General features: G+C 42.4%; 1 protein-coding gene across 1 annotated transcript; it reads left to right on the top strand.

The window, feature by feature from the left end:
* Positions 1 to 1,487: 1,487 nt before the first annotated feature.
* Positions 1,488 to 243,117, top strand: ITPR2 (inositol 1,4,5-trisphosphate receptor type 2). The gene is made up of 57 exons (XM_058805787.1): positions 1,488 to 1,696; positions 30,302 to 30,372; positions 37,424 to 37,539; positions 38,639 to 38,725; positions 39,400 to 39,558; positions 43,430 to 43,528; positions 44,670 to 44,753; positions 45,630 to 45,776; positions 47,000 to 47,095; positions 58,808 to 58,852; positions 67,607 to 67,761; positions 69,141 to 69,240; positions 69,361 to 69,521; positions 71,680 to 71,821; positions 72,569 to 72,727; positions 73,600 to 73,772; positions 75,914 to 76,033; positions 76,128 to 76,313; positions 76,903 to 77,154; positions 77,993 to 78,137; positions 79,065 to 79,215; positions 93,238 to 93,431; positions 95,731 to 95,863; positions 96,798 to 96,855; positions 98,353 to 98,518; positions 100,491 to 100,664; positions 105,226 to 105,315; positions 105,481 to 105,606; positions 106,699 to 106,821; positions 108,330 to 108,530; positions 111,933 to 112,184; positions 113,637 to 113,762; positions 118,682 to 118,810; positions 119,393 to 119,513; positions 129,200 to 129,390; positions 130,645 to 130,787; positions 132,349 to 132,457; positions 167,300 to 167,408; positions 168,965 to 169,152; positions 170,260 to 170,443; positions 171,037 to 171,293; positions 172,210 to 172,410; positions 174,362 to 174,472; positions 179,208 to 179,303; positions 180,458 to 180,577; positions 198,789 to 198,896; positions 200,416 to 200,608; positions 203,611 to 203,736; positions 207,122 to 207,297; positions 208,602 to 208,766; positions 210,816 to 211,011; positions 213,139 to 213,231; positions 217,680 to 217,807; positions 219,152 to 219,317; positions 220,538 to 220,698; positions 241,030 to 241,191; positions 242,421 to 243,117. The coding sequence occupies exons 1-57, from the start codon at positions 1,605 to 1,607 to the stop codon at positions 242,505 to 242,507; spliced, it is 8,103 nt and encodes a 2,700-aa protein (XP_058661770.1). The 5' UTR covers positions 1,488 to 1,604; the 3' UTR covers positions 242,508 to 243,117.
* Positions 243,118 to 243,793: the final 676 nt, after the last annotated feature.

Genomic DNA, 243,793 nt, shown 5'->3' with positions numbered 1-243,793 from the left:
TGTTACTCATTACTAGCAGTCTGCACACTCCTGTGACTAGATTGATATTCTTATAATTTAAGAGTTAGTACTTCATCAGGCCCTTTTTAATTTTTTTAATTCCAAACAGTATTTTTTAAACTGCAGTGGTTAACAAATACTATTACTGAGTTTGCTTGTAATTTGGAGAGCCCTCTCAGGTGAATTCCACCTGAAAAATTATAAAAAGTATATAGTTTGATTCTTAGAACCATTAATGAAAATCACATGTCTGCATAAAGTATGCACAGTAATTTTAAGAATAAGATTCTCCTGCTGGGGATAGCCTCACGTAGGAACTGAACACTTCCACCCCATACTGAATGTGTGGTTTGGTGGGCTGGTCCTTGGTTTTGGGCAGTGAATTGAAGCAGGGTGGGTTTGTGCAGCCCCCCTGAGTCCCTCTGGCCACCAAGGCATGGCCTGAAGCCTCTCCAGACATCGTGCCCTTTTCTAGCTGGGCATGCTGGGGGAGCCCCGGCAGGGCCCAGGCTCTGCTCCAGGGCCCAGCAATGGCACCAGAGGAACGGGCAGGGACTGAGCCCAGGAGGTTCCACCTGGGCACGAGGCAGAACTTCTGTCCTGGGCAGTGACCGAGCACTGAACAGATTGAACAGAGAGGGTGTGGAGTCTCCTCACTGGGGATATTCCAGAACCATGTGGACACAATCCTGTGCCCTGTGCTCTGGAATGGCCCTGCTGGCACATGGAGATGGCACCAGCTGATCGACCCACTGTGGCCCCTTCAGCCTGAGCCATCCTGTGATTCACTGCAGCACACTCTGCTTCTCACTAAAAGCAGTAACTACAGGACTTGTGGTTCCTGATGTTTGCAAGCCACCAAACAGAGGGTGACACTTTGGGCGACCACACCAAGCACACTCTCTCGGCTGTGGGGAAGGGTCGCCGTCCCCTCACGCCCCCCTGTGTGGGCTCCCTCAGCCGCTGCCCCCGCGGGTTCCAGCCCCGGGGAGCGGCCCGCGGGGAATCACAGCCCGGGGGGCTCGGCAGCCCCTCTCCGGGCCGGCGGGGGTGCCGGGGCCGCCTGCCCGGAGGCTCGGTCCCCGGCCCGCAGGCTCGGTGCCCCGCCGGGGCTCGGTCCCCAGCGGAAGCCCGGTCCCCTGCCCGGAGCTCGGTCCCCAGCGGAGATTCGGGCCCCCGCCGAGCCTCGGTCCCCTGCCTGCAGGCCCGGTCCCCTGCCGTGGCCTCGGTCCCCCGGGGAGCCTCGGTCCCCTCCCTGCAGGCCCGGTCCCCTGCCGTGGCCTCGGACCCCCGCCGAGCCTCGGTCCCCTGCCTGCAGGCCCGGTCCCCGGGGCTCGCTCTCCGGCCCGGGGCGGGGCAGGGGCGGGCGGGGGCGGAGGCGCGGGGGGCGGGCGGGGGCCGGGCCGTGCCGAGCCGCGCACCGCGCTCCTGTCAGCCCTCTCGGCACCTCCGGGGCCGCGCTCAGCCCTCCGCCCGCTCGCCTCAGCCCCCGGCTTCCCCAAGGATCGCTGCCATTTGCTTTGATTTTATTTTAATTTTTATTTTAATTTTTTTTTTCACCTCGAAGGGGAGGAGCGCGGAACCCAGCTGGAAAATGAACCAGAATGTCTGAGAAAATGTCCAGCTTTCTGTACATCGGGGACATCGTGTCCCTGTACGCGGAGGGCTCCGTCAATGGGTTCATCAGCACGCTGGGGTGAGTGGGGCCGGGCGCGGAGCCGAGCGCGCTGCGCGGAGCCGGCCCGCGGGCAGCGCCGGCGGCGGCGGCACAGGAAGGGGCGGCAGCGCTGCTCGGCGGAGCGGGGAAAGTAGGAAGTGATGGGGAGCGGCAGGGGACGAGAGAAGTTCCCGAGCGGGGCGCGGGCGGCCGCGGAGCCGGCGGCGGTGCCGGGATCCCCGCTCGGCTCCTGCCGGGGCTGCGCCCCCGCGGCGGCCCCGAGCGCAGCGCCAGAGCCCGCTCTGTGCCCTGCCCGAACGCCTTCCCACCGTCTTCATCTACAGCTGACCTTCTAATTAATTAAATAATTAATTATGTTTAATTGCCCGTCCGAGAATTTTTGACAAAGACGTGAAAGGCAAACCGTTTGCTTTCTTGCTCATTGTCCTAATCGGTTCATTAAATGTGTATCCCTTTACTTCAGGTTTGTGTCCAGCACAATCTGGTTGACAGTGATGAGACATTTCTAATCAGATGTTTAACTTCATTGGGATGCTTTTCCCGTGAGCTCTTTCTCTTTGCGAGGTGAAACGATGTATTTTACTTCACTGAACCGCTGCTTGTTCCAGGTTTTTATTAACAGTGACCGCTGCAAATCACTCTTTTGGAATCCAGGAGGGAAAGCTTCAGAGCAGAATGACAATTACACTGATACATTTCTTGACGTTGATACATTTTTTAAAACAATCCTGTAGTTCGGTTGCAGCGACCTGTCCGGAGGGCGCGGTGGTTCCCTCTGATGTTGTAGGAGAGCTGCGGGAGCTTCAGTGACTTTGTGGCATGTCCTGAAACCTTTATCGCTGGAAACAGCTCCTGTGCTGCGTGGTTGTAAGTGCATGATCGGCAAGGCAGGTCAAAATCTTGTAAATATCTGCTTAAACATTCGTGGTACCCTCGGAGTAGCAGTGAAACTTGCTAGGGCAAGTTAATGTGCGTTAAAGGAATCGCTCCCGTGTCTGTGTTAGGCTCCTTGTGTTCTGACATCCGTGCGATGGGGGGACTGTTGGTGTGAAAGTGTGAGCAATGAATGTCTAGATTAACTTGGTGTGCTGCTATTACTGGAAAAGAGCTGGTGTTCAAGGTCTTTTATATTTTTGATACCTTATTATTGCGTCCAATCCTTGCTGTTCACTCTTTTGATCTGTTGACAAGTGTTTTTCCACGGTGTGTTCCTCTATTTGTTAATTTGGCGCCTGGTCTCTCCGTGACTCCCCATGTTGTCTCACATCTTTTGTTTTGCTGACTCCTACAACTTTAAATTCCGTCTGAAAATTTTTGCTTTCTCTAGATGTTAATTGCTGGATATTGCTTCTTATTCTTGTTCTCCCCAGCACTTCCTTTTTGCTGGCACAGTTTGTTGCTGGTTGGTGGTGTTGTTGCGTCTCATTGCTGGGTTCTCTTATCCGGAGGAAGCTGTGTGTGCCGTGCTTGTGCTTTTCATTGTGTTTCTCCTTTCTGAGAACACCTGTTCATGGCATGGATGTTCCTGCTGTGACTGGTGCCTGGACAGCTCTCACTTGAATACGTGTTGGCATCACCCTGACACAGTATTCAGACTGCTGATCCTCCCCTGATCCCTTGGAGTTAAGGCAGGACATTTACTCCCAGTTTTATAGAGGAGCAGCCAAGATCCAGGCTTGCCTAGGGCACATGGATCTTTACTAGAAGAAACAAGTGAGCTCAAGCCAACATGTTCTATCCAGGCTCTCTTTTAGTCAGGAAACTCAGCTCAAAAAAACTACCTGGGATGAGACAGGAGTTCAAGAATGCTGGTATCTCTTTTGGCTTTTCAGCACAGCCCTTTTGTGCTCTGCTCCCTGGCACGGTAAAGGCAGCTGCAGAACCAGGAGACTGGAGTGGAGCAGCTCTGGGAAGCTTGAAGTCACCAGTGGAAAACTCCCATGGCTACTCAATGGGAATGCTGACCCCTCTGCTGGTGGTACAAGAGCTTGGACTGAAATTTAAAATTGTGATGCCAATTATCTGTGCCAGCTATTGCACTTGCTGCCTTTGGACTGGCTGCAGCAACACAGGAGGCAGAAAAACCTCTTATGTTCAGGGAAAAAGCTTAGCCAGCTGCACTTTTGGTGTGCAACCATTGCTGAATTCCTGCACCTTCTGCATTCCTGCAGGTTCTCCGCAGATCTCTGAAAAGAGGAGGAGGCCTCACCTTCCAAAGGTGCCTCCACTTGGTGAGGACAAAGTGGGGTAGGATTGGGAATGATTGCTTGCTTCATTTGACTGATGGGAATCCTTGTTTGATTACTCTTGCTTGGGTTGCTCAGGCTGCTGTTCTGAAAGGTTAGCTTGCCCAGCACCTCTTTTGGTCAGGAAACCCAGCTTGCCCAGCACCTCTCTTACACTACTGAGCCCACTGGGGAGTCTCATGCTGTTTCAACAACTTGAAATCCAGCTCAGGGCTAGTGACTGTTCAGCAGAAAGAAAGTCCTCTTTATTTTAAGCTGTCAAAGGCTAATTGTTTCTTAAATGAAGCATGAGCAAGGCCATTCTATAAATAAGGTAAAAAAGGCACAACACCTCTCCAAGCAGGGCAGGTCTGTCACATCGGTGGACATCACTCCTTGAAGGGTTGATCCAGCTCAACACATGAGTTTTGAGGGAGATTTCAAAGCATAGGCTGTTCCTTGAATTTTGGAGTATTTTTTCCTCCCTTGCCACGTGCTCAGTGTCCAGATTGTGTGTTGGGCCAGGTTGGTATCTGCTGTAACCTGAGTGTGAAAATCTTGCTCTGGTGTAGCTCAGGAGGTGTAAACCATCTCTTTATAGGAGACAGAGAATCCGTGGCCCTGTGTCCAGGTGAGCATGCTGAGAGGTGCTAGGTGAGGGCAGGGCTGCCTTTCCACACCTCCCTCTACAAAGAGGGTTGAGAATTGCTGAAACTACATTCTGTCAGTGGGTCCCAAAGGCTTGGAACACTTCTTGGAGCTGGAAGAAGCCTGTGTCCTTGCCCTTGCCCTCCTTCTCTCTGAGTGGTTTCAGTGCTGTAAACAGCTGTTGGATGTGAGCATGAAGGCTCTGCTTTGAGCTTTGATCCCTCTTAGTCAGAAGAGGAAACTGAACCACTCTTGTGCATCTGGGGCTAGTGCTGTAGGGTGGGATGGGAGCAGGGAAGCTGGGCACTGCTGCTCCAATTCTTGCTCCTCAGTCTATATTTTAAAAGACAGCAGTTTTGCTCAGTTCTGGAAGAAGGGGTTTAACCATTTGTCTCTAGCAGAATGTTCCAGGCTGTGGATCCCACAAGGAGAGGGGCACCTCTGGATCATAGTAAAGGAGAGGGTTTCAGGCCTCAGCATTCTCTCTAGGCAACTGCTGACCTTTGGATTCTTGAGGTACTGAGAGCCCAAGAAATTCCCTGCTCTTTTTTTCTGCTTGGCTTTGGGCTTCCTCTGGGTTTGGATGCTGCTTTGAGGTGCTGATGATGTGTAGTCTGGCTTTTCCAACCTCAAGGCTCTCTGAGTTTCCTCGCTTGCCCTCCTTCCTTTTAAAAAATGAGAGTGCTTTTGGTAGCTGATAGTTGAGGAAATGTTTGGGAAAAGCAATTTGCATCCATTGGTAGCATTCTGTCATTGCAAGATAGGTTTGATACTGGATTATTGAACTGTGCTAATTCTGTAGGACTTTCCCTTTTTTCTTTACCTTTTAGTGTGTTTGGCTTCTGCCCAGTTGGAGGCCTTATATCCCACAGGAGATGTGTGGCAGGGCCAGACAATGAATCCAGTGATCTCACACTGCCCTAGTCTGGTGTTGAGACCACCTTTCCCAATATTTTGGCTGTGAGTGCTCTCAGATGATGCATGGTGGCAATTAAAAGTGCATTAATCACCTATCAGTACAATGAGGGGAAAAAAATATTCTTCACTGGAGAGGTGGAAAAAAAAAAAGTAATGACAATGGCCAGGATCAGCTGTAGGAAAGTTTGACGATGGGCCTGTTAGTCACCATGGGGAGCTGCATTCCTGTCTCACCTCCATAAATGTGCAGTCAGAGATATCCTGGAACATAATTAATGGAGCATGCAGCAGGAGCTGCCTGCTCTGTGATAGATGGCCCTGGATGACGAGGAGTGCTGAGACTTCTAAAAAGCAGCAAAAATTGTGTTGCAAAATACTTTGGACTCATTTCCTTGCATGTAATGTTGATTTTTCTTTAACAACTTCTCTTAATTTGTGGGAGTGCTTGCTGGAACATTCTTATTCAAAACATCCCAGATTTATTCAGGTTTCTTCTCTGGGGTTTTGTGAATTAGTTTTCTTGTTGAATTTGGGCTTCACAGAGAGGTTGAGTCAATCCTACTCTGAAGAGACAAGATTAAGTAGAAAGTACTTAAGAAGCAGCATAAATCAAAATGTTGCAAGTATAGCAAAGGCTGAAATATGTCATCTTGGTGGCTTCAGGAATGGTGCTAAGACAAAAGGTGTAGTGACTGATGATGCTTCCAAGACACCCATGTAGTGTTTTCATCAGTGCACTCATTTTTTCCACCTTTCTCTCCTGCTGTCTGTATGTGTAAGCTATGGTTAAGGAATAGAGTATCCATCCTTTAATTAATAGTGAACTTTGCTTTCATGTGCCAGGTGGACAAGGCAATTAGTCAGGAAAGAATAAAAAGCCTGAAGAAAGTGAGAGTGGCATAACTGTAATTAATCATAATTTGACTCTAACACGTAGAGAATCAAATAATACCTACAAGAGAGATGGGAGTATGAATTTCAGCTTTTCTGTGGGAAAAAGTACTTGTGTGTTTTGTTTCCTAGGTACTTTATCCTCTAGACTGATAGAACCAATGAAATTTGACAGTTTTGATTGTGTGATTCTGATTTTTTTTTTAAATACTATGTAGGATTGGCATTTTCAGGAATATTTTCTCTTGGTTGTCTTTCTAATGCAGCAGCCCTGGTGTGAATTCTGCAGCTGCTTTGAGTATATGGTGATGTACACTTTTCAGCTGCACAGTGTATTTCTCTTCTGTGATAACTAATAAGCTAATAATGCATTATTAACTACTTTCATTGATCTTACAATAAATGCCATGTAAGTGGAGATGTAGGCATATAAATACACCTCTGCATCTCACATACCTTGCTATTCAATCCATATATCAAAGCTCATATCCTCTGTAATTATCCACTCTCACCAGCAATTAGGCACCGCTCCAGCTTTTCTAACAACCTTATTTTGATGCTTGTTTCAAATACTGTAACAGCAGTGCCATCTTTGAATAAACAATGAGACAAAGCTTTCCACAAAGCAGCCTCAGGGGAATGCAGCAGGACATGAGCCCCAGGGGAAGCTGGTTTGTTTCAGAAGTTTTACTTGTTCACAGAGCACAGCCTCAGTGTGAGGGAACATAACATTAGACTTAATTACAGCAGTATGATTTATGAGGCTGCATGCTTAAATGTAATATCCTTGTTTCAAAGGGCTCATTCTCAAAAAGGGTTGGAGAGAAAATGGGGATTAGGGAAAGAACTGATTGATTGGTGTGGAAGTGAGCTTACCTGCTGTGTGGTGGTAACTGGAAACAGGAGAGGACTTGGATTTTGAACTGAGACAGGTCATACAACTTCTGTAGTTCTCAGCTGGGCTGTGGGTGATGTGGGGAGAAGTCAGGAAAGAGAGGGGAGATTGTTTGGTCTGAGTGACCTGAAGTCTTTTCCACCTTGCTTTTACATTAATGATGGGATTGAACTGGACCACCCGTGCGTGGTTCATGGTGTCACTAGAAACCACAGTTACCCTGTATTTTAAAAGTACTGCCGAGGAAGAAGTCAGTCAATCTCTGACTTCCCCAGCCTGGAAGATTGTTTCCCAAGGGGCCCTTGGCTCAGCTGGGTGTTTCACAGCACAGTGAGGTCTTTGGAGCCCTCCCCTGCCCATGCTGCTCGGCTGGAGCCTGAGCCTGTTTGCTGGGCAGCAGCTCAAAGCCATGTCCTCTGCACCTGAAAGTCTGGTGTCTGCTTGCTTTCAAAGGTCTGCTACTTCTTGTAGCAAAAAAGGGATGTGGGTGAAGCTCCATCACTTTGATACACTTGGTATCAAAAAGAAAAGAAGATGAACAGTATTCAATGTTTACTTTTTACCTTGCCTGTGCTGTGTTTTGTCACTTGATCAGAGATGCATATTTTAATTCTGTTAAGGACATGATCCCCTTTATGACTGATTCCTTTAAACCTTCAAATTCTAAAAATTTCTTACTTGTAAATCAGATTCCATCTAATTACATGAACCAGCAGTTCCACCACTATGTAGATGTGTAGGCACTTCCTGAGACAGGTCCTGGTTTCAGCTGTTCATGGTGCTAAACTTTGATGTTCGAGACCCAGGGTAGATGCCTGGAGCTGAATGATTTGCTGTAGAAAGTTTCAAGTAAAATGGCTTTTCTGAGAATAAGATTAACCAAAAAGCCCCAAACCACCACCAAACCTAACAAAAAAAGCACGTTATCCCCATCTTTCAAAAAACCCAAGAGTCTTGCAAATGTCTGTCAAGAGTCTTCCTGAGGGCAGGGCTCTCTCCAGCACCACTTGTCCAGCATGGAGGGCTTGTCTTTCTCTGCCCCTGTGGAGTTTTGCCCAGGCTTAGCAGGTGTAAGTTGTGGAAGGATTTTACCCTAAGACTTTGTGGGCTGTCCTGACCTGCCTCTTGCTGGGGGGCAGCAGTTTTACCTGTCAGGGGCAGCTTCCCTCTGCTGACACTGGGCACCAAGAGCCCTCACCTTGACCTGCATCTGTGTGGGAGGTGAATCCCAATTCCCAGGATTTCCAGGTTTTTTTCCTGGGAGGCCTCAGGAGAGCTTCAGTTGTTCAGCTGCTTTGTGTTCTCTATCTCTGGAGAAGAAAAAATAATTTCTGCTTTTAGTGTCCCAGTTCACTTCAAATAAGAAACAAGCTGAGAAATTACATTCTTGCAAAGTAAGGTTTTGGAAACAGAGTTAAACAAGAAAACCACAGGGTTAAAATGTACTTATTCATGTCTGATATTAAGTACTGCTTGAGGTTTTGAGGGGCTGTTTTGGCTGTGGTAGCCAAAAGGTTGTGTCAGGAATGGTCTTGTTGCTGTTGCTGCTGGTATTGTGACTCTGTGCCTCCGTCTCTACCTACTTCTCATCCTCATTCGTTTGCATGTTTTGATTCCCGTTGAGTAGAAATGAAGTGTTTTCCAAAGTATGTGATTTAAAAACAACTCTTATTCACTGCTTAGTAACAAAGGAAAGAGGACCCTGAAGAGTGGGCTATAGAGTGCAGAAAAGAATGTGAGGAAAACAGCCTCCCCTGTCCTTCCAGTGCTCCCTTGCTGGATGATGAAAATGAGGAAGAGAGGTGTGTTGGTGAATTCAGGATGAGAAATGGGCAGAGCAAGTGCTAGAAGGGAAGTGGGGCTGAAGAGGAGCAGGAGCTGCAGTTCCAAGAGCAGCAGGGGCTGAGAGAAAATAGCTCTGAGAAGCTACTGAGAGAGAAAATAGCTCTGAAAGCTACTGACAAACTGTTCTTTTCCAAGGGAAGAAGTCAGCTTGCCTTTGCCACTGTTTACTTTGCTATTTCAAATGTTTGAGGCCTGTGCTAAGGCTGCTGAGGTTTCAAATACTTGAATATTTGTTTGTTTTTTGTTCTGAAGGTTTTTAACTTTGTCCAGGAAAATGAATGTTTTATATCACCTTCTCCAAGAGAATGTCTGAGGTAAAATGCAAGTTCCTCAGAAATAAATTGCAGTTTTAAGATTGCCTGTGATAGTTTTTGTAACAACCAAAGTTAGATATAGCAAATTGTGGTACTTGGTAATCTTCTATAAGTTTGGAAAACTAATTTGAAATGTCCCTCTAGGTCATTGCTGCTGCATGAATGAAGGTACTGGGTTGAAATTTGTATGAAATTCTTGGCAGGAGAAGGCTGGAAGAGCATATCCAAATGTGGTGGTTATCACTGTGGGTCCTTTCCAGCTCAGATTGCTCTGTGGTTCTGTGATTTGACACCAAGTTAAGCTTCCTCCAGCTCTTTTCTGTAAAATATTAAAACAGTAGTCAAGTTTTTGTTCTTTGACCTCTGACAGATAAAAATCAATGTCATTTAAAAGGAATATCAACAAACAGACCCTGAAGCGAGGCTCTTTATATGCAACTCAAAATACAGAAACTTCTTGTGATTCAATGCTTGAGCTTCTTATCTTGATTCTCTCTTGGAGGCTTGTTTGAATTTCAAACAGCTTTTTTATTCCCTGCACTTGACACACACAAGTTAATCAGTGCTGCAGGGGCAGTTGAAAGCACAGAGAATTAGGGAAACAACTGCTTAAACTCTTAGTAAGCCCCAGATTTTTTATACCTGCTTTCTGCAGTTAAAGGACAGCAATCCAGTTCTTAAGAGTAGATTTTGGGTAGTTGTGTCACGTTGAGCACTGTGATGTGGAAAATTTAACTTGGCAGCTTTAGAGGGCAGCAAAGTTGGATGTGAGCAGTATAATTTTGTCCTGAATCTCGCAATACCTGACTTGATTTGTAAAATCCCAGCTCCTACAGCTCTCTTACTTGTGGATATCTTCAGCTTCTCCCGCATGTGCTTTGCTAAAATATTCTCAGTCACCTTTTCAGTTTGGCATATATTTTTTTAACGTTCAGAAACTATAAATAAAGAGAGGAAGCAAAACCAATATATTAGGAAAGACTGGATATCACTTTTGAAAACACTGAGAGCAGATCTTTGTTCAGTTGTGAATGCTGAAAAATGTTCAAATGAATCACTAAGCAAGTTCCATTCTTCTGATCAAAGAATAAAAGTTTAAAGCCTTCCTAGAAAGTTGGGCTTTTTAAAAAATCCTTTATTAATAAGAAAAAAAGGAAAGCAAACCAACAAACTGTGTGGACTGAAAAAAGTTAACTGCCTGTTAATAATGTTTTCTTTGATGTTTTGGACAATTTTTTAGATTATCAGTTTTTGCTAAGGTGGTCTCAGTTTCAGCAGAATGCATTGTCCTTGCTTTGCTGCCTGGCACCAGTGAGGGTGCCAATCCATAAACTCCTGTTCCAAATCTGACAGGGCTCTGTGAGCGTGGCTCTTTACAGAGAGCAGAAAAGTCAGGGTTTCGTGGAGAGTTTTGTGGAATTTCAGTGGAGTAAAATGAGGTTTTCCATCAGGCTTGCTGATATAAAAATCAGGAAGGGCAACATCTACGCTGCCTTCCAGGATGGAGACAGAACTTAGTAAGTCAAACTTTACTGTCAAAGAGGTTTCCTAAGTCCTGGACTGATGTATAAGTACTTTGGATTTTAATGTTGCTGTGAGAACTGTAAAGCTGATGACTTCACTAAATACAGGAAGTCCAAGTTTCAAATTATATTTTCAGATATCTCTGCAGATATCCTTATGTACCATTGTAGCATGTTATTTATAAAGAATAACCTTGCCTTTAAATAATAAAAATACAGAATAAGATATAGAAAAATTAATGATAATTTTGGTGGTGAGGAGGTAACAACTTACGTGTGACAGGCTGGCCAAGCGGATTAAAGGGATGGAGCACCTCCCTTGTGAGGAAAGGCTTGGAGAAGTGGGATTGTTCAGCCTGAAGGGAGCCCACAGGAAAGATGGAGAGAGACTCTTGACAAGGGCCTGGAGTGACAGGACAAGGGGCAATGGCTTCACACTGACAGAGGGGAGGTTTAGACTGGATATGAGGAATAAATTGTTCCCTGTGAGGGTGGTGAGGCCCTGGCACAGGTTGCCCAGAGCATCTGTGGCTGCTCCATCACTGGCAGTGTCCAAGGCCAGGCTGGATGGGGCTCTGAGTAAGCTGGGATAGTGGAAGGTGTCCCTGCCCATGGCAGGGGTATGGAATGAGATGATTTTAAAGGACCCTTCCAGTCTAGGCCATTCTATGATATTATATATTATTTTCCTCAAAAAAAAGTAATTTACAAAAATCCTTGCAAAGCTTCATGACATTATTTCCTGTATAAGTGATTTAAGATGTAGGTCCTACACATGCAAATTTGTGGACTTGAACTGAAAAGATGTCATAAGACAATTTTTTAAAAGAACCCGTTGAATAGGATACAAATTCAGATTTTTTACTTCCCTGGCTTGATTGTCATGAGTATTAAAAGGTAAATTAGGATTTGATCAAGAAACCCCCTCAGAGGCTGTTCAGAGAGGGCACTGCTGTGGCTCCTGGGCAGCTGCAGGTCTGGCTTAGAGTTTGCTCAGGTTGTGTTAGCAGTGGCTTCTCTTGCAGAAACAAAACAAGGTCAGGACCTGGCAGGCAATTAAGTCTTGTCTGTATTAACTTTTGTAGTTGAACAGGTTTTTCTGTCACTGAAGGCAAAGACCAATGAATGTCCCACACCCCCTCTCCCTGTAGTATCTGGGATACAGTAAAACCATGGAATGTAAAGTTTGGTTATAACAGCTCATTTGAGGCCGTGCTGTGCACGGGGCTGGTGGAATCAAACTCTGGGTTTCATCTGATCCATTTCCTTTCTGTGCTGGATTAAACTGTCCCTGTGATTAGGCTGCTCCTAATGGAACTGTTTTCCCTGAGCACAGCTGGAAATGGGACAGTGCTGGTTTGAGTTTTTAAGCATGGATCTAAAGAATGTTTGAAGGGAAACAGTGGATTAAGGGGTAGGACACGAGTAGAGGAGCCGCTTGTGCAAGGTTGTTGACAAATTGTGGATATGACCAAAGACTCCAAGTTCTGGGCCAGTGCTCTTTTATAAGCATTGATCTGGTGAGCTGTTCAATGCATAAATTCTTTTATATTGGTTTATCTCACAGTAACTGGGCTTATGCCAGTAGTGACAAAGCTAGTTAGTTCATTAAGGCTCCCCGCTCAAAAGGTGTGTTGCTTTATTTTAAGTCCGTGTCTAAAGATTTTATCAGAATTTATCACTTAGAGAAAACTGTGTGCTGAAGAGAGTCTTACACTTGCTGGCATTATTGTTATGCTCATCCATTGAGGGGAACCTCGTTGACTGATAAGTATAGTTAATGTTCTTCATTTGTAATGGAGGTGAGAAAGAAAATCCTTTATGCAACCTGATAAGTGGGGCAATAGAAGTCACCTCCCAAAGCACTTACACTTGGTAAAGCTGCATAAAATCTGGGCTGTGTTACCCAAGAAACTTAGAATTTCTTCTAAGAAAACCCAAGAATTTCTTTCTTAGAAAGAAATTCAGCATCATCAGGGCAAAGTGTACAGGCCTGAATGAGTACAGAGAACACAAGAGAAAAACATCAGTCATAGACAAGAAAATCTGCTGACCCAAAAGCAATAAAGTGAATGTGCCACTGAGCCCTCTTCTCTCTGAAAACTGCTATCAAAGAAACTCCTGATGTTTGATATGTCCTGAGTTCAGGAAAACAAGAATTCACAAGTTCTTGGACTCATTGGACTCAACGATCTTAGAGGTATTTTCCAACCTAAATGATTCTATGATTATATACAACTATTTCCAAATAACTAATGAAAAAAATACCTGACATCATCTCAAACTTTTCTTTATGGCAGAAACAGTCCTTAAGTCTCCAGAATTGACACAATTGCTTCTGACTAACAATAATCTGGTATCATGGGATGGATCGAACTTCCAAAGTGTAAATTTGTATTCGTGTGGATCCAGGGTGCAAGAAGCAATCACAGAAAAGAAAAGAGACCAGAGAGAATTGATATTATTTCTAATACAAGAACTGGAAGCTTTGGGGGTACAATTAAAACAATAATAAAAATGCCATCTGGAAAAAGAGATGCATGGGTGCATCAGTAGGAGTCAAAGCAGAGAGGTTTCCTAGTGACACTTTGATTTGCAGATGAAAGTGAAACATTTTATGGGCAGCAATTAAAAACTGTTCAGGCAAGTTAGGGAAATGAATGTCAAATAAAGCCACTCTCAAACAGCAGGGCGGGGTCACTGAGTTGGTCAAAAATATATTTGCTGTGGTTCTGATCTATTTTTCCACAAAATATAGGTGAGGGGTGCTTTGGATTGCTTTGTGTTTGAGCCTCAGCAGAGACTTTTTAGGAATGACCTTGCAGATCAGTTACTCATCTGTGGAAGCACAGGTGTGAGAAGGCAAGGGGCAGCTTAGAAGGTGACAAAGTAGGACAGAAATTTTTGACCTCTTTGGAGAGAACTCCTCTTGGTGCTTAAAATTTCAGATGTTTTCATTTTAATTTATCTGAGGAAGAAGTACATGGTCAGTACTGTGCTGAGGCATCTTGAGAACAGCTGGCACATTTGCTGAAGGAATTCATAGGAATTAAATGTACTTTCATGGGTGCTCACAGATCTAGGAGCAATGGGGTCACCTTGATGCCTCACCCAAATTAACTCTTTGCAGATATGTCCTTAGGCAGGAGATCAAGGAACTATTTCAAGGAATGACTGCTGAAAATGGCATTGCTTTTTCTTTCCTTCTCATAATTTGCAAAACCTTCTGAATAAGGTGCAAAACCTGCAGAATCACACACCTGATGAATGTATTGCTCCTGGAACAGATTGCAGATCAGCCAAAAGCTTTCACAGACCATTTGGGCTCTCATGATCATCTGAAAGCGTAGCATCCCCTCAAAGTGGCAAGATCAAGGTCTTCTGATCTCATCAGGCAAATTTGGAATTTAGAAATGAGGTGGTACACAGGTGGTTATATTCATTCAGAAATTGTATAGTGGCTTTGAAACTGGGGGTGCTGGAAGAGTCATGGCTGATTTGCAAAATGTGTGATTTGGTGGCATGTAAGCAGGAAGTGGGAAATGGTGCAGGAAATGTGACGTTGGCAAGACAGATAAAAGAGAGAGAGCCCAGCTCAACAGTGTCTTATGGGGGCATCTCTGGAGTGTGTGGCTGAGGAGCTGAGGGGTTTTTCTGCCAGAGAACTGGTAGTTATGGCTGTCCACTGAGACAGTTGTGATTTATTTCACAAAATCACTCAGTGCTTGTGAAGTCAGGCACCAAAGGGCTCTGCAAATAGGAGAAACTTGGCTGAATGACTTTTGTAGATACAGAAACAAAGAGTAAACCATCTATGGATCAAAGGAGAATTTGGAATTCCAAGTAGTTTGCTAAGTCCTTGAGACAGCAGGCTTTCAGAAAAGACACCCTATCTCAATGTGCCCACAGGCTGATGGGTGTGGGTAGAAAGGGTCATTATGGACTTCTACCTTCAACTCTCTCACTTTGTAGATTCAAGGAAATGAGGGCACTGTGTCCCACTGCTTTTGAGGAATTTAAAACAGGAGTGGATGTGAATATGAATTATACTCCAGAAGCTATTTTATTTCAATATAAAGCAAATTCCTACATCATTAAGAACTTTTGGGGTGATGTGGACTGTGTAGAAGATCAAACACTAGGCTGGAAAAGCTTGTTCCAGCCTGTTTGGTAACATGGACATCTCTTGGATGGAATTTTACAGGAGAGCTTATGAAGTCCAGGGATTGACTGGATGGGAATGAGACATAATGAATCAAGGAGAATTCAGTTCTAATTGCCCTTTGTGTCTCCTTTTCCTATGTAGTTGAAATATGTGTTGAAATAGTCAACCCTTGCAGTGACAAGTGCATAGACTAAGAAGACCAAGTTCATGTCCAGATCAAGAATAAAGATTTCCAACAAGCTGAGGTGAAAGCATTTTGTTCAGTAGCTGCTTTTCATCTATTATCTCAGTTTAGCAGAGGTCATAGAAGAACTAAAAGAATTTTATCCCTTTAGACTGAAAGGACTGAAAATATCTTGTCAGCTCTTCTTTTCAATTACTGCAGTCCTCTGAGGATAACGAAGACATTGCATTCACAGGCTTGTCTGGGTGATGAAATGTCTTCAAGTATCTTCAAATGCTGTCAGAGTGGTCTCTACACCTTGGTTGTGGGTATCTGTTGTTGGTGGATGATGTTAGCCATTGAAGGAGCTTTAGAATTTCTGTTTTGGCTGGGTTTTGGTTGTTTTTGTGTACTGGTAGCTTGAGGGATCCAATCTGAGTACTTGTTTTCTAAGGATTGTTGAAGGCACTTATTGTTTGTGTTAAAAAACTGGTGCAGGTTTTTTCTCCCTGACTTTTGCAGCCATAAGAAATATGGGTCTGTTTTGCAGGGTGGACCTTAAATACCTTCTGTAAGTTCTCAGTCCTTCTCCATATAAAATGGGAATTGTTGTGAATGCAATGAGGTGTAGGTTATTTAATCTAGTTGAAGAGAAGAGGGAGGAGGATTTTCCTGTGCATTGTGAATATTGGTAGCTCTTTCCATGTGGTTTGGTCCTAGTCTGGGGATGGGGGATTTTGGGAGATTTTCCCTCTGGAGGCTGCTCTTCCCAGCTTAAACTGGCACCTAGGTGTCCAGATGAAATTCTGTGTGTCTGGATTTATGGTTCATATCAGCCCTAATGTGGCAGCAGCTGCTTTCAAATGGGTCTTGCTTAGAGGGGATTACAGGGAGTGCTGTGAAGTCTCATTTTACTTCCTCCACCTTGGCTACAGTGTGCTGAGAGAAGGGGAAGTTGGATATTTGTGCCATCCCTTGTAGATACAGAACTGAGCACTTGCTGGTCAGCACTTTTCTGGGCACTTTGTTGCCAGAGCAAGTCAGCAGAATATCTGATTTAAATACCATTGAAAGTCTGCTCCACAGCTATGACAGGATCTCTTCAAAGTTAGTTGGCAGGAACTTAGCAGAACTTTGGTGAGGTAAGTGCTGAGATACTTTTTTCTAATTTCAGGATGACAAGTTAGAGACAAGCTTTTCTGTTGTATAAACACAAAGCTTTAAACACAAACAAATAGTTATTTTTGGTGCTCTTTTCCTATGACAAAAATTAAACTTGAAAGGTAAAAATAAACATAAACATGTTCTAAAACATTTTCAGATTAAACGTTAGAAAAAAGAAAGATCAAAGGCTCAAGCTCATTTCCAACTCACATAATTGCTGACACAAAGCTGCAGTCCAGCCAGATGAACAGCACTTTGTGAGGTACAGGAATAATTTGTAGTTTTTTTAAGTAACCAGAGTAGCAAGCAGCATATATATATGGAATAAAGTGGAATAAAGCCTTGTCTCTGTTTCAGTTTTTCTAGGAAATATGATAATATTTAAGTTTAACTAATATCTGTTTGTATCTTAATGAATCACAAGAGAGCAGTTAACTTCTGATGTCTTATTTAGGAAGAATTTATATGTGAGTGAACTGTGGTGTCAGAGATGATTGTGTCTTTTGCCTTGGTGAATAATTTTTCAAACCACCAAGGCTGTGGATGTACACTTACTCTGCAAGCTGTTTTTTATCAGTGGTTTCACATTACTGCTCCCCATCAAAACAGTTTATGTGAGTGTTCTCAGCCCTCTCTAAGCAATATGAGCTCATATACTTAAGCAATTTAGTAGATGATTTGTGCCAACGGGGTTGACTGTTGCTTAGAGACCCTCAGGCTCTGAAAGGTTGTAATGTGAAATGAATGACCCAGATTAATGTTTACTTTTGCCCTTGCCTGCATTTGGGTCAACTTAGTTCTGTTATTGAATGTGGTGATCTGTGGGTCTGGTAACTCAGAGGAGTGTCAGGTTGTGGGCACACAGTTTGTGGTGGTTGGGAGTGGGGCTATGGCTGAGCCTCATCCCCAGTGGCTACAGCTGGGCAGGACAGGGAACAGCATTGAAGGCACTGAGCCATGGAGTGCCAGGTGTGCTGACCAGTCACCAAAGGGAACAGAGGGCACACAGGTGCAGTGCATGAACGTGAGGGGTGTGAAAGGTTGGGCTAAAGAGCAAGAAGGGAGGATGCTTGCAGCCCTCTGAAGTGACATGGCGTTACTCTGTATGGGTTGAAGCTTTCTGAAACTGTGTGATAACACTCTGTGTATTGTGGCTGTCTCAACGTGACATGTGCTGCAACATCAGCTATGCTGTTTTATTTCCATCTGTCAAATCAGAAAATAGTGGAGAATTCTGCTCCAGAGAGGTGCTTGGGGCGAGGCTGGGATTTCTAGTCAGGGAGGAAGCTTGGGAAAAGCATGTCTGTTTTAGCAGGAGGCCAGACCTTCTTCCACTTAGGCTGAAGCGTCTCAATGTCCTCTTAAACGGAAGTGTTAATCAAAATATAGCAGACTAATTGTTTATGTGAGTGGATGAGATTATCCCAGACAATGTGGTGCTGTTTGACTTGGAGAAGGAACTGTGTAACTGTATGCAAAGCTGCAGCACTCTGATAGACGATTGGCTTTTTGATTAGGTCATAAAATCTGGGGAGGTGATAAAAATGGAGCTGATTTTTGGGTGGGGTGCTCTGCTATCTTTTCAGATCAGCTTATAGCTGTGGAGTATTATTTACTATGCACAAGTGAATGGGGACTAGTAGCTGAGGCAGTGGGCAGGTTTTTAATCTTAATGTGCCAGGCAGCAGGTTAAGCTCTTGTGATAATGTGTCCGAGAGCTTTGTGGAGTGATAAGGAAAAGGTTAGAATAGTTTTACTGTGCTAAATATTATTGCACCGTGTTAGATTAGAACTCTTTAAATGAGGGTTGTTTGTACCAATTAGTTTAACTTGAAAGTAGATGTGAGCTTTGGTGTGCTTGTTTTTGTGTCCAGGTTCCCTTTGCAGGGAGAGTGTGCAGTAGTGGTTGCTCCTACAAAGTCTCTATGGGAACAGGGGTGTAATGAAAATAAATCTCAGGATGTCAGGCTTGCCTGTAATTGCATTTACGACCTTGCACTGACACAAGGAGATGGAATACACAAAACACCCTGAAAAGCACAATGCCTTCTTCCTGAGAAGAGCTGCTGAAATGTATCCCATTTACTCTGCTCTGGCCAGAGAGAGCTGACATCTCTAAAAAGGGAATCAGGTGGCTTTCAATTGCATTTCTGCATGGTCCCCACCATCCTGGTTGAGAGCTGGTCATGCAGGAGTAAGGAATAGTGGCTACTTAGTCCATCACCCATCACATTCTTGCTCCAGTTCCTTGTGGGAGCTGCATGGTTCTCTTCAAGCTGGGTAATTTATTTTCTCCTGTCATCCCTCATACTGTTTCTGTCCCCCTCACTCTGGCCTTGGAGCCCTGTGCCATCTCATTGCCAGCCTTTCCCACACCCCCTGTTGCTCGAGGGCACCAAGAACTCCTTGCAGGACAAGCTAAAGCCCCGCATGCTCAGCCAGGGCTCTGCTGTGTGTGCAGAGGAGCTGATCCCAAGGCTGTCCCTCTGCCATGCCTCCTGCCCAGCCCTCCAAGCAGTTGCTTGCCCAGTGCTCTGACAGGTCCTGCCGGTGAGCGGAGAAGGGGAAATGTTATTTTTTCTCATGTATACAATGAAAGGAAGCGCTGTAATAAATGGAGTGAGGTAAAAAGGCTTTCCCGGCACATTACCTTCTAACACTTCTTCATCCTGTTTCTCTGCTCCAGGTCCCACTCTGCTGTGGGCAGCAGGACTGAATTCCCCACAGCTGGCTCCTGCCTGCCCCCAGGGCCTGGCTTCCTCAGGCAGGGAAAGCCCTGCTTTGTCCTGTCAAGGGGATGAAGGATGTCTCTCCCTTGGAGCTGGGCAGAGGAGGGTCTCTTGCACCTCAGTGCACTGGAGCTGGTGTAGGGAAGTGCTATTTCATTGCTAATATAGCAAAAGGAATAACAAAGTCTCCAGAAATTATGTAAAAGACAAGAGAGGTGGGTGGGAGGGTGGAGAGAGGAAACACTTGGAGATGTCTGCAGTGCTTCCTGTTTGCTTCTGAAAATTATGAGTCAGATCCCCCAGAAACAAAAGAGAGGGGTTTGAAAAATGGTGAGATTTAAAAAAAAAGTAATCATGCGTGCATCTGTTCTCTTGGTCTTCTGGTTTTTGAGCTTTCAGAGCTGGAGACCATTTTTCACATTTTTCAGGGCAGTGGTGACAGCAAGGAACACACATTCTTTTCCAGTGAAAGTAGATGGATTTTAATATCTCTCAATGCAGCATCAGGAAGGAGACCAATAGAAAAGACACCAAAGATTGCATGGTCTGGAATAAAATTTGTGATAGCATCACAGTTCTTCTAGAGTTGATTGCATTGGCTTGGAGAGGTGTAACCCTGGTTTGGCTTTGGCTTGGTTAGATGTAACCCTGGAGCTGGTTTGCCTTTGCTTTCTGAGGTGTATATACTTTGGCACAGAAGGGAGAAGGTGCATTGTGTGTGCCCAGATTGTGTTTGATACTGATCCAGAGGGAAGAACCATGCTCCTTTTTCCCAGGTCAAACACAGTCTGCATCCTTAAAAGCCATGGATGCTGTGGGATTTGTAGCATGAGTGCTGATAAGTGTATGTGTGTACAGCAGGATTGCACTTAAAAAGGAAAAATAAAGTGAATATCATTGTTCCACTTATCGTATCACCAAGTGCAGGCTTTTCTAGAAAACCTGATTTCTTTGTTTCGCTGCCAGTTAATTCCCAGTAAATATATGTAAGTGATAAAAGACTCCAGTTTTCCCAGTAGAAAGTGATTATTTGCAGGTGCTTTTCCTCCATTAAGGTGTCAGGATAAACTGTGTGAGGAGACCTGGAAGCATTTCCTTCAGCTGAAAAGAATGCTGCTGAACTGGAGGGCCTGAAGGTAGAAGGCCAAATTAATTTCTTTGTAACAGAGCTTGTTAAGACACACCTTAGAAGGTGATCTGACTGACAGGTGACAGCACAGCCAGAGTCAGAGCTCCTTGGTGCTCAGCAGAGTTATTACTGAGAGCTCAGGTGGACCCCAAAAAAGTTTGTATTAATAAATAAACACCTGGTCTTGTGTGCTCTGGGTGCTGAATGCAATAGCCTGTACTGCTGTAAGTGTTTTCTGGAGTCATTGTTGCCATTATGCTGTCCCCAAACCCTGTGCAGAGATGGGCCTGGAGGGGTCCTGGAAGTGCTCAGCCACCCTGGTTAGAATGCTGAGCTCTGCTGAGCAGATGTGAGGCTTTCTGTGCCTCAGAGCTGGGAGAGTCCTTGGGCATGTGAGATGGGCTGTTGTGAGTGTAGCCTCCTGGTGGGAGATGCCAGCCTGCCTCGTGGTTGGTTTGAGAAAGGTCTGAAACAGTTTTGAGATGTGAACCTGCTTGTGATGTCATTTTCCTGCTTTAAAATGATGGTCATGAAAAGTTCCCACAAGTAGAACAGGCTCACACCTGTCCCCTTGCACAGCGGTAACCGTTTTGCCACCCTGCTTGTGGCTGCTGTTTCGTGACTCTCCTACTTCCCAGCTCCTTCCACTGTGGCCAGAGCATTCCCCAGCATTTCCTCTCCAGGGTTCTGCTCTGAGCTCTATGTGGGACTCGCTCAAGCGAGTGTGTACAGGTCGGGGTAGGTGTGGCAAAGGGCCCCCAGAGCAGCTCCCAGCAACTGGGAAAGCAGCTCTGAGACAATCTGGAACAGCTCCCAAAATGATCTCTCCCCGTAGGAAACTGGCTCTTCTCAGTTTTAAAACAAGTAAATAAAGTCACTGTGATTTCTCACTGTTTTCTTTTTTTTTTTTTGTTTTCAGTAATTTTTTTTAACTTGCTGCTGAAGAAAGAGAAGAGCAAAGAAAATGCAAAAATACCTGGGCAAGCTGCAAAAATTTGTAAACATTTATTGTTGCAAAGTGAAAATAAAAATCATACAATCCTTTGTTGAGAGAGTTGGAGCACGTGTTGATGTGGAGGAGTTTCCTGTGCACAATTCTCATTGCCACCGGTGAGAGCTGGACACATCAAAGGGCGAGCAGACCTTGTTCAGGGAATTCCTGCCAGCCAAAGTCATTGTCCCCAGGGGCAGAAGGAAAGGCTGAAACCAGCAGCAGGATTTTGGGAGCTGGATTGCGTGCTGGCTACAAGCTTGTTGGTGGTTATGCTGCTCAACCTGAGAGCTGTCTCCTTTTATCTGACGGCAAAACAGGCAGCATTGTAATTCCAGAGCAAGGGGGTGGTCAGAAAAGGTTCATGTTCCCAGTGTAAAGCCCAGGTTTGCACCCAGTGCCAGGATATGGCACATCTCATGGAAAGGGGCTGTGGCTGGGGGAGCTCAGGATGTGTTGTATGAGTGTGCTTGGACAGTTTCTGTGGCTGCTGAAGAAAGGTGCACTAAAGGAGGGGTATAAAAAACACTGGGTCACGTACTGAGTTGCTGCAGAAAAGGGCTGTCTGACTAGTTTCAGTGGAATTGTATGTGTTCACACTAGCCTGGGACTTGTCCCCATTGTTCAGCTCTGAAATGAGGCGAGCCCTTTCTTTGTTTGGTACCCTGACATGTAACAGTGTTTGTAACAGGGAGGGTTTTGTTATCTGTATTGTCTGAAAAATTGGGTTTTTTTAATTAAGAAAAAAATAAGGCATGTATAATTTGCCTCTCCTGTGTAAAATAAGCACCTCAGAATGTGTAAAATGTCAGCACTTTGGTTGAGCAATGTTTTCCACTCACATTTTTACATAGTGTGACATGGGTTGGTCTGCTGGATTATTGTTGTTTGTGTTACAGAATGGAGAAAGAACTTGGATAGTTTTCCAGGATTTACATTCCAACCTGTGTTTGCTGGATTGATAGTTTTTTCATGTATATATTTTTGTATGCATTTGTTTGCCTGCATATATGTTGTCATTCTGGATGCTGAGGTTCATTATAGGCCCTACAGTAGCGTCTGGGGCTGGTTTGTTTGCTTAAACAACAATATTTTTACATTGTGCTATTTCAGCAAAGTTTCCTCATTTTCTTCCTTTGCTTATGCTTCCTTTCTACACTAAGTGTTGCCATTTTGATGAGTAGGTGTGACTGCCTTCATTACAGGGATGAAGTCACTTTTTGATCACTGGACAGATATTGGCATTTCTCAACTGTGTTTTTCTGGGTAAATCTCTCCATTTTCATTTAGTGCTGTTAGCAGTGAACAATCCAGCCTTTCTGACTCCTTTTATTAGCACATAGTTCTTCAAAGCAGTCCTTTCAAGTGGCCATTCACAAATACGGGCAAAGGTGAGAAAAAAACCTCATATTCTTCTGTTGTAAACTAGATGTGGAATTTCTTTTGATTTGGATTATTTTCCCTATGCTGCTGGCTTAGCTTTGTTGTCTGTGGCTGAATAGGTAACTCTGCAATGAGTTCTGCTTGGTTTTGGGAGCAGTGATGCTGTTACTAGGATCTCTTTTCTGAAGTCACTGTTTACCATGGAAAATTAAACTGCTCAGTCTGATAGGGACCAGTTAGTGAGCTGCATGCCTAAAAATTCACATAAAGATGCAAGGTTGCTTCTGACACCCTCATTTTTAGTTTACAGTGGTCCCAGTGTCAGTGTTTCTAATGTGTGTTAGGTTGATATACCTAATAATTCTACTTTATCTGTGCTTTCTTACATTGAGACAGCTGAGTTGCAGACCTGTTATGGGTGGTTGTAAAGTGTGAGCAAGCAGAGTTAAAGTCATGTGTGTAATCTTGATTTACATCTAAGTTTGGGCCAAATCCTGGGCTTGTTACAGTGCTTGCATTCCATATGTAGTTAGGTGGATTAAGTGGAAATGCTGCAGAGATTAGATTGCAATTAAATCTTTGATGAATGACCATCAGTGTGAGGTGCTGACACTGCTGGTTCTTTAAACTTCATCCCTCAGTGCAGTTCTGGGAAGCTGGGATGATGGGGGTGAAGTCCTGGCCTCAGAGACATCAGTGGAAATCTTGTCCATTCGAAGACAGCCAAGATTTCACCTAAAAGGAAAATGTTAGTTGTGAAAAAATTGTTCAGTCCTCCAGGTGATGTGCATTATTATTGGGTATGTGTTCTGCAAGCCACTAAAGAAAGCCTTCAGAAAGCTTTCCTAATACTTATTTTATAATTTCAGTTTTTTTAGCTTTAATACAAATATCACCCAAAAGGGGGGTTGCCTGTGGAAGGGTTTTCCAGTTAAATGCCTTTGGGCTGTCGTAACATCCTTGTATGATAGACTCTTACTTTTCATATAAAAAAAAATTCAAAAAGAAACAAAGGAAGAAATCAACCATTTCCTTGGGTTTATGGGAATGTAATTTGTTTATCAAAGGCACTGAGACAGACTGAAGCCAAAACCTGCCTGGGAGCAGAGTGCCACTGTTGTAAGAGAAGTACAGCAGGACTGGGTGTGCCTGGGGAGGGAGCTGGGTGGGATAGGCTGGCACACCTCCTCCCATGGCCAGTTCCCCATGGAATCACAGAATATCCTGAGCTGGAAGGACCCACAAGGATCATTGAGTCCAACTCCTGGCCTTGCACAGCCTCAAGAATCACACCCTGTGCCTTAGAGCATTGTCCAAACACTTTTTGAGCTCTCTCAGCCTTCTGACTGTGACCAATTCCCAGTCCCTTTTTGACAGCAGAATATAAGTGTGCTTGGCACCACTGAGACTTACTTGATTTATGTTGTTTTGATGTGAGGATCTTGAAATTCTGTGCAAATGCTCATTTGCTTGGCAAAAATCAGTATGTCCAAGTGTACGTCTGTACCATTTTCTTGGTGCATTAATGGCTTACCTATTACACAGGCCAAGAAAATTGCAAAACTGAGACTAAAATCTAAGGACCATGCTTTCTCCCTTCCTCTGCAACCTCCAAATAACATTTTATTCCTTTATTTATAACTTATTTTAGCTCTGTTCTTATAATTTAATGCGAATTGCACAATGTTTTAAATGTAAATATAGCTATAAAAAGGGATAAACAAGTTCTACCGAACAGAAGCTTTTGCAATCTAAAAGCATGATTGGATATAACACAATACAATAGAATAACAAAATGACATTTGGGATTTATAGCTGGATTACTTAATTGAGCAGAAAAACTTCTGCTTTTACTCCCTCCCCCTTGACATGCAAGCCTGCAGGTACAGTTACAAGAATATATGAATGCACTATCAGATAAGGGAAAAAACTTTAGGGCTAATTATTTATGCAGTTATTAGTGCAAACATGGAGCCGCCTGCTTGTTTGGTGGTGTTTTTGTTTTCCACTGTGGTGTTTTTGTTTCCCACTCTGTGCTTGGGATTGTGCTCTCTGCCCTTGTGTCTCCACACCGTTTGCTAATACAAAGTGACCCCACAAGCATTTTTGGGATGGTGGGAATGGCTGAATGTTCCTGCTCTGTGTAGCTCAGATAAAATGCATCCACACCTTGGTTTCACGCTAAAGGTTGTTAATGGTGAAATTTGTGTGCTGTTTCAGGCACCTTCAGGAGTTTGGAATGTTTTAGATGCATAGAATTTTGCTTTCCCAGTGTAAGGGTATTAATTAAACATCTCCTTTCAACCTGTTTTATGCTTTGTGTTTGTGGCAATTAAAATTTGTTCAGGAAGGAAAGTATAAAGTTCCTAAAGTTTGAGGCAGGCAGGAGCCAGAGTTTCTTGTGTCTGTGCTGCTGTACCTGACTGGTATGAAGTGAAGTTCTTAAAATATTGTGTTCTGCTGTCCTTCCATTTGTTGGAAAAGCTTTTTAGCATGGAATCTTCCTAAGTTGTACAGAGGTTTAATAGCCCTTCTATAAGTGCAAGGAAGAGCCTTTTTATTTTCTGAGCTGGGATTTATGTAGGGGACCCTAAAAAATTTGAAAATATGATGGTGAAAAATTTGGTGTTGGAAAGAAACAGGAAAAAGGACACATTTCATGCAGGGTAGCTAAACATAGAGTTGTAAATAATTTGAAGCAGGACTGGTAGTCAGAAAGGAGTATGAACTCACATTTTTGGAAGGGTGAGGTAGAATGACTGTAAATTTTTGGCAGGAGACCACTTGAAGCACACAAGAAGTGGGCTGACCTAGATGCCTGATAAGAGGCTCAATGAAATGAAAAGTGGGTGGACTTGGAGAAGAACTGGGTGGATCTGATTGTTTTGGCACTTCGGTATTTGATGTTTGATTTCCAGGGCAGAAAAATTTTAATCACCTATTGTTCGTTATTGGTTGGTTTCTTGGTCGTATGACTCTCATCTCCCTTCCCGAGTGGGTGCTGGGATGTGTGGAGCTCAGGAGAGGCTTTGTGCTGCAGTTTGGGAGGAAAGAAGTGTCCTTCTTGGCAGGTGCTCTGGAGGAACAATTCTGTGGAGGAGGTTGTGTGAAGGGAAATCTGAGGAGCAAAGCGAGGGAGGCTTTGTGGGCCGCTCCTTTGTTCACGAGGGGATGTTGAGGTTATGTGGTTTTGGGATGGAACCTCAGCATTCTTTGTGAGCAAATGCGGTGCTGGGCTCCACTGGCAGTTAAAATGTCCAGCTTCTCTTGCTGATGCCTGTTACCAACTTTGCCCCTCTTCCTGCTGCTGCCCAGGCCTTGTGCTGCTCAAAAAGGCAGTGAAATTGTAATACCATTAAGAGAATAAAAGCTGAGCAATTTGAGTGTCTTGCATTGAAGACATTGCCTCTAAATTAGGTTTTTCAGCTTTTTGAGGAGTAAAACACTCCATAGATGTTTAAATAGTACCAAATGTATAATAGACATCAGCAGCTGGGTCTTGTATTTTTAAACAAGTTATGCACACGTGCACTTCCACCTATGGGAGAGTCTGTGCTCATGTGTTTATTCGCGTATTGTTGTACTTAATAATATTGGCTATGATTACTGGGTGGAAATCTCTGTTGGTAAGAGGAGACAAAATACATTTCAGGTGGTATTTTTGAAACTGAAGGTATAAAGCTAAGAAATAATATGTGGCTGCTTTCTTTGACAATCTAAAAAGCATCTTATGTTATGAAAGAGACCTAAAATTAATGAAACCCACCATAATTCCTTTCCCACTGTTTTCTTACATTGGTGTTTGTTCTTTGAGAATTCAACTGTATCTCAGTAGTAAATCTAAAATAACTCATCACTGGGAACAGTCCTTCTAGGATTACAGCTGTACAACTATTCCTTGACTCTTGCACTACATCTTCAAGTTCCTAGAAACCTTTTGTGTATTTACCTTTAGCCTGTGTTAGGTAATCAGGGGAGCTTGCAGGACACAGAGACTTACGGAGCATATATGATTCCTATCTATGAACTCAGGCACCATTAGACATTTCTGCCAACATACTTTGCTTATCAGTTATATTTCTGTTGCTCAGTCCTGCTCCTCCTCTGTGTTCTTCCTCCCATTTCAGCAGGGAAGAGGCAGCTTCAACTCCACCAGATGATGGGAGGAGAGGAAAAGAGGTGCAGAACTCTACAGGGTCATGCTCTGATGTCTTGACACCAAGCAGAGCTTTCTTCCTGTGCAGTGACCAAGCCCTGAACAGATTGGCCAGAGAGGGTGTGGAGTGTCCTCACTGGAGATCTTCCAGAGCTGCCTGGGCACAATCCTGTGCTCTGGAGTGGCCTTGCTGGAGCAGGGAGGTGGGACCAGCTGCCCCACTGTGGCTCCTTCCACCCTGACCCATCCTGGGTGATTTTGTGATGATAGCAGAGAGTTTAAACTGCCTTTACTTCCTCCCTGCCTCTGTGGAGAGGCACACCTTATCTGCTAGGCATTGCTTCAGGTAGCTCCAATTCTTGTTTAATGAGCCTTTGTACACTGTAGCTGTGTACACTTTTGTACATGTGAGGCCTTAATGGCTTAAACACCTGCTGGTCTGTGAGGTTGGCTGCCTGTGGCACAATGATGAGGAACTGCTCTTGCTTGCCCTGCAGTGAGTGGAAAAACTTCCACTGACTTCAGTGGGAGAATGCCTGGGCATCTGTGACAAGCAATCCCATGAGCATTGTTGCTTTCAGCCCCTAATTCTGCAATTACTGAATACAAAGGGCCATGTGTAAAGTCCAGGGCTGTAATTTCTGTTTTGGCTTTCCTGATGATTTATCTTAGGCACTGCCAAGGAACTGTAAAGCTTAATTACAGCAGTTACTTGGAGGGATTGTGCAAGCCCCAGGTATTTATTGTGTTCAGCGGAGAACTGGCTCAGCTAGAGATCATTTCATACATGTGCAGGGATCTCCTTTGTCATTTATGTACTGCCAACGTATGGAAAGCTGAAATACAGTTGTGTTGTATGTGTCAGGTGCTGAATGACAGCAGAGAGCACAAAGCAGTATTGTCTGTAGTCCAGCTGAAGAATTAAACCCCTTGAAGTTTGTTAAAGCTTCTCTGATAGTACCATGGTTAAGTGGCTTGAATATATGCACCATAATTTGGATCAGTGTTTACATAGCTTGCACATTTTATGGTATAATACAATAAATACAATACAATAAATTCTGCCTTTATCTGAAAAGCCTGGTCTGGTGCACTTTGGCCTCCTATTTAAACCTACTAGCAAGTGATCTTAAAACCTGCTGTGGTGTGGTCTGGCAGTCACTGCAGGTGCCCAGGACCTTTTGCAGCCAAGCCTGTTGTTTGGTTTCACTCATCTCAAATGGATTTGTTAGCAGGTTACAAAGGTTTTGAGTTGCTGCTTGTTTAAGGCAGCCACCTCGCAGGTGTCAGTAACAAACCAGCAGCTGCTTTTGGCTCGCTATAAAAGCGGGATTTGAATATTTTAAATTGTGTGTCAGAGGAAGTGGTCTGTGTTTGAAGAGCCTCTTGTGTTCCCCTCCACAGGGCGGGCTGAAGTCTTGCATCATGTGGAATGTGCAGCTCAGCTCTCCCTGTGGTACCGCAACAAGCACCTCCAGAGTAAACAAGGAGCTGTTAGCCTCCCTGAAGGTCATGCAGTTGGAATACAGGATGAATGGCATCATGGGCAAATGCTGGGGATTAAATTGTTCATTTAGTAACTGCTAAATAAACAAAGCAATACTTTCGTCAGATTTTTGTGCTGTGTTATAAGAAACAAAGATGTGAGAAGCTGGGGTGCTGAGCAGGGGCTTAGGAGGTGATGTTCCTGCTCTGTCATGCCACTGCCGTGGCACATGTCAATCAATCTTTCTGTGCTCTGATTTTGTGTCCATAGGATGAGAGCAGCACCAGCTCCTTTTTCCTTTGTCTTCTCTGATCTCTTTGGTTCCTGAATGCTTCCAAACTCATTTATGGTCCTTATCTTTGTGCCTTTAGAGAATGGTGAGCAGCAAGTGATTGCTATTAGTTGTTGGATGTCTGTTCTCTGCAAGGCCAGTGTGTTTGAGCACTGCAGCTGGCTGGCTCAGAGAATCTGCAGGATGTAATTTGTTTAGCTCAGCACCAACTCCTTGTTTTCTATCTGGCTTTTGCTACAGTGAAAGTTTTGCCGTGGTGAAAGTTTTGCATTTCACCCACAGTTGTTGTCATGAGGGTGTACAAGTTGTCACCAGGGAACACAGGAGATTCCTTGTGAGTTATGGTTGACTTTTCAATATGCCTCCATCCTGACAGTGCTTAAGGTCAAATCTTATGGGTTCTTCCTTAAAAACCTTCCAGGGATTTTGTTGAGAGTGACTGTTGGCATGAAAACCCTTTGGCAAAGCTCCTGTTTAAGGTAATCCTTTCCAGTCAGCTCTCAGTGACTCCAGGTTTTAGGTGCTGTTTACAGGAAGATTTGGCCTATTAGAACATGGGCAGAATGCAGGATGCCTGCAAGACTCTTCCTGAGTCCTGCTTTCCAAACTTCACTCTGTTCTTGTTAAGCCTGGCCTAACCTAGACTGTGAAGAACACAACTCCCTGAGGCCCCCTGCTCGCTCCTGAAGCTGTTTCTTCAATTCCCCTTCCTCACTGAGACCATGTTTGCATCCAAGTCTGTAATGAGATTGGAACTGCTGACTTCCAAATTCTTTGTCATTTTTGCCTCTGGGAGCTGCAGCTACAGTGGAGACTTTGTCATCTTGCTAGAGGTAGAAAACTCGTGGGTGTGCTGGGGTATTGGCCCTGCTGTGCTTGTGGCTGGAGGCAAAGCTTTCCCCAGCTTGAGTCAAAGCTGAATGCATCCATTGTGAAACTTGGCTGAAGCCAATTTGTGCTTTTTATTTCATTTTCCAACAAAAATGCTGCTAAGAATGTTGCTGTGAAGTGGCAGGGCAGTAGTGTGTCCTTAAACATGATTTTCCTGAATAATTGTTTGAAATGGGCAAATTATTTACAGGATGCTTCCTGAAAGGAAGCTGAATTTATGTCTAGGAAGTTCTGAGATAAGTTTAACAATTCATATTTTAAATTTTATTGTTTATTTAACTTCTAAAATATTACAAGAAAAATATTAGATTTGTCAACTAGATTTTCTGCTGTGGACTAAAGAAATGCTTATTCATTTTAGCACAGGAAAATGTGGTCTTGGGAGTTTTGATCAGAGCCAAACCTTAATTCCACATGCCTCCTCAGAGGAAAAAAATGGGAAATGGTGAAGAAGAAAATCTGACAGCTGCAGAGAAAAAAAACTGTTTCTGATTGAGGGTTAATGGCTCAGATGAAGGAAAACACAAATTTTACATGGAACATCAAAGTATTTGGTTTGACAAAAGGGATTTAAATGAAGTGGGATCTGAAACACAGACCATAATTTAGTGCTGTAGAAGAAATCTCTTTCTGGAAGAAAAATGTAGACTTTCTTGGTTATGCTTAGTAACTGAATAACAGAGTTTCTAAGGTATTTTTTGTATTACACTGGAGAAATGTGGAAGCTTTTGGCTCTGTGGTGTGGCAGGCGTGTCTGTGCATTTATAAACGTTGATGGCATGTTTTAGTGAGTGTGGTAACTTCTGTTTTCCTAGGTTGGTGGATGACCGGTGCGTGGTCCAGCCAGAGGCCGGTGACCTTGCCAATCCTCCAAAGAAGTTCCGAGGTCAGTAACTGGGGATCATTTCTCTTTCATGACCAACTGGTGCTGTTCTGCCTCCTTGGGCACTTTTACTCTGGGACTTCCCAAAAGGTTTGTGGACCCAGGGACTGAGTTTCAAACTGGAACATGAATGGCAGATTTTGAGAACCAATTACAAAATTTGCAAAGGCACCAGAGGCAGGTGGAAAATGTGGGGGAAGGAGCTGAATTTTCCTGTAGTCCAAGAGTTACTTGCTTTGTGCTGCACATTGAACAATGATCCCCTGCCCTGTGACAAACTCTTAGCTCCAGCCCTGCTCTCGCTGTAAATGGGAAAGAAACTTGTGAGGTCCAAAGCTACTTGAGCTGATGAATTGTTTATTTTCTTTTCAAGATAAGATACCATTTTAAGGAGTACCCCCAAATATTTTGTCAGCTTTTTGTTTTGCTTTTGCTTAAAACAGTATGATTTTTTTCAGTTTGACCTTGTAGATTTGGATAATTCTGCTCTTTTGCTTATTGGAAAAAAATAAGAGTGTGCTGACAACTTGTAGTTTTTACTTCATGACTGCTAAAAAATACTCATAGCTGTGCCAGAGCAGAGCCTGATCCAGGCCTCTTTTGGTTTAAAAGGGCTTGGATTCACACTGGTTTTGAGATAAAGAGAGTATGATGTGCCTGATTTAGAGCAAGGGAAATTTCATGCCTGTTTGTATCTATTTTCAATGATCTTTAAGGTCCCTTCCAACCCAAACCATTCTATGATTGTCAGGGCTTCCACTGACATCTTACCCTTAGTATTTTATTTGCAGTGTTTATGTATATGCTACTATTGCAAAAAATAAAGCACTTAAAAACGTCAGGAGAGTGAAGTTCTACTTTCCCAGAGAGCTCAAGACTTTTTTTTCCATTATATATTCAGGAAACATCAGCAGTTGGTTCCAGTTCCAGCTGTGAGTGTTCAGCGCTCTGGCTGAAAGTGAGGATGCATACTTAGAAACTAACAAACAGTAATAAATTTCAGTCCCTGGTGTGACTGAATAACTTTAAAGCAGAGCTGAGGGTAGCATCCAGTGTGGCTTTCAGGATGCATAACTGTGATTTCACCCCCTCACTGCCTGCAAGTGACTCACAGTTTCCAGGTTGCACAAAATATCAGGTAGGGATTCTTTGGATGATATTTCTGTCACTGAACCATCCTGATGTGTTTCTGAAGTTGACCATATCCAGGTTTCTAGATGAGACCAAGGTCACTGAGGAAGATTTGTGATAGGATAATTGAATACCATTGAATACAACTAAGGATCTCAAAAAGACAACCATAATTCTTTCACTGTCTAGTGTTTGAAGGGGGCTTGATTTTATAACTTCAGTACATTAGAGTTATTTTCTTGCAGCTCTGTGTTGTTCATTTCTAACTTCAAAAGGCAAAGAAAGAAAAGTTGTTAGGTTTCTGTGTTGGTGATTTGGGCACTTTGATGCAGGGTGGAAGCTGACTGAGCTCCCAGCACTAATGATTTGCCATCAGTGGTGGCAGCACATGTGAAGCAGATGTCAGAGGGATACACTGACAAATGTACAGCTGTTTTCTGCTGCTGGGGAAGCTGAGGTCCTTTCTCATGAGTTACGTCCCAGCTTCTGTAGGGGAGTGGTTTCCATTAGTTGTGGAGAGTTTTGGCTCTGTCCCTTATTGTAACCTCTGTCTGTTGCTTGCATAACACATCCCTTTATCTCCGGTTGCCTCTGCTCCCTCTTCTCCACAGCATCAAACCTTTCCTTCTCTCTAACTCAGATCCTCCTCTTTTTGCAGATTCCATCCTTTCCCTCTCCCTCCCTGCCCCAAAACTTTTTATTAGCTACTCTCCTCCTGCCTGCTGCTGCTTAGCTCCTTTTGCAGTCTTTCTTCCAGTCACTCATTAGCTCTCTCTTCTTTATAGTGCTCCATAGCTTAATTTTGGGACTGCTGACATGGTGGTAGCAAGCAAATGTGGATGAGCTGCAACACAGAATGATTTGGATTGGAAGGCACCTTAAAGCCCCTCTTATTCCAACCTCCTGCCATGAGCAAGAACACCTTGCACTATCCCAGGTTGTTCAGAGCCCTATCCAGCCTGGCCTTGGACACTGCCAGGGGTGGGGCAGCCACAGCTTCTCTGGACACCCTGTGCCAGGGCCTCACCACCCTCACAGGGCACAATTTCTTCCTTATATTCAATCTAAATGTAGCCTTTTTCAGTTTGAAACCATTCCCCCTTGTCCTGTCACTCCAGGTCCTTTTAAAAAGTCATTCTCCATCCTGCTTTCTTGTAAGCCCCCTGAAGGTACTGATCGGTGCTATAAGGTCTCTAACACCTGTAGGAAGGAGAAACTATATTAGTGAAAATATAATTGTCACATTAATTTATGCAACCCACCTTTCTATAAAAGCATGGCTATACTGTTAGGGGCATTGAATATCATACCAGTTTAAGTGTCCATAAGCAATGTGTGTTCAGGAGGATGGCTGCAGGAAAGATAAGCCTATCATCTGGATGTTTTCTCCTTCATCCTTTACGTCAAATTCCAAGTGTGAGATCAGCAGGAGCTTTGCTGAGAGCCCAGCAGAAACTTGCTGTCTAATTGACATTTAGTGCCTTGAACCTCAGAGGTGTCTCTGCCATGAGAGCAGCCAAAAGCACATCTCTGCTATGCTTTGCTAAATTTCTTAGCTCTGCTCAGAGCCCTGAGGCAAAAGAGTTTCTAAATATTGTTCTTATAATCAAGAATCTAAGCAAAATCCATATTTTTCTTCCCAAGAATCTTCTGGGAAATAGCTTTCAATTAAAGCAGTAAAGTTAACAAACCAAACAAAAACTGCTTTAAGTAGGTTCTTAACATGAAAGGAAGACTCAGGCATGAATGATTAATTGTATGATTAGACATAAGCAGCTGAAAATAACATCTAAGAACAGGATGAGTAGGGCCTCTTCACTAATAGGAACTGCTGTCTGCATGGTTTACAGTGTTTTTATCACTGATAGCTGAACTGGCGTTGATTTGAGGTTAGAGCACGACCTGGGAGTCAAAGAAGTATGAGAAAAACATGTTTCTAACAAGATGTTTAGATTTCAAGGGCTGACTCTGAAAATTAATATCAGAGAGGACTATGTTTGCTCTTTTTTGGTAATATTTTATCAACTCTTTCCCCAGTGGGAGGGACAAAAAAGAAAGATTGTGGTTTTGACTTGTATCTCCCCTACGGGGTTCACTCAGAGATCAAATCAAGGTACTGAGCTGTTGGCCTGAACTGAAAGCCTATGTAAAGAGATGTCCCAAAATAGCAGTTTCATTTTTGCTATATGTTTACTTTCTTTTTTTTTTTTTGAGTGGGTGGTTGCTATTCTGGTTGTTTCAGAACATCCTGCAGCGTGGAGGGTTGTTAAGCTCAGGGAAGATGCGGTTGCTTCTCATTTTGTGTCCATATGAAGAAGCTGTGCTCCCCATTCCTGTCCCAGTCACGCTGGGATGAGCCTGGAGTGGCTCTGTGTTCACCAGGGTGCACATCCAGATTTGCATCATAGCAAAGGGTGGTGGAATTTGGGCCCACACGTTCCTGAAGCCTGGTGAAAAACCCCACAGAGCATTCACTGTATTGCATTGAAGGGACTGATCAAACCAGGTGCTTCATGTCTTAATTCTAGCTGAAGCTGGTGAGATCCAAAGCACTGAGTGTGGAGATGGAAACACAACCCAGCTGCAGGGCTGGGTTCAAAGAGACTGGCAAGAACAGTGCCAGGAGTTGTGTGCCTCTGCAGAAAAGCCACATCATGAGCCACACAACTGCAGGTTTCCTTAGGCTGAGACCCCAAACACTCCAGCTTCATGCTCCTATCTCCAGTAGGAAACACTTTTGGCTTCCAAGGTGTAAAATAGCACAGATGAGACCTGCTTGTTGATCAAGGAAAAGGAGCATGAGTCTCATTCCTATTTTAATGTAAAATTACTTAAGTTTTTAACTGGTCTAAACTTTCTTATTCCTAACTTGTATTACTTTGATTTCTTGAGGCTTCTGCAGTGAAAGTGATGCTGGTTCCCAAATACCTTCCTTTGCCTTTCAGGTTTTAGTCTGATCTAAGATTTTCCTGGCATTGTTCTTTTTTCTTCTCTCCCTTCCATTACCTTTCTCTGCACTCTCTCCTTTCTTCCTCCCACCCTTTCCTCTTCCATCTGCCATTTTTCTTTTTATTTGCCCTCTACATAATTTTGGTTTATCCTTTTATTTTCTTGCTTCTTCCATTTCCATAATTGCTTAAATTTCCTTCTCTTTCTTGTTGTACTGCCTAGGAAACTTCATTGCCTCACTCCTTGCTCCTCCACATTTTTCTCTTTTCATTTTCACACTAGTATTTTTTTACCTTTTTGTCCATTTTTTTCCCCCCAAAGCAAGTAGATTTGTACACACTGTGATTTTATAGCCCTGTCACTTCCACTTACCCATTTCTCTGGTTTTAGTGAAGCCATGTGATAATTTCTCTAGTTCTGCAAACCAAAGAAATATTCCATGATGGGCAAGCGTTGAATTTCTAACACTTAAAAAAAAAAAAAAACAAGCCCAAGAGAGGGCAGGGAGAGAAAGCATTGACAAATATTGTTCTAAACCATCTTTATCCAATATCAAGAAATATTTAAAGGACATAATAGGAGTTATTTTCTTTTTCAGACTTCCTGAGTGAAGGTGCCATTTGCTTACCTTTGATATTCCCTCCTTAAATGTTTCTCTTCCTGAGGACTAATTATGTAAAACTCCATAAAGTAATGGATTGGGAACTAGGACTACCTGGGAATGTCTGGAGAAGTCAGAAGAGACATTCTGTCTCATGAGTGGGTTGCTAGACTGACCTCCAGGAGGGAATGGCTTTTTGATCTGCTTGTGGTGGAAAGTTGCTTTATAATCTTATGCCTCAGTTTCTCTTTTTTTTCCCTGTTTATTTGAACTGTAGCATCTCTAGGGCAGGCACTGTTCCACCTCCTCACAATGTTTAGGATCATGAAGCTTGAATTTACATAGTTTTGTTACTCTAATAAAAAAAAAAGGAAAAAAAACTCAGAGAAAAATAATGAGATGGCCTGGTTTCAATGCATCTGTATCCTAAAAAGTAAAATAAAATAGGAAAAAAAGCTTGTTTGGGAACAAATAATATGATTTTTAGTCTATAAATTGAGGGAAATACAATTGAAGTAATACTGATTTGGAAAAGTGGTAGCACCATGCTCTGAGACTCTGCAGGATGGGAAGCACAGTGTTTACTCCAAGTAGCAGGATGTGTGGGGAGTAACTGAGAAATGAAGACTGGTGCTATTAAAAGAAGGTATTGTTACTTCAGAGAAATAAATGTTTCATGAAGCCTTCTGAAAAGGCATGTTAATTATAGATTGTGACAGAAAATAATAGCAGACTTGTATCTTATGAGCTGAAATCCTGATACTTCAGTTAAAGTATATCCTACAATATGCAGTACAATTTAATGGCACACAACACTTTGGGGTTTTTTCACCTTGATTTCCAGAATATTGTAAAAGTTACCTGGAGTTCTGTACTTTAGATTCTGTGATATCATTCCCATTATAAATGTTAAATGAGAGCAAACACCTTTGCAGAGTGGCTGGGTTTGCTTTGATAAGGATCTGTGGGACTTTTTCCTTGGAACAGCAACTCAGGGCTGTGAGGGAGGGTAAGTCCATGAGCACTTTGGGTCAGTGCCAAGGAAGGTTCTGCCACCGGGGGCAATTTTGTATGGGCAAACTTTGCTGCTTGAATAGGGGCTGGGTCAGTCCTCCAGTGCTTGGCCATCTGTGCCAGTGAAATCTGGAGGGCTCATAGTTGGGGACAGTCCTTCCTTTGACATCCACAGATTGCAGCCCATGTTGGGGAAGAGTTTCACCCTACAACACCCAGTCCTGAGTGTCCTTACTGCTTCCACAGCAGGACTCTTCCCTCTTCTTGCCTGTTAATAAATGTGTGTGTGAGAGGACAATTACCAGTGTTTGCTATGTGAAATGTCTGTCAAGTCTCGCTGCTTTTAGAGCAGCTGATGATTGTGACTGTGCAAGACTAGATGTTGTTTATCATTCTAAAAGTAATTGGCTTTAGATGAATCATGAGCTCTATTTCCAGTTTATAGGACTGCCGCTGGACAAAATCCCTTGAGTCAGGGAATTTTACAAAATTCAGTTTCTTGCCAATTAACATTAACTTTCAGTTATTGATTGCAGTTTTGGGAAATAAAGATGAGCAATTGAACAAGCATTTAGGGAAGAACCCCTTGGCTTCGTTCCAGACATCTCTCCCCTTCTTTGATATGCAGCCCCCTCACTCCACATGGGGAGGTGGTGAGGATGGGATGAGGGTTGGTGCATTGATATTCTCTTTCCTTTGCTGCTCCTTTCTTATTTGGCATCTCAGCATTGGCTGCAGTCTTCTCCTTCTCCTCATCCTTTCCTCTCATTTGCGCAGCCACCCTGCTCAGGTGGCTCCTCTCTCCTCACCTGCTTTTTTCCTGCTCTGTTGGACAGTGGTGATGTTCAGCTTGTGTCACTTGGATTAAAAAACCCTGACAGTAAAAACAACTCAGTGAAGGCAGAGAGACCCAAACTCTGTGTGGACCTGCTTGGTGGCTGGCTGCTGAATGCCCCAGCCACCCTTGGATTCAGCAGTGCCAGGAGGAGCTGGGCAAGCCAGGTGTGTGGCATACAGACAGCAGGACCACTCTTCCAAGGTTTCACGTGCCTTCAAACAGTGCATCTGTGATGTTGGGGTGCTAATAAAGCAGCAGGCAGATATGGCAGGATCACAGCCTGGGGCTCTTACAGAGATTGCACAAAGTGGGAACCTGTGAGGCTTTGAGGGCTTTGGGTTCAACTCTAATGTTGTGCCACCCTGTTTTGGGTATCACTGCCGCCAAGCTGACCTGGTAGCTGTGCTTAAACACTGGTATCTGGACATTTCTGGACTAAAAACCCAAACCAACACATACTTACAAATGAAGGAAACATCTTTCAACATGACTCAGGAGTATTTCTTTCAATCTTTCCCCAGACTGCCTTTTCAAGGTGTGTCCTATGAACAGATATTCAGCCCAGAAGCAGTACTGGAAAGCCAAGCAAGCCAAACAAGGAAACCATACTGAAGCAGCACTGCTGAAGAAACTTCAAGTAAGAGACATCTGTATTTGTAATCTTATCTCAATCTGCAGGCTGTAGAATTACAATAGCACCAGAAAGAATAATAACAAGTGCCTTGGGAACCACTGTGATGGGCATTATTATGCCACCATAGCAACTTTATATTCTCCTTGGCTCTCCTGCCTCCTGACTGGCATTTATAGCCCATGACCTGGTATTTATCTTACTTTGGGCTGGGGGTTTTGCCTTTGCTGTAAGCAAGGTAGTGCTTTCAGAAATTTTATGATGTAAAAATGGAGTTGTTAAAATCAGGATGGAGCCCCCAGTTTAAGTAATACTGGAAATCCTTACCAGGAATTAGGCAAAGAGTGGACAAAGAGATGTCCTCAATGCTTTAGCCAGGGAATTCCTCAAAATTGTGTTTGTCCTTGCCTTCAGTCTATGTGTTCTTTTGTGAACCTTTTTGCAGTCTTTATTTTGTCTCCAATACAGTGTGGATGGAACAACTCACCTGTATCTGAAAAACAGCTGGCCTGATGTTGTAACTGAATGCATGAGATTAAGTGAAAACAAGGTCCTGTCAAACCTGGATGACAGTTTTTGGGCAGTGGGAAAGTCACCAGTGCTTCCAGTTAAAAACAGCAAGGAAGGCACGTGGTGTGTGGCCAGAGTTACACAGCAATTAGTGCTGGGAGTAGAGAGTTTGCTCTGTGGCTGTGCTTGACCCAGTCTATTGTGTTTAATTTTAATGTTGCCTATTGTGAGCTAATGTTTTTGTTTTGTTGTAAAGTCTATGTACAATTAAACACCAAAAAGTAAAAGCAGTGGTGACAGGGAGAAGCTAATCATAGGCATCTTTTTATCCTCTATAGGAAGAAATAAAGCCCTTGGAATTACTTTTTGGGCTTGAAAAATTTTAAAATAGCATGCATCTCAGATGTGACCAATAAATTGTGACAGAGTCCCTATTTTGGGTAATTAAAATCACCATCAGGATTTAGGTGCAAATATTTTCAATGCAGTAATGCTTGTAGGTTGCAGGATTTAAATATGGTGCCATTTCCTTTCTGCACTGTGTGTTTCAGATACTTCTTTTTTATAGTCTAAAGAAATAGTCATTCTCTTGCAGCATGCAGCAGAATTGGAACAAAAGCAGAATGAAATCGAGAACAGAAAGCTGTTGGGTGAAATTGTAAAATACAGCAACGTCATCCAGGTAAACCTATTGAAATCCATCTGCCTTCTCAGTGTTGGAAAGGAAGCAGTTGTTTCATGTCAAGGTTACAGTGAAAATTAACTGTCTACCCGTTGTAATCTGGATTGTCAAGGGTCAGGTAAACAGAACTTGGTGAAGTTTACAATATTGTGCTTTTCTGCTTGTTTCAAAGCCTAACAGAAGTGCTGCATATTCCTGTTTAAATAATTTGTCATAATAAAAAATCTATGTGTATTTCTTGGTGCTGCAGTTTAGAATCTGAACATAAACATGTCTTTTATTTTCAAGAGTTATTTCAAAATCATGCTATAGAGGTGCTGTGCAGCTCCTTTTAAATCATTGAAGTAATCTGTATTTCATGACATATAAATGAGACAGGAGCTAAGTTCTTAAGTGCAGTACAACTTTTCTGTAATGGATGTAATTCCTGAAGGGAGAACTGCAATGGACACTTGCCCTGCTGTAAAATTGATCCCTGACACATTTCTCACAATCTGAGATAGATAATCTGTTTTCCTAAACTGTAGCATACTTTGATAACTGCCTTCTAGTTATATTTATATTTATATTTGAAAATCTCTGCAGTGTGAAAACCTCTTTTGACTGGAGGGAGAAAAAGCAACTAAAAACTGTTGTGTTTTTTTTTTTTTTTAAAATTTCTTTTTTGTTCCCAGCTACTGCACATAAAAAGCAACAAATACCTCACAGTCAACAAGAGATTGCCAGCTCTGCTAGAGAAGAATGCTATGCGAGTGTCCCTGGATGCTGCAGGGAATGAGGGCTCCTGGTTTTATATCCAGCCCTTCTGGAAACTGAGGAGTGAAGGTGACAATGTAAGTGGAAATACTGAATGTGTTAAGAAGGAAAAGGGAGAGGAATTCCAGGAGGAATAACTTCTTCACTGCTTCACTGCTGGCCTGTTTCATAATGGATTCAGTTCAGGAAAGAAGGAATTAGAAGAGTAATTGGGACTTTTACCTTCCATGTGTAACTGGAAAGTGTTACTTAATTATATGGTCTGGAATCTCTTGTGTTGCCACATTTAACTGAGCCTTTCTGTTGGGGCATCTTTGCTAAGTCTACCTTTGGAGTGCAGACTTACAAAGCTGACAAGATATCATAGTTTATGCTGGACTCTTATTTTTTTTTAAGAGTTTTTTAAAAAATTTTGTGGCAACTTTTTTTTCAAGGGGTCAATAGAGAATGTCTCTAGGAAATACATCAGCTTTCTTTAAATCTGTATTCCCTTCTGATGTGAAAATGGCATCTATGATTGGAGCTGGGTAGAATAGTCTGGGAAGCCTTTTCTGAGTAAGTTTCTGCAAGACTCAGCTGGAGTCTTGCATATTGATGAGAGGGAAGAATGCACAGGAGAGCTCTTTGCTGCAGATCTGAGAGCTGTGCCATGAGATCACAACTCCCTTCTTCATTCTGTGGCTTGGTTAAGTGCCTGATGTGGAGAATTCAGATCTGCCTCTGGGAAGGCCACACGATGATGAGCTTGTGTGGTTTTTCCCAGACCTGGCTGGGAATGTTTGGCAGTTTTCCTCTGTGCATAATCAGTGAAAGCCTTCTTAGGGTTGTAGAAGGGAATGGCTTCTTTTTGTGTATTTTCTCTCCTTAATTTTGTGGTTACCCAGCCCTTGGGATGCTCTCCAGGATAATGAGTGTGGTTGCTTGCAACTCCTTTTGCAATCTGTTGTGGAGAGGAGAAGGATTGCATTCCCAGCTCCTGGTCAAATATCCCTAGAGTCAGAGTCTTTCCCTGCTTCATGTTGTGATCAAAAGGGTATTTGAGAATCCTCCTTTTTCCCAAAGCCTGTTGCAGAGAAATAGAGCAAATATATCCCTCAGGGAAGGCTTCTGCATGGCTTTTCAGCTGAGGAGAACAAACGTGGCTCAAACATTAGCCTGGTATTTCTTTCCCTTCTTTGGAGAAAAAATGGTGACTTCTTGTTTTGGCTTAATTTCTTGCAATAACATCAGTTCAGCATCTTATTAAATTTCTCATGCCTGGAAAATAAGTATGTATGTCATGCTCTCCAGAGGGAGGACCTGGCATTCCTACCTGTCATCTGCAAAGCCACGGTGGGCCCTTAGAGCTGAGAGCAGCAGAACCATCCTTGGCCTTCAAAGTCATCCTCAGCACTACAGAGGTTTTGGTTCCATTTTCCACTGTTGTGCACACATGAGGCTTTGGAAGCAGACTTGCTGATCTACAAGGATTGCAGATCAGTGCAGTGATGGCAGTGCCATCCCATGCCACGGACCCCTTTCCCAGTCCCTTCCCGTGGGGATTTATCTGACAGGCTCTGAGCCGTGAGGGCCATGTGGCAAACTGGTTTATTCCTTACTCAATGGACTCATTCTTTGGAATGGCCTGCTGCTCATTTTCTGTTTCCAGGTTGCCTTTCAGAGATGGCAACTTCCCTTTGTAATTTATAGAGGGAATTTACAAAGGGAAGTTGTTTCTTGTTTCTACTAGGCCCAAAAGGATTTGACAATTTTCAAATTTCCAGCAATAAACATTAGTGCTCTGGTAGCTCTCTCTGCTTTTGTTCATTTCTACCTCTTCAACAGCTACACAAACCAGGCAGCTGTTTCACAGAGGACAGGAGTAGCCAGTGATGGGGGAAGTCCTCATTTTTCTCACACAGATGGAGGGAGGCTTCAGCCTTGTACCCACTGCTTCCTTTCCAGTTACTCCCAGTCATAGGAACATTTAAATTCATGGAGTTAGCTTGGTATATCAGGCTCCTACTCTGTTTAGAAACTTTGGGATTTTTAAAATTATATTCCTGTGCTATAATGAGGAAATTCCCTAGAAAGCATGTTTTAGAAAGTCTTTTAAGCAAGAGAAGTGAGTATTGAATTACTGCTTGCATGGCTGCTACTGTGCCAGGTAATGTAGGCAAGGTATGCCATGTGTCCTAAAAGAAAAGGAATCTGGGAATCTGATACAGAAGGTCATGTGTGTGACTCTTCTGGTAAGTGATCAGAGATTTTTAGCCTTGTGAAATATTTTAGAACTTTGTTTTCTAAAAGAAGATTAGCTTAGTTTCACTAGCAACTGATTAATTTTGCAAGTCAATGAAAGTAATTAAAGAATATGACTGAAAATTTACAGTAATTGACATAACTACAGTATTTTATGCGGACTTTTATTAAGTCTTCATCATTTTTGAAGCTGCTCTTCAATGGAAGATAGGACTGATTAAGGCTAGAGCTGGTTCCAGATGAACTGAATAACAAAATACTCCCCAACAGCCGGATTGGTGCTGTGTGGATTGGACTGCAGTTATTTGCCATTTTAGTGGGTTTTTTTTCTTTTTAAATAAGATGCTTAATGATGTGCTGTCTTACTGATTTAGTTGTGATAGTCCTGGTGTACATGCAACAATTTTGAAGTCCTGATTCCACTTTGCAGGATGCAAACCTGGTGGTATTTTGGTTAATGAATTGTCTGGTCATAACTTCTTAAAACAGGCTGTAAGTAATGTCTGTGTGAAGCATGGCATGCAGGAATGTATTGCATAAGGAATGTGTCTTATAGGCATCTTGTCATTATTTTGATTCCGTTAGTGAACTTGTTCCCATGCCTTGGATCAAGGAGGATTTCTGTGTGTGGTCTGAGCATGGTGACACTGTCTTATGCTACTGTTTATTTTGGCTGTGTTGGTAAAGAACAGGCAAACCTTCCTTTTCACCTCTGCAATGAGGGGGCCAAATTCACCTGCATTGAAGTTGCACAAGGCTGAACTGGACTCAGCTTTTTCATAGGAAATGTGCTGATCAATGCAGAAAGTATTTTTATTTATTTGTCTTCCAAGAGAAAGCATGGCTTGTGCAGCATTTCATGTAGAAAAAAAATCACATATAGCCACTTGTCTTCATGTCTGTGTGTGCTCAAAATTGCTGTGAAGAACATAAGCAAATCAGGACCCAGTGCCAACCAATCTATGTGGATTGGTGTTTTTTTTATTATTTATTTTCCCCCCTTCCAGGCATGAATTGAATTCTCCATATGCATGTCCCAAGCAGTTTTTAGGTCAAATAATTTTTTTATATTGATTTGTACATTGTAAAGAATTGCAAGGGCATGGGAATTTGCTTGCAGGGAGCCAGCCAGGAATTCCTGTTGTGGAGAGAAGGTCTCTCAGCTGTTGTACCTGCTGCCTGTGCTGAGCTCAAACATCATTTAGGGAACAACAGCAGAGGGGATGGAGTGTGTTCACCTCTTTCTGAATTTCCAGTGATTTCTGTGTCTTTCTAGGTTGCATTCAAGCAGTCTGAATCAGAGAACTACTGAGCTTGTCAGGACATTTGCCAGCAGATGGTCCACAGAGCTGGGGGCTCATGATTGCTTTCTAAGCTTTCTCTGGGATAAAGAGAACTTAGTGTAACTTTTGGATGAACTGAGCTGCTCCTGGACTTTGTAGATTCATATCTATTTAATGGTCTGGAGTTTCTGCTGAACCAGGGGACATGCTTATTGGGAATGCAAGGGTTCATTAGTTGGAAATCTTGAACCCAAGTGATTGCAGATCGTGGGGGAATACAACTGCTGTGTGAATTGTCTGCAAATAAATTCACTGGGTGCCACTACTAGAGCATGCATTTGAGTCATTTTCTAAATATGGTACATTACTTTATTTTATTGGATAACTACTTAGATCTAAATTGCATTTTATTTCTGACTTCCAGGTTGTGGTGGGAGATAAAGTTGTTCTCATGCCAGTCAATGCAGGACAGCCTCTGCATGCCAGCAACATTGAGCTTCTAGACAACCCTGGCTGCAAAGAGGTGAGTTCAGGAGGGCAGGAGGGTAGCTGCTGATCTGACATGGTTATAGAAAGGCTGAGGGAATTGGAATTGGTCTGCCTGGAGGAGAGTAGGCTTTGGAGTGACCTCACTGTAGCCTTGAGAGCCCACAGGAAAGATGGAGAGAGACTCTGGACAAGGGCCTGGAGTGACAGGACAAGGGGGAATGGCTTCACACTGACAGAGGGCACGTTCAGATTGGATATGAGGAAGAAATTGTGTCCTGTGAGGGTGGTGATGCCCTGGCACAGTGTTGTGGGCACACAGTTTGTGGTAATTGGAAATGGGGCTGTGGCCAAGCCTCATCCCCAATGGGCTACAGCTGTGCAGGGCAGGGGTGCAGTATTGAAGGTAATGAACCATGGGGTGCCCAGGTGTGCTGACCAGTCACCCAAAGGAACAGAGGACACACAGGTGCAATGCAGGTAAGGTGAAGAGTGTGAAAGGTAAAACATTAAAGGGCTGTGGATGCTTGAAGCCACCTTTGGTGTCCCTTGTGCCTCCACCATCCTCTCGACAGCACAGGGTGCCCAGAGAAGCTGTGGCTGCCCCTGGGTCCCTGGCAGTGTCCAAGGCCAGGCTGGATGGAGCTCTGAGCAAGCTGGGATAGTGGCAGGTGTCCCTGCCCATGGCAGTGGCTTGGAATGAGATGAACTTTACATCCCTTCCTACCCAGGCCATTCTGTGGTATGTTGTGCTTTACTGGTAACCAGAACCCACCATGAGCCCACAATGGACTCAAAGCCAGCCTTAAAAACTGGTTCCAGCTTAGCCTCAAAAACCCAAAATGAAATATTTCCTGCAGTGATAACTCTATGAGGTTTCCTTGAATATCTCAAACTCTGACTGAGGTAAGAGGAAATCCTCACTCAGTATCCCTTTGGGGTGTTCTTGGTAGGCTGTCAGCAAACAGAGCAGCATTTCCCCACTCAATCTTCTCCAGCATTACAATCATTAACATTTGAGAGCTTCAGGACCAGTGTTAAGAACTGTACAGATATGTAGCTAAGCCATGTCCCCTGCCATCCTAGATGTGGTGTGATTCTTTCAGAAGAATGGAATGTCTCAAAAAAAACCCCCATCCCCAACATACTGTAATTCGAATTATTTTTTTCCTCTAAAGGTAAATGCTGTCAACTGTAACACAAGCTGGAAAATAACTTTGTTCATGAAATTCAGTAGTTACCGAGATGACGTACTGAAAGGAGTAAGTATGATTTTTAAATTGTTTTTTGAATCAAGAAAGTATTTTACTTTATCTTAGTATCTTACTGTATTAGAAAGACTTATAAATCTTACTGTGTAGAGAAATATTACCTGGTGAATAAAAGAAGAAATAAGGACTTTATGGAGATGTTCCAAGTAACTGTAACAATAACTGTAACAAGACAATGTAGCTTTACATGCTGAGGTATTACATAGTTTCATGCCTGTAGATTAATCTGAGATAATTTACATTTTCATTTTAGAGATTAGCTTAATTTGTCCTCACATGTACCTTAATAAATCATTATCAATGGCTATTTTTTCAATAGGTGTCAAGGTACCAGCAGTTTTTGAGGAAGAATTTGAAAGGGAAAACGGTATCTTTGTGTAGACCCATTTAAGGATAGTGTTTCAAATCTTGGGGAGAGGCAGGAGGAAACAAAAATGATTCCAGCAGAAGAAATAGAGAGGGGGTGTTGGTGTTGATTGCAGAGTAGAAGTGATAAGATAATACAATGTTAGAAAAATCTCTTCACTTCCCTTAAGTAATAAGAGAGATTAGAAACAAAAAAACCACCAACTTAGTAAAGTTAACTAGAATTTAAAATGACCTTTAGGTTAATTTTTGCCCACTGTTCATTGTTGTGCTTTCTCAAAAGGCCATGGGTCTCCTGCAGGACTGAATTATCCCATCTGATTTCCAGACTTGGTGCTAAAATTGAGTACTCTTCACTTGGTACCTGCTCCAGCAATAGGAAGCTCAGAAGTATTTTCTTCTTATCAGCTCTGCTGGCATCACTGGAGCTGTTACAAATAGAAAGTTACTCTGGAGGCTTTGCCTACCACTTAACAATGCTTCTTTTCCCTATTTCTGTAGGGAGATGTTGTGAGGCTGTTTCATGCAGAGCAAGAGAAGTTTCTGACCTGTGATGAATATGAGAAGAAACAACACATTTTCCTCCGCACCACGTTACGTCAGTCAGCCACGTCTGCAACAAGTTCTAAAGCACTGTGGGAGATAGAGGTATTTTTTATTTCTCTTTATAAATATTTTAGGACCTGAAGGCCAGGGCTCAGTAAAAAAACTTCAGCACAACATGAGTCATTCATGGGCTCCTGATATCATCACACACCTCCCTGTAACTATTATTATTTCATGAAGCGGTTTGTGTAGGATGAACCATGACGAGCTGCTTTATTCTCTGTGTGTCTGGAGACAGGAGGCTTTCTTACTATATTTGCCTACACTGAAATGAGGGAGAGTCAAATTTCAAATTCAGACTTGACGTAAATGGTGTGATTTTACCAAAGCCAATCAAAGGACACTCCCCTCTCCTGAGTTTTGAGTGTTTACGTTTAGCTTCATGTGCAGTATAAAAAATGGAGAACCATGGCTGACAGGAGATCTCCCAAACATCACACAACACATCAACATTTGTTTAAAGTAAACCTGAATAAAGGTGGTCTTGTGAATGGGGGTGGTTTTGAGAAGGGAACTAGCAAACATTTTTGTTCAACTAAGAAACATTGGAAATTGGTATGTCTCAAATCCTTGCTATTACAATAATGTAACTCCTATATACCCAAAAGTTCTTGTGTGATGGATAAACTTTGGGTATTTAGAATGGAGTCTTCAGAAAAATGGTTGATTTTTGTCTGGGTAAGTATTGTCTGGAGTAGAGTGTATTGAACCTGCACTTATTGGAGATTCCTCTTTAAAGGAGACAGACACTGCTAGATTTGAAGAAAGCAAATGACCTACAGTTCAAGGGATAAAAGAAATAACCTGTGATAAGATGATATGAGGATATATCACTTGAATGAAAATTTTCCAGAAGCCCCTAGTATTGACAAAAACAGAGCTGGTATAATTGGTAAAATAATGTAAGATGGTTTGAGTTTTGCTTTTAAGTAGTGCCTAGTAGTGTAGAGCAGCTCTCCTTACTTTCTTGAGCTGCAGAGTCACAACATGTCACTAAAAAGCAAAATTTGGCTCATCATGTTTGCAGGGAATAAATTACTGAAAGCATGGAAAGTAATAGAAGGAGTACTTCCTCGCACTTGGCAAAAAATAAATGTAAATAGTTGTTATCTATCTGTGAGCTTCATGTAAGCACAGAATTCCTCTCTTTGGCATGCTGCAATGATGTTGTTTGCATATTTTTATTAGGAGTGAGCTGCAGGAAATGTCAGTGGCCTGAAGTATGATCTTGAGGAGCCGGATTAAAATCCAAATTCCTCTTTTAGGTTGTCCACCATGACCCTTGCCGGGGAGGGGCAGGACAGTGGAACAGCTTGTTTAGATTCAAGCATTTGGCAACTGGAAACTACTTGGCTGCAGAGGTAAGAATGCCAGTTAAACAAGTGTTTGTGTGCTGCCTGACCAAGTCCTGCTGGTTCAGAACAGCTGTAGCAGGTGGGTCTGCAGTGTAGATCTTCACAGAGATCCCACACTGGGCCCCTGCTGGGTCATACTGTACTGCTGCACCCAGGGCTTGCAGGGCCAACAGCACTGCTAAATATCCACCATGGTTGTACTGAAAACCCTTGGGCTCATTTATCTCTCTGCTCCTTTGATTTTTGGAGTGGTGTTGTGACTGTGGATTGGTGTCATGCAAGTTCATTGTGATTATATAGGCTGTAGGGTTCTGCTATTGCACTCTTGCCTTTTGACAAAAATTTGAATTAAAAAAGTTCTGAGGAAGTCTCTACCCCTTTCGATGGAGTGGAAGGTCCCAGAGGAGAAAGAAGATATTGCAACTTGTCTTGTACTTTGTATTAAAGCAAAAGAGTATTGCGACTCCCCAAAAGAGCAGCTTAATATATTTTAAGACTCCTTAAAAATAAAATATGGTTCTTGACAAGCTGGAATACAGCAGATAATACTAAGTGTATGAAGTGGTACAGTCTTGGATATTTTAATAACCATTAAAATATCACAGCAAGAAGCTGTGAACTTTTTTCATATCTAATCCATATTAACACAGGTCTGTGTATACAAGTTTTATCAATGGAGTTTAAAGTAGGGTTTCTTTCCACTGATTTAGTTAGGATTGCTTATTTTAACCTATGCTTTGAAGTATGAGTGCAGAAATTTACTGCAAGAAGAAAGTTATAAATCACTATATGTAAGGGAACCCCTGAAAAAAGACTTGCTGTGGCTGGCTTGAGTTAGATTTACAGCAGTGCAACTTCTGCATGCAGACAACTCTTTAGTATTCCCAGGGTGCTGCTTTTGTGTTCCAGCTCCTGTAACAGCCTGCACTGAATTCAGAGGAAGGACAAACAGGAGCTATCAAACTTTCATTTATTTCTAATTATGTCAAGGCCACTATCAAAACATAAACAGTGGACTGCTAATAATAGCTAATAATAGCTAATTTTCAAGAGGAATCAGTACTCCCACCTGAGAATGGGAGTATTTTCCTTTCTGTTTATAGTGAGGGATGCTCCCAGTAGGAAGATTTTGCTGGCTGAGCTGATGGAGAGTCAGGAAAAGCATTGAGCATACTGGTGGGCTTCCTTCTTCCCCAGGGGATCTGTCTGGGGGATTTTTAGGTGAAAAATCTTCAGGTAAAGATGTGCCATGCTGCACTGAGTGTCAGATGTGAGCTTAGGTCCTTCCTACCTCTGGAAAGGAAGTCCCCATCAGGCAGACTTGTAATATGGAGAATATAACTGGCAACAGTGGAGTGAGAGCTGGAAGAGGTTTTGGGTTGAACAGAGGTGATCTGCTGGGGCTGGAGAGCTGCATTAGTGACTGGAGAGCTGCACTGGTGACTGTGTCTGTGAGGTGTAAAATACCTCTGGTGGAGATATTAAAGGTACCGCTGTAATAAAACCCTGTGAACTGTATTTTGCACAGTTCATGTGTCAGGCACAACACACCAGCCAGCCAGACACGTCAAAGATTTATGAACAGGCAGTCAGACACCTCGTGTGCGTGAGCAAACTTTAAATCAATTGGGCAAAGCCTGCTGAGCACTTATCTGTGCTCTGGCAGCACAGGGAGATTACTCATGGTGTGGATTATCAAAGGCATCACACATTACCATGACCTGATTTTGTTTAAGCCTCCTTGATAAAGGTATCTAGAGTGGAATAAAAAGTAAAAAACACAAGAAGAAAATTCACAAATCTTTTAAGCATTCTGTTGTTGGCTAATGGTGCAATTTCTGTCACAGTTTGAGCTGTTGTAAATCAGGATTCATCACTGTTTATAACTGTCTTTTTTCGTACTTCATCCTCCCTTAAATCAGCTTGATGTGTGCCATGGAGGCTTCTGCAGGGCAGTCTTGCATGGGTTAACTCTCAGACAAGGAGGAGAAGTGTCCTTCAGCTGGGTGCCTCCCTTTTCTCCTCTCGTACCTTGTGTGAGCAGCCTGTGCCTTCTCTTTTCCTTGGAGTCATCCTGTGCCAGATGTGACTGGTCAGTCTGGTCTGGGACTGGTGGGTCACTACTGAGCCTCGCTGTGAAGGGGTGTCCCTGCAGCTTGTTAAGGTCAGGGGATAATCTGGGGACTAAGAAAGGTGAAGATGCTTGCCTCAGAGAACTAAGGAAATTAAAGCAGATAAAGGTGTTCCAATACTACAGTAAGCAAACTAAAAAAAAAAAAGTGAGGCAATACCATTGTTCAGTAAAAAAACCATAGGTGAGTACTTGTAAATATAAATGTTATAAACTTGAGAGAGGATGAAGTCAGGATATGTAAATCTAAATTCCATGTTCCTTAGAAGTACAAGAAGTCGTCCAACTTTTGTTGCCTTTCAAAGACCTCTGATATCTCTGACTTCTGACACAATCTCAAGTAGCAGTATTTCCTTTAATCCTCTTTCCACTTGGCATTATTTAGCCTAATTTTAATTACTGTGCTTCAAAGTTCTTTAAGACCTACTAATACCTTAAAGCAACCTGGATCCTCCTCCCAGACTTTGGGCTGAAGGTGAGCCACCCTGAAAGGCCCACTGCTGGAGGAATCACAGTGGGAGACTCTTGGTGATTCCCCACACCTGCATTGCCTTTGCTCTGCTGCTCTGCACACCCTGGGTCACTCACAGTGTCTGTGTGCTCTCACACAAGTACTTAAGACAGGAGAAATATACTGAAGAAAGGGTTTGATGTTTGGTGATAAGATTTGGGGCATTGGAAATCTGGGTACTTGGTAATGATGTCTGACATTAGGAAACCTTAAGCCACAGGCTTAGACATTCCCAAAGAAGTGGAACCAAATACTCAGCTGAAAAATTGGAAAGAGAAATTGTCTTCTTTAGAGACAGCAGGAGTTCTGCTGTTAGTGTCATAAGGGCTTGTTTTCACCCAAAAGAGCTGAGCCAGATCTTCAGCAGGAGATTTAGGCACTAAGCCACCAGCTAAGATCCAGGCTGCTGAGTTTCATTCTCAGAACAGAGTTTTATTCTCATCTTCACAGAGTCAGCAGTCTTTCAGAAAAAAAAGTTCTGCTGAAGATCCTTTTTATAGCCCTGGTTACAGGAAAATGACCCAAGTTATTTTGAATCTGTACATTTACAAAGAGAGGCTGTAAGGTTAGGTGAAAATTGGAGGCTTCAAAGTAACAAAGATTTCTCCAAAAGTCTTTTCAGTGAATGTAGCCATGTAGAAAGCACCCAAAGCCGTCTGTGTGTGTGTGTGGGAGTGAGCTGCAGTTTGCTTGAATAGCTTTGCAGATGCTGCAGGTTGGGACCACACAGCTGTGCCTTTCTCATGAACACATATAACCTTTTAAATATTTTAAATTGTCAAGATAAAAGTCTCTTTGAACTGAATATCAGCTTATCAATTGTGCCAAACCAAAACATGCACTTTTAATATTGTTCTCCACATTTAGAGCAGCTCTGGTTCTGTGATTTCTAAACTGGGCAATTCATACTGAAACCATTAACACTTGTTTTATGAGGCTGTTAAACTGATATGTGTGCCCACACACAAGAAGGGCAGGATAAGTCTGTCATTTCATATTCAATTTCTCAGGTGTGGCTAAAATAATTACAAAACGTATCTGCATCTATCAGATCATGTGCTGATCTCAGATATTGCAGTAGACCATAGATAAGCCACAGTATGTTCCTAATGAAACCTCATGAGCCTGTACATAATCACTGTGCAGAATTTGTAAGGAAAAAAATCAGTGATAATTATGTTTTACCTAGCTGAATAGATTAGTTACTAGATACCTGGGTCAAAATACGGCAGTAAATCCAGTGAGGTCTTTAACACCAAATTACCTCAACTAAACTCAATGAATTAAGATAAGGCAGGTAAAATGGCAGCCTGAATGTTCACATTCTGTGCTTCTCCAGAACTGTGGCCATAAACAATTACTGCTGTGGAAAACTTCTCTGGCTTTCTCATAGAGTTCTCCTTCCTCTCTCTGTAAGAGTGAAAGGGCAGGGTTTAAGCTGTAATCAATTACAGTAATTAAGTTGGATCAACTCTGATCAGAGTTTTGTTCTAAACTCTGTTCTTAAAATCCTGCATGAAACACCCTTCCAGCTTTAGGATTATTTTAGTGCTAAATACTCTTTTGAAGGTGGGAATGATTGAATTTAGTTGGGCTGAGCAGCACAGGGTTACACACACATGAGATGAAATGACAATTAGATGAATATTAATTGAACAGGAAGTCCAGTCCAGCTTGCAAAGCGGTGGTGGTGGAGCACTGCAGTGGCAATACAGGATTCAGAAATGTCCTTTTTCCTCAGGTATTGCATTGTGCAGACACAAGGTGCTGTCCCTGAGGTGATGTAGGCTTGGTGAAGAGGGACTAGTCTGTGCTGGAACAGGGTCACTGAGCTAAGGCACCCCAGATCATGAGTGTTTTGGGTGGGACTGCTGAAGCTTTGCAGGACTGTCAGCTGATTTTCACCACACTGTGGTGTAAACCACTTGATGAGAACTCTTGGACCAATGGCCAGTAGAAGTCACTCATATTTCTCTTGTCTTTCTTGAATAATTTCTTTCCGTATTACCTGACTCTACTTTTTGGTCAAAAATGCCCCAAGCTGTCCCTTTCTTTTCAGAGAAGCTTATGTACATCATTCACTTTAGATTGAGAATTGATGTTAAATTTTGCTTTTACAGTCCATGATGGGGGGTTGGCACTAGAGGATTTTTAAGGTCCCTTCTAACCCAAATAATTCTATGATTCTGTGATTAAAAATATTAGCCTTCCATGTTATAGATTTGTTATGGTATGCATTTATTCAGATGGACAGGGCCATGCCCTTCATAGTAAATTTAGGCCTGTTGTAATAATCACTTGATTGGGATCATGGTGGAGATAGCTGAGTACATACTCAAGCTAATATTGAGAGAAAATAATCCTCTCCTGCTTCTGAATAGTAAAGATTGTCACAAGAATCCCACAAGAATGGAAAACAAAGCATTTAATGAGATTTTAAGAAAGATTACATAATTGTATGGGTAATAGTATACTCAGCATTAGCTAAGATAAAAGAAATGTAAAAGGCAAATCAGTTCTTAAACTTGAGGCTCTAAACCAGGATTAAACTCCTGGTGCCCTGAAAAAACTGTCTCTATAGTTTTATGGACTTTTCTTCCACTTCCTTAAACTGTTGGAAAATGGAGTCCTGCATAGGATGTTTTATTAAGGCATTTGAGATTGATTATTTGAAGTCCATAAATTAGGTCTTTTGTTATCCACTTGTTGAAAATTGGACTACTGATAGTGATGTTTTTTATTTAGGAAGCAACAACAGAACCACAGCTTGCCAGTGTAATTTTATTTTCTTTTCTGTTTCACATTGAAACAAACCTTTGCAGAAGGCCTTGTTCATGTCCTGGTCATGCAGAGAAGGTGAACACAGTGTTAAATGCTCTGTGGTTTCTTCTGCCTTCAGAAGAAAGAGGCAAGTAACAAATAAAATAAAATAAAAATGGCCTTGTTCAACTGAGATGTGAGCTACCTTTTGCTCAGGAACAGTTTGTAAGCCAGAGAAGATGCCAGGAGATGGCAGCATCTACCAAGGCCTTCACACATCTCCTCACAGATTTCATTCTTTGGTACTGTGGGACCTCCTCACCTGGAGATTGCATCAAAATCTTCCTTTGGGGTTGATTTTTCCCAGTGTCTCTTCATTAAATTTTAGCACAGCATTTTGATTATTTTCTGTCTGGCTCTGTGATTAAAGGTTCTCATAAGAAAAAGGATTTGCCAAGGTGACAGGGTGAACTCAGCACTGGAAGCCTTATTTCAGTTTTTCTGTCTCATAGGAGTGTGGGTTTGTTTTAAAGCTCTATAAGGAGTGAAGGATAATTTACAACTATGCATGAAGAGATGGAAGAGATCCAGAGGAGGAGGATGGATTACTGATTTACAGAGCCAGCCTGACCTGTTCTGCAGACTTGGATATGGCTTTTTAAAGTGACAGATCTAGATGTCCATTTAGCAAAACCCAGAACTAGATTTCTCCAAGGTATTTAAGAATCTTGAGAATGTGGCTAAATTTCTTGACCTGACTTGTCTTGACTTTGGTGGAATCTGTCAGTGTGCAAATACCTTTATAAATCTGGATCTCAGAGGAAAGTCTTTTCCCCCAGCCAGCTCATTTGCAATTGTGATCTGTGAGAGTGTTCAGCTCTTTCGATCCTGCCTGAAGCTGGCTGCGTTGGGACCATGTTTGTACGTATACAAGATTTAGGAGTGAGGAGGTACAAATATATTAATGCAGTATTTATTGTCATTTAGTCATTACAAGGCCTAATTATGTTATTAAAAATACATCTTGCATTTTCATGTCTTCCAAAACAGCAAATGTAGACATGTGGTCTGTCTTTAAGTGCATTATTTTTGTTCATTTTTTCAAGATCACTTGAGAAGCTTTTATTCACTTGTATTTGTGCCTCTTTGTGATGCTTGATGGACGTTTCCAAGACTTCCCTCCTTTGTTTTTTATTGTTTTGGGAGAGTTTTTTTGTGACTGTGGTTTTTGGGTTTTTTTTTTTTTTTTTTTTTTTTTAACAGTAGAAACATCAGTCATGTCTAATTCAATCATCCCTGGTTACTCCTGTGAGGACCACTGAAAGGCATAATTAATTAATATTTAGAACATCACTCTTGAAGACATGAGGATGCTTTCTTTTATATAGCACAGGTTGACACAGAACTGCTGAAGCTCAGACTAAGGTTATGGCCCAGCATCCAAGTTACTCTTAAGGATCTCTTAGACATTTTCCTTTCTTTTGACTTCCTCTGCAGAATGGGATATGGCTGAGTGGGGCTGAGCACTGGTTTCAAGTTCTCTGCCCTTGATCCCTGTAGAAGAAATGAAATTTCCCAGTTACCACTCATAACATGGAGCTACTCCAGCTTCTGCTGCTTGTGTGAGACCTTTAAATCTGTGCTGATTTAGGCATGGCAAAATGCTGGCCTGCCATTGCTTACACAGCAGCTGGAAATGCCATCAAGATGATCTTTCTTCTAGTAATGAGGGTGAAAAATCAGGACAGGAAGGTGTTAGGGCTCTTCTCATTCCTGTTTTTGACTTGCAGGGGGGCCTGAAGCAAACAAAAAGGTTCTGCTTTCCCAGTGCTCCCTGGAAACTTGTCTGATCTGCTAAGACATGGCTCATGAGGAAAAGACAATCCTGAAAGAAAAGGCCTTTTAAGATTGTTAAACTTTCCTTGCATGATGATTATCAGGAGCTCTGTGCTGATGCTGAGGAGGGGTTGAATGGAGTTTATCAAGGTAGAGCTGTAGCCAGGCTTTGTCTGGCAAGTTAATAAGATGGCAAAAGTCCTTTGAATGCCACTGAAAGTCTTTGAAATTGTGCAAAAGTCCTTTGGATTTATCGAAAGCTAATCAGTATGACATTAACAAAGAACAAAGCGAGCCTAATGAAGATGAAAGATTTGAAAAGTGGATTATTTTTCTTTTGTCCTGGCTTTTCTTCCCCGAAACACTTGCCCTTGTTGGCTGGGTAACAGGCTGTGTGTTAACAGGCTGGTTATCAAATGAAATGGGGAATGTTTGAGTGTGTTGAATTAGATCCTTTTATGCTTTGTCTGTCAGGGTTTCCTTCATAAATGCAGGTTTTAACCAAGTCATTAAAATGCTCATTTAGCTGAAATTTGGCAATCTAATTCTTCCCTTGACAAGATGCTTTAAATATCCTTTACCTAGTCAACAAAATTTGATTAAAATCAGCATGGGTGTTTCTTTTTCCAAACTCCTCTCTCTCCTTCTTAATTTGAGCGTCCAAAAATAACCTGTTTGGGTACTTTCCGTGCATTCCTCCAAGAAAACAACGTTCAGTAGAAATGTGGAGTTTCAAACTTCTTGAATTGTAAAGGATATCTAGCTATGTGAAGATGCAAAAGTAAAATTAAAGCCAGGAATAACCTGTGAGATGATCTGGACAATAGTAGAACCCCAGGAAATGATGCACTGTAGACTTGTGAAGTTTGGAAACATTAAGGTACAACTTTGAGTAGCTTTAATCAGTGGAAATGACAGAGCCTGGAACTTCTGGTGCTCAATCTAGTGGAATCCCTCTCAGGGTTAGCAGGTCACTGGCATTCTCTGAGCACCAACTACCAGAAGCAGCACACAAACACACAGAGATGAAAGTTGCCTTCCTGCTATGCAGACTTTACAGATTTTGTAAAGTTACTAAGTGAAAATTCAGCAATGAGATTTCTTGCCTGTTCATGTTGTTCTATCAAGAAATACTTTGTCTATACCTGTTTTCCATGTGTAAAGGTTACTTCCATTATGAGTTTGTCATATATACTTTCTCCTGGGGCCTTCTGCTGCTCCCACAGGGTGAGGATGCTGATATATGTATGCATTCAGACATCTCATCTTTTCACATAGCACTGTGTACCAAGGCTGAGCCTGAAATCTGTCCAAGAGGCACCAATTTTTATACTCAGGAGGACCACCTGCAGCACTGGCTCCTGAGCCTGAGCACCTTCAGGCTCTCTCAGATACCCTCTGTGGATCACAATTTGGGAATTTGGCTTCTTGCAGAGGGGTGCAACTAAATTCTATTTAAATGTAGATTTAAAAGAAGGTATTGCCTTCTCTGTAGTTGCAAATCTGTCTCTAAACTCCAGAATGAGAAGTGTAAATGAGAAACTCTTTTTGTGGTACCTTTTTCTTTCCCATTCATGGAAGGGTAAAAATTACTGTGCCTGAGTTTGTTGAAAAACAAGCAGCAGAGGATTATGATTTCTGGATTATTCTTTACTGCAAAAGAAGCTGATGAAGATATACTAAAAAAAAAGCCCAAACCCAAAACAACATATAATGAAACTATTAGAATAATAATTTATACAATTACACTTGCTTAAGCTCTGCAGTTTGTAATTCTTCTTGTTCTTGGTGCATATTGGCTGCATGCACCTTCCAGTGGCATTTTACAGCAATATTCAGTGCTGTATTTCAGGTACAATTCAGTAAATTGAAATTTCAAGACATCCAATGACACAAAAAAGCTTGAAAAGTGTTGAGCTTTATTAAGGCCTATTTTAGCATAGCATTCTTTCTTTCTAAACACCTGCAGAAAATTTTACTTGATTTCATTAGTAGCAAGATAAAAATACTAATGTTGTTCTTTTCAAGGCTTCTTTTGTTTTGGCAATTTATTGAAGAATGTGGAAGTGATCTTACATAAATCAGAAAAAGCAATAGGTTTTGGAGTGCTGAGACTCTCACTGTGTCCTTAGGTCATTCTGGGCTGGGATATTGAAAGGGACTCAGAACAGGTGTAATATGACACACAACACTAGATGATTTATGCCCCTTCTATCTGGAGAATGAAGCATGGGACAATAGCTGCTGGTCTGTTTTGTAGAAACCCTCAGCACCAACAATCTCAGTTGAAATGAAAATGAAAGTGGCAGCTGCTGACCAGAGCTGAAAATGGGGCCATGGATGTCAGCCTGAAAACTGAGTTCCATTATGTTTATGGTTTAATGTCTGCATCTCAAAACTTTCTCTAAACAATGTCTTTTTGGGTTTATTATTTCTGTAACAGCAGGGCAAGAAAAAGCATCATCAAGGATGTACTTGATTTCTCACCTGAGCCTTCTGTCTCCATCACCCTCAGTCCACAAGTGACCTGTTTTGGAAATTTGAAGGCAGTCTGTTCAGTCATTTTTTGAGAAGGCAGGAAGTGTCAATCAGAGTCTCCTAATTTCTCCTGTTACTGTTATAAATATCTATATATATATTTAATCACCATTATGTTGAAAGCAAGCAGCTGAAGGATGTCAGAATTCAGTTCATATTGGGTAGGTAACTCTATTCACTTGAGTCCTTCAATGAAAACCTGTAGGATCAAATCCTCAGTGCCAAGTTCTCTGTGCTGGCTCTAGTGGCAAACCTGAGATGACCCAGACTTTCTTGCTTGCTTGCAACCAGCAATATCTGAAGGTAGCATAGAAATTCAGCCTTCCTGTACCTTCTCTGCACCTTTGCTGGAAGGCCACAGTGCGTGGCTGGGACTGAGGAGCGCTGCCTGCTGATTTTGTCTCTTCTTGATGAGGGACCAAAGGCAGAGAACTCAGCTTGGCTGCTAAAATTGGGACACCAGGATTATTTTAAGGTGTCAGGTGAACAAATGTCATGCTGAAAGAAATGTGGAAACTTAAGAAGGAACCAAAACTTTGTGAAGATAGTTACATATGTGTAGAAGTTCTGGTTTTTTGGTGTTCATCTGTCATTCCTGTTGCTGTATAGCAGTAGCAAGAGGCACTTGGAGTTGGGAGACTGTGACAATGTCAGGGAGGAGCAAAATGGACTATTTGAGGCAGGTGTCAGCACAGGGAAGGAAGTAAGGTTTCTGAATTAAGTTTGTAATGGTAACACAGTGGCTAATGCAAAAAACGATATGGAGACAGAATAAACCCTTGGTCATTTCTGTGTTAGCACATCACGTTGTGAGATGTAGGGAAGGTATTTTCAGCCATTTGACAAAGATTTGAAAGTTTTCCTCCTTTCTTCAGGCTTCTGTTGTGGAGAGGAGTGGGCATTTTGAGGGGTTAAAGAGATACAAATTATTAATTTTTAATAAAAGTGTTATCAATGTAACAGAATCTCTTCACAACAGTTGTCTGTTTAATGTTAGATGTATGATAATGTGATACTGAAAAGTTCCCCTGGGACTCATCATCTGTAAGATGTATACACACTGTAATTGCCTAAGAAGAAAATTGTTATTATATATAACTTATAATCTTACTTCAGCATTTTCAGCATATCCTGTGTCAGGGAATATTGCTAAATATTGACACAAAATTGTTTCTTTGTGTAAATCAAATCTTGAAAGGTTTCATGTGCAGTTAGTGAGTGGGTGTGTGTGTTTTTGTTTATTTGTGAATATGTCTGCCTACATAATCCCTCATCTTATAGGCTACATATTTCTCTTGTCAAAAGTATGATATTTAACAGCTTTTAAATAGTAATACTTTAAAGTTATTATTGTATGGCATCTTTCATCCAAACTTCTCCTAGTACTAATTAATGCTTGATAATCCTGATAGACATAGAAAATTTTATCCCCATTAATAATAGCTAAAGAGAACTACAGTGTAATGAAATAATTTTCTCTAGTGGCATTGTCACTCCTGTTTCAAAGATGAGTTAGTTCTGAGTTCACTGTCTTCTCCTGTAAAATCTCAGTAGACATAGAGACTGTTATTTTTTATCTCAGTCTATCTGCTCCGGGTCAATCCTGGAACTGATTGCATGTGCGTCTGTGTGGGTGACTGTAACTGGCTGCATTTAGAATAGTAACTGTGCTTTCTTCATCATCCCTTTTGGGTTTGGTTGGTTGAGATTCCTCTTGAGTTAACAAGCTTGATTGCAAGATGCTCTTTCTAGAGGTGAGGACATAACCAGCTAAGTCAGTCAGAAATTGAAGCAGTAAGTCTTTTACTCTCACACTGCTTCTAAAACTTCACTCTCCTTTTGCAGGGTGGAAACATAACAGAGAACTGAACCAAACCCTCTCCCCCAGTTATGAAATGTCTGAAAGCTATTGAGATAGTATTTGACTTCTTTTCTTTTCCAGCTTAACCCACACTACCCAGAAGGTAATAATGAAGGAAAAGCTTTGGTAAGTGGAATTTATGTTGCATATAATCTGGGGAATGCTGTATCCTTAACCCAGCACATCCTGACATATGGAAGCTCTTCATAGCTTTCCTTTTCCTTATGTGTTCCAGCTGCTGGGATTGTTTTCCATATCCTGTGTAAGGTAGGATGTATCTCGGAACTGGCAATTCAGAAAGTTTTCCCTCACTCTGAGGCAAATGATAAGAAACTTATTCAAATTCTGCATCAAAGTGGCATTAGTTGAAGCTGTTCTGCTTGTTGTCTGACTGCAGATATGAAATGTGTTGGTTCTTAGCTCAGATGTGTTATTTCCTGGCAACAGCCTTTGCCTGATACAGCTTCAACAGTATTTTAGCTAATTCTGACTAATGAGGCCAGACATGGAGATTATAGTGTGTGAAGGAAGTGGAGTTGGGGGAAGTCTCCTTGAGGGAGTCTTATTGTTACTAAGTCAACAAATATTCCCAAAAAGAATAATTCCTTCATCAAATTCATGAGATTGCCTTGGAAAAGCCGAGATCTTCTTCAAAAAATTCAATTTAATTTCTCTCTGCTTGCCTTCCGGCTTTTGTTCTTTAAGAGGACACATTTTCAAGTTTTTCTCTGCACAGAGAAGGAATTTTTGATTTTTCATGACAAGAAACCCAAGATTCTTACATAATTACATGCCTTGAGGACTGCAATTTTAATAAAAATGAAGCCTTTCATAGGAGTTGGCTACATTGGTTTTCCATCTTCCCTGATATTTGGCATTAGTGGTGATATTGCAATAAGAGCTAAGCTGTCTAGAGAAATGAGAATTCTCTCCTATGAAAGTACAGAAGTTCCACCAGTTGTTTCTCTTTTGTATTGAAATGAAACTTGAGGCCTTTGAAGCTTTGGAATGGAAATCAAGATCAGTTCTAGAATTCTCCAGTGAGTAGGTGTTAGGCCCTTGTCACTGAGGAGCCAATCCTATGGTACCACACCATACTTATTTATGGTGTAAGTTTTCCCTCTGTAGCCATTCCAGTTCATCTAAATAGTTAAATATTCCCTGGACTGGATAATGACAAAGGCACAAATGTAATTTAAGCATGAATGTTAAAGGTGGTTTCACTATCAGTTTGGCTTATTCCTCCTCGATATTGGTTTCAGCTAAAACCCCAGACCAGATAAAGCACATTAGAGGAATGCTTCCAATAAAAAAGTAATCAAAGCTGATTGATGATTAAAGCTGATATCTCTGTGGACATTTTAATTTATGCAGTCAGCACTTTCCTATGAAAGATGTTTTGTGGAAGAACTTCTAGCAATTTTTGGTGACACCTCCATGTAAATCCAAGGCTACAGGCTCTATTAGTGTGGTAAAAATCCTTTTGGATCCTTCACTCCTTTATAATCTTGTTGGAAATGCCATGAGTCAGCAATGGCTATTTAAGCCTTCATTTAGCCCTGGAGCAACCCAATGTAGAAACTTTATATCCCTGTGCAGGAATTTCTTTGATGTTACAATGATGCAGTGCATTGAATTGTCCCTCAAAAGTAAAAGAATCTTGTAATATTTGGAGTTCTTGGAGGGTCAGCTATGTCACTCTTGTATCCAATAGCACATAACCTGGAGCACACAGGCTTTCCTTGCTCTGGTTATCATCTGTAGTGTTTCCTCTGTCTGGTCTCTGCCTAACGGGCTCACAGCAAAGGCACCTTCTTTTCCATCCTTTGAAGCAATTAATTTTGAAATATTGCCCATGAAGTAAATATGTAGTGGAGAGGTTGAAGTGGACCTACCCCAGCAAAATTTGAAGTCTGAGTAGCAGGGAAATAGGAGATGAGTAAACGAATCCTCGTGACTGAAGGGCTGAACCTGTAGCCTGTGCCCTTGAGGCCAAGAAGGCCAATGGAATCCTGGGGTGCACTGGGAAGAGCAGTGCCAGCAGCTCAGGGAGTGATCCTGCCCCTCTGCCCAGCCCTGTGTGGCACATCTGCAGTGCTGTGTCCAGTCCTGGGCTCCTCAGCACAGCAGGGACAGGGAGCTCCTGGATTGGGGCCAGTGGAGGCTGCAGAGATGATTCAGGGCCTGGAGCATCTGTGGCAGGGAAAGGCTGAGGGAGCTGGGGCTGTCCAGCCTGGAGAGGAGCCCCAGCTGAGAGGGGCCCTCAGCCCTGGGTGTCCCTGTGTGCAGGGAGGGCTCCGAGCAGGGCCCAGGCTCTGCCCCAGGGCCCAGCAATGGCACCAGAGGAACGGGCAGGGACTGAGCCCAGGAGGTTCCACCTGGGCAGGAGGCAGAACTTCTGTCCTGGGCAGTGATTGAGCACTGAACAGATTGTCCAGAGAGAGTGTGGAGTCTCCTCGCTGGGGATATTCCAGAACCATCTGGACACAACCCTGTGCCCTGTGCTCTGGCATGGCCCTGTTGGAGCAGGGAGGGAGGTGGCACTGACCCACTGTGGTCCCTTCAGCCTGAGCCATTCTGGGACTCTCTTTTCTCTACTGGACTGTTGGATGAAACAGTAGTAGTTCCTTCTCTGTTGTCTGCGTTTTAAAGGCAGCACAGCCATCTGTGCATTCTGTGCCAGCCCTGAACCCCTCAGCATGTGCTGGGGCTGCTTGTGCATGTTCATGTCCTGGTTTACAAGGCCTGATCCCAGTGGCTCAGGCAACTGAATTTTGGGAAGCAGCAATGGAGAATGGTTTTCCATGATGCAGCAGTGGGCACGGACACCAGGGTTCTGCCTAAGCACATCTTTTCTGCCTTGCCTTAAGTGACTCCAGAGTCACTTAAGGGTTAAAAGAGTTTTGGCTCCAGAGAGCATAAATATTACTGGAAGTCACTGGGACTTCTGTTCCCAAGCATTAAATGTATGTTTGGACTGAGGTTCATTGCTTGTTTATGAGCTGCTTCTTGACAATCCAGCCAAATTGTCTTGTGAAGCACTGCTTTTAATTCTGGTAAAATTTGGCCTTGCAATGAGTTATTGATATTCCCACATCTAACTTCCAGAATATTTTTTTTAAGTGGGAAGACCTTTTTGAGATTTAAGGGTCTTATCAAATGAGGGCTCCTTCATCTCTTAAAGTCCAGGAGATTGTAGTGTCTCATGTATCAAAATGCAGTGCTCTGTGTTACAGCTCCCACTAACCCCAAAATTGGTGTTTTTTATGCTGCAAATTACTATGCTTGTTCTAAGGAGAGAAATGTACAGCATCAAGAAGAATGCTACCAACAACAGGGAAATGTCAGGAGCAGCTGGGAACCTGGCATTTGTTAGTGCCTTTGTGTTAAAGGCTGACTTTGGATGGGTACCTTATCTCCATTTGTCTGCATTTTCATGAGAGGGCTAATTCTAACCAGTTCCCATCTGTCTTTTATTGTTGAGATTTTTGTTAGGGTGGAGACTGGTATGTACTCACTTATCTTGTAAAGAAGTTGGGCAGTTCTACTGTGGGCTGCCAGGTACAATTTGATGTATCTCCTTTGACTTCTGTTTATATATCTTTATGAATTCCCAACATTCTGCAATTCTAACTTTTCCTTTTTGCTGTCAACCCAGGAGATTTTTTTTCCTGATAAAAACTGTAAATTAATTTGTTTTTATTAAAAAATATTTTATTTTACCTTCCAGGAATGACCTATATTGAATTACATATTTTATGTGGGTGATGCTGTTTAAACAAGTAGAATAGAGAATCTGAAAAACACTGAAAAGAAAAGAGAAAAGAAAAATCATCAGCTTAAAAATGGCAGCTTATATAAAGCCAGCAGTCAGACCACCGGGGAGGCTGGGGGAGAAGGGGAGACACGGATGCCGGTGCATTATTATTATTCTGCTGTTGCACACGGGTCTGAATCAGCTCTGGAAATGCATACATTGTTTCTTACAGAATGTCTCTGGCTCCTAACAACAGGATTGCAACGTGATGTCTCTGCTAAAAACGCGATGACTCACAAATGAGTCAACAGTGAAGGTGTTACAGGAGGCTAACTGCTGTGCTGTCTGCCAGGGCTCCTAGCAGGCAGGAGCAAGGCTGGCCATTCATTTACTCCATTTTCTTCTCATAAAGAATTTTAAAAATAATCTAACCTATGGAGTTCTGCTCACGTTACTGCTCTGTGAAAATGCTGGTTTTGTAAGAGCCTCCTAAACTGGGTTAACGTATTGAGATACCACATTGCTCTGGATTTAACAGGCATTTTCAGAACTCTGGCTGCTATTAAATTTAATTTCTGCTGAAATCTGTAGTGCAGCTTAATGTATTCATTCAGGAGCAGGGCATTATCCTTGTCTGTCTCTATGCCACAAGAGGTGTCTTCACCAATTGGAATTGTAGATTTGGTTTCTAAAAGAAAAGGTATTTTAGGTCTGTCGTGTTTTTGGATTGCTTTTTGCAGTTGAAATGAAGGCCCTCCTGTAAGCAAAACTCCATGTAGGTCTCTTGAATTTTAGGTATGATGCCCAGTTGACTTAAATAAGGAAGTTTTGGGATAGTAGCAATTACTAGCAAATTCTGTTAAGAGCTGTGAAAAGTGTTATCTGCTGAGCTCTAAGTCTCAAGGAGGACAAATCTCATTGGACCTGATTATTTTGTCACTGATTCCAGCATGGGATTTGTCTCTCCTTACATTTGCCTTCCACATGGCAAGCAGTATGTTTGTGCTTTTTTTTTTTTGTCTTTAAGCTTCTTTTTAAATCATGGTGCAGTGTAAATCAGTAGTGGTAGCCCAGGAGCTAAAGACTTTGCGGTGGGCCTGGATCAGTATTTCCCCTTCTCACCAAAATGGAGGTTTTTCTCACCACCCAGGACTCTTTTTATGAATGTTCAGCTTTTGCTTTCTTAGGTGAGTCCCACCCTGGCTGGGCCATGGGGGTTTACTCAGTTCCCCTTCCTGGATGTGATTATTGAGCTTTGCTGCTGCAGAATAAGGATGGGGGCTCATAGCTCTCTATGCCAGTGCACACTGAGGTTTTCTCAGGCTGAAGGAGCTGACTCTGCTCTTTGTACCTCTGATACTTACACTGGGTTGTTTGGAAGGGGTGGATCCAACTCCTGACAGGCAGAAGCAGAACTCAATGTGTGACCTCCTTGATCCTTGTGAGTGATTTAACCAGTGCACAAGAATGAAGTGATTGCACCTTCCTCACCTTGGGTATGTGTCTGATGTGACTTGTGACAGCCTGTGGCTAGTTTGTTGTAGTTTGGGACAATCAAAACTATATACATTTTCCTTTCAGGAATGTACTATTTGGTAATATTGTTTTACCCACAGTTCTCTATGCTCCTGGCATGTAATCCACCTGGTTTTGTTTATTTTTTATTAAATCCTGGAAGTGTTTTCCTTGGCTGTCACTGACCATATTGCCAACATCTCTGAAACTGTTCGATTGGCTTTCTCTTCACACTGCTTTAAGTTGAATTTTCTTCTCTCTGCATTTGAGTTCCTTTGCAGTTCTTTTCTTCTTTTCTCTTAATTGAATCCAGTTTTGCTGGCTGCATCTGCTCATATGCCAGTTTCTACCTGAGCAAATGTCACCTTGTTTTCATCTGCTTAGGAATGCAGTACTTCTCCTAAGCTATTGTCTAATTAATTTAAACTAGCCTAGTACTTTCACTTCTTTCCACATCCTCACATGGACTCACCTGCTGATTCAATAATGGCTGGGTTAAGTGCAGATTCTGATGGCTGCTTACTAAATTTAATTTATCGTGAGAGGCTTTCTGTATGCAAGTGTCTGTGCATTCTCTCTCTCCCACACAGGCATGTGCACGTGCACTGGGACATAAAATGAGGCACAAATACACATTCATGTTTGGTCCTATGTAATGACAGCATTGCTGTCTCTCATGTACCCCTTGTATAAAATTTGTTTCCAGAGCTCTCAGGTTGGGGATCACTTCTTGGATTTTTTTTCTCATGAGTAGTGCTTAACTCCCATAACCTAGGTTGGGTTGTGAGATTCAGATTCTAAATTATTGCTGTAAGGAGAGTTCTGAGGTTTGTGGGGGAGTTCAGCCTGGAACTGCTGTACAGCTCTCATGCAGGTCTGATTTTGCTCACCTAAGCTTGGCATTGCAGTTAGCTGTGTTGCAGGCACTGTCTTGCCCTCTGTTGAAGTAGAATTTCTTCTTAGGCTAAAAACCAGATCTTGTTCCAATGTCTGCCAGGTACTAAGCTTAGTACCTGGCAGACATTGATGGGTTGATGGGATTTAGGGCTGGTGAACTCATTGCTCAGCTGGATCTATCCTACTTCTGGGGTCACCGGGTAATGAGCAGGGTTAGCCCCAAACTGCTGGGTGAACTTGTCCACAGAGCTAATGGTTGTGTGCTCCTAAAGCACAGGGGACCTGACTTTGCCTCCTGCCAGCTCACCCACTTTATACACTGGTCATGGTGTTCTGTGGTGGGGAATATCCCTTTGCCCAGTCTGGGTCAGGTGTCCTGTCCATGTTCCCTCCCAGTATGGTTTCATGTTTTGGTCTGTATTTTACTCAGAGCCCCAGGATAAAAAGAAAACCATACAATTATGAAGTGTCCTGCCTTTTTGTATAACAGTCATTTCAGTTTGGAAATTACAGTGAAGTGGGTAGTTTCTGGGAAACCCTAATTAGATTTCACTGTAAGTTGTGGAAAATATCAAAAAGTTTGGATGCTGTCCTAAACTATCATGTGCTACTCACTCCTTTACAGATCTCTTGAATTTTAAACTGGATTTCCAGTTTTCTGTTTTGCTATGAAGTGTAGGAAGTAGTTTTTCATTTAATATTAGACTCTGACTCACACCTGTTAAGCTCTCAGAAGGATGTTTTTATTGTTTCTATGCCTTTTCAGTTTGTGTTTCATCACGAGTACGTACAACAAAATATGTATGGAAATCACAAAAGCAATTTGCTGTTTTCTCAATCCTTGCATATAGGTTAAATTTTTTTGTGCATTTTCAGTAGTATTTTTGAGCATAAGATACAAGAGGATGTGGGGACTGTCAGATGAGTTTACTCTTGTGCAAGTCACAGGAGATGGTTGCTCTTTGTCTTAGCAAGCCTTCCTCTCAAACACTTGTGGCAGTACCCTAATGACTAGAGGAGCCTAGGAAAAATGTATTTCTGTATTTTTTTCTGCTCTCTCCATCCTTGATAGAAGTAATGGGATGGAGAGCTGGCATTTTGTAAGCTTGATAATGAAAAAATTGATGTTTTGGAAGGCTTCAAAAAGTGCCTTGAAATGAGTTGATAACTAACCCTTTCTTCCACAATTTCACCCATCCTCGATTTTGTTGTTTAATTTCAATTGGCAATATGGATAATCAAAGCTTTGCCCTTGATTATCCCTTAAAGTTTGGTTTTAATCAAGTTACTAATGCAAACCAAGTAGAGCCTGGCCTTTTATGTTGTACAGCTCTTCCTTAGTGGTGTATTGTAAATCATCATAATAGCATTTCATGCTTCCTGGGTTGGATTTTTTTCTCTTTTGGCTTTCCTCATTCCTCTTCTCCTCTCCCTCTGTGATGTATTCTGTGTACATGAATGGCCCTGGGCTGCCAGTCTCTTAATTGGTTATCAGTCTTTTGTTGGATGTGTAACTCGGCACCCCAGAGGAGCAGCTTTTACTCACACCAGTAATTCTCTTGGTTGCTGTGTGGATAGCTCTGAGTGACTCCATCAAGCCAAGAAATGTTCTCAGGGAAGGTGGCATCTGGAGTCTGTAGGCAAAGCTGTGGAGGTGACTAAAGATATGAGGATGGTGCTGCGGGGTCACAAAATTCCCCTGGGCTCTCAGCAGGTGGTGAGAGGCTGATCCCACCTTAGCTCATGGCTTTGGCTGAGTAACTCTGTCCCTCAAAAGGACAGCTCCTGCCCTTGCAGGGGGTAAAATCAGACCTGTGTTGGACCCAGTCTCGGTGTGTTATCAGCCTGTGCTGAGATTTGTAATGCAATCCAGCTGGGGCTTTGCCTGCCCCCCTTGCCATGTCAAGCTGGTCCTGATGGAGCGGATGTTCTGCCTCCTGCTCTTTGGAGAGTGTGCACAGGATAAGAGGAAATGGCCTCAAGCTGCTCCACAGGAGCTTCAGGTTGGTCATCAGGAATAATTTCTTCTTGGAAAGGTCTGACAAACATTGGAAGGGGTTGCCCAGGGAGGTGATGGAGTCCCCATCCCTGGAGGTATTCAGGAAACAACTGGACATGGCTTGAGTTTAGTTGACAAGGTGGTGAGTTTAGTGACAAGGTGGTCAAAGGGTGGACTTGGTAATCTTGGAGATCTTTTCCAACCTAAATGATTCTGTGATTCTCTGAAAGCGTGCTGCTCTGATTCTGCAATCTGAGAGGAAAAAGCCATCAAACTTACATAAAACAACAATAGATTGAAGCAAATTGCTTAGTTTTTAAATCCCCTACTTGTCTTAAACCCAGACAACTAATTTTCATTCATTCTCTTGTTTCAAATGTGGCCCTTTCCAGATCGGCACTGTGTAGTTGCATCAGGTGGGAGTGAGGGGTCTGCAGCTACTGCAGGTTTTTGAGGTTGTAGGTGTCCAAAAAAGCATAACCAGTGCTGCAATGCCTCTATAGCTTGTGGCCTGCTGTTGTTCTAATGACTGCCTGAGACCCCATGAAGCAAAGTGCATCCTTTGTGTTACTCCAAAGCCAGTCGTGGTAGATTCTTGCTCGAAGGTAAAAAAAAAAAAAAAAAAAAATTCAGACATATTACTTGTCTGCAAGGTAATTGAAGAATTTCTAATGGGCCCTGATGCAAGCAAATAACCCTTGTGCCTAATCAGCAGAGAGAAGGCGACCTTCCTGCTTCAAAGAAGAAACGCCAGGCAGGGGAGAAGATTATGTATACTTTGGTCTCTGTGCCACATGGAAATGACATTGCATCTCTCTTTGAACTGGATGCCACCACCCTTCAGAGAGCTGATTGCCTGGTTCCAAGGTAAAATAAAAAAAAAAAAAGGAAATGAAAAAAGGGCAGAAAATAGTGCTGTATTGACAGGGTTTCTTCCTGGCATTATGCTGGTGAGTAAAGCAGAAAAAAAGCAAACATGAGCAAGTATTATCCTTCTGTTAAAATTTGAGGAGTGTTCATGGATAAATAAGGGATGTATAAAACATGATACTGCTGCTGTGACTGGGTAAAATAATTACAAGGATAAAACAAGTGACACTTAGAGAGAGAGAAAAAATAATGGTCTAAATATTGCACAGATCTGTGCCAGGATAGAATTGAGCTCTGTGCACTGTTTGAAAAAAATGTACTTTTAATAGATTTAACTGAGTTGTTCCCAACAAAATAATGTGTGGGGTGAGCTGGGCTTGTATTTCCCTGACAGATCATGATGCCACTGAGCACATTTGTTATTCAAATGTATTCAGCAAGTGGCTTCTGGGTTTTAATTGTCAATATTTGAAATTTTAGCTGTGTAGCATAGCTGAGATTGGTTAGATAAGTCACACGGTGTTGGTTGTGACTGAATGGGCTTGCAGACACTTGGGGCTGGTTGTTATGAGGGTGGATTTTAAAGCTGGGTACCCACAAATACTGATGTATGTGACTTTGAAGTGTGTTTGCTATGCTAAGTTCTGCCAGATAATTTGCTTACTTGAATACTCAAAAGCCCATCATCGTGAAAGGGAGAGCGTGAATGGAGACCACAGTGAATATATTTCAAAAGTAAAATTCAGAGTTAAAATTGTAATTGATTTCTCAGCTCTGCTTTTTGATAATACCACAGATTATCATATGGAAAGAATTTAGAAGGATCTCATATCTGCTCTTTGTTCACTTGATTTTCAGTTGAGAACTGGTACTGTAAATGCTTGCTCTGGAACAAGGGTTTGCAGATCATAATGATGAAGCTGTGAAACCACGGTCAGCTTTACTTTCTGGCTTTTGTGCTGTGACAGCTTAAAAGGATTCGTTATTCTGCAGGAAAAAAATAATAAAAGAATTGGGTTTATTCATGAAATGTATTTCTGTTCAGATGGGATTTTATAACATCTTCCTTTTAGTTTTTTTTTTTCCTTTAAAGAATATTTTACTCCTAGACTTACATAAATACTTAAACCCTGCATTCTGCATAATCCCAAGATGCTGGCTGTTCTTGTTGCAGCTCTGGTCTGGGTGAGAAAGAAGGAGTCAAGGGAAGGAGTACTGCAGTGTCTTTTAGGTCCACCTCCCTTTTTTATTGCAGCAGCTGGTGTGGCTGCTGCTCTCCAGCCTCATGCCACAGGCAGGTGTTGCAGGGCATCCCATTTGCCCACGTGGGCTCAGGACTGATCCATCTCAGCTGCTGTTTGCTCTGTCCCCTGTAGGAACTCCTACGTCCGACTGAGGCACTTGTGCACCAACACTTGGGTCACCAGCACCAGCATCCCCATAGACACTGAGGAGGAGAGGCCTGTGATGTTAAAGGTAAACAAAACCCCAAACTCGTTCCTGATGCTGGCTCACTTCTAACCTATGAAGTGTGCATAATAATTAGGATAAAGGTAAGAGGATTTCTCACCCACTTTAAACCAAAAATCATTGCAGATTGGGACGTGCCAAACCAAAGAAGACAAGGAAGCTTTTGCCATTGTATCAGTTCCTCTCTCTGAGGTCAGAGACTTGGACTTTGCCAATGATGCCAACAAGGTTCTAGCATCAACTGTTAAAAAGCTGGAGAACGGAACAATAACCCAGAATGAAAGGAGGTTAGTGAGTTTTATTTTTTCCCCTGCTAAATTGATGTTTGGTTACTCATGGTAACACAGTCATGGGTAGGTGATATCCACATGGACAGAGGCAACTGGGAGAGGACACTTCAGTTCTGAGAGTGCCAGCCTGGGGTTAGATGCCCCCTCTATTGGAGCATACTTGCTGTTCCTCAGGCTGGTGTGTGTATTCCTGTGTAAAAGGGGGGTAAACAGCACTTCCCCACCTCACTGGCCACATAAATAAATGGGTGGTTCCCTGGGCAAATGTCTTTATCTGGATTTCTTTTGATAATCTGCTTCTGCGCTGTAATGTGAAGGTGCATTGCATCTGATTCTCATGTACATGAAAGCAGCACTGCAGGGCTCTGGACCTGTGTGAAGTTCACCACACTGCAAAATCTGCAAAAGCCTTGAAGGAGGTCTCAGTGTGACTGAGAAGCTGCTCCATTTGCTTTTTCATACCTGTTTTCCCCTCTTCTCTTTCTCTATTTTACATCAATTTGGTGTTTACCCCTTGTATTCATTCCCATTTTGTTTGTGGCACTATTGGAATGTCTGCTCCTCACACTCTCCCCTGAATCAAGGGATTTTGTAGTATATTTGTTGTACATTGTAGCCAGATATATTCCACTGCCAGTGATGGAGTTCACTATTTGTCTTCAGATGCCTGTGGTTAAACTGAATATAAGACAGCATCTCTGGTAGTGTGAATTCATAACTGTAATATGTCATATACAGCTATTTTTTTTTTCTGAAGTGTGTCTTTTTGGTGATGAAACTGAATTTTTGCAGTCAGTTTCCAGTAGAAATTACACCAGATGATTTAATACCCTAACATGCAGATTTTTAATGCCTGGCTGTTGGGACTCAGACTTGAAAAGCTGTGGGGGCCATTTCATGATTGAGTTGACTCAGAGAGGGATACGACAGTGTCCAGGTGGAACATCCCTGTCACTGTCAGTATTGTCAGGTCTTGATGCTGACAGATTGATACAACAAATGTGTAAAACAATTCAGAGATGTTTCACACCAGTGCCATTATTCATTAGTTCTTGTGATTTCCTTTGGAAAAAACCCCAAATCATCTTTTTCCTGTCTTATCACCTTCTAGCATAGGGAAGTAGGTGTCCCAACAGTTTATTCCTTGTTGCTCCATCCTACAGCTGCCTTTTCTACTTTATTTTGTGGGGGTGACACACCCCTTCACTCAGAGGGTTTAGGTGAGCAGCCCAGCTCACTTGTGGATAATGGGAACTTTGTGTCTGGCTCCTAAAAATGACTGAAATTTTCTTGGGAATTTGCCTGCCTCTTTCATAGCTGGCAGATTTGTTAGTTATAGACTAGCAAATACCATTGACCAAATTGAGATGATGCTGAGTTTTTCATGTAAAAGATTGCTGGCCTGGTGCTGTTAAGGGATATTCTTTGAAGTCTGTGGACATCTGTGTTTCTCACTGCATGTCTGGCAAGGTGTTAGTAACAAGGAGGCAGCAATGACTTTGTTTTCTTTTTTTTCCATTTATATTCTGTCTTTTTGCATTTTCTGAAGGTGGGAGAGAAGGAATTACTACTGCCTCTGTTGTTTTTAGCACTTGCTTCTGACAAATATTTGTTTAGCAAAGAGTGAAACAAATGCAGTTTCTTGGGTCAGTATATATAGGAAAACAGTTATATGTGAATATATTTATGAAAAAATGTATATATGAAACAGTTTCATGGGTCAGTAGGGAAATTAGCTAGTGGCAGAATGTTTTTATTCCTCTGGTGAGTCCATCATCTTGTTTCATGGACCCATGATAAAGCATAAAAATCCTTGCTAGGCTGTGTAAGTTTCTTTTTACTGCTCCTGGGCCTTGAGGCCACCAGGTATAGATTTTGGGTCTCTGAATACTCTGTATCAATCCAGCAGCCTGTATTTTTCTCTTGTTTTCCCTTTGGTTGTTGTTTAATGCCTTGGCAGACAGCCCTGTGATTGATTTAAGCTTTTGCTGAACCAAGGCTTGGAATCCTTAATGTACATGTCAAACTTAACTTTGCAGTGGTGGAAGTTCCATTGTGCCAGGTAAAGCTTAGCATAAATGTGATTCTCATTCTTAATGAATCCTAGCAAGTGTTGGGTGACTGTTTATAGTAATGATTTGTCTATTCATTCTAGGTTTGTAACCAAGCTACTGGAAGATCTCATTTTCTTTGTTGCTGATGTGCCCAATAATGGGCAAGAAGTTTTGGATGTGATCATTACCAAGCCAAACCGGGAACGACAGAAATTAATGAGGGAGCAAAATATATTGGCTCAGGTATGTCCTACTGTGTTAATAACTTAATTGTATTTGCAAACAGATTGCAGGAGAGAATGATGTGAGAAAAAGTTATTTTTGGGTAAGTTGGCTTATGCCAGGTTGGGTTTGTGTCTCTCTGGATTGGGTAGAAATTACACTACTCGGTCAAAGCTCATCTCTTGGTCCCTAAATCAGAGTCTAGCACAAGGGGCTGCAGAAGGCTCTTAATTTCCTGTGATTCTGATAAGATTCAAGATCATGTTTGAGAGCAAATTGTTCTGAAAATTTGAGACAAACATGGAATGTTGTCCCAATCCTGCAAGTGTTCCCCACATAGTCCCCCTGTGGAACTCTTTGTTTGCACGAGGGCAAACTTGCAAGTAAATAAAATTAATGTCCTTTTTGAGAAGTCAACTGAAAGAAATTTTAAAGGGAAAAGGATGAGACTGGACAGAAGCTAGTGTTGTCCTCCTTTTTGATCGTTAAATTATCCAAAGTTAGGACATATAACTAAAACTGTTTAAATTTGGGGATAGTAAAGAAAAAGCACTATCAATCAGGTTGGTGGGAAATGTAAAGCTAACCCCAAATGCATAAAGCTGTGATGTCTCAGATTGTGTTCCCACTTGTATTTAGTCAAGGCTGTTGTGCTGATCCTGTCAGAGCACATTTCCATTGTCTTTGATTTCTGCTGAACTTCCATTATGTAAGCTCAGCAAAAATCTGCGTCTGGTTTTCACTCTCAGTGATTTTGATTTTGAACAGATATTTGGCATCCTCAAAGCTCCTTTTAAGGACAAAGGTGAAGGATCAATGCTGAGACTTGAAGACCTGGGCGACCAGAGATATGCTCCCTACAAATACATGTTAAGATTATGTTACAGAGTTCTGAGACACTCCCAACAGGACTATAGGAAGAACCAGGTCAGTGGTGTTAAAGATAATTTTCCTCCTGATTTCTATAATTATATGTCCTGGGTTTGACATGGTGCTCTACCCTTACAAGTGGGATTCTGTGGTAATGGGGAAAGGCCTTTCTTTGTGTGTGTATAGCTTAGTAGTGTGTGAATTGAAAGTTCAACAATGAATATCACAAGCTCACTTTGTACTTTTGCAGACTGAGACTGGGGCTCACTGCTTCATTCATGAGCTTTCTGTTATTAAAAATATGTTCTTGGAGCCTGGATTGCAAAGTGGGAAATCTGCAAAGCTGTCTGTTTCTTTTGCTTAAATATTTGTAGAGGGATGGCAGTGAGTCAGAGCAGAGGTTGTTATATCAGGTAGCCTGATTTCCCACTGCTGGAGACTCCCTGTGAGCAGGAGGTATTTCAGAACATGGACTAAAGGGACTGGAGATAAAAGCCTGAACCGCTGTGTGGCTTCTTTGTTTTCTTTCCAGTGTTTTACAGAAATATTTCTGTCCTGAAGGGAGAGAAAAGGAGGAGGGAAGACTCAGGAAAAAAGCTTCTTAAACACTATAAAAACCTTTCAGTTTTCCCTTTTTTAAAAAAAAAAAAAAAAAAAAAAGAGGTTGCCATTTCTTGAATTTTATATATATTTTCATGGATTCATTCCTTTGGTTTATGAAAGAATAAGAAGAGTTAGTCATCCGTAATATGGAATCTTTTTCTCAGGGTACATATTTGAGGTATTCAGAAGTTCTTTTGTTCAGGCCAGTTCAGAGAGGAAAGTTTTGAGTGTTAGTTTGATTGCTAACTAAGCTGGATGCCCCTTGTTTGTAAAAGAGAAAGCACTGCTGCTCATCAGGTCATCGTGGGAATTCTTCCTTTTTTCAGGAGTATATTGCTAAGAACTTCTGCGTCATGCAGTCCCAGATTGGTTATGATATCCTGGCAGAAGACACCATCACAGCTTTGTTGCACAACAACAGAAAACTGCTAGAGAAACACATCACGGCTAAAGAAATAGAGACGTTTGTGAATTTACTCAGGAGAAATCGAGAGCCAAGGTTTGAAGTGGTCCATGGGGCATTTTTGCAGGAGCTGTGAATTGCATGCTATTCATTGCTTTGATGTCTCTTTCTCCCTGTTTTGACCTGGCAAATGAAAACCCCACCTGTACAGGAAATATTAGAACTACCTGTAATTCTTGGAATTTAACCATATCCACATTTTAAAACTAGAGGTTACTGAAAAGAGGGCTTATACTTTACAGGACAACCTTGAAAATTTGGTCTCAGTTCTGACTGGGGCAAAGAGAAATTAAGAAAAAGTTTAATTTCTCCCAGCTCTGCAGCTCCTCTGTGAAACTGCCACTTTTGTTGGTTCCCCTGCTAATAATCCTGGTGTAAATTATACACACATGTCAATTTTTCTAAGCTTTTAATAATATCAGTTTTCCTGCAGGTTCTGATTCCAGGTCAGACCTGAAAAGGGCCTAGGACAGTGTAGATCGCATAAACTTGAGTCCTAGAATGGATTTTGTTCCAAATTAAAATTTCTGGCATTGAACTTCACTCAGCTGATTTTTTTTTTAATAAGCTTCAGGTCAGAATATAAAAGAATTTGATTTCTTTATTTTTAAATGGAAAAATCTCTTTACAATTGGATTTTCACTTGTAAAATGAGCAAAGTAATACAAGTATAAGAAATGAATGTACTGAAGGCCAAATATTGTCCTCTGTAATTGTGACTACCATTTTCCAGGTAGCCTTTAAGGATATTGCTCAAGGCCTTGGTGCTTCACTGCCTCAATTATTTTCTATATGCCTCTTTGGCCTCACTCTGTAATCTCATTGCTTCTCCCCTGCTCAGCTGTGTTTGGTTTGGTCAAAATGAAGAGGAAATCACAGGATCAGCTCTGTCTCTGAAGGGTCTGTGTTTATTGAAAATCGCACATTGCATTTTCTTGTGGTGGAGGATGTAATGGAATTTGTGCCATAACCATATCATGCAACTGCTGTGTATCCATCTCTTTGAGGAGTTCAGGAGCAATAAATGTTTCAAAATTGCTCCTTGCCAGAATGGTGTAATCTGAACAGTAAAGACTTGATCCTGATACTGATTTTTATGGAGAGTCTTGTAGATTTTTGCAGCACTGTTGGGGTGAGTGAGAATTGTGGCATTCTGCTCTAGAACACATGAGTTACAAAATAAAAACCCCTCCTGAGTTTTGGCTCCAACCAGGTGACTTCCCCAGAATTCCATGTAATTATGTGCTGTTTGCTTAATTTTATCTTTGTGATTGCTATGCAGTTTTAATTACCAGTTGCCACAAAGCTTCGTTTCAGTTATGTGGGTGGATTTTTTCCTACGTCTACCTTAAAAATGCTGTCTGTACTCACCCACTACAGTTCCCAGACTTTAGTGGGGACTGTGGTCTGTGCTTAGAGGTTCAAACTGTTGGATCCTTGGATGGCTGATAGGAGATGGTCAGAGTTTGTATGTAGATTTCTAAGGAAGTGGAATATATGATCTGTGTGTGTGCTCGTTCACATCTGCTCCCCTACCAGCTCTTGAGCACCTTGCTCAGTTTTAGCCACATTTGCTAGAGGAGTGGTGGGCTCAGAGATACTTAATTCCTATAATGGAAAGTGGAAACTACATAGAAGGAAGAGACCCTTTTTATACTGCAGTGTGTCAAAGGCTGAAAAATGGATTACTGTTACTGCACACGCAGGAATCCCTGAAAAGAGACAAACCCTCGTACCTAATGAATGTCCCAGCTGTGAGGAAAGCCTCAGCCTGAGCCCTGTTAAACATCAGAAGACCTAAATTTGAGAGATAAATTAATAGGAAGATGATTTCTCTGCAAAGCTTTGTTCTTTCTGCTTTACATGGAATGACCTCTTTGAATGCAGACTCCTATCTGCAGGTCCTGACAGATCTGCACTCTTCTCTGGTAGCCCCAGCATTCCCTGGCAGTGTTCAAGGCCAGGTTGGATGGGGCTTGGAGTAACCTGATCTAGTGGAAGGTGTTGTGAGTTGCAAGAGTATGAACTGGCAGAGATCATATGTTGATAAATATCATGATACAGAGTCCCTGTAGTCTACCCATCCTCTAGTGCTGAGTGCTAGAGATTTCTACTGCAGTTCCCCAGTAGTAGTTTAAGTCTCATGTTCTGCTGCATCTGTGGTTTTTTGACTGCAGATTCTTGGATTATCTGTCAGACCTGTGTGTATCTAACACCACAGCAATACCAGTAACTCAGGAACTCATCTGCAAGTTTATGCTGAGCCCAGGGAATGCTGACATTCTCATCCAGACCAAGTGAGTATCTGTAATCAGATACTTTTTGTTGTCTGCTGTCTTAAATTCCCAGCACTTTGCTCGTGGCTCCATTGTGAGTGCTTTGTGTTTGCAGGCTGGTTTCAACCCAAATGGACAATCCCCTGGAATGCCCAGTCATCTCAGATGACATTGATGAAGAGGAGGTGTGGCTTTACTGGATCGACAGCAACAAGGAGCCTCACGGCAAAGCCATCAGGCATCTGGCTCAGGAGGCAAAGGAGGGCACAAAAGCTGATTTAGAAGTTCTTACCTACTACAGGTAAAACTGCTTGTTTAAAGGGAAGAAAATGTAAACTCTCTGAAGACCCCCCGTGCTGTTCTTATCCAGTTCATTTGGCAATATCAAAAAAGGAAACCAGAATCGTGAAAGAAAAAACATGAAATCAGTTTCATGCCAGAAACTGAGACTAAGAGTTCATTTCAAGTTTTTCTTGTGGGAGTTATCACAGTCTTTGCTGCCTACTCCAGGCCAATCTTGAGTTTCCTTTGCTCATCGCATCTCTTTGTGTGTCTTTTATTTTGCCTCTAACCTTTTATTTATTGAGCTTAATTTTAGGTTGTGCTGCCCTGGAAGCAAGGCATGATCTGATAAGCAAGTGTCCTGAGTGTCTTGAGGATTAGAAAAGAAATGGGATCGTGGAATAATGTTTTACAAAATTGAAGCAACAATTGAACAAATAATTTTAATGTCAAGTTGCTCCCTTACGTAACAAAATCACTCTAGTTATTTTTTAGGATTTATATCAGAAAGGCTCACAACAGGCTTGTAACATGAGATTCCGAGGTGTGTTCTTTCATTTCCAACCCATTTTCTTGAATACCACGTTATTACCTTTTTCTTTTTGAAGGTACCAACTGAACCTCTTTGCAAGAATGTGCCTGGACCGCCAGTATCTCGCCATCAACCAGATTTCTGCCCAGCTGTCAGTGGACTTGATCCTCAGGTGTATGTCTGATGAGAGCCTCCCCTATGACCTGCGGGCTTCCTTTTGCCGCCTGATGCTGCACATGCATGTGGACAGAGATCCCCAGGAGTCTGTGGTGCCTGTCAAGTACGCCAGATTGTGGACTGAAATTCCTACCAAGATCACCATTCATGAGTGAGTTGAAAGTGCTTCAAGCTGAAGTACAAAAGCTCTTTGTAGGGTTAGTCTCAGAGCAAAATGGTTGTAGATGTCCAGAGTCCACAAAACATATGTGTGAAAAGGCATTTTTTTGCAGAGCATGAACTATTAATTATTGTTACTCTTGGAAACTTCAATGGGCAGCTTTCAGTCATTAAATATTTAAATTTTATTTTTCACTATGTTCTTTTATTGGACAAGCTGGGGAAGATGGAATGGCCTTTCATCAGACCAGCTGCACTCCAAGTAATCCTATTGTGTCTCACATGACAGGTTTGCTAGGCTGGAATTCGGTTCAATGGAAAGCCACAGCTGGGAACCCAGAATTAAGACACAGCCTCTGTCCACAAACAACTAACAGAGGCTTTGGCCTTCACTTAGTGAAGTACTTAAGCATGTGTTAAATTTAATTTTAGAGAAAGGACCATTGATTTCAGTGGAAACCCTGTCTGGCTCCACTGATTTGATGGAGCAGCAGCACTGGGATGCTCCCAGGCTAGGAATATCTGGCTGGACAGACAGAGGAAGAAGCACAGCAGTGCATCAGGCAGTGCTGTTTCTGTTAATGACCTTGTTGAATTGCCACAGCAAGATTTAAGAGTTCTATCTGCCACAAGAGTGGTATTATCCTGTCTGTATTCTTCCCATTCCTGGTACTGTTGAAAGGAAGGTTTGGGCATCCACTTTCCATATCTCCAGAGAGCTGAACTAAGTAATCTGAGAGGGTCATGACTGGTTTGTTTTTTCTTTAGTGACAACTGATCCTGATATTAGAGATATTTAATTTTCCTTCTTTCTGTGCCTTGTATTGTAGGTATGATTCCTTCACTGACTCTTCAAGGAATGAAATGAAGACAAAGTTTGCACTAACAATGGAATTTGTAGAAGAGTACTTGAAAGAAGTTGTGAATCAGCCCTTTCCCTTTGGAGACAAAGAGAAAAACAAACTTACATTTGAGGTACTTCTCAGCTATCTGCATCCTACTTACACTATTCCTCATTTCAGATAAGATGATGTTGCTTCTTTCAAAATAAAGCCAGTTGCAGAATAAATGTTGGTGTAAAATAGCCTAAAGAAGCACCTGTTCCTAATTCTGTTGTTCCTGGTGCTGACTGGTACTGCAGAAAATAATATTCTTGTCTCCTGTATTTTTCTAACCTTTCTTTCCTTCTCCTGTGGTGGCTGCATTTCAGTGGAGGGAGAGGGGATTTCTGGGGAGTGAATGGTGAATATTTCTGTTCTTTCTAAATTAGTGAAACAATTTGTAGGGATTCTTCAGTATAAGTAAGTGCTGTTTTCTGCATAGGTTATTACACGCACTGAAACACTCTGGATAATCTAATCCTGTGGTTTAAACATTGTGTGAAATTCTTGACAGAAACTTAAGATAGGCCTAGATTTTCTAGGTTCACATAGCAAAGAATAAAGGGGAAATGCTTACAGCATTTATAGTTCTTCCTCCAGCCTACTTCTCTTTATTGTGTTTGCCTCTGGTCACCTGAAATCACCTCTGTGCAAACCTATAACAGTCATCTTACTCTTCTGCTGACTTCCATCTTCCCCAAGGCTGCTGCCTTTTTAAATAATTTCCCAGAGTCTTTCTTCTAGATCTTATATATTTTCACAGATGCAATTTTATCCTCTCAAGCCTTCCTAAATCTCACCTTGGTTTTGCTGTCTGCTGTAAGCTGATTGATCAATTGCTTTGTCTAATCCTGACAAACACTTAATGTCACTGGCCTTAGTCCAAAAATCAGTGGAAAGACTTGTGCTAGTTTGAATGCACTCAACATCTGAATTTCTGTGGAAGCTGCTGTGTGAAATGCAATTGAAAACCACAAAGGCTGTCATTACTTCCTTCATTTTTATTTTCTTTTTCTCCTAGGTGGTACATCTGGCCCGAAACCTCATATACTTTGGCTTTTATAGTTTTAGTGAGCTTCTCAGGCTGACCCGGACGCTGCTGGCAATTCTGGATATTGTTCAAGTTCCCATCTCATCATACTTCGAAAGGCTGAGCAAGTTTCAGGATGGAGGTGAGATGAGCAGCACAGACTGTTATTCCAGTGGGTAATTAGCTTTTTAAGTTGGAAATAATTTATGGAAAATCTCATTACTCTTTCAAGGTTCTGTATTCCCACATCAGCCCACATACAGGAATGCATTGCAGGGGGCATTAAGATGATCAGCTAAAAAGGAACCTTTTTGAACAGAGCTGCATCCTTCATGACTTTTGGGTACTGCATTGGTGTTGCTGCTCCTTTGCTTATTTGGAGTTTTCAGATTTGGTTTTAAATCTCAATGCCCCTTGCTCTGAGCATCCCAAGGGAGTTCAAGCAGCATTTGCCTGGGCACAGGGATTATGGTGGCTCATCTGTGGCTCAGCTGATTGTTAATCTTCTTAGCACTTCACTGAAAGGGAGAATGAGATGTTCTGGTCCCACAATGGCAGAAGTACCCAAAGGAAGTCCAGAGAAGGCCATCCTCTGCCTGTGTTTGTCTGCTTAGAATATGCTTTTGTGAACCCAGACCACAATGCCTCTCTGATGACCCTAGGACTATTCTGTATGTCCCACTACCTTTGCTACCGTGGTTTAAAACTGGGCTGAAGAATGAGCATGCCAGGAAGGTGCTGAAATGTAGCATTTAGTTTTTCTGTGTGAGTGGAAGAGAGGCGTGACAGTTGCGTGGGCTGAGGGTCCAGAAGACTGACTGATGGCAAATTCTGTTTTAATATGTAGCTGATGTTGCCAGCCAGCTGGCTCACAGCACCAAAATGGATGAGCTGTCTTGTTGGAAACAATTATTTTGTGCTTTCTCTGGGAGGCCTTTTCCCAGCCTTGAGTTTTTCTAATCATCATTTTGCTCAGTCACTCCCACAAATGCCCTGCAGGAGTGTGCTGTTCTTCACAACTCTTTTCTTTGAGGCTCACACACTCTGGAGAGGTGTAGACTGTCATTGTCATCTCTGAACCAAGAAGTCATATGCTTGGTTCTCTTGATCTTCTCTCCATCACTGCCAGCAGACTTGAGTGACACCCTCTGGAAGTCTTTCCTGCAATGCAGTGCACACCAAGTCATGCTGTAGCTGGCTGCAGTCCCTCCTCAGCACTAGAGAAAAGACTGTATGCCCAGACACTTGGAATTATGTTTTTCTTTTTTGTCCCTGAAAGACTGCATTGCAGACTCTCCTCTTAAATGGCTCTGGACACAGTTTGACTCCAGACACAATCTTGGCATATTTGCAACATGGGACATGCGGATGTGGTACTTCTGCTTAGTTCTCACTCTGCCCGAGCCTTTAATCCTGACTATACATCTTGTTTAGTGTTTTTTTACTCACATTTATTACCCATAAAATCATGTTTTGTCCTTAAGTCCCTTTTATTTCTGAAGAAGGGTTTCCTTTCAAGCTATGTAAGAGAGGAAGGAAACACCCATTAAATGCAAACAGACCTGCTCTCAGTTATATGAATTTCCTTGGCAATTCCATGCAAATAAATTAATTTGCTTTGAAATAAATGAGTGAAGGAATGTTGCAAATGGCACCACCCTGCAAATGGAAGCTTAGTAGCCTTTTTAGTAATACTCAACCATATACTGGAGCCCTGTTGGGAACTTTTTGTCAGAAACCTAGTTTTGTCTCGTGTTCTTTCAGCAAAAAAGGCAGAGAACAAAGGTGTGATTTTTTTTTTTTTATTACCTTTAGCCTTTGTATAGATTATTTAAATTTCCTTCCTGCTGTAGCTGTCTCCATGGATGTTTACCTTTCAAACACTGACCAGTTCAGGTCAGGATGCGACAATCCATGAATGTTCTCTTGTTAATTATCTGTGGGTTGGTTTGGTTTGTTTGGTGGGGGTTTTTCCCCTTTTTCTACTAACTATGTCTAGAAAGCTTTGGAGAGTTTTTTTTGCTGGTGCAGACTGTTGTCAGTCCTGTCTGCAATCTTACAGGAGCCTGGAGATATTGGCTGTGCTGTCTAGACTTAAAAACAGGCATTGAAACTTTGCTGTGGTGAGATAATGTGTTTTTATGTAGAAATAGCTGTAAGACTTCCTGGAGAGGCCTTCTACAGTCTTTGTAAAAGAAAAGGATGCCTTTGGGTGGTCAGATCTTTTCTTCAACCTCCCTTTTCTTTTCTGATTGAGAAACTATAAACTACATAAAGTGTGCCTTTGCTTTGCACTTGAGACAGCATGATCCTGAGTATTTAACTGCTGTGTCCAAGCATCTCGCCTTTCCTCCTGCTTTCCCTGGAGGTGCAAACTTACCTGCCCATGAGCTATAAAGATGCATGTGTCACAAGGATGAAGTTGAAGCAGCTTAACTCCTTTTCACTATCTTTGAGCACCCAGCTCATAGAGCTTCATGTTCAAAGAACATATTTCATGTCTGAAAATCACAACTGGAGCAAAACAGGGGAGTGCTTTTCATTGAGGAGAACCATGCAAGAATCAACAAGCATCACTTTAGTTGCACATTGCACCACTGAGGGGTGATGCTGGGCTGGAACTTTGAGCCTCTCTTGTGTTGGACTGCAGATGATCCCAAAGGTGAGTACAGAAGCACAGGTGTTCCCTGGGTCCTGTGGAGTCTGGATCTGTCTTGTCCAGGATGCACTGGATCCTGAAGAATGAACAGGCAAGCACAGAAATTGGTCTTAGGAATTTTTTCTAGATCTCCCCTCACTCTGAGAGTAAGGACTGTTCACCATGCAAAGCTATAGGTATACATTGGGTTTCCATTTTATAATAATTATGAGATTGTACATGCAAGGGTTCCCTTCTCTTTTTACACAGATATCCTCTCTTATAAAACTCTGTTGCTCAGAACATGTTTGTTGTTTCATTAGTTACCTGTCCTGGCTTTTTATTGTCTCTTTTAATTTACAATACTGGTTTCTTAGGCTATTTAAAAGGGTGAAAGTAGGAATTACCTCAGTCAACTTTTTTAGATTTTGGAAAATGTGATGGCAGTTTCTAAAATCAGAATGGTCTGTTGATTTTTTCCAGCAAGTGTTTTCTTATTCATAACTTCCATAAAACACAGACAGATGGATTGTTCCCTGCCCTCCTTCAGGGTGGTGGGACCTCTCTCTCCAGTCAGGGAGGTGTGAGGGTGAGTGCTTGCCTTTAGAGGAGGTCAGATTCCATTCTCTCACATCTCTGCGGACTGCAGCATCCTCTCTGGCAGGTCCAATGCTTATAACAGTCATACCAAACCTTTGCAGAATATTGCAGGTAGGTGTCCCTCCAACACATTATTACTCTAGGGATGTGCAGGTTAACCTAGCTCCTTTCTAAAGAAAAAATAGCTTCCCTGAGTTGCAAAAATCATTACACTGATGTTCTTTAAACAAACAAATAAAAAGATATGATTGTTTCTGTTGTGATTTTTGTGTTGTCTATATTGTCAATGTATGGAAGTTTAAATTTTAGATTTTATAGAAGTTGTGGGGCTTTGTTTGGGTTTTTACATTTGTTTATTGGTTGAGTGTTTTTTTTAAAGCTTCCAGTCAGGGATCACAAATGTCTAGGCATAAGCTTTAATTCAGTAAGAACATGTATTTCATTCCTTGAGCTTAGGGCTTTGAAGTGTAGCTCATAACTCCAGTTTTGACAAACACTGAAAGCCAGTCATGATGTCTGAGACTGACAGTTTATTGGTATAAACAAATATGTTTAAGTTTTATCAAGCATTAGGGGCATGATCCTGTAAATCTTTTGTAGAAAAAGTGCTACTGAATACCAGCTTAGGTTCTGTATATTTTAATTTTCGTCACTATTTAAGTGTAAATTTGCATAGATTGATAGTGAATCTATATTTAACAACAAGACTTTGTCAATAGTTACACCAATTCAGATTCACAGTTATTTTCAGGTTCTAAGAAAAATTACTTGAAAAGGGGTTTACCCAAATAGATAAGTCACATAATTTCTATGCTACAGCTGTAGTAGATGGAAGGTAACATCTCTGTAAAAGTTGAGAATTTTGGTCAGGATTTATGTATTTTACATTATAGGTTTTGTATTTTAGTTTTCTTAAAATGTATTGATTTCTATGAGAAATCAGTGCTGAATAAATCTGGGGACAGGTAGGTTATGCTGTCTTTCCATCTACTTTTTCCAGGGCAGTAGCAACAAAAGTTTCCAATGTCTGATTCTGGTAATGTGAAGTTGTTGGGAACTGGTGAGCTGGATTCCTGACTGGTTTGACCAGTCCACATTGTGAAAACTGTAGTCAGGATTTTGGGAAATACATTAATGATGGCTGGGAGAATGTGGTGAGTCTTGGCTGTGGAAGGCTTTCCTGGAGGTGTGCACCTCAGAGCTGAAAGAACCAAATTTTCAACCAGCAGACTTGAGTCTTCTTCCCTGTTTAATATTTATTTCTTAAGTGTACCCACTTACTTCAGTAAAACTACTTGTTAAGTGAGGAATTATATATGACAAGTGTTGAACTGTTGAGGCAAATCTGCAAAATGGAATGTATTTTTAGGCTTAGTGGAAGTTACATGAAGACTTAATTAACCTTTTACATTTAGAAGTCCTTTTCCCTCCTTTGCTTAAATTTGGAGCCATCTTGGTGGCTGAGGTAGTCCTTGATGTTTTCTTGGGTTTCTCTGTCTTGGTTTGGCAAAGATTCGAAAATCACAGAATCATAGCATGGCTTGAGTTGAAAGGGACCTTGATGATCATCTCATTTAAACTCCACTATCCACATTCCACTCTCTCAGCTTGCTCAGAGCCCCATCCAGCCTGGCCTGGGATGGGGCAGCCACAGCTGCTCTGGGCACCCCAGCACCCTCACAAGGCACAATTTCTTCTGGATATCCAACCTAAACTTACTCTTGTCGCTGTGAAGCCATTCTCCCTTGTCCTGTTGATCCTTACATTATTGTAAATGTTTGTTACTTCCTTGAGAAAACTTAATTTTAATGCCACTGTCAGTTACTTGAACCAGAATTAAATTTAATGTACATGTAGTTTCATGGGTGACCTTATTTGCTGAAGACAGATTGAAGAAAGCTGGCTAAGAAACATTTATGAAACAAGATCCTGTAAAAATAAAGATGTATATTTTTGGAAATGCTTCTTATCTAGATTGCACCCTAAAAATGAACTGACTTGAAAATCTTGCAACCATCTTCTTTTTTTTGTTTCAGTCAGTGTGTCTTAACTTTGAATTATTTTTGTGCATATTTGAAGCTGTTTTCTGTTTCTTTTTTTTTCCCCTTTTAGATTAAAAAAAAATATATGGGGTGTACAAAATATACTACCTCTATCCTAAAGAGATATCTTTTTTTTTTAAGGAGAAAATGAGGATTTCATTTAGTACTGCTGTCATTTTGGCACCTTTCAAGAACATTATAATCTCTTGCAGTTTTAATTAAAAGGTAAAGTCATTGCTTTCCTAGTAAGTGCACCCTGCTGTATCATTCCAGAGTAAGGAGCCAATCTGTCTTGTCCAATACTGCTAATTTATTCTCTGTGAATTAAAATGCACATCTTTCTCTAGGTGCTATTTGCTCTTTCAAATAGCTGGTTTTAGTCAAACCATGCAACTACAGCATATGTCAGGTCTGAAGGAGAAAGCAACATGGTAGTAGCAGCAGGTAAGCCACACATTTGCCATACAGCTCAGTGCTGTTTAGTTACTGTTGTTTGGGAATGAGAATAATGACATGCCAGGAAATACATCCCTGAATTTGAGCTGCATATGTCTTGGGATGCAGTTCACAGTCCTGGGCACCAGCTGGAAAAGCCCTCAGTGGTACAAATCTGGGTTATCTGCAGAGTGTATCTGTCCCTCAGGAGCTCTACAATTTTCCTGAGCCACTGTCCACTGATATCAATGGGAGTCTTTTGGTTGACTTTGCTCAGTCTTTTTGAAAAAATAAATTTTAAAAACTGCCTGTAATAAGCCTAAATTGCTCCCACCTCTGTGATTCTCATGTTAAATGTGTTGCCCACAACTGCCTAAGGAGATGGCTCTTTTTACTTGTTCAAACTGTTGGTCAGATATCCCAGCTGCTTCATGTTGTGCCTGGGTCTGTATCTTGGTGGTGTGTTCCTCCTGCAGATGGAAGGGGCACAAGATTCCATCCTGCCAGGGGGCAGGACAGGGGAGCCTCGCCTTCTCCTGGAGTCTTCTGTCACAGACATCTTTTGTGAAAAATCCTTTCTTTAGGATTTTTCCCCCTTCTGAGAAGCTGTGGCCTCAGCAACAAAATGTAAACAATGGTTATCTGCTGCTGTGGAATGCAACAGGTGGATCCGTGATTGGTCTCCTCTGGGTGTTTGGATTTACTGACCACTCACAGCAGAGCTGTTCTTGCTTTCTGCTGGGACACAGCTCCTTTGTTATTCATTCCTTTTCTATTCTTAGCTTAGCTAGCTTCTGGGAACTTTCCTTCTATTCCTATTAGCATAATAATAATGTAATATATATAATAAAATAATAAATCAAGCCTTCTGAACATGAGGTCAACATTCTCGTCTCCTCTCTTCACCTGCAACCCTTGCAAGCCCTGTAACATCTTCAGTGCTGGTGAGACCTGCTGCCTCTCTCTGCAGAGGAATGCTTGTGATTATGTGTGTCAGGGGACTCTTGTCCAGACTTCTGTTAATGATACACAGCCCAGGAGCCTCCTCAGATCCAGCTCCAGTTAGGTCGCGTTTTCTTCCAGCCCTTTTGGCTGCAAGTGAAGGTACACAGTGTCTGGAAGCACCAGAGGGTTGACAACAAGGCTGCACCTGCCTTTTCTGTGGTCCCTATGGGTCCTCTGTGTCCAAGGACCAGATTTCATCCAAGACTATTCAAAATTACTCTACTGTTTCTCAGCCCTGCATCTGCATCTGTTACCTGCACTTTTGTCTAGTTAACAATTTGCAGTATTTTCTTTGAGGCATACTTTGATTAGCAGGGCTAATGAGGCAGTGGCTGCCTGGCAGGCTGGAGCAATAATTTATACCAGCAGTTTACAAGAAAAGAAAGGTTATAAGAGGAAAAAGGAGAGTTAACTGTGTTAGTCACAGTTAGCTACAGAGAAGAAACTGCTGTTCAGTGCAGAGTACTGCCAGATGAAAGGGGAGGTCAGACTGAGAGCCTAATTCTGTGGCATGAACCATTTCTCTTCCCTCCTTACTTTTCCCTCATTATAAGACGCGTGCATTAATGGGATTCCAGAGACCATTGCTCTTCTGGGAATCAATATCTGTCTTACAGATGTAACTCAGCTAGGAGGCTTGATTCCCATGGTGCTTTTTACCCTCAAGGCCAGCATGCTGATGTATGTATTTATTTCCTTGGACTAATGTCTGTGGCATGAAAGCCATGCTTGACACAGCTCAGTGGTTTTGGGGATAGGAAAAAAGCCCAGAACCTGCAGAATGTCAGGAGGAGGTGAAGTTTGATGGAGTTTCACCATGGCTGGGCAGCTGAGAGTTTGTATATAAAAAAGGGAGGGTTTGTGGCTATGTTGTGATGGAGGCTGGAGTGGCCAGATTCACTCAGGGGTTAGGGAGCAAATGTACATCCATGGCACATTGTAAGTTTTTTCCTTTGTTTTGCCTCATTACTTGTGAGGACTACAAAATATGGAAGTGGTGCCTCACCATGTGTTCTTAATGCCAGGCATTAGGTTTTCTATAAGCCTTACCTGAGGTCAGCTAGTTATTGAGCAATGAAAAATGGTTTAATGAAGACATAAAGTGTGATTCTTGGCCTGTTTATGGTAGGTTCTGAAGTCTTTATGAACAAATTCTGTAGAAAACCTGTAAAAATTAATACCTCTTTCACAAGCAGAGCTGTAAGGCTTTAATGCTTCTGGCAAATAATATACAGCTCTAAAGAGTTTGAAATAAAATGTGTTCCTTTAGGTAGTGAAGTGTTGTTATTATATGTCCTTAAAATGGCTGTAACTTTTCATGCAGAAAAATTAAACTGCATGAAGCAATGTAGCCAAATCAGCAAAGAAATGTAGAGTTAAAGCTGCCATTGGATTCTGAATCTTGCCCTTGGTATTTAGACATTTCTGCACACGTGGTTCCCTCATGGAGGATCCCCGAGGACTGGAGGTGTTGTGTGCTTTAAGATGGCACCAAAGCTTTCTCTGGGAAGTTTTTGGTGGAGCAATAGTGTAAATCTCACTGAAATCCCCAAAGCCAAGGATATTTGGAGTTTTGCTCTTGTGAATACTGTCTCAAAACCTGGTTGAATGCACTGCACTGCCCCATGGGTTGAGACAAGGTCTTCTGTGCTGGTTTTGACTGAAGTTCAGTGTCCTAATCAAAAGCATGCTTGGGTTTGATGACATCAAAGAGTTGTTGCTGTAACTTAATAACTGCATAGACCATGTGAGAATTGTCATATTTTTGTAAAGCCTTTGATTTCTTCTTCCTCCCTCCTCTTTTTTCTGTAAGCAAGATTGAATAATATATTTGATTTTTATGGACTGGTTAATGAAGGTTGTTGGGGTAGTGGATGCATTTGTCTTTTCTGGTCTTTAACACACCTCTAACTGAAGATCTGATCAGACCTTTCAGTACCTGAAGGGAACCTACAAGGAAGATGGAGCGAGACTATTTACTCCAAGGGCATGAAGAGACAGGACAAGGAGAATGGCTTCACACTGATAGAAACGAATTTTAGATGGGATATTAGGAAGAAATTGTTCCCTGTGAGAGTGATGAGGCCCTGGCACATGTTGCCCAGAGAAGCTGTGGCTGCTGCCCCTGGATCCCTGGAATTTTCCAAGGCAAAGCTGGATGGGGCTCTGAGAAACCTGGTGGCAGGTGTCCCTGCCCATGGCAAAGGGGTTGGAACTGGATGGTCTTTAAGGTCCCTTCCAACCCAAACCAGTCTATGATTCCATGTGGCAGCTCCCTTTTAGGTTCTTAGTTTCCAGAAGCATTGAGCATCCAACTGGTCCAATCCCTAATGAAAGCTGCTGGATGTTAAAATCCTTTTGAAAAAATGGGAACTTTAAAAATTTCTGTGTAGGGAGATGAGCACTGTGGGAAACTGTTCAAGCTAAAAATAGCTGAGCAGTTTTCAAAACTGAGTCCTAAGAATCCACATTTCATTTTTCTTTCTTCTGAGGAAGACTGAACAGCCATGATAGTAAGAGCAGGCTCCTTCCCCCCATGGCAGCTAGGGACCAGATCAGGTGCCTATAGGTAATTTTTAAATAAACAAGGCTGCATGTTGGCTCCCTGGCATCTTGGAGATTTCTGTGGAGCAGAGGACTCTGGGGACTCAGAGGACTCTGGCTCTCTGCCAGCCTTTGAGGCTTCCACTGACTGCTCACCCTCAGGTTCTGCACAGCTCTCTGCACTGTATGTGAAATATCCAAAATTCTGTGGATCCTGGAGAGCAAACTGAGGATACTCCATAGCAATGAGCTGGGAACAATTGGAAGAAAAGGCACGAATTGCCAGCTGCCTTCAGCAGTTGTTTTTCTTACTGAATGTGGTATTTTGTCACTTAACATCCATACAGTATTGCATAGCAGATTGTTGTTCACTTTTATATTCTGCTTTTAGAATTTTTGCAACCAGTAAATGACTTATCAAGAAAATATGTTTATGTAGAAAATGAAGTGTCAAATTATCCACTGTTTCGATTACTTGGGTGGTTGTTATTTTTTTCCCATAATTGACTCCTCTGAAAAGCCTTTCTTCTCAGAGAGGCCGCTGTGTTGTCAATCGTGCCAAATTGTATGAGATTATGTGCTACAGTTTTGTGACAGAAACTGATACTCATTAGGAAGTTGTGATCACTGTAATAAAAAGTAATGAAAAGGAGATGCACAGTTGTCTATTCAAAACATGACAAGCATTCTCTTCTTTCCTCTTCCTTCAGTGTCAGTCAATCTGCAGCTCCTTTAAATTACCACTTGTGCGTAGTGAATTCACTCTTCCATCGACTAATCTTGTTGAGACTGTACATTAAATAGGAGACATTTCTAATGGGTCCACTGCTTATGGAAGGCTTTTGGCATCTGACTTGTTTGGCAGAGGGGGGAGCAGAGAAGAAAGGAAAATTGGAAAAAGATTGAAGGAGATTTCCTTGTGTTCTTTTCCTCTGTTGGTCAGTCACGGCTCTGAGCGCTTGTGCCGCAGTTTGCTGCTGAGAGAAGTGGTTGGTTGCACACATTAGCACCTCACAGCATTGCAAGGACTGTTCTCTCCCTGCCACGCTTCACAGCCATATATAAATGTTAGTACCTTGACCCCAAAGAAAACAGCCAGAGATGAGGTCAGCAGGTTAAGGGTGGCAGTACCATATGGAGGCACAGCTCAGCTTCTCTTCACTTATCTCTAGCAAAGTGCACATAAGAGTAATCAGGGTTCACATCTACTTGCTTCCTCTCCTGATTTATCTCAGTTAACTAGCTGAGGCAGTAAGTTAATTTTTCCTTGGTCATTGGTATTCAGGAAGCACTTTGGAGATGTGACTAAGATCAGAGCTCCCTTATTTTAGTCATTGTGTGCACATGTACTAAGAACTTAAATCTCTTTTATTGAGCTAATGTATTTTGTCTTGCATTGTTGCAGGCTTAGTTGACAGAGAGCCAGTCCCTTTTTAAGCTGCAGTAACCTTCCTGCATGCCTTACCTCAGGGAAGCACACCCTTCCCTGCTGGGATAACCACCTTCAAGCAAGGCTGCTGCTGGCCCCTCGTGCTTGTGACTGACAGATTTAATCCATGCTTAACATGGTCCAGGCAACACTGAGTATCACCAGTGATGATTACTGGGGGATCTTTTGGAAGAGAAGCTGCTCCCCACTCCTTATGTACATGGGAAATCTCCCTGGCTTCTTTCACAAAGCAGAGCAGCTCCTCTCAGTTGAGACACATCAGCTGCTTCACTGCCATCCATGAATGTGCTGCTTTACTGCTGTCTGTTCCCTGGAGAGAGTTGTATTTCATCAGCACCCTGCAAAACATGGTTGTTGAGCTACCTTTCCTGAAAAGAAATGCTGAAGTGCTCCAGTTGCAGCAGCATTTTAACTCTGGGAATGTTCTCTTCAACCTGCTCTGAATTAACTGAAAATTATAGTCAGCATCAGGCAGTTGGTTAAAAAGTTTTCCAAGATGACACCTTGTCTCCCTGCTGTTATTGACAGAAATAATGCAGTATTGAATCACTACCCATTTCAGCTGTAAATACTGAACTGGATTAAGTAGACTTTTCTCTTACTAAAATCCTTACCTATGCATTAATGAAATGCTGTTTGAAATGGCAGGGATAATAAATACCACCTTAATCCTCCTTCACTATCCCACCTCTGTCTTTTGAGATCACTTGCATTAAGGTTCATAGTGAAGGAATGCTGTGGACAGAGGGTTTATCCTTGTTACTGATGCGATTGGGAAGCAGCTTCATAGCTGCCTCTCGCTGGTTTGTGCCACCTTTGAGCACTGGTGTTCTGTGGGTAACAGGAAAGGATAGCAATCAACTAATTTATTTTTATTTCCTAGATGCTTTTCTAGGCTCCAGTATCACATTAGCTGAGTGCCTCAGAGTCTTTGCTATTGCAGGCCTCTCACTGTCCTTCCTAGAGGTGGAAAAAGTGATCTGCTCATTTATGGAGGTCGTCCTGAAATGCAGTGACAGTGACTAATTCCTTTTTCACTAAAGGAATTGAATCCCATTCCCTGCCATGCCTGTGCAGCACCCCAGTAATAGCTGAGAAATAAGCAAGATACGGTCTGGGCAAAATATCAGTTTTCTTTCTCCAGGAGCTGAGGTCCACCCAAGATGTTGTCTGATGTCCAAAAGACACTAACTTTTTCGTTAGCTTTACACCCAGTAGATTTCAGTCTTGAAGGGTGAGCAGGGACTTTTCAAGATGAAGTGGAATTTTTCTTCCTTATTTTGGACAAACTGCAGTTGTGTCTTGTTTTTGAGAAGAATATCTTCTGGACTTGTCTTAGACCGGAGTGGTTTCCTCATCATTATCCCCATTGACTGAAGTTTGTTTTTAAAGAATTCCTGAGCTTTCCAAATGCCCTCTGTTTATATTTCCCTCTGCCCAACTGAGCAAAAGGGATTTTGAATCAATGTTTTGAGAGATGATAATTTCTTAATTAAGGTGTATGCCAGGGGTGTTGCAGGCCATGATGCAGCTGCCCAAGCTACAGGTTTTGTTGTGGGCTTATCTGTCAACATTAAGGACAGAATGAAATGGTTTTCATTTATTTAATGGTTTGAAGATGAAGAAGGCACAAAATCTTGGTTTAACTGAAGGTACTTTATGGTTGAAGGTCCTTTATGTAGTACTGTGGCTTTGCACAGGTGCACTGGGTGGTGGTCAATACAAATACTTGTTTAGCACATTGGGAGAAAGGAGTTGGGGAGTGGGAGAGAGATATCCATCCCATGTTATTCCCACACTGTTTTACTTGATTGGAAAGGAAAATACACCATTTTCATTTTATGTCAGGGAGACTATTTGAAATTTATTTGCTTTATGTCTGTGTAAGCAGTTAGAACTTTCTGTGCCTGCCTAATGTGAGGATCCAGCCTGTAGTTTGACTTCTAGGTTTTTTTCCCCTAACAGCATGCAAAATCAGAACTACATTTCCCCTGCCTCTTTTGTAGAGACTTGAAGTATTATTTTTAAAAGACTGATTCAGAGTGATTGCACACCAAACAAGATGCTGAATGGGACCTCAAACCTGACACAAATCTGCCTCATTCACTTTGAAAAAGCACCTTCTTTGTGTGTTTCCCTTTTAAAGTCAGGGCGAAAGGCATTCTCTTTTGAGAGAATTGTGGTTGCATATGGATTGAAGAAAGAAGGGAATAAGAGGAGGATTTTGCCAACAAAATAAAATCCAGCCTTGACTTTTATAGCAGATTATCTGGGAAGAGGGTTTCTGCAGTGTGAGTAAAGCTTGGCCGTGGCACGGTGATTAAAGTGTACTAAAGGACAGACAAGAACTATTCAGGCTTCTCTCAGCAAAGCTACATTTCCTTCAGTCTTGTCTTTGCCTTTAGTGTAGCCTAGGTCCTGGCATTCTTCCTGTGAGGAGTTGCTGTCATTCCTTTTCTTTCCTCCATTCCTTCCTACCTGTGTTTTGCAAGAAAAGAAGCTGATTCCTGTGGGTAGGTAGCAAGATATTCTCACACTTTCTTGTCCCACCTTTGCAAGGAAGCCACTGATTCACTGAGATGCTTTTCCCATCAAAATTCACTATAAAGACCAGTATTTCTTGGTAGATTTTGCAGAGTACCATTGCAACCTGGATAAAGGTTTTACCACATAAGTGTAAAATATTTTTTTCCCTCATGAATAACTTACAAAAGGCACTGTGATTACAGATAGCAACTTGACCTTCATGACAGCCTTCAAGCCTGGCATTCTACTGGGACTTTTTTTTTGAAGAGGGATGGTTGGCTGATTGTGTCAGTTGGGTTTGGGTTGTACACTGTCATTTGAACCACACAAAGAGGTTGATCAGACTGGCACAAGCTCATCTCTTTACTCTCCTTCAATGTGACATCTAAAACTCTTCCCATGTGTCTCCAAATTGCAGCAATAGATGGTATTAATAAAATACCAATAAAAGTTTTCTAATGATAAGCATAGTGAGGTACTGGAATTGCTTGCCTAGGGATGTTCTATAATACTGGATATGCAGCACTCAGTTTGCAAATATTCTTAAAAACAAGTTAAACCTCTTTAAGAAATTGTCTTGGATGTGGATAATACACCTTCAGGCAAAGGAATGGGTGAGATTTCTTTAGTTCTACTTTTTATCATTTAACAGAACTCTGTTAACAGAACATGTTAACAGAACTCTGGAAATATTTTGCCATATTTACCATCTGTTGACCTGTAAGAAATGATATCTTGGAAAATTGGCATAGAAAATTTTTGCCTACTTGTGTAATTTGAATGAGCTCAGGAGCTGAGGGCTTGTTTTTCAAAATGCCTTTTGAGACTGGAAAGGGGTTTGACAGCATGGATGTATGTGTGATATATAGCATTGTAAACGTGCTTTAGTCCTTGGAAATGTGTCTGTTTTTGTTTAATGCACAGGGAACAATGTCATGAGAACCATCCATGGGGTAGGAGAGATGATGACCCAAATGGTGCTGAGCAGAGGGTCTGTGTTTCCCATCAGTACCCCTGACATACAGCCAAGCATTCACCCAAGCAAGCAAGCCAGCACTGCAGACAGTGAAGATGTGATTGTAATGGACACCAAATTGAAAATCATTGAGATTTTGCAGGTAATAACGAGGGATGGTATATTGCACAGCAGACATTTCACAGTTCTTTACTCACACAGTGGCCAGTTCTGTTTCCCACATTCTTACTATTCACTGGGCTGTTTATTGTAGAAATACCTCCTTGACATGAGGAAGGATAGTCCTCTGTGTGAACAATTGCAGAGTTGTGGTCCTCACCCTGCTTCACTTTTGAAGGAACAGGATGCTGCAGAAACTTTCTCACTGTAACTGTGCAAAGACAATTTGTCCTCCAATCTGCCTCACTAATGCTTCCTGAACACAGTGTGTCTGTTTCCAGTTTCTTTCACACACTTAACACTGGGGTGGTTGCTTGGTTTAAGCATTTGACCCCTCTGTTGCAGTAGTTGGATAAAGGGCAGAATTGGCCCTGGCCCTGCTGAAGTTGGGGGAGGCTGCACACTTTTGGTGCAATTAATGCATTTCAGATTTCTGCTGTTGGGCTGAGAACAGTCTGTGGGCTGTTGTGATTTTCTCCCAGCTGATGTGACAATCTGGGTGACACCAGCCTGCCTCCTGAGATGCAGTTTTCACTCGGTGCTCTTAATAAGTGAAGTGGCACACGCTTGCTCTGTGTACTGAATCCTGCTTTCGGCAGTGCTTGGGCCCTGAAGGAATGTTTCAGTGTTTTCTATAAATTCTCTGGATTTGTTGGTACCAATGTCACTTTTGAAGGATTCCATTTGTTCTGACTGATCATAAATTATTTAGATGACTCTAATTACTTGTCATCTGAAAGGCTATCAATTGTTAGAATATACTCAATACTGCATTCTTTGATTCTAGGCCTCCTTTACTTTAAAACTTACAGTGAAAGACAGAGTGTTACAAAATTGTATGACCTAAATAACACAAATCGTGTGTATTGCTTTCCATTTTCCTTGTTTGTATGACTGAGTTTCTCTCCATGCTGTCCTGCTTTACTGGTTGATGCCTAGGTGAATGATTCCAGGACCTTGTCCTGTGCATTCCCTGAGGAAATCACATGTTGTGTCATCCTTTCCTTTTTCACAGCACATTCATTGCAAGACCACTCAGGATTGAAGAGTACTTAATCCTAATTTCTTACTTAATCTGTGGTTTGGTAGTAAAGGATTGGTCACACAGTCAAATTACTTCAGATAAGTGAGTTGTCATATGCTGGGTGAATCCCAGTAAATGTGCATATATATGATCCTAGCCTACAAGAAATACAAAATAATTCAGTTTCATTTAAAATGCCATGAGGAAGGATTAATTTCAATCATGTTACCTTTCATTACTGTGTTATTAGCCTCAATGGCAAGTAAGAATATTTTAGATTTATTGTACTAACATGCAAAGCAAGTACAATGGTGATTAAAGCTATTCTATTCTCAGAAATATTTCAGTTTATAGTAATTTAATTCTCAACATATCTTCCTGTTGCTTTAAGTAAAGACTGTTTAACTTATGATTTCTATTCTGCCCTCAGCCAGAATTAAGCAGATGGTCTGATAGACTTAGTTGACTATGCATGGACTTGGGAAATTTTTATTTTTAAAAATCTTGCCTGTACAATTCTGGGGCAACTTAATAATGGAACCAAAATAGAGAAATCCTATTACAGTGGCTCTGGGAAGAATATTTGCTTTAGCTGTAGATCAAAGAATCAGTTTGCCACCATTTGCTAACTCACCTTTGAAATCACCTGTCACTTCAGCCTTGGAAACTCAGCATATGTCTTTCATCCCCACTGATTGTAAAATATGTTAAATAATCTTAAAGGTGTTTGATTACATGCTTGCATTTCATGTGGGTAAGAAGCATCCATGTGTATAAGTGTCAGCCCTTAATTTGATACTAATGCTTGCAGCCGGGTTATTTTCCTTACTATTCCAATATAAAAGCACCACTTCCAGGTCTGAATTAGGATTTTTCCTGTATGAGTTTCCAGTTTCACAGCTGAGGAACAAAAAGGAATTTTTCAGGTATCTGAGAGGGTGAGCCTTGAGCCTGTTGTGCTTGCTCTCTGTTCCAGTCTGTGGGCATTGGAAGTCCAGCTGAAATATGAAATAATTGATGTCAGTGTGGGTTTGGAGGTTCTGACCTGGCTTGCAGGCAGTGAGGACAAGGCAGCGTGTTGGAGCCCCTGCACACACCCAGTGGTACTCAGGCAATCCATAGGGCAGAGTTCAACATGTCTCAGGATGGGCAGGGGAAAGAAAGGAATCACAGAAAATTGGTGAATGTATTGGATTGGTTTTTCATATCACAGTAAACTTAAATTAATTTGCTTCACTTTTTTTTTTTTTTCTTGTAGTTTATTCTCAGTGTTAGACTGGACTACAGAATATCCTACATGCTATCTATCTACAAGAGAGAGTTTGGGGAAAACACTGAAAATGTTGACTGCTCTACATCATCTCCACCTGACACACCAGGGAGTGCCTCAGGTAAACCTTGCTATTTTCTTTCAATGCAAAGTAATTCTGGGTGGGCAGCTGCAAACACTGAGCTCAGCTGCAGCAGAAAGACTATTTACAGGCTACTGTAAGTTGAAAAATTTGTGAAAAATTAAAAAAAGTAAGGAATTCCACAATTTTTTTTTGCTGGCCTGTCCTCCTCCTCTAACAAAAAAGTGATTCCTTTTTCCCCACTGTGATATTTTGTTCTTTTATCTCTGCTCTTCCCAAAACACTGCATGGTGGTAAGTGGATAGTGTTTGGGGATGGATGAGGACAGGTTTAAGTGAGGTGAATGTGATACAGGAATCATTTGGCTTTCCAGGGAGCCTTCCCATGCACACACAAGTGCTCAGAAGGTTTGTGTGAATACCTGCAAGTAGGGGAGAATTGGTCTAGTTGGAGGTGGACATATGTATAATACCGGGGCGCTGAAGTCTTAAGTAATAAGTTATATTAAAGCCATTCTAAAGCAAAATGATGGTGTGGCAAATAACTGGGTTTATGGTAAATATTTTAAATTCATATATATGCTTTGCTGGGGTTGGTTCAAGGAAAAAGGAGAAAATATAAGAAAAAATGTAAAAGTATGACTGTCTGCATCATTTGTGGGTCACTGCTGGTGACTAGTACAGCTCCTAGCACCCTGTGGCTTTGGTTATCACTACAATTCTCTTCGTCAGGAACAGTAATACACAATTTACCTCTGCCCCATGCCCTTGTTTGTTCTCTGCTACTCTTGCAGAAGGCAAATTTTTCGTAGTTGGGGAATGACTAGTTAGACCTTTACTTGATACCATCTGCTTTAAGGAGGAACAGAATTCCATATTGCTGTGCAGATTAAATGATGATCAATGGCTTTCTTTATTTTTTCCTTTTCTTTCTTTTTTTTTTCCTTCAATTTTTTCTTCTGATTTTTCCCCAGCAATTGTTCCTGACATAGATGAAATTGCAGCTCAGGCTGAAACCATGTTTGCTGGCAGGTATATTCTGAAGTTTTATCTCTCTATATATTTATATATCTTTTTGTTCATGTCAGTATTTCTCATGGCCAAACTCTGTGTATTCTGTGCTTTCTCTTCCCTTGCCTGCTTGTTAATTGCATAAGCCGTACATGAACAGAAATGTGCCAGGAAAGACCTGGATTCAATCAAGCAAACAGCCCAGCTGGCCTGGATGGCTGTGGGATTGGCTATGAGCACCCTCTTAGTTGTAAGAGAGTTGGTAGAAAGTTTTTGTTGTGTTCCCAAAGGCAGCTGGGGGATGGTGTACAGGTGTATTGGGCTGAACCACACTACTTTTCTATTTATCTTATAATGCCTCACATGGGTGCTGAAAAGCCACTCTTTTTCTGGTGCGTCTTATGGCTAAAGCCCCAAATTTCCTGGATCAGCAGCTTGCTGTTGGCCCTTAGGAATTCTCCTAGATTGCATGACCTGTTGTCATTGCACTTGGTGTTCAAAGTCCTTGGGGACATTGTGCCAGCAATAATCTCTCCTGTGCCTCCTCAGATCAGGAGTGGACCACTTGCCATGATCCAGAGGTCCACCAGAGGCCTGTAGATCACAATTTATGCTTGCAGAGTTTTGAACAGAAAAAAGTAATCCATGAAAAACAGTCACACTGGAGAGTTATTACCGTTATCACTATATTGGTTTAATTTTACGGATATAATTATAATTATACCAGTAAAAATAATTCCATTTAGACAAGGCCACCATAGACTTTAAAGGTTTTCTTGGAGCTGAGGAGAAGGATCTGCAATGTGGGCACTGTGATCTTTCCTCTCTCAGTCCCTTATGCATTCTCAATCTTTACCAGCACAAGCAATGCCTCCAGGCCTCTCCTGAACTCCCATAATGTAAAACAACACACAGCCCTTGGCATCTGCATCTTTAAAATGAACAGAGACACCGAATGGTTTCTTGGAAACATTATTTCTGCTTTGATATGTTAAGTGTAAATCTGCTTTCTGCCATTCCACATTATGAATATGATTCCAGAAATATGATGCTTTTGGCAATTCTTGCTATTTTTGATCTTATTTTTTCTTAAATGAAATTTTAATAGCAGCTGAAAAGGGAAGGAGTGAAAAGGAAAGGGTCAAATTATCTCTGAGTAAATGCAGTTTACTTCATTTAATTTGGAATGGGGATGAACCTGGCTCAACTTATCCATGACATAAATGAATGCTTTTACAATATAGATTTTAATCACAATGTTTGACACTTTTCATAGATACTTACTTCTGCTCCATGGTGTCCATTGTGCTATAAGATTGCTGCAATAACTGTAGGAGAGAAGACCTTGTAAAATATGTTAAAGTCATGTTTCTAATTTCCTTCCTGCAGCATATTTAATTTGATTTTAAGAGCTCTGTCGAGTGAAGATTGTGTATAGAGGTATATTTATCTCAAAAGCTTTTATTTTTTCTTATTTACTTTACTTTATTTGATCCTTTCTCCCCATTTCTGTTGCAGAAAGGAGAAGAATGCAGTTCAGCTTGATGATGAGGGGGGCAGAACTTTTTTACGGGTCCTCATTCACCTGATCATGCATGACTACCCCCCATTGCTCTCGGGGGCTCTGCACCTGCTCTTCAAGCACTTCAGCCAGAGAGCAGAAGTTCTGCAGGCATTCAAACAGGTATGGATGGGCTGAGTGTTAACCCAGGGAAGCCTTCCCAAAGGCTGTTCTGCTACTTAAATTGCTGTTTGTTGCACGACAGTGTTATTTCCTCAGAGGTCAAGTATCAGCAGACTTCTTTGGCCATTTGTGCTGGTTATATGTTATAGTTCTGTGCCCCCCAGAAATTGTTATTTCTGGCACTGCATCCATTAGGGAAAGCGTAGGTCCGTGGTGAGCCTCTCACGGGGATCCCTCAGGGGCAGAGCCAGTGCCTCATGTTTGGCAGGCAGCAGTTTGTCCCCATGTCAGCAGTGAGACTTATTTATCTTCAGGGCCGCTTAGGCTGGGCATTGTTGTTTTGTTATTCACCTGGTGCTTCTAATCCCAATTGAGGTGTCTCTGCACGGGGCTCCCCTGCTCTGATACAGCCATGCCCAAGTAGCAGGAAGGCAGGGACAGAGCCAAGCCTGTTTTCAGCTTTTATTCTGTCCCTCTGGTAGCAGTGCATGTGCAGGCTCCATGTGTCCGTGGATTAGGACAGGGAGATCTGATGTCATGGGGCTGCAGGACAGAGATGCCTCTGTTACATAACCCTTTATAACATATGTTGATAAGAACATCTGATGCTTATTGCAGGAGCTGGGTAGCGTGTTGTCTCATGGTTATGTAAGGTAGGGAGGTTCCTTTCCTGTGCAAACAGATGAATGATAAAGACCTGAAAAGCTTTTGTTTAATGTTTTTGTTGTGCAGCATAATGGCCTCCCACCAGGTATTTAAAGCTAGGCTGTGCTAGTTAGTTGCGTAAATAGCTGTTATTCCCAGGTAAGCAAGGACTGAGTTGCTTAATGTGTTTTTGTGAAGGATGGAAAAGGCTAATGGAGAAATAAACAAAAAAGACTGTCGAGCACGTGGAATAAGAATGCCTGCAATTGAGCAGCATTCATAAATTCTGTAAAATAGCAAGGTTTTGCCAAGCCAAGAGAGATTATTATGACAAAAATATACAAAATATATTATATATTTTATATATTATATATATATTATATATTATATATTATATTACAAAATAGTGAATATTTGCCTGGATGTAATGTGGTTCTAAAAACAACATCAGTGTTGTCAGTGACCCTAATCTTTTACATGAGTAGGATTTCTTAAGTCTGTTTATTAATTTACTGTAAAAATTGCTGATAGTTTTTTGGCATATTATCTTCATTAATAATCTTGGAAGAACAGAAAGCATTACAAAGAAAGAAAATGTGTAGGTCATGCTAAATCAAAAACTACACATAACAGTGAAAAACCCAGATAATTTGAGCAGTACAGGAAAAGGAAAAATGAGATTAATCTTAATAAGTGGCAACCACTCAGATGGTGAAAAATTCCAAATTCCATGAACCTGAAAGTCAGTTTGTCAGCTATATTCAGAGAAGTTTTTCTAAGCTGGCCTAACAGTGTGAAAGTCTGTTATTTTTCAATATTTGATTATGGTGGTGTCGGAGATCATTAAAATTGCTGGCCATTCTGACTTTTCTTTGGATGCCCTGATCCCTTCTCATACCGTCCTTTTTTTTCCCTTCTGAAGCACAGTGCTAAAGCAGAAAGTATTTCTAACTATTGCTTTAATAGTGTGTAACTGTATTTTATAATGCCATGAGGATCATGATCAGTGCATCAGAGCTCACTCTGCACAGAACTCAAGAGCCTGTAAATCTGCCTGTACTGAAAATGTTTTGCAGTGTATTCAAGAAGGTGAGAGGATGTTGTGAATGTTTTAACTATCCTGTTTTGGGCAACTACAGCCTCTGCTCTGCTAAAGGTTTTTGATAAATGGGGGCTAAAAGCCTGCATGTGCCATGTTTGAATTGCACAGCAAAGGTTGCACAAGGCACCTGGAAAGAGGCTTAGAATGGGAACTGGCAAGCAAATTACCCAGCCATAAGTGCTGGTGCTACTGCTGTAAGAGCTTCACAATTTTCTCCATTTCCAGGTTCAGTTGCTGGTGTCCAATCAAGATGTGGATAACTACAAGCAAATCAAGGCTGATCTTGACCAGCTCCGTCTGACTGTAGAAAAATCTGAATTGTGGGTTGAGAAGAGCAGCAATTATGAGAGTGGAGAGGTGGGCGACAGTCAAACCAAGGGGGGAGAAGAGCCAATGGAGGTGGGTTTAAAGCCTTTGCTGTCAGAATTGTTTCAATACTGATAGGTAGTTTCATGAACAACTGCAGAATCATGGTCTGGTTAAGCAAAGTGGCCAAGTGAGAATGTGAAGTACTCTGGCTGAGCTTTAGGAACTGACAGAAAAGGAAATAACACTTCTGTTATCAATGTATTTAATATTCTCTCCTGATGCTTTCAGGAACTGTATTCTTAGGTCACAGAGCTGCCTTCCTTTCTGGGTGCAAGCCACAGTGTGCAGCAGCACCCTGAAAATAATCTGGGAATTGTGTGCTGGCAGTTGGATTGACTTGCTGGAAGAAAAGAGGAGTAGACAGTGTCCTGCAACCAAGGGAGAGGAGCACAGTTAAACCCATGTTTGCAAACATTACAAGTAATTCCACTCTTCACCACACAAGACTGACCTAAGAATGTTGAGATTTTGTAGGTGACCTAATGTTTTAGTTTCTTTGGCCCTTGTCATACCATTTTCTCAGGGTATACTCTGATTGGATGTAGAACTTGAATCTAAGACTGTGAAGACCTCTTTTCTAAAAGATTTCATTGTTGATATTTTTTAAATTTTGCTTTTCAGTGCAAACTGAGGTCACCATTTAATCATTTATCTTCGGCATGGGCTTTTAAGAAAACACAAACTGTTGCTCTGATGGAGGTTTGTGCCATAAGAGTAGAGAGAGGAGGCTTTTCCACCAATATTCCTTCCCACTTTTCCCTTTTCATCAGAGGAGGTGAGGAGAGATGAAGAGCTGTGATTTCTGACACAGCATTTTCCTTGTTCTCTTTCCTGGTGCCAAGAAAGATGGGTGAGGAAGCTCCCAGGGAAGTAGAAAGCCAAGTAGAGGTTATACAGCATTGTGGAGGCCACATTAGGAAAAAAAGCTGGAGCCATGGAGAAGAGAGAAGATGTTTGCAAACATCTGTGACACACACGTGGCCTTTTAGATGGGGAAGCAGATTTTTGGTGGCTTTATGCAGGGGCAAATCCAACACTTCAAGGAAGACTCCCAAATTCTTGCAACAGTGTAGGTCCTACCCTTTCTCTGATGTATCTTAGCTGATGTTCTGATACCACATCTTTAGTGGGGTCAAAATTAGGGAGGAATCTGGAGTTGAAGCTTATGTGGTATTTCCTTCTTTCTTTCCTTAAGCACAGCTCAAGTAGGAAAGGAAGTGTTCCTTTATGTGTTTAATGAATTGAAAAGGTAATAGGGAAAGAGAAAATAGAATTGTGTCAGGATTACAAAGTTTTTTAGCTATACTACATTTTTAAATTGAAATTTATTCCTATGGGTAGCCTTGATAGCAAGGAAACTCCAGGAAAAGGGGGCAAAACAATGTGTTTGAAACAGAGGCACCTCTCAATGGGATTTTTTGAATGGTTTTTTCCCATGAGGCACCTGTATGGATTAGCAGTGCTTCAGTAGATGCACAATATTATCTCTGGCAGATCAGAGAGATTATTGTATCAGAGCAGTAATATGTAATCTGCTGGTTAGATCATCTATCTTTCTTTTCCCCCTGCTAAATTCTTCTTTAACAGTGAAGAGGTGTTTTTACCTGGCAAAAAAGTAACATCAGGTAGTCAGTACTCTCTTTGATGTCTTAAATCAGGTGTAGGAGGTGTGATGTTGGGCATAATCTGCAATGTGTGAAGCAGGTGGCTAGCTTTAAGCAGACAAAAATCCCATGAGATCCATGCTTCCTTGGAATGGATACTGGGTATTCAGAGCTGGATGAGCCTCTGGGTCTTTAGGGAATATGCCTCATTTGCCTGTGTTGAATTTTTCCCAAACAACATTAAAGTGTGCACAGGGACTTAAATGGCATTCCAGAACCCTCTTCTCTTAAACCCAAGTTTCTGTTGTCATATAAAGCCTGTTGAAATGTATACAGTAGAGTTTAAAAATATCAGTTTTTTTGCCTGAGTCTTCCTAGGTAATTGCTTTTCACCTTACTGTTATAACCTGTGAGCCTTTTTTTCTTATGTTTTAAAGTAATATGACTCCAGAAATAGGATTTGTAGAAAAAAGGCCTTACTCTTATAAAAGTATCCAGAGTTCTCCACATGAAAAATGGCAAATCTTACATCCATGCAGGACTGTCTGGATAGGGACTGGAGATCAGAGTTGGAAAGAGTACTTGGAGTTATGCCAGACATAAATGAGACACTAATAGGGTTAGGAAGAAATGCTGAAATTGAGCTCACATAAGAGCCCTGCTTGAGAAGGGGAAATCAGATAAAGCCTGTTCACTTGGTTCTCTCTAGGAAGGGTGTTCTGGGTCTGTGTAGATACTACAGACCATGGAAAGTGTGATTTTTATTGTCTTGTCCCTGGAGGATGTTTGGTGGTGCAGCAACAGAAATGCAGCTCTGAGGAATAGAAACAGGCTCAGTGAAAGGACTTTAAGGTGAAGCTGGAAAAGAGTGCAGTGGCATTATGGAGTTCCTCATCTTTTCCATCTGCTGAGAAAGTTCAGTGAGGTTTCAAGTGGTCTAAACTCAGCGCCTGTAAGCACCTGGTGTTCCCTTACTTCCCTTCTTTTCTGGTCTGTGACACCTTGCTCTGGTTCTGGGAATGTCTGAACAAACATCACGTAAAGGTTGAGGTTGTGAACTGAGAATTCTGTGTGTGTCCCTCATTCCCCTGGTGGAGCCTGTGGAGGGCAGGGCTGTGCCATGGGGACACTGACACGTGCCTTGCACTGCTGTCCTGCTGGGATGAGGGAGCCTGCTCAGACTGAATGCTGGAATCTGAGTCTCCTCTGGAAGCTAGCAGGAAAGGATCTATTGATGCAGTGTTATTCCAGGAATTTTATGGGTAGAGGGAGTAGTCTCCTCCAGAAAATACAATTTCCTTAAGGTGGGGTACTCAGGTGAGAACCTTTCTCCCTGAGATCTCTGTGCCTGCCTGTCCCCTCATGGGGCATAATGAGGCCAGATGTGCAACTGAGTGTCTTTGGTATCCCAGTGGTGTGATTATCTCTTGGTAACTGTATCCCTGGCATATTCTTATGGGTTCAATAGACAATTGTTTATTTTGTAAGGAGAAAGGATAGATTCAGCAGGTTAATGCTGATCAGTACTTCCAGATAAGACATACAGTTCACATGGATTATAAAACTACTTTGATGAAGGAAGAATGCTGATAAAACTAACAGGTAAATTAATCTTGGTTAACCCACAATCCCATAATGGAGAAGGGTGGTTAATTATAGCAAAAAGCCTGAAACATCTCCCAAAGTATTGATTCAAACAGCTAGAGACATGGCAGCCTGCATACTAACAAACCTAACTAAATAAAATCCGCTGTTGTTCATAGATCAGCACTGAACAGCAGTGCTGACACTCTTATAAACAGCTTCCATGGCCAAGTGGTGCAGCTGTTCTTACCTCACTGGAAATTAGCACCAGATGGGATTTATAGAACTCCTGAACTTCACCATCAGCTAAGAAAGTTCAGAGAGAGGTTTCAGGACATGTAAACATTCAGCTTGGCATGCATATATTTGTTTTAGTGTATTTCTTTTTTCTAAAGCAGTAGGAAGTTTGAGAACACAATGAAACTCAGAAGTACACCTGTTTCTTCTTTTTTTTTTTTTTTTAATGCTGTTATAGTGGTTTACATCCTTGTGGTCATACTGTGAGTCAGTCTCAAGATCTGCTAGATTTTTTTCTTCTTCTTTATAGCGTCTGCATCCGAAGTCCAATATTTCAATTTATTTTTGTTTCCTGTTAAGAAAGACTTACCACAGCTGACAGAAAAACCCCCAACACTGCCAGTATTCTTAGTGGCAGTATTTGTGTACATGTTCTGCCATGTTTTGATTGAGAGATATGCATGGAAAGGTGCGTGGGTGTTGGCAGTTCCTTGCTGACTTGATTTCTCTTATTTATCATACCCAGCTGGGGCTTTCCAGGAGCCAGGGCCCAGAGCATACAGCATCATGACTTGATGGTGCATTTTAACATATGGTTCCTATTTGTTTTTAAATCTTTCCCTGCATCATCCAGAGATAGAGGCAGAAGCATCCCCTTTGTGGGAGGAACATCTCTAATTTCCACATGCTGCTTGTTCCTGTTAAGAACTCCAACCTGCTTAACTGCAAAGGTTGTCTTAAGCTCTTTCTCCAGACTTTTTAGTGTTCATATACACTGATTTTGTAATCTTTCCAGCTGTAAATACAGATTCTTGGAATGTCTGGTCACTGCTGAAATACACTTTTGGTACATCTCCTTGAAGTATTGAATTCTTTGGTGTATATAATCTCTGATTTAGGGACATACTCCTTCAGAATGATCAGAAGCATGAAGACATAGAGTAATTGCCTCAAATTACATTGGAAATTTGAATCAGAGGAAGGACTTGGATGTAAATCTTGTCATTCACTGGATAAAGAACAAATGATTCTTTCTTTATTATCTGTGTTATATCAATCCCTTATGAGCTGCTGTAATACTTTGTCACTTGCTGCTATTAAATACAATTAATTCCTGTTGAGGAAATTGCAATAAATTTCCACTTGTCATGTATTCTTTATTACAGGAATCAAACATTTTGAGCCCAATACAGGATGGAACCAAAAAACCCCAGATAGACAGCATTAAAAGCAATAACTACAATATTGTTAAAGAGGTTAGTATATCTGCCAAAAAACTTGCTTGACATACCTGTTTGATTAGTAGATTTAGTAATTATTTTGAAATTAATTGTCTTGTTTGGTTTTGTGTGACATGACTGGTTTCTTTTCTTGGTTACATGCTTATTTATTTGTTTGGTTTGTTGTTTTTTAATTTATAGATTTTGATTCGACTCAGCAAACTTTGTGTTCAGAATAAAAAATGTCGGAATCAACAGCAGCGTTTACTGAAAAATATGGGCGCCCACTTGGTGGTCTTGGACCTTCTGCAGATCCCCTATGAAAAGGTTATTTTCCTAATTTTAGTGGTAGAGAACACAAACTCAAGGAAGGGGAAGGCCTCAACAGGCCCAAGAATCAATGGAAATATTTTTTAAAATCTGAATTGTCAGCTGTGGTACAAACATGAAATTATGATGTCATTTTCTACCTTCAGAATAGTGAGTTTGGGCTCAGTTTAAATACAGCTGTCTGCACAGTTTTATTTAACATTTAATATTTACTGCCTTGGGTACATAGATGTCACAGTGCTGTCATTCCTGTACCCATTCCTGAAGTAGGCAAACCCTCAGACCAAAAGTTTTCACACATCAAATCTGAAATAACTTCTTTGTTTTTATGGTGGACATCTCTAACCTAGTTCCACATGTTTGGTTTGGGGTTTTTTTTGTTTTTGTTTTTCACAAGATATAGTTATTTGGTACTGATTTGATGGAATTAAGCATACAAATTAATGAACTAAATAGGCTTTGAAAGAGCGCATCTTTCTAGATCTTCTAGGAATCACTGAGAGGAGGTAAAACCTTTGCTGGGCTGTGTTTTCCTGCATGTTATATTACAGACACTGGTTCAGCTGTCATCAGTAAAACAGTGCTTGTCCATACAGGTGGTTCATCAAATCATACTTAGGAATCTACATGAGAGGAATATAAAATGGGGATGAAATTAGAGATGTTTGTGTGGGAGTATGTCTATGAACACATGCACACATACATCTGTTTCTGGATGTAGTTATAGAAAAACCAAATGTTTGCCAAAGCTTAAAACTAATGCAGAGCTACATTTTTGGTTTGTTTTGCTTTATTTTAAATCAAGCACATTAGCAATTTTTAAAACTAGGAAATTATAGCCACACAAGAAGAAATCGTACTTTGATTTTATGCTCCTACCTGTGATTCCCTATGGTTTGATTCAGAGTAAGGTACAGCTACTAATTGACTCCAAAGGAAACTGCTTTCGTTACTTTTGCCAGAGGGAGAATTCCTGCCCTATAAAGGCTCAGGAGAATTTCTTTATTCCTGGCTGAATTGATGTTGTGTGGTTTTAACAAGTATGTTTAGGTATAACCAGCTGATTTTGTTTGTCCTTACTTCCTGCAGAGTGATGAAAAGATGAATGAAGTTATGAATCTAGCCCACACTTTCCTTCAGAATTTCTGCCGAGGAAATCCTCAGAATCAAGTTCTCCTCCACAAAAATCTCAACTTGTTCTTAACTCCAGGGGTAAGTATTTAATTTGAAATAGAATATGATAATTGGAATTAAATTTGGGTTTGCTGAAACATTCCAGTGCTAAATAAATAATTTCACTAAATTATGCCTCCCCTCCCCTCTCCTCTCTCATTTCCCTTAATGTTGCTTTTTATGTTATTGGCTTTAATCTTGCCATTTTAAAAGTGGAAAACAAAAACCAAGGAACCTGTGGGGTTTACTGGAAGGATCTGTGAATATGTGTCACATCCTTGTCTTGAACTTGACTCTGATTTTATTCATCCTGACTCACTCACTGATGGACTGTAAAGTCAAGGTAGAAGATACTGTGACTGCTATCATAAACCTTGTGTAATAACAGAATCAGACTCACACATTTTTGTTGATGATTCTCTCCTTTGATTCAACTAATATAAAGTCTGACCTTCTATTAAATCATTGTCTTTACAATACACCTTTTTGTCACAATCCCTTTGTATCTATTTGTGTGTGTGTGTGTTTACAGACATATTCATATAAAATGACACTTGCTCAGTGATGAGCAAAACATGCTTTTATTAGAAGGAATTGTGAGTATGAGGATTGCAGACCCTGGCCTGTGCACTTTAGGAACATTTGTTCCATTGTTTTTTATTTATTCTCCTTTGTGACATTAGTGAGCAGCTCTGAGCTGACCCCAGTGGGAACCAGAGCCTGGATTCCGTCACATCCAACGCTGACACTTAACTTGTGTGCAAAGTGTGGAGCCAGCTTGCACTTGTATTGCTGTTCTTTTGAAGCTGATTTCCTGATCATCCCTCCCAGTTACTGTGCTTTTGTGCACATTGTGGAGCAATGGATGTGGATTACTATCAGATACACTAAACAGACACGTATACTTCAGGAGCACACCTGACCCTCAGGAGCCTTTAGTCCAAAGGACCAACCTAGAACAAAAGCCCCAAGAATGCACAAAGTTTGGGTGCTGTGTCCTCAGCAGAATGCCTTCTTGCTCCAGATCTGTTCCTCCTGTTCCATGCTGCTCATGGATACACAGCCCTAGGCTTGTTTTGGAGTTAGTGTAGAAAGAGACATTATTCTTTGAAACCATCAGGCTGAATGTGCAGGGATTTACCTGCTGGAAATGCCTCCTGTGTGAGCCCCAGAGAGAGCCAGAGCAGCTCATCATCTCATCTGGTGGCCTCATTGCAAAGTTTGATGGTGAGTGGGGCCAAGGTGGTCTCAGGTGTCTCATATTCCAAAGCCCCTGCAGAGTGCTCTAGCAGTGTAGTGTGTGTGTGTTTGTGTGTTCACCTTCCACATGGACACAGGTTTGGTTTATGCCAATTTTAGGACTGTTTGTACTCATAGGGAAGTGTGGAGAAATCCCCTCAAAACTGAAAGCTGGACCCTGATATCACTGAAAAGGATTTCTCCAGTTTCCCTTTAGCAGTGAGCCTTCCTCTAGGTGAGAATCCCGTGCCTCTCTCAGTCTCAAAGCAGATCTGCTGTGCTCATGAGGCTGTTTTTGATCTGTTCAGCTCCTGGAAGCTGAGACCATGAGGCACATCTTCATGAATAATTACCTCCTGTGCAACGAGATCAGCGAGAGGGTGGTGCAGCACTTTGTGCACTGCATCGAGACCCACGGCCGGCACGTGGAGTACCTGCGATTCCTGCAGACCATCGTGAAAGCAGATGGCAAATACGTGAAGAAGTGCCAGGACATGGTAATGACAGAGGTAAGCAAAGGCTTCACATGTTAATCACTTGAGTATTTTGAGGCTGTTTTTCCTGCTCTTGATACCAATGAGATATAATGGCATCCTCGCTTTAGAATTTTAAGCAGCGTCACAAATAATGAATATTTTAGCAGACGTTTTCGGGAGTTTGATCTAATTTTGTAAGGCCATCTGTATAACTACTAGAAAGAAAACATGAGTGTTAGCATGGTGATACAGAGATGTCTATTTGTAGATGATGTAGCATGGAAATCTGAGAGTTACATAAACCTTCATTTTCCTGTAATGTAATTTAGGATCACTTTTACCCACTCTTGGGGCATGAGTTTGCCATACAAGAGGCTCTTACCTCTATGGATTTGTCTAAATAGTGTTGTAGACCTTTTTTTTTACAGATAGCAGTTCTAAATCCTAGTTTCTGCTTTTTTTGTTTTATTTTATTTCATAGCATTTCTGTGAGGGTCAGTAGAGCTGCTTTAGCTTTAACTAGCTGGATCCGGTAAATTCAACCAAGTGGTTTGTGGAAAAATCTTTATGCCAATAAATTTCCTAGGAAAATACGTAATTGACTTTCTCTGCAATTAGGATTTGATATATTGTGAGCATGATAAATGAAGTCTTCAACTTGCAGACACTTGTGCATTTAACTGTAATTTTGTTAACAGTTCCTTGAGATCAGTGAGTGGGTAAAGTTGAATATGGTGAAAAGTCATGGTTGGATTAGAGTCCAAGGAACATTTTTATTTGCTTTACAAAGTGCTTTTTTTTTTGGCTTGGTTTGGTTTTTTTAAGAGGCATCTTCACAAAGAAATCAGAGATAAGCTTTAGTTTTTTGTGGTATGAACAAAACGAAATCCCACTGAAATTTAATTCCACAACAACAAGAGGAAAAACTTCTAATTAAGAAAATAAAACTCCTGCCTACATCGATAACCTTTAATGAAATTCACCTCAACCTTTTCAATTTGACTGAAGTATTTTAACATGCAATATCAATTACAAGCCTTTGATTTACATAATTCAAACACTTCTTGTGCCTTTGTGGTTTTAGATTTTTCTGCTTCCACCAAAAGCTCTTGCAGAGATTTTTTTTATCATCAAACAAAATTTTCAGATTTTTCTCAATTTCAGTATATTTTGCTATTGACCTGTAGCAGCGCAAAGATAAACTGTCATTTTACATTTTTGAGCTGACTCCATGACAAAAGTAGAAATGAATTTGGATACAGCATTCACATCATAAGTCCTGCAGGAATTTCCTGGGGGGAGGAAGCAACCCTGTTTTGATGAAATAGGGTAAGATAATGATCTGTTTTTCAAAAAGTAGGAAATTACAGGTAAGTAATTATGACTTCTTAGAATAGGATGCTAATTGTGAAACTTGAATGGTACTTGAGTGGCAATCCACTCTCAAGGGAACAAATGGTTGGAACTTGCCACCGAGTTGGGACAGTTTCTCTGTAGACAACTGAGATGTACTTTGTGACCTTAAACAAGTGCTGTAGCTTTTCCTGTGCCTCCAGATGGAGCACATAAACAATTTACCACAAGACAAGATAGAATATGACTGTACAGCTTGCCTCAGCTCCTCCTGTGTTTTCTTTCACCCACAGGAAGTACATTGTAGCTTATTCCCGTTTACTGCGAGTGAGGGATAATCTTCATATTTACATGTTCTAGAAAGTGCATGCAGATGAAGGAGCACCATGGCAAGAGAATACTGTCATAAAATCTATTGGACTCCCCAATCTGGCTGATTCCCTTGTTCTCATCTCCTTGGTCTCCATGTCTGCAATGATGTTTACCAATGTGAAAGGTTCCTTGGGGCACTTTTTCTCATTACAAGCAGGCTTTGAGGTTCCTGGAAGAACCCTGCCTGTCAGTGCAAACACTATTACAGAGGGAAAACAGAATTTACTTTGGGCCAGATCAATGTGGCAGCAGAGTTTTCTATTACCTGTAGTATTCTGGAGTAATATTTTGCTCAGTATCATCAGCTGCTCCAATACTGGACAGCCTTCATTATATTACCATAGAATTCTAAACTTGCTGAAAATACACTTTAATAGCAGAAAATGTTGCTGGGTTGTTTTGTCCTAAGCTCTCATCCCTTTAAATTATTTTTTTTCTGTACTGTGGATTGTCTAGAAAATGTCTGAAAAGTCATGGGTATAGAAATACTGTAGAAACCCAAAGATAAATGAGAAATAGGAATTGCAGGAGAGACTGAATTCACAATTCGCTCCAGCCAAATGTCACAGTAAAAATAAGCAAGAAACCAGGAAAGCACAAACAGAAATGCTGTGAATTCAAAATTTGAAGTGTTGAAACCCTGGAAAGTGTAATGAAATGTTTCTTGACTTTTCATTCTGGGAGACTAATTTTAATTCCTGTTCTTGTTGCTTTCCCATTTCTCAGCAGCCCCAGCAACCTTTATGACTACCCTTGAATTGAATAAGCTGGGATTTCATGTCACATATGGACTGGAATAGGTGAAGTGTCTAACTCACAAAATAAGTGTGATTTTTGAGCTGCCAGGGTGTGTTCTGTACTAGGAGGGGTTTGTGGGAGCTTATTTCACCCACACTGAGAGTGGATTGTGCTTCAAAGGACAGTGATGGAGACAGGATTCCAAACAGGGGTAGAGCAGAGCTCTTCAGTGAGATGTGCTGAGATGGGGCTGCCGCATCCAGCTCCGCTCTGGTTCCTCCTGAGATGAGCAGAGCCCCTGTAGCAGAATCAAACATTTATCACATACACCAGTTTTCTGCTAAATGAAAGTGCTGGCATGACACTGACAAAGTCATGACCCACCTGCCAAATTTGCACAGGATGGGAAGAATCTCCTTTGTTTCCATTACTGAGCAAGGATGGGGAAAAGCTGGGTTCAATTCTGCCTCACACAGGCTTTTTGTGTGAGGCAGCGTGGAAGATTTAATCTCACTGCACCTCAAGTGCTCATCTATGAAACAGGGATAATAAGGCATCCTGGCCTTCTAGCAGGAGGTGAAGATAATTAATTAACTTCACACAAACATTGACATGGTAAGAATAATAAGGATGGCATGCTGTCTTAGGTAAAGACAGAGCTACACAGAAGTTAAACCTCAAATTCACCTTGCATTAGTGCATACCTTGGTGAGTTATTCCAGATTTGCACTTATGTTGATAAGAGCGCAAGTTTGCCTTGGGTATTGTTTTGACATGTTCATTTGGCAAACCACGTCAGAGTAAATTTTGTTTTGTTGTTTGGGTTTTATCTAGAGAATCTTCGCTACTTAGAGATAAAATAAGAAATTAAGAAAATCATAGAATCATTTAGGTTGGAGTAGACCTTTAAAATCATTGAGTCCAAAACGATTGCAGTGCAGGGTGCTCAGAACCTTGTGCTCTCTTCCTCAGCTGATAAACGGCGGTGAAGATGTGCTGATATTCTACAACGACAGAGCATCCTTCCCAGTGCTGCTGCAGATGATGTGTTCGGAGCGAGACCGAGCCGACGAGAGCGGCCCCTTGGCCTATCACATCACTCTGGTGGAGCTGCTGGCCGCCTGCACCGAGGGCAAGAACGTGTACACAGAGATCAAGTGCAATTCACTGCTGCCCCTGGATGATATTGTCAGGGTAGTGACCCATGATGACTGCATTCCTGAGGTAAGATCCCTCGTGGCAGGAGCAAGCAGACTTAGCATTTTTAGAAAGCAGACAATGTTTTGTTGTTATAATGCACTGACAAGTTGAATATTTGCACAGGGAATGGGCTGGAAATGGGTGGTGCTTCTTAAGGTGAATAAGTGAGAAAGGATAGACAGTATTTATTCCACAGAACATTCCTTGTCCTTAATGCATTGTTTGTCAGCTTTTCAGACACCTTCTTTTGGGTTTGTCCAGCCACTGTCAGAGTTTAATACACTCTTAACTTGTGGCCGAAACTCTGAAGACCCAGCTGAATGTAGAATTAAGCCAATGTTTTGCCATTGCCTGAATTTCTTGGAAATTATAGATAAAATTCTGTCCATGCTGAAGTCAGTGGGAATTTGGGTGAAGTCTAATTTTATTCAACTCAATTGCAGTCCAGCAAATATTTTTATTCACTGCAGATGAAAGCACAGTTTTGCATGTTTCATGCTAAAGTAGGGCTGTGATATTATCTGGTGGGAAAATGGGGCTCAAGCAACAGAAATAGGGCCTGCAGGAGTTAAAACTCCCTCTATGCCATGAGAATTGCCCTTGTGATCAAATGATCTTATTGCTAAAAAGAAATATGTTTGCTTTGCCCAAAAGTTCCCCTTAAGATTAATTTGAACAGATGGTAATTAGAAAAAAAATCCCAAACAAAAGAAACCTAAAGGTCTGATCTGAATTTTCTCTTTACTGCATTAAACATATGGAACTATCTCATCTCCCTTGACCGTGCTAAGAAATTTTCAGTGCATTTGCATATGTTTATATTTAATCTATACATTTTTGGGCACTGGGTATCCATTTTTATGCTGTGCACATGCAGACTTGTCATGCCAGAGAGGAGTCCTGGCATGTCCTCCTCCTAAGCCTTGTGCTGCCATTGCTGCAGTCCCAGTGCCCCACAACCTTTCTCTGCCATTTAGATCCCAAATGCAGCAAGTGCTGCATTAGGATTGTGGAAATACAGGGACTTCAGTCCCAGCTCTGCAAAAGACTTCTTATTTTATACTTGGCAAGCCTGTCACAAGGCTTCAACATACCACAGTCAACTGGCAAGTGTGGAGTGTCCTGCATTCTGACAGCCTCTGGCTTTGGAGCCAGGCCTTGCTGGTCAGTTATCAGTTATCAGTTAAATACCAGAATCATTACTGGTTTGTCTTCTAGGGGTTTTGTCATTAGAGTAAGGTTTGCAAAACCTTTTCATCTTTCTTCCCGTGGTCTTTCAGTAAACACATTAAGGCATGTGTTGCCCAGCTTCTCTCTAAATCTTCAGAACCAAACATGTGCATTATTATGATTATGAATATTTGTTAGTACTGGAAGGTTCATCTTTATTGTTCAGTATTTTGCAGATAGAAAACATTACATAAATTGTTTTTACTGTTCCATTTCATAGTGATTTTGTTTTTGCTGTTCCTGTAGGTGAAAATTGCCTATGTTAATTTTGTTAACCACTGTTACGTGGACACTGAAGTGGAAATGAAAGAAATCTATGCCAGTAACCATATCTGGAAACTTTTTGAGAACTTCCTTGTTGATATGGCAAGGGTAAGCTTCACCAGGTGTTAAATATTACAGATTGGTCATGGGTGACAACTGAACTGGCAGTAACGGGGTTTTTTTTGGTGAACTTTTATTTTGTTAACTATTTTTATTCAAAGTTGACAATAGGATAAGTGTGGTTAGTTGGTTTGTTTGTTTAACAAACAGTCAATTCTATGATCTTTATCATTATTTAACCTGCTAATTACTAGCAGCCTTCTCTTTCTAAAAGGGCATCTTGGAATCTGTGCCTTTCTCTTTTCTTACAAAGAAATAAACTGGGGGTGTGTACTGTGTACATGGTTGAGAGCCTGTATACATCTTTGGGAAGGTGCATTACATGTCATTAGGGTGGTGACTAAAAAAATCCCACATCTGTAATATCTTCCTTTATTCTGTTGTTATAGTGAGGATCAGGGATCAGGATCTTCTCTGGCTCATGTTCCTTCTTTAATCTCTATTTTTGTCTTTCATTCTCCTGTCACTGCATTCTCCCTGCCAGTGTGAAAGGCAGGTGTAGAGCTATGGTCCCTCAGAATACTAATTCAAATATAAATTACAGCTGCAAGAGGAAAGGGCACAGTCAGTACCACAGGCCTGCCATTCCTGTGGTCCTCACTGAGCCTCATGGTGTCAGTACTTGTTGAATTAAAATTTAAGTTGAATTAAGCTTTGTTCCCAGGGATTTTGAAGGCAGAAAACAAGAGCAATCTTATGACTTCCACAGGGATTAAATACAGTAGTAGAGCCATGAGGGGATGCTAGTGTGATGTAATGATTATAGCCTGCACTACACATCCTTTTCTAGGAGGTTAATGCTTCTTGTAATTATAAATAATTACAATATTAATGACAAACAATGGTGTTGCTCTCTCTGCTCAAGAAGTAGAACCATGGGTTTTGGGGTTTTTCCCAGTCCATGGTCCATTACATTTTATAATACTTAAGTTCTCACTCCTTGCATTCTTCATTTCATTGAAATGAAGAGAAAAGGTAAAGAATCTCAGTTTGGTCCTGCTGAAAATGACCCCAAAGTAATAGTATGCCACAAAATAATTCCCGTGAGACCTATTAGGAGAAAATACAATGATTTTTGGCTAAAATAAGAAAGAAAACAAAGACTTATGCTGTACAATAGTTACTGGGACCTGTTCATTTTTTTTTCTGTGAAACAGAAACCTTATCTATGGTTTATATGGTTGGGTTTTTTCTTTTGTGGGGTTTTTTTTTCCCTTTCCTTTCTTTTGGGGTGTGTGTGTGTTTTGTTTTCGTTTTATTTTGGTGTATTTTTTTTTACCTTTTATTTTTCCATGGAAGCAGGTTTGGGCAGGGATGTTTGTGCTCTCTTTTTATGGTGGGAGCTGTTTTCAGCAGTAATTAGTCCTCTACAAACCCTCTTTTCTTGCTGCTTTGTCTCTGTGGTTGTGTTACACAGTGAAAGCCCTCCTGGGCAAAAACAACCTGGGTTGAAAATTAAGATGAGAAACATCCTTGGAGGAGCATTCTGACTTTTAACCTTACTGGTTTTATCTCAAGAAGTATTTTCTTCTATTTAATTCCCTTTCTGGGTTGCCCTTTCCTGACATGTCCTGACCCTGACTTTCCAAACAGAGTCTCCCTCCTCCCTAGCCCTTGAACGTGGCCAATTTTCTCTGCCCCTGGGCTAGAAGCAGGCAAGTAGAGAGAGGGCTCTGTCCAGGTTTCCTCTCATGAGCCTGGAGACAAACTGCACTGTGCTAAATGCTGGGGGCTTGTCCTGATGCTGGTGACCACTGAGCTTGTTTTCACACACCTCTCTCCTGAGAGAAGTTAGACCCCAGGTCTTCAGAGGTGAAGAGGGGAAATGCTGCATTTTGTGCGCGGGTGCTGTTGGCAAAATGCAGGTTTATTCTGCTCTCCTGTAAGTGTGTCAGAAGTGCTCTGGCCTGTCCTGCTCTTCAGCCATGCACAGCTGTATTTTCCAGGTTATGGAGTGTATTTGTTCAGATTTGGTGCTCTGGGGCCCCAACAGAGCCCAAGTGTTATAAATACATCAGCGTTCTGTAGCTATCAGGACAGTTAGAATGCTGTCAGCCTCATGAAAGATGTTACAATAGCTTTCAAAGCATTTAGAAAAAGAGCCCTTTGATCCTCTGTGTTCCAGTGAGCTAAAAGGGATGCTTTTGCATGGGGGAAGGGGAAATGCTTTTCTTTTAGCTGCTACAAATGCCTGTCAGTGGGTGAGGTTGTGAGCTTTGAGTCTGTTATTGGAGAGCACCAAGGTGAAAGACGGAGAGTGTTATCCTCAGGTTGGATTCCTTCTGTTTCAGATATATGTATTAAAAAAAAAAAAAAAGTAACTGATTTTTAAAATCTGTTTCTGGATTGAGGAAGGAAATATTTAGTCCCCAGCTGTCATTTTCCTTTCAACAACATGATACATTGCAAAGCAGCCACGAGGCGGATCCGTGTATAAACTGGGTTTGCCAAAAGCTGTCGTGCTTTCAAAGGCACCCTGCTTCTACAGCTTCTGCCAACCTACTTTCTGCTGGGTGTGACTTACAGCCTTGTGCTGAGCAAAGTGGGTGCTGCTGAAGGAAAGGCATCCCTTTCCTGTGTGTGGCCCAGCCTGTGTAAGTGAGCAGCTGTAGTCTGAGCAGGATTAAAGACAAGAGCCGAGGATCTGACAGCTGTAAAGTCATCCTGGCTTTCTCTGCAGAATTTTTGAAGTATTAGTTATGTGAGTTTTGGTCCCAAAGCCTCTTAAGGGGTTTTTAAACACTGCTTTCTCAATCCTCATCTCCATTTCATGCATTTCAGGTTTTTGTTTTTTTCTTCCACGGAGGAAGATCTGTCAGTCCCCAAAGGGCAGAGGGATAAGAACAAATGAGAGGATTTCCAAATTCCTTCTGTGCTGGGAATTTTTCAGACCAGTGTTTGAGCAGAGGGGCATTCCCACATATAGCTCTGCTTTTCAGGCAGCTGAAGGGGAAAGCTTGAAAGTGTTCTGGAATTTAGTTTTGGTGATTTCTGCATTCACTGTGCCAGCACTGGACAGCTTCCTGTCTTCCTATTGGGATTGCAAATGCTGAGCTCAGAGCTACTGGCTCCAGCCAAAATTGGCATGCAGATTAATTAAAAGCAAAAGAACTTCCAGAGATTTTTCGTTCTATGATCTCTTTTTAAAAAAAAATTAAACAAATTTTGATTATTAACTGAATCATTTACCTGCAGAAGGACTGGGGGTGGTGGTGGTGTCACACTTTTCCCAAAGCAGAAGGGCTGATAAGTTTGCTGTTTCATTTTAGCCACTGTTGCTTCTCTGACCAAAATCTTTCCTGGGGTGATAAAAAAATGCACTCGGTGGAGGCATGACTGATTTATCTGACACATTTTAGATAAGTAGACAAGCAAACTCCTCAAGATGCCTCATTTGTCTAGGTCTGAAGTTATCTTTGGTTATTCCTCTGCCTGCTGCATGACAATGTTTGTGTGCTAGACCCAAGGTGCTTCTGTGTTCCCCTGAGCTCTAGCACACCCTGAACACAGGTGCTTTTGGATGTCATGTCAGTCCACTTCCTTAAAACATTCCTGGTGAAATTGCTGTCTTGAAATGAGAGTGGCAGTGTGTAATTAGAGAGAATCTTTGCCCTGTGTGAGATTCAGGTGCTGTGGATTATCTCTCTGATTCTGTCACCAGCTTTTCCCTTAAGCAATTCAATCAGCTTCTCTGGACTCCCCATCCTCGAAGAGATGTAATGGTAAGTGTGTGCCACTCAGGTTTGGGGTTATGTATTAAATGCACACATGGCAATGACTCCTATCCCTGGAATTTTTGTATGCAAAATAAATTCTGCTTTTGCATAGATTCACTAGAACATCACAGTCATCTCTGGCTTGTGTAGGTGAAAGAGAAAACAACTCTGCCTTCATTTCTTGTTAAACATGACTACAGCTGCTTATTCAAAGGCTGTTGAAGAGGTAGTATGACTACAGTCTGTACTACTTATTTGTCCAGTCTTGTCTTTCTCATTGTTTTTGGCTCTCTGTAGACTCCTTTCAGTATTGTGTACACTGACACATGCAAAGTCAACATGACTCTGTATAGATGTTCAAAAGTGTTGAAGAGAAATAAAGGAAATACTGAAGGATGTAATCCACACCAGTAATTTTTCCCTTTCTTTAAGTGTGACATCTTTACGCAGCAACAAACTTTAAGTGTTGTACCAAAGGGAGTCTTCAGAACCTTTTGTACAAATCTTCCCACTTCCTCCACCATTCAATCATCCTTCTGTGCTCCAGAGCTGTCCTGGTATCATCCATTTCCTTCTTTCATTGTTTTAGCTTGGCTTCTGTATTTTCCCCATGTGGCTTCCCAAAGAAATGCTGCCTCTCTTCCAGTACCATCCTAAAGCCTGTTGCTATTGAGTGTGCTGTTTCCCTTCCTTCCCTCCTTTTAAACATTTTTCTTGCAAATGAGCTTCACCTTTTCCACCCAGTTGTGGTGATTAATTTTTGAGAGAAGCTAAATGTTGTATGAAATCTTTCTAACCTGAGTTGTTTATGTCTCATCTGTCTCTGAAGCATCTTCCAACCAGCCCTGCAATGGGAGGAAAGGTCCATTTTCTTCTTGAATCTGTCTAAATGTGTAAGTGGCATGCAGTGTGCTGATTTAGGGGCATCTTTTCTTCATGGTGTGGGAAAGAAAAGGCAGGCAGCCAGAAAGAACTAGTTCAGAAAAAAAGGGTGGACCTCCAAGAAGAAAGATAAGCTATGATAAATCCAGCTTCAACTCTAATATAGTTCTCTCTGATAGATACTATATGAAAATGTTTTGTTTTTACTATAAGAAGAAATATCAGATGTGTTGTAATAAATACAAAATAACAAAGCTTGCTTATTGGGGAGAGAACTAAATCTCATTGTTTCCTCCTCCTTCCCTGCAGGTTTGTAACACAACCACGGATCGTAAACACGCAGACACGTCTCTGGAGAAATATGTCACTGAGCCTGTCATGAGCATTGTGAGTGGCTTCTTCAATTCACCATTTTCAGACAACAGCACCAGCCTCCAGGTAAGGAGAAGAGACACAGACAAATCAGCTATTCAGAACATTAATGAGATACCTTCTGCTACCTGCATAGGAATGCTGTCTCTTTTCATCCTCCTTTGATTTCTCTGTCCCTTCTCACACCACAGACTACCAGCTTAATCCCTCTTTAAAACACTTTATTCTTCATTTTAGTCACTTGCACCTTGAACCAGTAGACAGCTCAATGTGCTCAGAGTTAGTTCTGCCTCTTGTGAATTCATTGGACGGGATATCCTTGTAGAAAAATCTTTGTGTGAGAGAGATGCTGTGTCCTGTGACAGAAGGGACACACGCCTGAGAATGGGAAAAACTCCTCTGTCCTTGTGGTGTGTACAGTATTTGCTTGATATCAGAAGCAATCTAAGGAAAAATTGCATGATTTGGCCTTTTTAGAGGTGCAGCATTGATTTCTGCTCCTGCCAGACCTAAAGATCAAAGAGAATTTAATGGAGCCATAACTTGAGTCTACAAGCTAAAATCCCCTTGGTTTACTTTGTGTCAAACCCTAGGGCAGCTGTGAGGAGATCCTTAAGGGTAAAATTCTGTGTTTGTTTTTGTTTTCAGACACACCAGCCTGTTTTTATTCAGCTGCTGCAGTCTGCTTTCAGAATTTACAACTGTACCTGGCCAAACCCAACACAGAAAGCCTCAGTGGAGTCCTGTATCAAGACTTTGGCTGAAGTGGGTAGGTTCAGGTTTTACTTTGATTATTGCTCTTTGTGTTTAAAGATCAGACTTGAAGTTTAACAGGTTTTACTTTGACTCTACCATCCTGAAGCTGTGTCAGCAGTGATTTCAGAAATTCCACTTTCTGAGGCTAAATTCTTCCTTCTTTTATAATCCATTCAAACCCGCCCCATCAAATAGGGTTGTTAGGGTGAAACTGGTAGGGCAGAGGGATGAGCCTGCTAAGTGAGTGCTGATTGAGCTTTCTGCCATCAATTTTAATTTGATGGTTGAAACTCTTGATGATTTTAACTTTTTAATATCAAGCAAGTTATGGTATTAAATCACAACGTAAGCAAGGGCATCCCTGTTAAAATAATTTTTTTAAAACTTCTTATCCTACATTAGAAAAAAGTTCTTCACCAGAACATAGCTAAGACTGGCAAAAGTTAATTAGGTTAAATTTCTATAAATATGATTTTAAAATCTTCTGCCATTCTATTCTGACAGAATAAAGGATTATTCAATGTAGTTTCCAAAAGTCAGTGGTGATGGTTGCTTGTAGAATAAGTTTCTGCTCACTGGGAATGAAAGCTGAGTAGAGGCAGATACATAGAAACTGGCTAAATTCTATTGTTGATACATTTATTAAAAAGTATTAATAAATAATGATAAAACAATATGAGAGGGTCCCAGAGCCACCTGCAGCACTGTAACAACAACAGCACTGTTACAGAAGTATCATTTAGCATTTTAGCCAAAACATCTCATTAACTTTCCATGTGAATGTGAATAAGCAGTTACCTAAAAATTTAGCAACCTTCAATTGTTTTATTTGCTGTGCAAATGATTTAATTAGGGATCCATCTGGCAAACAAACTTTGGAAGTTAAAGACATTTTATTTCCTTTATGCTGTAACTACTACAGTCTCACATAAAGCTCCAACTCTACAAATTCTTGTTTGTGTGTTTAACACTTATCCCCTTGCTCTTCTCTGGCATTTCTGGAAACAGTCATCAATAAATTACTTCCTTTGGGAGTCTGGGGAGTGGGGGAGAAATAGGGCAGGTGAGAGTAGGTTTGAGACCAACCATGCTCTCTGTGTGCTTGTAGACAGCTCAATGTCTTCATTTCTGTAGAGCTGCATCTAAAATAAAATTCCAGCTCAGAGAGGTCGTTGTGTTATCTCATCAAGATGAGGCTGTTTGGAGGCATCTGAGCGTGGGTTTATTTCCATTTGGCTACGTGCCCACAGCACACAGCTGATTCTAGCCTGAAAAATTCCCAGCAAATTCCAGCAATGCAGAGCTCTGCTGATTGCTGGATGAGTCAGGTCAGGCTCTCACTGGGCTTTCTCTTCTCCCAAGGAGCATGTGCTAGGACAAGAACAAAAGTTCTCAGGTTGCACCAGGGGAGGTTTAGGTTTGGTGTTAGGAAAATTTTCTTCACAGAAAGGGTTGTCAAGCACTGGAACAGGCTGCCCTGGAAAGTGGTTGAGTCATCATACCCTGGAGGTACTTAAAAGACATGTAGATGTGGCACTTAGAGACTTGGTGCAGTGATGGACGTGGCACTGTTAGATTACTGCTTGGACTCTATCTTGAAGGTCTTTTCCAACCTAAATTATTCTATTATTCTGCCCTGTTGAAACAGCCAAGCTGAGCTTGTCCCCACAGCAGCCTGAGAGGGAAACCACAGGTCACCCTAAGGGCATGGCAGATCCAGCTTCATGTCAGGTGTGCCAGCACATGAAAGGGCTGGTGGGCTTTGCTGGGCATCCTCTGTGTGCCTCTTGTTTCTGGGGGCTCCAGGAATGGCTGATGTCTGGAGTTTGCTTCAGATATGTGACTTTGTATCCTATTTGTGGAACTCAGTTTCTACCTCCACTACAGTCCTTTCTTTCATTGTTTTCTTTTTTCTGGAGATAGTTTAGAGTTGTTTTGTTTGTTGGTTTTTTTTTTAAAGTAAGCTCTTGTGCTATCCTATGGGTCCAGGCTCCTTCTTGCTCCTCTGGCTTCCCACCCATGGGCCCCCAGCCGTGCCTTGAGTGCTGTCAGGTGTGGCAGAGCAGAGCTGAGCTGCCAGTGAAGGGCATCACTCCCTGTCCTCCTCTGGGGCTTCCCTGCAGCAGGAACTGCCAGGCTGGGAGCCCCTGGGGTGCCATGGGCTGGCAGCCTCAGAGCAGCTCCCTGAAAGCACACAGCACTGCTGATTTCCTTGCCCATATCCTAACAACTGCTCAGGGATTCATCACTGATAGCAATATCCAGCATGGTAAAGTTGTGTTGTGTCAGACAATTGCCACGTTTTTATTGAGTGGTTTATTATGACAGTGCAGAAGGGAAGAGGTGAGGGGGATTTCCCCAAAGAGCAAGGTAGCTGGAGAAGAAGTGGAAGCAGAGTTTTTGACAAACCCCCCTGTGCAAAATTTGCCTGGCCAGCAGAGATTTTAACTGTGGGTGATACTTGGTGTTCCTGGGCACGGTGACAAATGTGTCTTGCCTGGGCTAATGGAGTAGGCCTGTTCTCCATGGAAATATTTGGAAAAACTTCCCCAGCTGGGGATACCAGAGGCTTTTACAGCCAAGGCCCTTCTGTGATTGCAGTGGGTGCCTGGTGTCTTTCTCTGTCGGGTGTTCCTCTGCCCAAAATGATGCCTCACTTTGAGAAGCTGGAGGCATCTTCCATAATACAACACAAACATAGCAACCTTCTTGTGCTCTTTTGTTGGCTGCATATGTGGACCATTTTTTCCCCTTTTCTGACTTGAGAATCTTACAATTTTAATGTTTTGTGTTTCACAGCCAGGCTTTAAAAAACCTCTAGAAAGATTTTGCCTATATCAGAGAGATGGAGTATTGGACAGATTTACAGCAGGGACCAAAGACTTCTGAGGAAAAATAAGTGGAGTATAGACCTGAAAGAACAAACATGATTTTTTTTTTAATTTTTTTTTTTTTTTTTGGTGTCATTGCCCTGGATTTACAAATGAATCTCAGGGGGAAGAAAGAAAGATCATACACAGATTTCCCAAGATATCAAAGATCCATATAATGACACACTTTTAAAATGACACACTTTAGAGCAAATTTAAACAACATACACTCTGCTCAGTGCTTCCTGGTTTGTTGCTGGCAGGTGGATGCAAGCACTGCCTCAAGAGCTTGAGATCATTACATCCGTTTTCTGATGAGTACTGTAAGGATGTGTGTTACCTTCCAGGTCAACAAAAGGATATCTCACAGTAGCTTATTTTTTATAACCCTGGTACTTCAACTCCACTCTACCACCAGGGAAAAACTGCATAAGCTTTTCAAGCCTCACTTGCGGCTTTGTCTCCAGGCCCTTTCCTGCCTCCAGTTCAGCAGGAAGCATAGAGGCTTGCTCCTCTTCTTCAGCAGATCCAGGAGGTTTGGAACACAGATGTCAATGTGCACCAGGTTTCTATTGCCCAGGAAACATTTAGCTACTTGGCCTGAATAGAAACACTTGTGAAATTACATTTACATATATATATATATATACATACATACATATGTGTGTGTGTGTGTGACTTGTTCACATGGATTTCTGAAGCAGGTTACCACACTGGTGAGAATGAACACATACATATATCACTTTGGCCTTTTCTCTTTTATTACATAGAGCTGAGCTTTTGCTTGAAAATACAGTCCAAAAAGTGAATAATCAAAACTGCTCCCATCTCCCTGGTAAAAAACAACTGAAAAATACCCAGACCTTTGTGAAAACAGAGGAAATAAGACATCCAACCATATAATTTATTTCAAAGGACTTTCAGTTCATGCATTTTACGATCTTTGCAAGGCTGAGAAGGGCGGAGGCCAGTCTCAAAGTCTGCATTTTAAACCAGCTCTTTCTATAAAGATTGGGGAATATCACTCTCCTTGCAACCAAAGATTGTATATCTTAAATTACATATCCTAAATGGCATTGAAGCAGGGTCTTTCCTGACCAGTCCTTCAGGACCCATGCAAAGAACTATCTTTGCTTCTTAATTAAGGCAGCAATTCTTGTAGCTTCTCCTCTCAGCATCAGTTTTCTGTTACAAGGATAAATTCACTTGTTTTACACTCTTGTCTCTGTAGCATCCATTAGTTTTCTCCATTATGTTTTAAAAAATTGAATCTTTCCTCTGGTACTGTGTCTATCCCAAGGATATGGTCTGTCTGTGATTGTGCTGTGACCACCAGTAATGAAATAATTGGAATCTCCCAGATGAGTAAACAGTGCCAGATAGGAACCTGCATTTTGTTGCACTATGTCTCTTGGCAGACCCTTAAAAAAAAATCTGTTAGCAAGCCAAATTGCATTAGTCACTATCAGATTATGTTCTAGGATGTTGTGCAGGAGAAGCAAGAGGAGAAGTCTTGTTTCCATCCTACCCAATTTGAGGTGAGCCCTGTAAGATTGCTATTTCCTAAGTTCCAAGCTGGAACAGGTACAGAGGAAGCACTGCTGAGGTGGTCAGGGCAAAGGAGAACTCTGTTACAGGAAGGGAATTCAGAACCCCCACATGTTTTGCTTAGCAAAACACAGACCTGTGTTGTTGCTCTTTAAATGTACTTAAGAAGATAAATAGTCACAGAGACATTTAAGCTGAAGGACAGTGCTGACCCAAAACCAACTGCACATAAATTACACTAGGTTGTAAATAAAACCTAAATAAATTTAGATTGTAAATCAGAGGATTAGAACCCACTTTGGAAGGATGTCCTTGGTCAGTGGGCTGAGAGAAAGCAGAGGGAGGAGGAATGGCAGATAAGCTGCCATCATTTTAAATGGGGCTCAATAAATTTTTCCAGAGATATTAAAGAGCATGGGTTGTCTGTAACAGAGAGCAGATGGTCTGAAGGTGTACTGAAGTCCTTTCTAGTTGAGTATTTATTCCCTAATTTAAAATCACCAATACCTCATTGTACAGAATCCAAAAAAAAAAACCTCTCCTCTGGTTCTTCTTGACCATGCTTTTATGCCCTCTAAAGCCCTTTACTTTTCCCTGACAAATTACAAATAGGAAATATTAAACATAAAATCTAGGTCACATTTTGTTGCTTCTTTGAAATGATTATGTGTGTTTTAATGTCCATATAGATGAATTTTCATATAACAATTTTTTCAGTCATGAAAGTACATTTATTTCACTTCCCATTTGAATTTTAAAATCTTTCTTCCATTTTATAAAAAGCTAGACCTTCATTTTCAATTTTTAGTTCAAATAAAATAATTATCCTGTTGTTACTTTTTTGACAGCAAGAAGAATACATTTCAGATGAAGCACATATTTTATTCTATTTTAACTGTTTGTGTTTCCCTAATTGCAAGAAAAATTCAATGATGATCTTTTTACAGGCTGATAAATATTTTAGCGTAGATTTTCTGTTGGAAAAAAACATCCAAGTGAAGGGTACAAGATTGGCAGGTTTGTGTCTTGTCTACACAAAGCTTTTATTTCCCTTAAAAAGTCTTGCTGTTGCTAGCATTAGTGTCTCTCCATCCGAATGCATTTGTTAAGCAGTCAGTAAATGATTAAGGAGCTGGAGGGACTGATTTATGGAACAAAATTAATTGAACTAAATATGCATCACTCTGTTACGTGACAACTGGGAAGTGTGGGAGAACATGATAGAGCTGTCTGTGACTACCAGGGGGTGTAAACTGGGAGCAGAGCAAAGGATTCACAGCCAGCTACAGCTGGGGCCCTTTCCTGACCCATACTGCCTGGCACTCTCCTCCTTGAGGGGCTTTAGGGACCAAATGCCTGCGTGTCCCCCTGAAAACCCTCACCAGGGATGCTTCAGGGTTAATTAGCTGTGAAGCCACCACACTCTGGTGAGTTCTGTATATACTGCAGAAGCTAATGTAGTGACATTTAAAGTGAGGGAGCAGTAGGTGGAAATAGTGAGAACAGCGAGGTTCCTTATGGCAAGACAGATTATTCTGCAGAATGGGCATCCAGGGAAAATTACAGGCAAGGGCCACTTCCTGGAAATCCTTAGGACTGAATTGCTCCTCAGACACAGGCAGCATCACAGTGAAAGGACGGTGCTTCAGGAGGCATTCCTGAAATAGGTCCAATTGCTGTGCTCCTGTGAAGAGAACTACATGCAGGTAATTTAACAAAATAATACCTGGGCCCATTTCAGCCTCTCTGGGAGCAGCTGGACTGTGCTCCTGGGGCTTGGCTGCAGCTTGCTTGTCCAGAGTGCCTTGATTTTTACCTGCTTGATTCTTGGCATTCCTGGTGCCCTGTTCTTTTGAGTTTTTGAGTACTCTTTCATTGTTTAAACAGTAAGGGGGAGGAAAGCTGCTGATCACTGGATGCCCACCGACCCATCCAGCATGGGGCAGGGCATTTTGCTGAGACCAGGCTGAATTCACAGCACTGTGTTTCTTACCTCTGCCATGGGTTGTGTTTCTCACTTGTCTTGGCTCCTCTTGGCTCTCTTGCTGAGAGATAATTGGGAGCAGCAGATTGAGAGTTAGTAGTTTAAAGGATTTCCCAGAAATTCCATCTCCTCTGACACTGGCAAAATGGTGCTGTATATTCAGGATGTAATTAGCCCTGTGCACAGTGCCCTAGGTGGGAAATGGGCACTGTGTAAGCCTGGGATGCTCCTCCACTGCAGGGCAGAATTTACCTGTGCTGAAGACATCACAGAACCACACAATATTCTGAGCTGGAAGGGACCCACAAGGATAATTGAGTCTATCCTGATAAGTATCCTGCTGAATACTTATGTACAAACAGCCACAAAGCTTTTTACCAAATTCACCAGATAAAAGACAGAATTTTACCCCATCTTGGCTCCTTTGTCTACTAGCTCTAACCATACTTTGCAAGTTTGAGTGCTGTCCAAAAGTATTTCTAAGTGGAACAAAAATAAACATGCTTTTAAATATTTGATGTTGATACTTTAAGGGAGATTGACACATTTTGAAGAGGAAAGCAGCCTACAACACCTAAATTAAAAATAAATATTTATGTTCACATTTGTTCATCAGCTTTCCAAAATGTAAAAATATGTTTCATGTAGTTTTAAATAATGAAATGTGAAACAAATGAAAGATAATACTTTCTACAAGCCGAAAAGAAATAAGAAGACAAAGGCTTTGTTTATAGCTTAGACTTCAACAGTGCCCTTTGACAACCAATACAAATCTTAATTACAAATGGAATTATACATGTAAGAACTGCTCAAAACAAAGGAGTATTTTTTTTCTCTCTCTGGTTTTCTTTGTGATAGTTTTAATTAGCTCCAACTCTTTGAACAATCATAGTCCTTGACTGCTCCTCAGACACTGATGGAAGTTGTTAACTTCAAATGGCATCTCTAGGATTGCAGAAGTCTGGGTTCTCCTCTGAACAGTGTGCTCCCCATTGCTAAATTTATTCTTCGATATATCAGGATTCTGCATACACTCCACTTAATTGAGAAGTGAGCATTGTCCAGTAGCATTCTAGTGATTGACATTAGGACACAATAAATTGGATTAACAGGCTGCAGCACCCTACCCACCCTGGCAGAACTTTATTGGACTTATCTAGTAAAGTCAGCAGCAACAGGGCAAATGTGTTTTGAAAAACAGCCCAGTTGAATTACATGGAAAAACCATCATTAGAAATAATGGCCAGCCATACATGGCATTTTCCACATGTTAATCAGGAACTTGCCTTCAAAACAAATGGAGAGTGGAAAGGAAAAGTCAATTTGTGTCTTCCCAGCTTAAACTATTTTTTTTTTCAATTCCCTGTGGCCAACCGTTTAAATAAAAGTGCCTGCCAGAAATGGATTTAGAGAGTTCTCTTCCATCCCAATGGAACAGCCTGATCCATGGGGGGGAAGCCCCAGTTCTGCATCAGGATCCAACCTTGCAGTGGGAAGAGAAGAGGGTGCCCTGAACCTGTGGGATCCATTAAAGGGAAGAGAGCCCCATGACAGAACGCCCTTGCCACAGTCTCTGAGGCTGGGGGTTGAGGTGTCACCGCCAGATTTAGGTCTATAATAAAAGCTGTCATTTCAGTCTAGTCCTGAGGGAAGAGAAAGTTTGTGCCTGGGATCTGTGACTCACTGTGCTTGGCAGCACTGCAGCCTTCATTCATTCATCAGAGCTGTGTGGTGCCTCTGCCTGCACGTCCTCCCCGGGGCTGGAGGCATGGGCTGCTTGGGACAGAAGGGCACCTCCTGACTTCACAGGTTCAGGACATAAAGCTAGATGTATTTTAGAGCTGGGAGGAAGAGGTGGAATATTTTTGATGCCTCCCTCCACCGTGGAAAGTGTATTAGTGAGGAATAGTGGGGAAATGCCTCGGAGAAACATTGTGCAGAACTGCAATTTGGGCTAATTGCTTTTTAAATTTCAGCTTGTTTCAGTAAGGAAAACTGAAAAATTACTTATTATTGGTCATTTTGACAAATGGATTAGAACTGCTCCATTCTATTTTTAAGTTTTTATTAAACATAAGCTGTGCCACTGAAGTTAAGTGAAATGACATGGAATACAGAGCCTAATCACTGGAACACAACCTGGTCATTCAGAGATATTGACCATAGGCTCACAGAATGGTTTGTGTTGAAAAGGGCCTTAAACAGCATCCAGCTCCACCCCCTGCCATGGGCAGGGACACCTTCCACTATCCCAGTTTGCTCAGAGCCCCATCCAACCTGGCCTGAAACATTTCCAGGGATGGGGCAAACTTTTGTTTATTGGTTGAATTTCAGACTGCTCATGCTGAGCCAGAGAACAGTGTCACTCTGATCTCCAGTGGGATGGAAAGGAGCAGCTAACACAAAGATTTTACTGGGGGAGGGGGCAGATACCTTCTAACGCTGCCTTTCAAACTTCCTTTTCAAACAACAGTTCAGGATGCCATAGTAGTTTAATAGTGGATGCCCTGCAAGAATTCCTGCAAGTCTCTTCCAATTTTTTTTTTTATTCTGATACTCTCTCTATTGTTATTTTCTGCCTCTAAAGTCTAAAAAGAAGAAAATAATTGCAATTTTTAGCTATTGATTAATTTTTTTTAACTATCAGTTAGACTATCAGGTGTTTATTAACAACTGGATACATTGCAGTGGCATCCAGACACCATCTAGGAAACCAGGCTTTAGCAGTGTAGGAAACCCAGAGAGAAGGAGACAGTCTTTTTCAAATTTAATTTGTATGCACTTGGTTCCTCAAGGTCTTCACAAGAGGAATATACAGTAAAGCAACAGAGAGTACTTGGGATAAATTGGATAAATGTGCCTATGTCTGCTAGAAAGAAAAATTTTAGAATTTGCTTCTGAATAGAGTAAAACTAACTGCTGAAATAACACATACTCCTTTTGTTACTCTTATTAATATGTCTTTTTTTCAAGTTAGGATTTTTTTTTCAAGTTAGTCGAAAAATTATTCTGTTTAAAAAATATATCTGTGTCCGTGAAAATACATACTGGAAATGATTCTCATCTCATTTAAAATAGTAAAACTTGCTTTCTTTAACTAGATTATGGCTGATTTCTACTACTTAGGATGCTTATTTTAAAGGGTTCTTATTTTTAGGATCCTTATTTTTAAAACCTGTTGAAGTGATATCACCCTGCCCCTTAACTTCGAGACCAGGCTGTTGCATGCCATGATCTCTGTAAGATTTCCAAGTTTTTCCCACTGTAAATGTCTTGTGTTTTTCCTTCCTATGAAAGCAAAGAACCGTGGGATTGCGATTCCAGTGGATTTGGACAGCCAGGTGAACACCTTGTTCATGAAGAGTCACTCCAACATGGTGCAGAGGGCAGCCATGGGCTGGAGGATGTCGGCCCGCACTGGACCTCGCTTCAAGGAAGCTCTTGGTGGGCCTGCCTGGGATTACAGGAACATCATAGAGAAACTGCAGGTACAGAAATAGCACATGGCTTGGGCAGCAGTGGCACTGCAGGTATCTCATGTGTGCCAGGTGTGGAAAACACCAGAGACAGGCCCAGTGCATTTTTAGTGCTGGATGAGAGGAGCCACTGCACTTCTGTGTGGGGATGGCTGAAAAGGCTCAGCTCTTCAAGATCAGAATTTGGCTCCTGCAGAAGTCAGAGAGGGGTAGGAGATATCACAGAATGAGCTGGGCTGGAAGGGTCCTATGAGGATCATTGAGTCCAACCCCTGGCCTTGCACAGGACAATACCCAAAAATCCCACCCTGAGCTTGAGAGCATTGTCCAAACACTCCTGGAGCTCTGGCAGCCTTGGGGCTGTGACCATCCCTGGGGAGCCTGTTCAGTGACCCAGCACCCTCTGGGGGAAGAACCTTTCCCTGATATCCACCCTGACCCTCCCCTGACACAGCTCCAGCCATTCCTGGGTCCTGTCCCTGGTCACACAGAGCAGAGAGCAGGGCCTGCCCCTCCTCTTCTTCTCCTGAGGAAGCTGCAGAGCTGCTGTGAGCTCTGACCTCAGCCTGCTCTTCTCCAGCTGAACAGACCAGTGCCCTCAGCTGCTCCCTGTGTGGCTTCCCCTCCAGGCCCTTCACCAACTCCATGTCCCTCCTTTGGACACTTACATTGTGGTGCCCAAAACTGTGTACAATATTCAAGTTGTGTTCTCCTTGAAGTGCTCCACAGAGCAGCATCTCCTTTCTGCCTTTTTATGGCCACGTGTCCTGTCCTGGCTGCAGAGGAGATACTGGAGGCTTTAGGTCATGTTTGTGTCACTGGAGATTGCCATGAGATGGAGATCACCTTGTGCATGTAGAGCCTAAACACCAGCAGGGGTTTATGACCTGAGAAAACAGCAGGACCCAGACAAATGGAGGTGCCCTAATCACCAAGGACACAAAACCTGAGGTGACACATTAACTGTGTGTGGTGAGCAATTGTTTTTCCAGCACACCATCATCCTAACTGTTGCCGCAGGTTTTGTGAGCACTACTGCAAAGGAGAAATTTGAAAGAGAGTAACAATGGGCACCTTGTCCCTCTTGCCCTGCATGAGGAGTGGTGTGAAGAAAGGCCTGAGGGGGCTTTGCAGCCACCTGGGCTTCCCAGGGCTCTTGCAGCTGGGCATCCCACTGGGCCAAGCGGTGAATCACAGTGAACTGTGCGACTCCACAGCACGTTGCTGTAGTTCTCCTGCAGTTATGGATGTTCTGTGTCCCCCCAGGACGTGGTGTCCTCTTTGGAGCAGCAGTTCACACCCATGATGCAAGCTGAGTTCTCAGTGCTGGTTGATGTGCTGCACAGCCCAGAGCTCCTGTTCCCCGAGGGCAGCGATGCCAGAATAAGATGTGGCGCCTTCATGTCCAAGTAAGTGGCCTGCAGAGGGGCCTGGTTGCTTCTTTGGGAAAGATGGCAGAGTTTTAACTTTTTCAACAGCATTTATCTCTGGTTTTCAGCAGAGACTTAAGCATGCAGGTGACCAAGTTGACTGTTGAAATCTTAAAGTGAGGTCCTTTGATCCATATTTTGTATTTCTCAACAGTTTTGTTGTCTGGAGAGGACAGAGTGAGAGGGGTTGCTTGCCTTACCTGCTAGAAATGGGATTTTAGTAGCTTGTTAAAATTGTGGTAGGCTCAGCCTACTTCTGTTTTCTCAATGGGCTACTTTGCTATTACATTTCAACAAATCTACAACAGAAATTTAAGATTTTCCATAGCAGAATTTTCAAGAATTCATAATGAAGCAGTAGGTTGCTCAAGGCTCGTGGGTTTTTTGTTAGATTTTTTTTGGTACAGCAAATTGATATTTTTATTTTAAACTGCCAACAGCTCTTTGAAAATACATTTCACTGAGACCCCTATCTGGTCTTGAATTATTAGATGTTTTATTTGCAGTCTGTGCATTGGAATAGAGTCTTGCAAATTTTTTATTAGTCCTCAAGTGAGATGCCCTCCCCGCCCTTGAGAAACTATAATTTAAACAGAGATAACTTGGGGGAAATGAATGCATTTGGCAGCTCTCCTGATTCCTTGGGTATTTGCATATTCTGCAGAAGTAGCATTATAACAATATGTTTTATATGTTTGGAAAAATTAAAAAAATAAAAATTAAATGTTGAGATTATCCCATCCCATGTCCTCTGTCCAAACTCCTGTTTGAAGCCAGCAAAAAAAAAAAAAAAAAAAAACCCAAAACCTGTCCAAGGCCTTCAGATTTCCTCCCTTCCTATTTTCACAATCATTTCTCCAGCAATGTGTGAACCAGTGCAAGGACCTATGCACAGATCTGTTCTGCACAAAGACAGAAAGGCTGCTTCTGGTATTGGCTTCAGCTGACTGAAATCCAAACTCCTGTCACAGTCATAGCTGGAGACAGAAATGGACCTTGTTTTCTGGCTTGTCAAGTGGTTGTGTGAATGTAAACAACAATGATGTTTCATCCAAATGTCTGTATTTCTGAACATTTCCATGTAAGGTTTTTTGGAAATCCTTTTGGCTGAATAACATTTGCTAATTATATCATAAATATATTGTAACCATCATAGAAGTTGGAAGGTGTGAAGGTTGTAGCTTTTAAAGTTTGCAAGATGCATGGTTAACACTGGTTACCTTTAAATAATGGTTAAAATAAGTTACCTTTAAATAAGGAAAGGATGAAATAGCAAGTCTGAATCTTAAACTGTAAACCCTCAAAAAAAGTGGATGTAGAATTCTGTCTTCTATATGGGCAGTAAGATATGCAAATTGACACCAAAATCTCCCAACACCTTGAAAGTCCCATTTCCTTTTTAATTATGATTTCTCTTGACCACTTTTATTTCCTTTCCTTGAGGAAAAATATAGTGATGGGCAATTTTTGCATAAAGAAATTGCAGCATGGCTTAGCAACAATGTGTAATGCTCTTTAAGTTTTAATATTTTACTTTCAGGTTGATTAATCACACAAAGAAGCTAATGGAGAAAGAAGAAAAGCTCTGCATTAAAATCCTCCAAACTTTACGAGAAATGCTTGACAAGAAAACCAACTTTGCAGAAGAGGTACTGCTTCCACTTTTTAATATTAAATATAGAACTAACAGAATGGTATTAATAACAGAATCTGACATGGTTTCAGGTTTGTGCATGTTTTAGAGCTAACCTGGTGTCTTAGGAACAGTGTGGTAAGGGAGCAAGTTGATTTGGAACAAAAGAAATCTCTGCCTTACACAGTTCTGTGTGAGGGACTTGATAAGAGTCAAGGCAAGCAAGATGAAATGAATTAGCAGTGGCAATGTATAATTATTATAGACTGGATATTCTCTATTTCTGGAGATTAGTCTTAATTTGTCACCCCCGAATTTACCATAAAATCAATGGAAATATAGGGATTTTTAATTGCAATTGTACAGCTTTTCCCTGCTGCCTGTGGTGCCAGACTTTTGTACTCCACATGCTTTTTAATGCTCCCAAATGTGTGAAAGGAAATCTGCAATGTTTAAGCAGAGCTGCCAGTTTTGGGAAGAAGTGACATAGTCTGTACTCTGTAAGTGTCTAATTATTTCTTGCATTCCTCTCTCCCCTCATTGCCCTGTTTTCTCTTGCAAAACCAAGTCTTTCAAATGCCTCTTTCATTTTGCCTGTTCCTTTGGCTATCAGTAGGCAGATTCAGATGTAGATGTCAGCTGTCTCTGTTCTTTCTGAGCCTGATCCCAGTGTCTTTTGTGTAATTTCCTCTTATCCATATTTCTGGGTATTCCCCAAACCCTTTCAGCATTACTCACTCTTAAATATGAATCATGGAGTTATCATCTAATTTCTCAGTGCTGACATCAGACCTGCCCTGTGCAAAAATAACCAGTGTAAGCAGAGGAAACCAACCCCATCTTCACCTCCTCCTCAAAGAAAACTGTGGTTAGGCCTGGGCAGACAAATTCTTTTTTAATGTCATGAAGAGAATTGCACAGGGGAAATTTTTTTATTTTTTATTATTATTCAAATTATGAATGATAACATTGTAATGATTATTATTCAATCATGAAAATTATTATTATTATTGATTATTATTCATATTTATTCTAATAGCATTCTGGGTGCATAACACCACTGCATCACATGGGAAAAAGAATTTGTTTTTGTAACTGACCTTTGCCAAACCTCCTTAAAAGAACTACATAGACCCACCATAAGTTAACCTCATCTCAGGACTACAGGGGAGGAAAAAAGGCAACACTTTTAATGTAGGACTTGAAACAAGCAAGAAGATTTGCTTGTTTTAGTTGCTCTTTCTACCTTGCTTTGGCTGCTGATAAAGGGAGACAGAGTTAAGGGAGGGAATTCCCATCAGAGGCAATGTGCTCCATAGGTCTGTAAGGGCTCTGCTTTTCAAGAGTGGGTAAAGAAGGTGCATTCCCAAATCCCTCATGTGATCTCCACCATCTTGGGGGTGTGTGGTGGGTGGAAAAGCTCTTTCTGAACAGAATTTCTCCCCCGTGCCTCCTCTGGAGTCCCATTGGTTTTACACTGAGGAATGTGATGAATCAGTGCAAACAAATATGTGAATAAACAAGCTTGGATATGCTTTGCAAGTGCTTCTCTGGCTTGCTACTCTTATGAGTCATTGTTCAATGCCGTGGACTTCAGAACAGTAAAAATAGCACAATGAATGGCCTCGTGTGCGTGTTTCCCATCTTTTTTTTGGGGCTGTGATCTCAATGCCTGCAAAGTTATTCAACTATGGCATGCAGATATTAAAAAAAATAAAAATAGTAGTAAATACATAATGGTCATATCCAGAACAAAGCTACAGGGGGATGTGGGACATTTTGACAGGAAGCCTGAGTTTGCAAATCACCCATCAAATTGCATTTTCTGTGATAAACCTGACAGAAATGGTCAACCTCCAGTTTCTGCAGACTTTCCAACAGTGAGAAAGAAGGATGAAATAATGAAATAATATTTGCTCCTTTCTATTTGCATTAATTCCCACCACTGAGCACCTTCTACTGTCTTTGTCCTTGATTTGACCACTGGAAGGTAGCCTATGTCATTTGCTGAAGAAACAGGAGGCAAAATAGGACTAGGGGCTTATTTCACTGATTTTATACCTATTCCTGCATCCACTATATCAACTCTATTGTTGCACCTCCCCTTGGTGGTGAGTTTCAGGTCTCTGGTGCTCTCCTGGCTCCACATCCCTGGATTTCCTGGCAGTCAGCCTCTGAGGCAGCACTCACTTGTGCCTTGTCTTGCTGAGCACTACAGCATCTAATTGTGCTGAGAATCAAAGTTTAATTTCAGAAGTTTGATTTAAGGTATATAAATGAGACATAAAACCTCCTGGCCATTGATTGGCTTTCATAAGTAATTGTGGGTGATTATTGCAATCTCCTGGGAGTTCTGCATTGAGTCCTAGCCCTGTTTGTATTGATTAGGTCACCAACTGGAGTGAAACCTGATCTACAGCCCCTCTCTTCCAGAACAGCATTAAAACACTTGGGGAAAGCAGGGTGTAGGGAGCTCACATTGCCTCTGTTCAGAGAGAGCTACTGCACTATCTAAATGTATTTATCTAAAGCTTGCTTCAGACTGACTATTTGAGAAGAAAAGCAGGAGGGGCAGAAAGGACTGTGCTTGCACTAGATGTGCCCCATCTATATTTGGGTTTAGAATCACTGGCAGTTTTTATACCCATTTTGCAAAACCAGAAGGATCTTGGACTGGGATTTTTTAATTTTTTAGGCATATCTTTTTGTGTTTCACCGTAGTGCTTGATATCAGTTTAATTTCTGTGTGAATGTTGCCTCTGGACCTATTTATACACCTCAGTTTGAATCTGAGTAACATTTCCAAAAGCACCTGAGACGTGTAGACTGATGTGTGCTCACTTTGCAAATGACTGGAGTAGTTTAAAAGCTTAGCATTACTTTGCTGCCCTGCTTAAAGTGTCTGTCCATACAACAGAGCTGCTGGGCCAGGAAGGGTGGTGCAGCATCTTCAGAGAGGGTTCAGAAGCTTAAATTAAATTGTTGAACTCTTGATCTAATGGTGCTCATGTGGACTTCTTGGCTGACTCTAGCTGCTGGCATGACAATGCCTTGGGTAGGGACAACCTGCTGATCTCCCAGCTGTTCATAAATCAGGTCAGCACCTCTGGGGGAAGAATATCCTCCCTGTTACCATTTTGTAACAGGTGTATATTACACCTCATCAGATGTGCTGGTGGATGGGAGGGTGTTACAGAATGTGGCAGAATCCAGGCCTGTGTGTCCCTCCCTAAGGCAGCTCCTTTGAGAACACTGCTGTAAATGAATGGAACCCTTCAGGAAGGGGTGCCTGTGCTGCAGAGCTCACACTTTATACTCTTCCTTCCTCTTCTAGGTGTTGAACTTCAGTATAAATAATTGAAAACTGCATTTTTAAGTGTCAGTAGAACAAAGACTCTGTAAGCTGCTTAATTGTCAGAAATAAGCAGTTGAGCTTTTTGCCTTTTTTGGAAAAAAACTCATGAAAATGTTGGGTTTTCTCTTAGACATTTGTACTAGATCATGATTTAAAATCATAGAAGTAGCTCTGTGGCCTTTTGTTTTGCAGGGTTAATGTTTCTGCATTCAACTTTAGATATGAAATTTAAGCTGTCCTCTCCCCTTTGTTTGCAGGAATACCACCAAATATACATGAGAAAGAAAATTTGGTGGAAATAAAAATGTATTTTATTCCTGTAAGATGTGGTCCCAGATATGGCCTCTGCTGGCTCTGCTCATTTTGTGCCAGAAGAACTGAATCTTTTCATGTGGAGCTGTTGACAAAACTCCAGTGAGTTTGTCAAAAGCAGTCGTGCCAGTTTATTATTGTATTGATCTACCAGGCAAGCTGAAGCCAGTGGGAGCTGCAGGTCTTTTTCTGCTGGGGTAAATGGCCTCAATGGGTTTGAGAAGCCAGGAGATTTTGGGAGCCACTACAGTGTCCCAGCATTGCAGCTCATTGAATCACAGACATTCTCAACTTAAACTGCATTCTATTCTATAGCCTCATCTTTTCGAGATGATTTGACTTATTTGCATTTGCAAATTAGGCAGCCTTCAGATAAACAGCATTTGTAGGTGAAAAAAAAAAAAGAGGAGGAAAAAGAGAATAATTTTGAAAATCTGTTGCTTGCTGAATGTATCATACCTCAAAAGAATGCTTCTTTTAAATGGGAGAGTGGGATCCAAATTCCTTTATTTGTGTTACTACTCATATTTTGGGTTAGTGGCACTGCAGGCATTTTGAAGAATTACATTTAATTTTTCCCTGTTTCTGCTGTCAGTTATATTTGTGCTGATGTATAAAAATACCTGTGCACTGGCCTGTTTTTCCCTGTTGTCAACAGGGAAAACTCAGTGTGCCTGCAAGGTGAGAGGGGGTCAGAAACACCACAGGAGAACATGCATGCTCAGTGCTATTTGTACTGAATTTTTTAAGAAATCACTTATCTATTTTAGCTGATAAAGGACACTTTTGCAGGGTCCTGCATTAAAAACTCACTCCTTAGTAAACCAGCTCACAGGGAGGGACTGGAGGTGCAGGGAGGAAGAATGTTAGGTTATCTCCAGCAGTGCCAGCCTGGTTGTGGACCAGCATTTCTTGTATGGTCAAAAACCTGCTGTTGTGGCTTTGTCATGGGAGTTAAATGATGAGTGAAAACTCAAACACAAGTGGGACAAACCCCTCAGTTTTGGAGATGCTTTGTGTGAAGGTGGTGATCAGCTGCAGAACCAGAGCCTCCAGGAATTCACTGCAGCACAGCATTCAAGCTTTGCTCTCACCCTGAATCATCTAAGCCAGTAATTGCAGTGGCAGGAGCAGCAGAGCTTTCAGATATGCAAGACTAAACACTGGACGTGGTCAGAACCTGAAAGTGTGGTAATTTCTCATTAGACCCACTCACTGACATTTTACAAAAGAGAGAAAAATCTACAGAAAAACAAATGAGCACAGTTTCACTTTTCCCCCTCCAGGCTTCAAGCTGAGATAATTAAGCAGAGGGACACCAGGAGGCATGTGATGGTGATGGTGTTGTTTGTTCTAGCCAGGTGCTGTAAGCCACAGCGCTCAGAGCCTCGGGCCATCACTGTTGTGTTGTTATTGCTGCACATTTCTGGGGCTGTGACAGGCAGCATCAACCAGAATATTCTGAATTAGCATCTTTGGGGTACCCCTTTTCCCTCCTGTGATGTGCATTGCTCTGTGCTGAAAGGACAATGCTGCTGGACAGCCCCCAGATATTCTGCTGGATTTTTGATCACGTCCATTTGTTACCGATGCAAAACCTGGGAGAACTGGGTATATGAAATGTGTGACTTATTTTTAAGGGGATTTTTTTTTCTGAAAGTAACAGGCCCTGGAGATTTGCTCCAGCTTTGGACTGTCACCTGCTCGTGTCACCTTGAGAAGCCTGTTGAGAGCCACTGTGCTTGGGCCAGTTGTGAGGCACCTACAGGGGTCTGTGCCTGGGTGGTTTCAGGCAGAATGCATTGCCCTTGTTGAGCTGGACAAGAACTTGAAACTCAAATTCGTGTATCAAGGACAGGTAATTCAGAAGGCAGCCCTCCTGACACCCTACAAAGTGCAGGTCCTGATCTAGTGAAAGGCAGGAGCAGTTTAATCTGCTGCAGGGGCAGTGAGCACAGGCCTAACTACACTGCAGTCATGATTTTGCCCTCTCTTTAATATGCATAATTGTTAACTCACCATGATGCAAATAAAGGATCTCCAGAGACCTAAAGGTACTTCTGTCCCAGGTGATAGTTCAGTGAGCAGTGGTGTCCACTACTCTCTGGTACTTACTCTTTTTTGTTTCAAACCTTGGTTATTTTTCCTTTGTTTGTTTGTTTGTTCTTCAAGTCACAAACAAATCTAATGGCAGGATGCCCAGGCTGTAAAGACACATGGTTGTTAACACATTTCATCCAAAAGATTGTAGTCTCTCAGCAGCTCATATTTATCAAATTTTAAGATTATGGTATGTTGTTACCCAATTTTCTTTGAGAAATATTAAGCCCCAAATCCTGATTGATAAATTATTTTAGAAATTAAATCATCTGCCCTTCTCACATACATCATCTCTCCTCTAAAGGAGCATCTGATGCTGTAAAATATTTTTTGTAGCTACTGATTAAAACAGCATCAACCAAACCAATAAAACTGGAGTAGCTTGTTCCTTACTCTGAACTTCAAATGACCAATTTCTGCTCTGGAATTTGCCCTTTACACAGTGTATGGGACATAGGGGGTTTGCCCTTCTTATTTCACATTAACACCTTCCTATGGATGTGCTCTTAAGAAGAGCAAACCAGCATGAAAATCTTAACTGCCTGCAAACTGTCTGACATCCTTCTCTATTGACATTGCTATTCATTAAAAACAAATAAAAAAGAATGCAAGAGAAGAGAGCTGTTTGATAAATGAAACTGTTAGAGCTCTGAGGATGATTCATCTCACCTTACTCAGGTACAATATTCACGGAACTGATCAGGATCCTTTTTGTAAACAACAGCAACTAGATTTTCTAGTTGTTTGGAATACAGGTGAAATGAATTTCACTAAAGACTTCAGTACATCTGGAAGTTAAATTCCATGCTCACTGTAGCTCTTTGAATCAAATTCTACATCATGAAGATATCAGAATCAAGGTTTTCTCCCTGATTTGTTTTATTTCTATATTTAAAATTATGAATAAAGCAGATTTTTAGGAATTTAGTGGAAGGTTCTAGCAGATCTTAGATTGGCAAGGACTAGGTAAATGACCAAAGATATGTTGTAAGTTAATATGTAAAATGAGTCAACAGTTTTATCATATGGTTCATGTCTCCAGGTGTGTGGAGTTTTGTGTGAGGATAGATTCATAAATGTAAATATTTATTTTAGGTTATTTATTGCTATTCCTTCTCTTTCTCTTTTACCTCCATAATGGAGTTATAGTAATAGGACAAATATTAGAATGTTAATTTGGTGTCTCAGCATATTGTTTTGGTTTTAATGGAGTAGATGGTCTTGTTTAGAATGATATGTGCTAATGCTCTCAGTGTTACTTAACAGGAATAAAAACATAATTCCTATGACCACCCTAATTTTAGTGATTGGTGGTTGTTCTAAGTGCCCAGTTGACATCCCAAGGAGCCTTTGTGCTTATTTGAGAGCAGGAGCAATTGACATGGGTGCAGCAGGGCTTTCCATACCCTGGGAGCAGCTACACTGAGGTGGGAAGGAAGCACAGAGGAACATGTGAGAGAAACATCAGCAGGCACCCTGATGTTTGGGATGGTTGCAAGGTTTTTTGGGAGACAGGAGAATAAGACTGCATAGACCTTTTCCCTGACTGTGATTCTGGAAGATGTTTCTCCCCACACGCTTCCCATTCCCTTCTCAGAATTAATTCCTCTGTGGAAAGGCCACATTTATGAGCAGTTTCAGTCCCACTGCCAGGTAATGGTTATAATTCTTGCTGGGAAGCACAGAGAGTGCTGCAGTATCGCAGAGACCACAGTGTGGCAACTGTGGACTTTTCAGAAACATCTCCTGTCTGTGGCAGCAGGGCAGCTGCTGCTGCTGCACGGCTCAATTCCCACAGCAGGCAAATGTCTGCAGTAGTCCTGGAGGGGGCAAGGGAAAATGTCTCCTTTGGTTCTGAATTCCTTGGAAGGGGAAAAGGGTTCTTTTGTTCTCTGGGTGGTTTGGGTTTTTTTGGTTTTGGGGGCGGGGGTTTTTTGTTTGTTTTTGGGTTTTTGTTTGTTTGTTTGTTTTTGTTTTGGGGGGGTTTTGGGGGGAGATTTTTGTCGTTGTTGTTGTTGTTTTTCTGTTGCTGTTGATGTTGTTGTTGTTGTCTATCACAAATTTGCTGCTGCTTTATTTAATATGTTTGAGCAACAACCCTGTTTGTACTTTGCAGTCGCACCAGAGATAGCAGTGAGCAGAATTCAATGCCTTGTATTAAGGATGGCCAATGAATATTTATGATAGACCTAGGGAGCCAGTAATAAAAATGAAATCGGCATGATGCCACTAGATCCAAATCTTTGATCTCTGTTTTAAGAGAAAATACAATAAAGCAGGGGATAATGGACTCATTATAATGGAATGGTTAGTTATGGTTACTTAGGGCAGCGTGAATAGGTGGCATTACATAAACTGCTCTAGTCCAAGATTTACGATCCAGAAATGTGTTTCAGGCACTGAGTTTCTACAGAAAACATCAGTCTAGGATATTGTTCTGGTTTAGTCGGTCCAAGCACAAAGAATTAAAGATACATCCCTTTCAGATCCAGGATGGGGCATGCTCTTGCCTTACTAGGGGCAGCAAAAGCCCTAAGACCCAGCAAGGCCCTTCTCCTCAACCTCTTTTTGTGCTTCTGCTCCTCATCCATCACCCTGTGAGCAGGCAGAGGGAGGGCTGGGCATTGCACAGGGGTGGAAATTAGATTCCACTCCCTGCCCAGGCTGTCTTAGCAGATCCCAGCTGTGAGGGGACACTTGGGGTCGCCAGGAGGGAGGGGACAGCTGCCGCTTTGGCATCCCCAGGAGCACGCAGGGGTGGTGGCTGGAGATGTGTGCCACAGCTGGGTGCACCCACCTCCACCAGGAGCAGGGAGAGTCTCCTGCAGAGTGCTGAGACAGCTCCTGGGAAGCCTAATGAAGGAGCTGCTATTTGACAGGGATGGGGAGCAGGAGCAAGTGAGCTATTTTTCTTTTTAATGGTTGCAATTACTTGCTTAACACCCCTGCCACACCAAGCAAGACACAGAGGAGGGCTGATTCCAGGCTGTGGATGAAAGCTGATCCCAAGGTCTCTGTCTAGCCAGGCAGGAGGAGGAAATGGAAACTCACTGTTTTCTGATTCGTTTCAAACTGATGTAATTTCTAAGGGACTTCATCACTAATGACATCTGGCTAGGGATTAGTCTGTAATGTGGCCCATCTCCCCCTTTTCAAGAAAAAGAAAATATATGCTATATTGAACTTTGGAAAACAGCTATTAAGCAACCACAGTAACTGCTTCTGATAGGCTTCCTTTTTTTTTTTTTTGGTCTGATGAGGATTTTACCCAGCATGTTTGGCCTTGGAGGAGTGCCTGGATGGTATTGCCAGCTGGAATTGTCAGAGCTGCTTTGTCTTCTGTCCCAGGAAAACAGAAGCCTGGCGGGCAGTCACTCTCGCTCTTATTTCATATCCCTGCTTAGTCAGAGTTGCCAGCCCCAAGCACTGAAAACCCTGAGTCAGGCCACAAACAAATCACGAGATTTGGCTTGAAAATCATGAGATTTTTTAATTACAAATAGTTTATTTGGGATTTCTCTGAGTCTTCAGAGTGTCTGTTCTTCCAATTCTACTGTACAAATCCCAGAGTTTGAAGTATGCTTTGCTGAATTATGCATGTGTTCATTTACTGAAATAAAGCCAGGTTCGTTTATGGTTACCTGACCTCTGCAGTTTGTGGGGAAAAGAGCAGAATACTCAGAGCTCACATTAGGGGATGGTTTCTACTGCCAGGGGTGCCAGCAAGGGGCAGTGCTGGCCCTCAGCTGGGGCACAGGGAAATGTGCTCATCAGGGTGGGGCTGGTGTTGGTAACTCCAGGTACAGAGCTGTCACTGGGGGCTGGGAACAGGGCCTTGTCACTCTGAAAACTCCTTCTGGCAGACTTGTCCAAAACATTTTGTCTCCATTTACTAAGCAGATACACCAGCAAAGTCTCCTTATATTCCTTTTTCCTGCAAGCTTTTTACCCTTCCCCCTGACTTATTTTTTACTACTTTTCTCCTTTCATGCAAAAAACTTGATTTTTTGACTCCTTAGCTGTCTACAGTAGCATTTGTGTCCTATTAGCCCTCCATCCAGTAGGGCTGGTAATTTAGGTAACCTTAACTCTCAGGTCTTTCAGCTTTAAGACTCCTTACTGCTTCCAGAGGAACAACAAGCTTCCCTTGAACCAGGTGTTTTCTCAGCTGTGACCAGTTAGAGGTTCCCAGCTCTAAAGTTCCTCTCAGGCTGCTCTACTGGGTGCAGTTCAGCATTTTAAGAAACCAAACTCGTCTAAATATACAAATATTTGACTGTGGCTCTCTAAAAATGAAAACCTTTGCATTTAAACAAATGCTGGAAGCCCTGCACATCGTTGGGAAGTTCTGCTTTTACAGGTTTTTCGAAGGGGCTAAAAAATGTTCCTGGAGAACAGACTGTGCAGCCTGAGTATTCTTAATTTTGCAAGGAGACCCACATTAACTAGGTTGCTTTTGTGAGGCAGAGGATGTTAGCAGTGGTAATTCACTGCTAGCAATAAAGTGTGGGCTGGTCAGTAAATTCACCCAGGATGGCACAGAGGATTGTTCTGGTTTTATGTCACATTCTTTATTAAATTTGCCCTGGTTGTTGCTGGCACTTTGTTGTAGTCATGATAATTCTCACAATAAAACCAACCATAAGGGCTTAGAAGGGGCTGTTTGAAAAATGGAAGCTGAACCATTTCTTCTTTTCCTTCATATTTAAGTATTCTCACAGCAAATAACGTCATGCATGGGAAGACCTCAGATTTTATTGTTTGAGTTTGGATTTTTGTTCTGTGTGGGGACATGTTTTCATGAAGAAAAAAAACCCAAACCACCCAAACCATCAGTCAGAGCAGCAAGTTTAGGAGATTACTTGGGGCTGGGGTGTGCTTATACAGAAATGAGTAATTTGTACTGCAGAAGTCTGGGCAAAGTGGTACCTCTTTGTGTGCCCGTGCAGGGCATCAGGTGAGAGCAGTGTGTGGGCGCAGGGCTGGGGGGTGGCAGTGAGCTGGCTCCTCCTGGAGTCCCAGCTGATGCTCAGCCAGGCTGCTGAGGAGGGTTTGCTGTCCCCAGTGCGGTCTGCAGGGAGCCACTTGACTTAGATGAAGCTGTTTATATAAAGATATTATTTCCATACATGCAATACTGAAAGAGCTTGTTTTAACTCAGTAGCAAATTCTAGCACACTGGGTACTCTAAATGCAGGTTTTTACTTCCCTTTTTAAAGGAAAAAAAAAAAAAAAGTTAAAAAAAACCCAAGAAGTCAACTATTTTATATATACTTTAATTCATCATGTATTTAAGCTATTTTTTTAAACTATAAACAAATTGAAACTAAAGAAACAATTCCTTTGTCTCTTTAAACTATCTCTTTATCTCTTTACTATTTTTTCACATGCTTTTTCCTTTTTCTTTATTTTTCCCCCTGATTTTTAGCTGAAGAAAGACTTTATTTGGGAGCAGGAAAGGAAATGTTGCTGGAATAATGTTTTCTTTTGATCTGCCCCACAATTTATGGCTTCTGTGTCTTAAGTTCAGTTCTTTGATCACTATCTGTCTGTTTTGCTGCTCAGCCCTATGCAGTGCGATGTTACCACTGAGCCAGCTGGGGCTCTGCCCCCTGCAAGAGCCATGAGGTAGTAAAATCAGAGTAAATTAAAAGAGTTCTCTCAAGCCTCTTCTGCAGGATTCTCAACTCTTCATTTCACAGCTGAAAAGTGGCTGCTCTCTTGCCCCTGCCACTGCCGTGCCCGTCCAGCTCCATCCTCCAGCAGGGGCCTCCAGAGCCACGGGAGGTGGCACAGCAGCACCAGGCAGCTGCAGCCCTGCACAAAGGGGCTCTTTCACACACGTTCCTGCTAGGAGAGCACATGTGCAGCTAAAACAAGTTCCACTGCCCATCTGACTTGAGCAACAGCCACCCTGGGAAAGCTGTCTTTTTTTTTTGTTTTTTGTTTTTTTTTTCCTTCCCTGAGATTGGACAACAGATATATTGCCCTAATGCTTGTTTCTGACTCGGTGAGCGCTGTGCTTAGGCCCAGAGCTTTGGTAATTCTAGATTATTTTGTGCTGAGGAGGGTTGCTGAAGGACAAGGGAGGGGAACTGAGGTTCCACCTGCCAGGCTGCTCAGGCACAGCTCTGCCTCTTGCCCTGAGCTTGCTGCACACACAGGGAGCTGCCACCAGCACAGCTCTGCCTCTTGCCCTGAGCTTGCTGCACACACAGGGAGCTGCCACCACCCCGAGCACGTGTCAGTGCAGCACAGGGCACTTTTAAAGTAGCACAAGCTCACTCCCGTTTTGGGCTCCTCTCCAGGGGACTGAGTGACTCACCTTGAGAGAAGGTCTCTCTGAAAGTGGAAGCAGGACTTTGTGTATGACAGTGCAGAACCTCGCAGGTTGGCAGGGCGCCCGTCTTCTCCTCCTAAATCAAGGAGTGTGCTCCTGGGCTTTGTGAATGAAAGATTTGTTGGGGGGAAAAATGGGATGAAGTCTTAAAAAAAATTAATTTATTAAGCTTGGCTTACTGTGTAAAGTCTTGTTCTGAAGCTGGCTTCTATTGGAAAAAACCATGCTTTTAGAAATTTGCTGCAATGTTGGCATACACGAAAGGAGCCACTTCTTGAGTTGTACAGACTCCAGAGACTCTTCCTGCTGTGTTGGCCAACTTGATTTGCAGTGCCTGTTCTCCTGAAGGTGGATTTCTGGGTCAAGGTGGCTCCAAAAATCTGCAACCCAAGGGGGTGATCCAACAAAAGACAAAGCTTCTACGGAGCACCCTCCCTACAGACGTGCCTGTGGCACACAGGCACTGCTGCCCAGGGTGGCTGGGATGGCTACCAGCTTCTGAGATGGATGCTGGTTAGGAGATCTGGGACACGTGTTAACCTCACACTCCTGTGATCCATGGCTGTCATACCTGTGGAAATGTTTATATCCATCACACCGTGGGGATGCAACCCTGCAGACGGTGACACTGGGAGGGACCCCTTTACCTGGAGGGCATGTGGATTTGGCACGGGGAGGAGCACGTTTTATCCCCAGCAGCCACTACATACCCATTCTCAAATACCACCTGCCTTGTTTGCAGAAAAGCCCTGCGGATGACACTGGAGGCATTTCAAAGCCCACCTGGACGCGCTCCTTTGTCACCAAGGCAGGGGGGTTGGACTGGCCGAGCTCCAGAGGTCCCTTACACCCTAACAATCCTGGGATTGTGTGGGCGATCAGCGTGGTGGTGACAGGAGAGGGGTGCCCAGCCCTGTGCCCAGGTGCCAGGAGGCTGATTTGGGTGGGAGCCGCGGCAGCAGGAGGGGGCAGAGCTGTGCCCGGGGGCGCCCAGCGGGGCGGGCGCTGTGCCGGGGGACGCGGGCGAGTGCAAGGCGCCGGCTCCCACCTTTCTTCCCAAGCGGCCCCCGCGCTGTAATCGCCTTTGCCGGGCAGCATTTAATGAGCTGTTTGTGCATGTGACCGCGGCGCATGTGAGCGGGGCCGCCGGGGGAGGCGCGGGCGCTGTTATGTAATGGGCGCAGTGTCGGCTCCGTGCGGCGGCCCCGGGCCCCGGGGAGCGCGGCCCCGCCGGCGGGAGCGGCTCCCGAGCTGCCCGGGGGCTGCGCGGGCACGGGGCGCGCGTCCCCGCCCGCCGGCCGCGCCTTATGTAACGCGGCGGGAGCGCCGGGGGACGAGCGGGGCCCCCGCTCCTTCCCCTCGGCCACAAGAGCACGGAACGCGGGTTTATTTATTAACCTGCTCCTCTCCCGCTTTCTGCCGCCTGGAGAAGGGGTTCCGCAGGCAGCAGAGGATCCTGCATCCCCAAACCTGCCTCCCCGGTTTGGGGATGCGGAATTTGGCAGAGGATGCTGGAGTGCAGGCACTGAGGTTTGGGCGTGCAGGTGGCCTGCGAGGAGTTCCCATAAATTATTCTGTGTGTGACTCCCCGGTGGCATTGCAGGAGGGTGCGTGTGAAGCTGCAGATGTTGTTGCCATCAGCCCCTCACCTTTTATCTAGGTCTCTGAAAAAAAAAAAAAAAAAAAAAAAAAAAAACCAAAAAACAAGGTCCTGTCGGAAAACAAACAAACAAACAAAAAACCAAAAAACAACCATGAAATTTGGAGCATTTCTGGGGCAGCTTTAAATTTCAGTAACAATTTTTATTGATAACCAGCTGAGGAGCAAATTGACATAACAGATCTGACGGATAGAAAAGCGCTTCCCCCATCCCCACCCTGCAGCATTCACCATTTCTCTAAAGTACGATTTGAAATCCCATCCTTCCTCCTCCAATGGAAGCTAATGTTCATTGTCTTGCCCTTGAAAAGAACAATAGTGCTGCCCAGGAGCTGTGAAGAAACCAAACCCTCTGAAATGTTGAGCTGTATGAAATCTCCCCTACTTTCTAAGGGCCGGAATATACTGTTTACAGGCAGTCTGATTGCATGGCAGTCAAAACATTTTCCTCTTAAACATTTCCCCTGCCACCCCTACAGTAAGAAAATAGCTGTTTATAAAGCTGTGCTTGCAACAAAATCCAGTGCTGTTTCATAAGATCAGGTGTACTGGTTGTGCATCTGGGGAATATTCAACAAATAATACCACTTTATATGATACAGATTCCATTATCTTGTATTTATTGTATTTCCAAGAGGAAGTTATTGTTGGAGTTGTTTTTGTATTAATAAGCATCACAAAAGGGTATTTTGTTTTGGTGGATTTAAGGTTTTTGTCTTCCCTTCTGTTGCTTTTCCTCTATTCTTTCACTTCACCTCTCTATATATAGCAGACTCATGTTTAAATATACATTGTTATGATAGTTACATAACTCTGTCTTGCAAGTGCTGAAAAATGATCCCTGGCTTTATCTTCTATTTTTTAAAATTAACAGGTTTTGTGTATAATCTAGCACAGTCAAAAGACAGAGGGAGGCATGCTGCTACTACATAAGGATAGTTTCCCACAAATCAAAACAAAAATAATAGAAATTAAACCCCAACAAATATCATATGCCGTGCTTTTGCTAGCCAGTGAGTCTTAAAACCAAAGAGTATAAATGTGTTTGCTAACGAGTGGATACTGAGTTGATTTAATGAGTTGGTGATGCAGTTGGTGACTGCTCATTATCATCAGAGAATTTCACTTGCTGCAGCAACTCAGAAAATAAATGAGTACAGTTCAGACTGGACTGTGTTGTGAGCAAAATGAGAACTTCTCCTCTCTGCAGCTTTAGCAGTCTCTGGTTCTTCTGCTTCGTATTGGTCATCCTGGGCTGTGGTTCAGGTCCTTTAACCATCTTTCCAAGGATGGTATGGAAGTGGTGCCAGACCCTGCCTCTCATGAGCAGAGGGAGTGCCCAGACAGATAAACAGATTCAGAGGTCTTGACAGCTGGAGATTAACAACAGGCCTTCTCTCAGAATAAAGGGCCATTCTTCTCCCAGGGGGTGGAGAGGGAATATTAGGACTCTGGTTATCATCTAACAGACATTACAGGAGATAAAGGAGCTCCAAAGGTGTGGAAAGCTCTGACTGCAGCTTGAGCAGGTCAGGTTGCTTATGAGCAAAAGCATGCCAGGAGTTCTGCTGCACTCTGCCAGTGCTGAAAGTGTTTGACTGGTTGAATGGAATCACCTTATTCAGGTACCATTTATGGGAAGAAAACAGCAAAACTCTTCCCATTCTGTAGCCTACATTTTATGGGGCTTCATTCCTTAAATACCAATGTGCCCTCAGAGCTGTGGGTTACTAGATACTGCAGAAGCACAGCACATAAATAATGACATTTGTTTTATTTTGGAGTTGTTAGGAAATCAGTGTCCCCATAGGGTATAAATACAGTAGAAGAGGGTTTGTGTGTTTGTGCTTCAAGACAAAAGTTCTTTATTCTTAAAATATACAGTTACAGAGAAAACTGTATATTCAAAAAAAACTGATTATTTTTCCTTCCTTGGTGCAGAATTTTAGAATCTGGTTCTGATTGCTTGGGCTTTGCTGTTATTGCCTGATTTTTACATGGTGCTTAAACTCAGAGATGTATGCAGTGAAACTTTAAAACTCTGTTGAGTTTTGGAAATGTTCACCTGTTTAAAAAAAAAAAGAAAGAAAGCCAGCCTACAGAGAGTTTTAAAAATAGCCCAAGTCCTCCTGGAATTCAATTACAGATGCCTACCAGCTGCTTCCCCTGCCCAGGACCTGCATTTCTAGTTCCTCTGTTCCTCTGGATGTTCCTTGCAGGGGAACAGCCCGTGTGACATGACTGATGAACAGAGAGATTGCAGAGAGAGGTGCTGGGCTATGGCCCCCTGCCATCCCTCCCTGCCACCTGCTGCTCGGGCTGTCCTTTCATAGTCACGACCGGAGCTGTGCGATTGTTGTACAATGTGGATGCCGGCTGTGCGGCCACTGCTGCGACTGGCACTTTATTCTCATGCTATGTGCAATGACTTTTTCAAAAAAAAAAAAAAAAAAAAACACCCATTATAAGAATCCTGTCTTCTTGGATCTGTATTCTGTCTGAGTTCACAGGCACACATTATGTCCCCCATTTGCTAAAACACCGAAGTGGAGACCCTGAGCTAAACTGCAGGCTTCATTTCCCCTGGAAATATATGCAGATTGTAATAGATTTGCCCATAAGTGCCCATGCTGGATTCTGCCATAATATGGACCTTGCCCTTAAGAAATTGTTTCCAAACTTGTGGTGTAGGATCAAAATAAAAAATAATAATTAAAAAAAAAGGGCAAAACACAAAAACTCTGCTCACTTATTAAATTACATGGACTGTCTTTTGTTGAGTATCATCTTTTTTTTGGTCTGGTTGCAGATGATTCAGCTGTCCAGTTGCAGGAGAACATTTTCCAGCAATGTAGTTTGGATGTAATCCTCTTTCTGGTATTGTCCTGTTTTCCCCCCATAGGCTTTGTGTGTGTGCCCATCTGTGTGTGGCAGTGACAGGAGCTTTCTACCCAGTCTGGCTGCCTGCAGGATCTCACTGGTTCTGTGCTGCCTTGCTCTCTTGGGTATGGTTTGACTCTTTGATTGGGAAGAATATGGTTTGAGGGTTTGTGGCAGAAATTCATTTAGTAATTCATAGGGGAGAGAAGTGGGGGAGGAGAGGAGAGGGAAGGGAAATAATTCTTTGGTACAGAACAGCAATCCTCCAAGGACATAGTTACAGTATTTCTTGTTAAAGTACAACGTGTTTGTTTTCCAATCCTGTAGAAAATGCAGCGATGCTGTGGCTTAGGCTGTTGCCTGCTTAGCACACAGCTCTGCTGCAGATACAGCTGTTCTGAGCTGAGCAGTCCCTGCTTGGTGTCTGGTCCCACTGATTTCACGAGACAAATCTTATTCACAGGTCTTCACATAATATGACATGGCTGCCTGAGAGCTGGAGACATGAACACCTTGTTTGATTTGATATTTCTCAGTGATTTTTAATTTTGGTGCAGAGATCCCAGCAGAACTGATTTTAATTAAGGACCTGATCCATAGCTCTTAGATTTAATGATGGGATGTACCTGCTTACAGCGTGCCGTGCTGCCCTGCCTTGGGGATCTCTAGGCTACCTCCAAATTAACCCATTTAATAAATTAGTTTCACAAGCAGAATTTTACAGCTTCCCTTTCTGGTGCTGTCTTGTTTTGTTTCCTGAGGTTCCTCTCCATAGTGATGCATGGATGCACCCACAGCCTCTTATGAGCTGAGGTCAGATTTGGTGTTAAAATCAAGCAGTTCTTTGCTGTTTGATATGTAGATTTATTTTTTTCATCCTAAGATTTTAAGTTAGGATAAAGGTCAATGCTTCCAACTTCTATCTTTAAAGGAGGCTGATACCTGTGTGATATAAGCGATGAAGCTGATGCCTGAGAAGCAGAAGTGCACACAGCAAGTCACTGGAGCTGACAGATTTCAAAGGGGTGTAGCTGGTTGTGTAAGCCACTAGCTTGGATGGTTTGATGTAATGCTGTTTCCAGACACTGTGGGGATGACATGTGCCAGTGCTGGGTGTTGCCAGACAGTAACCACAGCAATTCACCCTCAACATAATTACCACCTACAGCAAGGCTAGCAGCTTTTAAATGAGGAGGAGTGGGATTCTTTATCTAGGAAAACACCAAGGACTTTATATCTTTCTGTAAATCCACTTAATTTCTTCATTAGAAAGGCAAGGAATAGTGACAAACCTCAGCCAACACTGTGCATAATGAAGTATTTGTTTAAATACTCCCTTTGATATTAAACTGTAGCACAGCAGAATCCAGAAAAATCAGGTGGCTTTTCTTGCAGCTCATGCAGCATTAGCAGTGGTTTTGGATATGGAGCACAGCACTGTTACATGGGAGGCTTTAATGTGCATTTTGAGCCCTTACTTTCCCTCTCTCTGGATACTAAAATTAATAATATTGTAAGTATAGCTCTAGCCACTTACAGGCCTCTTTTGGATGGTTGATTGCTTAAAATATGCAGCAACATTGTTAGAGGGGAAAATGCCAAGTTAAAAATTTGTATTTAATTCCTTACTTCCTTTTCTTGCCTACTTTACTAATTCATCTCATTAGTAGATTAAGAAACAAGTTGTCTTGCAACTGCAGAGGTTGTTTTTGTGTAGATGTGGGGGGATTGAATCCTTCATGGAGTGCAGACATGCAAAAAAAGATGCTTGGGATTTGGTTGTTTTGCTGTGCTGGTAGGAGTAACAGATCAGGGGAATGTAAGGCGTCTTCCTTGGCACCTGATCCAAATCCCATTAAAGCCAGTAAAAAGATTTCTAATGTTATTAGAGCCATGATGGGATCACTCCAGCTGCACTTTCCTTACACCCTTGCTGCTAGCATTGCCTGCTCAGACTTCCCAGTGGGATCAGTGATAACAAGCCGGAACTTTTGCACCCTTGCTCTCTGGGAAATTGGTGTTTACTGGTTTAAAGGTTTCCCAGTCATTGCACCTGCTCCTGGCCATTGCAAAACTCGTGTAGCTGTAGGAGAAATGCTGATGGGGAGAGCTGCAGGGGGACCTGAGCTCCCACAGTGCTCTCAAACTAAGCCAAGTGAGCCCTTGGTGCTCTTATTTAAAATCTGCCTACCTGGTTTGCAGATAGAATCAATTAGTTTGCCATTTATGTGATCTGCATTATTCCTTCTTGTAACTGTGGGCACAAAGCCTGACATTGAAAACGTGGTCTCTTGTGGCACAGGTCTAGGGTTTCAGTCATTTGGATGAGCCCCTTTTGATTTGTGCCATGAAGGCTGAAAAATGGTTCTGTGCTGGCAACAACTCAGGGTGCCTTCAGTGCAAAATTAATTCCAGTGTAGGGGAATGCACCCACTGCCAAAAAATATTTGACAGAGCATGAAAGAAGTTCCAGTTTGCTCTGCTAGGTATGTCTGCAAAATGCTGGAGGGGTACCTGCTGTTTGCTTATGAAACATTGCAGGTATGCACAGGTGTGCTCAGCTGAGTCTCAGGAGCTGAATACCCCTCTCTGCATCAGCTCCAACTTCTTGGTTGCTCCTCAGCCTGTAACTTGCAGCTCTCCCAGCACAGTGTTCTGCTGTCCTGCCTCATGGAAGGGTTTGGCCGTCACAGTTTTGCAATAAATGCATCTATTATCTTGTTGTTGAAGCATCCTAATTAATGTCTAAGAGCTGGCTCTTGAGCACTGATTTTGAGCCATGTGAGCTCCTGGCTGTGGAATACTTGAAATGATCATAAATCTCCTTGAGATGGATTTTTCATCCCCTGAAACATAACCCCAGCCCCACTTGCACCTGAACTTCTTTTGTGTGTAATTTAATACCAGCAGCAGGAGAAAGCATCTCAAGTGATTTCCTGTGAACCTTTGCTCGAGGTGAAGGAGGAGACAGATGCATTCACTGCCTGAAAAATGGTTGGCTGTTGGATCAATAGATCAGATAGTTTGGTGTGAGGGACTGAATCTCTTTTGCCACTATTAGAATGGTATGAAGCAGATTTTCTTTTCTCATTGAGGCTGTCTGTGTGACAGGTGCAGTGGTAGTTAGGCCAAGAGATGGGCTTGCATTTGTAAAGCTAAAAAATCTCTGGCCTCTCTCAAGGCTGAGGGCATTCAGTAGGCACACCGCTCACTGCCCAGCAGGCACAGTCAGCATCTCCCCACAAAGACCCCATGCTCTTGGAAGGATGGGGAATAATAGATCTCATGTGAAAGCTCTGTCCTTCAATGCAATCAGTGTGGGTGATACCATAAACCCTATGGTAGTACTTACGTAGTAACTTGTGCTGTTAAAGGGAAAATTTAAAATAATTGTGGGGTTTTTGACTCTTGACTGCATTTCCCTCTGCCTGTGCTGTGTTGGCTCAAGTTTGGAGTCCTAATTTAGGTAAAACTTTAGGCAGGAGGAGAATATTCTGAGGCACACTGCTTACTTGCAGGTAGTGCACGCTCCCATTATCATCAGTGCTATGCAAAGACCACAGCATCTTTCTGAAGCAGACTGTAAATTAGGGCCTGCAAGATCTGGCCATGGCCCCTCAATTCTACTTTTGTCTTTTGCCTTAGGATAGAAGATTTATATTTGCGTGTCACAAAGCAGATCATAATGGTTATCTCAGAGCTCATTGTTATTTTGCAGTGTTTTTATGAGGCTGGCAGCCTAATGCTGCAAAGTTGTTTGTAATGTTAAGCTTCTACACCTAAAGCAGTGAGGTATCCATGGTAACTGTCTTGCCTGTACACAGTCCCTGGGCAGCCTTTTCACACAGGTCAGAGCACGCACATTCCCAGAAACTGACTCAATTTAGTCTGCCTTAAACATCAGGTAATTTAAAAAAGGCACTGTCTCTAATATTTTTTTTTTCTTTTTTGGTAATAGAATTTGGTTTTAATTAGCCATTTGAGCATTCTGCTAGTGAAAACAAAATAAAACACCTTTGCCACTGTAAATATGTCTCTTGCTCAGATCTATTCAAATTAAACCTGAGTCTTGTGCTAAAAATGTTAAGGGCTTTGCAGCAAGCAAATTCCAAATTAAAGTTTCTACTTAACACTGCAGAACATCCTGCTGTGAGGTTTGCCATAGCATTTTTTTATCTAGGTCTTCTGTCAGTACTTGGTATACTCAGTTTTCTTTGACTTCTCTCATAGTTGAGTCCAAGATTAGACTCCAAAAATTATCCTACTTCCTTCCCCATCTCCTTGTTGATTTGCAGAATACATGTTCATCAAGATAAGTTTCTGTTCTTGTCTATAATGATTTTTTGCAGTAGTCTGAGGTACTTATCTGCATATACCAAAGCCTGAGGAAAATTCTCTGCAGAACCAGCTGCCATGCTTGGAACTTTTTCATCTGCCAGCTTGCTCCCATCTTAAAGTTTTCCTGTCTAATTTTTTTGGACATCATTTTGCTTCATCTTGGTTTGTTCTGTCAGTTCCAATGCTTTTGCTAAAATGAATCATCAGGTGTGTTTCTGCTGGGAGTTTGGCTTGGTGACTCAAGTGTGGAGGAGAAGGAAAAGGCTCAACTTTTAAGCAGATGCTTTCTTCCCAAGTGCTCACTTGCCCTTTCCCAGTGTCCTCCAGAGCTGCTTTGTTAAACAAGAGGCAGGATTGCCAGAGTAACTGAGGGGCAAAAGCTACAAATCAAGTGTCACATGGATTATAATGTGTCCTTGGAACAGCCAGGGGATAAGGAGGAAAAAGGCAAATTCGGAGGGGACAAGGAGGAAGAAAAAAGATGGAAGACAGCAAAGAAGGAGAGACAAAATCCAGATCCTCTCCTGGTCTCCTGCATCATCCCTTCTGCACTATATAAATCTGTCAGGCTTTTGGCTGAGTCTCAGCAGCTCACGGTGCCACAGTTAGAATGCTAATGCTTGCTTCTACTTATGAGGAGTTTTAGGCCAGAGAGGGACATTAAGTATGTAGGTGGAGGCATCGAGTGACACTCAGTCCTTTGCAGTAAAAAAAGCCATTTCATCATCAAGTGGACCCACAGGGAGACAGAAAGGCACTAATATGTATAGGAAACCAATTTATGAAACAAAGCCTTTGCAAAGTGGTAACTAATTAAAGGAACTAAATAATGGTGACGTTCTGGTCAGTGTTATTTAGGGCTAAATGAGGGATCTGGTGTTCATAGGCTGTCATCAGAGCTGAGAAGGCTGATGCTGTGGCTGTCTCTGCCATGCAGAGACATTCTTTGGTGCCTTTGGACTTTGTTAGTACAAACCAGAAGAGTTTTCTGTGGGAGTGAGAAGGAGAATTTGGAGTCACCTGGCTGAGCAAGTGAGTGTGTGTCCCCAGCTCCACACCAGCAGCATGTCTCCCTGGGGAAGGGAGCCTGGAGCTTCTCTCCAAAAAACTGCCTTCTGTTCAAAAGCTGAAGTGTTTATACCATTGTTTTTTGTATAAACCAGTAGTATTTTGTTAAGAATATTTATCAGATAGACAAAATGCAGATCATCTTCACGTTAGGATCTTGGTAATGTGTTTTCTTGCTATGGGAGTTCTCTGTTTAGCCTGTTGGAGTCAGGGTTCCAGCTGATATTTTGGATCGCTGTCGTGCTTTCCATGTCTCCTCATCAGAGATTTCATAAAAACTCTTTTCCTCTTGAACTTACATTGGGTTGCACTGGATTTTGGATCCAATACAAACAGACTTGGTACACTTCATGTTCTCTTTTAAACACATGTGGATTGCTAAAGAGGGTCAAACCAGAGGATTAAGAGTGTTTCTTGCTGTGTGGCCATCACCAGATGCTTCAGAAGGTCTAAGAACCCCCACTGCAGGCAGACTTCAAGTTTTCTATTCTTCCTGAAATCTTGGGATAATCCTTAACAGTAAGATCATAAATCTGTGGGCCCTAAAGCAAGAGATTTTGTCTTCTTTCCCATAGTTGTTTTTTTAACATTGCTATTGTAACTGGTTTAACTTGTCTATAGAAATGCCCAAATCCTTTTCTGAGTCTTGCTGAATTCTTGGCCTTGGTGACTTCCCATGGCCATCTAATTATGTGTGGGCTAACAATTCCTTCTTTATCACTTTTTCATTGATCCTCTTCACATTTCACTGGGGGATACTTTTTGAGTGGGAGAAGAGACAGGAATTCCCAACCTCCAATCTCCACCCCATAGAAGCTTTGCTGTGCTTTTGCCGTGTTTTTTCTGAGGTCAGCAATCTCAATCTGTAATACCCGAGTTTTTCCACAACTTTGTGTGCTCCCAGCACTTCTCTGACCCTTCTAGGAAATGACAACCTGTTGAAAACACAGCTCTTAGATGAAACTGTGTCGCTGATCCAACTTAGAGCACTAATTTTGTCTGTATTATTTCTCACCCTACTCCATGTTTTCACAAGATGTTTTGCTGCATTCAGAGCAGAGGATTTTACCAATAATCAGAATAGCCTAAGCAGCCAGTTTTGTAGCCTCTAAAACTGTTGCTGGGGTTTTTTTTGTGTTCATTAAAAGCACTGACTTGGTGCCATGCCTGTGCAGTTTAATTCCCAGTTACTGGAACTGTAAAATTCTTCTTGGTTTTCATTATGCTGTTGAGCCCTGGTGTTGGGATGTTGTGTGGCATTTATCAAAGAGATGTCAGGAATGGGAATATCAGCACCCTTGAAACACAGAAGAAAAAGATTGCTGTTCCAGGACTTCCAGAGCAGGTTTCCTGCTGGCTCCCAGTCAATCTGTGCTGTACTTAACACCTCTAAAGAAGCCCATGACATTGTATTTCCATAGCTACATGCTGTGCATGTACGAACATTCCAGTGATAATATATTTCTCCTTGGAAGCAATAGACATTTAGGCATTATAATGGCAACAGCTTCATAATAAATATATGCTAAAATCTGGTATGATGAAACAGCTAATGCACATGTGCTGCAGTCTTATCTGGGACATAAATAACTCCACAATTTTAGCAAATATTAAATATAAAGGGGCAATTTGATATTATGGGTGAACAGCTTGCATATTAAATTTTATATAAATATGAATCTGTCTATTAGAAGTGGGAATTTGAAAAGCTGAGACAGGCTCATGAAAATGTGACTTCATCTCCCCCTTGTCTGTACCTTTGAACAGCTGATTTAATTTCAAGCAAATTTTGGTCATTTTTTCAATTAGTTATAGAGTGGCTTCAATGTTTCAGGTTTTTTTCTGTGTAACATAGAAGATAACTTTTTCCCGATCTTGGGAAATCTGGCATTTAGAAATTGTTGTTGCTCCTGAAATAAGATGACACCTAAAAAACTATTGGGCTCTGATGTGACAGCCAAATATCTCTGACAGTTATTAAAAACAAAATGGTACTCTTAATACAATGTCTCAGTTTCATGCAGCAACTTTGGCTAATAGAAGGGGTTTATGAACCTTCTGCTGCAGTGCTGCACAAAGTCAGAATTATTTCCATGGCAGTCTTCAAAGGATGTTATTGGATTTATTTGTTTCAACTGATGAAATTTTAGACTCCAAGAGTGAAAAGCTAATATTGGCCTCTAATTTAAAAGGGAGGATTGTGAACTGCTTTGGAAAAAGAGAGGTTTTTCCTAGCAAAAGTTGCCTTCAAAACTCAGAATGTCTGTCTGTTGTTTGGAAGAGAAGCTCTGTCATAGAAAGTTCAGATATGCCAGGAAAGACCATCACCATGTGCCAGGAAAGCTCCATCACCAAGTCACTGTAGGTTTGTGAATCAGTGGGTAAAGTCCAGGGTAATCCCTGAGTGAGCCTGGAGAGGCTTATCCTGCTCACTAAAGAATGACATTAATGGGAGGTGGGGTAGCCTGGTCTTGCCCAGGCTCTGAGCCAGGATCTAGTTCCCCATTCTTGGGGAATAAACCTCCCAAAGGCCTTTTTCCAGCCTCCTGAGGAGCTCAGCACCAGGGATGTGGCAGAGCCCAGCTGTTCTCTGTGGCAGCCCAGCCTTTGCCAGGGCAGGAACAAGAGCTCAGGTGCTGAATGGCATTGTTTTAGTCACAAGATGATCCAGTTCTCACACTTGATCAAGGGGTCCTTTCCTTCTGGTGAGGCTTTACCTCCTAATCCTGCATTGCCATTATTTCTTAGCTACTTGGGAATGGATTTGCTGTTTGAGGAAGAGGAGGTGTGGCTCCTTGTGGTGACAGCCAAGTGTTAACAGCTATGTCCTTGCTGAGAGTCAGCAGCAAGGACCTGACAAAAATCAGCAAATCTACCAGAGGAGTTGCTTAATATTTATTTGGTATTTGCCATATCTGGCAATCAATGTCCATCCACATATTTTAGGGGTTTTTTTCCTTTTCTTTCTCTCTTTTTTTTTATGACACTCTGGCTCTGGCCGCACAGGTTTCACATTTCCAAGTACTATTCCTAGGACCAGGAGCAGTAGAAATTAGCATAGTGGTGGGGTGATTGGTTTTGTTCTGGACTTTTTATTCAATGTAGACTGGAATTCTCATACAAGCACAAAATTTTAGGTGCTGGACTTCAGGTGCCAGTTTTATCCCGATACCATCCTGAAAAGGATTATACAGTTGGGAGAGTTGACATGAATAGAAAATTCCCGACCAAATTTACTGGAAATTTATTCAAGCTGCTACTACTACTACTACTTTTTTTTTTTTTTTTTTTTTTTTTTAACTGGGGAACATGAATTATAAATATTTTCAAATTATCCCTGTCAAAATGGATAGCTAATAAAGCGCTTGACTTGTAGTGTTTTCTAACTTTGCTCTACTTTTCTGTTTGTCTGAAATGCCACCTAATTTCACAGATGTAGTGAAAGCAGTGCAGGAACTGGCTTTGTTCCAGGTGGGAATTGTTCTCCTCTGCTTAGAAAAGGAGGGGGATGCTTTGTTTTCCCTGCTGTGCTGTGCCGCACAGAGCGAAGGGACAATCTGCCCATCACTGCAGTCACCACTTAGGACATCTCCTGCTGTATCCTTACCACACCCACATTATTTTTTGGAGCAGATTTGTACTGGTTTTCCAGCAAGGTGGATGCTAAGACAATGTTTCCACACACCACTGATAATGATTTAAATATTTCTGCTGCCCTGAACCTCTGCAAGGTTGGTTCCCTTCTGTTCCTGGTTTGCTGTGTGGATGGAAGCTGCTGGAATATGTTTTGACCAGCTGTTTTCCTTTGCACTAGCCACAAGTATATTTGGAGGCTGACACAAACACATATACACACCTGGTTTTTTTCCTCTTAATGTCTGAAATCCAGGAAATCAGCAACAATTTGGTATCTGTTTCCATCTAAGAATGCAAGAGGCGTTTCCCAGAAGTGTCAGGTGTGTTGATCATTTTGTCAGGCTGGCTCTCAGGGCACTCTGGATACAGGGTTGCTGATCATTGTCCAAAGCACATCTTTAAATTATGGAAAGACAGAATGTAGCAGTTCCGTGTGTTGAATACAGTGGTGTTCTGAGGAGAGTGGCACTGAAGGAAAAAATGGTCACTTTTGACTCAGTCTTGGGATTGTTTTGAGACACTTCATAAGCCCCTTGATTATTTTGCAAGGATGCTGAAAATTAGTTTCTTTTATAATCACTTTTTTAAAAAAGTAATATAGACATATAGAGCACTTCTAACTGAATAATTCATATTACTGTGAACATTTCTGTTGGTTGAAGAAAGTGGCACAGGACATGTTTTAATGTCATGTACACAGTAAAACTAGAAACTGTTAAGAACCAATGAGAAGTACTCATTTAGTATTATATTAGTACTACCCAAAAATCATGTCAAATCCAAAGAAAAGCCTATAACCTGGGTTGCAAAATAATTCTGATAACCTGGTTTAGAAAGTGCATAGGTTCCTTCAAAGGTAAGCAGTGACCTAAGTACAAATTCTGAATTTTTGAAGTGTCATCAACAGTCTTCAAGGTGACCTCAGTGTGCCCTTCCAGTGCCTGAAGGGAGCCCACAGAAAAGATGGAGAGAGACTCTGGACAAGGGCCTGGAGTGACAGGACAAGGGGCAATGGCTTCACACTGACAGAGAGCAGGGTTAGATTGGATATGAGGAAGAAATTCTCCCCTGTGAGGGTGCTGAGGCCCTGGCACAGGTTGCCCAGAGCAGCTGTGGCTGCCCCTGGATCCCTGGCAGTGTCCAAGGCCAGGCTGGATGGAGCTCTGAGCAACCTGGGATAGGAGAAGCTGTTCCTGCCCATAGCAGGGGGTGGGACTGGATGATCTTTAAGGTCCCTTTCAACCCAAACCAGGCTATGGTTTTGTGATCATATTAGTATCATTTATTAGTAGTCAAGGAAGAAGTTAAGAAGTCAGTGGAACTGGTGGCAGGTAAAAATGAGCAGAAAACTGAAATACAGAAGTGCCTCCTGACCTAACTTGAAAGCTCTGAGCCAACAGGTGAAGATTCTGCTGTATCTGATCCAAACCAGGGCAGGCACTGCATCTGCTGAGCATCCCTTAGCTAGTAAATCAGGTGTCTGTAATGCTCTGGCTTTGAAGTTCAACCTAATAGCAATATGGCAAAAGAGAATAACGTCATGAAATTGGTGTTTGGCCATTTCTATTATTTTCCATTGCTGCCTGTTACAAATTGCTCATAAAACGTCAGAGCACGGTAGTGCTCATAAGTATGCATCTGGAAATTAAGTGTCTGTTTTGGTAAATATTCACATTAGGGCACTTAGGGGTAATTTTTTTTTTTTTCTTGCAGAGTATGAGGAGTTCCACAGAGAAATCCTGTTAAAAAATAATGGGATTTGTGTGCATAACTCCCTGTGCATCACTTTGAAAGTTTACCCCCTGCAGCATAAGAGTTAGATAATTTTAGTCTTTGAAAATTGTGCTTCTCAGATCTGGTCTTTTCCTACAGTCTTTTATTGATGGTGCACTCATAAATGCTTCTGAATAATTGTGATCAAATCTTATATTGTTTTCCTTCTGTGGTGGAGAACTTGAGTTATTGTGTATCTCAGTGCTTTGTCTTGTACTGGAGGAAGTCTGAAAGGAAAAATTACAGAGGTGTAAACATGACCTGGTTTGTAAGTGCACAGTTTATATGCAAAAGTGACAGATATAAACAATAATATTTGCCCACAGCAAAGACTTGTTATCTCTATATATAAATACATATATACATATCTAGAGATTTGATATTTGAGCAAAAAAAACCCCATTCAGCAGCTACTAATACTTTATGGCCTAATAGAAAAAGTATATAATTACAAAATCAGACTGTGTTTTTCAAAGTGTTTTCTTCTCAGTCTAAGTATAAACGTCCCAATGCTGTGGTTTTCACTAACCCAAACAATTTTTCTCTCCTGCTATATTCCTAGTGGAGCCACTTTTTAGAGTTACTGCCAAAAAAATCTTTCTCTTAATATGATGCTTTCCTGAGTTTCTTCAGGGTGCAAAATTGGACAGTTATCAGGCAGAACCTGTGGGTTTTTTGTGATGTATCCCGTATTCTTTTCCCTATCCATATTGAAAATGGACTGGCAATGGCAGTTATTTTGCAATAGTTTGGCACTTAAGCTTCCAGCTTTCTATGGAACCTAGAACTGCAAAGGAAAGAAGAATTAAAAGACTGCTTGAAAAATGAACTCCTTTTTAGAGCAACTATAGTTTGATTTTAAAGAAGGTCATGCTCAGTTGTTGTTTTTATCTGAGCCTGTCAATGCATCTCTGCATTAGTTACAGTCTCAAGTTTATCAGTTAGTATTTGTGATGCAGGAAATTTGTATGGAGAGAAGTCGGATTCCTCCCAGTTTTGTGTAGGATTGAACAATAGCACATTTGAAATGTGGGATGTCTCTGCCTAATGAGAGACAGCTGAGAGGTGTGGGTGGCCAGCTCTGTTCTCCTAAGAGAACTGTGTCATGAAGTCTGGTGCATATTTTGGGTTGTTTTTTCTTTTTAAACTTGGATAAAACACTTTTGCCTGGCAAAGTGCATGTCTGCTCCTTCTCCTACTTAAGTTGCTGGCAAATCTCCCGTTGATTTTAGTGGAAGCAGAACTGGACACCAGCTGGACCCAACTTCATATTTGAAAGTGCTTTTTTCCCTGGTGTGAATAAACGCCCCAGTGTGCAAATAACTGTGCTGTTGGGTGTCATATTTTATTGGTGAAAATATATGACTTTCAACTATCAGTTGGCTATGAAAACATCTTGTTGCAAAAAGATCAAAACCAAGAAAAAGCTCACTCTGTGTAAAAGCAAACAAACAACTCCCCAAAACAAACAACTTCTCCCAATTTGTGAGCCCCCTGGAAGCTGCTGGCATCATGAAAACAGAAATTTTCCACTTTGTGGACATAATAGGAGTCAAGACTTCGGGGCTGTCTTCCAAGCCCGTGCTTGTGCAACTCCATGCGTGTGGTAGCCATGGCCTCAGCTGATCCCTTTTGGAGACAGGGAGATTTCTGTGTCAGCTTGCATTTCAAGAGCAGGTTGTATCATAATTTAAAGACTTTTAAAACCAATTGTGGTATCTCCACAGAAACCACTTGCACAAAACTCCTTCTCCCACCATGTTTTGTCTCCAAGAGAAATAAGGGAACAAAATGGGTGAAAAGCAACAACAACATAAGCAACAACCAAAAAAATCATCCTGAAGTGGGCACTCAGACTAAGTAGACTAGAAATTTCATTTATAAATAATGACAAGAAACATGTAGAAGTAGGTGTCTTTTAAACAGCCTTCATAGAAAGCCTCATCTATATTTACTACAGGAAAAGGTAGCATGATGTCTTCATAGATTACGTGAGATGACATATTTTTTTCACCCAGTTTGTTCTCCTAATATAGACCACAAGATCTTCAAATAGTTTCTGTCTGAGAAGCCACCTAGTCGTGGTTTAGTAACTGCCAGCAGTACAGACTATCACACCTCTTCTTAAGCTGTTCCAATAGCTAAATGTCACTACTGTTATATAAAATAAAAATAAAATTCATAACCCACAAACTGAATAACCCAGCTGCCTCTACCTCTTTTCTAGCTGAATTTCTCCATTTTCAGCTTCTCACCACTGTCTTGCACCTTTTATCTTTAGACTGAAGTCATCCATTATATCAGATTTCTTATGTAGATAGTCAGAAACAGAGTTCATGCTTAGACTGATAAACTCAGTAGATTGAATGCCTTGAATTTCTGATGAAAAGATTTGTTTTATTCTCTAATCACTCTTGTGGAGCTTCTCCAAACCTGATCCAATTTGTCAGCATTCTTGAACTGTGGACACTAACTTGCGATGTGGTATTATTGCTACAGTAATGTGCTCCTGCATGTGAATAAGTGAGAGAGTCTCACAAATCCCACATAACAGATCTTGTTACCCTTTGCAGAACTGTGGGATTTGGGGATTTGTCATTGCACTGATTTTTCTCTTGGGCTTTTCATTCTTCCCCAAAGTCATGACCTCCTAGAACAGAATCCTCCATTTTTTTGGTGTGTTCTCTATTTTATTGTTAATAAGACATACAGAGGTTTGGACATAATGACACTCATATTGTTTACTTCTAGTCAGTTTTATAAATGATGCCTAAATTGTTAGCAGTGACTTGACCTTATCCCCTCTTTTTTGTGTGTGTGTCCTCTCCAAACACAATTAATAATTATTTTCTGTATGATTTAATTTCATTAAGAAAAGCCCCAAATGAGGCACACAATACATACTTCATGAGTTTGCCCTTTAGAAGCCCATATATTTGTTTATGATTTCTTGCTTTAAATTGCACATTGAATTCTATCAGGCACTGAGTTGTTAAGCCACTTGATAACTATCCTTCTGGGCTTACTTAATCAAAAATTTTGCCTTACAGCATTGTGTTACACTGCACAGTTTACCAAACTTTACCAGAATGACATTTTTATTTTTAGCAAAAGCAGAAGATAATCTTCAGAAGTTTCAGAAGGTCTGTTTTGGCAAACCTGTATTGAGGCAATTATTACAACATGATGCCAACATTAAAACTGCCATCAATATATAGTAACTTCCTTTAATTTCGTGTTAATGGAATGCAAAATCAGCCATTCCTTTGCCTCTCCTAGAACTGACATCAAACTCATGACAGGGAGCTGGATATAATTAAAAAGTGTAAGTGCTCCCTGGTACTTTTGGAAAAGCATCATTGCATGTGAGACGTCTCAGAGTTCTCTGGGATTTTGTGTCTCTTCCAAACTTTCTGAAAATCTGTATTAGTAGACCAGAGATCCCCAGCAGCTCCTCTTTTATACTTGGCTGCAAGTTATTAAAATATGAAGATTTAATAAGCCTAGTTTTCATACCTCTTCCTGGATTAATGCTGAAATATGCTCGTAGCATCATCCACTGTATCACTGGTTGGATGTAGCTGCCTTTTCTGTGTAATCACTGATAATCTGAGCATTTCCACTTCATTAATTTAATACAGATTAAGAACCAGAAGAGATCATCAGACCCTCTTGTTCAGCCTCCAGAATGTTGTATGTATAATTCCAACTCCTTAAGCAGTGTGCAGAGTTACATAAGGCAGGATAGATAAGTTTTGGTGGTGTAATAGGGAGAGCTGGTGCTGATGCAGGTATCCATGGTAAGCCTTAGGTACCTCTCTCAGCCTTTGCTTCCTGGCACATCCTCATGTGGAACCAGCCTTTTGCAGGCCCAGAGAGGGCAAGTGAATAAACCATTGTATTAAGGCATTTAAATCAAGTTTAAAGACCAACGAGCATAATGAAATACGGACTGAGAAAATGGAATTTGTTTGTGTCTACATGTTCCTACTAGAATAATTATTCCCTATTGGAAACTTTTGCCTGTCAATCCCCAGCTATTTAAAACTGCAACAACAATATCCAGTTGTTGCTTTCTTGTGTCCTCAGTCTTTATCCTAGCTTTTGTTAGGGACAATGCAGTGGTATTCATCAACAACAATAAGACTGTTATGTTTCATTGTGTTTTTTCCAAAGCTATACAATGTTCTATCCATTATGGAAGGATTGCAGTCAGCTGAGTGATGTTTACATGTCACTTGCATACCCTAATAAGAGGTATAAAAGTGTATTGTAGCCAGCAGGGGAGAGTTTCAGTATGGAAGACCAGGACTTTTGCCTCGTATAGAAACGTAATCAGGGAAGATAGCGCTGCACTGCTTAGTGTGCTTTTATTTTTGGCCTCTGCTTTGGTGGCACAAGTGTGTGTAGTAGCTGCAGCAAACTGCTTATTCATGCTGCTGCTGTGATCGTTTGCTTTTGGGCAGTGTTAATTTTGTGGCTGTGCTAAGTTAGGAGCCCGTTCCCAGGGACATCAATGGCGTGGCTGTCTGGCTGGTCCTGGCAGCGACCGGACAAGCTCGTCCGTGTGATGGGGCTGTTCTTGCCTGTGTTTGCTGGCATTCCCATAAAAGCATTCCCACACACCTATGCCAGCAGGATCAGCACTTCTTCTACAAGCTGGGTCTTTCCAGCTTTTTCTAGGATGGTGCCTCACAGTCACATGCTGGAGGTGATGGGTGTTTCTGATACATTCCTTGGGCGTTTCTCTGTGCATTCCTCAGCCCCGGTTCGTGTGGCTGGGCCCTTCTGCTCTTTGTAGTGGCAGCTCATTTCACAAGACTCATGGAAGTCATATGGCTGCCTGAGGTCATCACAGAGGAGATGAGGATCCCGAGTTTGCAAATATGTGGGTTGAGCCTGGGGTGCGTTTCTGACACAGCTGTCAGGCAAAGCAGAGGTTCCACCACATTTCTGCTTTTCAAACACGGCATCCTTGACTCTTGACACTTCAGCTTCTGGGAACTATAACTATTGTCTGGATTCATGGGAGGTTGGGAGAGAGCAGGAATCCTAATAATTAAGACTTCTTGGAAGAAGAAATTAAATCTGCTCCTTAGTTTGGGTATGGGTGGAGCAGGATTCCTTCCCCTTTCTGTAGCCAGCTGGAGAAACATCTTCATATCCCCTGGTGTCTTTGAAGGTAACAAGGCAGGAAGAAGATCTGAGATGTGCTGGTAGTTAGTATTCAGACCCCAGTGCTAAATCACTCAGTTTATTAGTCAAAAGCTATTTTATGGTTTTAAACATTCTTCTTGATAAAATAAGGGCTGTTCTGGTTGAACAATAAAGCTCGTGACCACAGGTAGTATTCTTAACTATCTATAGATGATTTTTGGTGTTTCTTCCCATGACTGCTCTGTGACTGTTTATATAATTTACCATTAGTCATCAGCAGGCTGCAGAGGTTGCTGGTTGAGGAGGTTGACTCAAACTGAGTGGTTAGTCAAGTGCTATGGCAAATGCCAGCCTTTCTGTTGAAGAGATCATGTCTCAAGACATGATCCATTCAGGATTGGTTCCTCGTTGGGAGTTAGGAAGGATTTCTGCTCTGTGAACCCATTTGTGTGACTGTTTTATGATTCTGTGATATATATGCCTGCGAAAGCTTGAAAAGGGGCTTTAGCCTTTTTCTCAGTCCATGTTTATCAGTTCTGGTGGGAACCCTTTTCACATCACCAATATATTTTTCTTCTTCAGGAGATGAGGAAAATGAGGTTCACTTTGCTGTGAGACACTGGATTTTGGTCTCAGCTAAAGACAGGATGTTGAGCAGGAGGAGCTGGTGCTCTTACCCCTCTTAAAATTGCTTATGAGCTTGGTTACTGTACTTGTCCATTACTGTACCACTCCAGGTTAAACCCCATCACAACCAGGCTGGTTAGGAATCTGTGTGAGGTCCTCAGAGACTTCTGGTTCTTTGCCTTGCTCTGTCATGCAGAGCACACTGGATTAATCTGACCTGGAAAATCCACCCAGGAAACTCCCTGTAGGTGATGCTTCTTATTTTTCTTGCAGCTATTATATTTGTAGCTTTTGATATTTTACTGTAGGCCTTGTACTTTCCTTGGCTGTATGAGGGAATTCTGTACAGACTATTCAGACTATTTTATCAAAGGAAAGCACCAGAATGGGAGAGCTAGGAAAGAATGGCTGGTTGATATTGTCGGGCAGCACACAAAGCCCTGCATTTTGGCACTTTTTTCAGGTGGACAAGGCTATTGTCTTCAAGGTCCATGAAGCAGTGAAGCCCCTCTGTGGTGTGTGGTTGCCACTGGAAATATTGCCAAGTTAGCAGGGAAGTGGGAGTGAGAGTGTCTGGGACTTGCTTCCCTGCTGCCTGCTGTCTGTGGTGGCCACAGAGATGTTTTGATTGAAAACTTGACTGCTGCACTAATGTGCAGGCACTGGCAAGCTGCTGAATGCTGAGAATGCTTCTAGTGCACATATTTTTCAAATTTTTTTTCATTAAAACCAGCAGTTTAGTAAAAGTAGGGGAAAAATGTTCAATTTTAATGCCAAACACTTGAAGTGACCATTTTCCCCCTTCTGTGTTGAGCATTGGAGATCTTACTTATTCCTCTTTCTGAAATCTGAGGTTACACATACACCTACAATTGTTGTGTCACCTTCTGCCTCTGTAAAACTGAGTGTTGACTGCAGGTGTTCTGTGGAGACTGAAGGCAAAATAAAAATGCCAAGTAATTGGTACCCCTGACTCTCAATCCAGGGTGTCTTGTGTTGCAGAACATAAGTGAAATAAAAGGGAAGATCTTCAGAGAGCTGCATGCAAATTTTGACTGGTTGTGGTTTTGGAAGTCAAGGAACAAGGCAATACAGAGAATGCTTTTTAAGCTGTTCTATCAAATGTCATATCTCTGTTTTAATATTTTGTGTGATGTGGCTTCTTTCAGATGATCAGCTGGATTATCTGAGATCAGAGAAAAGGGAGTGGTACTACTCAGCTGCAGAAAATAGGAAGAAAGTGCTGCCATGGCAGGGTAGGGCACAGACACACTGACTGCAGAGCACTGGCTATTTGTGGAGCTTGTTTCAATATACATATCTCACAGATAGCCAGTCAGAATTACTGAAGTGGAGGTGTTTTATTTATAATCAATAAGTTTAAAACAAACTTCAAAAAAGTTTATACAACACTATTTTAGAATTTTCCCCCTGGGATTTGTTAGATAAGACTGTTAGATATTTGTTTTCTGGACAACTTTCCTGTTTGTGTGCTTACTAATTATAATGGAAAGACCTACTAAATTATGTATCTGTGTTAAACAGCTTGCTTTTTGAACAAAGGAAATTGGCCATAACTCTCATTTCTTCTATTTTTATTTTTCTCTTAAAGGGCAACACTTTAAGGAAAATCCTCCTGTATCGGTACTTTAAAGGGGAATATGGAAGTGGTATGAATGGGCCCCTGTCTGCCAGCTACAGCAAAACTGCACAAGTGGGAGGTAAATCAACACACATCATTTAAAGAGAGCAAAATTAGCAGCACCATTTTTTCTAATAGGCACATTGGACATGCTCCAGGCATTCAGTTGGTAAATAAATCAAACGTGTTCTGTAAGCACTTAGAAGAGAGGTAGTATCAGACTCTTCTATTTTTAATTTGCTCACACTTGTCTCAGATGGTGCATTTGGAGGTACCAAAGCAGGTACCAGGAAATCACCATCCAGAAATTCAGTGAAGCAGAAAACTTTTGGAGAGATGATGTTGTTTCTGGAAATTAAAGAATTTTTTGACATTCCAGATCCTTTATTGATACATGAAAAATATCTAAAGAAAAGCTTTTCACAAAATACTTAGACAACAGAAGAGATTTTTCTGAGAGGTTGTAGAATGTGTCAGTTCTTGTTACAACTTTACTGGACAAGACTCTGATGAACCTGTCCTATCTTCCTGTTTCAGTAGATGATCTCTGTAGGTCCATTATAAGCTAATTTTGTGTATCATTCTACTGTAGAAGCTACAGGAAGTTACTGCAGGGTGATTTCTAGGAAAACCCATAATAATGGATGTCATAGGAAATGAGGCTGGAGCTAGGTATGGAGCCAGGTCAGAACTGCATTTTGCATTTTCGGTGCACACTGAAAGCGTGCCCAGATTTGTCAACTTTTGCAGATGTTACCCAGCTGTTCCTTCTTTACTATTACAATATAGACTCTGAAAATCTTTGCAGTCTTAACATTCTGTGTGCCAAATTTTGCTCTCTAACAAATAAGAGACTGCAGTTTTACTATTTTTTTAGTTCTCTCTAAAAAGTGTGTGTGTGTGTGGCATCATCACAAAGTCTGAAGCATTTTAATCAGTTTAATCAAAGTAGTACTGGCTGATTAAAGCAGTACTGTATTTTTACTAATGAAGTAGGCACAGTTACATCTTTAGAGAAGTAAGTATAGCAGGAAAGATGATCATCTGTGATAATAAAAGGTGGTTGATTTAATGAGCTAATACAATTTAGCAAAATTTCTTCAACCCACACCTTTAATTTGGATTAACTTGGGTCTGTGTTCTTAAAAAAAGCATCATAATGGTGATGGTAATGATGATGATCTGGAAGGTGGCAAAAGCATTTGGCTGGAAGGTCAGACCCATAACCAGGGTGGATTTACCAGGACACAGTTTTATTGTAGATTAGGCCTGAGATTGAAGAGCAGATTTAAAAAGGATCTCCGAGCAATGACCCTACTCACAGTTTTGTGCATGTAGCAGTGGAATTAAAAAAGGGCTCACTGAACAAATCAATGTCCTTTCCATCTTATTTATTGTCTGAATATCCTGACAGAACAATGACTTAGGGATTTGTTTTATTTCTTATTCTTAGAGCCCAACATTGCAGTTTCATACAAAAATCTTGTTTTTATCAAAGGGGACTTTGCCTGACAGAATTTCAAAATTAAATTTATTACATTGCTATTGTGTGCTTTATCACTACTAATAGGTTCATTTTCATATATGTGTGTGAAGCAAACACGAATGGTATTTGTGTATTTGTCTAATTTGCAGGTGGATTTTCAGGACAAGACGCAGATAAGTCTGGGGTGACTATGTTTGATATCCAGTGCCTCCTGGACAAAGAAGGTGCCTCAGAGCTGGTCATAGATGTGATAGTGAACACCAGAAATGACAGGATTTTCTCCGAGGGCATTCTGCTGGGTATTGCGCTGCTTGAAGGTGGAAATACGCAAACACAGGTACTTGTTTAATCTGCTTATTCACATATTGATTCTCAGGTGCATGTGGTCTGGAGACAAATAAAGAGAACCTTTTTGCTGTGAGTTCTCTGAGAAGTTTGTCACTGGAATATATACCACTGTAATACAAATGTAAATATGCCCTATTACTATGCAGTAGCTCTTCGGGAGAAGGAAAGGTTTTTCAGCTCTCCCTCTCTGTGTAGCACTGTGCTGCTTTTAATCTGGTCACTGCCATGTGAGCATTATCTCCAGTTATTTTATGTCAGTCTTCGTAAAATTAAAAATTATATCTAAAAATTATAATACTTCTAAGTTTATGAAAGCACATTATTTTCTAGAAACCTTCAGAAACATTTATCAAAATCTCCAAAGAGAAAAAACCTTGGTCATTTGAGAAGACCAGTATTCCAGTTGATAGAAGATATTTGCTTTTAACTATGGTTTCTAGGTGTTTTTCTATATATTTGCTTTAAACTATGGTTTCTAGGTGTTGTCACCCAGATTTAGCCAAATCAGATGTTTGAGGAAAGAGAGAGAATTAATATGAGGAGGGAAGAACGAGAGAATTGGGATTGTTTGCAAATTGTTTCAAATGGTCCTCAGCCTGCTTGACAGTTATACTAAGGGACTGGAATTAATAACATAAAATAATATTTAATAATAAATTCTGTCTGTAGCCCAAAAAATTAATATAATCCAAGCTATAATATTGCATATTTGATGTCCCATGCTTTCTCTTGTTGTTACATAATAAGTCACTTTTCACTGTTATTTGTAGATGGAATATAATGACTAGTAAGTCTGGAGAAATGGAGAGTGTCACAAAGTAATTTAACTTCAAGTACAATGTTGTGACATTTAAAAGACTGCAAATAGCACAGTTCACCATTTTACCCTAATTTTAAAATATTATCATCAGTATTTGTTACCAGCCTTGTATATCACTTTGTGAAAGAACTGGTCAGGCAGTGGCCAACATTTGTTCTGTGTAAGTGAAATAATTATTCATCATTTGTTTCACAAAAAAAAAAAAAAAAAAAGTGTATTTTTTAAATTTCTTCCTCCTTAGAAGATTGATATCTAAAGACTTTTTTTTTTTTGCAGTATTCGACTTACCAGCAACTAAAGGAGCAGAAGAAGTCAGAAAGGTTCTTTAAAGTGCTGTATGATCGCATGAAAGCTGCTCAGCAGGAGATCAGATCCACAGTGACAGTGAACACTATTGATTTGGGGAGCAAAAAGAAGGAGGATGACAGTGACCTCACCATATCTGTTCCCAAAAAGAGAGGTAAGGAGGCACCCCTGGGAGAGAGGGGAGCAGGGCTTTATATTGACACTGCATGTGCCACACCACTGGTGCTCTGCTGAGTTGATCAATAAGCTTTAATATTAATCATTGCCAATTTGCATATTTTGCCTGTTTTTCTCTGAATTACAGTCCATCTCAGGTTGGCCACAAGGAATTAGCTTTAATGAAATCGGTGAAGCTCTGCCAGTTTGCATCAATAAAAGATATTGAGCTGTATTTTTAGAGGAGCCAAAGCAGAGGCTGCTGCTATTGGGGATATTTCACAAGAGCAGGCTCAGGAACTGATTTCCCACCCTGTGGTCTTCCCATTGTTCTCATCATTTATTGTATATGGGAGAGAAATAGTAAGGCTTTTTGTGTTAATGTTCTATTTCACTCTGGTTTGTGGTTTATTTGGAACGTGCTATCCCTGCATGAATGTTGCTTTGATAGTCTTTGTGAGTTGCCTAGAGGTCTTTGAAGAGTTAGACACCAACAAAGGAAAAGTTGCATTCATTATTATTGTTTTCTTATTGTTTAATCAAATGGGGAGACAGGCTTTCAGAAATGAAGGAAAATTATCTTCTTTTCAGTTAAGGATTCAACTCTGCATCTGAAGGAGGGAATGAAAGGACAGTTAACAGAAGCATCCTCTGCAACCTCCAAGGCTTACTCTGTGTACAGAAGAGAAATGGACCCAGAAATAGACCTGGTGGGCTCAGGAGCAGATGCTGCAAATGCAGAAGAGAAGTCTGCAGAAGAAGCAATCATGAGCCCTGCCATTGCAATCATGCAGCCAATACTGAGATTTCTTCAGCTGCTGTGTGAGAACCACAACCGAGAGCTCCAGGTAAAGGGTTTTGAGCTGAGCTTTTATAGGGGTGATGTTAGAGGGGCTGCACCTTCATAAGGGGAGAAAAACACACTTGTGCCTGGCCCCTGTGACAGAATAGGGCTGTCTGAAATGTTGGGTCCAAGGGATAAAAGAACCCTTTCCAAGAACCATTTGGGTTCTGTGTTGGAGGAGTGCATGTTTATATCCTCAGAATTGCTTGGGGATCTCAGCACAGCCACATGGAACTGAGCAGGGTCTAAATGTCCCTGTTAGTAAGGTTCCTGTGCATAGTTGGTAATCACTTACCACAGATTTGAAGAGCACAGGAAGTTTCTGGGTACTGCCCCTTTCCCAGAGTATCACAGCTGAAGGCTTTAAGATGCTCTGTGTGTCCCTGCTGTCAGTTCTTTTGGTAGAAATTACTGTCCCCATAGCAACCTCTGCAAAATGTATTTTCTGCCAATATACATCAGTGCCGTGGCCAGGAGTGGTTCCTCCCCTTCCAGCTGTGGTTGGGGTGGTTTGAGCTGAGCTCCACAATGTGCCACCAGACCTGCTTGGCTGTGGGGCAACAGCTTCCAAGAGAAGGGCTGTGATGGGTGACTGGGAGCAGGTCTGCAGGATGTATAAAAGACATTTAAGGCCAGTGCAGATGTTTGCCAAGTTCAGTTTCCTAAGCCTTCCCTGCTCCATGATTTAATCAGGTAATAGTTCTCAATTGCTGCATGAAGGCCTATTATATTTTCTATAGTAGTGCAGTGTACTTCAGTACCTGAGACACAGTAGTCATATGGTTATAAGTTGTATCCTTTAACATTTTCATGAAAAAATACTAAAATACTTTGTTTGCCTTGACTCTCTTCCTTTTTTTGTTTTGTTTTGGGGTTTTTTTGTTTTGTTTTGTTTTGTGTTCCTTTCCTCCACCCACCAGAATTTCTTAAGACATCAAAACAATAAAACAAATTACAACCTCGTTTGTGAGACCCTTCAGTTCTTGGACTGCATCTGTGGGAGCACCACAGGTGGGCTGGGCTTGCTGGGGCTTTACATCAACGAGAGGAACGTGGCTCTTGTCAACCAGACCCTGGAAAGCTTGACAGAATACTGCCAGGGGCCATGCCATGAAAACCAGGTAAGCTCAAGAACTTCTGGGTGCAGAAGGCTGTACCTGAATGTTGCTGTCAGGCTGCTTATGACAAACCTTTGAGGATTCCTGATAACATAAATTCACTTGGAGCTGCTATGACTAGTCTTAACATGCTTCAAGCTTTCCTGAGGCCTGAGCAACCCTTTTAAGTCAGAGCTCAAAACAGACTCTTCCTGTAGTACCTCTTCTTCCTCTGAGAATTTGCAGACCTTTTGGAGGGAGTTTCATGTTTCATGTTGCTGTGTCCATGGCTTAACCCTCACTTTGTGAGACTGGATTTGGAGTCAGAGGTTTGGAAGTGCATTGCAAAGAGACTGTTTGTGTTTCAGTGTGTTTCATTTTCACACATTTTGCTTTTGCTGGTGTTTGTACATCTTGCTAACACTTACTTTCCTTATTTCACATAACTGCCACAAGGTTTAACTTACCCTCCTGCCATACCACCTAGCATCTTTAATTATGGATCAGTAGTGAAATGGATGACACTAAAGACCATGCTTCTGATCTTCTGTGCCTTCCTCACTGCAGCCTTTGGAAGTCACACAGCTGTGACTTTTGGTAAAAGTCTCTTTAGTGCCATGCTAAAGAAGTGTAGAAATGTAAAGGATGTGGTTACATGCTGCCATATTTGATCTGAAGAGAATTAAAGTTGCAATAAAGTTGTCATAGTGGATGAAACTGCAGAATTTTTGCTATAGATTAGCAGTGGGAAAATTGTGGTGAGCAAATGACAGAAGCAATCTGTTCTCTATGCTAGAAATAGCTGAAGAAATACATGTAATATTAATGCTTCTTCATTAATGTGCTCCAATGAAATGTAAAGTGCTATTACTGCCATTGCTGGTAATCAGCTGCCTTTACTTAATATTTTAAAAACAAACAGAAGTCCTTTAGTGGATAAATTTTGAGCAGTAATATTTAAACCACTTGGGGATGGGAAAAACAACTGTAAAAAAGTATAGCTACAGGACTGGAGATAAAAAAATGTTACAAGTTAACATGTTTTCCAACAAAGTTATGTGAGAAGCACTGGAGGAACACTGATATGGAAGGGAATGATGAATTAAACTTTATTACTTTGACCTATCTGCTGGGAAGTCACTCAGGATTTGAGTTGCACTTGTTTACACCAACTGCAATTCTAATTCAATATATTTTAGGGGCAAATGTCCCACACTCTCACATTTTCATTTTCCCCCCTCTCTCTGTCTTTTCCTTTCCTATTGTCCCATAAACCTGCCAGAGGAAAAAGTGCCATAGGCTGTTGTATAACTGGCTGTTCTGCACAAGTCCTAGAAGGTCCAGAACTCCAGCTGCAAAGGCATTTGGGAAGTACCACTGCTCACAAATACAGTTTTAAATTCCATATCCAGAAATACTCTTCTTTACAGGACACGTCCAGGTTCATGGAAAAAACTTTGATTTCCATGAACATTTTGTACTGCAACAGCAATATTAATTCTGGCTGCTGAGGGCAAATGAAGAATCTGAGCGTGCAAATTTGGTTGTGCTTGCAGTCAAGCTTCTCTTTTATGTCTGAGGCTGGCATGTGCTCAGCTAAGTCTGGCAGTGCTCCTGAGGGCTGCTGTCTGCAAGTTGTGCCGCTTGGTGCCAAGCCCTGCAGGATTCTCTGGGAGCAGATTTTAGCTTGCCCCACCTTCTTTCCAGTTGGGTATTTCACTACTGGCAGTGTTTGGGTTAGTTCTGTACACACAAGTCTCCCCCAGCACTTCTTGTGGTGTGTTTTCAGGCTGTTCTGCTCTGACTGAAGGTTTCATTGCTCTTGCAAGGTGTTTCAAGTTCTGGGTCCTTCTTTTGGAAATTTGCTGATGTATATATTCTCTCCCTCCCTCTGGCTGTATCATCTCCCTCTTTTTCCCACTCCTCCCCTCCCTTCTGCCCCTGCCCCATTCCCTTCTCTTCTCTTGTTTTGCAGACATGCATAGCCACCCATGAGTCTAATGGGATTGATATTATAATTGCTCTCATCTTGAATGACATAAACCCTCTTGGCAAATACTGCATGGACTTGGTGCTTCAGCTCAAGGTACGGTATATGGAAATTTGTTTGTTTGAATTTGGGCAGCAACAGAAGACATACCTATGGGAGAGCTCTAGGCAGCCTGACATGTACTTAATCTTACCATAGCACAGTATCCTCAGAAGCCTTTGAAAAAAAAAATCTTGCAAATGAGTTCATCTCAGCTTCTGAATCCTTATCAAGCCCTCTGCCACAGGCCTTTTGACCCACTGCTGTGTTTGGGACTGTGTCTCAAACATCTCAAAAATCCTGATTGATAGGATTTTTTTTTTAAAAATCCTATCAATCAGGCATGACACAGGTAGCATGAGAAGTCTATATTGTGGATGTAAAATCTCTCAAGATTGATAAACAGCCACACTGTATAGCATGCAGCAAGTCAACCATGCTCTCTAAATACCGAACTCTTAAAAATTATTTGAGAAGGAAATGCTGTGAAAAAGAACAATACATCAGGTGACCTGCAGTGTCAAATAAAGTTGAAAACAAGGTTCAAGTAAGTTGTACCTAATTTCCCTTCTGAGTGTCCTCTGAGGGGAAGCACAAAGTGTAGAGTGTGAGGGCAAAGCCTAGAGAGGGAGGACTTTTAATGTAATTTTGTTCTGTGTTCTGGGGAGGGTTGGACGGGCTGGTAGATAAGTTTCTCCTGTCTGTGTGCCAGTGCATGCAGAGGGGAGCTCTGCAGCTGCACTGTCTGCCAAGCAGGGTAGAATCTGTCCAGGAGGAGCCCTGGGTTATTGCCTTTTCTTGCCTCCCAAATTAAGTATTTCCATTGTAGATGGTCTGTTTCCTCCCCAAACCAGCAAATACTTTGTGGTAGCTGCATTGCATCATATTGGCAATGTTATACATGTCTAATAAAATAATTAATATAGCTATATATCATGTACAATGAAACATTGAATCAACAGTGCCTTACATATGATTTTAATAACTGTAATTACTTTTTTGAATGGCAATGTAATTCAGGCCCCCCCTCTAGCAAAACACTTAGGCAGACATTTAACTTTGAACATGCAGGCAGTTCTTTTGAAGTCCAAATTCAGTCTCTGTAAAGATGTATCTGCATTCACTCCAGTGCCATTTTGATTTGCCATTGCCATGAGGCTAGCACATGCTTGTAGAACAGCTTTTCTGTGTAGTGACCAAACACAGAGACACCTCTGCAAGGACCAGTGTGATCCTGCTCACAGGAGGCTGGCTGTGCTCAGACTCGTTCAATTAGCAAAAATCGTGGTGAATATAGCAGAGGGTCAGACTGTGGAAATGATTCAGATTTGCAGAATCACAGAGTCATTTCCTTTAGCAGGGATGTCTTGAGGTCAACTTGTCCAAGCCCTCTGCTCAAGCAGGATCAGCTAGAGGTTTCTCAGGATCATGTTCAGCTGAATATCTCCACAGCTGGAGGTCCACAACCATTTTGGGCAGTCTATCCCACTGTCTGATCCCTCTCACAGTACAAAAATGTTCTCTGATGTTTAGATAGAATTTCATGGGTGTTTTATTTTGTCTCTTGCTCTCTCACTGGACACTCCTGAGAGGGGTCTGGCAGCCTCTTCTGCATTTGCTCCCACCAAGTATTTATACACATTGATAAGATCCATCTAAGCCATCTGTACTCCAGACTGAACAGTTACAACTTTCAGTGGCTTCTTATATGAAAAATGCTCCATTCCCTTCATGGTTTTTATGGCTTTTTGCTAGACCCATTCCATTATGTCCATATCACTCTTGTACTGGGTCTGGATGCATTGCAAGATGTGATCTCAAGAATTGGATCCAAATTAAGAAGCTGCTGGTTTTGATTTGGAGTGGCACACATTGAAGTAATAAAGCAATGAATTTACCAAGCAATGTTCAACTGTCAGTGTTCATAGGCAACTTTGAAGTTGCAAATACATAAATTTTGCACTGAAAATACAGAATTCAAAGTATGCAGGCCTATACATTTACACTTACAAACAAGCTCAGGCACTGTGTTCAGGGAGCATTATATGTTGAACTTACACCCTCCAACCACAGGAAAGGCAGTGCAGAGTTATATTTTCCCATGCCATCTTAGTTTAGCTTGTTTTACACTTAGTTTTTGATGTGGCATTTAATTACATCTTCATGGATTATATTTTCCAGTGGACTCCTGAATCATTTAGTGAGCAGAGCAGACAGTGTTTACTGAATGCAGAGATGGCCAGTGTTCAATTCTGCTTCTTTTTATTTCAAGTGTGACCCCCTGGCCTTCCTTACTGATCGATGTGTAAGCCCTGGCACACAGGAAGAGCTCAATATTTGCCACATCTGTGACAGGATGAGGAGACATTGTCAGTCTAAGAGTACAGAGAGTCTAAGACACGTGTCTTCTTTTTTTCCCTCATAGCTGTATCTAGCTGCTTCACTCATTAATTTGCTTTTCCAAAATTTTTATCAGGAGATGAGATGGGAGCCCAGGTAAAAGTGAAATGAAGAGTAGAAGTGCTTTGGGCTGCACTGTTTTTTAGCACCTGGAAACTGATTTTTCACTGTACTTATGTGTTATGAACTTCGTGCTGTGTTTTCCAAGTGATGGATGTCTTTTCCTCACTGATGTTTGGGAAAGATCCTAGGCTCTCCAAATATTCAAAAAGTGAGGAATAAGTAGCCAAATAGCCATCACAAATGCCTGCTGTAATTCTATGCCATGGCAAGGCACTTCTGCTGAGTCAGTAGCAAGAAGCTGATGGTTGATGACACAGAGTCCTACTTATCCTCTACCTTTCCCAGCTCCCTGGAAACTGCAGCAGGCTTCTGTCCGTCCCCAGGGTTGTCTGCACTGGCAAAGAGCTTCAAAGTCCTCCTCAGCCATGAGTGAGGGGACTGATGCCCTCCTCCTGTTTCCTCCCTTTCCTTCCCAAGCTACCTGGGAGCCTGGCATGGCCCCTTCCCTCCTCCTCAGTTTGAGATCCTGCCACTACTGATATGGCCATCACTGTAAGGGAAACCTGCAGCAGAAAAGGAAGCATCCTGCTTTTTAGAGCAGCATCCTGTCAGGAATCCTCATCAAAATGCTGTCCTCTCCCTCCCCCTGTTCACTGTGCACATTCAACTTCTGCAGTGTTGGTTGCAAGGTAGAGAGTCTGATTGGACCTTTCCCATGGATGGTCCTGATTTGATTTATGAGCAAAAGGAAAGGGACATGGCAAAACTTATATGGAGTGCTGTTCTCCTTGAGCCAGTCCCAGTTAGGTCTTTTCTTCCCATCTCTTTTTCTGTGTCCTTATCTCATTCCTGTGTTGGCAAGCCCAGGCTTCTCTCCTGGCTTCTGTCTCACTCCCAGTCTCTTCTCCCAGAAGTTTCTAATTCCCCAGTTACATACAACTCTTCATTTTAATCTGTTCTCCTTCCATTTACCTTCAGTCCTCCAGTCAGAGGTGTTTAATGCTCAGCCTAACACAGCCCTGAGCAAGCTGCTTTGAGCAGGGGCTGGACTGCTGGAATCTTAGTCCAGAGGACAGCCTTTAGTGTGTGGTTTTATGATCCACTCTGCACAGTTTTGTGATTCTGTGCTCACAAAGAATAACCCCTGTGGGCTTTTAGCTGTGAAATGAGTGTGTTTGTGCTCTATAGTACTCAAATTGTAATGTAATAATAATAATAATAAATGCTTCTGAGTTGGACAAGTTTGACTGGGAGACTACAACTCGTGATTGTTCTATTGGCCTCTAGTGCTCCATATTTTTAGGTCTGTTATCAAAACTTGGGGATACAAAGGCTGCTTAAAATACAAGTTGTTTAAACATGTAGGGAATAACATCTTTCTTTTTGCCCTTTTTCCTCTGAAACTGCCCATGCCAGTTGTCTGAGGCACACCCTCACTGGAGAAATTTCAGCTGGAATTGTTGATAATGGCAATCAGCAGCTGAGAATGAGGCTGTAGGGTGGGTTGGCAATTTTCCTGGCCCCTACCTCTTCCCTGGGGACTGTCTCCTGCTTCCAGGTGTTCCAACAGCTCAGTCTGTAACAGGGAATGATGGGGATGCTGTGACAGGTCAGCCAAAGCAACCCTGCTCTGCCAGAAAGCAGCCAAAGCTCCAGAACCATTCTTCCTCTCCACTTCACCACAGCTGATTTAGCTGGGAGGCAGGCAGGGCTCTGAGGCACCACTGGGCTACTGCAGCTAAAGCTCATGCTGTGTAATCCTGAGCCTTGGGGAAAAGCAGCCAGCTGACAAAGCAAAGGTTGTCTTTATATATTCCCCCAGGAATATTTAGTAGTGAAACAAAATCTCAGGAGTGCATGGAAACAGGTTATTTTGCAGCCTTTCAAATAATAACCAGTTGGACTTCATGAAAACCAAAGGGGAAGGAAACCTGCCTGAATGATAAAACCTTCTGTGTAATATGTTTTGTAATTACCTCTGTTGAGTCTTGTTTTAACAGAGAGCCAAGGCAAAAATTGCTAGGTGGGAAATAAGGAAAGGACATGGAATTTAATTTTGTATGCACAGTCTGCAGCAACACTCTGTATTTAAGTAAAATATTTTTCAGTGTTTAAAATTTTCTTTCCAATATAGCATGCAGAGTTAGTGTTACAGTATGCTGACACTAAAAAAAAGCTATTAAATATGTCAGTAAAATAAAAGATGCAAGTGGTTGAAAATCTTCTCCACTAAAAAGTGGTCCTCATAATCTCAATTAAAACAAATGCAAGGGTCATTAATCCATGAAAGAGATTTAAAATTTGCATTAATTTGGTTTTGTATCTCCAGAACAATGCCTCCAAGCTTTTGCTGGCTATTATGGAAAGCAGGCAAGACAGTGAGAATGCGGAAAGAATCCTTTTCAACATGAGACCAAGAGAACTGGTGAGAAAACTTGTGAATATTCATAAATCTTTTGGCTGAAAAAAAATCTGTCATTAAAACATTTTTAAAATGATCTGTATCTAAGCTGAGAAGTGTTGGCAGCGTATGGTGGCACAATGTATCAGGATAGTACTAATTCACAAAATTACTTTAAAAGGATCAAGCATGCATGATTTCAGTCTTTACGACTTCATTATTTTTATCCGTTCCATGCACTTTTCTTTAATTGTTTCCTAACTAAATTATCATATTCTGGTAGACTGTCTTCAAGTGCAGTTTGTCAGGGGCTGGCAAATTAAGCTTGTACAGTTTGTGAGGCAGTGCTAACAGAAATGTGTGTGTGGACATATAATATGTTTAATATACATGTATGTTATTTATTTATGTCTCATGAAAAAGAGAGTTCCAGGCAGTTGTTGCTATGTTTTGGAACAACACTGATGTTTATGGAGGTCTCCAGGAACTTCAAATGGGTTGGAAATCTGGGGGAGTAATTTCCAATATCACTTGATTGCATAACAACAGAGACTGAGAGATCTGGGAGTTCTTGAGGGATTCTGGGGAAGAATCTGGGAACATCTTCCCTGCCCTTAGGCAGAGCCCAGTGCCTGCTGGTTTCAGGGAATCACCACTGAGGTGGCATCTCAGCAGGATGAGGCCATCCCTAGGGTATTGTGTGGGGAACCCTATGGTGGTCCTCTAAGAGGCTTTTGAATATTTGGAATTTCCCCAGCAGATCCCTGCCCAGATCTTCCTTTCCTTTTTGGTTTAGGTGTGGTTTTTCCTGTGAAATTGTGTTGCTGACTGCTCTGGCCAGAAGATCATGGGTGCACTCTTTAAGTGCTGCGCAACAGTGCCTGCCATATCTAGACCAGTCTTTAGAAGCATTTGTGAAAATACCTGCTCACAAAGGCTCATCATTCCTCTTCCTTTCTCATGGTTGCTGATGAAAAATGTAGTGGTTTGGAACTTCATAAATCCTTCAAGCTTGTCTTTATTCAGAAAGTGTTTCTCAGGCTGCTCGCTCTTCTTGCGGAACTGCAGGGCACCCATGCAGGCTGGAGCTGAACAGAGTGGCTGTGTTCAAACACAGTGTGGTTTTTCCCCAAGAACCACATTTATTTCATCTCTCCTTGGCTGGGTTTGTGTTGCAGGTGGATGTGATGAAGAATGCCTACAACCAAGGTCTGGAATGTGACCACGAGGAGGAGAATGGAGATGATGGCATCTCCCCAAAAGATGTTGGCCATAATATCTATATTTTGGCACATCAGGTATGTCTTACTTGTTTTGTGACAGCTTCCAGAAAAGCTTTACGTGGTTAGACTCCACATTGTCACAGATGGAGTCATGCACTTCAGGGGTGAGACAGAAGTAACAATGTGTTTATTGATAAAAACCAAAGTTTGGTAGCCCACACTGTCAGGGAGACCCTCCTGTTGAGTCGTGATGTTAAGGAAGGATCCCTTTGCATTCTAAACTCCTTCTCAGATGGGAGTTTAGGTGCAGCTGGATCCAGTCTTAATCCCAGCTTTTCCCAGCAGTTTGGCTGAAGGTTTATCTGCACATGATCAATTCATTATGTCATTTAGCCAAGAATTCAGAGTTTAGTATGCTCTTACCCACTTACCAAGAGTCTCTTGTGGTAAGGAATCCCTCAGTCTTGAGAAGCAACCTTGAGAGCCATTCCTTGTCCTAGGGGAGGGCGATCCTGAATATGTTGGTCCTCACACTGAGGAGAAATTTCACACAAATTGTTATTTGTGTGAAATAGCAATGTAGAGCAGAACAGTGACTATTTACTTAGCTCTGTCTTCTTTTAACATTAACAGCTCATTTACATCAATCAAATCATAAGTTGTGTTACCATTACTGGTGTATTTTAAATAGTTCCTTCAGTTGTGATACCAACTGAACTTGATTTCAGAAGATTCCTATTATTTTAGAAATATTACTTTGCCAATAAGAATAATTGGACCTTTTCACTGCTTTCTCCTTTCAAATTACTGTAGTGCTGTAGTGCCCTCAGTCTTTTTCTGATTACTTTTACTTCTCTGCTGGTAAAGGTATAATGTACACTGGAGGTTCTTATTTAATGGGCTGTTTATTCTTCAGAGTAGCTGGTGTCAAAAATAGTTTATCTTTCAATTACATTTAGAGTATTGAAAAGTTTTTTGTAATTGAAAGAATAAGGACCACAAACTTCTTGGTTATATCATAAATTACAGCATTTGGTATTTCATATAAGGGCCAAATTAAAAAAAATGTTTTTCCCTAAGAAGAAATAAACAGATGGGGATAGGGAGTGTTCCTCATTCCTTATGTTTATTAAGTGTTGTTAGGAATTAAATACTCGGTGGAAAAAAAAGAAAAGAATACAATCTATAGTTACAGTAGTGTTATGCAATATTTTTTTCAAGCAAGGAATGCAGAAAAACAGTTCCTGAGTTATGCTGGTGTGCTCACAGAACATTTAAATAAGTAGGTATTGTTATTATGTTGGTAGTGGTGGGGTTGACCATGTTCTACTCTTGTGCTGTGTGTGGGGCTGTACATAAGATACCCATCAGAGATGACAGTATTTTTAGAAAGCATCTGCAGCTCCTTACCTTGTCTGAATTTACTCCTTGTCTGAATGCTTATAATGAAAATTTAAATGCCTGCCAAATTGAAATGTTGGTATTTTCTGTGTTCTGCCTACAGTTTGTGTTAAATTACTTAACAGGGTCTATGACATGGAAAATATGGTTTGGGGGAGTGGAATATGGGCCTAAAGCTATACATGAAGTGGCTGATGGGGTCATTTTACACAAGAGGTCACTGCCAGGGGTGCACCAGCTGCCTGAGGTGTAGGTTAAGCTCTGTCCCTAGGTTCATATCTGCAGTGCTGGAGAGGTCCATGGTGCCACTCCACAGCTATTCCTGATCCGTAGCTGCTGTTTTGGTTGCATAAGGGTGGATATTTTTACAGCAACTTACTGAGCTCCTTCCTGTTCTGTAAAATTAAATGTCATGATTGGCTGTGTATGCTGTAAAAATATCCATCTTTTTTACAAAAAAAAAAGAAAAAAAAGAAAGAAAAAAAAAAGAAAAAAGAATGTTTTCTTTTTCTTGCATTTCTGTAAGATAGTACATGTGTTTACAATAGATTTGCACCCATGTCAAGCCCCATATCAAAACAAACCAGTGCAAGGACAGGCAATTTGGGGCCTTTCTGTGTCCTCTGCTAATGAAGTGCTACAATTCTTGGCACAGAGCTGCTAATCTTTGACCCCAAACTCTTTCCATGTGTGCCCTTTTTGCTTGCCCTGGGATGGGCAGGATACAAGAATGGACCCTCCTCAGTAAGGCCATTGTTGCTGGGTTCCTTTGCTGGCTTCAGTCTCCAAACACCCTCTGCTTTGCTGTCAGAGTGGCTTTTTGGTGCCTGGGCCTTCTGCTTGGCTTAGCTGACCTGATTTACATAATATTTCTTTGCTGTGGCACTTCATCCTTCTTACCTTTTTTCTACAACCACTGTGGCTCTTCAGTCACTTTCCTTGCACTTCCTGGTGACCACTTGCTCCAGTTACAGCTTTTTGGTCCCTCTGTAATAGCAGAATCAAGACTCAGAGTTCCCCTTTTTGCTGTTCCAGCCCTCAAACACAGACAGTTTATTTTGGAGAGCTCCGACTTTCAGTTTTTGTCGTTGAGCTCTTCAGGGCAAAGCTGGGTTCTGCATTTTGCCACCACTACATCCTTCCTTGCCCTTCCTGTGGTTGATTTTACCAGAAGCAAGAGGCATTCTTGTAAATGTTCGACCCACAGAGCATAGAAAGTTGTGCATGTGTCACAAGCAAGGCTGAGATTTCTGTTAGTAAATCTTCCTTACAGCCTCCCAGCCCCTGCCCTAAATGTGCACATGGTGCACACACAGAGGTGTGTGGGTACAGCACTGTGTCATGCCAGTGATCACACATCCTCCACATGGTTCTTTGTCCTCTCTTTCCCTTATTTCTTCATCTTCCTCTGGTGTGCCACGTGCCATGGCTCTGCTGCTTCCCCTGCACTGCCCCTGGGCTGTCTGGGCTCTGCTGCTCCTCTCTTGTCCTGCTCCTCCTTGAGCAGAGGGGAGAAGGGAGGGCCACGGGGAGAAAGCAGAACTGAGTTGTCCACGAGGAGCTGCCATGAGCTGCAGCCTGGTTTTGGGGCTCCTTCCAGACCCAGCTCCTCTACAGCTGCTTGTGGAGCAGTGACACGAGCGGGTGCTTTAGGTCACATCCTGGAAAAATAAGCCTGCTATTGGTAGGTAGAAAGGGCTCACAATTCTCTTGAGAATCCATGGAGGAGATTCTGTTTTCTTTCTCTGGTTCAAATGTCATGCTCAGAGCCAAGCCTTGACCTTGCTATTTCCTTGCAGTAGTCTCAGGTGAGTGCCAGAGGTGTGTTATGGACAGGGCCATCATCCCTTGTACCACTTCTCTTGCAGCCTCAGTCAATAGGTATGGTATTTCTGCTGCTGCTCTCTTAAGAGATTGTGTTAGAGCTGGTCACACTTTGTTTTGTAAAGTTAGTAAGGCTGTCCTCAAAGAGACTTCATCTTGATGTGGTGTCCCTGTAGGAAATTACCAAAGCTTTTGACACAGAAGCACAAAAAAAAAGTTTCATTCTTGTCCTTATCTACAGGAGCATTAGTGTAGGAGAATCAAGGTTTTAAATGGTTACACAAAGAAAAAAATTAGAAAAAGCTAAAGAAATCCTCTGGCTTTTCAGATCACTGCTTGAGCTGGCTGCCTGTTAGTCATAACAAAGTACTTCAGAAGTTTGTAAACTAAAACACAGTACTTCACTGGAAGTGTTTCCATGAGGTTCAGGATCCCTTTGATATACTGTGAAGCAAGATAAGGCAGTGCTTATAACTAGACTCCTGTAGTCTGTATGTTTGTATGCACATTTACACACACACACACATATATATATATATACATACATAAATATATACGTGTGTATATATACATACATACATATATATGAATATATATATGTGTGTGTGTGTGCACTTCTGTTAACAGAAAATACTTGGACTGTTTGTGTTTTTCAGCTCATGCAAACTGTCTAAGTCAGGCATGGAGCCCAAGCTAATCCACTGTGCCTTTCAGCAGAGGCTTTATTCATGAGGGTCACAAGGATGTGAAATAAGTTGACATAGTTTTTTGTCAGCTTGCAGCATGGCAAGAGCGCACTTTCCTCTGCCTGCAGAGCTGTGCAGAGATGTCCTTGGTCTGGAAGGATGTGAGTCAGGGGGGAGTAAGGGAGCAAACTGTAACAAAACTTTCAGATTTCCAGTGCCTCATAAACTCTGCCTGGTTCCCAAGGCGTGGCAGGAGTGGAGGGCTGCTGACACAGCCTGTCACCCCTTTCCTGATGCATGTTCTGTGCTCTAAGGCTAGCAGAATTTTCTCATTTTTAAGTTTCTGCTTAAATGCCCTGTTGGAGAGGGAGCACAAGTCTTGGAACTCCACAATACCTCTGTCACTTGCAGGTAAATAGAAGGTTGTTTGTTTGGTTGTTTGTTTTTTTTTAAGAGATTAAGCTAAAGTATTATTTAAATCTCAACCAAGTAAACTGCTTATATTTATACAATTATCTGGTGCCACCAAGACTTAACGAATAATATTTCCTCACCCCATAAAGTTAGAAGAATTATCACTGTCTGATATCAGTGCAGCGAAGACAAATTTGAACCAGGTTATCTTCTAATAGACTAACACAGTTGGAAGTGTCCTTCCATTTATAAGTTCTTAAAATAAACCAAGGAAAAATCTGCTGTGAACTGTAAGGTTCTCACTGCAGGTGCTGCTAAGGACACACATCTTCCTCTCTGGTGCTAGTTTTAAATGGGCTGAGCAAAATAAATCTCTCAGTCTTATATATTTGTTAGTATATTAATAACAGAATCAAGATTTTTTTCTATCAAACTTGGCAAGCATTATCAAACGAATGTCTTACTGCCATGTTTACTTCACTGCTTAATAGTGTAGACAGATGAAGGGTATTTGCTAACTGGGCAATTAAAATGGCAATAATTGATGGCATGGATTTATAGTTTGGGAGTAGGCATACACTACCAGCTATTTTTTAAAAGTTACTATTTTTGACATGTGAAATAAGAGAGGTTTGATAATGAGACTTGGATATGATACATTCATTAAGGATAAAATAAAGACAGTTTTTAAAAAATTACCTATCCAAATAGGGAAAATTCTAAGAAGCGCAAAGCTTTTTGTTTCTGTGGCTTTCTCTGTAGTCTGTGTTTCTGTAGCTTTCATCAGACTTGAGTACACCCAGGACTGGGACCACCTTTACTTTCCACATCAGTACTGTGCCTACTGCTGCATAGTTCTGGAACTCTCACATGCTCCAGCCGAACAAAGAAATGGCAATAATAATTGTTTCAGAAACTTTTAAAGAATTAATCTTACTTTTTACAAGATTTTGGAGCAGTTAAAAGCTCTCATTAATTTCATTTGCCCCTTTTTAAGTAGGTGGTGCTAGCTGGTGTCGCAGATAAAGGCACCAAGGCAGAAGCAGGCACAGACAGCAAGTCAGAGCTGTCATGGGAAGGAAGTCTGGTTGTTTGATCCCCAGTGCTTTGCTCTGACTGCCACGCTGGCCTCCCTCCTATGCTCACTCTCTCCCAGCCTCTTTGCTAACGTGGAAAGTTGGCATTTGTTGGGTAGTGCATAATCACTGAGCACATTAGTACTTCAGAAGTCTTTTAGAGACATGCTAATGTGTGTTTTTCAAATAAACTTTCCCGTGCTGCTACTATTATGGATTGCTGAGGCAAGAAGGTAATGGGTGCAAATATGTTTGTGTGTGTGAGGGAGGTATTGTAGGGCTTAGGGATTTTTTTGTGATTATTTTTGGTGTTGTACTTTGGAGCAGTTCCTGGATTTCCTCCTCTTTGCTGTATTTTAACTTTTAGACAGATTCACTTAGATCTTCATCCTTCTTTTTCCCTTGAGTATGTGTGTGCATGTATAAAATAAAAGACAATTATTAAAACCTACACTAAAAGGTAGATGTGGATTCTTATACTCATCCATTTGTCTTGACCTGAATATACTTCAAGCCAGGTGAAGGGATTCCATGCCAAGGCGTTGCTTATGATGCGTGCAGATCTTCCATGGTTTAATGTGTGAGGAAACAAGAGGTAACACTGTAAATATGGGCCTCCAAATGTGGAATAGGATCACTGCAGGTGACTCCTCCAAAGCTTTCTGAACCAAACACTGTCCTGCATGAGTGTGACTGTGGTCAGGTGTAAAATCAGGGTGAAATTTGACTTTTTAAAAAGAAATGTTGCTGAGGAAGGCAGAAATTAGGTGCTCAGTAATGTGCATTGGCAAGCACCTTCTCTAAGACACAGCAAAGAAGCACCTGAAATGCTGTTTAGGATGGAGAACTGGTGGGAGCAGTTACAGACCAGTAGTCTGCAGTGGGCATGAACTGGCTGAAATTGTAGCATCATGGTTATACCCTGGAAATAAGATTAGCAGAAGACAAGTGGAAAAGTCTTGCAAGAACACCTTCACCCTTGATAGTGGTGTTGCCATTACTGGGCCATAACATTTGCCTAAAAGAAATCTCCCTGTCAGAGCTGTGAGTTCCCAGAACATTTTGCTTTAAAAGATAAGCTCATCCAATTGGGAAGCAGCTTTGAGCTCAGGCAAGGATCCTCCAGATGAGCTTTGGTCTGGGGACCACAGTGGTTCAGTAAATTTTTAAGTCTTGTGGAGTTCTTTCTGCTCATCCTCTGCCTCAGGTAGTTACATGTCTGTCTTTACAAAACATTAGCTTGTGCCTAGGTTCTGATGACAAAAGATTTTCAGTTGATTCTGTTTTGTGAAGGAAATACTTGGAAAAACAAGTCTTGGTTCATTTGAGTTTTTACACATCTCTAACTGGTACACACTCAAAAAAATAAAAGTTTTCATGTGTGAGACTAGGATTTTGGAAAAAAGACCACTGTAGATGGTGTAGATGGCTCACATTTTGTGTAGCAATGACCACTGTCAAATTTTGAGGCTGATGTGGTCAAGAAGCAGTTGGCAGGTGTTGTTGGAGGTTGTCCTCCCAAGTACCAGATGACAAATGGAGAAAAACATTATACACAATTAAATAAATAGAACTGCCTTTTGAGGCCAGAAGATGATGGACTCTATACTGTAGGATAAACCTGTCCTTCAGGATGAATAGGTGTGAGTTTGTGCAGTGAGGATGCTCTCTTTCTGCAGGACAAGTACAATTTTTCAAGCTAAAGGATGTCATTTTTTGCAAGGCTACGCTGAGCTTTGCAGTTTTTGGGTGTTTTTTTTTGTTTCTCTGTCCTTAACAGAGAAGCTCTTGCTGGTAGCAGTGCCAAAACAAAGAGCTAATGGGAACCAGTCCCAGGAACCGTGACTGTCAGGGGACTCGTAAGCTTGGCTGCCAGACCTGAAACTTTTCATGGAACTTTTATGCTCCACATGTTGTTTTGTAGTTATCATCCTGATGAGACAGGCTATGGCATCAAAATGACACCAGCTAATTAAATGTCAGGAGAATCAGAAGATGTTGCAAGGCTTTTGCGCTGAGATTGCCAAGATTGAAGCAGAAGCCAGTGACGCACATCACCCTCCTTGTGGCTCATTAGGATGGGATATAGCTCCACGTTCAGCCAGCTGCAGGATGGAGAGACAGCATGGAGGCTGCCACGAGGGCTTGACACTAATGAGCACCTGAAAGGTTAAATAAACCTCTCTGGCTGATGTTAGGTCTCAGGTTATAACCTTGGCAACTTGTCCTTTGATGTTTTCTTTTTCTCCCCTTCTCCTTGGAAGCATTCATCTCAGAGTCCTGTCCTGGCTTGGATAGGGATCTACATGGGAACCTCTTTTCCATCTGCTGTTTTGTTGACTTAGGCTGCTAAGAGCTGCTAGGATTCAAGCTAGAGCTTTTTACTATAGACTGGCCACAAAAGCTTTAGCTTATTTTAACTTTTCTGGTTCCACTTCTCTAGAATAAGATGAAGTGTCTATTCTACATATGTGTGTGATTTATTATATGTAATGTTAATGAGGGATATATCCTCTTTGACTGTGGCAACTGCACATTTCACTAGTGCACAGGTGGCCTTAATATTTCTGCTTTGTGGGTTTCTTCTTCTATCTTTAACTTCTGTAATCCTTGTGTTTTGTGGTTTACAAGATTTTTTGTCATTGGGAAATATGTTGAATTGGTGTCGGGGTCCAAACATTACACCAGAAGAAATATCCTTTCTTTGTAAAATGTCTGCATTGTGAAATCTTCACATTAGTCTGTGGTTTTACTCTGAAATTGGCTGTGGGACAATGAAATACTGTTCAAGACATTCTCTGCTCTCAGGCTCTGTTTGCAGTCCTGTCGAGCAATAACCACACTACCTTTTTATTGCTGTCTGAAGCAGCATGGGGTGGACAGGGGGACTTCAGTCCTCCTTTGGTTCTCTGTCACCCGTGAGGCAGTTCCTTCACTTCCCACTCGTAGAATGGCTCTTCATTTAGCTGTGTCCACAGCTGCTCTACGTGGGAATGCCTCCACTCAAAGTAGGCAAGCAATATTGATTTATATTGATTTATACTGATTTATACTGGTAGAGAACTTGCCCTGTTGCCCTCAAACCATACTCTTACCCTGGAGCTGCCTGCTCATGTTTGTCATGCTTTAAGAGTTATGATATGGAGGTCACGAGGAGGTTGACTTGACTTAAAACTTTTAGATTGAAATTGCTTGGAGAAGCATTATGTAGAATTAAGCATAATTTTCCTTGGAAACTGAGTAAACTCAATCCAGGAGCTGTTGAGAGGCAATACATGTGGGACCACAAAGTGCCATCTTTCCTAAGCCACCCTTCAAAGCACACTGCAGACTCAGCCAGCCCTGAGTGCTCTGTGCACATTTCACTGGCTCAGAAATGTATGTAATGTAGCTATTTTGTTCAAATTGCTGCAAACTCCAAACTCCCCTCATCAAGGAAGTTGATCTACACAAAGTGTTGAGTTCTTGCACTGGAGACAGAGCTGGAGCTTTTCCATTAGAGGTAACCTTCAAGTGAACCAAGGTGCACCTTTTTCTTCCAAGTACAGCCCAACTAAAACATTTTACCCTAAGCTGGGGTTTGGTTTGAGGGGAAATGAGGTAACCTTGGAAATACCATGGAAGTGAAATCTGGTCTCACTTAATAGTATCAGAGCAGTTCTAATAGGCCTCAGATATCTGCATTGTGAAATCCTACACCTTAATTAAAATCAAGGGGTGGGGGCATCTTCTCTAACAAAGACATACTTTTTTATGTTCAGTATTCATTGAAGTAATTACAGGTTAACAAAAATAAAGAACATTAAACAGAATGTCAAAATATGTCTGTTCCTCACAGTTGCTCCGTTTTAACTCTCATCTCCTCTGATGTCACAATTTAATTAGGTATCTCAGTCACTATAGAGTTTTCCAGACAAGATCTGAATTTGTAATCTACAAATCAGCAGAGCTCAGTTGCCATCTTCTGTATTTCATTAATTTAACACAGTGCAGAAAAGTGAAAATGAGGTTCACCATGCACTTTCTCTGAGGCAGCTTTATGAGATACTGAATAAAAGTGTCCAGCTGTGAAATTTAGTTTTAACAGCTGATTATGCTTTTCTACACCAAAAGTGAGGTGATCAGTTACTGATGGTCACCTTCAGACCTGCACACAGATAAGCATCTAATCAACCTGGGGTTAAAGAAGCCTTTTCTCTGCCTTTTTCTATGGGCAAGGATTTTCAGAGTTTGTTTCACAAATGATAGTCTGTGGTAACCCTAAATGAACTTAATTTGAAAAATCTTTCCAGCTTTTTCTGTCTTTGGGTCTGCATAACACCATTTAAGTTGGTTGGGTAAAACAGCATTATTTGTGAATATCTGATAAGGAGAGAGATGAAATTTTTACTCCTACCGAGAACTCTTATTTCATAGGTGCCAGGTGAAAGTGCTCTCCTGAGGACAAAAGCCATAATACAGACTTGGAATGAATAACTCATCATTTTGCATTCTCTTCTCGCTGGTCCTATGCTCCTAGTTTTATTTTTTTAGGGATGTTTTGCTCTGCTGATTGGAGAGGGACGCAGAGATTCAACAGCATGGTTGAAAATGTTGGAAAATCTCACCATTATAACTGTTTGAGAGGAGTCATCTCTCAGTTCCTGTCCATCTCCACACTTGCACACTGCCTTGTTTTATACCCTACAATGCACAACCAGGCCCAGCAGATAGCAGGAAATCCATGTCTGCTGGGAATTCAACATGTTTCAGCTTCAGCTGTTAGCTTGCTGCTTCAGTCTCGTGCTTCAGAGTTTTTGACTCTGAATGAGCAAGGTAGCTTTTCTGAGTGTTGTGGAACTGTGTGTTGAGAAGTTGGGATGTGAACAGGCCTGGCTAAGAGCAGGGTTTTTGGTTTGACATCAATGTAACTTGAATCACAGGATCTAAGCCATGATTCCAGACTGCAGCTGAGGAGTTAAGCCCCTTCAATGTGCCTCATTGAAAACAGGGAGATGGTTTATCCCAGCCTTTGCAAGGGCTGTCTTCCAAGCCTGCCTATGGCAGAGCTGGTGATGATGTCGGGTTGGGTTGGTGAACTGCATCCAGTTGAAGGGGTCACAGAGTGCCAAAGAAACCATGGCACTATCCTGAAAATGGAAGAGAGAAAACAAGAGTGGGTAGATCCTGAAGAAGAGGATGAGTCCATTCTGGAAGTGTCAACCCATGAGGAACTTTCTGCTCATGGTGCCAGAGGAAGGGATGCTGAGTGCCAGTCAACATCTCCTTCTGTCCATTCCTAAGAACGTGAAGCTGTGGTTCCCCTCACCACATTGCCCCTAAATCAAGAGTCAGCAGCAATTCCCCCTTTTGTTTGTGCTAGCCTGCCTTTTCTAGAGAAGCCACATAGTAGGCAGAAGAGGATAGCCAGTAGAGGGTCTCATTCTGCAGAGAAGAGAAACATTAGAAAATGAAGGACTTGGGAGCAAAAGGATTTTAAGAGTTCTAAAAAGGATGTGCCTTTCCCAGCTCTCTTATCTCAGGTGTATTTGTGTATTTTGGATGTATGTAAAGTGTTGGTGGCTTTTAGAGGTGACCGGTTCTCTCGCTGTGTGGATTTGGGATCCATATACTGCTGGTTTGGGCCTTTCCCAGACTGTGTCTATACAACATTGGTGCCAGTGGTTTTGTCTGCCTTTTATGGAGTAGCATGTGGCTGGGATCTCCTCCTTCTGCTCTGAAGAAGACTGATTGCAGAAACTCTTCTCTCCTTTTCTTTCTTTTCCACTGAACTTTGTCGTTACCTCTCTAAATCACGTCTGACACTTTCATCATCAGATTTCCTTGTATCCTGTATTTGCAAATTTGCAAAATTTTGCTTACAGTAATCACAAGAGGCAGTCTCTGAGTGCAGTTGTGTCCTCCTGCTGGAATATTCTGGATTGGATACTGCTGTCCACATCCTGTGTCCACTCTGTCTGGCCAGTGGTATGGCCAGAGTACTCCAAAATCCATGTGTAGGCATTGGGTTGGTTTGACTCAAGCAGGCACAGCTGCCTGTGACAGTTTCCACGTAGCCTGTGGAGATGTTTCACATCCACTCACCTCAAATTAATTTTGTTTGGTCGCAGCGCATTTTGGCTGACCTGAACTGCCCCACACATGTGTGCACTTCATGCTTTTGGAACTCAGCTTTGCCTGCAAAAGAAATTAAAAAGGAGGCAAATGGGAGTAAAGTTCATTGAAATATTAACAAGTCATTTTGTCTTCTGCTGGTTTTCATCAGGGTAAAAAAGAACAGCAAAACCACAACAAAAATAGCAATGAAATTACTATGGGGGGCTGCAAACATAATAGTGATAGAGTTCACTTAGCTGTGGTGGTTTCTTTTATGTGATAATATCGAGGTGTTTTATTTCTCCCCTGTGAGGTAGATCACTATTAGCCACAATTTGTAGTGTGCCCCATGTGGAGGCTGGGGAGGAGAGTTGGTGCCTCAGAGGTTACACGAGGCCGTGGAAGACCCAGCAACAGAATCCAAAGCGTCTGGACCACCCAGGGACCTGCTCATGTACCACAAGCCATCAGGGAAAGATTAACTCTAAACTCTTTTGGTTGCTCTGCACGGTATAATTGTCTAAATGAAATCAATGAATACTTGATTTGAGAGTTTCCCATTGCTCCATCCCTGCTGTTCCTAATGTTTGTTAACAGATTGCTTTGTGGCAGAGTGCAAAGGTGCCGCTCTATAAAACTGTAATGACTTCTGGAAAGGAAGTTGCCCTGTGTATTTCAGAAAGCACCATTCAGTTTTGATTGGAACATGGGGAGCTGAGGAGTTGTTATTGCTTTTAGTACAGCTACTTGGAATAAAAATTTCTGCTCAGTTATGGTTAAGATGACATATCCTTTTTTCCTGCTTTTTTCTCTCCTTGTTTACTGGTGGAGTTGGAATGTTCTCCTTTGCCCTGGCCAGGGAGCTGGCACATGGTGAGGTCCTGGCACACCAAGGAAGAGGAGCTCCCTTTCTGTCTCCTGTGCTCCTCTGTCTGTCACCCATCCTGTTTGCTACTCCCTTGACTTTCTCTTGGCTGTTTTTTCTCAGTCCTTGGGGGGTTTTCTTGTCGGTCCCCAGCCAGCTTTTTTATCCTTTCTTGCTCTCTAAGCAGCAATTGAAGTGTTTGGTGAGCTGATTGGGTTATCCCTGGTGAGGGGGTTTGGTTGTGTCAGATCTCACACTGCCTGGCTCTGGGAGCCAAGGGGACTAAAGAGGAAGAGATTGAGGCTGTGAATGAGCCCCAGTTGCACAAGCCTCTTGGCACAGCAAGGTGAGACTCATCTGAGCATTATTTTGCTGTTGCTGCAAGTTACATTTTGTCACAATTTCCCCTGGTGAAAGACCACTGGCCTATGGGCTGGCAACCCACACTGCAGGTGTGTGGTTACTGACAGGGTAGGGGTGAAGATAATTTGCAGCACATCTCCCAGATGTCACACCTTGGGCATCAGGCACAAACACTCTCACCTCCCTTCCCCCAGGGGCCGTTGTTCATTCACTTCCAGGCCTGTGCAGCGGCCTCCCTGCCCTGACAGGCTCGAGGGGGAGTGAGGCAAGGGCAGAGAGGGCTCTGTGCAGTGTGACAGAGCTTACAGGCATGTCCACACCCAGCTCCCTCCCAAAACAAGCCCCAGTCCCCAGCACACTCCTGGTGCTGCCTGACCCAGTGCCCTCTCCCTGCCAGGAGTGCCCCAGCACATGCCAGCCTCACTGCTGCCCTGCAGCTGGGAGAACAACTGAGAGAATTGCAACAAGCATAATAATTATTTCAAGAATTTTGTTTCTATTTTTTTAGATGTTTGTAATGCTTAGTAGTAATTCTATAAATGTAAGTTGTACCAAGGCACAGGAGCTATTTGTGCTCTTTGTGTCTTTGTTTCTGCTTCTCAGCCAGTTATCCAGTGTTTTTTGTACTATTCCATCAACCTTTCCAAGGAAATCACGTGTTTGACACTTAGCCTGTGAACTGATTCTTCTTGAAAAGCCTGATTGCTTACAGGACACTAAACCTCACTCCTTTAGATCTCTTTATACAGTTCTAGTCATAAAATGTCACCTTTACCCCCCCTCTGCTGCGCCCCACCATGTTTGACAGTTTTCAAATACTGAGGAGTGAAATAAATCTCTCCGAATTTGGGGGTCTCCAACCTGGTATCTCTAGCTTGTATTTCTTGTACTTTTTTCTTCTATTTCTTGTCCTTTTGGGGGCTTCAGCAAAGCCTGGTGTAATCAGCAGGAATTTTGACAACCATCTCAGCTGTGTACTGGGTAAGACCACATGCCTTGGATGAGAACTTGAGAGGCCCCTGCAGTTTGCAAGTTACAACCAAGGACTGGCACGTCCTTATTAAAATATGGAGGGGCTCTGTGGTTTACAGAAATATTGAAAAGGGGAGAAAAACTTTCTCTTTTTAAGCAATTTTTCCACATGCACACATATATTCACACACTGGTATTTTGGCAAACCAATCTACTATACCACGTCAGTGAGTTAATGACAGGCTGGTGAAATGAGTGTTCACAGCTTTAAATCAGTCCTTTCTTTAGCAGCATTTAAATAACTTCATTTTTGTTCAAGGTAATCTTGGCTATAAAACTATAGGCCTGCAGGAAACCCATATATTAATTGCAAAAGCTGGGTCTGCTGTGGTTTTCCACACTGCTGATCATATATGGCATCCCAGATGAGTAGCAGATCTGATTTTATAGTCATGTTGTGTCAGGAGTTTAGACTGAGTATTACTTGTAATTCTGTCATTTATCTCTACTGTTTCTTTATTAATGTCTTCAGCGTTCTTGGTCTGTCCTCAATCTTTCACATTTTGTACTGATGTTTTATTACAGTGTTTTCCAAATTTTTTAAGTAAAAATCTTTCAAGATGAACAGCAGTCCTTCCTTGGGAGCTGACTGAAAGCCAAATGATCTTTATTCATATAGCTATTGCCTTGCACATCCCCTCTTTGGAAATCACTGTTCCATTATGTGCTATTGCTTCTTGTCCCTACACGCCTTGATGAGCAGTAAAATACAGTGTTGACATTTAAAATATTGTCACTGGCATGGCTGATGTGTGAGTGAGTGAGTGAGGGAGTTTTCTCCACAATGGTGATTTTTCTGGGGCTCTTTGCAAATTCAGGCTCTAGTGATGGTTATTTTTTTTTTTTTTTTTGTATCAGTTACACTTACAGTGTATTTTTGAGGTGCATTTTTGAGCTTTGCTTTGCAAACATAAATGGAACTTTTCTTCTCATTGTAGTTGCTCTCAGCCATGTCCATCCCATGCCATGTCCTCCAGCTGCCCCAAGAGGTTTGTGCAGCACACTGGATATAACACTTTACTGCATCACAGCAGTTAAATATGAAAAAAAATCACTCAGAGCTTGCATGGCCTTTATCTGCCACGCACAAACTCTCACCTAGGGTGTATTATAAACTTGGATAAGCTGTCAGTATTTGAGGTTCACAGTTTGTCAGTTCATTGTTGTTTTCATTGCTGTGTCTTTGATCTCACAAAAAGCTGTGCCCTGGTCAAGGCATCTGTTGACACAGTCCCCCTGGCCCACGTGGGCTTCTGAGCTCGTTAAGGGGCGAAAGAAGGTTCATGAGAGTAGAGCTTCAGAAAACACCGTGGATGCCAAATAACAGCACTCCTAAAGCTGTTCTGTGTCATACTGTGGGCTTCTGCTTTGGATCTGAGCTCTCTCAGATTGCTGTCCACAACGTTCTTTCATCAGTGTGGCTGTGGCAATACAGAAATATTAGCAGTAGCTATTGTTGTGTCCATGTAGAGGAATCCATCCTGTGTAGAAACTGAGATATGAGCAGAAAATTGATGGGCCCTTTGCCCTGAGCTTACTGTCTGAATGTCTGGAAGGTAAGTGGATATTGAGAGATTTGGAAGCTGAGAGAAATGAAGTTATGAGTGAAGAAGATTCAGCTTTACCAGCTGAAGATTGCTGGTGCCTTTAGGAAGGTTCCCCATCTGAAATGTGCTGCAGCTCCTCCAGCTTGGTCAGAAATCCCTCGTTGTTTCTGATTTGTCTTTTCTGGCAGTGGAGGGGCTGGAACAGAAAATCCTGGCTTGTTCTTCAGGTCACTTTGTCCAGTGGCTGTGCTGGAAAGTCCCAGCAGTGCAGTGCTAGGTTCTGTTCACACATCAGCACGGGACAGTCAGAAAGCACAGTGCAGATCACCAAATACACACTGTTTTAAAGAGCATGGCTGCTGTTCATGTGAAACCTGATAGCAAAATAGGCTCAATCTCAAATCCCCAGCAGGCTCTGAACACTCTGTTCTAGCCAGTCCCATCAGAGCATGAGAGGTTGACATTGTTTTCCCTTCTACTCCATGTAATAAGGGAATTTCTGTTACTGATATTATCAAGAGAGACTTCTACAGTAAAAGTTATGGACAGTTCAAGGCATATCAGGAAGCAATATCTAGAGTTTTATATGGTTTACAAATGGCATTTCCAATTCTGAATCTGTAGCAGGTCCCTTACTCCAAACTGGCATAGTTTTAATAAGAAGAATTCTCCATATGTCCTTGACTTGTCATTTGTTAGAAAACTGAAAATCTTAATGGTTCACATTGGAGAAATAAAGGTCAAGATACAGGCAAAGTTCCTCTGTATTACAGAAGATAATAAAAGGGGAATATATTTGCTCCTGGTTATGCTAATTCATCACTCCAAGCACGGTGTGATTGCATTCTGTCTAGTCAGTGCTCTTCTTCATATCTTAAAGAAGAGATATAGCCAAAGTAAAGGGCACTTGGAGATAGACAGGAAAAATAATTGAGTCACAGAGAGTCTTCTGTTTGAGGAGGGATGGGAAGGATAGGGATTGTTTTAATTTAAAGAAGAGACAAATAAAAGAGAACGTGACAGTAGTGTACAGAATGATGAATGACACAGAGAAGGTGAACTGGGCACTCTTGCTTGCCCTTTTGTAAGTACAGAAGCAGAGGGACATCCAATAAAGCAGAAAGGCAAAAGTAATAACACTGTTGAAAGGGCATTTTTAAACAGTAACTATCTTGTTTCTAATGGCTCATCTTCTTTCTCCATGATTCTGGAGCATGTCTTGAGGGGCATGCACGGACCTCTAGGAGATGAATTCAAGTTGCCTTGCTAAGCAGTTGTTGTGGTCATGGCTGCAAAAGCTGCTGGTTGGATCAGATTATTTGGCTTGTGTGAGGGGGAACAACTTGTCAAATAGTCTTAAAGAACCTTTTTAGTCTCAAAAATAAGTGGAAGTTTAGGTAAAGACATTGATGTGTGTAATGATACTATCCATGCATTTGCTAGATAGAGTAAAAAATTAACTATTCAGGACAGAAATCTACTACTGATGGAAGGAATATTCCTCTGCAGTTAACCCCCATGTCATTTCTTTGCTGGTCTCCCTGAATATCTGCTCATGACACTTTTATAAAATGCTGATGTTGTGCCACATTGGCTTGGGCTGCGCTGTCAGGACCAAACAGACTTCTGTCCCCAAGGAAGTTGATGGAAGCACATTTATTCTTCCTGAATATCTCTTTCTGATATTCTCTTACTTTTGCATGTTCCATTTTTTATTCATCTTTATTTAATAAGTTTGTATTGAGATCCAGAAGAAAAATTATTTTGATCAGTAGATTCTAGGGAACTTCAATAAATGGACTAAATTGTATATGTACCTCTCCCCTGCCTTTTTGTTAAAAAAAAAAAGGGAGATAATGAGACATGCAAATTTCAGATGAGAGAGATCATGTGCTGGTTGCATTATTACAGTATCTGTTTGGATCCATTGTTACTTTTAGACTTAATTCCTGTCAGGCTTTTGTAGCTGTGCAATTATTTTATAATTCCTCACCAGGCTGTGCTATTTCATGTAGCACAATCCCAGCCCACCTGTGGTGATCATCACTTCAAAGCCCCGGTTCCTGTGGTCATTTTGAGTGTGTGCCTGCCTCATTTCTAATGGTCTGTTGTGGTAATGTCAGCTGTGATGCTTCAGCCCTGGATCACATCTCTGAGGTGGCTTTTCCTCTCTTTCCTGCTGCAGTTTTTCCCATCTTAAAACAGGTGAAACACCTCAGCTATTCTGGATGGCATGTACTTGCTATGATGTAGGGAAAATTGAATTTTTAGTAATTTCCTTATGCCTTATAATTAGGTCTTTGTTTCTCACTCATTTACAGGACATCATAAATGCATTTGCCAACACCTTTCTTTTTAAACTTTATACAGCAAAGGAGCATTTAAAACATCTACTACTCAACATATTTCAGATGTATTTTATCAACCATGTGAAGTGTGTAATTTGTAAAAGTTTATAGAAGATACATAATGGTGTGTATGTGTGTATGTATCTATTTGCTGTGTATGTAAACTGTACAGTTAAGGATATATTTGCCTGGTGTTACAGTCCAGCTTGCTCAGAAATAGTTACAGCCCTGGAATACAAACCTACAACCTAGTTTAGCCATTTGAAGTCACTGAGAAATTAATTGTAAATGTAACTTAGTATTCAGAGGTATGCAAATTTTATGTCTAAACTCAAGTGAAAAGAAGCATTCAGTCTAATTTTTTGGCATTTGTCAAAAGCCTTCCAAAAACCATCCAGGCTGCAGACTAAGCTGCCTTTCATAAATCTCAGCTGAGGACTTTCTGCTGACTTCTTAAGACTAAATTATTTCTATTGTTCTCGAGTAATTACATTTTTGTTGTTATCTGTGGAAAGAGCCCCACTGGTTTGAGCATGTAAGTATATGGGAATGGGGGAAGGAGGATTTGTGTTAGTTGAGATGATAAAACTGAAAACATAGCAGGACATTAATCAGATTTTTCTTCTTTTTCTAGTTGGCTTGTCACAATAAAACATTGCAACAGATGCTGAAGCCAGGGTCAGATCCAGATGAAGGAGATGAAGCCTTGAGGTTTTATGCCAAACATACGGCACAGATAGAGGTAAAGGATTGCTCTCCAGAAGATGGACTGTGAGACAAGTCTGCATCTTGTGTGGGGTGTACCTCCTCTCCTTAGGCTTCCAAACAGGGTTATTTTTGAGGAGAAGGTTGAATAATATGCTTTTGGCTGTGGAAAATAAAGGAATACATCTGTATTAGAAGTGGCTCCAAACCATCGTTTCACAGTAGCTTTCCTGTGTGTTACCAAACATGTTTTGTTAGGGAAATAATGACTGTGGACAGGAGCTGTGTCATGAAGTCAAGAATTGTCCTGTATGGTACATCACTCAAGTAAATAATCATGAGTTTCAAAGCCACTGATTCTGGCTGGTCAGATTAAAACTCTGGCTGGAGTACAAAGAGGTTTTGAAGTGGTGTGGCCATTCAATATGGCTTTTGTTTAAAATACCAAGGCTTGGCCTGCTTCAGCAGTTCTGTTCTCTATTTTAAACTTTACACCTGCCATGGGTTGGACTTAGATAGAGGTCCACAGAGGTATCCCACCACAGGATGGGTGGAAGATCCACGGCCTTGGTTGTCCAGAGGGCAGCTCAGTGCTTCTCTTAATGTATTTTAATACTTTGGCTGCTGCTGAGATCTCTCTTAGCAATTATCAGCCAGTTTATCTGGGTAGCTTGTAAATTTAGGCATTAAACAAGCACTATGGTCAACTTTTATGTGGCCAATAGCTTCTTCTAGAAAAGTGAAACTCAACCCAGCATTGCTGCTATACAAAATAGATAACTGCTTGTCTTGGAAAGCAGTCCTAGACCTGTTTGGTGTTTCAGATATTATCTCCCCTATATTAATGTATCTCATTTGTTTGTTTTGAAATTCAAATAGTGGTGTTTTGTTATTTTCACCAGTGACTGCACAGAGGCATGGTTGTAGGAGTCTAAAAGGGTTTCCTACCCATTTCTGTATTTTTAGTAATGCAGAGTCAGCGATCAGAATGGTGAAGCAATTTTGATGGCAGTGTGGTGAGATGAAATAAAATCTAGCTCGCTCACCAGTAGCTTGGTAGGTGCTGAAATGCAAACAATTCAAAACCTTGGGTTTTGTCAGTTAAAAAGATAAAGACTGACAAGATATGGGCGCTGCCTGAGTGATATTTTTGCATGTTCACCTTTACAATTTGTCCCATCATAGAAATAGATTCAAGATGAGAAAAGCATTTTGTAATCAGAGCAGAAAGCCTCTGAACTTCTTTACTTTTTACTGGGTCACATTTGTTTCAATTTGCTGACAAATTGAAGCATTCTGAATTACAACATTTTTTATATTTGGCAAAGCCTGAACCTAGGTTTTTCTTGAGACATATTTGCCACCTTATTCAGGCAGGCTTTTGAAAATAAAAGCAGCTTTACTCTGTTTTGGGGCTGATTGGCCCAACTTTATTGTAATGTTCAAATAATTAATGCATTCATTTGTAAATAAAAGGGGAGCTGTGAACAAGAAAAGACATGACAAAATGATTGGATAGTCACTGACTGTGGCAAAAATGTGCATTTTATTTATAGATTGTTCGCCACGATAGAACAATGGAAAAGATTGTCTTTCCTGTCCCCAATATTTGTGAGTTCCTCACTCGGGAATCCAAAAGTCGGGTGTTCAATACAACAGAGAGAGATGAACAAGGGAGCAAAGTCAATGACTTTTTCCAGCAGACTGAGGATCTGTACAACGAGATGAAATGGCAAAAGAAAATTAGAAGTAAGTGCTTTGAAGTAATTTGAAAAAAATAGCTTCATTATGCTAAAACCTTGCTTTTAAACCTTCAAATACTTGCATTTTAATGATACACTGTTCTCTGTTCACTCTGACACTACAACAGGCAAAACTGTTCTGGGCTTGAAAGTGCAGGTCTGCTGAGACACTTGCATGCCACCATAAAAAAAAAGTGTAATATGGAGCAGTTATTAATGTGTTCAAGATGATGTTTTGGACTCCAAAAGTTAAACTGAGGGATGGAAGAACTGGGTGTAGTTCTACTAGTCTTGATAGTGTTGCACCTAATTAAACCAAGGCCCCTAATATTTAACAACAACACATGTAGCTGCATATTTGAGGTTTGCAGATTCCTGAAAGGCCATTAAAAGACTTGTAAATGTCAGTCACTTAAAAACATCTCTCACCAGAATCTCAGCTGCTTTAAATCTGCCCAGCTCCCATGGAGTCAGTGCCCCTCTGCCAGTCCGCACCAGCCTGGCGTGACTGGGCTGCAGGGTGTCCCAGTTTGCCCATACTGGTGCGTGGCCCATGGTACTGGGGAGGCACCGGTGTGGCCTTGAGCTGCTTGGTCAAGATCATGGGGGACAGGTCAAAGTAGGGCCACCAAGAGGAGGGGCAGGGAAGCCCCAGCAGGTACCCTGAATGTCTTTAGCTCCCTGGTGGGCGCTACAGCTGCTGGCCCTTGGCAGGGATGGGCCTGTTGCCAATGTGCCTGCATGAGGAGGCTCCTGCCAGCTCAGCCATGTCAACTCTGCCCTTGGCTTTTGGAGAAGAAAGTTGTATTTTATATATCATAGAATCACAGAATGGTGTGGGTTGGGAGGCACCCTAAAGATCACACAGTTCCACCCCCCCTGCCATGGGCAGGGACATCTTCCACTATCCCAGCTTGCTCCAAGCCCCATCCAGTCTGGCCTTGGACACTGCCAGGGATGGGGCACCCACAGCTGCTCTGGGCACCCTGTGCCAGGGCCTCAGCAACCTCACAGGGAACAATTTCTTCCTAATATTCAATCTAAACCTACCCTTAGTTTGAAGACATTACCCCTTGTCCTGTCACTCCAGGCCCTTCTAAAGAGAGACTCTTTAGGCTCCCTTCAGGCACTGGAATGCTGCAATGAGGTCACCCCAAAGCCTTCTCTTTTCCAGGCTGAACATATGTAAAAATGGCTAAAAGTGATCCCTTCATTCACTGCTAAAATGCAGATGTTCTTGGAGTGTCACACATTATCTGCTCACAGCAGCTGATCAGGCAAGGAGGAAGGAATAGAGTCTAGAGCAGCAGGATAGTCAGAGCAGTGTGGGAGCATCCTGAATGTGATGGAAACATGGATGTTATTGGAATTTCTTATATGTCAATTCTCAGGCTTTAATTTTCAGCAGCAGCAAAGTCTTCAGCGTAAACCCCATCAACCCAAATCAACTTCTCTTGGATGCACCCTAAAAACTTACTAGTGGCAAACTGACCAGAATAGAAGTTGAAAAATACATGATTTCAGAATCTGCAGAATATTTGGCAATAAAAGTCATTGTATTGTAGAAAAATTACTTCAGTAAAAAAATCGTATCTGGGGGTTTTGCATTAGAAACACAAATAAAAGAGCCAACCCAACAGTTAGATAGACCAGACCTGCCTAATGCTATGAACAAATAAAATGGGTTTATTTTTATTCAGAGCATAAATATCTCAATTCCCTCCATCAGTGGAATAGCCCGCAAGTCTCCACGTTGGGGTTTTTTTATTATTTGAAAAGATAATTCAGGTTGAAGCTGGGTTCATTCTTTAGCCAAGTGTCTGTTAGCATGAAGTCTGTGCTGCTTAAATTGACAGGAGCCATTTGTGCAGTGGCTCCAAATGCTTAAATCTCATCAGTCACCAGCACAAGGTTATCACAGTGAAATCTGAATATTCACCTAATTGCTATTAAAGACTATTCGGCCTAAAGCCTGAGGCAGTCATATGCAGTTGAAGGAATCTGCTGTTTATAAAAACTTCACTGGGTGCTCTGCATACTTGCAGGAAGCTTTCAGTACCTTAAAATCTAGTTAATAGGGATGTATCATGTGTGAAACCTCTCTGACCAGGGATGTTTCTACACTATTGCACATAGGATCTTGTTTCAAATGTTCATTTAAACGTATTTTAGTGCATTAATATATATGAAGTGCTTGCCTGAGTTTTAGCACACTCTGATCTTGTTGCTGACCTTCTTGCTGAGCCATGTATGTGGCTCTGGACAAAAATTCAACCCTATTTTGCCCCTTTTTAGTCTTTTCTAGTGAGGCTGTAGGATCTTTGGGATATAATAACTATTTCTGTGTGTTTGTACAACACTTCACATACGAAGATCATGGCTTGTTTGAGTCCTTTGAAGCAGGAGTACAGAGCTGTTTGTCAGCAGGTGACCATGGGCTTCTGAGCATCACACAGGAAATAGTCAGCTTTTCTAGAAACAAAACCCAGGCCAAATTTTGCCTGCTTCCCAAGCAGATGAAAATGTTTTTAGTTTGACAGAGGTGGGGAAAATGCTGCAGTTCTGAAACCATGCCTATTCCATGGTTCTTTGCCTATGTCATTGGTGCACTTGTTCCAAATAGGTCATCTGGATGGTACATTCTGGGTGTTCTGGTTGACTGGCATTCAGAGTGCTAAAATCTATTTGTTTGCTTGGCTTTATGTCCCCATGCACAGAAGCTGCAGATTCAGATGCAGCTGAAAAGACTCCCTTGCTAAATATCCAGGCCTCAAATCTTACCAGAGGCAAAACTCCAGTATATATAAACTGTATTGTGATCTGTGGATTAAAGGCTCTGCCTGAAACTTTGTTTTATGGCAAATTTATGTTTAATATTTGTCTATTTTAGTTTATTTTTAAGATCTGCATATTTTCTACATTAATCTGTATTTAATTCCCTTGGGGCCATTGGTAATTGAGTTTCTGCTTGCTTTCAGCTTATTGACTGCTGCTTTTCTCCCTTTCTAGATAATCCAGCCCTGTTTTGGTTCTCCAGACACATCTCTCTCTGGGGAAGCATTTCCTTCAACCTTGCTGTATTCATCAATTTAGCAGTTGCTCTCTTCTACCCTTTTGGAGATGATGGAGATGAAGGCAAGTAGAGTTTGGTCTTATTTTTTGTTTTAATTTTAGCTGCTTTCATTTCTAAGGTAACAAATAAAGCTGCATTTTCAGGTGCAGTGATATCTGGAAGCCATTTAGTGTCTCCTAAGTAGGTGCCAGATGTTGTCTGAAATGTGGTTGTTGATCTGTGTGTCACGTGGCCCACACAATGCAGAGCAGAATGGACAGAGCATAAGCTGGAGGTAATCTAGATGATCTCAGCTAATTTTTTTATATTGCCATATTGCAGCATCCTACTGCACACATTTAGCTGCAGCTTCTGAACTGAAGGAGGATTCCTGGCAGCAGAAAGATAGATTCCTTAAGGCTGACCAAATTGAATGACTTGCAGTCTTGAAAACATATGGAAGAGAATTATTTGAAAACTAGCTTGTTGGCTTTTGACTGTATTGTTTATTGGGATAAAAGGGCATAACTTTTGCAGAGGAGAAATGCATTATGTAAAAATACTATTAAAGCTTATGATTCTGTCTCTGCATCATCCCATGCCACAGGAAATATTTAATGAAGTTTTTTATTTGCTATAAATGCAGCAGACTAGCAGGAGGCCCCTTTGAAGCCCAAACAAGCTTAATTGGGATAAAGGACACTAAATAGTTTAGAATACTGGTAATGGGAGCAGAGCCATTCACCTCTGGGCCTTTGATTCGTGGCCAGTCAGTAATGTGACTGAAAGTCACCTCTGTCTGATGGCATGTGAACTGGGCTGGTGGAGGCAGTCCAGCTTCTAGTAGATACATGTGCTTTTCACAAACACCACAGCTGGCACCAGCAAACATTCCTGCTGCCTGGTGGAACAGAAAGGCAGCAGATTAAAATATATTGGCACGGGGACCACGCTGCCCTGGCAGCCCACAGGGTGGTCTCTGCAGGTCACAGCTCAGGCAGCTCCACAGCCTCGGGGAGTGAGGCAGAGTTTGCAGGGCTGTGCCCTGGAGAAGGGAAGCATGTTGTGCTTTGTAAACTGGGGAGTCACTCAGAGCACGTTAGAGCCCACGGAGGATGGGAGGAGAAGTAAAGGGTTAAAAATAAACCTTTTAAGCTACTAAATTTTTAGCTAATCTATACTCGTGGAAATCCTCTAGTCTGCAATCAGTAGGTATTAATACTTATTCTGAACTGCAGATTTATATGGCATTAGTTTAAGTGGCCCCAGTAATCCAGTGACAGCTCATTTCAGGAATCCAGCTCCTGGTGCTTGTAAAGCCAAAGTGACTCCTGAGCAAGAAGGAATAGGTGTGGCCAAACCAGATTAGCAGGTCCTGAGGCAGTTCCTTACTTCCAGCCTCCCTCTCCACCAAAGCCTCATCCAACAGCTGGAGTTTGTCTCCCATTTTTCCCCTTCACCCCGTGTAAATCCACCTCTGTTTACCTGTCTGAGGTGCCTGGGCTGATCTAATCATCCCAAAATGCTGCCTTTTAGTAGGCACTTGCAGTTCTTATGTAATAGGACTTAGGCAAATCTGCTCCTGCTGAAGGCTGTTCCTGAAGGGAGCCTAAAAGAAAGAAAGGAGACAAGAGCACATGGTGACAGGACTAGGGAGAATGGCTTCAAGCTGACAGAGAGCAGGTTTAGTTTAGATATTAGAAAAAAACTCTTCCCTGTGAGGGTGCTGAGGCCCTGGCACGGGGTGCCCAGAGAAGCTGTGGCTGCCCCACCCCTGGCAGTGTCCAAGGCCAGGTTGGATGGGGCTTGGAGCAACCTGGGATAGTGCACGGTGTTCTTGTCCGTGGCAGGGAGAATGGAAATTGTTGATCTCTGAGGTCCCTTCCAACCCAAACCATGATTCTGTGAAGACTCCTTGCCTCTGCAGGGAGTGGGTGCCTGTCTGCACATGGTGCTGGTGTGGGTCCTGCAACCTGAAATTGCTGGACCTGCAGTAGGGAAAAAGGAAAATGGTTTGTGAAAGAACCACAGAGAACTTTGGCCTTGTCTTTCAGATGGGCTTGAAAGTAATTTTTTTAGGATCCATTAAAAGTTTCCAAATCTTGTTGGCAAAGAAGTTCTCTGATAGAGCTGACCTTGAACCTCCCACCACGGATAGAAACACTCCTGAACTTTGGAAAAGTTCGGATGCCATCTGAATGTTGAGGCTAGGGCCTGGTCTCATTGTTTTCTAATCCCAGTGATGCTGCTCAGCTGTGTATCTGTTGCCAAAGAGATTCCTATTGTGAGTCTAGCTAAATTTTCTATTCCCTTCTCCCCCGTCACTGACCTCTCAGTTCATCCCATAACAATAGAAGTCAGTGTACAAGTGTGACAGTGCCCTGAGATCTGAATGTGCTTTTTATATCCCAGCAGCATGGTGTGTTTCCAGAGCTTTAAGCAGAGGGAAGAGGGAAAACAGGGGCATCGCTCAAAGCTCGGGGAGCGCCTGGAGCCAGCATCTTGCAGAGCAGCAGGGATGGGCAGTGCGGGCGGCGGGAGCCGGGCCCCGCTGCGTGCCCGGAGCCGAGCGCGGCCTGAGCGCTGCGGGCCCTGCTCGGGCCGATCCCGCTGTGCCCAGCGCTGCCCGGGCTGAACCAGCTGTGCCCGGACCGATCCCGCTGTGCCCAGCGCTGCCCGGGCTGAACCAGCTGTGCCCGGGCTGATCCCGCTGTGCCCAGCGCTGCCCGGGACGATCCCCCTGTGCCCAGCTCCCCGCTCCCTGACCGGGCTGATCCCGCTGTGCCCAGCGCTGCCCGGGCCGATCCCGCCGTGCCCAGCGCTGCCCGGGCTGAACCAGCTGTGCCCGGGCCGATCCCGCTGTGCCCAGCGCTGCCCGGGCCGATCCCGCCGTGCCCAGCTCTGTCCGCACCCATCCCTCTGTGCCCAGCTCCCCGCTCCCTGCCCGGGCCGATCCCGCTGTGCCCAGCGCTCCGCTGCCCTGCAGAGGCGGAGGCTCCCGCGGAACAGCCGCGGCCCTTCGGGAGGTCGCTGCTTTTTCGGGAGCCGCGGCTGGAAACGTGGCACTGCAGCGCGCCGCCACTTGCCGTGCTGCCCCCAGGACCGGCTATTTCTGTAGCTGAGCAATCATGGAATCAGAGCGGAGGGGCCTTAATGATCCCTGAAGGAGGGAGCTGATTAGTGGCTTGCTCCAGGAGAAGGGTAAACTGTTCCATCTCTGAGCACTCCCTGGATTTTAATGGAAATTTCATTAGCTGCTCGTATTATTACCTGTGCGAAAAGCAACAATACTCTGAGAATAATAGCTCCTGCTGCAATTAGGACAAGCCGTGGTCAGCAGTTGTGATGCATGAATCACGCTTTTGTTAGCTCTGCTGGCAAAGGAATTGATCTTTTGGATCCGTTTCTTGGTGAAAAATGGAGTCTCCAAAGATGCCTTTCTCAAATCTCCCTTTCTCCTCTGCACAGGCACGCTCTCACCGTTGTTTTCCGTGCTCCTCTGGATAGCAGTGGCGTTTTGCACAGCAATGCTGTTTTTCATCTCCAAGCCTGTTGGCATTCGACCCTTTTTGGTGTCTGTTATTCTCAGGTCTATATATACTATAGGGCTCGGTCCTACCTTGATACTCCTTGGTGCTGCTAATGTAAGTACTTCAAAAGCAACCAGAATTTCCCTTTCAGCAGAAGGAAAGATATTAAGGGTCTCCTATATAAAAAACTCATTTGATTAGAGCTGTGCAAAAACTTCTTTTTCTGGTTTATTGCTTAAGCCAAAAAAATAAATAATTTCCAGTCATCCTGAAACAGCAGTGTCAGCGAAGTGGGAAACTAAGAAAAAAGTTGGTTTAGTTTTGTGCATATGCAAATATTTTAAAAATGAAAACAACATGAAATTTAAAGAAATATTGCTGCATAAGGGCAATAAAATCTACAGTTTCTCACGTTAAAAGAATAATTTTCTCTACCAATACTCTCACCACTACTGACACAAATTTGTGAAATGTTTCTGAGACCTTAAATATTTTTTCAGGAAGAAAAGAGTTTTCAAAGTTAAAAATTCTCTCAGCCCTTTGCCAGATCTCTTAACTTAGCCATGAATAAGTCTGCATGCTTACTGAGCTTGGTAAGATACACAGTCATGCTCACAAGTCATCTATTTAAATTTCTGCCTGACTGCTACAGCTCTAATTCACCCCAGCATGAAGTATTGGGCTGTTTGCCACCAGTTCTGTATGTGAGAATTTCACATACTGAAAAATACCCACATATAGTCACAGGTAAAGGCAAGTAAGCAGCACTTGCTCGTGTCAAATTGGGGAGCAAAGGAGTCGTGTTGAGTCCTCATTCCTTGTCCTGGACTGCCAGAGAGATGAGGTGAGACCCTTTCCTGTTCACTGCTGCTTGTGTGCAGGCAAAGCTCAGGAGCCATGGAGAATCTGATGCTGTTGTTTAAATGCTATACTTCCAAAATGTCCTCAGTTCTGAGGGGTTATTTAGATATTTTAAATTGAAGAACATGATCTGAAGGAAATAGATCTCACACACACCACCCCCCCCACACACACACTTTCTGTAGTGTTACTATTGTTCTCTTGTAGTAGCATACCTAGCTACTCTTACAGAGTCTCGGGTCCAAACTCAGAATTGCTGGGAGTTCCCCAGCTGGATTTTAATGCCTTGTGACACTAACCCTGCCCACCTATTCACTAATGTTATAGGAATAAATCACAATGTGATGAGGCACAGTGCAGAGTTGGAGAGGTGATGTACTTCCACTCACTCTCACGGGCTCATTCCCAGCGTGCTGTCAGAGCTGGATTTCCCTCGCCTCACTCCAGTTATCTAAAGGTTGTGCATTTAGTCAAACCAACCTATCTAGACAGCAGCCCAAACAATAAATACCAGGATTTTTCTGAGGCATAAATCTAGCCTTTGTTCCCCCCTACAGCTCTGTAACAAAATCGTGTTCCTGGTGAGCTTTGTTGGGAACCGTGGGACCTTCACCCGTGGCTACAGAGCGGTCATCATGGACATGGCTTTTCTCTACCACGTGGCTTATGTCCTGGTCTGCATGCTGGGCCTCTGTGTGCACGAGTTCTTCTACAGCTTCCTGGTAAGTACGTGCTGCTGTGGAGGGGAAAACTGCAAAAATAGAAAATACCGTTACCCTGCAGCTGTCTTCAATTTCTTCCTGACAATCAAGCCAAATCATGTGTATTTTTAGCATGCCGTTGTGTTGCTGCCCCTTAGGAGCTGCTGTTTTTATTAGAACCTGTTTCTGTTAGGACTTTTAATCTGTTTTAGAGCTGAAAGTTTGTTCCTTTCTTCTCAGACAGTCATCACCCAGCCCACTCCTTTTTCTCAGCTTTCTCCATATTCTGTGTCCAACATTCCTGTGCCTTCTGTCAGTCCTAACATTTTGGGGGCACTTATCCAGGGGTGTGTGCATCATACCTGTACCAAAGGATCCCATTCCTCATCCCCAATACAATTTTAACAAATTACTTAGAAATGGGGATGGAATGCCTTTGGTGTAGCAGGAAGATTCATCACTTGAAATGTTTCTCACTTCATTTTCTTTTGTTGCCATTTTCCAGATGGAATGCCTTTTAATAATGCGGTACAGGTGCAGTGAAAATGAATCACACAAAATTATGCTAAACTCCACTAACTGCTCCCTTCATGCTGAGCAGAGTAAAAGGTGTTTCACTGCTCTTGTTTGCTAATCCTTTTATTCTATAGTGGAACATGTGAAACTTGTAGGGACACTAACTAAATTGTGGTCATTACCTTTCCTGTTGTATTTTTTCTCAGCTTCCTGAATAGTGGTGAACTCAGCATTTCAAAGATGTGTTAAGCACACTAAAATTTTTAGGAGTTCAGTGCTAACTCAGGTAGAGTTCCTGTTGATGTCAGACTTTCCAGATTTTGTCTGCTTCAAAGTTTGGGAAGATTTCTAAGGAGCCGAGATTGGGGCTGTAGGTGCAGAACCCTCTTGAAATGGATGTAACTCTCCGGCTTAAAAAATGAACAATTTTTTTCTGCTATTCTTTCAATGAGTCAGGTGATCTCTATCTTAAAATACTTTGCAAAGTGTCAAGCAGCTTAAGAAACATTTTACTGTACTGTACATGTACTTACTTTTTTTCAGTGCTATAGACCAATGTCCATGATTCATGGACTTTATTCACATACTCAGGTTGCTTCCAGGTGTTCACTTAGTAGTGGATGTAGTCTAAACTCTAATATTTGTTCATAACTGTCTCCCCTCTTTCTTTATTATTAATCCTTTCACAAGGCTGTCGATTTCAGATCTTATAAATTGTGGCTAATACCTTCTTCTGTGGAGCATTTTGATAAATCATAGTGTGTCTCTTTATATCTGTAATCTGAGTGTTTTGAAGTAGAAATGCATACATTATAGATAAGGTTCAAAGCACTATAAAACATCAAGAAAATTGTAGGAGGAAAAAAGTTAAAGGTTCTTGTAAAGCTCCTGTCACATTTAATTGCTGGTTTAGGCTTTTGACATTTAAAGCTATATTATCTTAATATATAGATTTCTTTACATTTAAATACCAGGAAACCATATAGTGCAGGGTAGAGAAGAACAGAAGTTTCTAGTCTTATCCAAACAGTGACATGAATTTAATTTTGTCCTAAGAAGAGGTGGTCCCAATCCTTGAACATGTGACATTTACATGGTACCATGAGCTCTAAGAAAGTTTACAAATATGTAAACACTTCCATGACTGTATTTTTGAGTTGCAGCCTGTGCATGTTTGTCAGATGAGAGATAACATGAAAAATTATTTTGTGGATATATATCCATAGTATGAAGACACTGTTTAAATTTTAATCTAGCCTGGTTTTAAACATGGGGAAACAACAGATCTTAATGGTAAGTGTTGTCCATCTCTGAATCAGGCTCAAATATATTTTGTGGATTTTGCTATAATTAATTTTAAAATATAAAGTTCTGTGCTGGATTTCCTCCTCCATAAGCATGACCAGCTCTCACTGAGATCAATGTGAGTTTATGAAGCTGAGAATGTAGAACATGGCTCGATGCATGTTTCAATAGTTCAGATTGTTTTCCTATGCAGCACCTATATATTGCCTCATTTGTATTCATTTTTCTTCTACTCTCTGCCTTCCCCAGCTGTTTGATCTGGTGTACAGGGAGGAGACATTGCTAAATGTGATAAAAAGTGTTACCAGGAATGGCCGTTCAATTATCCTCACTGCAGTGCTTGCTCTCATCCTGGTTTATCTCTTCTCCATCATTGGCTTCCTCTTCCTGAAGGATGACTTTATCATGGAGGTTGACAGGTTGAAAATCAGGACCCCTGCTGCAGGTATTGTTTTTTATATTAAAATTTGCTTCCGATGTATCCCTTTTTCTGCCTGCCTAACCTAACTTTTCATCTAAGGACATCAAATTTCTTTATTTGTGCCTGCATGAGAGCAGAACTGATTCCATATACCTTAGAACTAATTAAATCTCTGTGTAAAATTTAATGTGTATAGGGTTCTTTTAGTCTGGGCTTATTGTTGAAATGTTAAAATCTAACATATTTGATTTATTATGTTTACTTCACAAACTTGTGATAATGTTAAAAAAAAATCTGTATTTCCTAAATATCTTCCTAAGTGAAAAGCAGCTCCAAGTGGATTGTATTGGTTCTCATCCCACCTAAAAGCAACTCATTTCTATGTACTATGTACTATGTATTTCAATTTCTATGTACTGTATGAGGCATGTGATCTTAACATGTTCATTAGCTGTATTAATTTCATTGCTTTTTAAGCTTCATCCAGCAGAAATTTATTACAGAATTCACATTTCTACTGATAGGAACATCTTTTAAATTCAGTGTGTTTTTCATGATCATCATCGTTAGTGTATAACCCTGGCTTCAGTAAAGTCATTGGGAAGTTTGGAACCAGTTTTAAGAAGGCCAGGATTTCAGCTTTCTGGAATGAGAGAGTTTAGCACAGTGAACAGAGAGTTACAAACTTGCTTTGCTAGGAAAGAGCCAGGTCTGGTCAGTTGAGGGCTTTGTGTGTGCTGCCAGGCAGCCTGCTGGGACATGGGCAGGGGAGGAACGACTGGCTGCAGAGAAATGCTTGAGAATAGCTGCTGATTAAATTCCTTGAGGCGTGATTCTCCCAAATGCTCAGCTCTTCAGACCTGCACACAAGCACAGAACTGGTGGAACCCAGCTGGGGCTGTGTGCACTCAGTGTTTGCCAGTCTTTCCCTGAAGTTGTTTTTCCAGGATTTAAAGCTCACAAACAAGGCAAAGGTCATTCAAGACTCATGGGCTTGGCATACTTCTGCAGCTGGTTCAAAACCATATAAAAAAAAAAAAAAGAACCTGACAGATTTCTTTAACATACTATGGGATTTTTTAAATTTTTATTTTAGTTTTTCTGCCACTGATCATCCATTAGGGGCTAAATTGGCTTATATTTGACTTGCCATTCATTTTTGAGACAGAACTCAGTGTGTGAAGTTTCACTTTGAAAGGTAGTTGTGACCATTTTAATAAAAGAAGCTACACACAGCTCTGGTCTGATCCAGGGCAGCAGCTCCTGTGTGTTTGTGTTGCTTCTGTTGAGTTCTTGGCAGATTTTTGTGGTGTGGGTATGTTCTTGCTGGCTTCATACATTGCCATTTCTGATCAAAAACTCATCAAGAAAATATGCTGACTGCATGTTGATGGAACATTATGCTTCCCAGGACAAGTGCTTTAAATTTTTTCTTTATAAAGTAGCAGAAAAAGTAAGTCAGAGTACATGTTTTCTGCATTACACATACTGTCTTAAGCTGTTATTTTGTTGTATAGTTTTGCCTTCATTTTTTTTTCTCCTTAAATCTTTTTGTATCTCTAATTTGAAATGCAGAAAATTGTTGAAGGTGCACAAGAGAAAATTGGTTTGATAAAATCAAGCTGATGTACGCATTTACCACTTTGGGAATGTTAAATTAGTGTTTTACACAAACCCATACATATTTACAAATGAGTACCAAACTGTGTTATAATCCTTGAAAACCCTTAAATATTCTACATTCAGGATAACTGAATGTCAGCTTGGTGTCCTTCTTGTCAGCTTTTGTGAATAATTTATCTAATGGTTTTTAAAACTGACATTATTTTCATATCTGACAGTTGTTTCTTGCTTTGAATATATTTTGTGCTCACCAGAAGCAGCCGCATTTGATGTAGATTCATTAATTTCAGGAGATGAAATGGGAATAGCTGTGATATACAGTAAATATAAAACTGTGGTTTTGTTCATTGTGATTGCTTTGAGCTGTTGAGGCAGAATCTTTCAAGGAGGGAGGAACTGCTGGTGTAATTTGTTCTGTTTTTCCTTCTTAACTCTCCGACCCTGTGCTTCGCTCCTAGGAAATAATGATTTAAAACTTAACATCAATGTAGTGCCTGTCTTTTTGTCAACATCCTGCTTTTTCCACAGGTATTGGTGAAGTTCCCACTACAACCCTGACATCAATGATGGGAGCCTGTGCAAAGGAGAACTGTTCCACGAGCATCCCAGCTCTTAACCCAGGTCAGTACGGAACTTCCCTCAGACCAATGATCACTTAGAGCTGAGGGATCCCTAGAAATGTTCAAGGCCAGGTTGGAAGGGGCTTGGAGCATCCTAGGATAGTGGAAGATGCCCCTAACCATGGCAGAGGGTTGGAATGAGATGATCTTTGAGGTCTCTTCCAAGAGACCTGTAGTTCTGTGATTCTCTGATCTGTGTGCTGCTGTTGCAGGGACTTCTGCTGATGTGAGAAGTGACAGTGACTCTTGTGAGTCAGAAGTGCTCAACTTCTGCAAGGCTGGGAGCTTAGTTGGCAGCTTTGCTGTTAATGGGAGTGCTTCCCACACCTGATTTCCAAATGCACTGACATTAATTTTATTATTAAAAGAGCTTGCTGAATCATTATGCTTGAATGTGCAGGTTGCTTCTTGCCAAGTGACTTAGCAGAGAGAAGCAGCTCCCTGTTTGTCTGCAGCATCCTCACCTGCACGCACTGAGCACTGGTAGGCCCAGTTGGGGCCACAGAAATTCATTTTCATGGCATAGCATATCTGTCAGCAAGCTTCTGTGTATTTTTTCTATATGCATCTGGGCCAAGGGTGTAATGTAGCCAGAAGACCTGAGAACCCTGCTCCAGGCCCACATGTCTGTCTGTCTTTCCCCCTCTTTCCATGGGGCACAGCCTAGTTGAGTGGCTGGTGTTTCAGGGCAGGTCTTTGTTTTGATGTGTTGTGGCCTTTGCAGTGGAGGTGTGTGCACAGTGGATGGTCTGCAGGCTCCAAGTATTTACTGCCACAGTTGCCTGTGGCTGCTGGGGGCTGAAAGTGAGGACATAAACTGTCCCTTACTGTGTGCCAGTATAATGTTGTTTCATAAGCTTTATTCACCCACTAATTTTTGAGTTTTTAGGATCAAAGCCTTCAGGGAGAGGGCTATAAAAGCAGGCTTTTTCTCCCCAGCTGGTGTGTAAACAGGCCTCATAAACAACATGGGAAGCTGTCTGGCTAGATAGAGAAAACAGTCTAAGAGCTATTGGCAAAGCTGCTGCATTCAAAGAGTAATCAATCAGTCAAAAAGATGCAGTATGGCTTTTGCCAAGCTCTTTAAATGATAGAAATCTCACATTTCTCATTGTTTGGGTACTGCTCCTTTAAAATCAAACCATAATGAAAGAGGGCTGACAAAACATCTAAGTGCACTCTTACTTAATCTTGAAGAGATTTTATTTATCCCGTTCCATTAAATTCCACCAACATTCAGCAAGAGCAGTTTTGCTCACCTTAGCCAACTGGTCAAAAGAATAGTTCTACTTTCTGTCTTTTCTTGGGACAGATTTCCTCTCTGGCAAAAGTGTGAGTGTGGTGGAATGCAAAAGCATGAGATCACCATCCCTGGGAGTGTTCAAAAGCTGTGGGGATGGGGAACTTGGGATGTGGTTTAGTGGAGGACATGGCATGGTTGGGTGAGTGGTTGCATTCTGTCTCAGAGGTCTCTTCCAGCTTTAATGGTGCTATGATTCTGTGAGATTTGGGGAGTTTCACTTTGCAGCACCAGAGAAGTCCACAGCTGTGTGTGGGAGAGAGAAAATGTTCTCAGTGGCATCTCAGTCCCGAGTGAGACAGGAATTACATTGCTTTTCAGATCAGATCACTGCTGATCTTTTCTTCTGATGGCACTCTGCTTCTTCCTTGGGTTTCACTGGTGGAGCCTTGCCCAGTCATTGCTCTCACTGGTGAGGGAGCTGCCTGGGAGGCAGTGTGCTGTGCTCCCCTCTCTGCAGCCTGCTGCTCACTCTGCTCTGGGCTGTCAGCATGAAAATACTTCATTTCATCTGCCTTGGAGTGTCCCTCTCTCCCCTCCAAAGACATTTCCATAGCACTTCAGTCTGTGCCTGGTGAAGTCCCTGATCACTTATAGGAACTTCACATCCTGCAGTACATACCTTCTCATCCTCTGTAGCCCATAAAGATCTGTGCAGGAAAGGTGCACAGATACCTGTTTGTAAAATGGGACATTTCCAAAGAGCCATGCCGCTGCCAGGCCTGGTCCTGCTCTGAGCAAGTTCTGCTGGATCCACGTGGGCACAGGTGTGTCTCACCTGATGTGCTCGTGTGGCCCAGGGAGCTGTGGGCCATCACATGAGGATTTTTGAAGTAAATCTCCCTATTATCCCTCCCCCTGCCCCATGATTAACACTGTGGGGCAGCCAGCCCTTAACCTGTTTTGCCTGTGAATTAAATTTAATCAGAAGACAGCCTGCCTAATGCTGTCCAGACCCTCACAAGCCACTTTCCAGGGTGAAACTGCTTGCAAATAACCACCCCCTGAACCTAAATTAACATTAATATTGGGTCCTTAACAACAGTGCACTCTACAGATCCACTCCTTTCTTTCAAGTCTGGGCATTGCTGGTGCCTAGAGGGGCTGAGCCTGCACTGTGAATGCTGTTGGGCATTGAGAACAGACAGCTGAGGCAGAGCATGTGCCTGTAGGGGTGCCTGGCTCCCAGCTTGAAGGCAGCTCCACATCTGGGAGTGGAATAGAACAGCAAAAATGATGTCTGTACACTCCCCACAGCCTACATTGCTGCACTAGAGGTTTCTGCCAACTCTGGGCTGTCTGGTTCTCTGGCAAAGATCTTGCAACCTGAGCTTGCTTTTCTGGCAGCTTTTCTGGCTGGGATGCTGATGTTCTGTGTTGCAAGATGTGCAAGGTGATGTAGCTTTTTCTCTGAAGCCTGGCTTGCTCTGAATTAGCATCTCAGTGGACAGGGAGAGCTGGGTGTTAGGGCTGCTGGTAGATAATTCCCTCATCAATTCTCAGCCCAGGATTATCCTCTCTGTTCACCAGAATCTGATCATCTGCTGCTTCCAGCACCTGAGTCTGGTCTTGTGAACAGAGAAAATATTGTAGTTGCCTAAAACAAATAAAAGCTGTGGCTTTTTTGAAGGCTTTTTATTTATTTTGTGGATGGTCTCTTTCTCAAGCAAAGAAAAAAAAGGATAGAGTATTGTTTGAAAGGAGGGAATAATAGCAGAATACAACAGCAAAGATTAGTTGGTATGAATAACATCACTGTGCTAGTAAAAAAAATCTAGGTATAACAGGATAAAAAAGGTTTCTTGTTTCAATCCTTTCAGTTTCAACATTTAAGCAGTTATTTTTAAATCCAGGATTATTTGTGGGAGTAGTGTCTGTAATGACCATATAGTTTAACAGGGAAGTCTGTCCTGATGTCTGCTTTTACTTTTGCTCAAAGCTCCTTCAGTAGGGAGTTGTTTCTCATTTAATTTGCCTGTGGAACAGAAGCAGTGGTGGCAAAAGCAGCAGACACCAGCACTGTCCTGCCCATCCCAGCCAGGATACATGCACCACAGTCTAGGAGCCCAAATCCAAAATTAAATTTAAATCCAAATTAGTTGTCTGCAATGTGAGTGCTTGCAGTCAATTCAATTTATCAGAGTCTATCTCAGTGGCCCAGATGTGGTGGTTTGGGGCTGTTAAATATGTGTATCAGTCAGCTCTCCCAGCAGGGTGCTGTTATTTATTAAACTCTGTTCCAATGAGTGCACGGAGCACAGCGAGTGTGAATCACTGCCTCCCCCCAAGTGAGGGTGTCCCTGAGGGGGAAGGAAGGTAGGAGGGGTGGCAGTCACAGCCCTGACCCTTCAGCCAAGGCAGCAGCACACAGGGAACAGCTCAAGCAGGGCTCTTCAAAGGGAGCCTGTGGAAGCAGTGAGTATGTGGTGGGAGGGACTCTGGCCGAGGTGGACCAAGTCCCCCTGGGGTTTGGTGTTCCAGCCCAGCTCCTCTGCACGTTCAAATATCTCCTGTACAATAGTACCCTCTGTGGCTCGGCCAAAACCACACAGCAGCTCTGCAGCACAGATAAGAGCAGAAGCCAAATTTTCAGGCTGAGGCCAGGGAGAGCCTTTCATTTAATGTCTGTCAGACCTGTGCTTGGGCACGTGCGCTGGTGGAAAGATCACGGACAGACGGCCTCGAACAAAAGCCAGCCCCTCCTTCATGGTTTGAAATGCTAACATGACTTGGCTTCTACATGAGTAGGTAGAGGAATGATTTCACAGGAAGACAATCCTTTTACAAATGTGCTTCTAATTCTCTTTTTATATTGCTTCTTGTCTGTGCTGCATTTTAAGGGGCCCACTGGAAAAACAGTGGGAGGACTGCAAGGAGAAGGGGTGCTCCCATGAGCAGAGATGGTGGCTCTGGGTCATTAACAGCTCTGATGGGAGCCCTGCTTGTGATTTTCTCCGCCTCTCTTCAGGCTAAGTGTGCCTGATGTGCCTAAGTATGTCACCAGCAGGGATGTGCACATGGGTGGGGATGATCAATGAGGTTCTGCATGAGAAATACGAGAGGCAGATGTGTCTTGCAGTTGCTTTCTCAAACAGAATTGTGGCTTTGCTTGATGAGTGATTGTTTGATGCCGTGGTTCCTGTTTGCAGGTGAAGAAGAGGAGGATGGAATAGAAAGGACCTGTGACACCCTGCTCATGTGCATTGTGACTGTGTTGAACCAAGGCCTGCGCAATGGTGGTGGTGTGGGAGACGTGCTCAGAAAGCCTTCCAAAGATGTGAGTGTTTTGGCTCAGGAAATGCATTACTCCCTGTGCACCTCATGAATGCCAAAGTCAATTTTTGGAGGTTATAGACAGTGTTTGTATCTAGTCTGATCTCATGTCACACAGTTGACTAATCCATGTGATTTTTAGATCCCAGATGGGATATTAATGGGAAGAGCTAGGCTTAGTGTGATGATGATACTTGAAGAAAGGATTTCTAGGTAGTTGTTTACCACTTCTGGAAAAATGCAGAATATCATAACCTTCAAAGAACTGCTAAGAAGTCAGCCCTGGGAGGCACATCTGCAGTGCTGTGTCCAGTCCTGGGCTCCTCAGCACAGCAGGGACAGGGAGCTCCTGGACTGGGGCCAGTGGAGCTGCAGAGATGATTCAGGGCCTGGAGCATCTGTGGCAGGGAAAGGCTGAGGGAGCTGGGGCTGTCCAGCCTGGAGAGGAGCCCCAGCTGAGAGGGGCCCTCAGCCCTGGGTGTCCCTGTGTGCAGGGAGGGCTCCGAGCAGGGCCCAGGCTCTGCCCCAGGGCCCAGCAATGGCACCAGAGGAACGGGCAGGGACTGAGCCCAGGAGGTTCCACCTGGACATTTTAGTTTATATTCAGCATGGCACCTGCCCTGGAATAGGTCCTGTTGTTTACTTGTATTGAACTAGCATAAAGATCAAACCAGAATTTAATCTGTTGTGGCATATTTTCTCCTCCAGAAGTTTCCTCAAAAATGTGGTTCATTTAAGGACTTCTCTTAATATTTGGGTGGTTTCATGCATTTTTATTTAGGTTCCAAAAGAACATTACAAATAAAGGCAATCTAGCAGCACTTTGCTTGATGAGCCACACCATACATGTTATAAATAAATTCAGGATAAAGGATCTCAGCAGGGCTTGCAAGAGTCCAGAGACAGCTCAGATCTGCATGGAAGAGCTCTCTGTGCTGGTTTTAGCAGTCTATATCCTGTCTCACAGACTGGGAGGTTCTGCAGGAGCCAAAATTTATCCCCAGTGGAGTCTGTAAGCACTTACAGACTTTGAAAGTGACCCTTTGAAATTGACCCTTGCCACTTAGCAGCTCTTTAATGCTAATTATATTGACGCGCTCCACAAAGGGTAGTGCTATTAGTGCTATTATTCCCATGAATGTGTGGGAATTGGAGCAATTGGGTGACTTCAGGTTTCTATCATGGTGAAGAAAAGGACTTGGGTAGTCCCTCCCTAGTCCTGTAAGGCTAGCAGAATTTGGCATATGAAAAGAAAGAACTGTAGCTTTGCTTGAGCTAATGTGAAAATGTTGTTTAATATTTTAGATTTGTGCTATTTTTATACCTTATTGCTACCTTGCTATTGCAGGAGCCCTTGTTTGCTGCACGAGTTGTTTATGATCTTCTGTTTTACTTTATTGTCATCATCATTGTTCTCAACCTGATCTTTGGAGTCATCATTGATACATTTGCTGATCTCAGGAGTGAAAAGCAGAAAAAGGAGGAAATACTAAAGACCACCTGTTTTATCTGTGGTAGGTGTTACTGATCTCTTGAGATATTTGAGGGTGAAAGGAGTGAAAATGAACTATTCCTCAATAAATAAACTTGGACCCCAGGTGTGGTTATCTTTTACAAGGAAAGTGTAAAAATTCCAGAGGCTGATTCCAAATTTATTCCCTCTCAGTGGGAGACAGATTTGGTTTGTGAATCAAAAGCCAGCTTTGCTGAGAGGTGGCTTCACAGTCTCCACCCAGACTCCAAGGCAGAAGAGCTGTGTCTCACGCTTGCAGCATCACCACTAATGGAGATGGGGCAGCTGCTGACTCTGTTTCTCAGGGCTTGCTGCAGATGAAAGTGCAGCTTCTGTTTCACAGCACAGGGCATTCCAGAGGGGGAGCATCAGCAAGAGCTGCCCATTTCAGAAGGTGATATGAAGCAGGGAACCAAAGAGTTTGGTGGAAATCATCCCCACACTTATTTTGAAGTGCACTCACGAAGTGGGACAGACCTTCACTCCCTGGGGGACTTCACAGACACCTGCTTTTTTGTAGGCTGGGTGCTGTTTCCATGGTGGTTATACTGACAGGGATGAATGCTGTGCAGAGCACTACTTGTCTTTAGTGTCTGTGGACAGGAAATCCAGGGGGGCAAACATTGGTGATTCCTCTCCTTCCTCACTTCTGGTATTCTTCAGAGATCTGAACCATTGCAGGGAAAAATAAAAAATAATTCCTATGACTACAGCTCTGTAAAGACTGTGTGACAACAGAGCTGCAGGGACTCACCCTCTCTGCCAGGTTTTAAGCCCACAAACAATCTCACTGAAGCTTAAGTGGGATTCTTTATATGTTTGATGCTAAAAGTGTGCATAAATCTTTGGGAGATCAGGGCCTGGACTGCACACTATGTGCTTCCCAGTATACATCTAGAAAGAGCCAGAGCCAACACTTGTAAAACACTTTATGGCCCTCAGCATAGAAGGATCTGTTAAACTGTAACATATTTATTATATTGTTATTGTTATTAAGAGGAAATACCACAAAAGAGAATAAATGCTGCATTGAAAGACTTCTGTCAGGAATGCCTTCTGGCCTGGTATTTCTTGCCTGGCAGTTATGGCTTTTAAATTAAGATCTTTCAAATTTATGATCCTTTAAATTAAGTTAGGTTCCCTTCTCTAACATATTTAACAGATTTGCGTATTTTTATGTTGAAGTTTATATTTTGGCTTTATGTTTTTCTCTTTTTGCAGGACTGGAGAGAGACAAATTTGATAACAAGACCGTTTCGTTTGAGGAGCATATAAAGGCAGAACACAACATGTGGCATTATTTGTACTTTATAGTTCTTGTCAAAGTTAAAGATCCAACTGAATACACTGGCCCAGAGAGCTACGTGGCACAGATGATTGTGGTGAGTCAATTTGGGCAAGTGCTTTATGCAACTGAGAGATGCTCCTTGCAGCTAGGGCAGAGAATATCTTTCGTTTCCTCTCTCTCTGAACAATAGGAGGTATTGATCTGTATTTTTAAAGATCTTTTCACAAGTCTTAGTCTGCAACAAAACCCGGCCTTAAACATAATGAAAAAGATGAAGGTGCAGGCCTCAGTCCCCAGTTTGGCATCGGTGCTCTCATGCTCTGTGGGTTCTGCTGCCTCATTAGGCAGAGCTGGGGCAGGAGAGCATGCATCATAACATCTGCTGCTGCTCCAGCTTTGTCCAGTGTCTCTGGGCTGCTGTCCAGAAAAATAACATCTCCTGCTGCACACTGAAACGCGGGGTCAGTGCTCAGGGCTGGTGCTTCTCTCCTATGGCTGCTCTGAACAAGCTAGTGAAAAAACCAAACAGAGCAGCCACAGGGATTTGAAGAGCCACAGAAACTGCCTTGTGGAGCAGGGAGAGTACTTGGATTCAGAGAGGGAAATGTGATGATGCTGGGCCAGAGAGGTGTTCCATTACAGTTTGTTTCCAGCCCGCTGCCGAAGAGGGTTCGTTCTGCTCAGTGACAGGAGTGGATTATCAAGGCTGCCTGGCTTTGGGCTTCATTTTTGAGGAATTCTGCCTACCTGCTGGGCTATTCTGATGCAGCATTTTCTTCCTGTGGACTTGCTGGCAGGTATGCTGTGCTCAGGGCTGTGCCAGGCTCTGTGGTTGCAGAGCTGGCATATGTCTGAATCCCGGAGGAGGCTGTAACCAACGCGCATCAGGCTTCGCTGTTTCTGCACTTCTGCAGCCACATTTCTTATGAAGACTATCTCCCTGCTATCCCTCATCAAGCCTTTGGCTGGACATAGTACCCAGCCTCATTACTGAGGTGCTGGGTGGCCTTTTATTCCCCAGTTTAGCCAAGGGGAAGATTCTTCTCCTTTCACTTCAGCTGTCAGGTCAGGCGCCAGGTTTCAATCGATCCCAGCTCCTTTCTGCCTTGACAGTGCAGAAAGCTGGGTTATTTATTCTGCCTTCAGATGGGTGTCCAGGATAGCTGGGCTGACTCACCTTTCTCACTCTATTGAGAGCCCAAATGGTTAGTTTAGACAAGATGCCTAATTGGGAGCAGGCTAAAATTAGAGCTGACTGCCATGCTCTGTGCAGGCTTATGCAGGGCTTACCTGGAAGAACTCACATTAGTGGAAATGGTGGTGTTTAGACAGGAGTGTATGCTTGATTGCTGCAGTTAAATTGAGCTTTTGTAAGTGCTATTGCCACTACAAGGGAAGGTGCTGTGGCAGGTGAGGGAAATCAGTGCTCAGGTGCAGAGGAACAGCCTATTTCCTTCAATTTTGAACCATCAGTCTCATTGCCCAGCTCGGAGTGTTTATGCTATAGGCAGCGATGGATCTGCACTTCTGCAGTTTGGTAGGTGAGGTAGAAAACCTAAAACAAATCCTTGTATACTCTGTTGCATTACAAGAAATTATTCATAGTGGCAAGCTGTCCTGTTACCCATGGAAATATTTTAGCTTATGTCAGAAATACATTTTAATTTCTGGAACCAGACTCTGGGGCCTGTCTCACTTGTTCATTCCTCCTCTTCCTCTCCCTGCAATATTTGTAGGGTTTTAAAAGTTTGTGGTATGTATGTTAAGTATTAATGTTTAATTCCAAGAGATGCATTAATATTCATAATAAGTATATTCATCCTGTGGCAGCAGTGGTTTGACTTTTCTGATGTGCAATTCACTAATGTATTTTACTTCTGCATTAATGGCTGGAACTCCTTTTTGAATATCTAAAACAGAAAAGCACCAAAAACTCACGTGACCCCAAGCACTGCACTGATTTCTCAAAGCCCCTGTTCCTCCAAGGCAGAAGGCTGGTAGTTTAAGTGGTTAGCAGTAATCCAGATTGTGGGATTATTAAATTCTCTTTTTCCAGTTAAAGGTTATTTTGGATGCTGGAGAGGTACCTATGGATCAAGAAATGTAAAGCTTACGTGGGATGAAAGTATAAAGGGCAGAGTGGGAGAAAAAAGATAAATAAATGGTTGTACAAACTACAAGTGTCTGGTATGGGATTAGTAGTTGTGTCTTTGTGTAGTTTAAATTCCTAGTATGAAATCCAGGGAAGATGTGCTGCATAGCAAAAGCAATTGGAACTTCTTAAGTGAACAAAAAAAGGACACTTTCTCTTGGAGCCAGAGAATTTACTGTGTGTCACATGCATCAAGGAATACTAAGAAATTAAAGAAAATAATCTGACTGCAAGAATGGAGTATGATATTTGACTGGAGGAAGAGATTTAAAGATTTGCTTAGGACCAAAAGAAGTCACAAGAAAAACTCTCAGAGGCAGTTTTGCAGCTGTCAGACATATGAGCTGCTTAGCAAATGTGTTTGGAGTGTCCCTAACTCTTCCTGATAATAATGAATTACACCACAGGCACGTGAGATGTGCTGCATTCCATGCACTAATTAAGCCTGAGCATGGCCTTTGTCATGAGGACAGATAAGCTGATTGAGACTCTGTGACAGCCTGTGTGACCATCCTTGTGATGCTGGGAGAGGTGACCAAATCCCAGGTGGGACAGCACATCCTGGTTAGGATCTGGCAGAAAAGAGACTTGAAATTAACTTTTCACAAGGGACCTGCCAATGGAATTGGCTCATTGATGAAAAAGGCTTGTTGGGTTTGTATGGGATTGCAGGAAATATTTATAAATAAGGGTGGTTGGGATAGCAGGGCAGTCTCAGGACCTCTTTGAAAAGGACAAGGTGGAATGAGATTTTATATTTCATACTATACAGAATATGGCTGAAAAAACTCTGTGAATCATCCTCCTGGAAGAGCTGTCTTCATTGTAATTGTTTTTGTTATGATCAGGAATACCTTCTGTGGCTGCTTCTGTAGCTTTAATGGATTCTGTGGAATTTAATGGAATTCTGTGTTTTCACAGCCAAATCACTTAAGGAGAACTCATACCCAAATCTAGTCTTCAAGTCCTTCAATGCACATAGGTCAAAGTTTTGGAATATGCTGCAGTAACTTTAACAGAAAGTAGAGTTTAGCTCCAAGTATCATCCTCGCTGTCCCTACAACTGCAGTAAGAAACCAGTTATCATTTGCATTTGCCTACCCCTGTCTTACAAAGTATTGCAAAAAGTAACATTGGAATAATGATCAGTATTAACTAAGCACCAGGAAAAGCATCTACAATTTCTGATAGTCCTTTTCTCTATTGCCCACCCTTGTCAGAGCCCGAAACTATGACTGTCTACTTTGTATCATTGGTCCAGCAAACAGTGCAGCATCTGGTTGGAAAGGTTTGCTGATAGCACAACAGATAAAAAAACCAGGAAGTCTGTTCCTTGTTTTGGAATGCTATTTGAAAGGCTGGATGCCAGAATGATGGGAATTATTTACACATCATTGATCACCTCTCCAGTTTTTCAGTCAAGAAGGGGAAAGAAACACGTGGGTGATGCTGTACACACCCCTCACTCAAATGCAAGATTCTTGCAGACTTCTGATTTCACTTGTATTTCTGTTCCAGGGGTGGTTTGCTCCAAGGTATTCCCATTATCTGGCATGTCTCTGGCCTCAGATGACCTTGGGGTAGAGCACTTCTTTTGCTTTCTTGCTCTGGAGTGTGGACATTGTCTCTGCAAACTCCTGGTGTTCCCTGTGATTTTGGTTTTCCCAGAAGCTCTGTGTTTGCTTCAGTGCTTAGCATACTGCTCTGAGCAGTGATTGAAGTAGTCAGGACCTATGCAGCCTTCATAAAGTAAGGTATTAATTTTTCTGGGATTTTTCTTTTTAGAAAAAAGCATGAAGTATAAAATGTATTCTAAAGCAAAACACAGTTTATACACCTCGAGCTTCATGGAGATGTTGGTGGGAATAAAGTACTTCAGCTCTTCCAGTGCTGCCCTTTCTTCTTGCACACTATCTTTTATCAGCTTTTGGGTAAAATATTAATGAATATTAAAGCAGGGCAGTAGGTTTTATTATCTGTTTGCTCTCCAGGCCTCTTTTATGAAGTCAGACAGGTATTATACAATATCTGAAGAGACAGAAACTTTGAAAAGCTGGCTGGATGCCTTGTGTTTGCACTGAAAACCTGCATGAGTGATTCCCCTATTGAATTTTCATTCCTGTAGAAAAACCCTGTTTATCTGACCCATTTGACCAGAAACAGCATCCCTAGCAAAGCCAGAGATGCACATAACTTATATTACATTGATACAGCAATCTTTGAATGTTCCTTGTGTCCATTTGTCAGAGGAGACAGTTTAATGTGATAACTGGAACAATGAAGGTTAATGTCCAAACTTTTATACTTCTCTTTTCAGAGGTGTAATTTGTACACACATATTTCACCCGAGCCTTGGTAGCTGTAAATAGATATATGGAGGTTAAAAAAAAAAAGGACATGATTAGTTACTGAAGTTTTTGTAGCTCAACAGAGATATGAATTAGCCTATGATTTGTACCTCCATTCATTTGCAAAAATAAAAGGCTATTGGCTTAGCAATTAAATTAGTTATTTTTCCCTCTGAAAGAATGAAAGACTTCAGCAAATGAAGCCCTGGAACTTCCATTCTCACGTGCTCTGTCCACAGTTCTTAGCAAGTTTCGTAATGGCTTTTATCAGCATTAGTGCTACCTGTCATAACTACATAATTACAGCACCTAATTATATTATTACTTATTTACCCTAGTTATGTAATTGGATGTAATTGTGCAATTATGTAACTCCTCAGTCAGCTGAAAAATGCTCTAAAACCAGCCTATGCTCCTAAGAGTAAAGGATACTGCGGTGAATTGGACGTCTCTCTAAAGCAAGGCAATCTTTGCTGGGAAATTACAGGCTCTTTTCTCCATTATGATCATTGGGACCATGAACCTTTTATTCCCATCAATGTGGCAGGGAGGAAGCAGTACAGATTGGTTGAGCAACACCAGCCTGAAATTCTGAACAATTGTCTTCTGATTCAGTTCTTTTAAAAGCACTTATGGCACACAGCAATGACCTGGCATTGGCCATGTGACAAAATATTTTAACTGTTTTATTTTAAATATTTTGAAGGTGTCAGCTTTTTTCCATTATTATTTTTCTTTTAAATTGTTGAATAAAATAAGTATTTAGGCACGTCATGAGGAAAAATGCATTCCCCTTTTGAAACATTCTGATTGTTTTGTTTGGTGTTTTTAAATACTGAAGTTTTGAAAATTCAGCTGAATGTAGTGCTTCTTTGAGCTGGTGTTGTTGTTTCTGTTCTTCCTATCTCCAGCCTCATGGTTTTTCTATTTCTCCAGCCTTCTTTTTCTATTAGATACCCAGAAGTGGGTGTTAGATTGAAAAGCATTGCTGGGAATAATGCCAAATGAGCCATTGAGAAGCCTCACAATAGTTGTCACTCTGCCCATGCTGTGTGCTGGGCAGCGCCAGCCCTTTTCCCTGGGCACCCTCCTCTCTTTTAGCTCTGCCTTTGCCGTGTTCCCGCCTCGGGAGGGGAGGTGTGATGTGAGCCATGGCAGCTCCTGCCTGCTCCCAGGGGTCAGGTCGTGGCCAGAGCTGCTCCATGAGGCTGTGACCCCCGGTACAGGAGCAGGGAGAGGGGACAGGCTCCCTCCTGGAGCCAGAGCTGCTGGCGTGCAGCCCCTGGCACACCTTGCAAAGCGGATTTTTTTCTTCTTACCCAACGCCAGCAGACGTAGCCGAGTGTCAAAACAGCCAAGGTGTGAGCCAAGGGCACCTACAGAGCCCAACAGCTGTGGGTCAGGAGGCTGCCTGCCCGGCCCCTCACACCTTGGGGGAGGTTGCTCCAGGGTTACTCAGTGAGCAAAAGGCATTTCACCGATGCCAGGCCCTGGTGTGCTCCCCTGGTGTCTGACAGAGTCGGTGGCCATCCCCCAGCAGGCCACGTGGAGCTTCTAGGGGAGGCAACTCCAAGGGAAATTCAGGCAGGAGAGGTGGAGACAGTGAAAAAGCACTGTACAGAAAGGGGAAGGCATGCTGACAGCACGGGGGTTTGTGGAACAAGCTGTTCTTTACTGCTGTCGATTTTTGTCAAAGAATGTAATAAAATTATATGTACTAAGAGGGCTGTTGACCTCTGCTCTTAAAATAAAGCTTCTTTGCAGAAGGAAAAAAAAAGTTCTGACATCCAAAATTCTTCTATTGTGTTATCCATCACTCTTTTGAATTTTGGAGGTAAAAGTTTTCTCTGCTAGTTCTGTAGATATTCTTATTACATCCAAGGATCATGAAACACTGTATGGGTAGAGAGAATGACCTAAAGCAGAGAAATGTCAACCCAAGGTAGCATGAATGCTGCAGAAGGGGCACTTGGGATCTCTCAGTCTGTGTGCTTCTCACATGCACTTTGGTGATTCATCCCAGACAATTCCAGGAGTTTCCTCCCCCAGATGTCCACCAGACCCTTCTGCTGCAGCAAGAGCAGAGGGGGGAGGACCAGGGACGTGTTTGTTCACTCCTGAGCTGCTGCAGTTCACAGCCCAGAGTACTGATGTGAAAATTGATGGCCACTGAAGTGACGCCAGTCTGAGCTGCACTGGTTGAGGAGAGGACGCAGCTCTGGTTCTGCTGCCTCTGGATAGGTGGGATAATGTCAGCAGGGAGAAAGGGCACCAGCTGTTTGGAGTGACCCCTTCAGCTGCTGCAGCTGCATCTGCCAGGGACGGTGAGCTGCTGCTCCTAAACTGGTTCACTATAAATGAACTGTGTTTTTAAGGCTTCTTCTTTATCATTAATTCCAGTTCAGCATGAACTTTCTGATCTGGCAACTCACAGGCTTGAAAATCCTTACAGGACTCATGCACACAAATGTTCTGCTGGAGTGGGGCATGGAGTTTATAGCTTTTGGGAAGTTAATAATGCTCCCATTGTTAGGGCTGGGTTATTTTACTTTTTAAGACTGGCTTTGCTCCAAAAACTAGCAGATGTTATTGAAGGCAAACTTGCAAGGGTGAGATGTACGTGAATATCATTAAGCAATGCAACTTTTTCTTAATTACTTTTAAAAGGCTGATACGATGCATGTCACGTTATGAGTAATTACTTACCATGGCAGTGACACCAAGAGCACAAAAGCCAGCTGCTAAATAAGACCTGAGGTCTCTGAGAAGGGCTCATTTCCTAGGAAATGCACTGTTGGTTTTGTCTGCAGCTGGGTTTTCATAAAATAAGCAATTAAAGAAATACACCTAAATAGATGATTTACAGCTCCCATTTCTCTGTTGTGCTCAAAATAGGAGAGTGACTGAGAACACAGTTCTCTGTGTCCATCCAGGTAGGCATGAGCCCTGTGGGGAGTCCAGGGCTTTGGATTAGGTGCACCAGGTCCCAGAGAAAGTCCTTCTTCTGTATCAAGGCCTGCCCCAAATCCACAGAGGAGCTCAGAGTTGATCACTATTGAGTGATACAGTCACTAAAACAGAGCCACCCTCAGATACCCAAGTATTAGCCAGGTTTTACATGGACAGAATAAATTGAGGCACTGATCTTTCTGCTTCTAGGTATTGAGTTATTTTTCTGTTGTTGCTCTTCTTGTTCCTCAAAAATAATTCTCATTTCTGTGGGAAGACCACTGCTATTTTTGCTTCTCTGTACAATTTTGCCTCTACACTATTATCTCATTAAAGTGCTGAACACCTCCCTCTCCACTTCATAAAATGAGCAATCACAGTAACATGCCTAATTAGCTGCTTTCTTGCTCATTTGTGTTTCTCAAAGCATGAAAAGTTAACATCACGTGAGGACTTTGCATCTTTGCACAAAGCTCCTATTCTTCAAGAAAGCTGAGCATCTTCTTTTCTACTTGAAGGGTTCTGCATCTTCCAGCAATGGGCTCTTTGGCCTGCCATAAATAATTTAGTTGGCCTGCTTGGCTCAGTAATGCATGAGACTTGGGTAAATAAAGGGAAAGGTGGGCTTCATTTGGCACCTCCTTGCAAAAGCTTGAGGTTTCAGTGGGTTTATGTTTATACACATCCTTTTCAGACAGGCAGAATTCATTATCCTGCTGCTGCTTGAACAGGAAGCCATGGATCTGATCCTGCCTCCTTAGAAATGATGTCATTAGCTGGAGCAGGAGAGAGCTTGGTATCCAGGGCAGGTGCTGCAGCACAGGCAGGTGTGCTGTGCACAGTGAGGGGATGGTGATGATCCCCCCTCTGACTCGGGGAGGGACTGGCCATGCCACAGAACCCTTGTCTCTGCTCAGCCCCTCACATTCTTGTTAACTTCTAAAGCACCAACACAATCCTGTCCGTTTCCTTCTTTCCTTTAAAATCACTTCTGTGAACACAGCTGTGATGTAATTTCAAGTTACAGAGCAGAGCATAAATCTCCTCAAAAGTATATTCATTGATATTTGAGGGTTTTTCCCTCCTGAGATTCAGAATCAGCAGTTTGATGCTGCCCAGACCTAGTCTTTTGGCCTCTGTGATACTGCGGCTCACTTGTAAGCTTAGCTTGATTTCCTCTGTAATTTCAAGACTTGGCCACCTGTCTGTTTAGGCTTCAAAGATTTTGCTACAAGGATGGGTTCTGCCTTGACAATACAGTGTAGTCACGGCCTCCTTGTCCTCCTTCCAACTTCTACTTGTTCAATTTGCAAATTAAAATAAATGAGCTGAGTTGGGTTCCTGTTTGTTTGCTTGCTGCTGGCCTTAAAAACCCGAGGAGGGCTCTGGACCCGAGGCTGTGTTCCTTGCAGCTTGCACATCCCAGGAGCAGGGAGGGAGGGGTTCCAGCTGGAGCGCGCCGAGCAGCGCTGCTGGCAGGACATGGGCTGCAGCTCCCTGCTGGAATCTGCTCCTGCCTCCACCTGCCAGACACTGGAGCTGCTCACTTGCCAGGCAGCCTGCAAAAGCCATCTTTTATCCCTTTGTTAAAGAAGCCTGTGGCTTGAGATGGATCTGTGTGTGGGCAGACCTTTAGTCTGTGATTCCAAGTGATGGAAATGCTCTCCAAGCACCGCATAGGCACCTACTGTTGCACTTAAAATCCTGGCAGTGACAGAGCCCTGCTTCTCCTGGGACTGGCTGCACAGGGCTTTGCCAGTGAAAGCTGGACCTTCACTGGGATCACTGCTAGTGATAAGAAGCTGAACCCCAGAGGAATAGTGTGATGAGCAGATCCTGAAACGTGTCAACTGAATTAATTTGATTTTGCTCGATGGGAGAGGCAACAGACACAAAACACTTCAGTGCTGTTTGAGAATATTATTGCAATATTTGAGAACAATTATTGCTCTTTGTATTACGGTGGTACTAAGCCTCTGGCTGCTTGAATGGGAAAGAGACTGAAAAATTGTCTACAGCCAAGACAGATAACTGCAGATGCTGAGGAAGGGAAGGACAGTGGAGATCCCCAAAGACATGAAGGCAGTCAGTAAAAGAGCAGAGAGATGAATTTATTGCCTTACCAGGAACTACATTTAAAAGGCCTGAAGTTGTTGGGACTCAAACCATAGCAGTGAGATTCTGCAAGATGCAAACCAGGGAAAGGCTACAAAAAAATGCAGTTCTGCTTCTGACCTCTCACAATGCAGATTTGGGGGGATTTAGTGCAACACTGGTGTGAGCTTGATTTACAAGGTGCTACAGATATGATGAAGTGACTTGTTTGCTGAATCTATCATGGAAGGAGAAATCCACTGGCCCATATTACTCTGAATGGATAAGTTTCTGAATTTGTGTAACTTTGGTCTCATTGTGCCATTTATCTTTTGGGATCAGCTCTATGAGATTTGTGTCAGGCTTTTCTATTTGGTTGCAGGGCTGCTTTGCAGAATCTTCTCTCTTGTTTGTGTGGTGGATGTGTGTATGATAAAAAGCTAAGATTGCATCATCTTTAATAAAAGCAAAGATGTATAGCCTAAAGAAATCAGATTAGTTGTAGAGAAAGAAATCAATCAGGCTGGCAAATTGCATCTGTGGGACAAAGTGCAAAACGTTTGTTTCATACAGTATTTATTGAACAAATTTGTTGAGAAGATGGTTAAAAATGCTCTACAAGAAAAAAAAATAGAAACCATTTTGTTCAATTTAAATGGCATTGATGTATTTTTTACATCATGAATTCTTGCAATATTACCAACAACAGTCCCTGATAAAGTACTTTGCACAATTGCCTCACAGGGCATTTTGAGATAAAAGTATACATCGGAGATTGTGAAGTGGCTGCATCCAATTTATATATAATGGAACCCACTGCAGCCATCCTGCAAAATTCAATAGATCGGGAATCACATTACACTTCTGTGAGTTTGGGGTAGTAGGAGCTCTAAAGAGCTTCCAGAACAAACAGGCAGCTTTAAATCATGTTTAATGAACCCTGTGTATTTTATACACATGTGATTAAAATGTTTTGTTTCTGTTTTTCATTTTGCTGGGTGATGCAGAAGGAAAATCCCAAGTTCAGGCCTGTGAAACTGATCATCTGCTTGTTCTCAAGCGAAAATTCAGTTTAACTGAACACAGCAAACCATTTAAAACGCTGGACTGAAAGAAAACAAAAAAGAAAAAGCATATCTGTACAGAGGATCCATAATATTTTCTAGAAAAAGCACTAAATGAAAATGCAGTATAGGCAGATAAAGGGTCATGCAGTACCATGGTGGTTTTTTCTTTTATTCATCTGGGCCTGCAGCCTTGAAAACAACCCAGAGTAGACACAAACCTGAACAAGTAGAGGGCCCAGTTTTGCTGTTTCCCACCTATTTCCTGAAAGGAATAAAAGTGCAAGTGGATAGGTGGCACCTTGTGTGCTGCAGCCAGACCTGCCATGGGGCCAGTCCTTGGCCATCGTGCCTGCATGGGCAAGGAGCTGTTCTTGCTGTGCAGAGGAAGCCACAGGCAAGCATTTGAGCAGAGCAGGGGGTCAGAGGGCAGGTTGATAGTGTTCAAGCCCATAGGGCTGGAAGGTGGCCATTGCTTGGGGGTGTTTTGTCCAGAGATGCTTCACAGAGGAACTCAGATCTTAATCCTGTCCTCTGAGTGGTACTCAAGTGTATGCATTTATCATCTTCCAGGTCTCTTCCAACCTTAAGGATTCCATGATTTTGTGCATGTGTAAGGTGTGTGCATGATTGTATCATTGCTTAAAAATCTGTTCTGTGTGGTGATAGTCAATAATTCTTATTAATTTTCAAAGAAAGTGTTATTCTTTCAGTTGTCCTTTCATACTGCCCCATGTGCAAAATGCATCAGAGTGAAAATGGGCCTGAAGCAGGAACATTCAGATCAGGACTCAAAATGCCTCTGCTCTGGCAGCATCCTAAACCAGAACAATTGCACTGCCATCAGCAGAGCCCTGCCTGTGTAAAGCTGAGAACAAGGTCAAGTCCTGAGCCTCTGAAAAATGAGTCTCCAGCTGAGTCTTTGTATTTCCCAAAGATTCTGTTACACCAAATTGAAGCTAAAGCCAGGAAATGGACAGTACTTGCAAAATACAAGGTGACAGAGAATTACAGCTAAATGTGCAAAAAACCCCAAAACATAAATTTCAACAAATATGCTCCTGAATCCTGTACTTCAAAAGCTAGGAAGCAGAGGTTGTGGCTTGGAGTTTACCATGGAGTTAGACCCTGATCCATTGGATGAAACCAGCAGGCACATTGACAAAAAGCAGGTCCAAATTTGTGGTGTGGTGTCCTCAGCAGCTGGTTGGTAGATGTGTGTCTGAGGAGGAGACATCATCTGTGGTCTGGTACTGCAGGGGACGTTTACATTGCAGTGGGATTCATGCCAGTGGCTTTTGTCTGGAGTTCAGTGTCTGGATGTGCTGCTGGCGTGTTTTGTGAAGGAAAATCAATATTAACAGAGGAATGGGAGAAGGGGGGCTCCAGCTTGCTGGTGCAAGCAGTGTGGGAGTGGGAGGGCAAGGGGCCAGAGAGGCATCGGAATTCTGGTCACTCCAAACAAAGCCAACGGGAAGCAGCGATGTCGCTGTGGGGTGCTGGCCCACAAAGCAAGCATGAACTCGCTGAAATGCTGTGGGGAGCAGCAGGGGAAGCAGAGGAGGCAGGAACAGGTCTGAGTTGGAGGCATTTTGGTGGCAGAGCTGGGGCTGCATGGGCAGCTCGGCCCCTCTGCTGTGCCAGCAGTGCCCCGGTGGCGCTGGGGGAGCTGAGCCTGAGCAGCACCCCGGGCACAGCCAGCCGGGAGGGCACGGACAGACCTGCCACAGGATGAGCCTGTGGGGTTCCACAGCAGCACCCCGGGCACAGCCAGCCGGGAGGGCACGGACAGACCTGCCACCTTCCCTGCACACAGGCTGCCCTGGCACTGTGCTGAGCTTCCCACACCGAGACAGCTGGGACTGAAGCAGAGCCTCCCAGGCTTCTGCCATTACAAGGTCCTTTCTTTGAGGACATGTGCGCCTAATGTCAGAATATTGAAACCATACCCACGTGAACAAAGTTAGTAAGCCAGTGATTCATTGCTGTTTCAAACCTCTATCTAGCCACAGTAAATTCCTGCTCAGTAGTGACAGTCTGTGTCCACATGCAGGCTATGATTTACAGCTCTGTGTTTTGTATCAACAACATCTGTTTAACAAAAGAAGGGGAAAAAAAAGCCAAGAACATTTATTTTCTAACCTCTGTACCAGATGTTTCGTTATGCACAAGATCCAGGGATTATATCAGAAATAATTTAATTATTTTAAATGAATGATCTGAAGTGTTTTTCCTAAAGTATGTCTCGTAACCACTAACAACATGAAAACATAGGAATGTGGAAAAATAAACTCATGTTTTACACAAATTTATAATTGTATCTATTTTAAGGGCACCAATATTATGGACCAAATCCTAGCTTTTGATGGTAGTGTTGGGATTCTTGAATATTTGCACAGGACAATATTAATTATCAAGATTATGAGAAAGATAAGGAGGCAGAGAGCAACTGGTACAGCAGAAGAAAGCAACAGCTCAGAAATGTGCTGTGGGGAAGGGACGACACCAGGAGCCAAAGGTGTCTTCAAGGAGAGCAGTGCAAGGGGTGGGACACCAGCTGAGGCTCTCCAAGCACACAGGAGCTGTGCCCTGGCTCTCCCACGAGTCCCCTGAGGACCCTGCACACCTGCAGATCCCTGGGTCTCACCTGGACAGTGGCTGGAATGGCCCATCTCAGACACAAAGCTGCTTAGTTTGGTTTCTGCTTGCCACCTTCCAGGGCAGAGCTGCTGGAGTGGGATCTCTCCCCTTGTGGCTGCTGCAGCCGGGGTCAGGGTGGCCTTTTCCTCTCCAGGGACACGCTGTGACTCACAGACCTGCTGCTGGCACGTGGCTTGCCCACAACTGCAGTGTGAGAGCACATTCAAACTTATGGAAAAAATTACTCTCGTTATTATTTCCATCTTTTGGAGGTAAATGCAAAGTCCCTTAGGTGTGTTTGATAAGCAGAAATATTGTGGTGCTTGTCCTTTACAGAGCTTCAATTTGAGTGTCTAAACTGCCCCACAGAGCGTCAGAGAAAATTCTTTGCAATTTGGGGTTTATTATCATTCCTCACCATAATTTTTGCGGGTGTATCATAAGTGGGAATGCTGATACAGAAACACTGAGACATTTATAACTGCCTGGCCTGGATATCAGTCTTGAAGAACTTGCAATTACTCAGAATTACGGTGATAGATTCTGTTGCAGCCCTCGAAAACATTCAGCCAAGTTAAAATGAAAGTAAATGTATCAATGACACTGCTAAAGCAGACTGTGGGTCTGTGTTGTGGTTTCAACCTTCTTTCAGGGGGTAACAGGTTTTTCTGTTTTTCTGTGAGCTGTGGGAGCTGTAGCACGTATCAATCCAGTGCAGACCCAGGCAAACCTATTAGTTCTCTTGTTGTATAAAGATTTATCTGTAATTGCCAAGGTTTATTTTTATTTTCTTTGAATTACTGTTCTGGATGCATATAGATGCATAACAATTCCTAATTTCCCTCCCTATATTCTTGTACAGCACAGATTGCTTATCAAATACAGTCTTAACATTAAAGTGTCAAACAGGATTTGCAGAAAGCTATTTGGGTTTGTAGTTTAGGATGAACGTTTATCAAATTGTGGATTAGCTGAATCATGCACTGAACCAAATTATTATTGTCTGTGATTAAATCACAAAGTGGTTATTGCCCTGTGTCATCTAAAGCACACGATAGCTTAAATCTTGAAAATCCCTTTTTAAGGTGCCTATAGGAGCTACATAACGCTGGACTTTTAGGACCAGACTCTGTCCCTAGACAAAAAAAATAATAGCTTTTGAAAGGTCATTTGGACTGATCCCTCTCTGCTTACATGGGCAGCACACTGGGAAGGGAATGGATGGGTTTATTTGCATTTCAGACATACAGAATAGTTCTCAGTAAATAGATCTCTTTCTACCCAGCGCTGAAGTATTTATTCAAGGTGCTGGCCCAGAAAAGGGGAGTGAACTGTTCCTTCTCATGCCGGAAAGGATAGGGGCTGCCTGCTGGAGAGCAGTGATGCCCAGTTTGTTTGCCCTCATGCTGAGGGCACAGAGGGCTGGCAGTGCCACTCCTCAGCCCTGGAGGCCACGGGATGACCAGCAGGGTTTTTGCCAATCCAAAGGGGCACTTGAGGGGCTACAGTCTTTCTAAAGAGGCTCAGTCTTCCCAAAGCTGTAGGAGGCTTTTTTGGGGGCTGCTGCTATGGTTGCTGCCTGCCCACAAAGATGTGTTCTGGGATAGCCCAGCTCAGCATGTGAAGATGCCGGTAGCAAACCTTCCTGGGGATTGATGTCCACGCTCCTCTTGTGCACCCTTCAGCAATCATCTAGCTGAGGAGCAAGAGGGTTTCCAGCACCCCTGTTTTCTCAGCGCTGCAGTAGGGCACAGCCCTCCTGATGACAGCCTGGCTGAGTCACTGAGGAGAGAAGGATCCTTGCAGGACTGCAGGCTGGGAGACACAGCGGCCGCTCCCCTGCCCTGGTGCATGCAGGAGGGCAGATCACAGCCCAGGAGGAGTCGTGAGCACTAATCACCGCTTTTCCTGGTGAACAGATAGGAGGGAAGTCCTGAAAGGGCTTGTTTTCATGTTGCAACAAGGGGTCACAGGGTGGAAAGGGCTGAGAGTCACTGCATTAGAGCGTGCTGGAGAAATGAGTCTGGCACAGCTGACGGCGGCGTGGCCCTCGCAGCCCGTGGCAGTAGCACCAGCCGAAAGTCTGCATTAGGCTGCCTTTGCTCCTCTACTTCATCCCCCTTGTCCTACTCTTTGACCTATTTTCTCTCACTGTTATCTAGTAATCTATTTTTTAAAGGCTCAGCCCAGTCTTTCCTGCTGGTTGCAGCTGATCCATCTCGCTGCTAGCCTGTGAAACCAGCACCTCCTAAAGAAACATCCCTCTGCCAATTACTCCGAAGGCAGGGATTCAGCTCAGCGTGAGAGCTTGATTGAAGGCAGTTGGCTGTGCCAACAGGACAGGGATGGCTCAAGAGACGCTTCATACAAAGTATAGAAACTCTAAACAGATTTCTTCAGTCTTTCCTCCATCTATGCTCAAACAAAGCCAGCAAAGTCAGAAAAATGGCAATATTTTACCAAAGGGAGGACTTATCCCACAGCTCTGCCATCCCCCTGGAAAGCCCACAGAAGGGAAGGAGAGAGTTGCACAGAAAACTGCAGGAGGCAGACGCAGACTTCTGCTCTGAGCCTGCCTCTCTGACACAGAGGGTTTGAGGTTTTCCAGCGAGCTCAAGGAGCAAATCCTCTGAGCCCTGTGATTTCTTAGGCATGTGCCCTCGCCGTGGGCACTCGAGTGCGTGCACCCAGAGCGCTGCACAGAGTCTGGCCCTGGGGGAGCTGTGCCTGTGGCTGGAGCCCTGCCAGCCGAGGGGAGGACGGAGGGGCGAGCGTGCTGGATTGCCACACCAATTGTCTGCTCAGCTCTGCTTGTGTGCAGCCTCTCTGGCCCGCAGCCTTTTGGCTCACCCCACCTGCCTTTCTTCCCTTTTTTTTCCCTTTCCCCCAGCTGAACTGGCGGAGAGGAGGCTGCAGCTCCTTTCTGTCCCTGCAGCTTTCCTGTCTGGCTGACGCTGTGCCCTGGACACAGATGTCTGCTTCAATGTGGATCCTGCAAGGCACAAGGTGCGCTCGCGGGAAGAGCGTGGAGAGGGAAGATGCTGTGATCCCTGGGTGGGCTGTGAATTGCTGCCGTCCTGTGCAAGAATGAAATAACAATAACAACTAACAACATACTGCCTTAAACAGTGGTTGTTTAGAAAGAAGATTTTGGTACATTTTCACAATTAATTATTTATCCAAGCAGCTACTTGGTTTAAAAGCATCCCGTCCACATAGCTCACCCTCTGTGAGCTCATTAATGCTCGAGCTGTGTCACCTCGGGCTAACCTGGTGGCTGTTGATTGAGTCCCGTGACAGCTGTTTGCAGAGGTTTGCCCTGCTCCCTGCCAGCAGCCTGCCTTCCTCCTGCAAATTACCTCTCCATTCCAGGCAGGGTTCAAATTTCTGAGTGAACGCTATCCTGGGCAAAATCCTTGGGTTTCTGAGAGTAATAGGTAAGGCATGACAGATAACATCCTGCACACTCCCAGGAGTGCTCCTGCATGTTACAGCTTGAAGGTGTTGGTCAAGGTGAACCCTGCACCGAGCCCATTTAAGTCCCAGAACAAGTGTTTAGGGGTGTACAAACATGTTAATGACCTCCAGTTAATTGGCAAGCAATTACCTTGAAGTAAAAATAGCTTTCCCCTTGCTGAGCAGTCACAAGAGTGCGTGTCCCCCTATGAACACTGAAATTTTTGGCCAAGGAGCCTTGTCCAACTTGCCTTCTGGATCCTGGCAGGTCTGTGATCAAAAGTTTGTTGTCCCCAGCACAAACTGCTGTTTGTTTGTGGTAGAGACTCAGCAAACAGAGCTGTCTGCCAAAGCTAATTTTCATGCTGCCCTTTAATAAAGTTCTGCAGTTCATAATGCAATGAAAAAGTAAGATCATATTGACTGGCAAAAGCGTGTGGTTCAGCAAGGGAAAGTACCTGCTGTGTGCTCTATAAAGGAACTATCAGTGAAAGCTAGGTAAGTATTTTTAACCTAAAGACAGCTTGGCAGGCTATAATGTGTCTCCTACCGAATTTTGAATCTTTCTGATCCTTTGCATGACAAAAATACACAGCTGGACTGATTTCGTCAGATGTGTATTGCAGCTGAGAACCAAGAGGCCTGCACCTAGCACAGCTCTTGGCACTCCAGGTGGGACCCGTGGGCAGATGTTTGACCTGTTGCCTCTCTGCCACCTACAAAAGTCAGCAGCATCTTTTCAGGAGGTCTCCATCCCATGCAAACCATCAGCTTCTCTTAGAACTTGGATCAAGTCCTTGCTTGATCCTCCACAATACTTTGGGGGAAAAAAGGCCCAGATTTTCCTGATATGTAACCAAAACACACCTGGGTTTCATTCCTGGAAGAGATTGTCACAGCGTTTCTAAGAAGGCAATAACTGGGCACACGTGAGTCTGTCGCTGAAGTCCCGTGACTCTGGGGCTGGTGGTGGCCGAGATGAGCTGGCACGTGGTGCAGGGTGGTTCCAGCTGCAGGGCCACATCTGCTCCCTGTGCTCCACAGCAGCGGGTGAGGTGCTTGCTGCCCCCGTGCCATCCCTGTCCCCAGCTGCTCCTGGCCGTCCCTCTCTCCAGGCAGTGTAATGTCATGCTGAGGAGGAGGGAAGCAGGTGACACTGGGAGCCTCGGGACAGCCAGGGTGTCTGGCACAGATTCCTCTGGATGCTGCAGTGGGCTGCAGGGTCAGTCCACAAAAATCTTTCCAAAGCAGCCGGAGGTCTCTGCCTTGTGTCCTGGAGGAGTGAGGGAGTGGCAGATGGAAAAAACAAAGCTAGCAAAATGCATTTCACAATCCTGGCAGCAGTACTCTGCAAACAGAGGAGCCACAATGATGGAGTCTCAGATTGCTCTCCCTGTGCAGCCTGGCTTTAGGGACTCTGGCGTTGTTGTGAGGCTTGAAAGGGCTCCTGTTCCCTCCGCTGGCTCCTATGGCCTTGCATTTGGTATCCTCAGGTGTTTCAGGCTGGAGGAGCTATAATGAGTACAGATACCAGAGCTTTCCAGGAAACATTCAGGTACAAGTGCACCTCTGTTCACTGTAGCTGCCTTGAATTAAAGTTCTGTGCCTGTAGTGGCAGACAAATTTGCTGGCAAACATTTTGAAAAAAAAAAAAAAAAAAAAAAAGAAAAAGGCATCAATCCAGAAAGGCACTGTGCACAAACTAAGCTTAGTATAAATGAGTACACCTGTGCTCGACACCAGGCACGTGATGAATGCTCTGCTACATCCTAGCCAAAATAAATTTAAAATGAATATCTGCGTGTACTGGTGTGAGATGAATGCTGGTCTTGTAAGCAGGAGCGCATGTGGCAGAAACAGGATCCTCCCGCCCGGCGTGTCAGCTGGGGATATCCACAGGGAGGGTCACGTGCGCTCCTCTCCAGCTCACCAGCAGGGCTGGTGAAAACAGGTTTTGATTTGAATGAGTTATGACCCATTGAAAATGGCATCATGTGTAACCACAGTAAATTGTCATAATGAGATCACGAGGCTGGAGAAGTGAGCGGCGAGCACAGAGGCCGCGTTCCACCGGCGCCCGCGGCTGCCAGCCCGGGGCTGCCGAATGCAACCGGGGACACGCTCCTGCTCCCTGGGCAGCCTTGGGGATTTGGGGACAGGACCGGGGCTTGCACAGCCAGGCAAAAACCAGATATTCATTGGCAGTTTTGAGTTAAAAAGAAGAAAAAAAGCTAAAATTCATATAGCTTTGCATTTAATCTTATCCAGAGTAACAGAGGGGACTGGGCTAACACAAAGAGTGGACAAACACGAGTACTGTTGGTGCTGCCATGCTCACTCAGGCTTAGCCTAGATGTTTCTAAATCATGCTGCTGTAGGAGGAGAGGGTTTGGTGATCAGGGCAGAGCACTACAGAGGTGAAAGGAAATCCTCCTGGAAGCACAATAAAAGCCTTGGTGTATCCCAAGTTCACAGTTCTGCCAGACCAGCCCTCCTGGACCCTGCTCAGGCATGGCTGCCCTGGGCTGCCCAGCTGTAAATGCTGCAGAATCATCACTGCCTTCTCTATTTTCACAGGAAAAATAGAGGCAAAGTCTAAAACTATGATCAGTTTGATGGACTTAAAACTTTACCAAATACCTGGACAACATAAGTAGCAGAGCTCCTGCCTTCCAGGTGTCTTGTAGGTGGACTTTTGGCAAGAGCTCCTTTCCATTCCTCCCGACACTGTGCTGTTTGTGTGGGGCCATTCACAGCTCAGGGAACTGGAAGAAACACACGGATTCTGCTTCTCTTCTCAAGTTATCAAGTGCACGTGGCCCAGCCACGTCCTCCCGCTGCCCGCGAGGCACAGGGCAGAGGTGTGTGCATGCTGCCCGCTGCAGGACCTGCTCTGTTCCCTTGGTCTCAGGGCAAACCAGGCTGCTTTCCACGTGGCTGCCACTCCTCTAGTCTTGCACCCTTCTGTCTCCTCCATCTGTCAAGCTCTGCACACAAATATCTGTGCCCCTGAGCCATGGAGCCATTCAGGCTCGTGCGGATACGGAGCACCTTCCTGACTCATATCGTCTGTTTACAGTGGTTTGGTCATGGCTGAATTCATAGCCTGAGTCCATGGATAAAGAAACACCCAGCTCAGTGCTGTTCCATGCAGTGCAGGTTTGCCCTTGGCCCCGGGGTTGTGCTTGCATTTATCCAAGATGCACAGTCTGAACAGCACAGTGAAGCATAAGCCATTCCCAGGACCCCACATCTCCTGCTGGGGGCAGCTGGCTCCAGGTCCTTCTGCTCTTCCAGCAGAAGTGCTTGAGGCTGGTCTGGAAGGCTCTTGTCTTGTTTCCCTGGTGTTGCCTTGCTGACATTGCTGCAAGGACAGCCGAAATAGATGGAGACCAGCCAAGCTGAAGAGACACAGGGGAAATGTGTCCCTGCATACACTTAAGAGCAAAGCACGGGGAGCACTGAGGGTTTCCTGGTGTACCAGAGGAGTCTTCCCAGTGGGGGCATTTCTGCTTGCCACAGGTGAATGTGCCAACACTGCCCACACTGCAGTGCAGGTGCAGCTGTGGGGAACCCAGATTTTCCAGTTGGTACCTTCTCTGTAGCTAATGAGAACCAAAAATAAAACTGCTCGTTTGAAATACTTTCTGAATAATACTTTCTGAAATACTTTTCTGCATAAACCCCTAGTAACATGCCTTATTTTTCTAATACCCGTGTAGGAGAAGAATTTGGACTGGTTCCCTCGAATGAGAGCCATGTCTCTGGTTAGCAATGAAGGCGACAGTGAGCAAAATGAAATCAGGAACCTGCAGGAGAGGCTGGAGTCAACCATGAGCCTTGTGAAACAGCTTTCCAGCCAGCTGGCTGAGCTCAAGGAGCAGGTAAGTGCCCTGTGTGGGCAGCAAAGTGAGCACGTGTGGGTGAAGGCGCTGCCTTCCATCACGTCGCAGTCAGGACAGCGTTACAAAAGAGACTTTTGTCTCAGGAAGGTTTTATCTTTCCCTCCAGCAAGCTTTCTGGGTAGATACACTGATAAGGGTTTGGAGTGAAATGGTACTCTGTTAGCAACAGCAGAGATCAGGTAAGGAGAAAACTCAGGGGGGGATTAGATGAAATGCTCCTGGTGAGTGTGCAAGGACAGAGGGGAAACTGCAGAAGGGATGAGGGGCTGCATAACCCGGCAGTGAAAGCAGTGTAGTGTCAGGAATAGCTGCATACTGATGGGAGCCTGGAGGAAAAAAGCCTTCTGTGTCCAGCCCTTGGGTTTTTCCCCCACTGAGAACATCAACAGTGCCCTTGTGAAAACAATTTGCAGTGCCTGTTGCTTTGCTTGTGTCACCCTTGTGCTGGTGCCCCTCCTGCAGCTCCCTCTGCTCTCCCGTATGGGGCACAAGCTGCTGGCCTCCCTCAAAGCCTCCCTTAAAGCCCTGCTCCTGCCCACATCGCCTGCCTGCTGTGTTTGCTCTCCCTTCAGGATCAAAAGGCCAGCTCCTTTTTTGCTACAGGTGCTGCTCACCTCTGCTTTGCTCATTACAGCTTCAGAAAAGCATCTGTGAGTTTTCTTTATGGGAAGCCCTTCAGTGGCATCAACAGAGTTATCTAATTATTCCCCTTCAAATCCCTCCTTAAAACTTTTCCCTGTGAAAATCCCAACAAAGGTTTAGGCTGGATGTGCTGAGACCATTGCTCATTGTGCTTACCCACAACATCCTGGCAGGATTTTTTTCATCCCCCTCTGGCTGAATCTGTTCTCTCCTGGCTTAAATTTAAACCCTGTGTGGCCAGGGCCATCTTTTCCTTCTGTGATTCTGCAGCACCAAGTGCAAACTCTGACCCTCTGCAGGGCTACACAACACAATAGCAGCACAAATAATACTCTGTAAGACCTGCCGGGGGATAAGAATAATGTATAAATGAGAATAAAATGTTCATACTTTGCAGGAAACAGATCTCCCACTTCAAAGGCATCCCTTACTTGTAATTTTCTAAGCTGAAGAAAAGAATTCCACTCCCTGTTGTTTTGCTTATATGTATCTTGCTCTGTGACTGCTAAATAATAGTAAAAAGAAAAAAAAATCTCAACTCGTCTCTCTCTGCCTTTCCACCTTAGATGACAGAACAAAGGAAGAATAAGCAGAGGCTGGGCTTTCTTGGATCAAACACACCCCATGTGAATCATCACATGCCACCACCCTGATACCACGGGGAGAAGCCGTGACTAGCCTTTCATCAGTATTCCTGCTTTATTATAGAATAAAAAACTGAGATTGAGAGGAGTGAACAGTGCCTATTGTTACAAAGTTAAAAACAACCAAGTGCCAAGATGTTAAGTGGTTTAGCTCTGGGAACAATTTGTAGCTGTTTTTCATGGTTGAGAGGGACCACAACCTAGAATGTGAGCGATACAAGGCAGCTCGTTTGTATTCCTTGCCTGGCTCCAGCTCCAGGCTGCCTGGGACAGGGGCTGGGACACAGGCTGGGACACAGGCTGGGACAGCACTTGGCCACATCCTGGGAGCCCCCTTCTCCCCAGAGCACCGGGAGGAGCGAGCTGAGCAGAAGAAGGAGAGGTGTTTATTGAGGCAAGCACGACAGCCTGGCTCAGAATCAATAGGTCGTCTCTGGCTCACTTGCCAAATAGCAACATTAGTCATATTTGCTTGGCATTTACTATTTTTTAATTACCAAAAATATGTCAGTCCCTAAGCGGTGATGTTGCTTCAAGTAACTTCTACTAGGAGGGAAAGGGGAGAAACCTCAAAAGACTGGAGGAAGAAAAAAAAAAAAAAAAAGAAAAAATAGAAAAAGATGCAAAGAGAAACATTAACGCTTTTGAATTTTAGCTGTCACCATGCAATTTCTTATTTATTACATGGAGCACAATGGATCTACAGCTGTGGGAATGTTATGCACATAATACTGACAACATAACTGGAAGTGATTTCTTTCTCCTGGCTTCAGATGTTCTCGATTAATGTGGCCGTGAGGTTTCACATACTGAGGAGTTAAACTGTGTTTTAAATTCAAGTTCCAATGGAGGATTCAGGGGAAAAAATTATACCTGTAGTTTGAAGCGTCTATGGGATTTTATTTTTTACAAAAAAGCTTAGAAATGTCTTTTTGTACATGTAATGATGTCATTACCTTCCATAAACTCATCTTCAGCAAGAGTTGATTTGAGTAAATAAACACCAAATTCTGCCAGCTTTCCTCTGAGCTACAGATCATGGTTTGATGGTTTTGCCTGCCCTTCCCACTTCCAGGGGTTTGCAGGAAGCCTTGTGGGGAACAGGGGGGCAACATCAGGGAGGCTCCTTCCAGCTCTCAGCCCTACAAAAGGCAGAGGCTGAGTCACCAGTGCAGGTTTCTGCTCTATCCTGTATTTCTTGGGATGGCTTGAAAGAAAAGTTACAGGGTCTCCATAGAGCCCTAGGGGACTCTTTTGTCTTTTAGGAAAAAAATTGAGGGGCACAAATGAGAGTT

The sequence above is a fragment of the Ammospiza caudacuta genome, chromosome 5, assembly GCF_027887145.1.
Source record: "Ammospiza caudacuta isolate bAmmCau1 chromosome 5, bAmmCau1.pri, whole genome shotgun sequence".
Taxonomy (NCBI): Eukaryota; Metazoa; Chordata; class Aves; order Passeriformes; family Passerellidae; genus Ammospiza; species Ammospiza caudacuta.
This window is presented reverse-complemented; position numbering and strand designations above follow the sequence as displayed.

What these genes read in the sequence shown, in the direction of transcription:
- ITPR2 (XM_058805787.1), top strand. Translation starts at nt 1,605, where the DNA reads ATGTCTGAGAAAATGTCCAGCTTTCTGTACATCGGGGACATCGTGTCC. An exon ending in GCTGATTGCCTGGTTCCAAG is followed by an intron (nt 67,762 to 69,140) that starts GTAAAATAAAAA and finishes TGTCCCCTGTAG; the next exon opens with GAACTCCTACGTCCGACTGA. An exon ending in ATGGCAAAAGAAAATTAGAA is followed by an intron (nt 200,609 to 203,610) that starts GTAAGTGCTTTG and finishes CTCCCTTTCTAG; the next exon opens with ATAATCCAGCCCTGTTTTGG.